The 250,050-nt window shown below is 45.5% G+C and overlaps 5 protein-coding genes, 1 non-coding gene and 1 pseudogene across 16 annotated transcripts; 5 read left to right on the top strand and 2 right to left on the bottom strand.

The window, feature by feature from the left end:
• The first annotated feature begins 9,102 nt into the window (after positions 1–9,102).
• On the top strand, positions 9,103–21,776 carry RNF44 (ring finger protein 44). The gene is made up of 11 exons (XM_070415084.1): positions 9,103–9,314; positions 16,257–16,408; positions 16,614–16,794; positions 17,186–17,353; positions 17,723–17,896; positions 17,993–18,154; positions 18,233–18,360; positions 18,612–18,699; positions 18,787–18,908; positions 19,053–19,152; positions 19,357–21,776. Exons 1-11 carry the CDS (start codon positions 9,309–9,311, stop codon positions 19,417–19,419), a joined length of 1,344 nt encoding a protein of 447 aa, XP_070271185.1. The 5' UTR covers positions 9,103–9,308; the 3' UTR covers positions 19,420–21,776.
• An 11,390-nt stretch (positions 21,777–33,166) lies between these two features.
• FAF2 (Fas associated factor family member 2) lies at positions 33,167–73,443 on the bottom strand. Of its 3 annotated transcripts, none has more exons than XM_070415081.1 (11): positions 73,351–73,443; positions 59,629–59,697; positions 52,302–52,436; positions 50,227–50,303; positions 46,564–46,702; positions 44,573–44,658; positions 44,385–44,476; positions 41,762–41,939; positions 40,707–40,878; positions 39,655–39,798; positions 33,167–33,988 (listed from the first exon to the last, which is right to left on the bottom strand). In XM_070415081.1, the coding sequence occupies exons 1-11, from the start codon at positions 73,411–73,413 to the stop codon at positions 33,806–33,808; spliced, it is 1,338 nt and encodes a 445-aa protein (XP_070271182.1). In that variant the 5' UTR covers positions 73,414–73,443; the 3' UTR covers positions 33,167–33,805. The 3 variants fall into 3 exon arrangements, with proteins under 3 accessions (XP_070271182.1, XP_070271183.1, XP_070271184.1); XM_070415082.1 differs by lacking the exon at positions 73,351–73,443 and adding an exon at positions 63,571–65,259; XM_070415083.1 differs by lacking the exon at positions 59,629–59,697.
• A 10,746-nt stretch (positions 73,444–84,189) lies between these two features.
• Positions 84,190–106,283, top strand: CLTB (clathrin light chain B). 2 transcript variants are annotated; one of them, XM_070415078.1, is made up of 6 exons: positions 84,190–84,594; positions 89,532–89,578; positions 100,731–100,848; positions 101,043–101,154; positions 103,178–103,231; positions 105,851–106,283. In XM_070415078.1, exons 1-6 carry the CDS (start codon positions 84,408–84,410, stop codon positions 106,020–106,022), a joined length of 690 nt encoding a protein of 229 aa, XP_070271179.1. In that variant the 5' UTR covers positions 84,190–84,407; the 3' UTR covers positions 106,023–106,283. The 2 variants fall into 2 exon arrangements, with proteins under 2 accessions (XP_070271179.1, XP_070271180.1); XM_070415079.1 differs by lacking the exon at positions 103,178–103,231 and having other exon boundaries at positions 84,195–84,594.
• Positions 106,284–108,838: 2,555 nt separating this feature from the next.
• Positions 108,839–109,770, bottom strand: HIGD2A (HIG1 hypoxia inducible domain family member 2A). Its single transcript, XM_070415080.1, has 2 exons — positions 109,560–109,770; positions 108,839–109,223 (listed from the first exon to the last, which is right to left on the bottom strand). The coding sequence occupies exons 1-2, from the start codon at positions 109,711–109,713 to the stop codon at positions 109,057–109,059; spliced, it is 321 nt and encodes a 106-aa protein (XP_070271181.1). The 5' UTR covers positions 109,714–109,770; the 3' UTR covers positions 108,839–109,056.
• Positions 109,771–112,688: 2,918 nt separating this feature from the next.
• LOC139010520 (large ribosomal subunit protein eL19-like) lies at positions 112,689–116,644 on the top strand (annotated as a pseudogene).
• Positions 116,645–120,727: 4,083 nt separating this feature from the next.
• TRRAP (transformation/transcription domain associated protein) lies at positions 120,728–239,406 on the top strand. Of its 8 annotated transcripts, none has more exons than XM_070415069.1 (74): positions 121,012–121,151; positions 122,009–122,062; positions 123,837–123,997; positions 124,415–124,464; positions 130,196–130,306; positions 132,091–132,195; positions 133,173–133,256; positions 134,582–134,638; positions 135,987–136,112; positions 137,830–137,907; positions 138,098–138,186; positions 139,187–139,283; positions 140,252–140,390; positions 144,213–144,291; positions 146,418–146,652; positions 147,315–147,681; positions 147,770–147,867; positions 148,500–148,694; positions 149,105–149,296; positions 151,339–151,504; positions 153,664–153,920; positions 156,200–156,400; positions 158,482–158,633; positions 160,355–160,554; positions 162,793–163,010; positions 163,123–163,320; positions 164,165–164,434; positions 165,161–165,322; positions 166,604–166,700; positions 168,560–168,681; positions 168,996–169,166; positions 171,536–171,604; positions 174,037–174,090; positions 174,217–174,237; positions 175,896–176,015; positions 176,444–176,563; positions 177,273–177,437; positions 177,525–177,706; positions 177,880–178,078; positions 178,900–179,028; positions 184,077–184,343; positions 186,099–186,305; positions 187,354–187,512; positions 187,605–187,739; positions 189,003–189,113; positions 191,292–191,438; positions 194,129–194,342; positions 194,862–194,987; positions 195,564–195,710; positions 196,908–197,107; positions 198,087–198,208; positions 198,523–198,736; positions 202,005–202,184; positions 202,865–203,011; positions 204,215–204,334; positions 204,550–204,837; positions 204,998–205,135; positions 207,356–207,468; positions 207,910–208,045; positions 212,398–212,589; positions 214,612–214,840; positions 215,437–215,702; positions 216,893–216,993; positions 221,167–221,368; positions 222,600–222,764; positions 225,655–225,745; positions 226,908–227,107; positions 227,832–228,093; positions 231,056–231,281; positions 232,194–232,411; positions 234,272–234,456; positions 235,202–235,405; positions 235,492–235,686; positions 238,365–239,406. In XM_070415069.1, exons 3-74 carry the CDS (start codon positions 123,898–123,900, stop codon positions 238,647–238,649), a joined length of 11,667 nt encoding a protein of 3,888 aa, XP_070271170.1. In that variant the 5' UTR covers positions 121,012–121,151; positions 122,009–122,062; positions 123,837–123,897; the 3' UTR covers positions 238,650–239,406. The 8 variants fall into 8 exon arrangements, with proteins under 8 accessions (XP_070271174.1, XP_070271170.1, XP_070271171.1 ...); XM_070415074.1 differs by lacking the exon at positions 121,012–121,151 and adding an exon at positions 121,261–121,467 and having other exon boundaries at positions 214,612–214,807; XM_070415073.1 differs by lacking the exons at positions 121,012–121,151; positions 122,009–122,062 and adding an exon at positions 120,728–120,806.
• On the top strand, positions 124,124–124,337 carry LOC139011964 (small nucleolar RNA ZL1). The gene has a single exon (XR_011471763.1). It is a non-coding gene; the product is annotated as a small nucleolar RNA ZL1 (small nucleolar RNA).
• Positions 239,407–250,050: the final 10,644 nt, after the last annotated feature.

The following is a 250,050-nucleotide window of genomic DNA, read 5'->3' as shown; positions in this document are numbered from 1 at the left end:
GGCCCTAATCCCCTCCCCATTACGTACCAACTAGCGGCCATGGACAAGGCAGTTCATTTCTCTGAGCCTCAATGTTTTCATCTGTAGAATGGGAATAACAGTAGAACCCAGCTCAATTAGTAAAGGTTTTAATCAAGTAATGTAGTCAGGCAAGAAATAGAGAGCCATGCATGAGGAAGTGATTCAGATGCATATCAGCCTTGCTTTGTAACCACTGTCTAAGGTGTGTGGTTTTTAAAATTTGGAACAAAAATCTTACTTCCTGTCTTTGCTATGTGCACCCGCTATGTGTTCAGAAATTGATGGAGTTAAAATCAAGTCCTCACTTGTCCCTAGCTGCATCACATTGACCAAGCCATTCCTCTCTGAGCCCCACTTCATCAGCAATATGGAGACGACCCCGCGCCCCCCCCCCCCCCCACACACACACAGAGTGCACAGCTTCAGAGCCACCTGGAAGGCCCACACTGAGGGTGGCTCTTTGCTGCGAATGTGTCCAGCCCCTCCTCAACTTCCTAGTCATCCCTCCGTGTTGCACATGGCTTTGCAGAGTACAAAATTCCTTCATTGCTCTGTTCTAGTCAAGGGACCAGCCCAAGAACAGCCCCTTGTGTCAGAGGCTCATAGCCTCCCACCCTAGAAAGAACTTGGGGATCCGAGAGATCAACCCCTTCCCACCACCCAGACCCCTGAGCCCCTTTCCAGTGCACACATTCTCTCTAAAGCACCCCCTTCCAAGTGGCTGTTCTGCCACAGCTTGCACACTTCCAGTGATGGGGAGCTCACCTCCTCTCATGGCCACCACTCCATGGCCCTAAGTGGACATGTTGTATTGAGTCGAGAGCTGCCTTGGCCGCTTCCACTGGGCTTGGATTCTGGGAGCACTAGACCCCACTCCCCCTCTCTGCTCTAGGGCAGCCAACCCCCCACCAGAGCCTTCCCTCGGGCTCTTACATCACTCCCACCACCATTACAGGCAGGCGCTGCAGCCAGGCAGGTCTGGGCTCACAGTCCAGCTCTGTCCCTGCCTGGCTGTGGGCAAGCCACTCTCCATCTCTGAGCCTGTTTCCCAGGAGGAAGATACGGGGAAGTAACATAATCATGGGGCTGTTTTCCTTCAGCGCAGTTAGTTGAGCTCCCAGATGAAACATGCCCTCTTGAGTCCCCTGCCACTTCTGTGTCCATTCAACAAACTGCATGCTCACTTTGTGCCAGGCGCTGTGCTGGGCACTGGGCACTGGTGGGACGGGGGTGGTGTGCACATCCCTGACCCTACACAGGGAGACTGTGTGTGAGAGGAGAGTAGCCAGGCCAAGAGGAGGGAAAAGGAAGACCAGGCAGAGGGAACAGTGTGTCCAAAACCCCATTCTGGAAAGAGCTGGCCCTTGGGAGAAGGGAAAGACCAAGGTGGCTGGAACTCAGGGTCATTTGTTCAGAGGATCAGGTTTCAAAAACTACTATACATTTATACAATAGTATACTATGCAGTGATTTTTTTAAAAGACACCCCTATGGCCCTGGCCAATGTTTCCCAGTGGTTAGAAGGGGCCCATGCACTCAAGGGTCTTGGGTTCAATTCCCGGTCAAGGGCATGTACTGGGTTGTAGGTTCGATCCTGCGTGCAGTAGGCAACTAATTGATGTGTCTCTCTCACATTGATGTTTCTCTCTCTCTCCGTCCCTCCCTTTCATTCTCGGGTGAGGATTAACAACAGCATAAAAAGACACCCCTATGTTCACTGCAGCATTATTCACGGTAGGCAAGACATGGAAATAACTTAAGTGTCCATCGGCAGATGAATGGATAAAGAAAATGTGCTATAGAGTGGGGTATTATTCAGCCATAAAAAAGAAGGAAGTCCTGTCATTTGTGACAACGTGGATGGACCTGGTGCGCACCATACTAAGTGAAATGAGCCAGAGAAAGACAAATGTTTCATGACCTCACTTACATGTGGAATCTTTTAAAAAGTTGAAAACATAGAAACAGATTGTAGCATGGTGGGTGCCAGGGGCTGGAGTTTGGGGGAAATGGGGAAATGTTGGTCAAAGGGTACACACTTTCAGTTGTAAGATGAATAAGTTCCAGGAGTCTGATGGACAGCAACGTTACTAATTTAACAATATTGTTGTATTTGAAAGTTGCTATGAGAGTAGAGCTTCAATGTTCTCACCACCAACAAATGGTAATTATGTAGGTGAAGGATGTGTTCACTGATCTTATTATAGTATACATTTTACATATATACATGTATCAAATCATTATATTGTACAGCTTAAACTTACACCATGTTATATGTTAATTATATATCAATAAGTCTGGGGGCGGGGGCAGACTGCTAATACAACAGGTTGGATCTCAAAACCATGAGACCATGCAGAAGAAGGCAGCATTTACACAGCCAGCCATTCCACTGACACGAAGTCCTAAACACATAAAACTAATGTACAGTGACAGGAACCAGATCGACAGTCATGTCTGGAGGACTTGGAGAGGGCAAGAAGGAACTTTCTAGAGTGAAGAAAATGTTCCGGATCTTGATCAGAATTTTAGTTATACGGAAATATACATTTATGAAAAATTCAGTAAGCTATATACATAAGGTTTGTGCATTTTACTGTATAAAGTATACCCTAAATTAGGCCTTAATGTAGTTCTATTTTTTTTTTTTAAAGAAAAATGCATGTTTGTTGAAGGATGAACCAGAGTGAGGTAGAAAGCAGGCTCTCCTGCATCTACAAATGGGCATTACAGCAGAACCCATTCAAGGGTTTGTTACAAAGATTAATCAAGTAATACAGCCAAGCACTTAGCACAGGGCAAGTGATAGAAAGGCATGCACATAACGTAGCAATTCAGATATACATCAGGCTTCCTTCCTAGCCACTGAATAGAAATCCTGGGCCTTGTCACTTTCTAGCATGATCCCTCACCTGACGATGCGACAGTTTTCAAATCTATAAAACAGGGATAATAATAATATTCCCACACTGGGTTGTAGATTTTAGGAATACCTATGTTAATTCATGTTAAGCACTTAGACCAGGGGTCCTCAAACTACGGCCCGCGGGCCACATGCGGCCCGCCGGGTGTTTTTGCCGCCGCTGCCTGTTGCTTAGCAGCCGACTAGTTTTTTTTTAAACTATAGTCCGGCCCTCCAACGGTCTGAGGGACAGTGAACTGGCCCCCTGTTTAAAAAGTTTGAGGACCCCTGACTTACACTATTGTTTGGCTTGTGGTAAAAGCTCAACAAATGAAAGCTTTAAAAAAAATAATAAGTTGGGCCGTAGCTGGTTTTGCTCAGTGGATAGAGTGTCGGCCTATGGACTGAAAGGTCCTGAGTTCGATTCCGGTCAAGGGTCAAGAGCACATGCCTGGGTTGAGGGCTGGATCCCCAGTAGAGGGCATGCAGGAGGCAGCCAATCAAAGATTCTCTCTCATCATTGATGTTTCTATTTCTCTCTCTTCCGCTCTGAAATCAATACAAATATATATTTTTTTAAAACTCTTCAAAAAAAAAAAAGTAAATAAGTTGGCCGGGCTCTCTTGGTGAAGCACTGGGGGACCTTTCCCCACCCTCTCCCCAAAGGCACATTTTCCTCATCTCTCTTTCTCCTAAACTCCATGGGCCCTTCTTTTGCCTTTGTAACTTGTTTCCTGGGCCCATTTCTTCTATGGCTCACTTATTCTAACTCTGTGACTTTCTAAATAAACTTTCTCATATAAAAATAATTATAATAAACTAGAGGCCCAGTGCATGGATTCATGCACCAGTGGGGTCCCTCTGCCTGGCCTGCGCCCTCTCACAATCCAGGACCCTTCCGGGGATGTCAGATAGCCAGTTTCGGCCAGATCCTGTGCGTTGAGTGTCCCCTGGTGGTCAGTGAACGTCATAGCAACCAGTCAACCAGTCGTTTGGTCACTTAGACTTTTAAATATATATATATAGACAAGCCCTGCCGTTGTGGCTCAGTGGTTAAGCATCCACCTATGACTCAATCCCCAGTGGAAGGCATGCAGGAGGCAGCCCATTGATGATTCTCTTTCATCACTGGTGTTTCTTTGTCCCTCTCCCTTCTTCTCTGAAATAAATAAAAATATATTTTAAATAATAAGTTTAAGAAGTGAAAAATAAGCTAGCCTCAAAGGAGCAGGCCTAATCAGCAGAGAGGCCAAGTCCTAGGCTGAGAAAAGGGGGGCTCATGGGACACCCTCTGGGAGGGGAGGTGTTCAGGGACTACAACTCACGGCATGACAGGGCCAGAGTGGGGCACGCTGGGAGTTGTAGTTCTTGCTCGGCTTAATACACCCAAGGATGCGGGGCATCGCGGGGGCTCAGGAAGGCCGGCCTGAGCAGGCGTCCAACTATCCTCTGGTCTAGTGTGGCATACGCTTCCTCTTGTCACGGGAGTCTCCCAACTTCCCCAAGGAGGTATTGTGGCTCCTATTTCGCATATGAGGAAACTGAGGCTAAAAACATGGGCCAAACGGGAGAACCAAGTTCTGCTGACTCCAGAGTGGTCTTTGTATATATGGCTGGCTACCTCCCGTCCGAGGCTGGGGCAGAGGGACAAACTCTCCGAGAAGCAAAGGCTCTTTGAGCGGCCACGGAGTCGTATTAACTTTACAGACGAAGAGACGGCGTCGGTCACTAGTCCAAGGTTACGCGGACAGCAGCGGCAGCTGGAATGCCAGGCTCCGGTCTCTTCGCTCCTGCAGGCCCCTTGCCGCCCGGCTCTGGGTGGGCGTGGCCTGTCCCCGTCCCGCCCCCTTCCACCTCCGGCTCCCGCGCGCTTGGTGTAAACCAGGTAGTTCCATAGGCGCGCGGGAGTGGGGGTGAAAGCTGCGCAGCCGGCGTGGGCCCCGCGCGTGCGCGCGCGCGCGCCCAATGGTGAAGCCCGCGGACAGTTCCACTGCGCGGGGCCAAAGGGGGGGCCGCGGCAGGCGGCGCTCGTGCCGCAGCTGGACCGGGACCCCGGGCTGCAGCTGGAGCAACGCGCCGGCCGCCCGGTGGGGGTGGAGCCCCGCCTTGGCCCCAGGTAACGCCCAGCCTGGACCCTGCGCCCCAGCCGCAGGGACCGCGAGGACGGAGCGATAGGGGGCGGCAACGGGCTGGGAGAGTAGCGCGAGGACTTCCAGCGAGGCCTCTGCCTGCATCCGCAGGGCCAAAGCTCCCTGTCCCGGGACCCTGAGCCAGAGCCGCTCCTCTCAGCAACCCGCCCGCTAAGTCCAGGGTGCCCCTGGGAACTACAAGTCCCAGCGTGCCCTGCACCCCGCGCATGCCCTGATTGTAACCCCCGGCTGGTCCTAACCTTCATCTAGGGCCGAGTCTGGGATAGGGGGCTGCAACCCTTGGCCTCGTCGCGTCCGTTCCCTTTTACTAGCGCTCCTTGTGCCAGCCCCTGGGGAGCCAGAGCGTCCTGGGGCCTGCCCTGGAGTGGCTGCGAGTCTGGGGAACAGATCACTGCACCCCAGTGCCGTCGTTACCGCTTTCAGGATGTCGGGGGGATCCAGAGAGAGTCTTTGTTCAAGGTCACACAGCTTCCGTTGCCCGAGGGCCACTAAGCCCAAGTCGAGCTGGTGCTGGAGGTTGGGAGGGCGGTGTGGGCAGGAGGGGGGTGGCAGAAATTTGGTTGGACTCAATCTCCCTGGATCTGCTACGCGCCGCAGTCCTGTAGCCTCGGGTTTGCATCTCTAGAGGATGTGGTGATGGTACCTGCTCCCTCCTCTGCAGGCCCTGGGGTTTCCAGCGGTGAGAGCTTCAGGGAAGAGGAAGTCAGAAAGGAGAGCCGCTCCCAGCATCATACCCACAAAGCTCTCACACCCAAGCGCAGACCCAGACCTAGAAAGTCAGGCAGGTACCCTCAGAGATGCACACAGTGAGAGAGAGCTGCTATTGGCTCTCTAAGGTGTGTACTCTCACCCCATTTTACACCTCGTCAAACAGCCTCACAGAGGTGGTGACTTCCTCAAGGTCATAGAGCTAATAGGCAAAGCTTAGGGTCCAAGCCCACACAGGCTGGCTTCAGAGGTTCTGGGTTTAATGCCTCCTCAGTATCCTCTAGGAAATGCACAACATTGTTGGCACATACTAAGTGCTCAGTCAATGTCATCTGTCACTAGTGTTATGATGTCCTGATTTTACAAGTCGGAGACTGAGGCAGAGAGAGGCCAAATAAATGACCCACGGTTTTAAAGATGGGGCAAGAGTGCTGCAGACTTGAGCCCCAAACCTGGTGACACCTTTACAGACACACACACACACACCCCCATCTGCACAAGGGTGCTTCTTGTTATGTGAGTCAAAGTTTGGGGTTCAGATGTGAGGGTGGTGTATTCAGACCTGTCCTGAGCTGGCTCTACCAGACTGTGCTATGTGTCCCTGGATGGCTCCTTAATCTCTCTGTTCTGCGTCTGCCTCTTTGGAGGGTTTGAGGAGCCTTGGGAGGAAGGAGTGGGGTACTTCCTGACCCTGAGGGAGGTGGGGGGTGGCAGCCAGCTATCCAGGCTCTTGGATAGGCCAATGGAGCAGTGCATGGTCCCAGCAGGAACAGATGACCCTGCCTTCTTCCTGCCCAAGTAGAATCCCTCCCATCTCCTGCAGAGGAGGCCTGGGGGCGGAAGCTGGAATGTAGCATCCAGGGTTTTGCACTGGGAGCTCTCAGAATTTGAGTCCCTCGGCCGCTTACTCACCCTGTGATCCGGAGCCACCCGCTAGTCTCTGATCCTCCAGGGTCTCTCCTCCTGCCCCAGGACCTCTGTGCTTTTATTGAACAGCCCTTGGGAACCCTGTGTTGGCATTTGAGTGGCATGAAGCTTACTTGGAGATGAGCATGTGGTCCCAGATTTACCCCTTGGTAGTTGTATGATGGTAGGTGAGTCATGGTCCTTCTCCCCTGAGTTTCCTCATCTATAAAATGGAGTGAATGCTGGTGCCTAGCTCTTAGGTCATTGGAAAAACCAGTGAACCAATGGCCAGAACTGGACTTGCCCAGACCATGCAGGAGACCCTTGAACCCAAATTTCTCCACAGAACCTCATGGCAGATGCCTGGGCAAGGGTGAGCCACCCCCACCTATGGTTTCTGGAACCCACTGGGCCATACTTCCGGGATCCGTGGCAAGGGGAGTTATTTCCTAAGCCACCTTCCTCATCTGTATGACGAAAGTAGCAGAACTGGCCTTCAAGTGTGTGGGGTGGGCTGATGAGAATGAGGGATGCAAGAGGTGTGTGGCCACATCCCCACCATGGGGTTCCAAAGCATAAGATTTGTCAGTGAACCTGAGAGGGGATTTCATAGGAGAATCCAGATTTCTGGCTTCTCTGGAAAATCTGGTAAAATTGAGCCTCTTTCCCACTAGCCCCAGAGTGATTCTGCATACACTCAGGAAAGTTTTTCAAGTTAGAGGGAGACATGTTATTGGCCTATGGTCCTGGGGAAAACAGGGTGAAAGTCAAATCCAGACCCCCTCCCTTGGACCTTTACAACCCAGTGTGGGCTAGGGTAGGGGGAGTCCCCAGGAGATAGCTTTCTGCCATCCTGACACAATGCGATGACAGTTGTGCTGTGTATTGAGAAAGTCAGAGCATACTGTTAACTGTGATGGAGAGAGTTGGCTTTTTAGGTATCTTCTGTAGTAATGCATCATGAACTTGATCTCCTGTGCCTAGAGATCTACAGACAGTACCATCTTCAGTCATTGTGTTGCTGGCTGCACATCCACAATGCTAAACAACACTTCGATAAACATGTTTGTTCCCCAAACTTCTGGGTTTTTCCATTGACTACCTTTCCTAAAGGGGGATTTCTGACTCTAAGGGATCAGAAGTCTTTATGGCTTTAAAAGTCTAAAAACATATTCTTTGACAGTAATTTTCTTTAGACTTTTCTGTTGGTTATACTGTATAGGGTTTGTTTTTAAAGAGAGCAAATGTAGCCCTGGCCAGCGTCACTCAGTTGGTTGGGTGACATCCCATGCACCGAAAGGTTGCATGGGACAAGTTGCTGGCTCGATCCCCAGTAGGGGGTGTACAGAAGGTAGCCGATTGATGTTTTGCTCTCACATCAATGTTTCTCTCCCTTTCCCTTCCTCTATCAAAAAATCAATTTTTAAAAAATATTTAAAAAAATAAAAGAGCACATGTACAAAAGCATAAGTAAGTCTATCCTCCTGACCCAGTGGTCTCTTCCAGTTCTCCCTGAGGACAATTGTCAATTTCCTGTATATCCTTCCAGAAATATTCTGCAGATATTGTATATATCTAATTTTAAAATATAAATATTATTATACCCTGTTCAGCATCTTGCTTTCAATTTTCATTTTTTAATCTAGGATTATGAAGTATATACCAAAGAAGCATAGGGAACTGCACCACCCACCACCCCATAGCCCACCACACATTATGATTTTGCTCTGGCATTTCTTAGGGCTTTCTTGGAGGTTGCCAATGTCAGTGGAGCACCATACAGGGGAGTCAGTTATTGATTATATACATACACAATTCTTTTTTTGTTTTGTTGTTTTTATCTTTTTTCTTTTTCATACACCATTATTAGGCCTGCTCCCAGCTCTTGGATATTAAAGGTATTACTGATTTTTTCCCCTTAAATAATCAATATGGAGGTAATATCCCACTTTGTATGTCTGCCTGGAGAAGGCATCCAAACAAAGGGAAAAGCTTGGCTTTGGCTTAGTTTCAAATACACCTGCTTAGCCACACTTCCCTGCTGTGTGACCTGGGGTCGGTCCGCCCCTCTTTGCCCATCTGTAAAATGGGCAGGCTGTAGTAATCCCTCTGTCTCATGGCTAGCTTCTGGGAGTGCAGGCGGAAACTAAAGACTTAGTGGGGCTTTGTTTCCCAATGCCCCTAGGCAAGAAGCAGCTGGAGCGCCCACGACTGCCGCTTGAGCTTCTAATTGTTACCCGCCCCTTTCCCTGACCATGCTGGGGGCGGGGCGGTTAAAAATGTCCCTGTGACGTCAGCGCGCGCGGGACCAATCCCCCTGCAGGCCAGGCGCTAACTTATTTACATGGGTTGCCGGCTATTGGTCCGTTAGGCAAATGCAGGCCGTCCCAGTTTTTTAAAAGCCGCCGTGTAGTTTTAAAAGATGCGGGGAAGGCAGACCATGATGTCATCGCAGCGCAGTAGCTCGGGGCTGACGTCATATCTGGGGAGGTTGCTGGCCCAAGACCGTAGGGCTTTCCTAACCACTTGGACTGGCCTAAGAGGACGTCTCAGCCTGGTCGAAGATCGGCCCTGTTACAATTCAGTGTCCCAGATGGTGCCCTTTCTCCGAGGAGGGAATCATGACAGTAAGTCTGGGCCGTGGTTCTGTCGGCGGGACCCATTTTTCCAACAGGGAACCAGCCTCAGAGGCGCGACTGGCTCGCGAGTTTGCATAGCAAGTTCGAGTTGCAGCTGATTGGTCTTGCCCATCTCCGAGTCTCTGATCTTTAGCCCGGTGGCCCCGCCCCTTGCCTGTGATGGCTACGGTCACTTTAAGAGCGATGGTGAGAGCGAGAAGAGTATTTTTTTATTTAATTTATCAAGATGGCGGCCCATTCGTCACGTGCCTAGTCGCGGCGAGTGATCGGGGCCCCAGCGGGGCGGAGCTCGCAGCTTGGGGCGGGGCTGCCGCGGGCAGCTGCCTGCTACTGTTTGCCCGAACCTCCCGGCGCGCCCCCGCGAGGCCCCCGCCCGCCCCGCGCGCGACCCCGCCGCTTCGAATGTTGTGAATCAAATGTTGGGTTTGTTACATTCCGCTGGCGCCGCGGACAGTTCTTAAAGGGCCAGCCACCGGCAGCTGCGCAAACCTGCCGCGTCCTGCGCCGCCTCTCACTGCCGGAGGGCCTGGGCTGAGAGAGGCTGAGCGCGCGTGGGCCGCGCGAGGCAGACGCCAGCGGACGGACAACAAAGAGAGAGGGCCCCGGAAGGAGCCGGACTGCTCCCGGACCGGGGGGTGGGGAGGGAGCACATTGCTCCGCAGGGCGGGGGCTCTTAAAGGGTCCGGGCAGACCCCCCCCACCCCATCACCGCCCCCTTGCCCGGCTTGGCCGCCCCAGATCGGAAACAAAGGAATCAACGTGTGTCCAGGAGGCTGAAGGTGAGTCGGGGCCAGAGCCCCCAACTCCCGATTTCCGCATCCCTGGGAACTGCTGCCCCCTCCCCTGGGACTGGGGGCAGTGAGATAGCTGGCTCCGCAGGGGTTAATCACGGGCGGTCCGGAGCGGGGCAGCGAGACCTCTAAGATCAGAAACACCCCCTCTCCGAGAGCCCCAATGCCTGGACGAGTCTCCCTTCTCCGGAGTCAGAGCGCTGCGGTTGGAGAGGAAGGAGCCGCCCCCTCCCCCTGCCGCCGCCGCCACTTCCTTTGTTGTTGCTTTTGTCTCACGCGGAGCACATGGTCCGGGATCCTAGACTCTTAAAGTCACAGCGCTCTTGCTCAGTCGCCGCAGTCTGGCCTCCCGCCCCCTTGTCCTTCTGAGCGCGGCACAAAGGAGTGAGATGGGGGCGAGGGAGTCCCCTCTCCGGGCGGCGGTCCGCACCTTGACGTCCCATCCCTGGGAGGGGTAGCTGAGGACGCTTCCCATCGCCCCGCAGCCTGCACCTGGCCCGCGTTGGGGGGGCAAGGGGGGGCTGCCGCTCAGGGACACCGGTTTCCTACCCCCCTAATGTGACCGCCTGGGTTCTTGCATCCTGTGCCCTCTGATTTCATTTGGGCACTCTGGGAGGGAGAGCTTTCCATCCCCGTTTCACAGCTGTGGCAACTGAGGCTCACAGAAGCGAAGAGATTTCCTTGCGCAAGGTCACCCTAGGAGTCCGGGCTGGAGGCTTCTCATCTCGCTTCGTTAACTCAAGCTTTCAGGCTGACTTTGCTTAATCTGCAAAACGGCACCTGGGCCCCAGTGACAGGACATGGAAGGGACTCCCTAGACCCAGATGTGGGTAGCTGCTGGGGCATGGCAGGTAGGGGTGGGCATCGAGGCAAGGTGTGGTACCTGGTTCCACGCAAGATTGGGGGTAGGGATGGGGCCCTCAAGATCCGTTTGCACAGACCTCACTGAGAGGACAGCAGAGGAGTGTGGGAAGGCAGAGCAGTTTGGGGTGGCCACCCTTGCTGTTGACCTTGAGCAAGTTGCTAGCTTTCAATCTAAGCCTCTCTCACTTCTCTTTCTCTTCACAATAGGGCAAGTCACAGGCCCCTTCAAGAAAGCTCTCACGATCTGTAGGGCCTGGAATAGAGAGTTGGGATTAGGTGGTTTTTAGGGTTACTGATGCAGCTGGGTCGGGGATTGAAGGAATCTGGGCCCAGGGGCTCAGCCATGACCAGATTTGTCCCTTTCTGGCTTTGTAGATTAGAGCAAGTTACTTCCTTTCTTTGGGTCTCAGTTTCTTCAACTATGAAGTGGGTGTGTCCCCTCTTTGCTGCCTCTGTTCCTAGTAGGACTTCGGGAATCAGGGGCCCCTCTATTGTCAGCAGGGGTATTCCCTAGGGAGGCATATTTCTCAGCTACCACCTGCAGAGCTTGAAGTGGCCCCTGATTTCTGCTTGGAGGGTGGAGTGGAGGTCAGCCTCTCATTTTCTAACTAGAGGCCCAGTGCATGGATTCATGCACTGGTGGGGTCCCTCAGCCTGGCCTGCGCCCTCTCCCAATCTGGGACACCTTAGAGCAGCGGTTCTCAACCTGTGGGTCGCGACCCCTTTGGGGGTCGAACGACCCTTTCACAGGGGTCGCCTAAGACCATTGGAAAACACATATATAATTACATATTGTTTTTGTGATTAATCACTATGCTTTAATTATGTTCAATTTGTAACAATGAAAATACATCCTGCATATCAGATAGTTACATTACGATTCATAACAGTAGCAACATTACAGTTATGAAGTAGCAACGAAAATAATTTTATGGTTGGGGGTCACCACAACATGAGGAACTGTATTAAAGGGTCGTGGCATTAGGAAGGTTGAGAACCACTGCCTTAGAGGATGTCAGACTGCAATCCGCACAGGCAGCCCAACATCCCCCGAGGGATGTAGTAGTGTGCAGTAGTGCACAGAGCGGTAGGGGGCGGGGAGGGACCCTGAGCCCCCTGAGCTGGGGCTGGGTGCCTTGCTACTCCCACTGTGGGAGCGCACTGACTACCAGGAGGTAGCTCCTGCGTTGAGCATCTGCCCCCTGGTGATCAGTGCATGTCATAGTGACCGGTGGTAATGGTCGCTTAGGCCTTTATATATATACTAGAGGCCTGGTGCACAAAAATTTGTGCACTCGGGGGGAGGCGGGGTCCCTCAGCCTGGCCTGTGCCCTCGCGCAGTCTGGGACCCCTCGGGAGATAACAACCTGCTGGCTTAAGCCTGCTCCTGAGTGGCAGAGGGCAGGCCCAATCCCTAGGTGCAGCCCCTGGTCAGGCTCAGAGCAGGGCCGATTGGGGAGTTGGGGCGCCGCCCTGTCATGCACAGAGCAGAGCGGATTGGGAGGTTGCGATGCCACCCTCAGTCACGCTCAGGGTAGGGCCGATTCGGGGGTTGGGGCACCGCCCCCTGTCACACTCAAGGCAGGGTCGATGGGGAGGTTGTGGCGCCACCCCCGTCACGCACAGAGCAGGGCCGATCAGGGGGTTGAGTTGCTGCCCCCTGTCACTCACAGAGCAGGGCCCATCAGGGGGGTTGGAGCTCTGTACCCTGTCATGCACAGGGTAGGGCTGATAGGGGAGTTGGGGCACCGCCCCCTGTCACACACAGAGCAGGGCGGATCTGGGGGTTGGGGCGCCGCCACTCTCACACTCAGGGCAGGGCCGATGGGGAGGTTATGGCACTACCCCATCACACACAGAGCAGGGCCCGTGGAGGAGGAGGGGTTGGGGCGCCGCACCCTGTCACACACAGAGCCTCAGGGCAATCAGGGGGTTGGGGAGCTCCCCCCTGTCACGCACAGAGCAGGACCCATCAGGGGGTTGAGGAGCTCCCCCCTGTCAAGAACAGAGCAGGGCAGATAGGGAGGTGGTGGCCCCGCCCCTGTCACACACAGAGCCGCAGGGCGATCAGGGAGTTTGGGCGCTGCCCCCTGTCACACTGATCCTGGTGCCGGGAGGCCTCGCGGCTCCGCTGATCCTTGTGCTGGGAGGCATATTACCCTTTTACTATATAGGATATAGGCCTGGTGCATGGCTAGGGGCTGGCTGGTTTGCCCTGAAGGGTGTCCTGGATCAGGGTGGGGTCCCCACTGGGGTGCCTGGCCAGCCTGGATGAGGGGATGATGGCTGTTTGCAGCTGGTCACACACCCTTCAGGGTGGGGGTCCCCACTGGGGTGCCTGGCCAGTCTGGGTGAGGGGCTGAGGGCTGTTTTCAGGCTGGTGGGTGACTGAACCTCCCAACCGCTCCGTTTTTTCTTTTCTTTTTTTAAATTCTGGGCCAAGGCCTCTGCTGCTGAAAGAAGGTATCTGGTTTGTTTGGGTTCTATAATTGAAATACTGTATCATCTCCAGCTCTGAGATCCCGGCGGGCTGAAAGCTGGTTTCTGGGGTTTTGTTTAGCTCCTATATTTGTTACAATGTTTCAAACTGCCAGCTCAGAGGCCAGCAAGGCAGGTGGGCAACATTGGAGTCCGCCATCACTGGAGCAAGCAAGCCTCATGTTCACTTCCAGCTGCCTGGCTGCCGGACGCCATCTTGGCTTGCAGTTAATTTGCATATTGCCCTGATTAGCCAATGGGAAGGGTAGCGGTCGTACGCTAATTACCATGTTTCTCTTTTATTAGATAGGATAGATAGTAATTGCTCACACCTAAGCTTTACAAACCACTCTTACCAGGGCCTGTGAGCAGCACTTGCCAGTCCACTGGAGGTGGTCATTAGGCTGTTCCCACTTTACAGATGAAGAAGCTGAGTTTCAGAGAGGAGAAGTGAAATGCCTAAGACCCTGGCTTCAGAAGTCAGGGTGTCCTGTGTCCACAGTTAGAGCCCCTTCTGTCTGCTGCTCTGGGTACTCGGCTCCTTGCTACTTCCCTTTCCTGAGAAGTGGGTGTCTTTGAGGGGCTGGCCACAGAACAGATTCCCATGGGCCTGGGCCTCTGTGGGGTCCACACCCCTGAGCCTTGACGCTGCCCAGACTTCAGCAAGACAGCCTCCCACAAGAGTAACCGTTGAGGCCATTGCCTGGGTGGTGTCCCAGTGCACTTACAACTCCAGCTGACTGGCCTTGGACCTCACCTCTTTGAGCTTCACTGTCCCTACTTCTGAGGGTTGCAGTAAGGACTGATCAAGATGACAGACACATGGGGAGTATTGTAGTTACTGTTATTCTTTATCAGTGGGACTGGGTTCCCAGCATCTCTGAAGTCAGTGAGAGCAGAGGTTCCCAAACCTATCTGTATTGTAGAAACTGCTGGAGAATTTGGTACAAAATCTAGGTGCCCTTGTTCCCCAACCCTGTAACGACTCTGACCCAGGAGTCCAGGGGCCTGTTGTTTCCATTATTTGGAGGTTTCCACTGAGTCTCTCGGCCTTGGCTTGCAAGGCTGGATTGTCAGCGGGAAACAGGGAGGCAGTGTATTTATACGCATGTGTGAGGGTGTGTACTTGACCCACACCAGGGATCGCAAACCCGGTCACCTGTGGTGGGCAGGTGGGGAGTGTTGCTGGGGTGACTCATGCTCCAAGTAAGGGGGGGCCAAGCATAAATGAGGGACCAGTGGAGCCAGATTTTCTGGCCCCTGACCATCCAAAGTGCGGAATCATGTAGCCTCCCAATTTTGAATTATTGGCACTAGCTTCACGACACCAGTCTGGCCTTGGCCCTGGATGGTCGAGTCTCTGGTGTGCATTATTACCACACTAGGCCGGCCAGTAGCAGGAGGCGTGAATTCCAGCCTCTTCCTGGGGTGGCCTTGGCAGGACGCTGTCCTGTCAGCTGGAGAAGAGCCTTTCTTGCAGGTTCGTTTTGAGAGTCAGGGCTTCAAAGACCTCACAAAAGAAATGTTTAGCCACTGTTGGCAGGAAGGAACAGGTGCTGAGGGACAGTACACTGCTCCCTGGCAGTGTCAACAGGGAGGTATCAAGGATTCGTAGGGAGTTTTGTCAAATGGAGAAGGAGCGGTGGGGGCCTTCCTGGGGCAGGAACAGCAGAGGCCTTCAGCTTGGGGGCCTGACAGGTTTCAAAGCTTTCCCTGCGGGGCCTCATCCCAACCTCTGGAGTTAATGAGTGTCCCCCTAACTTGTCCCACCTGGACCCCTAGTTCCCAGGGAAGGCGCAGACCTGCCACATCCCATTCCTTCACAACTTCCTCCCTTAGGTTCTGGCTTCCTCTTTTTTTCTCTCACCAAGCCCCACCTCCCACTTGGAGGTTGTGTGAGGCCCCCAGAGCTGCATTCCAGACCTATCTGACCAACCAAGGTGGCTGGCCTCTTTCAACGCCTCCTGGGATGCCCTTGGGCTGGACCCCTCCCATGGGTGGCAGGGTGCAGAGAGGGGCTGTGGTCAGCCCACCTCCCAGCCTTGACACTTGGGCAAGTCCCTTCCTCTCTCTCAGCCTCAGCTTTCTCTTCTGTAAAATGGAGTAAACAGTACCTTCTTTGAAGAAGTCACACATGGGTAGGCACTGTGGGAATGGGTTATGGAAAGAAACAGGTACAGCCAGGTCTGTACCTAGATGGACCCCAGCGAGAGAAGGAAGGAAGGTGGCCAGGTAGGACCTTGTCACCTGGGGGCAGACTGGGAGCCCTGAGGACAGGTTCTGGGTCAGAACCTCTTACCTGGCAATAGTGGAAGGAAAGCTGGGCCCCACGCCTGATTGGAATCCCCCCTGAGCCAACTAGATGGAAGGAAGGAAACTGGAGTCCTCCCAGGAACCTTGCCTGCCTGGGGACCAGAGCTAGAGCCTCACACCTGAGTGTGCCCTGAGGGCCCTACACTACAGGAGCCTTACCGAGCCACCTGGCCCAGAAGCTGGCTGGTCCGCCCTCTGAAACTGCTGCACCCTGAGGGAGCTCGGGCTCATTTTGCAGAGCAGAAGATTGAGGCCTGGGATCCTTGCAGGCCAAGCCTGACCCCGTCTCTCAGCTCTGAGCCCCAGTGCCAAGAAGAGGGCTCGACCCACCCAGAGTCCATGTGCCTGGGGAGCACAGGGGTGGGGGTGGACATTGGTGACCCCAGAATCAGACAACAGAGGTTTGATTTTTGTCTCCCGGGCCCTTAATGGAACAAGTGGCTGCACTTCTCTATGCTTCAGTTTCTTTCTTTTTGACTCCTAGGGTTGTGAGCCCGGGCCCAGCCCCTCCACCCCTCTGCCACCTCTGATGCGACCATGGGCTCTGGCAGTGACTAGGTGGCCACCCTCCACCCCTGTGGGCCAGCGGCGATTGTCTGCAGGACCCGGTAGCACCCTGGCCCAGCTCCGGGGAAGGTAGGAAGGAACCTCCCAGTCCTGCAGTCCCTGGAGCTCCTGGTACTGGGGCTGTCAGCTTGGGCCGGGGCACAGGGGCCAGGGGTGGGGGCACGGGCCCTGAGCTTTCTTCCTTCCCCAGTGGGTAGTGGCCTTGGCTCCTCTCCATGCTCTGTGAATGAGTGTGTCCCCTCAGTCCTACCCGGGCCTCCTCTCTGTGGTGCAGCCCTGGCCGAGAGGGCCGCCTGCCTGCCCAGGATGAGCGCTTACCCTCCCAGCAGCCTCCGCCCCGACCACCACACCTCCTTGTAGAGGAGCGTCGAGCCACGGCTCCTGCCGGCGGGAGCCCCCGAATGCTGCACCCAGCCTCCCAACAGAGCCCGTTCATGGTTGATCTCCACGAGCAGGTAGGCAGAACACCCCCTCTCCAGCCCCCCGGCCTCTGGCAAGCCCATCTGTGAAACAGAGGTGACAGAGCCCTGACTTCCCTTTGCTTAACTCCTTGCATGTTTAGGGAGCCATTCTTAGCCCTGCTTTATAGGTTGTAAATTGAGGCCCAGAGAAGGGAAGGGCCAGTCCGGGGCCACACAGTGGATGAGTGGTAGAGCTGGAAGCCCCTCCCAGGCTCCCAGAGGCTCTCTGCCCTTTGGACTTGGGGCAGGGGGGCAGCCAGGTCTGTACCTAGGTAGGCCCCAGCTAGAGAAGAGAGGGCGTGGCCCGGCAGGACTTTCTCACCTGGGGCAGCATCTTATGGCCGGGCTTCCTCCCTTCAATTCCTGGGTTTCTCTCCCTCCACAGGTGCACCAGGGACCTGTCCCTCTGTCCTACACAGTCACCACGGTGACGACCCAAGCCTTCCCCTTGCCTTCAGGCCAGCACATCCCTGCCTGCAGTGCCCAACAGCTCCCAGCATGCTCCGTGATGTTCAGTGGGCAGCATTACCCACTTTGCTGCCTCCCGCCCCCGGTGAGTGAGGGCCTCCACCTCCCACCCCACCCCCATCCCCACCAAAAGGCCCGTGGCAGAACCACCAAGCTTATGACACCATGCAGGCTGTCAGCGCCTCCCTGGCTCGACCACAATCCTGTACCCCAGTGCCTGCCAGTGGGAGCCCCCAGATGCTATACCTAGCCTCTCAACAGAGCCCATTTGGGGTAGTAACTGTGGGCCTTAAGAGTGTAGTGTCCTGCCTGGGTGGCCGAGGCCAGGAACCGGCAGTCAGTCCAGGGCGCTTCAGTGGGGGCCTGTTGCTGTATGGATGGCCCCTGGCCCTCACCACAAGCATAGGTCCAGCCCAGAAGAACATTTTCCAGCTCCTGCCCCCTCTCTCGGCAGCTGATCCAGGCGTGCACCATGCAGCAGCTCCCTGTGCCCTATCAGGCCTACCCCCACCTCATCTCCAGTGACCACTACATCCTGCACCCCCCACCGCCAGCCCCACACCCCCAGCCTGCTCACATGGCGCCTCTGGGGCAGTTTATATCGCTGCAGACCCAGCACCCGCGTATGGTGAGTCCGGGCGATGGGGCCGATGCTGGAGGAGGTGCACGGGGGCAGGGGTTTCCCTGTCACTGGCTTCAGCTGACCCACCCCTGCCTCTTGTAGCCCCTGCAGCGGCTGGACAACGACGTGGACCTTCGGGGGGATCAGTACCCCCTGGGGAGCTTCACCTACTCCACCTCTGCCCCAGGCCCGGCCCTCTCCCCATCCATGCCCCTGCAGTACCTGCCCCACGACCCACTGCACCAAGAGCTGTCCTTCGGTGTGGTGAGTGGCGCCCCCCTACCCCCAGGCTCTGGGGCGATGGGAGCCAGGTACACTGGCTGACCTGTCGCCCTCTCACAGCCCTATTCCCACATGATGCCACGGAGACTGAGCACCCAGAGATACCGCCTGCAACAGCCGCTGCCCCCACCACCACCACCACCACCACCCCCGCCGCCATATTATCCCAGCTTCCTGCCCTACTTCCTGTAAGTACCTGCATATCTGCCCCCAGGGCCATGGTGCTCTATTCTCCTGGGGCCTCCTGTGGTTAGACACACACAGCTGTGGGGTCCTGGGGCCTCTCAGGTTATCTTCACCCCCAGCAGACCACACACACACACACACACACACACACATCAGCTGCTGGGCTTTCCTCCCCTACAACCTCCTGGGGCAAACACTGGGGCCTCAGTGCCTACTGACCTTGACCCCGGACCCCTGCACCTGTCTCCCCTAGCTCAATGCTGCCAATGTCGCCCACAGCAGTGGGGCCCACCATCAGCCTGGATCTCGATGTGGATGACGTGGAGCTGGAGAACTATGAGGTCCCATGGAACCCTGTCCTGGGAGGTGGGGGCTTGGGGACCTCCAGCTCAGACCACTGCTGACCCCACCCTCCTGCCCGTCTGCAGGCCCTCCTGAGCCTGGCGGAGCGGCTGGGAGATGCCAAGCCTCGAGGCCTCACCAAAGCGGACATCGAGCAGCTTCCAGCCTACCGCTTCAACCCAGACAGCCATCAGTCGGAGCAGACGCTGTGAGTGCTCTGCCCCATCTCCTGCTGAGCACAGATGGGTTGCCAGGGAACCCTTTCCTGGGGAGGGGAGCAGGACTCGTGCTCTGCCATGAGCCTTCCCCTTAGCCACCCGCGTGGAGGTGACATTTTGTGCCCTCCTCCCAGGTGTGTTGTCTGCTTCAGCGACTTCGAGGCACGGCAGCTGCTCCGAGTTCTCCCCTGCAACCATGAGTTCCACACCAAGTGTGTGGACAAGTGGTTGAAGGTAATGCAGCCCAGGCCGCTCCCAGGTGGTCTTCGTGTGGTGAGGGAGGAGGGTGGGCTTGGGGGCTTCCCTCCTCATCCTCGTCATCATCCAGAAGTTCTGGCTTATTCAGGGGGCTTCATCCCCACCAGGCAGCAGACAGACCTGGATGGGATGGGGACAGGTGCGAGTGGGGTCTGATGTGCCAGCTGTTTCTCCCCTCAGGCCAACCGGACGTGTCCCATTTGCCGGGCCGACGCCTCCGAGGTGCCCAGGGAAGTTGAGTGAGGCCCACAGCTGCCCATGAGAACCCTGCCCGAAGCTCTGGAAACTCGGGGGGGAAGGGGAGGACCCAGGGAGGATGGGGAGATAGGGCCCAGGCCTGTCCCATTGTTCCCACCTGTATATCTAGAGCTGGTGCCAGGGTCAGGCCCAAGAGAAGCCCCTGCAATAAGCCCCTGCATTTGCCAAGCTCCAAAGACTCCGTCCCCAGTCTGCCTGCCAGTCCGCCCACCACGGAGCTGCCTGAGTGTCCCTAATTCAGCCTCCCTCCCGTCGGCCCTCGGTTCCGTCTCCTTTTCTTGACAGCACTGGGACCCCGGGGTCTTGCCCCCATTGTGGCTGGTGGAGGTCCTTGGCCCCGGATGGGCAAAGGGGCCACAGTCCTGGGACACTTGGTCTCCTGCACTGAAATAGCATGCCCTCTCCCCAGGTGGCACCAACAGGCATGGACAGACAGTGGCATAAGGCCATTTCCTGAAACCCGGGCCTGGGTTTGACCCCGGTCAGACTCAGGCAGCCAGCCCTACCCAGCCTGCTGTGAGGGGTGGGTCTGGCTCCCCAGAGGACCCTCACCCCAGGCACAACATTCCAGCCACACCCCCGGGCTAGAGGGCCTCAGAGCCAGCAGCCTTCTGTGCAGCAGGGGACAGGCCCTGAGCCTGGGCAGCACATACCCTGAGGGGCCTGGGCTATGCCAGGGAGCGTGGCCTAGGTTCTGGCAGCCACTGCTCCCTGGCAATGACGGGGTCCAGACCCATGCCCGATTTCCCCTCTGTCATTCTGCATGAACGTGAAGAGTAGCAGTTTTCCTTTATTCATTTGGCCCAAAATCGCGTGTAGGATTTGGGATGTGGATTTTTAAACAATTTGTTTTCTTTTGGTTAAATGGGGGGTATTAGGGACCAACCAGGACTGAGTGCCCAGGGGGCAGGGAATGGTCCAGTGGTGCCGCCCGGTCCACATGCATGTGCGCGGCTGGGGCTGGGCCCGGCGGCCGGCGGTCACAAGCGGAGTTAGGGGTCTGTGCTCAGCTGATAACTGCCATGCACTGTACTGCACACGTCCCCAGAGCCTACCGGGACCGTTTGCTTTTCAGGGCATTTCTCCCTCTCCAGCCAGGGCCTGTCTCCCACCCGCTGGGGCACGTCTCTTCCATGGAAGTCCTAGGAGGACAGGGACCAGGGAGGGCGTGGGCCTCACCTCCAGGGGCCCCCTCCCATCCTGAGCCCTGCCCTCCAAGGTCTGGGGGAGGCCCCCTGTAGGGTCTGGCTGAGCTTCCCTCCTTCTCCCTCCTGGTCCCTTTCCTGTCCTGCCCTCAGCTGAGGTTGCTGCCCAGAACGAACTGCGTGTGGGGCCGGCACATCCTAGCAGGCAGCCCCTGGCGCCTGCTGCCTCAGGGATGCTCCAACCACCCTCGTTCTCTGGCAGCGGCCCTGGCTCCCGCCTCCCCCGGCCTGCCATGGGGCCCCATCAGCCTGGCCCCACCCCCATGGAGAACCCAAAGTCTTACTGTATATAACTCCAGGTGATGTTTCTATATTTATAGCAGTGTCAAAACCCCACGTATTTTACACAGAGAACCATCCTTTCCAACCCCTCCCATCCCCACCCCAAAAAAGGTTTTCAGAACCCTCCGGTTCCTGGGGCAGGCAGAACAGGCTCTCGGATTGTATGGGCTGCAACAGTGGTTCCAATGAGCAGCTACTGAGGGGGGGGGTGGGAGGAGAAACAATGTTTTAAAAAATCATTTTAAAAAAGATTTATAAAACAATTATTTAGGATGTTTGTGATTTGCTGACCTTGCTCTAGATGCCATGTTACCAATGATTTCCTGTGGTGGGGGCTTGTTAATGTTTACTCTTATTTACCAACTTCTGGCCTAGGCATGACAGTGGGCAGCATCCCCCAGCCTGGCTGGGCCCAGCACCTGTGTTCTGTGTTAGAAGGGTTTTATATATATATATGTAACTACATATACATATATATATATACACACACATATAAATATATGTAATTTGGGGGGCCTGTTCCTTGCACATTTTACAGTTACCTCATTTTCCCCATGTATGTATTTGAGAAAATGCTAATATATAGAGAAAAAAAATGGTTCTTAAAGCTTAAATGTGTGGTTTTTTCCATTCCATTGGATTCACATTGGTTTGTAGCATTTAACATAACTAGTATGTTGTAATATATATATGTGTATACTGATTGAAATTTTTAACAGATTTGTACTTTTTTTAAAATGAAAGTTGCTAGTTCTGCTTGACCAAGTAGTGCAATCATTATTTTTTTTAATATTGTTGCTGATTTCAGAGGGATATTCACTAATAAATGTATGATGTATATCAAGTATTGCCCAAGCTGCCTTTGGCTGCCTGTGTTCTTTTGGTGGGAAGTGGGGGCGGGTGTCATTCTGAGAGTGGGGCGGGGTGGGGATGAGCTGGGCAAAGATTGTTCTTGAGGGTACCTCCTGGTGAGGTCTGCCCGCTGGCTCAGTGGTAACTCACACACACGCAGTGGGCCGGGGTCTGTTAACAAGGGGCAGGATTCCGTTTAACTGGTGTGAGGAAAGCTTCTCTTTTGATCTCCTGTCATTTAAATTCTGGAGGTAGGTTCTTCAAACATGACTGGGTCAAGGCTCCATCTAGAACTGTTTCAAAGAAGTTCTTTCTGTGTGGTGGTTCTTGGTAGCTCTAGCTCAGTTTTCTGTAGTTTAGCATAATCTCCATGGGAAAATCATTTATCCTGGGATTCTAACTATTTCTGGGATGGAAGCTAGTTGTCAGGGAGCTACAACGGCATCATTTGCCTGGCCTGCGCTCCACACCCACCACCCTAACCTGACCCCACTGAGGCTACGTGGACTGGAGCCCCTCATCCCCGGGCTCAGTGGAGACAAGGGCCTGAGAGCCAAGGGGTGGGTGGGATGATGCCCTCTTCCTACCCATGTGGACTGGTGCTGCAGGAAGTAGCACGGTCTGGAGCAGGAGCAGTGGGCTGGGCTCAGAAGACCTGGGAACTTGTGTCTGTGATGCCATGCTCCGTGGCCTTGGTCAGGGCACTTCTCTTTGAGCCTTTGGGGACAGAGTCAGTTGAGTGATATCCTAAGTGTGTTTCAGAGGGAGTCCTGTGAAAGCATGATGGAGTTTGTACAAAAAAAGGGGGTGGGAGGGCTCTGATCAATTAAGTTTGGGGAATCCCACGTTGAAGGTAACAGGCCTGAATGTCAGGGCTTTCCTAAGCCCTGGCTGTGCAGGCATGTGTTGTAAATCTATGCGAGCATTAAATACTATGGGCAGCATTTCCATTTGGCCACATGCAGGGCTCAAGTTGCATTATCTGGAACACATTGGGACATAGTGGACTAGACCAGTGGTAGCAACTGAGTTCCCTAGGCCCTGGACAGAAAATTGTCAGGTGAGGAAGTCTCAGCTTTTTTCAGTACTTCAAGAAATCCTCAAAATACTGGGAAAGAAAAATCACATGTTCATATCAATTGATGCAAAATAAAATTGCCCAAATTCATTCATGATAAAAACTCAGCATGATAAAAACTCAGCAACCAAAAAATAAACTCAGCAAGCTATGCTGGCCGGTGTGGCTCAGAGGTTGAGTGTTGACCTATGAACTGGGAGGTCATGGTTCCATTCCTGGTCAGGACACGTGTCTGGGTTGTGGACTCAATTCCCAGTAGGGGGCATACAGGAGGCAGCCAATCAGTGATTCTCATCATTGATGTTTTGATATCTCTCCCTCTCCCTTCTTCTCTGAAATCAGTAAAAATATATTTAAAAAAAGAAAATGGGCCGAACCAGTTTGGCTCAGTGGATAGAGAGTTGGCCTGCAGACTGAAGGGTCCCAGGTTCGATTCTGGTCAAGGGCATGTACCTTGGTTGCAGACACATACCCAGTGGAGAGTGTGCAGGAGGCAGCTGATCTCTCTCTCTCATCGATGTTTCTAACTCTCTATCCCTCTCCCTTCTTCTCTGTAGAAAATCAATAAAATATATATTTAAAAAAAAAAAAAAGAAAATGGGAGAATCAGGATAGCCTTGTCTCTCCACTCCTGCATTCTCCAAGTCAGCAACTCCACTTTGAAAAGCTGTAACGGAGGCCTCTCTTTAGTCTCTTCTTCCTCCATCCCGAAGGTGGGCATCCTGACAACCCCTACCCACAACTGCCCTCGACCCACCCTTTCTGAGGCCTGGTGTTCAATTCTAGGACCTACCCCCTCTTCCAACACATCAGGAGTGTGAGTTTTTTTTTTTAAATCCTCACCCGAAGATATTTTTCCATTATTTTTAGAGAGAGTGGAAGGGAGGGGGTAGTCAGAGAAAGAGAAACATTGATGTGAGACACATCAATTGGTTGCCTCCCACATGCACCCCAACTGGGACCAGGGATCAAGCCTGCAACCAAGGTATGTGCCCTTGACCAGAATCAAACCTGGGGCCCGTCAGTCTGCAGGCCAAACCAGCTAGGGCAGTGGTCGGCAAACTCATTAGTCAACAGAGCCAAATATCAACAGTACAACGATTGAAAATTCTGAAAGGTATCCTTTAAGAAGAGGAAGAAGAAAAAGGTAAAGATACAAATTAAGAATAACAAATACACATCTATCAACAAGTGAATCTAAAAATCAAGTGAATAAATAATCTGATGAACAGAATAAACTTCTGAATATAATAGAATCAGGGGCATAGAAAGGGAGTGGACTGACTATTCTCGGGGGGGAAAGGGGTGTGGGGGGTTCGGGGAGAGACTGGACAAAAATTGTACACCTATGGATGAGAACAGTGGGCAGGGGGGTAAGGGCAGAGGGTCAGGTGGGAACCAGGTGGAGGGGAGCTAGGGGGGGAAAAAAGAGGACCAATTGTAATAATCTGAACAATAAAGATTTAATTTAAAAAAAAACACAGTACAACGATTGAAATTTTTTTTGAGAGCCAAATTTTTTAAACTTAAACTATATAGGTAGGTACATTGTTATTAACTTAATTAGGGTACTCCTAAGGCTTAGGAAGAGCCACACTCAAGGGGCCAAAGAGCCGCATGTGGCTCGTGAGCCAGTTTGCCGACCACGGAGCTAAGGCAACACATCAGTTTTCCCCTTAAATTAGCTAGAGTGGGTTTCCTGTTCGTTGCTTGCCAACTAAAGCCCTCTGACAAAAGCACTGAAAGGTAAGAGCTATGTGAGAACATCAGGTGTGTGCACGTTCTAGGTGTCCTAATTGGTATACCTTACCAATAGTGATTATATCGACTCTTCTCGCTGGCACCTGGGTTATAATGAAGCCAGTCTTATCTGTAATTCTGGAAGACTAGAATCATACTGTCTAGGTAGATACTTGTCTCTCTGGCCACCAGAGGAGTTTGAAAAACTGACAGCACATCCTTTAAACCAGCGGTCGCCAACCGGTGGTCTGCGGACCACTGATGGTCAGTGAGGTCCGAAAAGTTGGCGACCGCTGCTTTAAACACGTATTTGAATATCAGTCGTCTCAGTCTTGCTTTAAGTGGGAAAGTACATGATGTGTCTGTGGAACAATCAAGAGGTCTGTGTGATTGAGTGTACCATGTGGAGGAACAGAGGAAAATGAAGCTATGAAGTTCCCCAGGGCCCCAGAGCCAAGGACCTGGGCTTCTGGGCTGGGGAGCTGGACAAAGGAGGCACTGAGAACTCTGAATGCCCTGTTTTCAGAAAGAAACTGGCAGCCATGAGGACTGGTGACAGCGGCTGACCAGTGAGGTGCCCACCCCCACCATGTTTCTGGTCTCAATTTCACCTGGGCCCTCAATTTGCCCAGAAAACCTCCTAAGGCAGTGGTTCTCAGCCTTGACTGCACATTAGAATCACCTGGGAATCTTTTTAAAATCCTGATTTCTGGGCCTCATCCTCCGGAAATTCTGTTTCTTTGTTATGGGGTGAGGCCACAACATTATTTACAAAGAAACAGAATTTCCGGAGGATGAGGCCCAGAAATCAGGATTTTAAAATATTCCCAGGTGATTCTAATGTGCAGCCAAGGTTGAGAACCACTGTCCTAAGGCCTCCTGCAGTCTCTCCTGCTCTGAAACAGCTATTTTAAATCTTCCTCAGTCTTCTTAGGCCTCTGACCCCATTACCTTTCTGGAACCTGACAACGAGAAGAGGCCATCATCACATGGGGACGCCCTCAACTTCTGCCTTCAAACCTACAAATGCACCGGCTTCTGCTCCCGTCCTTCCTCCTAAGGCCTGCATCTCCCACCCCAGTGACATCTTTCTCTGTGTATCTCAACCTCTTTCTCTAAAATGCCATTGCTTTTAGCATTTAAACATAATGAAGTTTCTCCTACCTTAGCACAAACAAGGACCCTTCCTCAGTCCTGACTCCGCTCTGACTCGTCCTGTGTGCCCGTACCTTTCACCGGCGGCTTTGTGAGCTGCCTGCATTCACTCTTTCCAGGCCCCTCCCACTTACTACTTGTCCTTCTGACACTGTATCCATTGAAACAGCACCTGTCAAGGTCACCAGTGACGGTATTTGCTCCTAAATCCAGTTGTTTGGAACCTGGGCATCATCCAATTTCTTCCTTCTTCCCCGTGCATATCTAGTCAGCCTCCGGTTCTTGGTCATTGTGCCTTATAAATAGTGCTCATGTCCACCGCTAGCTTCTCCCCATCCCATGTGACTCCTAATCCAACACTCCATCCATCAGTTCACCTTAGTCTTGCCCCCTCCCATCCAGTCTCTCCACAGGGACAGGATCAGCTTTCAGAAATCCAATTCTGACGGGTCTCCCTTGCTGAAAGCTCCCGAGTGGCCCTCGGGAGAAAATATCAATTTCTTCACCTAGTTCACATCATCTGACTCTCAGCCTGTGGGAAAAGAAACGGGGGACACTTACTCTGTGTCAGACACCAGCTGGGGAACTGCAGTCAGAAAGGTCTTGAAGGAAGCCAAGGAAAGTGGCAATTAGGTCACAGGTGACCATGAGAGATGGCCAGTGGAAATGAAATGAACAAGAAAGCGGAAGCTGGTTGTGCAAACTACTTTGTCAGGGAAGGAGACAGGGCGGTGACCTGTGGGGATAGCAAGGTTAAAGTTTTGTAAGGGAGAAATGCCAAACACGTTTAGATGGAAGATAAAGCGATCCAAGCAATTGAAAAGGGGACGATAGTTGTTGGTGAAGGCTTTGGTGACACAGATAGGAGACTGAGCACTGCTGGCAGGAGTATAATTTTTTATACTACAATTTGGAGACAAAACAAGTATTTAAAAAAGGAAAAATTCCCACCCTGGCCAGTGTGGCTCAGTGGGTTGAACACCGTGCTGTGCAACAAATGGTCATCGGTTCGATTCCTAGTCAGGGCACATACCCAGGTTGTGGGTTTGATCCCTGGTCGCGGTGCGTGCAGGAGGCAGCTGATCAATGTTTCTCTCTAAAAAAAAAAAAAAAAAAAAAAAAAAAATCAAGCCCTAGCTGGTTTGGCTCAGTGGATAGAACATCAGCCTGTGGACTGAAGGGTTCCAGGTTCGATTCCGGTCAAGGGCACATGCCTGGGTTGTGGGCTCGATCCCCAGTAGGGGGCGTGCAGGAGGCAGCCAATCAATGATTCTCTCTCATCATTGATGTTTCTATCTCTCCAGATTTATCTGAAATATATATATACATATATATATATATATACACACATATATAATTTAAAATCAATAAAAAAGGAAAAATTTCCATTCCTATTTTTGACTCAGTAACCTCACATCCTGGATTTTATTTTTCCTGAAAAAAATAGCACGGACATGCACATTTAACTGCAAGATTATCAGCCTGCTATTTAGAAAAGCAAAAAAAAAAAAAAAAAAAGTTTAATAACCTAAATGTCACAAGAGGATTTTTATCAATTTATGATATATCCATTCAGTGAAATGCTGCATAGCCATTAAAAAGATATAAAAGAAATGTGTCAAATAGAGATAAATGAAGTTTTATATACAATAAAGTCTAGGAAGAATATTAACAATGGACATCTCTGGCAGTGTGGTATTATGAAATGTTTTGTTTCTTCTCATTTTCTAAATTTTTCTGTCATAAATAGGAAAGTACCTGAATCAGGAAAACATTTATAAAATCATTTACACACGAGTCCATTTATATGAACTTTAAAAACAGGCAAAACGTCTATGGTGAAAGAATAGTGGCTCTCTGCAGGGCTACTGATGGAGAAGACATGGGAGGGGACTTTCTGGGGTGATGGAAGCATTCTGCATCTTGGTTTTGGGGTACACAGGTAAAATTGTATCAAGCGCTCTGGCTGGTGTTGCTCCATGGTTAGGGTCTTGGGTTTGATTCCCAGTCAAGGTGACGTACTGTGGGGCCTTGACTTACAAGTGTCCCGACTAACGAGTTTTTCGAGATACGAGCCTCTCTCGGCCGATTTTTTGCTTTGAGTTGCGAGCTAAAATTTGGGTTACGAGCCAGCTTCAGATACCCCACCGCTAGTTGGTGCAGCGAACGTCACAGTGAACGCCACATCAGCCCAGCATCACGTGTCTCACTCGTTCACTTTTTGATTTGACATACGAGTAATTTGAGTTATGAGCTCTGTCACAGAACGAATTAAACTCGTAAGTCAAGGCCCCACTGTACCTGGGTTTCAGGTTCGCTCCCACCCCTGGTGGGGGTGTGTACGGGAGGCAACCAGTTGATGTTTCTCTCTCTCTCTCTCTCTGCTCCTGCCCTCCCTCTCTCCCTCCCTCCCACTCTCTGTAAAATAATGGAAAAAATATCCTCTGGTGAGGATTGACAAAAAAAACCTTTTTATCAAGCTGTAGATTTAATATCTGGACATTTTACTGTGTGTAAATTATCTGTTTTAAAAGAAAATATACCCACAAGAGAAAGAGGAAACAGGTGACATCACAGAACAATTTTAAGGTAAAAAAGAGAAGTCTGTGACAAGACCTTGGTTTTCTCATGAAGTAGGCTGTTGTAGTAACCAGGCTGGTGTAAAAGGGTGCAGGTGGCTCGGACCTGAGGGGGGGGGGGGGCACAGTGGAGCGGCACCCAGGTAGTAGAAACACTCTCAGGGAGTTCCCTAGAGCTGGATCCAAGCTGTGGGCACCAACCCAGGGCTCCTCATTTTGCTGACAGGTGCTAGGAGTCTGCAGCTTAACAGCTGAGTTGACTTTAGAAATTGTGACTGAGTTCTGGCTTATAGTGGAGAGGGGCGTGAGTCCAAGACAGTTCTAGCAGAGAACTGAGGTGAGCGGGAGGGAAAAAGGCTTTGAGGGCAGAGAAGGGACAGTAGAGTTGGAACCATCAAGCCGATGGTCAACGAGGGGTTGGTTCTGAGGTCCTGAGGCGAAGCAGTTCCGAGTGAAGGCCACACAAAGCATGGCATTGCTGGGGACAAAGGGAAGGAAGCCAACCTTCACTCAGCTCCCATCTGCCCACCGCCAGGCACTTCAGATATCAGCCCATTTAAGGGCACCTGAACCTTGCAAGGATTTAGTCCCATGATGTTTACATTATGAGACTTGCCCTCATCAGTCAGCAAGCAGCAGGGCTGTTTCAAAGCCAGATTTGACGCCAAAGCCTCTTCCCACCACACTCAGCTGCCTGTCACATCAGGAGCCGTTTGGAGAACCCACACGGGGAGATGTGTCACGTAGGTTGTGGTCGAGTGTCAACTGCCAACATCTGGGACTGGCCAGCAGCAAGGGAACGGGAGAGTCCCGGCAGGTGGCACATGCTGCAGGACAGTGCACCAAGGTGGCAGGAGGGAAACACAGAGCCTGCCTCCTGGTGCCAAGGTTCGTGGGAAAATGAGTGGCACCTGCTTAAGGGTTTTTTGAAGTGGTGTCTTCAGCGGGAAACCATGTTTCAGTTTAAGGGGAAGAAACCTGGGAGTTCTAGACACCATTCTGAGAGTTAGCCAGGGGGAGGGCAGGAGGGTAGGGCTGTGGGAGGTGGGAGAGGCTCGGCACTGTTAGCTGAGTTCACAGGCTGAGGAAGAGACTGTGGGGAAGCCTGGCTCCATCGGGGTAAAAGCACACAAGGAATTCCACCTGCAACACCTGAGGCAAGTCAAGAAGTGTCTGGCATACGCTGCTCCCCCTAAGCCAGCGATTCTCAACCTGTGGGTCGCGACCCCTGAAAAATACATCCTGCATATCAGATATTTACATTACGATTCATAACAGTAGCAAAATTACAGTTATGAAGTAGCAACGAAAATAATTTTATGGTTGTGGGTCACCACAACATGAGGAACTGTGTTAAAGGATCGCAGCATTAGGAAGGTTGAGAACCACTGCAAGCCAAGCTTTCTCTCCCCTCCACTTAACCACATCTAGGGTGAACCAATAGCAGTGGGCAAACTACAAACTGATCTGAAACAGTAATGGGAGGTATTATTTACCTAATGCCTACTGCGTGCCAGGCCCTCGGTAGCAGTTCAGTGATCAACAGCAATGCTACAATCGGTCCGATTTTACGTGACACTGAAGCCTACAGTTGAGGTCACTTCGCTAAAATCATGGCCACAGGCAGGATTTGGGACCAGAAGTATCTGGCATCAGGATTTGAATCTTCCTGTTCTCTGTTAACTGAGAGCCAAATTTTTATATGTAAGGTTCACAGAAGACCTTCTAGTTTACACTGAAGATGTACATTACAAAATGAAGGCCTCACATCTTTGGATAAACAACAGGGCAGGCCCTGAAGGTGACAAGAACCTGTAACTCACAGGAATGGGTTCTTTGCAAAGGACAATGGGGAAGAGAAAAGGCGAAGAACTGAGGCTTAAATTTTCTCTCAGAAATGAAAATATATGCAAAAACACCTTAGGCGGGGAGTTCCATTAGTCCAGAATTTGTTAGATCAAAAGTGAATCTCTAGTCACTCCTCTACAAGGACACAGGTCGGTTCTGCCAGAAATGACCCCCCCCCCCCCCCAAGAAACTGACAGTTACTGCTGCATGAAAATAGTCCTTCAAAATATACTCCCACGGAGAAAGAACACCTCTAGGACGGGTGCTCCATGCACATTTCTTTCATTTAATCTACAATCCTACACCAAGGAAGACGGCCTTACCTTCATGGAAATGAAAGCTCAGGGAAGCTGAAGAACAAAGCTGACAAAGGAGCCCACACCTGCAGCCAGATCTGCCTGCTTTCCGCTACACCACTCTGCCGAGTTGCTGTTTTTCACAGGAATGCATCTAGGTCCACTTAAAGTCCAAGCTTCTGATTCTCCCTTGCTTCTTGGCAACGCAATGCCCTGTTCCCTCCCAATGTTTCCCCACCATTCCTTCACAGAGAAAATTACCTACCACCTCTCTCCTAGACAGAAAGACCCACGACTTATAACACTTTTTGTTATAAAACATTTAATGTTAACCTACAATACAATGTAAACTTTTATGAAAAAAATTTAAAGTACACTAGATTTCTTCAGTAAATTACACGTAACTATTCAGGTGCAGTCCGAGCTGGGGCACTGCATCCTTTGTGGATGGATTTCCTGTTGCTGCTTTCCTCACAAGTCCTAAAAAACCGGTTGTGAAGTGGAGCTTCTTGTTCAAGCACCAGAAATACTCCCCCGATTTTGCATTCTGGGGGGTTACCACTCCTTCCCATTGTCATTTCCTGCAATTCTTTCCTTGGCCTTGGCACCATTAGCAATTTTCATTACTGCTCAGTTCAAGATTTCCTAGGTTCTTTTTAACATTTTTTTTTTTTAAGAGATAAATATTCTCCCCTGGCCATCTCTTATCCAAACATCATAGTGGAGGCAAGCAAAGAGAAAGAAGTATTTGCTGCAGGAAATTTTGCAGAAGTAGAAGAGAACACTGGAAGGGCCCCCACTGAGCTGCAGAAATTCAACTAACTCCGACCGGGTGTCTTCGCTTGGTCATTTCCATGGTCATGCAGCTGAATCTACAACTTTGGTCTTGGGAGTGCAGAAGGAAACTTGAAACAAGTGTTTTCACTTAGTTGAAGACTTGCCATTTGGAAACAACAGCTGTTAATACCCAGAGGTGATGTGAAACAAGAGCAAATGCTTGCAGATCACTGGCTTCTCAGTATTTTCTCCCTTGCAGGTCCCATCGAGTTCCCAGAGATCCTTGGGAGTAATATACAGATTGTACTGACGTTGACAAAATGTGCATCTTTCAGGGAGGAGGAGAGGGCACCTGGGCAGCAGCTCTAGGGCCAGCAAGGGGACAGGAATGGAGTCTGGGTTATTGCAACAAGGACTAGGAAAGAAGCATGTGCTTCAGAAGCCTCTGGAAGCCTAAAGGCATAGGCTGTCTCAAGAGTTGTACCACAAATTGTACCGACCAAACTGAAACTTTGTAATATTCTTGCATCTGACCTCCTTCACTGAACAAGTTATCAAAAGGCAAGAGGCATAAAGTGCACATTGTAGAATAAGATGCAGACTGAATTATTAAGGAAAAAAATTACAACTTCCCAAAGAGGTATGGACAAGACAGTACCACCAGCCTGGCCAATGTCCTAAGACACACACCCCTCCCCCCACCGTACTGGCAGGGAATCAGCTGTGAACTCATTGGGGAGGGAGGCGCTTAGTGAAGTGGGAAAATTCCTCTTTGCATAGTTGTGAGCAGGAGGCAGAATTCACCCCAGGTTGAGAGGAGAACATGGTTTATCCAGGTATTCACTCCAGATACATTTTATGACAACAGATAGCGCTTTCCCGCTCATATGGCCTCAGAACAGCAGGAAAAAGTGGAATAATAGGCAGCCAGGAGCAGAATTAAATTTTCTAGAGATGGTGTTCTAGATACCCATGCCAAGACCACTGGAAAATCCTCAGGCTCCTTAGGTGATATCCATGAGGCTCCTCACCCTGCCCCTGGGTGTGCACGCCAAGCATTGAGGCTGAAGAGAATAGTAGCCAAGTTACTGCTACCTAAGAGTGGTCCTCAGGTTTTAGGTAAGCAACAGAGAAAGCTTTTGGAGACTACAGATCCAGCAGGTTATGCTGTATCTTGATACGAACCCCTTGGTCTCACAGCATGCTAGGAACTAGCATAACTTCAGGAGGTTGCAGTGTTGCGAGTGCACCAGTCTAGCCACAGAACACTTTGGAATACTTGTCAGCTCATGCTGGCATCTGTTAATACATGGCCTGACCCATGTACCCATTACTATAAACTCAACCACAGACGAGACATCCAGAGGTTAAAAAACCCTATTACTTTAACACAGCAATAGAGGAAGAGGATAAAAACTGCCTCCAGCAGGTGGACACATTAGAAACTGAAATCTGCCTTCTAAGAGTTCAAGGCCTCTATTCTTTCTACCCTTAAAGTACCACCACCACCAATACCACACACCCACTAGGCAGGAAGGGCACTCTCACATGGGTCTGCTGGTTCCACCACGGGCCCTGCTAGTCCTCTGGAAAGGCACCAAGCTTGGCAATTCAAGAAAGCTCAGGGCTGGGCAGGAACAGCAAGCACATGAAGAGGAATGAAGGGCTACTATCCTTTGGTGCAGACCCCGTAATAACCACCTGGTACAGATTCCAAGGAAAAGCTGCAGTGGGGTGTACAGGTGAGTACACATGGAGTTCACACCGCACATGTAGATACATCTGTACATCACAAGGGCTACAAACCCACATTTCCCCTCACTACTCCACATGGGGTGCATAGGTGGCAAGAAAGGACAGCAAAAAAGAGTTGGACCAAAAAGAACGACCTCTCTGGGAACTCGAGGGCAATGGCAGAAATAAGCACAAACCAGCCCAGGGCATCTTTATTATACTCTTGTGGGCTAAGCCCAGGGGATGAATCATGTCATGGGTTTAAGAATTGGCGCTTTATCAAATAAAGGGGGAAAAAAATACACCCATGTCAGCCTCATTCCTTTGGTCATTACAAAGCAACTAAAAAAAAAAAAAAGTAGAAGTTATTCATAAATTGTGGGAAGTTAAAGAACATCTCTGCTCTGTGCCTTCTCTTCCCTGGAGGCAGGAAAACAAGTCCTTAGAGAGGCTGCAGTAGCTGGTTGATGGAGTTTGTCACTTTTATTTTCCATAAAAGCAAGAATGAATGAGAACTAGTGGGAATGTCCCCTTCCCCGCTGGGACAATGGCGGGGTTGGAGGTGAAGAGCCTCCTTTCGCTGGAAGGTGTGTGGTGCGAAGGCAGTAGGGGAAGGTGGCTGCCGGCGGAACGTTCATCACTAACCTCGCGCGCACACAGGTGGTGACTCTTGCAGGCAGCATGGTTTCTGATCCTTCCTTAGGATGCAGCAGTCTTTAAAAAAAATATTGTATTATAATAATAATAATGTGAATTTTTCTTTTTTTTTGTTTCTTTTCCATTTCTTTTAGGAATTGGGGTGGGAGGGGAGAGGAAGAAACGGTGTCATTCGTCTGTTAGGTCCTGAACAAAGAGAACTTCTGTGTGGCTGAGTCCGGCCTCCTGCAGCGTCGGGGGGTTGGGCCACTCCTCTGAAGGGATGCAAGGCAGCACCCGCCGGGGAAAGTTGGCTTCGATCTGAAACTTTTCAGGGCTTTCTTTCAAGGAGAATAAGAAGTCGTGGATAACCTGAAGAAGTCATACAGAAAATGAAGAGCAGTGAGAAAAAGACAGATACACACATACCACCACGAAATTAAATATCCCCCAGCTATCCCTAGGCTGACTCTGAGACATGAAGTAATCACATTACACTGGAATTCTACTTCAAGGTCTTGCCATTTCACAGAGCAAATTCAGAGAGCAGCTTTTTAAAGAACAAACAAACATATATATCAGAGAAGAAGGGAGAGGGAGGGATAGAAACACCGATGATGAGAGAGAATCCTTAACTGGCCACCTCCTGCACACCCCACACGGCGATCAAGCCCACAACCCGGGCATGTGCCCTGACTGGGAATCGTGCCTGGTTTATAGGTGGACACACTGAGCCACACTGGCTGGGCAATAGGGCAGCTTTTTAAATAGATTTATTACACAGCCCAAAGCTAGTCCTATTCTGAACTGATTCATCTGTTTCTTCTTTGACAACTTGTCGGATACAAAGCTAAAAAAATGTTTACTCAGTAATCATCGAAGCCCTGGTCAGGTGACTCAGTTGGTCAGAGCACTGTCCCATACACCAAAAGGCTACAGGTCCAATTCCTGGTCAGGGCAAATACCTAGGTTGTGGGTTTGATTCCCAGTCGGGGTTCGTATGGGAGGCAACCAATCAATGTTTCCCTCTCACATCGATGTTTCCCCCCCCCCCCCCCCCCCCCCCACTTCCTCTTTCTCTAAAATCAAAAACATATCCTCAGGTGAAGATTTAAAAAAAAATAAATTACCGACTCACAGAAAAGTTGGAAGTACAGGACATAGAGGTGCTTTTCCTTTGAACCAGTTGAGAGCGAGCTACCAGCCTGATGTCTCCTCACCCTAGAATACTGTGTATGTCTTACAAACAGGACACTCCTACATAACTACAACACAGCCCTCAAAATCAGGAAATTTAACTGATTTAGTTATTATTCAGGCCCCACTCGAGTTTCACCAGCTGCCGTTTATAGCAAAATCCTCCAGTTTAGAACTGTGTGTTCCATTTAGCTGTCACATCTCCTATCTCCTTTAGCCTGGAGCAAATTCTCAGTCTTTTCTGACCTTGACCCGTCTAAAGATTACCGAGCGTTATTCTGTTATAAGATTTCAGTTATGCCTCTTTCTTTCAAGGAGAATAAGAAGTCGTGGATAACCCGACTGCATTCCACTCAATTGTCCTACTCCGGTGGAGCAGTTTCTCCTGGTTCTATTCCTTGTGATACTCACTTAGATCACCTGCCAGGCTTCCCTATCGAAGATACTCTTTTACCCTTTGTATTTAATGAGTATTTTGTGGGGCAGTACTTTGAAACTATGGAAACATTCTGTTCCTCACACTTTCTATTTATTATTATAGAGTCATGATTTCCTATTTTATTCAGTAAGTTATAATATTACAATCATTATTTAATGTTCAAATTATTCCAGATGGAGTCAGAAGGAGCCCATTTAAGCTGGCTCCTGTGTCTTGGTGACATGTCTCCCTTGCTCTCTGAATAATTACTTGCTTTCAGGCACAAAGTGTTCAGGCTCATCTTGCGTTTTCCCTGTCCCAGCCCTGGAATCAGCCATTTTCCAATGATCCCTGATTCTTCTTAATGAAAATGGTATGGAAAGCCACATTCTAGGTGCTAGGTATGTTCGTTGCTATTTGGGTGCTGCTGCTCCCAAGCACTCTGAAGAAAGCTGGAGAATATATGTATACTACACATCTACATCTCTATGCTAGATTGCTGTACACATCTATCGAAAACCGTGAGCTCTCCCACCTCCTTACCCGGTTCTGGCTTTAACACCCCAACACACCCCGGGCTACTTGGACTCTGACTTCTCTGCACTGGCTGTCCCTATAAGGACACCCTCCTTAACTCCTTAATTTGATCGAGACCCTCCATGTCAACCTTTCTTCTGTGGGAATGCTCTTCTCACCCTGCTCTGGCTCTGACGAGGCACAGGTAATTGTATGCCACACACTAAGAACAGGTACCCTAGATATTCTCTACGGCCCTCTTCATCTAGCGTTCTATGTCTAACAAAGACACTAAGGGAGATGCCGTGAAGCCATTGCTCCCCTCCTTCAGGTCAATCCCAAAGATCAGGAACACAACATTCAAATTATCCTTACTTTTTGAGGGAATCAATTTCTATTTTTTGTGCCACCTCTCATAAGCTTATTCCGCTCTGTGGGAAGTTCTTTCTTCATCTGTCTTAAATTTACCTCCTTAGAGCAGTGAAAGGGCTGTAATTCCAGGATTTTAGGAGTAAACCCATGGTCCTCTAATTCCTTCATAATTTCAACTTTTTAAAAAATATATTTTATTGATTTTTTACAGAGAGGAAGGGTGAGGGAAAGAAAGCTAGAAACATCGATGAGAGAGAAACATCAATCAGCTGCCTCCTGCACAACCCCCACTGGGGATGTGCCTGCAACCAAGGTACTTGCCCTTGACCGGAATCGAACCCGGGACCCTTCAGTCCGCAGGCTGACTCTCTATCCACTGAGCCAATCCGGTCAGGGCAATTTCAACTTTTTATATTTTAGTTTGTCAACATTAATCATTTTCATTCCCTTCTCTTAGCATTCACTCTATCTTTTCTGAGATGCAATCAGACTTGTACCAAGTATTCTTGGTATGAATCCAACATGGGTTTTATGTAAGGGCGAAATAATATTTTCCTTCTTTTCAGTCATTGTTTGAGAATGCAGCAGTCTCGTTATCCTGGGGGATATGTTCCAAGACCCCCAATGGATGCTTGAAACTGTGGATAGTATTGAACCCCTATACATGCTATACAGGCATACTTATGATAAAGTTTAACTTAGAAATTAAGCACAATAAGAGATTAACAACAATCATAAAGTAGAATAATTATAATAATATACTGTAATAAAAGTTACATAAATGTGGTCTCTCTCTCTGACAACCAAGAATGGGGCAGGGAGGTATACAGCATGGCTATGCTAGACAGAGGGATAATTCATGTCCTGAGCAGGGCAGAGAAAAATTTCATCATGCTACTCGGAACAGTATATAACTTAAAACTTATGAATTTTTTATTCCTGGAATTTAAAATTTTCGGACTGCAATTGATCATGGGTGATTGAAACAACAGATAAAGGGGGACTACTGTTCTCAACCTTGGTATAAAACTGGCATTTTTTGTTACCACTGACAATGGGCAACAGGAAACAGATGACACCACCACAAGAGGTCCTTTGGATTTGTAATTGGTAAAAAATGAGTTCTGGGCTGAGTATAATTTGGATTCTCTTGCAGATGCATCATTTAAGAGCAAGTCGGATGCCACTTTTCTGCCCACTCATGGAGCCTAGAGATTATTCTACAGTTTACCCTTTGTTATTTTAGCATTTTACCACTATCAAGAGCTGGGCATTAAGGTCAAATTGACCATCTCACTGAACATTCAGCCCTCCTTGAGGTTATTTATGAAGGGCCGAGCTCACAGGAAGATGACACAAGTACCAATTATTCGGCTGTAGCTTATTAACTAGATGAGTGTTCAATTAAAGGCCAGAACTGCCACTACACTTCTTTCCCACCCCTGAGCCTTGTCCCCATTTACGACCAAGTATTTCTCAGTCTGGAGTTTTTTATTTTTAAAATAGTTTTTACTGAGAACCTGTTAAGGATTAAATATAATTAACAAATGGGTTGCTTCCCCTTTGCCACAAGCCTATTCTGTTCCACAATTACAACAGGTTGTCCTGCAAAACTCCCTAGAGAGTAAGTCTTGGTTGGGTTTGTCTCATTCCTAATGAGAGTTTGGGAGCAGGAGCTCCCGCACACCACAGGGAAGCTGTTAGTGAACACAGCTGCAAGCTAAACGCCATGTGCAACCAGCGGTTAGGAAACACCAGGGAAAGGATATCACTTAGCAACCACCTACACCTGGTAGGTGCTGTGTGAAGCTTGTTTATTTTATCCCAATTTAAAAACTCCAAAGTCAGCCACGTGAGCACTTGTCCCCATATACATAAATGAGAAACAAAATGAGGACGCTATTGCTTCTCACTCACCAGGCTGGCTCATAATTTTTTACTGTATATTAGCTCTTTGAATCTTACATTCCCTACTGGCCAGAAAGTTCCATGAATTCCAGAACCACATACTCACTCATCAGGATAACCCCAGAGCAGTGGTTCTCAACCTTCCTAATGCCACGACCCTTTAATACAGTTCCTCATGTTGTGGTGACCCCCAATTTCATTGTTACAAATTGAACATAATTAAAGCATAGTGATTAATCACAAAAACAATATGTAATTATATGTTTTCCGATGGTGTTAGGCGACCCCTGTGAAGGGGTCGCGACCCACAGGTTGAGAACCGCTGCCCTAGAGTGCCAAGCAGTGCCTCACATATCTTCAGTTTAAAGTTATCAGAGGGCAGATTATTACTTCCGTTTTACAGAGGGCTATCTGAAGCTCTATAAAAGATCCTGCAACATGTCCTCTTCTCCAGTTAAACGAGGAGAAGTAATGAATGTGCTAGCAAGCTACATTTCTAGTATGCATCCTCATTTCTAGTATGCAATGACCCCTGACTATTTCCAGTGAATAAGGAAACGGAAGAATCTATTGCAATTATAAATTTGGAAAATCAACTCTCAATATAAACAGAAACTTCTTTTTGGTTACAAATACCAAAAAGAAGTTAGCATTCAAGTTATGATGAGCCAGGCACAATGCTCAACATTATGCATATGAATTTAATCCTAACAACTATCCTATTAGAGAGTGCTTATTACACCTGCGTTACAGATGAAGCAATTGCGGCTTAGAAATTAAGACAACTGACCAAAGAAACACATCTAAGCCCTGACCAGTTTGCTCAATGGATAGATCATCGGCCCACGGGCTGAACGGTCCTGGGTTCGATTCCGATAAAGGGCACATATCTCAGTTGTAGGCTCGATCCCTGGCCCTGGTTGGGGTGTGTGCGGGAGGCAACCTATTGATGTGTCCCTCTCACATTGATGTCTCTCTCTCTGTCTCTCCCTCTCCCTTCTACTCTCTCTAAAAATCAATGGAAAAATATCCTCAGGTGAGGATTAACAAAAAAAAGAAACTTATCTAATAACCCTGGAAGAATGAGAGTTTGATCCTCATTCTGTAAGACTTTAATAAGAGTCTCTGCTTTTAAGTACTTCCTTATGACTGACAAACACTATTTACCTATGGATGCCAGATTTACAAGGTAGCCCCACAAAGTGGGGCTTCACATGGCCTGCAAGGGAGGCTGGCAACTGAGTGAGAAGTGCACATGCCTTTATATCCAGATGTGTAATTCCAGAGCTCTTAGGTCAGCAGACACAGAGCTTTCTCTACAGAGTAGTGTGGGCTCTGTGGCGAGCCTCTCACCTCTACACAGTCTTGTGGGGACTTCTTGGTAAGGTACCCTTTTTCTTAGCTGAGTTCAAATCTGATGAAAGGAACCTTTAATACAGCTTTGAGTTGGTAGCTAGAACTGAAGGCACCTACAGTTCACTGCACTCCTCCTGCCCCCCTTCTCTCTGCTCCCCTTCCTCCCCGGTTCATCAGAGCAGCAGATACAATACTCTAGCAATGCCTTAAAAGCCTCCAAGTCTACAGGCCAGACTCTACATCCACATCACACAACTTAAGCAGTCCTTACTGTTAACGACTGTGAGAAGTGGAATCGTCTCTCTACTCGAGAATCATTGGGTAATTTGAAAATAATCTTGACGCTTTCAGGGTCATCAGGGGAAGGCTCAGGGGGCAGGCGCTCCAACTTCCTTTCCTTTTCCTCCTGTAAATTCTGTAGGAACACAAAGCAAAGGTGAGGTATGGTTCCAATTGGGAAACAAGAAATAAAATCACCATATATTTGTGCATCCAAAGAAAAATTAGTAACTAATATGAGAAAAACTTGTTGGCAAGAGTCAGAACAACCAAATTCAAAGTACTAGTGCATCACATACACTATTTATTGACTGTATTCGGGTATTAACTCTTCCAAAGAAGGGAATGAATAGAGGAACACTGGCTATAGCCAAGTGGTAATACATATGAAACGAGACCACACACGGATACCAAATGAGCCAAACTGCTGCTAAGTGCACCTAAAATTACTGCAGTGAGTAAACAGCACCATGACCTTTTTATTACCTACATTTACTTTTCATGGAATAGTGCTGTTTCACCTTTTACTCACTGTTGTATTTTTTAATTAAAAAAATTTTTTAAAAATATTTTTTATTGATTTTTTACAGAGAGGAAGGGAGAGGGATAGAGAGTTAGAAACATCGATGAGAGAGAAGCATCGATCAGCTGCCTCCTGCACACCCCCCACTGGGGATGTGCCTGCAACCAAGGTACATGCCCTTGACCAGAATCGAACCTGGGACCCTTCAGTCTCCAGCCCGACGCTCTATCCAGTGAGCCAAACCAGCTAGGGCTAAAATTTTTATAAATTTTAAAATACTTTTGGTGAAAATGTAGTGAACATATAAGTGGCAAAGAGAGTTTAAATCACCCACAATCCCATAATCTTCTGGTATTTTTCCTTTCACACTCAAGAAGAGACCGGTTTGCCCTGGTCGGTGTGGCTCAGTTGGTTGGAGGGACAAGTGGGAGGCAACCAGTCATGTTTCTCTCCCTAAAATCAATAAAAATAATAGAAAAGACCGGTTTGGGAGTCATCAGGAGTAGAGACAGGTTCATTACCTGCCGCCGCCTCTCCTCTGCCAGTTTTTGCTGTTTCACTTCCTCCTCCTTCCGCCGCTTCCGCTCTCGCTCCTCGCGTTTCTTTCTTTCTTTTTCCTGGTCGGCCCTGAGAGAGGCCAGGTAGGCCTCATCCTGCTGTTGCCTCAGCACCTGGGTCTGATTTCGTTCTTCCCTGCAGACAGATCAAAAGCACAGAAGGAAAAGAGCAATCTCACCAAGCTCTGTGTTTTCTTACAATGACATTTTGGGGGGTAAAGAGTTTTACAATCTTGGCAGAGGACTATTTCACACTACTATAAAGGATTCCAAAGCAGAGTATGGCAGACTCTGAACAAGCCGTCTCTTTTCCCAGTTTCATTTGGCAGAAGAATTTTTTCCAAATTCTAACAAAAGTAACACAGTATTATTGTCATAAAATGATCATCAGAGCATATTTTACAGGTAAAGAACCCTTTGGGCCACACATTTTTGTATATGTCGCTTTCATAAAACCAAAAAACCACATACATACATCTTACAAGATTTGAAAAACACAGAAACATCTTATTCAGAGTTCTAATAAACTAAGAGAAAACACTGTAACATTCTGGTGTATTTCCTATTTTCTCTCCAAAAAATGATGTTTGTACATTAGGAGTCTGTGTGTCTATATAATTAAAAGAAAATATACCAAAATTTTCAAAGTGGTGGTAGGATTATTTAAATTTCCTCTTTGAGCTTTTCTATGTTTTCCAAATTTTCTAAAACTAACATATATTACTTATAAAATGGGGAAAAGAGTTACAACCATTTCTTTCTACATTTAAGCTCTTTATATAAAGGCCCTGCTATTCTAAATGACACAATCTATATTCTTGAGCACAGAACCCTGTCTTGTATTTTGATTCACATCTCTAAGAACAGATGATCTGATAGAGAGTTAGGTCAAAGTACTTAACTATTTTAACACTAAATGGACAAAGCTTTTAAAGTTGTCTTAGAGAGAGAAGTCATGATTTGTGGAGCCCAAGGCCAGCTGGTCTCTCTCTCAGTTCTAGAGAGGAACTCCCCTGTACCTTTCTAGGCGTTCTGACACCAGGTAAGTCTGGTTTGCATCTATGATAAATGTCAGCTGATTAATGAGGTCATCAGGTTGAATGAGGCCTTCTAGCCGTCCCACCACAGTCATCCTCCGATCCTTCAGCATAATCATGGCCAGGAATGGATAGGTGTTCTCTCGTAAAGCCTGTGAAACTGACAGAAAAAAGGCCCAACAGGTCAGGGGCAGGACTTTGGGATAAAATACATCAACTTAGACTTTCCACAACGAGCGAGAGAGAACTGCTTTAATCCCAGCTGGGGAAGAGGGAGATGTCATTTATTCTCTGCCTCATTTCCCCCTTAGTTTCTTTAAAAGGTGTTTTTTTATTTATTGTAGAGAGAGCAGAATGGAGAAAATGAGAGGGAGAAGGGAGAAGGGAAGGGGAGGGGAGGGGAGGGAGAGAGGAAGGGAGAGAGAGAGGGGTGAGGGAGGGAGGGAGGGAGGGAGAGAGGGAGGGAGGGGGGGAGAGAGGGAGGGAGGGGGGAGAGAGAGAGAGAGAGAAATATTGATGAGATAGAAACATCATCAATCAGCTGCCTCCTGCATGTCCCCTAATGGGGATCGAGTCTACAACCCAGGCATGTGCCCTGACCCAGGAATGGAACTGGCAACCTCTTGGTGCATAAGTTGACATTCAACCATTTAGCCACACTGGCCAGGTTCCCTCTTATTTCTTAAATAATTTCTTTTGGTGGTGGTGGTTGTTCTTATATATTTGTGTTCCTATTCCCAGGTAATTATAGAATAGACAAGTCTTTCCCGGTGGGGATGTAGTGGTCACAATGATGCTAGGGAAGGCTGCAGAGTTCAAGGATAATGTCTGTTTGATGGGTAACAAAGGATTTATAAAACTCTAACTACTACTTAGCATAATTTTTCCCTATGGAAGAGGTCAAGCCTATAGGGAACAAGGCTTCAAGTCTTAGCCTTATGCTACTGGTGCTGATTTCCATCACCATCTTTTCTCTTCTCTTCTCTTATCCAATCCCTTCCTTTCACCCTATCTTTTTTCACTCTGCAAAAAAAGCTAGCTTTTCTGTTTCAAAGGCATTTGTAAAGTTGGCTTCTAAATAACCAAGATTTTACCACAAGTTTTACCTATGATTTCCTTACAGTTTAAGAGATTTTGCGCCAAAACTGGTTTGGCTCAGTGGATGGAGCGTCAGCCTGTGGACTGAGGGGTCCCAGGTTCGATTCCGGTCAAGGGCATGTACCTTGGTTGCGGGCACATCCCCAGTGGGAGATGTGCAGGAGGCAGCTGGTCGATGTTTCTCTTTCATCGATGTTTCTAACTCTCTATCTCTCTCCCTTCCTCTCTGTAAAAAAATCAATAAATTTTTTTTTTTAAAAGAGATTTTGCAAGTTTTTATAAAAATATCTTTAGTCTCCTTCTATCCACCATCCACCCTCCAAAGCTGTATTAATTATCATGGCAAATGCATGCTGTAGGAACTTAGAGACGTTTAAAAACCAACTGGGAGTAAAGATTCAGATTCCAGGATGTAGGCAAACATCTGTTGCAGCTTTGGTTCTCAGGATCTGGCATAGTGGCTGATAGGCTAATAGTCACTCAAAAGTTGCTGAACAGAAGTAGCTGCACTATAACTACATTTTTTTTTCCAATGGAAGCCCTTATGTTTCATACTGACTTCTAAAAATACTTTAAGAGTCATTATCAGCAAAGAGCTGAACTTTCTGAATCCCTATCAGCACTCAAGGTACTCAAATAACTAACTCATTGTGCAAGAAGCTCTATTAAAATTACTGATGATGAGAATAAGCTCTTCAGTAAGAAGCCCATTAAGATTAAAGGCAAGCCCTTGACTGATGTGGCTCAGCTGGTTGGAGTCATCCTGTATACCAGAAGGAACTGCTGGCTTTAATTCCTAGTCAGGGAATATACGCAGGTTAGAGGTTCAATCCCTAGCTGGGGCATGTTGTGGAAGGCAAGAGAACTATGTTTTTGTTTCTCTCTCTCTAAAATCAATTAAAACAAAAACAAAAAACAAACAAACATATCCTCAGGTGAGGATTATTAGAATGGACCAGAGTGGGGGTCTGGATGAACAAAGGTAAAGGGATCAAGAAGTACAAATTGGCAGATATAGTCATGGGGATGTAAAATATAGCATAGGGAATATAATCAATTATATTGTTTTAACTATGTAGGGTGCCAGGTGGTGTTAGACTTATTGGGGGGATCACTCCATAAGTTATATAAATGTCTAACCATTATGCTGTACACCTGAAACTAATATAATATTGAATGTCAACTGTAATTGAAAAAAAAATGTTTTAATTAAAAAAAGAAAGAAAAGCATGGGCTAAAGTCTAAAAAACCTGAGCTTACTCCAAAACTTGCTAACTGTGTGATTGTGGACAGGCTTAAATCTCTAAGCCTGTTTCCTACACCAGGAAGTGGAGGTGTAATACAACCTTTTCTCTCAGGACTGCTGAGAAGATTAAATGAGATAATGTATAAATAGCAACTAACATTGTGTCTACCATAGAATAATCATGCAATAAATGGCAAGTCTTTCCAGATTATTCCAAAGATATCCCAACAATCACAATGAGGCAGAAGAAACACAACTTACCCCTGTAACCCTCAGGCTTGTTTGTGGAGCACGCCCAGAAGAGCATCCTAGTGTTTATTAGTGAAATAACTTCAGGGGCACAGAGGGTGTTGCTGTGGAGAGGGATAAAAAGGACAGGAGAGAACTTGCTTACTGTAAACTCTCAGCAAATAAGGTCAGAAGAGAAAGAAAATGATCAATCCACTCACCGACAGAATTCATCAGAGTCCTGGTGATCATCTCCATGAAGATAAACCAAAAGAAAGCGAAGCTCCCGCTTGGCATCATTCAGTGCCTGTGGGAAACAGAAGATCACTAATTATTAGGATGACTGTACCTTGAGCTTTTAATTAGGCTAAGGGTCCTAATGGATACATTTAGGAACAAAAGGAGAAATGAGGGAAAAAAGTAAGTAAAAAATCAAAAGTCCTGGACTACTACTCTCACACCCATGGAGTTTATCTCCCTATGCAAAGTCCATGCTAACAAGCATTAATAAAAACATTTTAGTTGTATCAGGCACCTGAGAGTAGACAGCTGACAAATAAAGGTCCCCAACAAATCACAGACGTCAGCTGTTGCCAGTCTAAAGGAAGGTAAAAACAGGAGTGTCTGACCACCTGAAAAGGGAGGTGAGAATTTTGCCACTTTACAGCTCTGACATCCTTGAAAATAAAAAATGCTGCGAAGATGATCCCAGGCTATCTACCAAGCAGGAATGAGGGACAGTGGGACCCAAAGGTGCTCTAAAGAGCATGGGGTTGAAAAGATCTTCAAAGACCAGGCTAGTGTCCAAGATTCCCGTGTGTGCTTTTGCATTTGCATAATCATAGTCCATTACAATTCAATTAAGATTTCCTGAATGAGCAGTGGTGGTCTACCCTCCACATCAGGATCACAGCAGAGAGAATGTATGAGAGGTGCCAATCTCATTCAATATCTCTAGCACTGAGCACAATGACTAGCATATAGTACAGTGGTTCCCAAACTTATTTGGCCTACCGTCCCCTTTCCAGAAAAAATATTACTCAGTGCCCCCTAGAAATTAATTTTTTTAAAAATTTTAATAGCAATTAAACAGAAAAGATATATGTATTAATGTTTCTACTTTTTTCGTAAAATATAGTAAAGAAAGGTGTAAATTAGAAACATTGAAGTTTGAAATTATGAAACTATTTATCGAACTCAGAATAGAAAGGTAATACAAAAAAAGTTAAAACAAATGCACCTGTGGCCATCACCACCCCCCTGAATCGCTGCAGCGCCCACCAGGGGGCGGTAGCGCCCACTTTGGAAATCACTGATATAGTAGGTGCCTAATGCTTATCCAGTGGGGTGGGAGCAGCCAGTGAGGGAGACTGAGAAAAAGCAGATGTGAGAGAATCAAAGCAGGAAGCGAGAGTAAGCATTTTTCTATTTCTCCAGATAGATTTAGGAATCCTGGGGGCTATAGAATACAACTATCCTTTGGCCTATGTCTATAGTGTTATTTCTACATTTTTCTCTGGCAAACTAGAAATACGCTTAAAACCCATAGAACTCTTCATTTTCACCCCAAGGTAACAAGTCAAAGGTCGGTGAGGTTTGGGCTAATGAGATGTGCTGCCTTGAATCTATGGTCTATGCCCTTATTCAAGTCTGTGAGGGATCAAAGAAGACTTCAGGCTTTGCCTTCAAAGGTATAGGAAAGAAGACACTGACACAAATAACTAAAATACAGAGAAAAACGTGAAATTACTATAAGATTAAAAACAACACTATGAAAGCACTACTTAAATCGCAAAGTAGGCCAGGGTAGGGCATAACAATCACTAAAGGGCATAAGAAGGGAATGACATGAGCTGGTTGAAGGATGGGTAAGATCTAATTAGCAAAAATGTGAGGACAGCATTGCAGGTGGAGGGAATAGCAAAAGCAAAGGCACAGAGTTGGGAAAGTACAGACTATTCAGGAAGCAGTTTAGCTGGAACCTAGGATATTGGGGAAACAAGTTATGCGGGTAAGACCTCAAAAGGAGGTTAGGATTAGATCAAGGAGGGCCCAGCTAGAAGGTTTGGTCCTTTTTTCTGTAAATAGTGAAGAGCAATTTAAGGTTTCTCAGTAAAAGAATGATCATGATATGATCAGTGCTGGGCTTTCCTTTCCTTTGTGGAGAGAATCATATCAATAAATTGGCATCTATATGGTTTGTGGCACTGACCTGGCTGTACGTTCCCTGGTAGAAGACAGGGTGTGCCCTCCCATATTTTTCTTCAAAAGAGTGCATAAATGAAACAATGTCCCCAACGGGGTCAGTGACCCGGCTGCGAGGGTCAGGCCGTATAAAACGAAGAGCAAACCTGGGGAGGAAGGAATAAATATCACATGAATTGGCTTACTGCAGTGCATGTGGGCGGGCCAGTTTGTAAAGATCCCTGTACCGGAGGCACGGAGGTGGGGAGTGGACCTCAAAACTGAGAGGAGAGCCTGGCTCAAAAGCTGCAAAGCAGCAAGTGTTGTTCCATCACCTATTCAAGAAGAATGTGAACTACGAGGATTATAAATGTCAATACTGACCCAAAAAACCCTGAGTGCTCTCTGCAGAAAAATTTATAGCTAGAAGAACTGGGAAAGAAAGACACAGTATCCAAAAGATCATGGATCAAGCTGTGCCCCAGACTCTCCATATGGGCACCATCTATATGGGAGGCACAAGGCACGTGGCTCCAAAATTTAAATTAAGTAAAATACAACAAAAATTTCAGTTCTCCAGTCACTCTAGGAATTTTGAATTTTTAGTGCATACTCCCAAGCTATTCGAATTATGGACAGGAACTTGAAACCTGAACTTGTAGTCATGATTTACTTGCTCTTCAAAGGGGCAAGTAAATTCTGCATGATGATTTATGGTTGATGGCATCCTCAGAGGAGGCTGTTCCATTGATCTAGAGTGCACTGGCAGATCTGGGGACCTGGCAGCTATTGTAAGATAAAGGATGGTTTGTTTCTAAAGAGCCCATCTTATTTTATTTGCATAGCACCATTTATTTGTCCTTTGGATTTCCATAGAATGCAATGTTACATAACATTAAACAAGTTGCTTGGATGATAATTTTTTTAAAATTAGTAACACATGCCCGGCTAGCATTGCTCAGTGACTGAGCCTCCACCTATGAACCAGGAGGTCACAGTTTGATTCCTGGTCAGGGGACAGGACTGAGTTGCGAGTTTGATCCCCAGTGTGGGGCATGCAGGAGGCAGCCGATCAATGATTCTATCTGTCTTTCCCTCTCCATTCTTCTCTGAAATTAATAAAAATAACATATATATTTCAAATTAGTAACACATGCCATGCATATTTTTTTCCATGGAAAACAAACAATATTCATATACTTGAGAAATTTTCAGCACAGAAAAGGTGACTAAACTATGACACTTTCCTTACCAAATCTTAAAACAATTCCAATCCCTTACCCCCTCAAATTCCTCATGTGTAGTAGTATACAATTTCACTTGGAATTTCTCCTGAGTAATCAAATCAAACTGACTGACACAAACATTCCAGAGCAAATTAAAAACAAATGTAAGAAGCTGTGTACAGTCAAATAAATGATGACATTAGGGAGACTAAACTTTAGGTGGTGAGCACACAATGCACATACAGATATATTATAGAATCATACACTTGAATCTTATATAGTCTTATTAACCAATGTCACCCAATAAATTTAATTAACAATAAAGCTGTTTATGTGAGTACAAATCCTGAAGAAGATTGACGTTTGATAACTTTCTCTGAAATTAGTTTTAGGATTATCTTATTAGTCTTTAAGTTCCATTTTGATGAATGAATGGATAAAGGATTTACCTTTTTTGTTTCTCATTATAATATACTAGAGGCCCAGTGCACGACATTCGTGCACTGAGGAGGGGGATCCCTCAGCCCAGCCTGCGCCCTCTTGCAGTACGGAACCCCTCAGGGATGTCTGCCTGCCGGCTTAGGCCTGTTCCCCCGAGAGGAGTGGGCCTAAGCCGGCAGGTGGACATCCCCTGAGGGGTCCTTAGCGCTGCCTCCAGGGCAGGAGAGGCTCCCACCACCACTGCTACGCTCGCCAGCTGCGAGCCCGGCTTTTCTGCGGTGCTCCCCCTGTGGGAGTGCATGACCACCAGGGGGCAGCTCCTATGTTGAGCATCCACCCCCTGGTGGTGAGTGAGTGTCATAGCGACCTGTCATTCTGCTGTTTGATTGATTTGCATATTAGGGTTTTATCATATAGGATACTTTAGGACAATTAGCTTAAAAAAATAGAGATATCAACTTGGTCTTCATTAAGATTTTAAAGGTTTTTACATGCTCATTCTTAAATAAACAGAGATGAAAAGTGTACTAATTGGTTAATTGTTGATCTATAAGAACTTTGCTAAAGCAAGAAAGCCATTAAGCAAGCAGGCTCCTAAAACACTAAATGGCCCTGGCCAGTGTGGTTCAATGGTTAGAGTGTTGGCCAGAGTACTGAATCCCAGTCAAAGGCATACCTGGGTTGCAGGTTCCATCGATCCCCCACCCCAGTTCGGGTGTGTGTGGGAGGCAACCAATCGATGTGTTTCTCTCTCACATAGATGTTTCTCTCCCCCCTTGTCTCCCTCCCTTTCCTCTAAAAAAAAAAATCAATGGAAAAAATATCCTCAGGTGAGGATTAACAGAACAACAACAAAAAGACACTAAATGACCAAGGTAAAAGGTGTTGTCTGACCCTTGCACTTCTGCAGCTGCTGGGCCCTCACATTAGACCTCTGTTCCCTAAAGCAGCGGTCGCCAACCTTTCGGACCTAAAGGACCACCGGTTGGTGACCGCTGCCCTAGAGCAAGGCAAAGGCTATCCCACATTTGAGGGAGGTATGGGTTGTCTTATATGCAAGGTCCAGACCACGGATTCAAGCTCTACCTATTGGCCCATAAACATTTTAGTTCCCTATAAAGCCTAGGTATGGGTTCATCTACTACTCAGCTCTAGACCAGACACCCAAACCTAATGTGCCAGCAATTTGGAAACCCTGGACATTTTCTAGCCCTGGCCCCTCTGTAGCTTCTAGTGCTGAGCTCTCCAAATGGTACATGAAGGAAGCAAGAAAAAAGGTTAAGTGTGAAGCAAGGGGGTATATATACAGAAAGGCTCCAGTATTATCAGCCTGAACAGAAGGAATTGTATAGGAGTGTCTAGAGAGGTGAAACTTGTAAGGGAGTCTGGAGAAAAGTGAATAATCTGAGAGCAGGATAATTTTTTTGGATTATCAGTAGTCAGATGGAGTTATCTAGATGGGTTAGGGCAGGGGTCCTCAAACTACAGCCCGCGGGCCACATGCAAATACAAATATTGTATTTGTTCCCGTTTTGTTTTTTTCCTTCAAAATAAGATAAGTGCAGTGTGCACAGGAATTTGTTCATAGTTTTTTTTTAAACTATAGTCCGGCCCTCCAACGGTCTGAGGGACAGTGAACTGGCCCCCTGTTTAAAAAGTTTGAGGACCCCTGGGTTAGGGTAAAAGTTACAAGTAATCTGAAGCTAGTAGATATGGTGGTTAGAAAGGAAAGGGTGAATTAACTAGAGAATGTTGAGGTGACAAACATGGTGGGAGGAGGGAAGATAATAATAAATGTAGGTAGATTCTTGAAAACGGTAAGCAAGACTATTCAAAACAATTTCATTTCACATCATCTGTTATGTTTGAATAATTTAAAATATTTTCATACTTCATAAAAAGATTGTTTAAGAGGAATATTCAATCTGATGTCAAATTGCCAAATCAAAATTGATAGAGTATAAACCTTTCCGCTCCAAAGTCTACCCTATTGCTAACACATAAATACAAAGAAAGGTACGTACCTAAATATATCAAGTATTGTGTAATAGGTAAACCGGAATGGAAGCATTATCAAGTAATAACCCCATCCGAGCAGCCCCTGAAATTCCAAAAATAAAGTTAGATACCATTCATTCATTCACTAATACCTTACAACATGGCTAGTTCAATTTTTCACTCTGTTTGTCCTTCATGTGATTTCTCCCTTTGCAATATGGTTCCTCTTCCTGGCCACGTCAGTCTCCTTAAAGACCGTCTTTGATCTCATTTCATTTAACACTATCATATATTTTTCTTTTATCACACAATTTTTGAATTAAAATCTGCTCCAACAATTTTTCTGCATTTACTTATATTAGCTGACAAACTCAATTGCAAGTTTTCCTCCCCAAATCTTAATTATTCCTTCTTTCCTTTTTTCACATTACGTATTAAAATATGGTATACAAAAATAGCAAGAAAGATAACTTTTACTGCCTTGGACATGTATACAATTGACAATTATATTAACCACAATTATAAATCTCCATATAGCTGCTAATCTTAGTAATAATGCTAATTATTACTTTAACAATGTTGATTATTGCTGCTGTTGTAATTAACTAGCATATATAGAGAGAGGTTTATAGTTTACAAAGCATTTCTTATATATCATATTGTGTTAACCTGAAACCCTCCGTGTCCATAGCTAGGGAGCTCTGGAGCCTCATAGCTAACATAAGGGCTTAAAACACTGAGACAAGCCAAAAAGAAACTAAGGAAACACTGGGATATACAATTGCTATAGGAATCCATCTGCTCTTCTACTTCAAAATACCCCAAAACAACTACTTAGAAACTCCATTTTAAAACACTGTCAAGTGCTCACAAAAGGTATAATGATGGAAGAAATTCTAACTGCTACAAAGTTAAAGGGAGTACTTTCTTGGAATTCTTAATCCAAGTACAAGAGGTGAGTGTAACTCCAAGAATTATGAGTAACTCCATGCCCTAGCTGGTTTGGCTCAGTGGACAGAGTGTCGGCCTGCAGAATGAAGGGTCCCAGGTTTAATTCCAGTCAAGGACACATGCCCGGTTGCAGGCTCAGTCCCCTGTAGGGGGCATGCAGGAGGCAGCTGTTCAATGATTCTCTCTCATCACTGATGTTTCTATCTCTCTCCCCCTCTCCCTTCCTCTCTAAAATATATATATATTTAAATATATATTTAAAAAGAGAAACTCCAGAAAGTTCTCTGGAGTCCATTATCAGTACTGTATTCACATCTGACCTCCCTAATTAGACTGTGAGCAATGTGAAAGGGAGAACCGGCTCATCATTCATCTCTGGATCCCCAGCAGCCAAATACCAGGTACACTGGAGCACTTAAAGCCTGCTGAATTTAACTGTACCATTTCCTTGCTACTAGCCCTTGAAGACTAATTTTAAAGATATGGTGAAGGCTCTCAACAAAGATTCCAAGCATTTCCCTAGAATTAGCTTAAAATTAAGTAAAATAAAGCAACAAAGAACTCAGTAAACATTCTAACTTAAAAATGGAAGGTCTAGCCCTGGCCAGGTGGCTCAGTTGGCTGGAGTGTCATCCCATATTCCCAAAAGGTTTGCAGCTTGGATCTCCAGTCGGGGTTCACGTGTGAGGCAAAGGATCAATGTTTCTCATACTGATGTTTCTCTCTCTCTCCCTCACCCCCTCTCTCTCTAAAATCAATAAGAACATATTCTTGGGTGAGGATTAAAAAACAAAAAAGTGGAATATCTAGTCAACATGTAGCAAACATTTTTAGACATGTAAATACAATTACTCAAAAAACAAGGTGCAGAAACTGTTTCAAATAACTGGCAAAGAACGCCCCCACCCCCAACACACACACAAAATGGGCAGTTACTATATCACTTCATTAAAGAATCAAGGAAGTGGGAGGGAATGTGGGCTCGAGGGGAAAAAAGAATCAAGGGAAAATAATAAACCCAATAAATCTACCAAGGAGCCAGGTCCAGCTATCCATTCTGAGTATCTCTCTTGCTCCTGTCACACAGAGACCAACACAACCAAGAGAATGGACTTATAAAGGGGGGAATTCCAGTGATGAAGTCACTTGCCCTTGGCTGCGGTCTTGAGACAACATAGCTGTAGATCCTGTGGTCGGCTGTGTTCACCTGCAGGGGTCGTGATGGAGGTGGGTTGAAAACACTTGGTACACCCTCTTGCTCATTCAATCTGTCCTGTACAGCAGCCTGAGAAGGAAAAAGAGTAGAAAGAATTTCAGTGATGCTCAAATCAACTGAGAAGAAGAGATGAGGCAACTGTTGCTTGGTGTTCTAAAACAGGTAACCTGAGAAGTGTATCTTCTTGGACCTTTCACTTGTTATGGTGGGAGGTAATGTGGGGTATGACTCCAGAATTCACACACAACAGAGCAGTACAAAGAACCTGTCTGGAAGCACCATTTATGCAGCAAGCACACTGCTTGTATTCAGATGGCCTGTTATTGAGGGTGGCTGGGAAGTAAGGTGCTTCAATGTACAAGCCTAAGGAGAGCCACCTACAGAAAATACAACGTAGAAAAAACAAAAAAAGAGAGAAAAAACAGAAACAAAAAAAGAGAATACAATGTAGACAATGAACCTAAAAAAAAGAACATAACCCTACAAAAGCATGAAAATAGATTAAAGATAAAATTTTCTTAATAAATAAAAACATAGATTTTTTTTAGGAGAAACCAAGATGGCGGCATAGGTAAGTAAACACCGGAGTTTGCTGCCTCGAACAACCACTTCAAAAATACAACTAAAAGACGGAACAGACATCACCCAGAACCACAGGAAGGCTGGCTGAGGAGAGACTCTTCAACTAGAAGGAAAAACAACAGCATTACGAGGCTTAGAGGAGGCGCAGTGTGGAAAATTTAAAGGTATGGTGGTGCGGCGGTGCGCGCGCAAAGCGGGCTGGTGGCTGAGGGCGCGGTTGTCGTTTTCAATCAGGAGTGAGTCTCAGACTCTGGGCTACAGATCCGGGCGAGTCTCTAGGGACCCAGACTCAAACGGGAGAAGCGGGACTGTCTGGCTACGGTCCCTCCGAGGTTTGCAGCGGTTGTGGGGACAGAGAGGCAGAGCCCCTGGAGACGGACTGAGAGCAGCCATAGCTGCTCCCTCCCCCCACCCTGTTGAGCCCGCCCCACCCAGGCCCTGCGCAGACCCATTTGCCGATCGCCTCAGGCAAAGGCTGGACTAGCGCCTCCCCAGAGGACTGAAGTTTTCCACACAGCTGATTCCTACAGCCAGTCGGCCTGGTGGTCAAATCCCTCTAGTGTTAACTACAACAATTAAGGCTTGGCTAGAACAAGACTGCGCACAAAGACCACAAGGGGGTGCACCAAGAAAGCATAAAAGATGCGGAGACAAAAAAACATGACAGAAATGGAGGATATGGAGCTAAGAATCGCAATTTTGAGGGCTTGCTATAAACTTGAGCAGAGCCTCACGAAAACTAATGAGACCCTTGATGCTACGATAAAGAAATTAGAAAGTAAGCATACACAGACTGAAATAAAGAATATTATACCCAATAGCAGACCAGAGGAGCACAAGAATCAAACCAAAGATTTGACAAAAAACACCCAACTGGAAAAGCAAAATGAAAAAAGAATCCGAAAATACGAAGATAGTGTAAGGAGCCTCTGGGACAGCTTCAAGCGTACCAACATCAGAATAATAGGGGTGCCAGAAGATGAAAGACAGCAAGATATTGAAAACCTATTTGAAGAAATAATGGCAGAAAACTTCCCCCACCTGGTGAAAGAAATGGACTTACAGGTCCAAGAAGCGCAGAGAACCCCAAACAAAAGGAATCCAAAGAGGACCACACCAAGACACATCATCATTAAAATGCCAAGAGCAAAAGACAAAGAGAGAATCTTAAAAGCAGCAAGAGAAAGAGACTCAATTACCTACAAGGGAATACCCATACGAGTGTCAGCTGATTTCTCAACAGAAACTTTGCAGGCCAGAAGGGAATGGCAAGAAATATTCAAAGTGCTGAATACCAAGAACCTACAACCAAGATTACTTTATCCAGCAAAGCTATCATTCAGAACTGAAGGTCAGATAAAGAGCTTCACAGACAAGGAAAAGCTAAAGGAGTTCATCACCACTAAACCAGTATTATACGAAATACTGAAAGGTATCCTTTAAGAAGAGGAAGAAGAAAAAGGTAAAGATACAAATTGTAAACAACAAACATGCATCTATCAACAAGTGAATCTAAGAATCAAGTGAATAAATAATCTGATGTACAGAATGAACTGGTGATTATAATGAATCAGGGACATAGAAAGGGAATGGACTGACTATTCTTGGGGGGGGGAAGGGGAATGGGAAATTCGGGAAGAGACTGGACAAAAATCGTGCACCTATGGATGAGGACAGTGGGTGGGGAGTGAGGGCGGAGGGTGGGGCGGGAACTGGAAGGAGAGGAGTTATGGGGGGGGGGGAGAGGAACAAATGTAATCTGAACAATAAAAATTTAATTAAAATAAATAAATAAATAAATAAATAAAAACATAGAAAAAATAACTGATAAATATGAGATTTTTCATAAACAAAAAAAATAAGAAAGTAAACCAGTCCCTAGCAAGTCTCATTTTAAAAAAAAGGAAAATAAACATTGAAAAAAAACAGAAGATGGGATAACAGGACAGATACAGAAGAAAGTAAAAGATATGCTACTTTGTATAGCTTATGCTAAAAAACTTGAAAATCTCTAAAAAGAAAGCATTTTCTAAGAAAGCTTACCAAGAAAGATCTAGGAAACAGATTATGAATGATGGGGGGAAACATAGAGAAAGACAGAAACAAGTATTTTCTTTCCTTTTTTTAAAAATAGGGTTTTATTGATTTCAGAGAAGAAGGGAGAGGGAAAGATAGAAACATCAATGATGAGAGAGAATCATCACGCCCCCTACTGAGGATTGAGCCCACAACCCAGGCATGTGACTGACTGGGAATTGAACCTTGATATCCTGGTTCATGGGTCAATGCTCAACCATTGAGACACACTGGCCGGGCACAAGTATTTTCTTTCAAATCTATGCTATTTATACTTCTCAACTCATTTTATCAAGTAAAGTCATTTTATAATGCTAGCATATGCTTGAAGTGAAAATCTAATGAGGAGATAGCACAAAAATATCATGTAAAGCAACATCATTCCCTATGCCTCAAATGCAATTCCCTCAAAATTTTCACATTCAGGCACATTCATTTAATCTGTATTCAGGCATCAGCTCAAATGTAACCTCCTCAAAAAAGCCTTACTCAAACAGCTGATTCCTACATCCAGTCGGCCTGGTGGTCAAATCCCTCTAGTGTTAACTACAACAATTAAGGCTTGGCTAGAACAAGACTGCGCACAGAGACCACAAGGGGGTACACCAAGAAAGCATAAAAGATGCAGAGACAAAAAAACATGACAGAAATGGAGGATATGGAGCTAAGAATCGCAATTTTGAGGGCTTGCCATAAATTTGTGCAGAGCCTCACGAAAACTAATGAGACCCTCGATGCTACGATAAAGAAATTAGAAAGTAAGCATACACAGACTGAAATAAAGAATATTATACCCAATAGCAGACCAGAGGAGCACAAGAATCAAACCAAAGATTCGACAAAAAACACCCAATTGGAAAAGCAAAATGAAAAAAGAATCCGAAAGTGTGAAGATAGTGTAAGGAGCCTCTGGGACAGCTTTAAGCGGACTAATATCAGAATTATTGGAGTGCCAGAAGATGAGAGACAGCAAGATATTGAAAACCTATTTGAAGAAATAATGGAAGAAAACTTCCCCCATCTGGAGAAAGAAATGGACTTACAGGTCCAAGAAGCGCAGAGAACCCCAAACAAAAGGAATCCAAAGAGGACCACACCAAGACACATCATCATTAAAATGCCAAGAGCAAAAGACAAAGAGAAAATCTTAAAAGCAGCAAGAGAAAGAGGCTCAATTACCTACAAGGGAATACCCATACGAGTGTCAGCTGATTTCTCAACAGAAACTTTGCAGGCCAGAAGGGAATGGCAAGAAATATTCAAAGTGCTGAATACCAAGAACCTACAACCAAGATTACTTTATCCAGCAAAGCTATCATTCAGAATTGAAGGTCAGATAAAGAGCTTCACAGATAAGGAAAAGCTAAAGGAGTTCATCACCGCCAAACCAGTATTATATGAAATGCTGAAAGGTATCCTTTAAGAAGAGGAAGAAGAAGAAAAAGGTAAAGATACAAATTATGAACAACAAACATGCATCTATCAACAAATGAATCTAAGAATCAAGTGAATAAATAACCTGATGTACAGAATGAACTGGTGATTATAATAGAATCAGGGACATAGAAAGGGAATAGACTGACTATTCTTGGGGGGAAAAGGGGTGTGGGAGATGCGGGAAGTGACTGGACTAAAATCATGCACCTATGGATGAACACAGTGGGTGGGGAGTGAGGGTGGAGGGTGGGGTGGGAGCTGGAAGGAGGGGAGTTATGGGGGGAAAAAAGAGGAACAAATGTAATAATCTGAACAATAAAGATTTAAAAAAAAAAAAAAAGAAAAAGAAAAAAAAGCCTTACTTGACCACCCTATTTAAAATAACTTCTTGCCGAAACCGGTTTGGCTCAGTGAATAGAGCGTCGGCCTGCGGACTGAAAGGTCCCAGGTTCGATTCCGGTCAAGGGCATGTACCTGGGTTGCGGGCACATCCCCAGTAGGAGATGTGCAGGAGGCAGATGATCGATGTTTCTCTCTCATCAATGTTTCTAACTCTCTATTTCTCTCCCTTCCTCTCTGTAAAAAATCAATGAAATATATTTTAAAAATAAAATAAAATAACTTCTTGCCCGGCCAGCATAGCTAACTGGTTGAGCATCTACCTATAAACCAGGAGGTCACAGTTCAATTCCCAGTCAGGACACATGCCCGGGTTGTGGGCTCAATCCCCAGTAGGGGGCGTGCAGAAGGCAGCCAATCCATGATTCTCATCGTGGATGTTTCCATCTATCTCTCCCTTTCTCTCTAAAATCAATAAAATATATTAAATAAATAATTTCTCAAAAAAAGAAAATAAATCAAAATAAGTTCTTAGATCCTATTACATTTCCTACACTCCTTCATAGCACTTATTATGAGCACAAATTATCTAGAATTAAGTTTCATGAGAGTAGGGACTTAGTCTCATTCATTGGTAGGATGCCAGAGCCTAAAATTTAATGGATCAGAAACAGGTTCACTCAGGAATACATGTATTTTCAGAAATCCAGCACCCTATTCAAGTAACATACCATAATTGAAACAGTAATTTCAAGAGATCAAAGGGTGTTTGAGCCGAAACCGGTTTGGCTCAGTGGATAGAGCGTCGGCCTGCGGACTGAAGGGTCCCAGGTTCGATTCCGGTTGGGGGCATGTACCTGGGTTGCGGGCACATCCCCCGTAGGAGATGTGCAGGAGGCAGCTGATCGATGTTTCTCTCTCATCGATGTTTCTGACTCTCTGTCTCTCTCCCTTCCTCTCTGTGAAAAATCAATAAAATATATTTTTAAAAAAAAATTTTAAAAAAAGGGTGTTTGATAAAATTCAACGTCCACTCTATTTTGTTGTTAATCCTCACCCAAGGATATAAGGATATTTTTCCCATTGATTTTTTTAGAGAGAAGGGAAGGGAGGAAATGGGGGAATATACTAGTTAACAAAACCGGTAAAAACAAGTATCTCTGCTCAAATGGATCTATCTCAAAACAACCACCAATATCACAGTAATCACAGTAATAATAAAACAAGAGATGTTACAGTGAGGACAAGATGTTTGCTATCACCATTATTAACTGACATTGAAAAAAACAAGTTTTCCCCCAAAGAGCCATTAAATACACACACACACACACACACACACACACACACACTCTCTCTCTCTCTCTCTCTCTCTCTCTCTCTCTCTCTCTTTCTCTCTCTGAGTGGCAAGATTATTATGACCACCTAACGTTTGTAGACAGATTAGGTATAATTTCGCTCTGAAGTTGCTAGAGGGCCAGATCATTATAAACGGCTGAACAGCACAACATACCTAAGTATCATTGCTGATCAAGTTCATCCTATCATGTTGATGGTGTATCCCAATGGAGATGGCTTCTTCCAACAAGACAATGCGCCATGCCACGGTGCTCATATTGTGCAGGAGTGGTTTCAAGAACATGAGGGAGACTTTACCTTGCTTAGGTGGCCCCCACAATCACCAGATCTCAATCCAATTGAGCATTTGTGGGACGAAGTTAAAAGGGCCATCAGGCAGCTGGTTCCACAACCATCAAATCTCACAGAACTGGACGGTGCTATTCATCAGGCATGGTGTCAGATTCCTCGTATCACCTTTCAACATCTCGTGGAGTCAATGCCAAGAAGAATCGCTGCAGTTTTGAAGGCAAAAGGTGGCCCAACGAAGTACTGATGGGGTGGTCATAATAATATAGCCACTCAGTGTGTGTGTGTGTGTGTGTGTGTGTGTGTACACACACACACACACACAGGGAGTAGGCACTATATTGAGGAATTTGGTCACTACCTTTTCTATTTTATAAACTTTGATCATAAAGCTTCACTTTTTCTACCCACTATTTTTAAAATATATTTTTACTGATTTCAGAGAGGAAGGGAGAGGGAGAGGATAGCAATATTAACGATGAAAGAGAATCATTGATCGGCTGCCTCCTGCATGCCCCACACTGGGGATCAAGCCCACAACCTGGGCATGTGCCCTGACTGGGAACTGAACCTGGACCTCCTGGTTCATAGATCAACACTCAACCACTGAGCCATGCCGGCCGCGCTACACATTCATTTTTTGATTTGAGACAGAAGAGATAGAGAAACATAATTTGTTGTTCCACTTATTTATGCTTTCGTTTATATACTCATTGAATGATTCTTGCATGTGCCCTGACCAGGGATTACACTTGCTATCAGGACAATGCTCTAACCAACTGAGCTACTCAGTCAGGGTCCACACATTCATTTTTAAAGACTTAAAGAGTTAGAAATTTGAAAACCAGCTCTACTAAAAGAAAAGATTCCAGCTGTGGAAAAATACATGTCTTTGAATCATTATTAGACCATGGAAAAAGAAATAAGCCCAGCCCTGACTGGTGTGGCTCAGTGGATAGAGCATCGGCCTGCAGACTGAAGGGTCCCAGGTTCGATTCAGGTCAAGGGCACATGCCCGGGTTGCAGGCTCAATCCCTAGTGGGGGGCGTGTGGGAGGCAGCCAATCAATGATTCTCTCTCACATTGATGTTTCTATTTCTCTCTTCCTTTCCCTTCCTTTCTGAAATCAATAAAAATATATTTTAAAAAGAAAGAAAGAAGCTCAGAATAAATTCTGTTATACCTCTATGTTCCAGTTATGCTGTTCCAAGGTATGTCGACATTGATCCATAGACTCTATGCCAGTCAAATCCTGGAAAGGATAAAATCAAAAAGTTACTCAGGGAAAAAGCAAGAGTACATTTGTAGATATTTTTATCCCTAATAGACTACTTATGCATACTTCTGCGAAAATATACTAAAAAGTGTTGAAGGTACATGGTCAAACTTGTTAAAATTTCACTATTCAGAATTTGTCCAATCAGTTACAGCAGAGATTTTTCTCACAGAACAAAAAAAAAAATGAAAATTCCTTATCTTTTAAACCTTCAAGGCAGTGTCACCCCATGCACTGAAAGGCTGCCCATTGAATTCCCAGTCAGAGCACACACTTTGGCCATGTACGGAAGGCAACCAATTGATCTCTCTCTCTCTCTCTCTCCCTTCCTCTCTCTAAGCATGTCCTCAGGTGAGGATTAAACAACAACAACAAAACTTCCAGACTTCCAATTAAGAAGACAACTGATTAATATTCTACTATCAAAAGATTTCTTCAACCTCTAAGTCCAACAAAATATTTTTCAATGCTAAACAACTATTCTATTTATAATATATAACGATATAATAATGCAGGTTTCCTGCCAAATAATGACTTTCATTAACTTGCATTGTTTTATCTATTGGCATATAACTTAACTTACAAATTATGTACAACTTTGTATTAAATAGAGTCTGTAATTCAAATGTTTCCCTACAATAAGTATTTTCCCTACTCCCTTCTCCTTGGACTGTTCTCAGGTTTCACTTTGTCTCTAACCAAAGTTCCTACTCTGGCTCCCTCTTTTTCCATACCTGTCAACACAGAAAGATCCCTAAGGATGAGTCCTTAGTTGTTGTTGTTTTTTTCACTCTCTACACCTCCCTCCTTGGCAATCTCATTTAATCCTCAGCCTTCAACCACCCTTTCTACTCAGATGACTCCTAATTTAATTTCTGGACCCACCATCTCTTCTGAAGTTTAGGAGCATTTTTCCAATTGCCTATTCAATACTTCCACCAAATGTGGCACCAGTACCTCAAGTGTATCATCAAACTACTATATGTACCCGGCCAGTGTGGCTCAGTGGTTGAGTATCGACCCAAGAACCAAGGTCACCAGTTTGATTCCTGGTCAGGGCACATGCCCGGGTTGCTGGCTAGATTCCCTGTGGGGGGTGTGCAGGACGCAGCCGAGTGAAGTTGTTTCTCTCTCATTGATGTTTCTATCTCTCTGTGCCTCTCCCTTCCTTTCTCTCTAAAAATCAATAAAAACATTTTAAAAAACACACAAACACTACATGTGTTAACACACAACCACCCTCCCAAATATCCTGGCTCAGGTACATCTGGAATCTGAGCTTCATCTTTAAGTACTCTATCCTTGAACTCCACATTTCATCGATAATCAAGTTTTGACCATTTTCTGTATTACACCTGCAACCACATTTCCATTCCCACAGCCAGCATCTTTAGTCAAGCTTTTGTAACTCCTCCAGTGAACTGTCAAAATAACTTAATTTCTTTTCCTCCTTCTAACTCTTCTTCCTATATGTTGACTGAATAATGAATTCCAAAATCCTTAGCTCTCCTTAGAGGGAGAGAGACACATGGATTGCACAGGCCCCAACTGGGGGTCAAACCTGGAACCCAGGTACATGCCCTTGACTTGAAATCCAACCCATGACCCTTCTGTGCACGGGACAAAGCTCTAACCACTGAACCATGCCGGCCAGGGCCAGACCTCAATTTTTAATACCACTGTCCAAAAAAGGAACTAGGTTCCTTGGAGAAGTAACTGATTCTAGGACAGGGACAGGAACTATACAAAATGAGCCTGGAGAATCGTGTAGTGCCAGAAAGTAAGGACGTGTTAAAAAAACAAAACAAAACACCCACAGTAATTGGATACTCATGAATTATAATCCAAATTACAAAATAAACATCCATGAGTCCATACTGATATAACTGTATAGTAGAGAGAACTGACAAACTACCTCGGCCAAGTGATCAACTCTATCAGTGTCCTGGTGATTTTACTATTTGCATAATTGTTCTAATACTTTGGTTTCTCAATTCCTTGCCTACTGTTCCTCCATTCACTCTTGAGGTCAAACTCTAGACCTCACTATAATCATAACTGCAAACCCCTGCACACTCTCCCTCCATATTCTTCTACCTTTTCAACTTCCTCCATCTAATGCCGTCTCTAAATTTTTCAACTCTGCCAGGACCTACAATCCATTGACCGTACTACCTTTTCACTGAGCCTCAGAACCTCTCATATCCTCATTTCCCATCTTATTCATCATAAGTTCCAGAGTCAAATATAATAATCACTCTTTCTTGCACACATCCTCAACTCCTTTGCCCTCTATCACAATCATATTCCCTTGGCTAAACCACAATCTTCTAAAATTCCAAATCCCACCCTCGCTGGTTTTGCTCAGTGGATAGAGCATCAGCCTGTGGACTGAGGGTCCCGGGGTTCGATTCCAGTCAAGGGCACATGGCTGGGTTGTGGGTTTGATCCCCAGTAGGAGGCAGCCAATCAATGATTCTCTCATCATTGATGTTTCTCTCTCTCTCTCTCTCTGTCTGTCTCTCTCCCCCTCACCCTTCCTCTGAAATCAATAAAAATAAAAAATAAATCCAAATTTCTGTCTACTTTGCACTTGTATCTTCACAGCTGAAGGGGGCTGACTGGTCTTACTTTAAATAAATATATGATCACTAACCTCAAGTAAATCTGTAATATTGCCTGGCCTTCATCCTAGTTGCCTAGTCCATTCACTCCTATTCTCCTACATAACCAGACTTTCGCTCTCCTCAAACTTCCAGCACTTCCTCCATCCTTATTCTTAGTTCAAGATCTTGTTTCCTATTTCACAGAGAAAATAATCAAAAGTTCCAACCTGCATGTCAACCTACCTAAACTCATTTTTTCTTTTACTATGGACAAACTTATCCATGCTCCTGGCAAAGGCCAATGCCTCCTCTTGTCTTGTATACCGGTCCTGTCCCCTCTCACTTACTCAAGGGTATCGCAAGAGCAATTCTCCTTCCTCTCCATCAGATTTTCTGTCTCTAATGTGTGTTCCTCATCAGTATACGAACATGCTGGTATATCCTAAAAAAATAAAAATCTCTCTTCCCACTACAGCTTCTGCCCAATCTTTTTCCTCTTTAGTGCAAAACCTGCAGAAATCTCCAAGTTCTCATGCCATTCTCTCTTGAACTCACTCCAATCAAGCCTTCACCTCCCCAACATTCTAACAAAACTTCTAATCAAGGTCACAAATGACCCCCACAATGTAAATCCAAACATCTGTTCCCACTTCTCAAGGACTTGAAGTCCAGGACAATACACTGGTTTCCTCCGACCTCGCCTGCCACTTTGTTTCCTTTGCTAGGTCCTCACTGTAGCCTCAGAACGCTGAAAACTGAAGTGCTCCAGAGCAGGGCCTCTGATCTTTTCTTTTTTGTGTATACAGCAGTCCCTCCCTTTTATCCCAGGTTTCACTTCCACCATTTTAGCTACATCAGGAAATATTACATGTAAAATTCCATACAATTCGTAATTTTAAATTGTGTGCCATTCTGAGTACCATGATGAAAACCTGCACTGTCTCATTCGTCCCCCCTGGGACATGAATCATTCCTTTGTCCAGTATATCCGCACTGTATATGTTGGTCATTTAAAGCCCTCTCTGCAGTAACACAGTGCTTGTATTCAAGTAACCCTCAAGGAAAGTATGAGGCTGGCAATTCGGATGCCAAAGAGAAGCCGTAAAGTACCATATTTTTCCGTGTATAAGATACCCCCATGTATAAGACACCTCCCACTTTTCCAACCCAAAATTAAGAAATCAATATTTTAAAAACAGAACATATTTTTATTTAGGAATTACTGCAGGTAATGTTCACATACCAGTACTATGATATTATGCAGCATATCACTTTATTCAGCCTCTGTTGCCATCACTGTTCTCTTCATCACTATTGGTTCCAGACATATCAATTTCTTCTTCAACTTCTATTGTATCACTGCTGACTGCTGAGTCACTGTCTATATATGTGAGATTGTCCTCAATTCCATCCATGGCATTGCTGATTCCACATTTCCTGAAGGACTTCACAATCACCTATTGTTTGATGCCATACCACGAGTTTAGGACCCAAACGCAGACCTCAGTAATGGTTGTTTTTTTCACTCTTCCTGTCCATGTCAAGGTATCACCTGCTTTTTTTGTATCCATTTACTCCATTCTTCTCTCATCAGGGCTTTAAATGGCTTGCTGATTGAAACATCTAGTCCAGGGGTGGGCAAACTTTTTGACTCGAGGGCCACAATGGGTTCTTAAACTGGACCGGAGGGTCGGAACAAAAGCATGGATGGAGTGTTTGTGTGAACCAATATAAATTCAAAGTAAACATCATTACATAAAAGGGTACGGTCTTTTTTTTTTAGTTTTATTCATTTCAAACGGGCCGTAGTTTGCCCACGGCTGTTCTAGTGGCTGTAGCTGACCTGTAAGTTCACCAGGAGTAACTGCTAGGTTTGTTTGCAAATCTGATGCAACCCTTTTTGTCTTTTCTGTTAAATGTGCTTGGAACTGACCAAAGACAAGAAGAGCTGGCTTGCGGACCAGTAGTTTTATTGCTAGTTTTACCCAGTGGCCAGATAAGTTTCTATTGAACTAGTACAAAAAAACGTTTTACATAAATGTTAAAGGCACGCTTTAAAATTAAATATCCATTGCATTTTGAAGTTATTTATTACATGTTCTTACAAGCTAATATCTTTTAAAAGTATGACTGGCCACAAGCCTTAGAACAGAAAACACGAGAATTCTCGTGATCCATCCGCAATGTGTTAAGAGCCCCCCCAAGTCTTCTGGACCAAAGCTTTGCAAACCAAATGGCCATAATGTCTTCATTCATCCATCCCTTCTCTTGAACTTGCACAATAATGCCAGGAGGTATGGCCTCTTTAGGATAGGTTTTCCTCTTAAAAATAAGTATAAGAGGCAGTTTAGTACCATCTGCACAACATGAAGGCACAGCAGTATAGTGTGTCTTTTCATAGCCACTTGTTTTGATTGCCACTGTTTTGATTCCTTTCACATTAACAGTTCTACTGGAAGGCACATCGAAATTGAGAGGCATATCATTCATGTTTGCAATCTGACTTGGTTCAAAATCATATTTTTTCGGAAGTTGTATGACATAGGAGTGAAACTTGCATTTTATCCTCATAAACTGGTGGCATTTTCTGAGCTAACTTTGTTCTCGTGGCCAACCCTCCTCTGCTCATGAAATTGAAGCCCCATTCGGCCTTTCCTGTGAAATCAACAATGTTCATTTCACTTGCAAACATTCTTGCCTGACATTGAATAAGCTTGGTTGACACACATAAGCCACTCTGGCACTGCTCCATAATCCAAGTCTTAAGCCTCTGCTCCCAAGTTGGCCCATTTTGCTGGTTTTCCTCTTAAGGCCTTCTTCTTTTTTGGCATCTTAAGGAGTTGTTCTTCCTGTTTTCTCCACTGTCTGATCATACCATACACTCAGTGGGAGGAGGTCCAAATTGTCTCTCTGCAGTTCTATTTCCATGCTCTTTTGCATAGCTAATTACATTCAGTCTGAATTTTGCAGAGTAAGATAATCGCTTACCAGTATTTATCTTTTTATTTTTTGACATCTTTATGGGCTCAGAACACTCCAGTCTCTGTTGCATCTACGCACTTTCCACCTCCACCTCCACTTCCAATTATGGCATCAGCTAAGGTCAGTAACAATAAGGCTTATGACTGGAGGAAGCCTGTTTGACAAGGTACGGGCAGCAATGTACCTGCTTGGCTCCCTCTTCGGCTGACTTCTGTGTATAAGATGCCCCTCGATTTTCAGTCTAATGATTTTAGAAACAAACTAGAGGCCTGGTGCGCAAAATTTATGCACAGGAGGGGTGTGTCCCTCAGCCTGGTCTGCACCCTTTCTAATCTGGGACCCCTCAGGAACATCCGGATTGGGCCTAAACCAGCAATCAGACATCCCTCTCACAATCCGGGACCGCTGGCTCCTAACTGCTTGCCTGCCTAACGGCCTGATCCCCCAACTGCTCTCCCCTGCCAGGCTGATCCCCCTAACTGCCCTCCCCTGCCAGCCTGATCTCCCTAACTGCTCTCCCCCGCTGGCCTAATCCCCCTAACTGCTCTCCCCTGCCAGCCTGATCACTCCTAACTGCTTCTGCAGTGGCCCGCCACCATGGCTTTGTCTGGAAGGACGTCTGGTCTAATTAGCATATTACCCTTTTATTAGTATAGATAGCATCTTATATATGGAAAAATATGGTACTTCAAGTGAAAAGGTATGCACATATAGGAAAACACACACAATATATACAGAGCTCTGTACTATCTGTGTAACATTAAAGTGCTTCATATTTGCCAGTGCTTGAGATATACTAACATTTAATTACTGAAACAACCACATGAGGTAGGTAGTATCAGTGCACAGATAAAGAAACTAAGGCAGAGAGGTTAAGTAATTTGCCCAAGGTCACAAAGTTAGTACAACAGGTCAAACAGCTTCATTTCATCCAACTTCTTCTCATTATAATAGCTGATGAGATACTGCAGGAACTTAACACTTGTTTATATTAATTAGCCTATGGTAAAATTGGTTTCCTTATACATCATTTCACTTAAAGTTGCAGAACCTATTAACAACATTAAGTGAGGAGTTTCTGTAATTGGAAAAACTAGGGTTCAAATCAAGACTGTCTTACTCCAGAGCCAGTCTTCATGACCACTTACTATGCTACACTGACTTCATTAAGTATAATATGATCCTATCTCAATAAGACAAAGAGAGCAGAGCTCTCTAACCCAATGAGAATGGGATCTACTAACTAGCCAATTAATTAAAAAGTCCCACCCTAGCTGGTTTGGCTCAGTGGATAGAGCAGGGGTGGGCAAACTTTTTGACTCGAGGGCCACAATGGGTTCTTAAACTGGACCGGAGGGCCGGAATAAAAGCATGGATGGAGTGTTTGTGTGAACTAATATAAATTCAAACTAAACATCATTACATAAAAGGGTACGGTCTTTTTTTTTTTAGTTTTATTCATTTCAAATGGGCCGGATCTGGCCCGCGGGCTGTAGTTTGCCCACGGCTGGGATAGAGAGTCAGCATGTGGACTGAAGAGTCCTCGGTTCGAATCCAGTTAAGAGCACATGCCCAGGTAGCAGGCTCAAACCCCACTAGGAGGCATTAAAAACAATTGGCTTAGAGTGAGAATAAAAACATCCATGTCAGTTAATTACTTCACTTAAACATAAAGCATAGACATGTATGCATCAATCTTCTGATGAAAGCCTACCCTTTTTTAAAAAATATATTGTTAGTGATTTCAGAGAGGAAGAGAGAGATAGAAACATCAATAATGAGAGAGAATCATTGATCGGCTGCCTCCTGCACACCCCCAATTGGCCGGTGTAGCTCAGTTTGTTGGAGCATCATACCATACATCAAAAGGTTCGATTCGATTCCCGGTCAGGGCACATACCTAAGTTGCAGGTTCCATCCCTGGTCAGGGTGCATCCCAAAGGCAACTGATCGATGTTTCTCCCTTACATCAATGTTTCTCTTTCTCTCTCCCTCAAATCAGTAAACATATCTTGGGTTAGGATTAAACAAATAAACAAACAAACAAAATAATTGGCTGTATTAGAAAATAGACCTTAGAAAATGGAGGACATCTGTTCAGTTAAGTGAAGGTTAGGTTAAAAGAGCTTATATATTAAGCATCTGTATATCTGTACATGCAGAATAAGAGTATATACAAAGATACACCATAGCCAGTTATGAGGATAAGAGGGGAAAGATGAGATTTAGTTACCTTTTTACACAATTTTATGCTGCTGACTTGCACAATAAGCATGTATTAACTTGCTAGATTTAAAAGTAAAAAAAAAAAAAAAAAAAAAAAAGCTGTGAATCAGATAAAATTATTCCCATTTTATAGATGAGAACAGCTTCAAAGAAGAATTTGCCCAAGGTCGAATAACTCACCAGAAGCTAACTCGAAAGACTAATTCTGGTTTGCTTCAAGTTTCAAAGCTCATGTTTTCTCTACAACACCAAATTTCCTGGCAAAAAATTTCAAACAGATCACTCTATGATTTTTTTTTAAATACATGAACAAAAAGCATCATGTATTTTTTCCTTTAGGCAATAAAGAGTCTGATGAAGCCAAAAGGGAAGATTTTCAAAATGAGTTTGATTCTACAGCCCAGAGTTCAGGCTTAATTTTCTATAATTTAAGAGAACAAAGACCCTAATATCCATTTGAGAAGAAAGAAATCTCTTACTCCTGTGTAAGCAAAAAGACCGTTTCCTCCCCCACTGGCCATTCCTATTTCCTTTAGTCCCTTCCCTCTGTCATATCATCCTTCTCCAGGTGTTCAAACAACCTAAAGGCAGCAAACCAAGGCACTAGAGGAGCTTGCTATATTTGGGAATTTGGGAAAATTGACTTCGATGTGTCTCTCTCACATAGATGTTTCTCTCTCTGTCTGTTTCTCCACCTTCCCACCCCTTTTCCACTCTCTCTAAAACTCAATGGAAAAAAATATCCTCAGGTGAGGATTAACAAAAAACAACAACAAAAACCTATTCTTTCCCATTTGAAACAGCTTAAAACAAATGTCTGTATTATTCATAACTCAACCAGTTCCAAAATACATAGTAAAAAGGATAACTACAAAAATCATAGAAGATAGCAAACAGACTGAGAAGCATGAAAAATATACACTAGGGATTCCAATCAAATCACATGTCACACAAAAAAGTGAAATAGAGGAAACTCGAGATTTCTAAAATATTTTACTTTTGCTACTTTCAATATAACAAATGAAGCAACATATTGAGAAATAGCCCCACTCTTTCTCTCCCCAGTCCCAGGCGCTTTGGGAGCCGCGGGCTTCAGTGCAGATATGGCCAAATCTAGGAACCATACCTGGCACAACCAGTCCCAAAAATGGCACAGAAACAGAATCAAGAAACTTCAATCACAAAGACACAAATCCCTTAATGGGGTGGACCCCAAGTTCTTGAGGAACATGTGCTTTGCCAAGAAGCACAAGAAAGGCCCGAAGAAGATGCAGGCTGACAATGCCAGGCCATAAGCACACATGCTATGGCTCTCAAGGCCCTCAAAAAGCCGAAAGAGGTCAAGCCCAAGATCCCAAAGAGCAACAGCCACAAGTTCAATCAGCTTGCCTACATCACTCACCCCAAGCTTGGGAAATGTGCTCCTGCCCACATCACCAAGAGTCTCAGACTCTGCAAGTCCAAGGACAAGGTTCAAACCAAGCCCCAGGATGTGGTTTCCAAGCTGCAGCCCAGGCCCCACCACAGCTCCACAGTACTGACCTCTGTCAGTCAATGTGAGGACGGAAGGGGTGGTTTGACCCCTGGGCTGCTGTCTGCATGGAGCTGCTGCCTCCTGTGCTATTTGTACAAATAAACCCAGGGTAGGGGGACGGTGGGGGGAGAACTAGCTCCTAGCAGTGTCACCCTGTTCTGTCCTGAACCCGGTGGAAATTTCAAGCACATGCTCCATATGGTTTGTTAGTGAAGCAACCTGAAACCTAGTGTTATGTCACACCCTAGTTGAAAAAACTTTTGATGGCTCCCCACACCTACACCTTAAAATTTAAACCATTGTGCACAGCTTTTAAAGATTTTGGGAGGCCATACCTCTACCTTCCCAGTCTTATTTTCCACTTCCAATTCTCTAAATCCATCACAAACACACTCTATACTCCACCTCCATCCCATGCTTAAGCTGTTTCATCCCCTTTGAACAGCCTCCTCTCCACCACCTATTGAAATTCTATTCCTCCTTCAAAGTAGCAAAGTACAGTGGAGAGCCCAGACTTGAAGTCCAGATCCAGACCCACTAGATTTCTAACTCTAATTCCATTTCCACTACTTAATAACTTAATGACCTTACGCAAATACTTCAATAGATCTGTTTTTTTCACCGAGGAGCAGGCATACCAGCTATGGCGCTCTGTAAGGCTACTGAGAGGATTAAGCATAATGGTTATAAACTAGTCACTAGCACCATGCCAAGAGCCATCCTTCTCTCCCCCTCCTATCCTTTTCCTAAATTCCCACAGCACTGTCTATACCAGCCATGGGCAAACTACAGCCCGCGGGCCGGATTGAAATGAATAAAACTAAAAAAAAAAAAAAAAAAAAAAAAAAAAAAAAAAAGACCGTACCCTTTTATGTAATGATGTTTACTTTGAATTTATATTAGTTCACACAAACACTCCATCCATGCTTTTGTTCCGGCCCTCCGGTCCAGTTTAAGAACCCATTGTGGGCCTCAACTCAAAAAGTTTGCCCACCCCTGGTCTATACAGTACCACACTATTAGCATTAACAAACTGCAGGATACTCATTCATATATGTATCTGGCTTCTCCATGAAATTATAGATACAATGGTTATGGGTATGGACTTCTAAATCTCTGCCACTTACTACTTGGGTAAGTTACTTTCCCTCTCAGAACCTGTTTCTTCATCAATAAGTTGAATGGGCCCTAGCTGGTCTGGCTCAGTGGATAGAGTGTCCGCCTGCAGACTGAAGGGTCCCAAGTTCAATTCCGGTCAAGGGCATACGCCCAGGTTGCGAGCTCAATCCCCAGTAGGGGCTATGCAGGAGGCAGCCGATCAAATATTCTCTCTCATCATTGATGTTTCTAAATCTCTCTCTTCCTCTCTGAAATCAATAAAAATTATTTTTAAAAAATAAGTTGAATGGACGTTAACACCTTACAGTTTTATTAAGACGTTTAAAAGAGTTCATGTTGTGATCCCACTTCTAGGAATATATCCCAAGAAACCAGAAACACCAATCAGAAAGGATATATGCACCCATATGTTCATAGCAGCACAATTCACCATAGCTAAGATCTGGAAACAGCCTAAGTGCCCATCAGTAGATGAATGGATTAGAAAACTGTGGTACATCTACACGATGGAATACTATGCTGCTGTAAAAAAGAAGGAACTCTTACCATTTGCAACGGCATGGATGGAGCTGGAGAGCATTATGCTAAGTGAAATAAGCCAGTCAATGAAGGAAAAATACCACATGATCTCACTCATTCATGGATAATAGAGACCATTATAAACTTTTGAACAATAATAGATACAGAGGCAGAGTTGCCTCACACAGATTGTCAAACTGCAGCGGGAAGGCCGGGGAGGGTTGGGGGGCAGGAGGGAGGGGGGTAAGAGATCAACCGAAGGACTTGTATGCATGCATCTGAGCATAACCAATGGACATAAGACACTGGGGGGTAGGGGAAGCCGGGGTATTGTCAAGGGCGGGGAAAAAAAGGACACATATGTAATACCCTTTGTAATGCTTTAAGCAATAAAAAAAAATAAAAATAAAAAAAAAAAAAAGAGTTCATGTATATCAAATACCTGGCATAATGCCTGACACCTAGTAAGTTTCAAAGAATGTATAATGGCAATCTAGATGATGAAACTGATCCAGAAACTACTTAAAGAACACATAAATGTCATAGACATTTGCCTTAGTATATCCAATTTCATAAAGCGGTCTTAATACAACTTTAATGTGCTATTCACCTCGTACTGCTATAGATGTCCAATGAAGACAAAAACAGAGGTTGCTATGCGCTTTACTTCAGAAATGCTACCACATATTCATGTTCTTCCAGTACCAGACTAAGTACACCATGACTCACATCACTTCATTACATTTAAATACCATGGGATAACCCTGAAGCGCTGTAGGGGGTAAAATGGTCTGCCAAAGTTAAACAAAACTCTGAAATTAGTGGTCTACCAGGAAATGGAAGCTGTGTATTCATTCTGATTCTAATTTGCTGTGTCATCAGTTTCTCTACTCACAACTCCAATTAAATATCAACTAACTTCTATGATAGTGTTTTTCCATTTTATACAGTTCCAACCCACTGCTCAACTTTTTAAGTTGATGTATAATAAACACACAAAATCCTGTTAGTTTCCGGTGCCACTGATCAATTTAAGAAGGAAAAAAAAAAAACAACATCCAAAATTAACTACAGTGAAATCTAACCAAGGAAATTTTGGAAAAGTGAGAACTTGCTAAAATAAAAAAGACAAATCACAGCATTTGCATTCCACTATCGGTGATACACAGGTTGTCTGGCACACCAGTCAAGGGCTCAGGAAGGTTCTGAAAAGACAGACTTGGTCTTAAATCTCACACCACCACTTACTAGCTGTGTAACCACTAAGCACCTTCCTTCTTAAGCCTCATCTCCTTCATCTGTAAAACAGGGACTGTAACAGTACGAATCTCATAGGGTATTAAATCCGATAACGTGTGCTCGGTGTTTAGCCAAGTACTTACAACATCATACTCAATAAATACATGGCGCCCTAACCGGCTTGGCTCAGTGGATAGAGTGTCAGCCTGCGGACTGAAGGGTCCCAGGTTCGATTCCGGTCAAGGGCATGTACCTTGGTTGCGGGCACATCCCAGTGGGGAGTGTGCAGGAGGCAGCTGATCGGTGTTTCTCTCTCATCGACGTTTCTCTCTATCCCTCTCCCTTCCTCTCTGTAAAAAATCAATAAAATATATTTTTAAAAAATAAATAATAAATAAATGGCATTTTAACTTGGGAGGACCTGAGCACTAAGGTTCCTGGTAACTGCTGACATGAATAAATATATAGCACATTTTACATTAGGAAATAAGTGTACCACTAACTTTAATTCTCCCCTAAGTTAAAAAAATGATTAATAAGCAGTAATACTGTTTGGGAGCATTTTTACGTTTTACAAAGCCCTTCCGACAGCCCTTCTGATTCGATTTCCACAATATCACTAGGGAGTAAACATTTTTAAAACATGTATTTTATATACATAAGGAACCTGGTATCGACCAGAGTAACCAAGAGTCAAGGTTACCCACCCTAGGGGTCTCCTCCCCCGAGACTCTCCAGCTCAGACATAAGGGCTTATTTGAGCCCAAGTTCTGAGCCCCACACCCCCTTTCAAAGAAGGCCGACTCCTGCAAGTTACCACCCTCCTCGGCTCGGTCACGCACGTGAGTCCGGGGACGGCCCGAGGGCACCACACCTCGCCCGGGGCCGCTGATGACATTTATGATGTTGCATTTGTTCCCGAACAACGCGGGGTCCTCCCACACCTTCAGGGCGGGGGCCAGGCCTGCCCTTCCCCCACCAGGTCGCCCCACACAGGCCTTGGCACCCAAGATGCCCTCAGTACATGTGTATGCAAGTAGCATGGGGTGCCGGCAGCATTCCCAGGGACCCGAAACGAGGCCAACCCCACGGTGGGGATTAAGCATCCGCGGTAGATCCAGAGTCGCTGGGCGGAGAGGACCCGATCTGGGAAGGATGTCTGAAGACCGGCGCCCCTAAAGGACCCCAGGGAAGCTGGAGAGGGGGAGGCGGGTCTGGCAGCTGCCGCCGCTGGAAGGCCGGCCACAGACAGGCTCGGGGCAGCGGGGCAGTTGGCGTCTGGGGGGAGGGGGCCGCCTGCTGGTCTGCGAACCTCGCGCCCAACTTCAGGAGGGTTCTGGGCTCCTCTGGAGGCCCACTCCCCAGCCCGCGGCGGCATGTGCTGCGCCGAGTACTCGCTGCTACCTGAAACTGCAGCAGCTTCTCTGTCTGCTCCTGGGTTAGATCCTGTTCCTCAGGCGCCGCCATTTTGCCGCCGCCTCTACGCTTCTGACCCGTCCGCACCGTCACCCGCCGGAACTGATCTCAGCAGCAACTACGTCCGGTCGGAACGGCAGCCGACGCGCAACTGCGCCTGCGCGGGCTGGCTTAGCCGGGGTAGTGGTAGTAGTGGTCGTGATCGTTCGCGCCGCCAGAGGGCGCCACTCTCGGGCAGATCCCGAATACTTACGGAAATTGCCGAGGGACTGTCGGTACCCGTCCTCAGGATTTCGTCCAAGAACCGGATCAGCTAGGAAACTAAGACTCCTGAAGATCCCAAAGAGCCGAGAAGTCCCGAATCTGGATCGAGAAGTTCCGGACGTTCCCGAAAGCCACTCGGCTGTTTTCCGCTGTACCTTAACCATACGCTATTCCTGAATGTTATTTTAGGAAATTGTGAACTTGCCAAAATATTGGCCGTTTGATATTTGATACCTGCTCTGGCATTTCCTGAAGATCCTGATCATCTCTCGGGAGGTTCCTACAGTCTCTGAATACTGGCCGGGCATTTCCCACGCCGCCTTCCAGGCGGGAACTGTGGAAGGCTGTGGCCCCGGGAACATCTCAGCTTTGAAGTCGCTCGCTAAGATTGTTTGGACTTGGCGACCTGGGTCTTTGATGTTTAATGGCGCTACCAGCCTTGGGCAAAGCTTTCGGTTGTGAACGAAAGGGGCCACATGCTGACCTGACAAGCTCAGGGGAGGCCTGCGTGGCAGTCTTGCAAACTCAGAGACCTAAAGTAACCACAAAGGATGGTCTGAAATTAAACTCTAACTAAAGCAGTTATGGTGGGTAGTCACCTCCTAGGCCGGTATCTACACTGACAAGGTCAACCTTTACCTTAACTGAGCCTATCTGTCTTTTTGCATCTATGATAACACACCCTTGAAGTGTCTGGGTAACTTGTAACTTGCCTTTTTCTGGAGCCCCTGGGGCACAACCAAATGTGCTGGGCGCCAGGACAGATACCACAAATTCCTTCATTATCATGTTAATTGATCATGCACCCACCTAAGTATGTGTCCATCATTTTACTTTTTATCCAATCCCAGGCGTTTCCCTGCTTTGCTTTATCCCTCCTCCTTAATCTATCGCCAATGAATTTCATGTAACCCACCTATGTCCCTCCTTCGATTGCAATGTATAAATACAAATGTAACCCCGCCATTCTCCGGAGCATTATCTCAATTCCTTGAGGTTCTGCTTCCCGGCATATATCGACAGTTTGGCTCAAATAAACTCACAAAAATTCTTTACAGGTTTCAATGGTTTTTACGTTAACACGGTCCACTCCCGTGCGACTCTGCTCCTGCTGCCTCAGGCCTGGAGTCTCCTGTCCCCTGCCCCGTCCTCCCAGCGACGGACAGAAGGAAGACCCTTAGGGTTCAGGTACTAGTGGCCACCATGCAGCGTGCAAATCATCTTCGCTCTGGGCTCCGTTTCGCCGTGGTGGGGTGAGGTGCCCCGATAGCCCCCGACGTGGCGCCTCAGTGCTTCTCCTTGGATGCAAACCTCACCCTTTGCAAGGCCTTCACCACACCCCTCAATGACTGCCCTTGTTTGTTCCGACCTGCCACCTCCCTGTGGAGCTCTCTTTTGCATTTTCACTTCTTTTCTCCTGCCATCTGCCTCCTCTTGCCACCATCCTTGAGGAGGCAGAGCGGTCGGGTTCTGGGGCACACTTTTTCAGAGACTCTCCCTGTGACTATTAGCAAGGCCCCAGTATTCTCCCCTTCTGCAGAATCCCACCCCCTGCCCACCTCACCGGACTGACCAGGTGACACAGGAAGGACAGAAGGTGCTTTGAAAGCTGAAGTCCTGTGAGAAGCACATTAAGGATGGAAGGACTTCCGTTTGGGTTACTTCTTCCTTTCAGGCCGGTATCAGGTCTTAACTGTTACCGGGAACCCCCTGGGTGGGCTCGGGCTGCCTTTCAAAATGTCCAATGAGGAAGACAGGGTTGAATCATATATGGCAAGGCGCTTATTGAGAAGGCCAGCCAGCCAAGAAGACAGGGAGCTTAGAGCATCCAAAAGCTGTCTTACAGTAAGGTGCAGGGGACAGGATTATGTAGGCAAAATGGGCTGGGGTGAGGTTGGGAACAGAATGCAATTGCATGCAGTCCTGGACGTCAGCAGACGTCAGCCATTGCTCTTGGTTGTCAGGCAATGAGATGACAGCTTGGCTCCTGGTGGGGTCGGCTTGGTCATGCTTAACAGTTCTACTTGCTTGCTGGGTACAGTATACATTGTCCACAGCTGAATCACCTCCTCCATCACTTTGTTCAGGATCAAAGGGAGTATGCAGGTGCACTGGCCTGAGAAATGAAACTTAGAAAATAAAAAAATTTTAAAAAAACTTAAAAAATAACGTAACCCTCTGTTCCTATATGTATATGTCCTTCAGAATTTCACAATAATATGATTATCTTTCAGTTAACTCAGGTGCTCTATCAGATTATAAGCCCCTCCCCCCCCCCCCCCCCCCCACCACCACCACCACCATTACCAGGTCTGCCCAAACTTCACGACAATGTCCTGGAATTTTTCTTACACCTTTAAGGTACAATTGGAAGGAAATAACTGTGACTTTAAATAATTTATTACATCAACTCAGAGCTCAGGGGAGACTGTGTTACTGTTCAACGTCTCCAATAATGCTGTATTCAGACAAACGAGGGGAGGGGTGGCAAAATCAGATGCCCTCTGGGGTTGTTGCTTAATTCTGATTTAAGATGTAAGCTTTCAACACCATTGAATGTTTTTCAAGTTCTCAAAGACACATGCACTTTTTTGGTCTACATTTCTGTTTTCGTCTTTGAGTAAAGACATAGTTATAAGAAATATTTTACTTTTTTTTCACTTCACAATTAGGAATTTGCCTCACTGCGGAGCATGCAAAATGGCAAACTTGAAAGTCCTTTTCCTGTGCAAAGGTGGTTTCTGCTTTTAGGTGTAGCTGATGGCTTCCGTGTAAGACCAGTATTGTCTGAACTTCTCATTTTTAGAGAGTGCCTACAAATTTGGATCTGCATGTGAAATCTCTCCATTTTATTATTTTTGTTGTTGTTGTTAATCCTCACCCAAGGATATTTTTTCATTGATTTATAGAGAGAGTGTAAGGAAGGGAGAGAGACAGAGAGAAAGAAACATCTATGTGAGAGAGACACATCTATTGGTTGCCTCCCACATGTGCAACCGAGGTCTGTGCCCTTGACCAGAATCTGACCCAAGACCCTTCAGTCCCCAGGCTGATGCTCTATCCATTGAGCCAAACAGGCTAGGGCAAATCTCCCCATTTTGAAATGGTAATAACTGCCCTGTGGCTTGGTGGAGCATCGTCCTGTACACCAAAAGGTTTTGGGTTTAATTCCAGATAAAGGTACATACCTAAGTTTCAGGGTTTGATCTTCGGTCGGGGTGCCTATGGGAGGCAACCCATCGATGTTTCTCTCACATCAATGTTTCTCTCTCTCCCTTCCTCTCTATAAAAGCAATCAATAAAAAAAAATTTTTAAAGAGAGAAAGCCCAGGTGGTATGGCTCAGTGGTTGAACATTGACCCATGAACCAAGAGGTCACCAGGTGGATTCCCAGTCAGGGCACATGCCCGGGTTATGGGCTCAGTCCCCAATAAAGGATGTGCAGGAGGCAGCTTATCAATGTTTCTCTCTCATTGATGTTTCCATCCCTTTATCCCTCTTGCTTACTTTCTTTAAAAAAAAAAAAATCTAGTCCTAACTGGTTTGGCTCAGTGGATAGAGCATCAGCCTGTGGACTAAGGGTCCCAGGTTCGATTCCGGTCAAGGACATGTACCTTGGTTGTGGGCACATCCCCATTAGGGGGCATGCAGGAGGCAGCTGATCGATGTTTCTCTCTAGTCGATATTTCTAACTCTCTATCCCTCTCCCTTACTCTCTGTAAAAAATCAATAAAATATATATTTTTAAAAAAATCTATAAGGGGGGGTGAGGCATGTGCTGGGGGGTGAGGGCAGCTGGAGAGAAGTCAATGGGGGGAAAAGGAGACTTATGTAATACTTTAAACAATATAGAATTTAAATTTAAAAAATCAATAAAAAACATTAAAAAGAGAGAGAGCACGTTCATGAAAGCTGGGACATTGAAACAAGGATAGAAGGAGCAACAGGAGTGAGACTAGGCGGAGCTGCTTTGGCTCACTGCAAAGTCAGAGAAAAGGGGCCTTGGAGACAGGTTTAGGGGGTTAATCCAGGACAGGCTGCTGCTGCCCATTGCTCCCCCAGTCGCAAGTCGTGTGGGGACCCTTAGCTTTAGGAGATGCACACCTGTAGGGGAAGAAAGGTACAGGCATGCTCCCAAGAGGGAGAGCGCCTGGCTTGCCTATTTAAAAAATAAATAAAATGGCCCTCACCGGTTTGGCTCAGTGGATAGAGCGTCGGCCTGCGGACTCAAGGGTCCGAGGTTCAATTCCAGTCAAGGGCATGTACCTTGGTTGCAGGCACATCCCCAGTGGGGGGTGTGCAGGAGGCAGCTGATTGATGTTTCTCTCTCATCGATATTTATAACTCTCTATCCCTCTCCCTTCCTCTCTGTAAAAAATCAATAAAATATATTTAAAATAAAATAAAAATAAAAAATAAATAAAATGACAACGTGTGTGTGTGTGTGTGTGTGTGTGTGTGTATTGATATCAGAGAGAGGAAGGGAGAGGGAGAGAGATAGAATGAGCTGACAGCAGCCCTACCTTAGCTCACTTCTTTACTCTGACTTCTATTTCTCAGCCAAAGCAGTCCGGCCTAAGCTCTCTCCTATTGCTTCTTCTGTCCTAAGCTCTTGCTTGCTTCACTGATCCCCAGCTTTAATTTAATAAATGTACTTTAGTTGTATGGCTGGAACAGCACCAGGTGTTAAACTGGTGGGGTCAGACCAGACCTGGGTTCAGCAACCTCAGTGCCTGAATTCTGGCTGGGAAAGAATTCAGAGCCAAGACTCAAACTATAAGAGAGCGTTTATTTGGAAAATCACAGAGATAGAAGTAATTTGTAGAAGAAATGGGCTTAGGAAGCAAGTTACAGAGGCAAAGGAAGGGCCCTTGGTAACACATCTGGGAGGAGGGGGAGGAGGAAAGGAAAGGCGGGGGGTGTTCTCCCTGGAGGGAGAGCATGCTGGGTCCTTTTTCCTAAGGGTTTTTTTTTTTTTTAATATATTTATTGATTTCAGAGAGGAAGGGAGAAGGAGAGAGAGATAGAAACATCAATGATGAGAGAGAATCACCGATCGGCTGCCTCCTGCACGCCCCCCACTGGGGATGGAGCCAGCAACCCAGGCATGTGCCCTTGCCTGGAATCGAACCTGAGACCCTTCAGTCCGCAGGCTGATGCTCTATCCACTGAGCCAAGCCGGCTAGGGCAGTCCTAAGGGTTTTAAGGGTGAAGATTTTAGGGAAGGTCCCAGGGGAAGATCTCAGTAGAATGTTCAGCAGTTTTCCAGGTGTGTCCTTTCAGGGTCTAGATCTCCACTGATTGATTGGTTGGTGCCAAGACAGGGGTCATTATTCAGTGCAGCTGGTCCTGGGGTCAGCCGTGGTGTTTCTTATCTGCTTTTGCTGTTTTTCTGGGCCTGGAGCTGAAATACAACTGAGGCCTAGTTGTTATCTGTGGGGAGGAAAGGTCAGGGGATCCAAACCGCAGGACCAGCCATGCTAGGAGAGGAAAGGTCACCCTGGTGGCGAAGTTCCCACCCTACAATTGTCCTTTGCCAGGCACCCAGGGCTTTTTGCCCAGGTGACCTTCTGTACCTGGCACATCGTCCTTGATCTGCTCTTGTCTAACTGCCTACCACACTTTCAAAACCACCTGGGCCCATTTTGTGAAAACTTTCCTGCCCAAAGTCGAGAACACGCACACTACAGGCCGGCCTGAGGCAGACCCGCTCAGGCACTGTGCCTTTCAGGTAACAGCATGGGACACATGCTCTAAGATTATGGGGAAAATTTAAATGCATCTAGGTTACTTAAACCATCTGTAAATAGATCTGCTTTTCCCCCTTTCCCATCCTGCCAAGGTGTTGTTTGAACTTGTTCACAGTTCACAAATCATGGAAATTTTGTTTATGAACATGGGTTTAATTTTTTTTCCTTTTTTTGAATGAACATGGAGTTTTAAAAGAGCAATAAAATATCTCCACCTTGCCGAAACCGGTTTGGCTCAGTGGATGGAGCGTCGGCCTGCGGACTGAAAGGTCCCAGGTTCGATTCCGGTCAAGGGCATGTACCTGGGTTGCGGACACATCTCCAGTGGGAGATATGCAGGAGGCAGCTGATCGATGTTTCTCTCTCATCGATGTTTCTAACTCTCTATCCCTCTCCCTTCCTCTCTGTAAGAAATCAATAAAATATATTTAAAAAAAAAAAAAAAAAAAAAAATATCTCCACCTTATTATTTTATTTTTTAAATCCTCACCTGAGGATATTATTTCATTAATTTTTAGAGAAAATGGAAGAGAGAGGGAAAGACAGAAATATCAATATGAGAGAAACACATTGATTGATTGCCTCCTGCACACACCCTGACCAGGGCCTGGGCTGGAAAAGAGCCTGCAACCGAGGTACATGCCCTTGACTGGAATTGAACCTGGGACCCTTCAGTCTGCAAGCCGACATTCTATCCACTGAGCCAAAGCAGCTAGGGCAAAATATCTCTTTAAAGGACAATTGTTATCAGCATATTTTCTTCATTGTCCAAAAATCAGTGGCCCTTTTATGTACCAATTTGAGATGCTTTAATTAAAGACCAACCCTCTCCATCCCACAGACATTAGCTGTATTTCCCTCTTTAGTTTCCATGGCTTAATTCCCATACATGAGGCCTTTGCTCTAAGGATCTAGCCAGGCCCAGTATTTACAGACCTTGTACTCTGTGCCCAGTGCAGTTCTCAGCACAAGGGATTCAGTGGTAGGTCAAACCAACCTGGTCTCTGTTTCCTTCATGGAAGGCATAGGTGGGAGAGAAACAGTAAGCAGCTAAAATATCATCTATACATGTAAATGCCTAAGTGACCCTTATGACTGATTGCTATGATGCGCACTGACCACCAGGGGGCAGACACTCAACACAGGAGCTGCCCCCTGGTGGTCAGTGTGCTCCCACAGCCAACCTCCCATGGCCAGTCAACCTCTTGCAGTCCCCCCCTTCCCCCCTCCCCCAGCTGGCTGGCCCCAATCAGCCGGGATTGTCCCTGATAGCCAGCCAGGCCGAGGAACCCCACCCGTGCATGAATTTGTGCACTAGGCCTCTAGTCTAGTGATAATGAGGCAGGATATTAAGAGGCTAGAGAGATTCCTTGACAAGTAGAATAAAGAAAACAGACAATATAATTAAATAAGGCAAAACAATCTGAGCAATTTACAGCCAGCTAATTGAATCACAATGTGTGTGTGTGGTTGTGTGTGTGTGTGTGTTTATAGATTTCAGATAGAGGAAGGGGGAGGGAGAGAGAGATAGAAACATCAATGATGAGAAAGAATCATCAATTGGCTGCCTCTTACACATCCCCTACTGGGGAATTGAGCCACAAGCTGGGCAATATTGGGTCTTCTTTTTTTTATTATTATTATTTTATTAAATCTTTATTTTTCAGATTATTACATTTGTTCCTCTTTTTTTCCCCCCATAACTCCCTTCCTTCCAGTTCCCACCCCACCTTCCGCCCTCACTCCCCACCCACTGTCCTCATCCATAGGTGCATGATTTTTGTCCAGTCTCTTCCAGCATCTCCCACACCCTTTTCCCCCCCAAGAATAGTCAGTCCATTCCCTTTCTATGTCCCTGATTCTATTATAATCAACAGTTCATTCTGTTCATCAGATTATTTATTCACTTGATTCTTAGATTCACTTGTTGATAGATGCATATTTGTTGTTCATAATTTGTATCTTTACCTTTTTCTTGATCTTCCTCTTCTTAAAGGATACCTTTCAGCATTTCATATAATACTGGCTTCGTGGTGATTAACTCCTTTAGCTTTTCCGTATCTGTGAAGCTCTTTATCTGACCTTCAATTCTGAATGATAGCTTTGCTGGATAAAGTAATCTTGGTTGTAGGTTCTTGGTATTCAGCACTTTGAATATTTCTTGCCACTCCCTTCTGGCCTGCAACGTTTCTGTTGAGAAATCAGCTGACAGTCGTATGGGTATTCCCTTGTAGGTAACTGAGTTTCTTTCTCTTGCTGCTTTTAAGATTCTCTCTTTGTCTTTTGCTCTTGGCATTTTAATTATGATGTGTCTTGGTGTGGGTCCTCTTTGGATTCCTTTTGTTTGGGGTTCTCTGTGCTTCCTGGACCTGTAAGTCTATTTCTTTCACCAGGTGGGGGAAGTTTTCTGTCATAATTTCTTCAAATAGGTTTTCAATATCTTGCTCTCTCTCACCTTCTGGCACCCCTATAATTCTGATGTTGGTACACTTGAAGCTGTCCCAGAGGCTCCTTACACTATCTTCGTATTTTCGGATTCTTTTTTCATTTTGCTTTTCCGGTTGGGTGTTTTTTGCTTCTTCGCATTTCAAATCTTTGACTTGATTCTTGCGCTCCTCTGGTCTGCTGTTGGGAGTCTGTATAATATTCTTTATTTCAGTCCATGTATGCTTAATTTCTAGTTGGTTCTTTATCACAACATCGAGGGTCTCATTAGATTTCTTGTAGATCTCAATAAGTTTATCGGCGGCTTCTAGACAGTTCTTGAGGGACCTTAAAAGTGTGGTTCTGAACTCAATATCCTCCATTGACAATTTTGTCCTGTTTCTTTGTCTCCGCATTTTTTATGCTTTCTTGGTGCACCCCCTAGTGGTCTTTGTTGGAAGTCTTGTTGTAGTTAAGCCTTGATTGTTGTAGTTAATACTAGGGGGATTTGACCTCCAGGCCAACTGGCTGTGAGAATCAGCTGTGTCTGCAGTGGGAAAACTTCTTTCCTCTGGGGAAGTGCTAATCTAGCCTTTGCCTGAGGCTATCGGGCAAATGGCTCTGTGCGGGGCTTGGGCAGAGCGGGTCGCACGGGATCAACAGGGCGGGCGGAGCGAGCAGTTATGGCTGCTCTCAGTCCAGTCCCCAGAGGCTCTGCCTCGCAGAGTCCCAGCATCTGCTGCAAACCTCGGAGAGAAAGCTGCCCTCGCATTCCGACCGATGCCAGACAGTCCCGCTTCTCCCATTTGAGTCTGGGTCCCTAGAGATTTGTCCAGAACTGGAGCTCAGAGTCTGAGACTCCCTCCCAATTGAAAATAACAACCGCGCCCTCAGACACCAGCCCGCTCTGCGTGTACCTCCGCACCTTTGTATTTTCCACACTGCGCCTCCTCTGAGTCTCGGCACGCTGTTCTCCTTCCTTCTAGTTGCAGAGTTTCCCCTCAGCCAGCCTTCCTGTGGTTCTGGGTGACGTCCGTTCTGTCTTTTTGTTGTATTTTTGAAGTGGTTGTGCGAGGCAGCAAACTCTGGTGTTTACCTATGCTGCCATCTTGGTTTCTCCCATACTAATACTTTCATCATAAGCGTGAAACCTGCATTGACGTATTACTGAGCTCACTCCAACTCCATATCCATTACCCACCACTAAGGAAACTGCTACCCACAGCTTGGGCATATCATATCTTCCACCTCCTCATTGACTTTCAAGTCTCAAAACAAACAAACAACAAAAAAGAAAACCCCAAAGCACGAATCCCAGGGTGGTTCTCCTAGAGCCCCTGTAAGTACCCTGTGCTTTAAGGCCAGAGCACCTTGCCGATGGGCTGCGACTAGCCGTTTGCCATCTGTTGGTCTCCTGGATTGTAATCTCCTCGTGGCCAAGGCTGGGTGTTGCTCATTTTGTTGCACCAGTGCTTGGCACAGCACTGGCAAGGAGGCGGCCTTGGGGCACTCTGATGAGGGTGACGGGTGGAGGAGTCGCAGGCTGCCTTGATACATGGTCTGCCTTTCTCAGGCCGGTTCAGACCTAAGGGACGTTTAAGGGGCCCAGCCTCTAAGTCAGTGGTTCTCAACCTTCCTAATGCCGCGACCCTTTAATACAGTTCCTCCTCTTGTGATGACCCCCAACCATAAAATTATTTTCGTTGCCACTTCATAACTGTAATGTTGCTACTGTTATGAATCGTAATGTAAATGGTAATGTATCTGATATGCAGGATGTATTTTCGCGACCCCTGTGAAAGGGACGTTCGACCCCCAAAGGGGTCGCGACCCACAGGTTGAGAACCGCTGCAAGTTGTGGTCCAGGCAGGCCATGCACACTCTGGCAGCCTGAACGGGAGTCTCCTCAATGAAGAGAAACGCGCACGAAATGCCCCGAAGCTCAGCGCCTGGTGGGAACGGCTCTGGCCCCGCGGGAAAGAGGCGGAAGGCCTGGGGACCGAGGGTCACCTCTCCGAGCCCCGTCTTCCTCCTCTTGCAGAGGAGGGAATCCGCAGTAGCGCAATTCCTACGACCTGCCCAGGTCCGTGAAGAAACTTTACAGAATGGGTCCGGGGAGGTCTGCGCGGCGCCCGCCCCCAGGTGCTCCCCGTGCGCGGGCTGCGCACCGCGGTGGCCGGTCGCTACGACGACTCGGTCCCGCCCGTTTCGCCCCTGGACCGGCCAGAGCCCGGCGGTGTCCGGGGCGCCAGCGCTGGCGGCGGGAGTGGGCGCGCTGCGCTGCCCGCCTCGGGCCCCGGGCTGCGCCGCCCTCCGGTGGCCGCGGGGAGGCGACCTGCGGCTCCGGCTGCCCCCTCCCTCGGCGGTGACATCACCGCATTCCCGTCCCGCCGCTCCCGCCCGCGCCGCGGTGACAGGGAGCCGGAGCCGGAGCCGGAGCCGGAGCCGGGGCCGGGGCCGGGCCGACGCGGAGAGGAGGTGCGGGCGGTGCGCGGGCCGCTCCCCGCCGAGGTCCGCCTGCTGCTCGGGTGACAGGTCGCGGACGCCGGGCGCAGCGCCGGGCAGAGCCGAGCGCGGGGCGGACGCCCCAGCGGAGACGCGGGGAAAATGGCTGATGACTTTGGCTTCTTCTCGGCGTCGGAGAGCGGGGGCCCCGAGGCGGCCGAGGAGGACCCGGCGGCCGCCTTCCTGGCGCAGCAGGAGAGCGAGATCGCGGGCATCGAGAATGACGAAGGCTTCGGCGCCCCGGCGGGCGGCCCCGCGGCCCTGGCGCAGCCGGGACCCGCGAGCGGGGGTGAGTCAGCGCGGCGGCCGGGCACGGGGGCGGGGGCGCCCGGGGGGCAGGGGGCCCGCCGCCGGGAGCGGGCCTGGGGCCGTGTGTGCGTGTAGGGTCTGGGCCCGGGGTCTGGGGAACCCGGGAGGAATCTTCTTGGAGATCCTCCTGGAGGCCCCGCCTGGGTGGGCCGGGTCCTCCCGGGACCAGAATTCCTCCTGACGTTTCCTCCCCGGCCAGTTCCACCGCCGCGCGGCTCCGGAGTCCAGCACCGGCCCGCCCGGGAGTGTCCCCTGAGCCTCCAGGGAGGCCTGTCTCGGGCTCCCAGCCGAGCCCCGAAGGTGTGGGCAGGACAGCAGACCCCTCTGCCCCTCGGACGTAGCTTCCTCCTGCAGCTGGGAAGGCAGGAGGGTGTCCAGAAACTCACACACACTTTCCCTTGGGACCACCTGCAGACACTGGGCTAGGCATTTTATACTGACATGTCATCATTGGATACTCAGTGTCAGGCCCATTTCAGAGGTGGCAAAATCGAGGCTAAAAAAAAGTACAGAACTAGAACAACTGGCAAGTGACAGAGCAAGGATTTAAACCTGTGTCCGGAAGACTCTAAGCCCTGTCCACCTGACTACACTGTCTTCCACATGCCTGACTCTGAGTGAGGTACCAGGACATAGCGGACTTCAGTCCAATGTGGCTCTGCCCTCTGGCATTTTCCAAAGGTGGTCCCGGGCTGTTGTGGTTAGCTTCAGAACAGCATGTTTGCCAGGGTTCCCGCTGTGGTTCTGGCTTGAGAGAATAATTTCTTAAAATATTTGGTAAAAAAGTAGATATCACCTTCATGGGTACATCCAAAACAGCCCTTGCTTCCTGCTAATGCTGTCATTTTGGTGGGGTTTTATGGGCCTGTTGGAATAAGTGGTAGCTTCCATATTTAAAAAAAAAAAATGTTTACAAGTAAGGCTCCTTATAGGCATGTTTGTATTGATTCAACATTTACTGAGCACCTCCTGTATGCCAGGCCCACCAGGGATACAGCTATGACTAAGACAGTTCCCGTGGTGAGGAGCTTGAAGCATCGCTGTAGCCCCTTGCTATGAGAACTGTAACAAGCCTTCTGTAACGTATAAGAAACTGGAGGCCCAGAGAGCTTGAGTGTCTTGCCCAAAGTCACACAGCTGTGAGTGACAGATCCGGGGCCTGATCCAATCCCAGGCCTCCCAAGTCTGAGCTCCATGCGCTTTCAGATGCTTCCGCAGTCACCGGGGAGGTGATAGGATGCGGGGTGGGGGAGGCAGGCAGTGAGTCTTCAGTTACCCAGCCGGCCATGGAAGTCTTTCAGAGCAGCAGCTCAGCACGGACCTTCACACATCTCAGGGAATCCCTGGGAAATGCCTGTCCACAGTCAGGCACCAGTGTTCATTTGTCCACACCTCTTCCTTGAGGCCCTCAGCTTCCCTGGTCTGGCTTGGCCTGAGGGAGGCCCTGCTGAAAAGACCCGAAGTTAGAACTTCCTGAGGGAGAAGCAGGTAGGTAACAGTCAGCCCGGGTAGCCAGAGGCCTCTGGGAGTTGAGCCTCTCCCCAAACAGTGGGGCTCCAGGGGCTGACAGCCTGGATAAGGAGGTTCCCTCTCTGGCAAGGGTGGGGTACAGATCGAAACACAGGGTGGGGCACAGCCCTCTGAGATCCTCCTGGACTCACACCCACCACAGCTGCAAGTGCTCAGCTGCAGTCCTGAGCGGGGCATGGGGATCCAGGAGGTATTGTAGGATGGTGGCTCCGTAGGTGGCCAGGCAGGATGGAATTGATCTGCCCTTCTAGCCCTAGTTGGTGCTGAGCAAGTCATCCCCCTGACTAGCCCAGAGTGCCAGAAGCCAAGATGGATGGGGTGCATGTGCCTTGGCCTTCCGGGACTGGGCTGATGCTGGCGCCCACCACCGCCCATCTCTTACATCAGCGGTCGCCAACCGGTGGTCCGAGGACCACTGGTGGTCCGTGAGGTCCGAAAGGTTGGTGACCGCTGTCTTAGATGACACCCCTGTGCTGAGTGCTCTAACGTTGGGTCCCTGGTGCCCCTGGGGAAAGAGGTGTCTGGTGTAGACCTGAGCCTGAGCCACATTGTGTCTCCTCTGGGGCTGGGGCTGGGGCCAGCCTGAGCAATGGACACTTTGTTTCCATTCATCACCTGGGGCAGGATCCAGAAGGTTTACTTTTTCACACCCAGATTGCTGAGCTGCCCAGCCCAGCTCTGCCCCTGACTCACCGAGTCGGTTCCTGGCAAGCCTGTTTCCCCATCTGGGCCTCAGTAAGCTCCCAGGAATGTTCTGGACCCTGTCTGCCCCCGTTCCAAAAGGGGTCAAGGATCTGAGTGAAACAACACCCACTGGTGATGCCTGGAATTCGTGTCTCCTGTGCCCTGTTCTGCCGGCCTCTGACTATGGACACGTGATTATAAATGTGCAATAGACAAACCAGAAAGCATTGTGGGAGCAAATACTCCTAACTCTGTGTGTGGGTGTGTGTGGGTTCCCAAAGAGGCTGCAACTTCATCTCCAGAGGAACACTCATGGACCTGAGAGACGGGCTGAGGGGCTTTCTGAAGGCCAGCTTGGGCTGGGCCTGGGGATGAGGGGCCTGCACCTGGGGCTGGTCAGGGTGGAGTAGGGCGGTGCAACTTCCACTCCAGAGACGCCAGGTGCACAGGCTGGCATCATCCTGAATGGACCCTGGTAACGTAAGGCCCTGGTAGAGGAGGTGCCCGGGGGAAGATGCTGCCACTCAGACAGGAGAAGCCCTATCCGAAAGCCTAGGGATGACCGCTGACATAGTTGATCAGAACCAATCACTGTTTGAGTCTGAAAACAGCGTTGATTATAATTTATATCGACTGGGGATTATTTCCATGGATTAAGTGTCCCTCCTGTCAGTCCCCAGGCTGAAAGCAGCATTGCTGCTGCTCACCGCGCTGGCCAGCTGGGAAAGGGATACCAGTCCACCTGTGCTCCTCCCATGGGGCCTCCTGTGGCTTTTTGCTAGGCAGTTTCTGAGAGGCTGCAGAGAGGCCTTGCAGATAGCAGTCGGCCCCCAAAGAGCAATTCAGTTTCCATTTAGCCAACACTTACTGTTCACTGTTTCTGTGCAGAATCCTTTAGGAGCTTAGTAGGATACAGAGCCTGATAAAGGAGTGCATGACCCGTGAGAGGTCACAAGTAATTGCATAAGAGGGCGGGGGATGCTGTTCAGTATTCTGGACTACCCCAGAGGCGAGACCGTCCATCAGTGCCTAGGGCAGCAGTAGTGGAGGGCTTCCCAGAGGAGGTGACTCATGAACTGGGTCTTGGAGGATGACTGGATCTAAGAGCATTCTTTAGAGAGGGAAGCAGGAAGAAAGTCATGGGGTATAGGATGTGTTTGGGGAAGGAGGAAACCAGAATAGGGTTTGTGGGAGGGACTGGTGGGCAGCAAGGCAGGAAAAAATGGACAGGACCAGACTGTAAAGACCCTCAAGTGCTATGGTCCGGAATTTGACAGATATTTACTGAGTTTCTGTTATGCGCCAGATTGTGGGTGTTGGGCCCCAGCAATGGACAAAACAAAGTCTCTGCTCTATTGGAGGGTCCGTTCTAGTGGAGAAGACAGATAATAAGTACACACACAAATAAACATATCACCTGTGCTAAGTGCTATGAAAAAATACTGCTGGGGAGGGAAGGTGCGGGAGCGGTGAATATCGGGGGTGGTCAGGGGAGGCCAACACTAAGGCAACCAGAGGCTGAAGGGAGCAGCCCATGTGGAGATGGGCAAGGAGGCCTTCCAGGCAGAGGGAACAGTACCTGCTGAGTCCCAGAAGCAGGAGCAGGCCCTGTAGGCTGCTGTGGTCCAGGGGAAGTGGATTTCTTTTGGGTTTGTTTTTATTGTATTTTAAATTAGAGGAATGACATAGGTAAGTGTATGCTTTATGGGCACACTGTATGGGTGAGAGGTGGGGCTGGAGCAGGGCATGGGGTAGAGAGCAGAGGGCAACTTTGAGTTTGAAAGAGGGTTGTGAGAGGGTGAGGCTGGAGTCAGGGAGGCCTGTGAGTGAGCAAAAGCCAGTCATTCATTCTTCCTTTCTTTAATGCATTTTGTAATTTGTTTATTCAACACATAGTCTCTGGCTCTTACTATATCACAGGTACCCTGCAGGGCTCAGGGAAGACAGTGGTGAGGAGAAAGGACACAGAAGGGAGCCCTCCAGGTATTTACCACTAGCAGGGGGAGAGCCGGGGCTGGGGCTGGGCAGAGGGCAAAGAGCGGAGGGCCACTTTGAGGGTCACTGTTGCAGCAGAAGCCACAGGAATTTGTGACTAATCAGATGTCAGGGAAAGGGACCAGGAGGAGTCATAGTTGAGGGCAAAATGAAATCCTTCTGGGAGGGGCAGAAGCAGGAAAAATAGGGCAGGTGCTGCCTGGTGGGGGCTGCGGTTCCTGCTGTCCCAGGTGGAGCAGTTAGTTGTTCAAGGCACTGCAGGGACAGGCAGAGACTTGCAGGTCCCTCCTCCTTAGCCCTCGAAGACCCCGCCCTGAGCCTACAGTGCCTCTGCCTGCACAGGCTCTACTGGGCCATTCCCAGCTGCAGCGGAGGGTAAATCCGTTTCAGGTAGGAGAGGAGCTATTACTGACTGGACGACCTTGGGCAATTACATAGTCTGTCTGAGCCTCAGTTTGAGAATCTACAAAATGGATTGATAACAACTTTATCACAAGGCTGTGGTGAAAATCAAATGTGATAAAGGCTGTGAGAAGGCATGGTGAACAGTCAAAGGATTGGGCCCAAGTATCCATCATGTCTGTGTTGGGGGGAGTCAATACACGCATGGGCATATACAGAAGTCGGCTTGGGGCACTAATGTAGGACCATTCTGTGCTTGCTATAAGCTGAGCAATGAGTAATGCTGTCTCCTTGTTCTCTTTCTAGCTGGTCCTGAGGACATGGGGACCACGATCAATGGAGATGTGTTTCAGGTAAGCAAGATTCTGCCTTAGCAGTGGTAGGGTCTGACAGCCTTACTCCCACGAACTTATGGCCCCATCCTCAATAGGATTAGGGCTTTCAGTCTTCTGGTCACTCCAGTCTGATTAATTGGGATGGGAACACAGAGGTTTTGACATGTTGTTTTTTGTGGGTTGTTTTTTTTTTGTCATGTAGGAGAAGGGAATGAGGAATAAAGACCACTAAAGACAGGGATTGGTGAGGTGTGGCCTCAGTCTGCCCATGGTGATGTCCTGCTTACAGAGGGAGGGATAAAGTGGCTCACAGTGGCATGGACTGAAGGAAACACAGGGACCTGCACACGTTGGCCCTCCCGACTGAACTGAGTGGCCATCTCTACTTGGGTAGGCCCTTGACCCAGAGATTCCACTTCTCAGAATTTTTCCTAAGGAAATAACTGGACAAGGACACCCAGATTATCTGCAGGATGATGTATAATAGCAGACAAACGGAAACAGCCTAAGTGTCCAGCACTGGGGGCCTGGGCGGGCAAATTGGAAACCCATGCTGTATGGACATGAAAAGAAGCCGGCAATATAGTAAGTGGAAAAGCAGCTTGCAGAATAGTATGCTCAGTGTGGTCCTGCTTTTTATTTTAGAAATATGTTTGCACAAAAAATCTGAAAGGAAGTCTATTAACTATTAGCAGTGTTAGCCCCGACGTGGGAGTTGGGGAGGGATAAGAGGAGAGCTTTCACGTTCCTTGTTTAAAAAGCCTTTGTAGTGGCCCTATTCTGCACACACATGCACACGCCAAAACACCTAGTAAGGACATTCCTAGTTAAAGACTGCTTCTCGCTGTGCCCACCTAACCTCCTCCCCTCATATAGACATAAATTGGCTTGAAAGTACTTAGATTGATGAAGAAGTATGTTGCACACCTGAAACTCATATAATACTATATGTCAACTATACTTTAATTTTAGAAAAGTATTGAGACTTAGAGAATTTGGCTCACAGATGGCATCCCCAGGACCCCAGAGATGCAACTGTCCTCACCCCCGCAACCCCTTTACTTTTTATCTCCCCCTCATCCCCCCCAGGTGCCTGGGTGGGGCGAAGCCTTCAGTGGATGAGCCTTGATTCCCACTGGGAAAAAGGGTCAAAGGCCCTTGCCCCCTCAGCTTCAGCTCTGCCATCTGCTGAGCCCCCGTGGCTGTGGAGGAGCTGGCCTCCTGACCCTTGGCGAGAATAAACAATACTTTCTTATGTAAGAGGGCTGGGCTGGCACCTTACACAGGGAGCCTGGCCAATTCCTATTTCTGGAAAAGCACTCAACTGTCTGCAGGCTAGGAAGTCAGTCTCCCAGGGCTCTAGGACTTTGTGTCTCCGTGGGTCCGAGAGCCGCAAATAATCAGCATGGCCTCCTGTTCGGTTTGGTAGATCACTGAGACCCGGGCTGCCCCTGCGCTGGGAACACTCAAAAGGACTTTGCTAGACCCCATGGTCTGTGTCCTCCAGTGGACCTGGAGCCGGAGATACACTTGGAACCACAGAAGTAGCTAGAACACTATGAGGAGGATAATTCTCCTTCCTATAGATTAGATCTTCGGCCTTCTCTCTCCACGCCCTCTGGCCTCACTTTGTGTTTGGCAGATCTGAGGAACCCTGGGTGGGACTCCTCCCCGATCTCAGTGTGAACTCCCATTCTCACTGATCCCAGTAATAATCCCAGGCATGTTTCTTTGTTAATTGCTTCACATCTGTGCCATCCTAGAAGGGGTCACAGATGAGGCCCATCTCTCAGAAGCCAGTTCCGTCCACACCTCCCTCCCTGATCTGGTGCCCTTTGCACCTCATCCTTGTAGCAGGTCGAAGGTGGGAGCCCTTCCACCACCACCCTCCAGACCTTCTTCAGAATCAAGCATAGAGCAGGGGCTGGCTTGTGCTGCAGGTGGAGGAAAGCCTCACATGCCCAACACTGTCTTTTTAAAAAATGTTTTTATTGATTTTTTTTAGAGAGAGAGGAAAGGAGAGGGAGAGAGAGAGTGAAGCATCAGGGAGAGCAGAAATATCCATTGATCAGCTGCCTCCTGCACGCTCCTTACTGGGGATGGAGCCTGCAACTGGGGCATGTGCTCTGACCGAGAATCAACCGGTGACCTCTCCGTGCGTGGGGCAATGCTCAACCAACTGAGCCACACGGCCAGGATGCATGCATACCCAACTTTCTAGGGTCCCGGGCAGAACTTTCTTGCTACTTTTATTGTTGTGTGTTTTTTGGGTTTTTTTATGGTGGTAGCCTGTGGGCCACTAGGGGGTCCAGCTACAAACCTGATCCCCAACAAGGCCTAAGGATAAGCCTGCCACACCTATTCCAGTTCCATTTGGCACTGCCAGGGGCAGGGGTGGGAGGCCCCTGCAGCACTCCATCCACCTGCACAAACTGTATCAGTTCCCCCACCCCTTCCATCATCCCCCTTTGAGCTACTTAGAGGAATCAACAGCTCAGCTTAGTTTAGCTTTAGCTGGTCAATCCCAAAGACGGATATTCCTCATCCTCCTGGCTGTCTCTGGAGTCACAGCACGGGCTCGGCCAGCACAGGCCACGGAGATGCTCCTATGGGGTCCAGCAGAGGGGTCCCACGGAGAGGGGTGTCAGGGAGCTGAACTGATGGAGCCTCCTGCCTTTGGTCCTGGCCATTCCCAACCCCTTCCCTCTCCAGCTTGGGAGGGGCTCAGAGCATTCCTGCAGCCACTGCTGGGTCCTCCCAGGCTGCCAACCCTCCTGGCAGTTGACCTGCTTCCCTCACTGGGCCATTCCTGCTGTAACTCACTCCCCCCACCCCACCACCAGCAGAGGTGGGGCCAGGAAAACAAGTTCACAGCCGCCAAACAGCCCCTGGGGACTTTGCCGGCAACACCACTGTGCTCTCCTGGCCATGGTGCAGCGTGGCAGCGGCCTGCCGGTCCTCTCCATGCACATCCTCTACCGGCTACAGGGGTGCACATCAGGTGTTACACAGGGTCCCCACCTCACATCCTGAGTGGGATGTGGCCCCTCCCATTTGAGGGGATGAAGCACAAGTAGCCCAGGAAAGGGGTTCTCAAAGGTCCCACATCCAGTGAGGGGCAGGAAAGGACTTCAAGCCCAGTCCCCCTGAGGCTGAGTCCCAGGCTGTTCCTGCGCCCTCCACATCGCTCCGCAGGCAGCCACTCCTCCTGCATGGAGTCACTCACGGCCCCTGAGTGCCAGGCACTGTGCTGGGGCAGTGGATGAAGAGGCAAATCCAATGTGTGTTTGTCCTCAAAGAGCTCGCTTGTGCCGAAACCGGTTTGGCTCAGTGGAGAGAGCGTCGGCCTGCGGACTGAAAGGTCCCAGGTTCGATTCCGGTCAAGGGCATGTACCTGGGTTGCGGGCACATCCCCAGTAGGAGATGTGCAGGAGGCAGCTGGTCGATGTTTCTCTCTCATCGATGTTTCTAACTCTCTATCTCTCTCCCTTCCTCTCTGTAAAAAAATCAATAAAATATATTTAAAAAAAAAAAAAAAAAAAAAGAGCTGGCTTGTGACAGAGCACAGAGACCGGGGAAGAAGTGGTGGTCGTGCAGGACAGCAAGGGCTCAGAGACTGGGTAGTATGAAGAGCTGAGTCTGGTTTTTACCGTGTGTCAGGCACCACGGAGAGCTTTACGTGCTGCAACTCATTTCATCCTCCCAACGATGTAGGTTCTGTCATTGTCCCCATTTTACAGATGAGGAGGACGCATGGGGGTAAAAGCTCACTCTGCTGACACAGCTGGGAAGAGCTGGGATTTGAACCAGGTGCTGCACTGAGTCAGGCAGTGCCACAGGAAGGGGGTGCTGAAAGTGGTGTCGAGGCTGCCTGAGGGGATGTGGGTGGGCCTGGCTGGGGGGACAGCATGTTCAAGGTACAGCGGGTTAGACACTGAGTCCAGGACTCGCCCAGAGCCTGGGGCCCACTGCAGAGAGGAGGGGGTCTGGGGGAACAGGAGGAGGCCAGAGGTGCAGGGCTGTTGTGCCTGCAGGTACAAGGTGTGGGGCAGGCACAGCTGCCAGCCAGAGCAGGTTAGTGGGCCGCACTGCCCATGGGAAGTGGTGGCAGAGGCAGGCCCAGCTTGGCCAGGGCCTGAGGCCTGGGGCACAACCACCTCAGGGTACAATATGCCCCTGGATGTGCAGCTGCTCAGGGGGCTGAGAGGAGTACCAGGGGGTCCAAATGCTCTTCAAGGCTGCTCCCCCACCCAGACCGAGGCAGGCTGTGGGGAAGAATCTGGATGGAGTCAGACAGCCTGGGCTTCATTTCTGGCTTTCCCCAGCAAGACGGCCTTCCACCAGTCATTGCTCTGAGCCAGATCTCATGTGTACAATGGGAATTAGAGGCCCTGCCCTGCTGCCCCCACAGGTCTGTGGAGAAAAGTGCTCTGAAGCCCAGGAAACCTGTTATCAACTCCTGGCCTAGCCAGAGGGAGCCCAGGCGAGTGTGAGAGAGATGGGGGTGGAGCAGGGGAAGGAGGTGGCACAGGCACGAATCCTGGGAAGACAGATTAACCTGGGAGACAAAAAGAAGGCACACAAATCATGTGAACCAGAAGCGAGTTTGGTCCCCGTTGGCCACTACGTGGCCACCGTGTTCACACCCAGAAATTCAGTTTGAATCCTGGCTCTGCTACTTCCTGGCTGGCTGACCTTGGGACTTTGGTGCTAGACTTTCCCTACCTGTAAAACAAAGGCAATAAACCCCACCGCGTGTGGTGGTAAAGATAAAAGAGAACCGTTTAATTGCAAATGCTCTGCCAGTTTTAACGCTCTATAACCTGGGAGTCTTCATTTTAGGGCAGGCGTTGTTGTGGCGATGGGGGGCCCTAAAGGCCAAGGAGGGTGAGACTCCTGCCCGGAGGATCCGTCCAGCCCACCTCCCCTACACCTGGCGGCCTCTCTGTACTCAGTTTCCCAAAGGCTCCTGCCCCACGTGGCCCTTATGCTGCTCTTGGCAGGAAATGCCCTGCCCCGTCTCTTCCGGTCCTTCTCTGCCCTCGGGTGAGAATGGCCATGCCCTTCCTTGAGCCCCCTCTTTACCCTGACTGTGTCACAGCAGGTATCCCAGACATGGTCCTCATTGGTTAGGGACTCCCCCTACCAAGCTCCGGGCTGATGGGCTGCCTTGTTCATCCCTGTCCCCAAGCCTGAACATGTTCATTTAGTCAATAAACATTCTTGAACTCCTCCTATACCCAGGCCCTCCCTGTTCTGGAGACTGTGCGCTAGGGTTGGGGAACATCTGGCCCAAGGGCTGTATAAGGCCCGAGAAATCATTTGGTCTGGCCTTGCCAAGGAATTAGGGGTGAGTTAATTAAATGTTTGACCAAATATAGCAGGCTAATGATTTTTAACACAAAATGAGTTTATTATTGTCATTTCTAAATGATTTAATACTTTTAAAATCTCAGTGTTCATTTCTAATGCAGGAAATATTGATGTAACCCACATAAATACTAGGTCTGTGGGGTGGATAATTTTAAGAGTGTAAATAGGTCTCAGACTAAAGAAGTATGAGAACCGCTGCATTACCCTGTGGCACTGACAGAAAGCATGTGTGTCCTGGTTAATATACCACGGTAGTGCAAGAGGCCGATAGTCGGGATTATCAGATACGGAGGGTGCCCTCCTGGTGGAGCTCTGGGGCTCCCCCTCCAGAGTTCCCATTTCCAGGGCGCTCACCGCACAGCTGTAATTTGACAAGTGATTCCGCCAGTTCCAAACGAGCTGATGAGCTGCTGAAAACAAACTCAGTAATTATAAATGATAACCCAAGCATTTTAAGAATTTTAGGCTCGCCGAAACCGGTTTGGCTCAGTGGATAGAGCATCGGCTTGCGGACTGAAAGGTCCCAGGTTCGATTCCGGTCAAGGGCATGTACCTGGGTTGCGGGCACATCCCCAGTAGGAGGTGTGCAGGAGGCAGCTGGTCGATGTTTCTCTCTCATCGATGTTTCTAGCTCTCTAACTCTCTCCCTTCCTCTCTGTGAAAAATCAATAAAATATATTAAAAAAAAAAAAAAGAATTTTAGGCTCTGACTGTAATTTCCTAAGGCAGTAGGAATTTTTCGTAGATTGGATTTTAAAAATATGACTAGCAAATAACTCACCAAAATAAAAATGTCTTCTGAGAAACTAGGTATAAAAGGGGAAAAAAAGCCCGGCTGGCATGGCTCAGTGGTTGAGCATCGACCTATGAACCAGGAGGTCAAGATTTGATTCCCAGTCAGGGCACATGCCCAGGTTACAGGCTTGATCCCCAGTAGGGGGTGTGCAGGAGGTAGCCGATCAGTGATTCTCTCTGATTGATGTTTGTATCTCTCTCCCTCTCCCTCTCTGAAATCAATAAAAATATATTTTAAAAAGGGGTGGGGTAGGAGTGGGGAATCACCCATATGCCATGGCCTCCTGGCAGGATACAGGAAGCGGCCCTTTGCTCCCTGCTACTACAGAGGCCAAGGTCGGCTTACCAGTGAAGGATGAAGACAACCTCTGCTCTCCTCACTGGCTTTTGTTTACAAAGAAACAAAGTCCAGTGTCCTTTCCCACAAACTCTCACGTGACAGGAGGAGGGGTGGCCCCAGAGTTCCGACCCAGGCTCTGAGCAGCACCTGTACCAGGACTCGCCCCCAGGTGCCATGGAGCTCCTCAACAAGACTAGCAGGCTAATTTTTCAGGTGATAATTTTGTATGGCCCTCGAATAATGTTATAAATATCCAAATGGCCCGTGGCAGAAAACAGGTTCCCACCCCTGCTTTATACAGACAAGGCAGTCTGTTTTCAAGGAGCTCACTTTCTTGCAAGAAGAGAGATAGTGAACGCTAAACAAACCTGTCATTTCAGATTGCGATAGGTACCAGCATGAAGATAAAATATGGTGCGTGCACTAACACATTCACAAAAGAAGCTGCAGTTGTTTGCAGATGGGACTTGTATGGATTGGGCAGGGATCCTGGCAGCTGGGCCTCAGGGCAGGGCTGTTCTCCCGTGACCAGGGTGGGGCTCACCCAACACAGTGATCCATGTGCCCTGGAAAGGCCCCTCGGGATGTCATGAGGCTCTAAACTCAAGTCAGGAAAGAGGAATAAGGGCTCCACCCAAAGTGCCCCACCCAAGGGTGGACCTGACCCGAGGTGCCCGGCTACACCACCCATCCTGGGCCTGCCCCTCCCTCTCCCCAGACAGCCAGAGCCGGGTGTGTGCTCCTTCCCCCTGGCTGCCTGCACCCCTTAGGCAAACACTTACAAAGCACTTCCTCTGAGCCGGGCACACGCTGGCTCCGGAACCTTCATGGTGAGCACACTGTGTGGGGAGAAGACATTGAACTACACTGACTTCATGACAGTTTTGAAGAGTGTCTGAAGGAGAAGCATGGGAGCCTTGAAAGGACAGAACAGCAGTTTAGAAGTTACAAACAGTCCTGGCCGGTGTGGCTCAGTGGTTGAGCATCGACCTTTGAACCAGGAGGTCATGGTTCGATTCCCAGTTGGGCACATGCCCGGGTTGCAGGCTCGATCCCCAGTGTGGGGTGTGCAGGAGGCAGCTGATCAATGAGTCTCTCTCATTATTGATGTTTCTATCTCTCTCTCCCTCTCCCTTCCTCTTGAAATCAATAAAAAAAAATATTTAAAAAAAATATATTATACATATTTTTTTTAAAAAGTTACAAAAAAGATCCCTAGAAGGGGAAGGCTGTGACCGAGCACAGAGGGGAAGGGGTACGAAATCTGCTTGGGGTTGGGAGCTATCCCAGAGCTTGTGACATTTGAGCTGGAAACTCGTGGGATGGAGTAAAATTTAAGCAGCTGGAGAAGGGAGGGAAGACAATTTCAGGCTGAAAGCAAAGGCAGCCCCAGGAGTGGGTGGGATGTGTGTAGACAGGAATGCGTGGGGCGCGTTGAGTGCCAGAGAGGGAGTGGCGGGAGATGGGGCTGGATTGTAAAAGGCTTGGCTAGACTGGAGGGGAGCCGCATCCTACTGGGCTGAGCTCTCAACCCCAACTCTTGGAGTCCCCACCTCTGACAGGAGGGGTAGCGAAGTGGGCAGACACTTGGTCTGGGAGACAGACATACATCATGCCTTTTCTCCGGGCCTCAGTGTCCTCCTCTATAAAATGGGAATGGAATAATAATAATGCCAACTACCATTCACTCTTCCAAGTGTGTTACAAATATTGCACCAAATCCTTACAACAGATCTTAGAGGTAGTTTTATTATTATTCCCATTTCAGATGAGAAAACTGAGGCCCAGAAAGGTTAAGCACCCTGCCCTGGCTACATGCACATCTAGTAAGCGGCAGAGGAGGGGTTTGAACCCAGACATTCTGACTGCAGAGTCCAAGTTCTTTACCACATTCCTAGCCGTGGTCATCCTGCCTATCTCAGGGCTGCTTGGTCACTCAGCAAATATGTATGGAATACCGACTATGCGCCAGGCACTGTGTGGGGTGCTGAGGACGCAGCAGGGAACAGGACAGAGAAGGTCCCTGTCACCGAGTGGCATTCTGATGGAGGAGACAGACAATGGACAAGTAAACATAAAGTGAGGTCATTTCGGACTGTGTATGCACTATTGGGTAAATAAAACTGTGAGACTGGTTTTAATGATAGGAACACAAGGGACTCACTGTGTGCCAAGAAGTGTTAGAAATTCCTGACATTTTGCCCTGGCTGGTTTGGCTCAGTGGATAGAGCATTGGCCTGCGGACTGAAGGGTCTCGGGTTTGATTCCAGTCAAGGGCACGTGCACCGGGTTGCAGGCTTGATCCCCAGTAGAGGGTGTGCAGGAGGCAGCCGATCAGTGATCCTCTCTCTCCCTCTCCCTGCTCTCAAACCAATAAAAATATATTATACAAAAGAAATTCTTGACATTTTGTTAACTAATTTCATTCTTTTTTAAAAAATGACATTTTTTGTTTGTGTGTGTGTCTGTTTTTAAATTGATTTTAGAGAGGGAAGAAGAGAGAGAGAAAGAAAAAGAGAAATATTGATCCTACCCACAAACCTAGGTATGTGCCCTGACGGGGAATTGAACCCTTTTCAGTGCACGGATAATGCTCCAACCAACTGAGCCACACTGGCCAGGGCTAACTCATTTCATTCTTTTTAAAATATATTTTACTGATTTCAGAGAGGAACGGAGAAGGAGAGAGAGATAGAAACATCAAAGATGAGAGAGAATCATTGATCGGCTGCCTCCTGCACGTCCCTTACTGGGGATCGAGCCCACAACCTGGGCATATGCCCTGCACCGGTATCAAACCCGGGACCCTTCGTCCGCAGGCCAACGCTCTATCCACTGAGCCAAACCAGCTAGGGCTCATTTCATTCTTATGTCAACCTTGAGGGGTGGGCACTCTTATTTGCCCAGGGTCACACAAGGGGAAGGCTTGCTGGCAGAGGGCACAGCAAGTGCAAAGGAGACAGTGGGTATAAAGTTGTTTGAGATGTGAGATTGTTTAAGGTTGTTTTATGGTTTGAAATAATAAAAATCCTAGGAGAAAACAGGCAGTAAAATCTCAGACCTTTCTCATAGGAATATTTTTTCTGATATATGTCCTCAGGCAAGGGAAACAAACAAACAAAAATAAACAACCTGGCTGGTGTGGCCCAGTTGGTTGAGCGTCATCCCACACACCCCAAGAGGTCCCAGGTTCTTCCCGGTCAGAGCACATGCTCAGGTTGCAGGCTTGATCCCTGGTGGGGGGCATGTAGGAGGCGGCCGATCAATGATTCTCTCTCATCATTGATGTTTCTCTCTCTCCCTCTCCCTCTCCCTCTCTGAAATCAATAAAAAAATATATTTTAAAAAAGTTTAAAAAATCAAGTATGTATGAAAAGTTTAATTTCACAGAAAAGTTTTCTATATATAGTGCTATAATTTTAAATTTATACTGAGTAAGCCTAGTAAATGCGTGCATTCACCAGTCACTGGGAGTAAACAAATGTACAAGGCTGGGGCGTGCCTTAGCATGTGGGAACATTGCTGGCGCGAGTTAAAACTGCTGCAGAAACTCACGCCAGGGACCACAGAACCAATTACTTTGCACAATGCGGTGTGATCACGTGTTAATCATTCGCTGTACATGGTTTATGAGTGGTAACTCTTGGATTTAAATAGATATGTAAACTATAGTTATAGATATGTAATATTTATTTATGTCTGTGAAATTACTATTTTTCCCCAACATATGGCCTATTCACTAAAATTTGTTAAAAATAGTGCTTGAGGCTGGCCAGTGCTGCTCAGTGGTTGAGCGTTGACTTATGAACTAGGGGGTCACACAGTTTGATTCCCGGCCAGGGCTCGATCCCCAGTAGGGGCGTGCAGGAGGCAGCTAATCAATGATTCTCTCTCATTGATGTGTCTATCTTTCTCTCCCTCTTTGAAATCAATAAAAATATATGTTAAAAGATAATAAAAATATCTTTAAAAAATAGTGGGTGAGCCCTGGCCAGTGTGGCTCAGTTGGTTGAGCACTGTCCTGTGCATCAATAGGTTGCTGGTTCAATTCCCAGTCAGGGCATATGCCCCAGCTGTGGGTTTGGCCCCCAGTTGGGGTGTGTACAGGAGGCAACTGATCATGTTTTTCTCTCACATTAATGTCTCTCTCTCTCTCTCTCTCCTCTCTCTAAAAATAAATTATAAAACAAACAAACAAATAACAGTGGGCACTCTCCTTTCAGGGAGTACACCTGTGCCATTCTCTCTCCCCTCTCCTTCCCCCACAGGCACGTATCTTCTAAACTCCAAGGGGCCCCACGAGACTTGCAACCAGGGGAGCAATGGGCAGTGGCAGCTCCCTCCTACTCCCCCCTTTTTCTCTGACTTCCCAGTGAGCCAAAGCAGCCCTTCCTTGTCATAAGTGTGCTTTTGCTGTGGTCAATAAATTCTTGGTTTTCTAAAAAGAAAAAAAAAGTGGGGTATAAATAAATGGTGATGGAAGACTTGACTAGGGTGGTGAACACACAATACTGAAACCTGTAGAATTTTGTTAACCAATGTCACCCCAATAAGTTAAATAAGTAAGAAAAAAGAATGTAAGGGGATGTCCTGATCCTTGGGCAGCAGACACCGGGAGGCAGGTGGATGGCCTGGGTACATGGCTGTGTGTTTGTGTCCTAGGAGGCTAACGGCCCCGCTGACGGCTATGCTGCCATTGCCCAGGTCGACCGGCTGACACAGGAGCCCGAGAGCATCCGCAAATGGAGAGAGGAGCAGAGGAAACGGCTGCAAGAGCTGGGTGAGGGCAGGGCTGAGGCTGGGCTGCTTTGGGACACGGTGGGGGTGGGGAACTTTAAGGTATATGGACACCCCCTCTAATGTGGGAACTGTGTGAGAATGGGCACTGGGGACGAGGGGAGAAGCAGCTGGGGCGGTTGTGTCCCTCATGTCCCACCTGGAAAGCTGCCACTCATTCTCCTGTTGGGGTTGCAGATGCTGCCTCCAAGGTGACAGAACAGGAGTGGCGGGAGAAGGCCAAGAAGGACCTGGAGGAGTGGAACCAGCGCCAGAGTGAACAAGTGGAAAAGAACAAGATCAATAACCGGTAACAGATGCTTTGGGGACAGGAGGGGGCTTTGGGGACAGGAGAGGAGCTATAGGGACATGAGGGAGCTATAGGGACATGAGGGAACTAGAGGGACATGATGGGGATAGAGGGACATGAGGGGGTTATGGGGACATGAGGGGGCTGTGGGGACATGAGGGGGCTTTGGGGACATGAGGGAGCTAGAGGGACATGGGGGAGCTAGAGGGACATGAGGGAGCTATAGGGACATGAGGGGGCTATGGGGAAAGGAGGGGGCTATGGGGACAGGAGGGGGCTATGGGGACATGGGGGAGCTATAGGGACATGAGGGAGCTATGGGGACAGGAGGGAGCTATGGGGACAGGAGAGGAGCTATAGGGACTTGAGGGGCTATGGGGACATGAGAGGAGCTATAGGGACTTGAGGGGCTATGGGGACATGAGAGGCTACGGGGACAGGAGGGGGCTATGGTATTGGAGGCCCACCTTGAGAATGGGTGATTTGGTGGCAAGAGCATGGAGGAAGGAGAAGCTGAATGCCCAGGACTACTTCCTTGGTTGCCTGTGGAGTTCAGAGCCCTGAACATGGAAGGGCTGATACACTGTTACGCTCTCACAACCACAACAGTGAGAAGCAAGTTCTGCAGTCAGCAGTTGAGGTCAGGTCCCTGGGATGTGAGCCAGACTGTGCTGGGCCCCACAGCTAGACCTGGGCCTCTGTGCCACGGTTAGTGTCGCGGAAAGCACAGTCCTGGCTGGGAGTGAAGAGCCAGCCTGGGTACAGGATTTTGCTGCTTGTAGCGCTTTGACCCAGAGTGGCTTCAGCACTAAAGGAAATGAGTGGCCCGTAGAACTGAAAAGCCAGGGGTAGGACGGCAGGCACAGCAGGCTCAAGGGCGGAAACAAAGTCAGTTGGGACCCACTTTTACTGTCTCTAAGCTCTTCTTTCCTCTACGGAGCCTTCCTTCTGGGACACCCCCCCCCCCCCCGCCCCCGGGATGGGGGCCAAGGTGGCCACCAGCAGCTCCAGGCTTCTGCTCTATCTACTTGGCAACTTCAATGAAAATAAAATAATCTCTTGCTCCCAATAGCTCCAGCATAAGTCCTTGACCTGACCCTCATTGGTAGGGCATGGGCCAGGCCCAGTGACAGGCCCAGTGGCAGGGACTCCCTGATGGACCCAGCTTAGGTAATATTCCATTCCTGGGGTTGGGCATGGGGTCAGTCCTACCCAAACCACAGGGACTGACTTGGGGCAAATTGATCCTGCAAAGGACAATCAGGGTGCCCTTCCTGGAAGAAGGAGAATGAATGCTGAGCAGGCAAGGACAGCAGATGCCACAGAGAGCACCTTTGTGGAAATGGTCTCAGAGCATTTCAGGGATGCTGCCCAGCAGTCCAGCCTTTGAGACTCGTCCCTTCAAATCACTAGGCCTGCCAGGAAGGGCAAGGCCAATTCTGGGAAGCCGCCACACTTGTGTTCAGGAAGCTGCTGCATGCCAGGCTCTGGGCTGGGTACCGGAAGACAGATGAGAAGGACCCAACCTGTATCCTCTGAGTTCAGAGGAGAGAAACACATGTCCCGCTGAACTCAGCAGTAGGGCCTCTGCAGGAGGAAACAAGGGATGATGTGGGGGAGGAACCTTCGTATCTGGGGAACTGGGCTTTGGAGGAGGAGTAGGAGTTCATCAGGAAAAAGAGGGCAGGGGTTGGGGAGGGAAATCTAGACCAGGGGACAGAATGATAAGAAAGAAAGGACCTTGTGTCTGGGGAAGCAGGGAGGCTGGGAGTGGTGGGCAGACATGGGTGGTGAACAGGAGGAGTAATTTGATCAGGGCCGAGTTTTAGAAAAGGCACTCGGTGGGCGGGTGGAGGATTCCTGCTCTCCTCTCTGGGCTGTGGATAGTCGAGCCTCCCAGAGCTGTGCTTCCTAACACCTCTCGACCTGGAGGTACTAACACTGTCTCTCTTTCTCTTTAACCCTCTGCCTGTCCGTCTGTCTTGCCATCTCGTCTTCCCCCACCTAACCCCTTTCCCTTAAGGATCGCTGACAAAGCATTCTACCAGCAGCCAGATGCTGATGTCATCGGCTACGTGTACGTGTGTCTCCTCTGCTCCTCTGTCTGGGGGAGCCGGAGAGGGCGCGGCCCCTGTGTGTGGCTGGCACAGTTTCTTGAGTCTCCTGCTTGTGGGGTACAAGAGTGCGGCTGGGCGAGGGCAGGGAGAAGGCTATGACCAGAGCAGGGGTGAATCCCCAATCAGCGCAGCACCTCCACCACTCCAGCAAATGCTTATGGAGGTCTTTTCTGCATGGAGGTGACTTTGCTAAATCCAGGCAGAGAAAAGAAAAGAATGCACTGGCCATGCCCGGGTGGGAGGGGCGAGCGGCAAAGCTGCCCAACTCCTTCCCAAAGAGATGCCTCTTGGGGGTGGGAGGGAGGGTGCAGAGGTCTTCTGTGAACGAAGCAAACATTGAGTGCCAGTTTCTGGAGGTACAAAAAAGAGAGCTAGGAGCACACCTATCCCCTTCTGCTACCCTCAAGTGCACTGCTCCTCCTTAGAGCTTCTACCCAAGTTGGTACTGTGACTAATCTAGACCAGAGATGGTAGAGGTTCCCTCTCACGTCACCTCCGTTGGTTGACAGCGACACCTAGAGTTGTGTTGGGGATTGTAAAACTGAAGGGAAAAATACAGTGATGAGTGTGTGAGGTCAGCCGATATTGGCTGCTCTGCGTGCCGGCCACACCCTTGGCAGGCCTGTGGCTAACTCTTCTCTCACAGTGCCCAGGGTGACAGCCTTTCGCTCCTACCTTCCGTCCACTCTCCCGGCTGTCCAGTCCTCATGGGTACTTACCCAGTGCCAGTCTCTGGTCAGACCGGAGTGGGTGGTAATAAGAGCTGCATGGAAGGACACACAACACTCTGGAAGCCACCTTCTGCTGTGGGAGCCGGGGCAGGCTTCAGAGATGCAGGACCTTCAATTGGACCATAAAGTGGGAGGAGGAATGAATGGACGGGGAGGGAAAGATGAGGGGAAGGACATCTTAGGTGGAAGAAGTTGCTTGGGCAAAGGTGATGAGATAGGACATACCTAGTGGCCTGGTGGCTGTAGATGGTGGAGGTGGGGGCGTGTGGAGAAGGTCAGCTTGCGGCCAGCTGCAGAAATGCCTGTTGTGCCAGGCCAAGAAGCTTGGACTTGATCCTGAAGGCAGCAGGGAGCCATAGGAGAGTTCCAGCAGGAGAGTGGGGATGGCAGCGGGACATGGGTGCCGGGGGTAGTTAGTGCTCTTGTTTCACCCCAGAAAATGGCCCAAGGATCATGCAAAGGAGTCCCGAAGAGGGAGAGTGCAGACCAGCGTTTCCCAGACTTCCATGTGCCTGTGAGACACCAGAGGGTCCTGTTAAAATGAGGATTCTAATTCAGTAGGACTGAGGCCATGATTCTGCATAACCCACAAGCTCCATGGTGGTGCCCGTCAGCAAGACCACCCACCACACTGAGCTGCAAGTTTAGCGGGGGCCTCTTGACCCAAAGGACAGCTTCCCTCAGCCCCCTGGATACCCAGCTCTGCAGAGCAGTCAACCTCTTCCCAAGCTTGCACACACCTGCCATCTCCTTAGATCCTGAGCCACTCGGATCACTAGGTGGAGGCTCCGATCCTCACTTTACAGGTTAGGTAACGAGCACACAGCACACGCAGTAGGGAGGGCCAGCTCACCCTTGGCACGGCTGTGTGGACCAACTGGAGAGCTCCCCACCATCCGCCAGTGCCTGGTCACGCATGGTTGGGCTCGGTAGCCAATCAGGACAAAGACCCAGCCCTTTCACCTCAGAATCCTTTAATGTCTTTCTCTTAGTAATGCCCACATTTAGGTTTTGTCCACTGAACAGTACTGACTACACTTTGTCTCTCCATTGTTCCTTCATCAGTGGCTTTCATACCTGTCAGCTAGAACTGAAGAAGCCACCAGTTGTCACCCTAACTGGACTCTAACCAAAAGCTAAGACTTAAATGAATGGAGCAGTCCTCATGCCATGGCTCCATAGATATTCTGGGCTAAAAAGAGCTCTGCTATCAAACATGCTGGGGAGATGGTGGATTCTATCGCCATCACTTTTCCACGGATGCACGTTAGCACATGCAAGGCTTTGAAAGCCTGGCTTTGAAGGTCCCCTTTCACTGAGTTTTCTATGAGTGGTTGACCACAACGCTTCTCTGGAGAACACACAGGGTCCACAGATCATTGAGGCAATGCTGAACTAGGCACTCTAACTAGTTATCTACTTAATCAATGTCCTGTCTTTGCCAAGTTATTGGAAACATTGAAAATGGCTGAGGTACCACAGTGGTTCCTCCACGGCCATTAGGTGCCAGGAGCCCCAGTGGGGAGCTCTTGATGGAGAGGCAATGACCAGAGAGCGCGAGGGTGGGGCAGGGGTGGAGGAGGTCCAGGAGGAAACTTTAGCTGGGTGGCAAGGGCAGACCTCTCTGAGGAGGCGGGGCCTGCACTCAGTCCCAAACTAGGTTTCCTCTGATGCCAAGGCTGTTCCTGGGGCCCAAGGTCAGAGGGTGCAGGGCCGGGGAGGAGACCTCTGGATAAAGTACCCCAGAGCAGACTGGGCAAAGCAGCCTTGCTCATTGCGGGGAAAGCAGCACTGGTTCGGGGGGAAAGGCAGGCAGCTCTGAGACCTCTGTCCTATCTCCACCTGCAGGGCATCTGAGGAGGCTTTCGTGAAGGAATCCAAGGAGGAAACCCCAGGCACAGAGTGGGAGAAAGTGGCCCAGCTGTGTGACTTCAATCCCAAGAGCAGCAAACAGTGCAAAGATGTGTCCCGCCTGCGCTCTGTGCTCATGTCCCTGAAGCAGACACCGCTGTCCCGCTAGGTGCCTGCCACAAGCATGGCCATAGCACGGGCAGGGGCAGGGCAGAGGAGCTGCTTCGGGCAGGAGGGTGGGAGGCCTCCGGCAGCTGCTCCACACAGCCTCCTCCCTTCCTCCCCATCTCCCAGGGCTGGGAAGGGAGCACTCGCCCCTCTCACCCTCGTTCCCTCTTAAGTCCCAGCCTCTCACACCACCTCTAAGTCCACAAAATTGTGACTGTCCCTCTGATGTACTTTTTTCTTGACTTAAAGGGTGTGTTGTTAATTCTTTTTCCACTTATTTTTTTACCATTCTCATTTTTCTGGAAGCCACAAAGGGTGTCAGGGTTCCGTTTGGGCTTAGAACTTTCCCAACATGGCCTTGAGAGATGAGGCTATTCCCTTGGAGGTCCAGCAGCTTCCAGCTTGAAGTGGGTGTCCCTAGCTGCCTGTCTGCTGCCTCCACTCCCAGGAAGAAAGACCACCTCTCACAGAATGCTTTGCAGCCTTGATCCTTCCGGATCCTTGAACAAGCCTGTGAGATAAGGCTCTGTTCTCATCAGCCACAGACCCAGAGGGAAAGGGGCGTGAAGCAGGAGGGAGGCCAGACCAGAAGTTCCCGTGGAGGCTAAGCCAGGCTGAGGCTGCTGAAGGTCGCCTCCGCCAAACCCCCTTCCTTGTGATTGGCTGGGGCCCTCTTCACAGGGCGGCCCACCGCGCACCCTCTGTGGATTTGGGATGAAAATCATGGACCACACCTTCTTCCTCTTCAGCAGAGGCTGCAAACAGGTTACATTCAAAATATTGGGACCGATTCGGGTATTTTTTAAGGAGGAGGCAACCCGGTCCCTCCCTGCAACATGGGTAATAGCTCCTCCTCAAACTCGACTGTCTTAGAATGAATTGTCTTCCTCTAACTCACAATAGGAAATAATACAGGCCAGTGTCATTTGGCTTGCTGGTTAAAGGAAGAAAACGGGCCCTGGGATCTGTAAAAGTGGCTGGGAATGTACTGGAAGGGTTCGGTGCCTGTTGCTGCTAGCAGAGGAGGGGCTGATATCCCCTTCCAGTGCACTCCCTTGGGAGAGACCTGACTGCTGCTCTCTCACAGGGGACGGGTACGATGGCAGGAGCCTGGTACCCAACCCACTGCCACAGGAGTGCTTTGTAATATGCAGGGCATGTTTCCCCTTGGCCCCTCATAGTCCCGGATTGCAATAAATGTGACTCTTTAATTTGAAAAAAAAAAAAGAAAAAAAGAAACAAAATATTGGGACCTGAATAGTGTTCTAAATGGTTTAATTGACAGCTATATGTTTCCTAGAACCATCATAACAGAGTCTGACTTGAAATAACAGAGATTGTCTCACTCTTCTGAGGCCAGAAATCTGAATCAGTGTCAGTAGGGCCAGGTCCCTCTGCCAGCACCAGGGGAGGATGTGTTTCAGCCTCTCTTCCGGCTTCTGGCTGCCTCAGGTATTCCTTGGCTGGTAGATGCACCCATCTAATCCCGCATTCATCTTCACATGGCCTGTCCTCTGTGTGCGTCTTTGTCCAAACTTCCTCTTTTTATAAGGACACAGTCATATGGATTAGGGCCCACCTTAGCCTCATTTTAATTTGGTTACCTCTGTAAACACCCTATTTCCAAATAAGGTCACATGTGAGGTGCTGGGGTTAGGACTTCAATGTATCTTTTTTTTTTTTAAATTAGTTTATTTATTTTTTGGTTAATCCTCCCCTGAGGATATTGTTCCATTGATTTTTAGAGAGTGGAAGGGAGAGAGAGAAACAGATACATGGAAGTGAGACCAGCACATCATTGGCGCCTCCCACACACAGCCCAGCAGGGTTGACCCTGCAACCAAGGTACATGTCCTTGACTGGATGTGACCCTTCAGGCCACAAGCTGATGTTCTACCCGCTGAGCCACACGGGCAAGGGCTCAATGCATCTTTTTGGAGGGATCCAGTAATGCCTGCAGTTGCCATCCCCTTTAGGAGTGCCATCTTCCTCACCAATCCCTGTCTGCTCCTTGAACCTTGAGGCCCAGGGACACCACATGGACTGCTCTACATGCATCACCTCTGCCTTCCGGGGAGAGACCAGGGTGGGGGCGAGCGGATTAGCCGGCCCTGCTCACATGCCTCCGTTTAGAAATCAAGGCTGTGTTGGGCTCAAGAAGTGGACGCGTCTTCACTTTCCCTTATCCCTCCGGCAGCCTGCAGCCTGCAGCCTGCAGCTGGTGCTGATGGAGCACATAAAAGACACTTGGTTCGAATCACACGTTAGAGCTGGCCCAGCCCAGGAGCACCCGCATGAGGTGCACATGAGAGCAGCAGTCAGGGCGCTGCCTCTCCTGCTTGCTCAGGGCCCAGTGCTCCCTTCTTCCTTCCCTCGGGGCCAGGCACGCCCCGGCAGGGTCAGAGCGATGAGACCGCTGCAATCGGCTCCCTTCCACCGGCGGGCACTCTCCGGGGGTCTCCTGCTGTTCGATGCTGCAGAGCCGCGCAGGGGTCCGGGTGAGCAGAGTCTCCGGTGCTCTCACTCCAGTGCTCCCGGGGTGGGATGCTCCCGGGGTGGGAGTGCGTGAGCAGCAGCAGCAGCAGCAGCAGCAGGGAGGCCAGGCCCAAGCCCTGCCCCCGACAGCACGTGACAAGCCTCATCTGAGGGCAGGTTTTCTATGGAAAAGCTCGGAAGTTGTGGAAAGATTCCCCATCCTCTCCCCTCCACCCCCCAATATTACCTCTCCGGAATCTCTACTTTTCTAAGGGCCCCTGCAGGCTTTCGGTTTTTTCTCCTAAAATCTTGAGGGTGAGATTGAGAATGAATTCATAAAACTACAAGTGAATTAGAGTTTATTCAGTAGGAAGTGGAGAAAGTGCGGCAGAAATTGAAGTATGCAATACCCAAACCGAACCGAACCAGATTCCAGAAACAATTGGCCGCTTCCTCCCCCACGGGCCCGGCGCTGGCCGGGGGAGAGGAGGGAAGGAGTTCCGTGGCAGGGCCCCTGGCTGCTCCGGGGCTGGGGCTCATCTCCGCGGGGCTTTCCGGGCTCAGGGTCTAGACTTCAGCGCGGAGGCCGCCAGTCCCGCCAGGATGGCTGCTACCGTGAAGCCCTGGGCGGCGATCCGGGTGCGCATCATGAGCTGGGAGCGCTGGCTCTGACCCCGGTGGAAGCAGTAGAGGCCGTAGGTCAGGGCGGCCGCCGTGCCCAGGCAGCCTGAGGGTACAAAGCAGGTGCGGGTGGCAGGCCCGGCCCCAGAGGCCCCTCCCCGCTTTGGACCTTCGGTCTCCGAGTTGAGGTCTCAGAACCAGAGCGGGGCGGGGGGAGAGGCTGGAGGGGTTGGTTCCGGCAGGGTACCCGGAGTTACTGAGCCCGCCCCCTCGAATCCCGCCCGGCTCCTGCGCCAATCAGGTTCACCACCGCCCGGCCTCTTCGCCACATCTCCGGCCCCTTCTCGTTCCGGTGTCCCCCTGGCGTCCCCGGTCCTTCACTATTTCATTTCCCCCGAGAGCTCTGTCCTCTCCATCTACAGTTCCTTCTGTACCCGCTTACCTATGGGTACCATTGGGTTCTCGCGAGTCTTGCGAAGGAACTTTTCCTTGAAGCTTTCCGGATTGCTATAGACACTGGGGCTAAAACCCTCAATAACTGGGGGCTGCGATGGTTCAAAGGGTGCCTCCGGAGTCATGGGGCCAGGAGTCGCCATGTCTGGGGTAACCGCAGCTGGAGAAAATGGGGACACTATACCCCGCCTCCCGATGAAGTCATGAAAGGGGGCGGAGGAAAGGACTTTACTGAGCGTTGTACGCAGGCGTATCTGCTCATTGCATTCTGGGAGCCGTAGTAACCAGCATGGTATCGCTCTCGGGGAGGACTACATTTCCCAGAAAGCCTGCGAAGCCCTGCGCGTGCCCGCTGGAAGGAGTCCCCTACACGAGGTACTGGAAGTGAAGGCGCGGAGTCTGAGTTGCGGGTGCGGTGGTCAGCGGGATGCTCAAAGGCGAAGGGGAAGACCCGGAGGCAGAAGTTCGGCTATAGTGTTAACCGGAGCGTCTTAACCGAAATGCTAGACGGATGGCAGCGCCACGGATCGGGTAGTGAGGCAGCCGGGGTTCAGGAAACGGGGCCTGCCCTTGACTGAGATTTCCTGGAGCCTGGATTTATGGCAAGGCGGGGTATGTTACTACAGATGAAACCCCCATGGAATCAAAACGTCTTCCTTCCTCCCCTCCCTCCCTCTTCGCTTCCTTCCTTTCTCACTCCCTCTCTGGGGAAGGAACTGCCTCCCAGAGGCTTAAATTTATATTATTCTGGGGGCTCTAGGAAAAGCAAGAAACAGCAGGTTTCAGAGTGGGTGGTTTGTTTGAATACATTGTATATATAATAAAAAAAAGCTATTTTACTCCTCTGATGGTTTTGTATTTTCCCCTCCCAAGCAGGGGGGTGGGGGTGGGCACTGGGCGTTTTCTTAGTCTTGATAGCTTGTCCACAGCTAAACAAAAATCCTCTTATTCCTGTTTTATTTCTAGAAGTCACTGCTGTTGGAAAGAAGAGCTTAGTGTTTTTACATAGATCCTTTCACATAAAACCCACAGAGGTCTGTAGTTTTCTCTTCCTCTTACAGATAAGAACAGGCTTGAGAGGTGTTAATGGGGGGTTTATAGTCAAGTCTTTCCAACAGTAAGCCTAGGCTTTCACTTAATGTCCCTCCCCTTGGCTCCTGAAGGCAGCCCATCCATTCCATTCTATCAGGACACTAGGCTGGAACTAGGCCGTCGCAGAAAGCCCTCCCCTACTGGACTCTGCCTCCATAGACTTCAGCACAGCCTCCAGGATGTAGTCTGCAGCCGAGCTCCTGAGGGCCTCTGTTTTTGGCCTTGTAACTTTTATCCTTCATAGCATCCCAAATTCAGGCCTTTGACTAGGCTGTCCCCTTACCTTGTTTCTTTACCCAGTTCAGGTGCCAATTTTAGGAAGCTTTCCTTACCACTACTTCCTGCTCCCAGGCTGTGGAAATGTCCTGTAGTCCCAGTGCCCCAGATTTCCTGTTAACAATCCAATTACAGCCATAACTGCCTTTTATCTGCTTGACATCCCCTACCAGACTGCATGAGTGCAGGGACTTTGCCCAGAAATCCTGAGCCTGGCCCAAGGCAGATGCTGGGGGAATACATGGAGAATGACCGACTGCGTGGCCCTTTGGGCACACAGAGTTCTGAGATTTTTATTGGCACCTCTCTGCAGAGGACCTGAAGGCTGTGTCTGACTGTCTTCATTCCCTCACCAGTCCTTACAATTGGTTCCACTGCAACAGAGCAAGCTGGTTTTGTCGGTTTAATTGCAACCAAAAGCAAAGACTCATTAGAGCAGTGGTTCTCAACCTGTGGGTCGCGACCCCTTTGGCGGTCAAACGACCCTTTCACGGGGTCGCCTAAGACCATCCTGCATATCAGATATTTACATTACGATTCATAACAGTAGCAACATCACAGTTAAGAAGAGGCAACGAAAATAATTTTATGGTTGGGTCACAACATGAGGAACTGTATTTAAAGGGCCAGAAGGTTGAGAACCACTGCATTAGAGCAATCCCAAGGCTGTGGCTCCATAGAATGTAACAGTCATCATGGGCCAAAAGAGTCCTGCCATCAAACATGCTGGGGAGATGGTGGATTCTTTCATCAATCACTTTTCCACTGATGCACATTAGCACATGGAAGTTTTTGAAAGTCTGGCTTTGAAGATCCCCTTTAACTGAGTTTTCTGAGTGTTTGACCACAACCTTTTTCTGGAGAACACACAGGGTCCACAGAACATTGAGGCAATGCTGAACCAGGTGACTTCAGTTATGTTGTTAGTAATGGCTGAGTACCACATTAGTTCCTCCACGGGCCATTAGGTGCCAGGAGCTCCAGGTGGGGAACTCTTCATGGCAAGGCAATGACCAGAGAGCGCGAGGGTGGCGCAGGGGCGGAGGAGGTACAGGAGGAACATTTAGTTAGGGTGGCAAGGGAAGACCTCTCTGAGGAGGCGAGGCCTGCACTCAGTCCTGAATGACGAGAAACAATAAGCCATGAGCAGCAGGTCTGGGGGAAGAGCATTCCTGGAAGAGGTGACAAGTGCAGAGGCCCTAAGACAGGACCAAACCAGGCTTCCTCCTTTGCCAAGGTTATTTTTGGGGCCCCAAGTCAGAGGGCACAGGGCTGGGTACCTCTGGGTAAAGTACCCCAGAGTAGGCTGGGCAAAGCAGGCTTGCTCAGGGGCAGCAGAGCATCACTAGTTCAGGGGAAAGGCAGGCAGCTCTGAGACCTGTTCTGCCTCCACCTGCAGAGCATCTGAGGAGGAAACCCCAGGCACAGAGTGGGAGAACATGGCCCAGCTGTGTGACTTCAACCCCAAGAGCAGCAAACTGCAAAGACGTGTCCCGCCTGCCTTCTGTGTTCATGTCTCTGAAGCAGACACCACTGTCCCTCTAGGTGCCTGCCACAAGCGTGGCCACAGAGCATGGGCAGGTTCAGGAGAGGAGGAGCAGCTGCTTTGGGCAGGAGAGTGGAAAGCAGTTAGTTCCCTACAAGTAAGTGCCCATAAGACTGTCAGCTGATTTCTCAGCAGCAACTTTGCAGGCCAAAATGGAGTGGCAAGGAGTATTCAGAGTGGCTTTTTGCTGCTGTGGCAACAGCCATGAGTATGATCAGGCTTCAAAAGAGGCTTGCCTCCAGTGTCCTCTGCTGTGGCTAAAAGAAGGTCTGGTTGGACCCCAAGGAGACCAATGAAATTGCCAATGCCAACTCCTGTCAGTGGATTCAGAAGCTGATCAAAGGTAGGCTGATCATCTGGAAGCCTGTGACTGTCCATTCCCGAGCTCGATGCCAGAAAAACACCTTGGCCTGCAGGAAGAGCAGGCATATGGGCATAAGTAAGCAAAAGGGTACTGCCAATGTTCAAATGGCTGAGAAAGTAACCTGGTTGAGGAGGATGAGAATTCCTTGCCGGCTACTCAGAAGATACCGTGAACCTAAGAAGATCGACTGTCACATGTACCACAGCCTGTACCTGAAAGTGAAGGGTAACATTCAAAAACAAGCTGAAGGCAGACAAGGCTTGCAAGTGGCTTTTGGCTGGCCAGGCTGAGGCCCAGAGGTCTAAAACCAAGGAAGCTTGCAAGCGCCGTGAAGAGCAGCTCCAGGCCAAGAAGGAGAAATCATCAAGACTGTCCAAGGAGTCCTAGCCAGTTTGACTCAGTGGATAGAGCGTTCAATTCAGGTCAAGGGCATGTACCTCGGTGTTTCTATCTCTCCTCCCTTCTACTCTCTCTAAAAATTAATGGAAGCCCTAACCAGTTTGGCTCAGTGGATAGAGCGTCGGCCTGTGGACTGAAAGGTCCCACGTTCGATTCCAGTCAAGGGCATGTACCTGGGTTGCGGGCACATCCCCAGTAGGAGATGTGCAGGAGGCAGCTGATCGATGTTTCTCTCTCATCGATGTTTCTAACTCTCTATCTCTCTCCCTTCCTCTCTGTAAAAAATCAATAAAATATATTAAAAAAAAAAAAAATAATGTCCAAGGAGAAAGAGACTAAGAAATAAAGCTCTTACCTGTACATAGTGGCCTTGGCAATTACATGGCTCAATCATTTAATAAAAGTAGCCTTTATCTACCTAAAAAAATTTTTAAAAATTTAACATGATGAAAAGCAAGGACCTACAGCCAAGATTATTACCCAGCAATTGTGCTGGGCTGCATATCTGGCGCTTTGGCCAGGCGGGGCACACTGTCCTAGAACACATAGATAGGAAGGTACTGACATCAGGCCAGGCCTTGAGATATGGTCTCATGGCCCCTTCCCAGCACGCAGGCCTTCTTTCTCAGAAGGCCCAGAAGTCTCATTCCAAATCTGGGAGACAAAGGACTGGAAAAAGTATAAATAAAGAGAGTTTCCTCCATATTGGGGGCCCAGAATTTGAAAGACACATTTTTCTCTGGGCCTCCACAGAATTTAATAATAAAATGTAACTCCTGCCGAAACCGGTTTGGCTCAGTGGATAGAGCATCGGCCTGCGGACTGAAAGGTCCCAGGTTCGATTCCGGTCAAGGGCATGTACCTGGGTTGCGGGCACCTCCCCAGTGGGAGATGTGCAGGAGGCAGCTGATCGATGTTTCTCTCTCATCGATGTTTCTAACTCTCTATCTCTCTCCCTTCCTCTCTGTAAAAGAATCAATAAAATATATTTAAAAAAAATAAATAAATAAAATAAAATGTAACTCCTGTAGTTGGCGCTGCAGTTCAGCCTCTGCTTCGGCAGGGTGCTGTAACTGTAGTCGCCGGCCAGCTTAATAAAGGCTCCTAAATTTTGATCTGAGTCCTGGTGGTCGTCTCCGAGTGTCACCCCATTCCACAATGAAGATCACTACCTTCATTTAGAATTGAAGGTCAGATAAAGAGCTTCCAGATAAGAAAAAGTTAAAGGAATTCATCTCCACCAAACCAGTATCACATGAAATGTTGAATTGAAGAAGGCAAAAAAAAAGATGAAAAAATGTGAACAATAAAATGGCAATAAATACATATCTATCAACAATTGAATCTAAAAATCAAACAAGCAGAACAGAAACAGAACATAGAGAACATTTTGATGGTTGCAAGACGGGAGGGGTGTTAGGGGAATGGGTGAGAAATGTGAAGGGATTTAGAAGTACAAATTAGTTACAGTATAGTTATGGGAGTATAAAATGAGAATATAGCCTTAGGCCCTAGGGCAAGGGTGGGCAACTCCTGGCACGCATGCCAAACATGGCAGGCCAGTAACTTCTGCTGGCACGCGAAACCCTCTCTTATAATCTTCCATTTACAATTGTGAATCTTTGTTCTCAGTGATGAATTTTGTTAAGTCTCATAATAGGAGTAGCCTGACGGATGAAAGTAGTAGCTCTTGCATATCTCTGAAGGTCACGAAATATAAACCAGATGTAAAATCTCTGTCATCAGTGATGCAGCAGCAAAAGTCCCACTGATAATATCAAACGGAGTCATAAAGTTTTCTGTCAGACTATCAGTGTACATGTATACATTAAAAAATAAATGTATTTTTCATCATCATATACTGTGTTTTTGTCACTCGAATGAATTTTATTATTTCTTCAAGGTTCTTCACATACGTACACCTTAAGAGATATCAAATAGGCGTAACATGTTTTCAAAAAATTAGGGTTGGCACGCAGAAGAATTTTGAGTCAAGAGATTTTGCTGGTTTTGGCACGCACTCACAAAAAGGTTGCCCATCCCTGCCCTAAGGAATATAGTCTATAATCTAATTGTTATTAGATGGGTATGAGATTTTCTGGGATGATTCCTTAATAGTTTTACAATGTCTAGTCTGCTGGGGTGTACACCTAAGAATACAATATTGTATGTCAACTGTAATTGAAAAATAAAAAATGATTAATGACTATCCCAGGGATATAAAGTACAGCATAGGAAGTATAGTCAATAATATTGTAATAGGCATGTATGGTTTAGATGGGTTCTAATTGAGGTATCACTTCATAAAGTATATAAATGTCTAATCACTATCTTATACACCTGAAACATAAATTGTCAGCTGTAATTGAAAAACAGATTTAAAAAATAAGTGACCATTGAGCCACGCCAGAGATGTAGGGTGGGGCCTAGGTAGGAAAGGTTGGTCGAGGCAAGGTTCCTGGTATTGACAAAGTCCTCTCCTTCTCAGGTCAGTTTTCCTGCTCCAATGAGGTTCTTCCCTCATCGCTGGTCCAGCCTTCGCCATTTCTCTGGTCCATTCTCTTTCTGGTCACCCCTGGCGTCACAGGTCCTCCCCTATTTAATTTCATTCCCCTCGCCTGCCCGCACCCCTCCCCCCATCACTGTTCTGTTGGTGGTTTGCAGTTCCTTCGGCACCTACGGGTACTTTTGGGTTTTCGAGGGTCTTGCCTTAGATCTTTTCCTGCAGTGGTTCTCGACTTTCTGGCCCTTTAAATACAGTTCCTCATGTTGTGACCCAACCATAAATTTTTTTTTTCATAAAATTATTTTTGTTGCTACTTCATAATTGTAATGTTGCTACTGTTATGAATCACAATGTAAATATCTGATATGCAGGATGGTCTTAGGCGACCCCTGTGAAAGGGTCGTTCGGTCGCGACCCACAGGTTGAGAACCGCTGCCTTAGAGCTTTTAGAGCTTTGTGCTGTTGTAGGGTACTCCGGTGATGGTCTACAGTCCTTGTGAGAGGCGCCAATATAATCAGGAGGGTCAGAAAAGGCAGATGGAACAAACAACTTTTATGGGAGACAGCTGCAGCCAGGGAGGTTACGGGAGATGGCTGCAGCCAGGGAGGGAACTGAAGAACAAACGACCTGATAAGAAACCAGACAGGCATTAACTCACTTAGAAAGCCAGATCATTAGTGAAAAATTCCAAACTACATTCCCTCCCCACCGAAAGCAGATAGATGTATGTTGTATGTTGACTCACACGGCGCCAGATCTCCAGTAGAATGACCCCAGGTTATTTCCCCCGTTTGCTAAAAAGTATATAATGTGTGCTTAAACTCTTGATCGGGGCTCACAGACACTGCTCTGTGCTCAGAGTAGGCTGTGAGTCCCAGCATGCTGGTATCAATAAACCCTTTGCTTTTTGCATGAGAAGCGTCTCTTGGTTCTTTGTGACAGCGGCTTGCGTCCAGGGCGTTACACTTGGTAGTCTTTGGGAGTAACTAGCAAGTGTCCAAATTCTCACACTGAGGGCCATTGTTATGGCTATGTGTTAGCTGTCCTAAAAGGGGGCTATATGGGGTGAACCTCAAAAGTAGAGGGTGCCTAGCTGCCGAGAGGGCAGGTGCCCAACTGGGCAAAGAAGAATACCCATCAGGTTTTGGTCTCTATTGAGAGACAATTGATAGTTGGCAGCGTGTATACTGTCTTTGCAGGCCTGTGTGACCATGCCCATGTCAGGGGTGGCACAAAACCTCAACTGTAGGAAACTAGGGAAGGCCTATTTGGAACAGAAGGAAGTAGTGAGGTGGTGAGTACTAGCCCTCTGTTACAGGAATTACAGACCCTGTGAGGTCTAGTGACATGTAAGACCCTATAAGGAAATAAAGCTCCCTTGGTCCATTCTGAGAGAACAAGTCAAGTAAGGGGAGCCCTACTATAGGGACAACTGTAACTATCTATTTGAATATAGACACATTGTAAATTTCTTCTTGCCATTTAAAGACAATTACTCTGAAGAGTCCATAAAAAGGGACTGGCAAGGAAAATCAGAAAATCTTAGAGCAGGTCAGTATATTTTTCTCCTTATATAATTCCTCCGAAATTTGGCAATGCTTCATAAATCATGGCAATACATTTCTTTGCATAAATTCAATAAGACTGGTTTCCAATAGTGGTTTTATTAACCGAAAACTTTGACTGGAGTATCATGTTTTAAAGAGGCCTGTCTGGACTCTGAAGACTTGAAGCCAATAAGAGTGCCACAGGAAAAGCCTGGTATCCTGCTTGGGAGCCCTGAAGAGGGCTGGCGCTGGAGCGTCAGGCCCAGGCCCTACCATCACTGGCAGTCGGTCAGAGTGGAAGGGGAGCAATAAGGACGCCTCTGCGTCCCTGCGGAACCCCCATGCACTCTGGGCTGCGATGAGTAGGAGGGCTACTGAGATGGGACTTAAAGCCTAGGGCGTAGGCCCAGGTGGAGTCGCTACAGGTGAGGGATTCACCTAACTCAACAGATACTGCAGGCAGGCCTGATGGCAGCTGGATGGCTTGGCTTCCTGGCCCTACGGGGCACATTAAGATTCAATCAGGAAATTCCAGCAAAGGTAGTCAGTTACCATTCTTGTTGTGTTTATGCAAACAATCAGGCCAAATTGAATACAGTAAATAAATTAGTATTTTAATAAACAGATGGATAATTTTAAGGAGAAAAACTCTATTTCAATGGAGGTTATTAAAACTGAAATGTTTTCTTTCCCTCCCACCAGACCATTTGTTACAGTTTGTCTTTGCCAGGTCACAAGCCCACCTCCTTCTATGCCCAGGCCTCATCGTCTCTCTGACAGACAGCAAGGATCTCTTGGCTCTGAGAGAAACTTCTGACCCTCCTCAGCTTGAAGTAGTTACAGAAGAAAATCCAATGCCCATTTTCCCTGAAAGAATTCAGAGCCAGGATCCTTGAGATAATATAGTAGGCAGTTAGACAGACATGAGCAGAGCAAGGACGATAGGCCGATTGGCACTGCCAGATGTAACTAAGTCTTTCCACCCCTATGTATGTAAGACAAGGGAACTCCCAGAAGCAAGAGGGAACTAGGCTGCAGACAAAGCAGCCCGGGAGGCTGCCCTAAAATCAGTGGGGCCTTACAGATTCCCGCTAGAAAAGCTGAAATCCACAACTAATCTTTTTTTTAAAATATATTTTATTGATTTTTTACAAAGAGGAAAGGAGAGGGATAGAGAGTTAGTTACATCGATGAGAGAGAAATATCGATCAGCTGCCTCCTGCACACCCCTTACTGGGGATGTGCCTGCAACCAAGGTACATGCCCTTGACTGGAATCGAACCTGGGACCTTTCAGTCCGCAGGCCAACACTCTATCCACTGAGCCAAACCGGTTATGGCCACAACTAATCTTTACTCAAGTTCTTTCAGGCTTTACAGTCTACCCAGAAAGCAGACCAGAAGCACATCCAAGATGTTCTGCCAGTATCTGGTGCATCCCTTCCAGCCTGGTGATTCTGTTTGGGTAAAGAAATTTGCCACCCAAGGACTGACTCCTGCCTAGAAAGGACCACCCCCACAGCAGTCAAGGTCGACGGGATCCCGACGTGGTGGCCTCATCACACCTGGCTTAAAACAGCCCAGGAAAAATAGAGAGTCCAGGACTCAGTGGATCCTCATTCCAGGCCCTTATCTTATAAACATGCCCACTGACTTTATTTGGCAAAGAATTAATTCTATCAAGCTTATAGTCCTCAGGGGTCCCTCCCCAACAATGACCCAAAAGAGTCAATGATTTGACTCATGTACATAAAACCAGTGGGGAATGTGCTGGGCTGCATATCTGGCACTTTGGCCAGACGGGGCGCGCTGTGCTGTCTGTTCCTAAAACACATAGATAGGAAGGTACTGACATCAGGCCAGGCCTTGAGATATGGTCTCATGGCCCCTTCTCAATATGCTGTCCTCTCTGTTCCTAAAACACATAGATAGGAAGGTAATCTACACTAATAAAAGAGAAACATGGTAATTGGCGTACGACCGCTACCCTTTTCATTGGCTAATCAGTGAGTATATGCAAATTAACTGTCAGCCAAGATGGCGGCCGGCAGCCAGGCAGCTGAGAACAGGATGCTTGGTTGCCCCAGCGATAGAGGAAACCAAGGTTCCCGCCTGCAGCTGCGGAGCTCTGAGCTCCAGAAGCAACAGCTCCAAAAGATACAATGTTTCAATTATAGAAGCTAAAAGATGGCGGTTAATCTGCATACTCAGGCTCCAAGCGGTAGAGCGAAGCCAAACAGCCCTGAAGCCGCAGAGCAGAGAGGCCTCCCTGCCCCGGGATCAGCAGAGCCGAGAGGCCTCCCGGCCCGGGATCAGTGGAGCCTGATGGAAGCCCTGTGTGTTTATGCACCCTGGGGGTTCAGAGGTCCTGTCCTAGGCAGAGGCCTATGGCGAAATTTTCGACTCTGAGAAGCAGCCTACGGGCTGGAAGGGGGCTCCCCTGACCTCAGTGCTGGAGAAGACCATTAAGCAGGAAACTAAAGAAACCGATTTTACATCATTTCCCAGGTGGAGAACAGTTGGCATGTAAGCCCCTGACCAGTGCCCAGCCTCTCCTCTGTCAGTCTATCTCACTCTTAGGTACCATGTTCTTTGTTCTGTCTTAACCGCAACTCACTTTTAAACTAGATTGCTTTTAAAAGAAGACTAAATAAAGTTTCCCTTAAGTTATTTAGGTGGTGCTGGGGCTGCTGGGGCTGCTGGGGGCCTGATAAAAGACACAAACACGCAAGGGGGGGCCTGTACCCAGCAGCCCCAAGGCCCGCCACCTTGGTGCTGGGGCTGCTGGGGGTATCAGAGACACAAACCCGCAGGCCCGGCACCCAGCAGACCCAAGGCCTTCGTGGCAGCACTAAGGAGCAGCAAGCCAAGCGGTAGGAAGCAGCAAGCAGGTGGGCAGTAACAAGGGAGGGGTCCCGGACTGCAAGAGGGCACATGCTGGGCTAAGGAACCCCCCACCCATCCCCAGTGCACGAATTTCGTGCACCCGGCTTCTAGTGATGCTATACTGTGTCGGGAACTAATTGTGTAAACAAGGCTTTGTAACTTTGTGGTTTTTGCTAATAAAAACGCTGTAACTCTTGCAGTCAGAGCTGAAGTTCAGCCTCTGCTTCGGCAGGGTGCTGTAGCTGTAGTCAGCTGGCCAGCTTAATAAAGGCTCTTACATTTAAATTCTGAGTCGGTGGTCTATCTCCCTGAGCGAACCCATAACAAGCCCAGTCACCCAGCACAGAGACAGCCAGCCGCTCCATCCCCATCGGCGGCTCCGCCCACAGAGGCGACGTTTAAAGGGCCGGGCGGGCCCACCTGCGCTGCACAGCCCACCGCTCCCGCGGCCCAGGCCACACCCACTCGGGCAGGCGCCTGGGCCAGTTCCGCCCGAGGCGGGCGAAGCTGTTTTAAGCGGGGGCGGGACCGCGCGCGGCGGCTGAGTTTCGCGTGTGGCCGTGGGACCGAGCTGCGGAAGGCCGGGTCAACGTGGGCGAGGAGCGGATAGGCCCCGGGAGGTGCGTGGGGCGGCTACGACGGGTGCGGCGCGATCCAGGCGTGGGGAGGCCTCTGCGGGAGGGAGGCCGGTCAGCCAGCCCTCGCGCGACCCGCGCCACCACCCTCCGCGGGAGGCGGAGGTTCGTGGCGCGGAAGTTGGCCCTCGGCGCTTGCCGTAGCCCGGTCCGGGAGGCGGGCGCTCGGCGTCCGGGGACGGTGACAAAAGGAGGGAAGCGGAGGGGCGTTTGAGTCCGGGAAGATAGAGCGTGGGGCGGGAGCGCCGTTCCCCGAGCGCCCCGGCGAGCCTGCCCCGTCCCGGCCTCCAGCAGGCACCTGGCTCGCCGGCCCGGGCTCGCAGAGCGGAGGTAGCGGCGAGGACAGCGCCCCCTCTGGCCCGGCGGCGGCGCCGCCGCGGGTCCGGCGCGGTGGTGGGAGGCGGGGCCGTTTGCCCGGGTGCGGGTGCTGGCCGCCCGGCTGGGTCTTCCCACCGCGGGCCGGACGCGGGGCCTCCCTGGGCGCCGGGCCTGGCTCCTCGGCCTCCGTGGGCTCTCGGAGCTGCTCTCCTCCGGACCTGCGGGATGGGGCGTTTTTGCACCGTGGGGCCCTCCCAGGCCGGAAAGCGGAGCCAGGCCTCTCTGGGCCCTGGGGAATGGGAGAGTTGGCGAATTCGATGAAAAAAAAGTAAAAGGGGGGGGGGCGGTGTGGAATCCAACCCTTTAAGAAATATGGGGACGACTAGAAATGTCTTAGGGAGAGGCCGTGACCCTGAGTCGTGGGTTCCGGGGCTGGGCCGGGGGCGTGGGGCCTTCGGCGTTTGGAGGAGGGAGTGCGATCTGGAGAGGGACGCGGTGGTCCCGTCCTCATCCCGTGGGGTTGACAGGCGCCCTCCCTTCGGTCTCGCTGGGCCTTTTCCTGCCTCGGGGCGAGGAGCGGGCTTCCGGGGGCTGTGCTGGCGGGGACGGCTGTGGGTGTCCTCCTTGGGGCGGTGCTGGGGTCTGGGAGAGCGGCCGAGGGGCTTGGTGCTGTCAGGGTGTCCCCATCGCTTGGGGCAGAGCTTCTCAAAGGTTATTGGTGTGTCTGTTGGGAAAGGCAGGAAACTGCTCCTGAGGCAGTGAAATTAGATATATACCAGGAGGACGAGTAAAAGCGATTTCCCCAGGTTCTCTGGAGACTTTTGTGAGGACTTTTAAAATAGAGCCTGAAGTTTCCCTCTGTTTTCCAGTGTGAAGTGGCACTTCTCGAAGTATTGGCAACAGCCTCTTCCCGGCTCACCGAGGTGCTTTGGTAGAGCATTTTTTTTCATTTATTAAATGAGCATTTAAAAATATGTCTATTGATTTCAGAGAGAGGGAGGGGGAGGGAGGGAGAGAGAGAAACATCAATGATGAGGATCTTGCCAAAACCGGTTTGGCTCAGTGGATAGAGCCTCGGCCTTCGGACTGAAAGGTCCCAGGTTCGATTCCGGTCAAGGGCATGTACCTGGGGTTGCGGGCACATCCCCAGTAGGAGATGTGCAGGAGGCAGCTGATCGATGTTTCTCTCCCATCGATGTTTCTAACTCTCTATCTCTCTCCCTTCCTCTCTGTAAAAAATCAATAAAATATATAAAAAAAAAACGATGAGGATCTTTGATTGGCTGCCTCCTGCATGGCCTTTACTGAGGATCGAGCCTGCAACCCCTGTATGTGCTCGAATTCACATGACCTCCTGTTTCAAGGGCTGATGTTCAACCATTGCGCCACACTGGCCGGGCTACATGAGCATTTTTTGCCTGCTATGTGCCAGCTGCAAACACTTTACAGCTTCCTGGACTCCTCACTGAACCACTGTCTCTGGGTGATGCTTGGGAATCCACTTTTGACACCTGGTGATTTAAATAAAGTACATTGAAGTTTGAGAACAAGTCTCCTAGGCAGAAGTGGCGAAACACAGTCAGCTGACCAAGTCCAGCCTGCTGCCTGTTTTTATACAGCCCATGAACTAAGAATGGCTTTTACATTTTTGAAAATGGTTGGGGAAAAGTCAAAAGAAAAATAATGTTTCATGACACATGAGAGTTATATGAAATTAAAATTTCAGTGTCCAGAAATAAAATTGTGTTGGGTCATAGCTGCTCTTGTTCATTTGTATCAGTGATGGCGAACCTTTTGAGCTCGGCGTGTCAGCATTTTGAAAAACCTGACTTAACTCTGGTGGCATGTCACATATAGAAATTTTTTGATATTTGCAACCATAGTAAAACAAAGATTTATATTTTTGATATTTATTTTATATATTTAAATGCCATTTAACAAAGAAAAATCAACCAAAAAAATGAGTTCACGTGTCACCTCTGACACGCATGTCATAGGTTTGTCATCACTGATTTATATGTGTCTATGGCCGAGTAGCCTAAAATATTTACTATCTGGCTCTTTGTAGATAATGTAAAGTTTGTCGACCTCTGGCTTAGGGAAAGGAGGAAATATGGTAGAAAAAAAGAATCTGTCTAGAAAAGTTGTGTTTAAAAAATTAATAGATAAAATGGGCTTAGGTTAAGTTTATTTTATTTTATATTTTTTCTAATCCTCACCAAGGACTTTTTTCCGTTGATTTTCAGAGAGACTGGAAGGGAGGCGGGGGGTGGGGGTGGGGGTGGGGCTGGGGGGGAGGAGGGAGAGATAGGGGCAGAGGCAGAGGTGCAGAGAGAGAGAAATGTGGATGTGAGAGAGACACATCGATTGGTTGCCTCCCACACCCCAGCGTGGGGCCAGGGATTGAGCCTGCAACTGAGGTACGTGCCCTTGACTGGAATTGGACCCAGGACCCTTCCATCCACAAGCTGAGGCTCTATCCACTATAATGCAAAATGTTTTATAGTCTTTTGAGGTTATTATAATACACTCTACAAACTGGCTAGGGTGTAAATTTTATTTTTATAAAAACAGGGAATGGTGTATTCTGGATTAATGCAAAGCATTTAGATAAATTTAGGCATTTAAGTAGGATTTTCATAGAGATTGTGAACCTGTGCCCTTAATAAATTGGCTAACTTATGTTTCTTTTCATAGAGTGGGTGGACTCATGGACCTGATACTTTTCTCTTGAGAAATAAACTAGATCAAAAGAAAAATGGCATTTGTTGCAACACAAGGGGCCACAGTGGTTGACCAAACCACTCTGATGAAAAAATATCTTCAGTTTGTCGCAGCTCTCACAGATGTAAATACCCGTGAGTTGATCCTTTTTGTCATTAAGAAATGCATTAATTTGACTCATTCATCTCAGTTCAAAGAATGTGCACATGGAGATAAATAACAACATTAACTTATATCCGAATTTCCTTTCTCTGTCTTGTGGAGAAGCAAAGTGATGATCATTACTGGCTGGAGCCCTGAAGAGGCACGTGTGTGTGTGTGTGTGTGTGTGTGTGTGTGTATGTATGTATCTGTCCTTGTCTGTGCATGTACACATGTGTCTGGGAGTATGAATGTGCGTGACTTGTTGTAGGGAACTAGTTATGTGCCTTCTGTTGGACTATGACAGTCAAACTGATAAGATCTGATTGCTTCTCTTATTAAACTCAGTAATTTTGAGATCATCCTTAACATAATTTCAATTACCTGATATTTTTTTGGTTATTTTACAGCTGATGAAACAAAGTTAAAAATGATGCAAGAAGTTAGCGAAAATTTTGAGGTATGATCTTTATATTTTAGGCTTTTCATTTTGAGCTAAATATTGTCCTGGGCTTTTCTATTGCTTTTCTGTCAATCTTTTTACTATAGTAACAAAAAAACATTATCTCTGTTAATATACTTTATTGTATTCTAAAAGTGAAATCTGCAAGTTTGTACACAGTGTTGTCCAACTTGTTCATACTAGTGATACTTGCCTTGGTTTTGGTTGTTTAATATTTTTTTTCTCTCTTTTTTTCTTTATTTTAGAAAGAGGAGGGAAGAGAGAGAGAAAAAAACATCGATTTGTTGTTCCATTTATTTATGCATTCATTGGTTGATTCTTGTATGTGCCCTGTCTGGCAATCAAAACCGGAACCTTGGCATATTGGGATGATGCTCTAACCAACTGAGCTACCCGGCCAGGACACTTTTTTTTTTTAATTAAGTGTATTTTATTTACTCATGCCAGGGCATATTCATTCCATTGATTTTTAGAGAGAGTGGAAGGGAAGGGGAGAGACAGAGAGAGAAACATTGATGTGAGAGAGACATATCAATTGGTTTCCTCCCATATGCAACCAGTGCTGGGGATCGAGCCTGCAACCGAGGTAGGTGCCCTTGGCTGGGAATTGAACCCGGGACTCTTCAGTCTGCAGGCCAACACTCTAACCCAGGGGTGGGCAAACTTTTTGACTCGAGGGCCACAATGGGTTCTTAAACTGGACTGGAGGGCCGGAACAAAAGCATGGATGGAGTGTTTGTGTGAACTAATATAAATTCAAAGTAGCCAAACCGGTTTGGCTCAGTGGGTAGAGCGTCGGCCTGCGGACTGGAGGGTCCCGGGTTCGATTCCGGTCAAGGGCATGTACCGTGGTTGCGGGCACATCCCCAGTGGGGAGTGTGCAGTAGGCAGCTGATAGATGTTTCTCTCTCATTGATGTTTCTGGCTCTCTATCCCTCTCCCTTCCTCTCTGTAGAAAAATCAATAAAATATATTTAAAAAAAAAAAATAAATTCAAAGTAAACATCATTACATAAAAGGGTACGGTCTTTTTTTTTTTTTTTTTTTTTTTTTAGTTTTATTCATTTCAAACCGGCCGGATCTGGCCCGAGGGGGCCGTAGTTTGCCCAGGGCTGCTCTAACCACTGAGAAAACCGGCTAGAGTGAGGGCACATTTTTTTCATTTTTTTTTTTGTTTTTTGTTTTTACCTTTTTTTTTTTTTATTAAATCTTTATTGTTCAGATTACATTTTTTCCTCTTCCCCCCCCCCCCCCCATAACTCCCCTCCTCCTAGTTCCCGCCCCACCCTCCGCCCTCACTCCCCACCCACTGTCCTCATCCATAGGTGCACGATTTTTGTCCAGTCTCTTCCCACATCTCCCATTCCCCTTTCCCCCCCAAGAATAGTCAGTCCATTCTCTTTCTATGTCCCTGATTCATTATAATCACCAGTTCATTCTGTACATCAGATTATTTATTCACTTGATTCTTAGATTCACTTGTTGATAGATGCATGTTTGTTGTTTACAATTTGTATCTTTACCTTTTTCTTCTTCCTCTTCTTAAAGGATACCTTTCAGCATTTTGTATAATACTGGTTTAGTGGTGATGAACTCCTTTAGCTTTTCCTTATCTGTGAAGCTCTTTATCTGACCTTCAATTCTGAATGATAGCTTTGCTGGATAAAGTAATCTTGGTTGTAGGTTCTTGGTATTCAGTACTTTGAATATTTCTTGCCATTCCCTTCTGGCCTGCAAAGTTTCTGTTGAGAAATCAGCTGATAGTCGTATGGGTATTCCCTTGTAGGTAATTGAGTCTCTTTCTCTTGCTGCTTTTAAGATTCTCTCTTTGTCTTTTGCTCTTGGCATTTTAATGATGATGTGTCTTGGTGTGGTCCTCTTTGGATTCCTTTTGTTTGGGGTTCTCTGCGCTTCTTGGACCTGTAAGTCCATTTCTTTCACCAGGTGGGGGAAGTTTTCTGTCATAATTTCTTCAAATAGGTTTTCAATATCTTGCTGTCTCTCATCTTCTGGCACTCCTATGATTCTGATATTAGTGCGCTTGAAGCTGTCCCAGAGGCTCCTTACACTATCTTCACACTTTCGGATTCTTTTTTCATTTTGCTTTTCCAGTTGGGTGTTTTTTGCTTCTTTGCATTTCAAATCTTTGGCTTGATTCTTGTGCTCCTCTGGTCTGCTATTGGGTATAATATTCTTTATTTCAGTCCGTGTATGCTTAATTTCTAGTTTCTTTATCATAGCATCGAGGGTCTCATTAGTTTTCGTGAGGCTCTCCTCAAGTTTATTGCAAGCCCTCAAAATTGCGTTTTTTAGCTCTATATCCTCCATTTCTGTCATGTTTTTTTGTCTCCACATTTTTTATGCTTTCTTGGTGCACCCCCTTGTGGTCTTTGTGCGCAGTCTTGTTCTAGTTAAGCCTTGATTGTTGTAGTTAATACTAGAGGGATTTGACCACCAGGCCAACTGGCTGTGGGAATCAGCTGTGGGAAAACTTCTGTCCTCTGGAGAGGTGGTAATCTAGCCTTTGCCTGAGGCGATCCAGCAAATGGCTCTGCGCAGGGCTTGGGCAGGGCGGGTCGCAAGGGATGAGCAGGGCGGGCGGAGGGAGCAGTATGGCTGCTGTCAGTCCGTCCCCAGGGGCTCTGCCTCTCTGTCCCAGCAACCGCTGCAAACCTCGGAGGGACCGTAGCCAGACAGTCCTGCTTCTCCAGTTTGAGTCTGGGTCCCTAGAGACTCGCCCGGATCTGGAGCTCAGAGTCTGAGACTCCCTCCTGATTAAAAACGACAACCGCGCCCTCAGCCACCAGCCCGCTTTGTGCGCGCACCTCCGTACCTTTAAATTTTCCACACTGCACCTCCTCTGAGCCTCGGAATGCTGTTGTCTTTCCTTCTAGTTGAAGAGTCTCTCCTCAGCCAGCCTTCCTGTGGTTCTGGGTGATGTCCGTTCCGTCTTTTAGTTGTATTTTTGAAGTGGTTGTTTGCGGCAGCAGTCTCCGGTGTTTACCTATGCCGCCATCTTGGTGGTCTCCCATTTTTAAATATAGTAGCTCTTTTATCCATATATCCTCAGGCTGCATTCAGACTTTTGCTGTGAATTTATGTTCAGGCCATAAATGATATATTTCTATGGAATGAGAACTGGATATCAGTTTCGGCTCTATTACTTATAACTTCTGTGCTCTTGATCAAGCAGTTTGTTTCCCGGGCTTTACAAACTACAATCATATTGTCCATTAGGTCCCTCAGGCTCTATTCATTTTTCAATTTTTTCAATTGTGTATTAGATTGAATAATTTTTTTTTTAAAATATATTTTATTGATTTTTTACAGAGAGGAAGGGAGAGGGATAGAGAGTTAGAAACATCGATGAGAGAGAAACATCGATTAGCTGCCTCCTGCACACCTCCTACTGGGGATGTGCCCGCAACCAAGGTACATGCCCTTGACCGGAATCGAACCTGGGACCCTTCAGTCCGCAGGCCGACACTCTATCCACTGAGCCAAACCGGTTACGGCAGATTGGATAATTTCTAACCACTCTGCAGTCAAGTTCACTGACTATTTTTCTGTCATCTCTAATCTGCTGGGATGCTATTTTTAATAGTTCATTTCTTTTTCTTTTTTAATATTTTATTGATTTTTCACAGAGAAGAAGGGAGAGGGACAGAGAGCTAGAAACATCGATGAGAGATCGATCAGCTGCCTCCTGCACGCCCCCTACTGGGGATGTGCCCGCAACCAAGGTACATGCCCTTGACTGGAATCGAACCTGGTACCCTTCAGTCCGCAGGCCGACGCTCTATCCACTGAGCCAAACTGGTTCAGCTGGGATGCTATTTTTTTTTTTTTTTTTATATTTTAATAATTTTTATTTCTTAAAGTATTACAAAGAGTATTACATATGTCTCCTTTTTTCCCCCCCTTGACATTCCCCGGGCCCCTACCCCCCGCCCCCCCCCGCCCCGTGTCTTGTGTCCATTGGTTACTCTTATATGCATGCATATAAGTCCTTCAGTTGGTCTCTTAATCGCCCCCCCCACCCTCCCCAGGCTTCCCACTGTAGTTTAACATTCTGTTCAATGTTGCTCTGCTTCTGTATCTACCCCTGTTCATCAGTCCATACTGGTCCCCTTTATTTGTCCCAACCTCACTGGAGTAGTCTCAACCTCACCAGGGCCGTCTGAGCCTCACCAGGGCCGTTTCAACCTCACCGGGGCCGTCCCTACCTCACGGGGGCCGTTTCAACCTCACCGGGGTCGTCCCTACCTCACGGGGGCCGTTTCAACCTCACCGGGGTCGTCCCTACCTCACGGGGGCCGTTTCAACCTCACCGGGGTCGTCCCTACCACACCGGGGCCGTTTCAACCTGACCGGGGTTGTCCCTACCACACCGGGGCCGTTTCGACCTGACCGGGGTTGTCCCTACCAGACTGGGGTCGTCCCTACCTCACGGGGGCTGTTTCAACCTCACCGGGGTCGTTCCTACCTCACGGGGGCCGTTTCAACCTCACTGGGGCCGTCCCGACCTCACCAGGGCCGTTTCAACCTCACCGGGGTTGTCCCTACCACACCGGGGCCGTTTCAACCTGACCGGGGTTGTCCCTACCACACCGGGGCCGTTTCGACCTGACCGGGGCCGTCCCTACCTCACGGGGGCCGTTTCAACCTCACCGGGGTCGTCCCTACCTCACGGGGGCCATTTCAACTTCACCGGGGTTGTCCCTACCACACCGGAGCTGTTTCAACCTGACCGGGGTTGTCCCTACCACACCGGGGCCGTTTCGACCTGTGGGATGCTATTTTTAAATTTCAGTTTTATATATTTAGTTTTTGCATTTAAAAATTGCAGTTATTGTACTTTCAGTTATAGAATTTTCATGTGGTTCTCTTTTTAAATATGTTTTTATTGGTTTCAGAGAAGAAGGGAGAGGGAGGGAGAGATACAAACATCATTGATGAGAGAGAATCATTGATTTGCCTCCTGCGCGCCCTCTACTGGGGATTGAGCATGCAACCCAGCATGTGCCCTTGACCGGAATTGAACCTGGGACCCTTCAGTCTGCAGGGCTGACACTCCATCCACTGAGCCAAACAGGCTAGGGCTCCATGTGGTTCTTGATAGATATCACTTCTCTGCAGATTCCCTGCCTTTATTTATTAATTTTCATATATATTTTTATTATTATTTTTTAAATATATTTTTATTGATTTCAGAGAGGAAGGGAGAAGGGGAGAGAGAGAGAGAAACACCAATGATAAGAGAGAATCATTGATTGGCTGCCTCCTGCATGCCCCCTACTAGGGATTGAGCCTGCAACTTGGGCATGTGCCCTTGACTGGAATCGATCCCGGGACCCTTCAGTCTATAGGCCGATGCTCTATCCACTGAGCAAAACCAGCCAGAGCTATTTTTATTAATTTTAAAGAATTTTATTGATTTCAGAGAGGAAGGGAGAGGGAGAGAGAGAAAAATCTAGGATGAGAGAGAATCATTGATCAGCTGCCTCCTGCATGCCCTCTATTGGGGATTGAGCCCACAATCTGGGCATGTGCCCTGATGGGGAATTAAACATGACATCCTGGTTCATAGTTGAGGCTCAAACACTGAGCCACACCAGCCAGGCAAAATGTTTTATAGTCTTTTGAGATTATTATAATACTAGGTGAATTCGAAGTGAAAATATATACACAAATTAAATGAGGTTTTCTTTTATTTTTGTATAATTAGAACGTAACATCATCTCCTCAATATTCTACATTCCTGGAACATATCATCCCTCGGTTTCTTACGTTTCTTCAAGATGGAGAAGTTCAGTTTCTTCAGGAGAAACCAGCCCAGGTAATTTGTTTAAAACTGTCAGTGAAAAAAAAGTGTCACATAGTAGTATTGCAAGCATTTATGAATTAAAACACCTAAATAAATCCATGGTTTCACTTACAAATGAAAGTGGTTTTGTCACAGAAGGATAACTCTGCCTAGGGCTTTTGCCTGCTTAGTTGAATGTCTTGGTTTTATTTTGTCAAGACCATCTCTTTTATAGTTTAAACTAGAGGCCTGGTACATGACATTCGTGCACTCTGGGGGAGGGGGGCATCACCTCAGCCTGGCCTGCACCCTTTAGCAGTCCAGGAGCCCTCAGGGGATGTCCGACTGACGGCTTAGGCCCATTCCCAGTTGTAGTTTATTATCAGTAGTTATGTATAACAGGATATTGTAAAAATTAAGTTATGAAATTTTTATTAAAATGTTTTTTATATACCGTTATATTGGCTGGGCTGCAAAAATATTCGTTGTGGGCCTCCGTGACTTTGACATGCTTGATGTACACTATTACAAATGAATTGGCATATATACAAAAGAAGGAACAGTAGTCTGTTGACCCTCCCATACCCGTCCAACTGTATTCTTATTCATTTCAATTCCTGTAATTCATGGCTAATTTTGTTTTACTTATAGCTCCACCCACTCTTTTTACCTCCTGTTTGTCTTTACTATTTTAAAACAGTCCCATCACATCGGGTTTTTTTCTATAAATAGTTCAGCATGTGTCTCTTAAAAATATCTAAAAACATTACCATAATACCAGTGAAAATATACTGCTAAATAAAGCTTTTTATACTGTACTAGCTCAAGAGATACATACATACATATATATATACATATATATATATATATATATATATATGTATATATATGTGCATATGTATGTTTGACCTACCATTTATTTATTTTTAAAGAATAGTTTATTGATTTTATTTTTAAAATATATTTTTATTGATTTCAGAGAGGAAGGGGGAGGGAGAGAGATAGCAACATCAATTATGAGAGAGAATCATTGATTGGCTGCCTCCTGCACATCCCCTACTGGAGATTGAGCCCGCAACCCAGGCATGTGCCCTTGACTGGAATCGAACCTGGGATCTTTCAGTCCACAGGCGGACACTTTATCCACTGAGCCAAACTGGCTAGGGCTAGTTATTGATTTTAGAGAGAGGAAGGGAGAGGGAGAAACCTCAATGTGAGAGCACATCTATCAGCTGCCTCCTGCATGCCCTCTATTGGGTATTGAGCCCATAACTTGGGCATGTGCCCTTGATTGGGAATGGAACTGGCAGTCTCCTGGTACAAGGGACGATGTCCAAGGAACTGAGCCACACCGGCTAGGGCTGATCTACCTTTCACTTGTCAGCTCCATAGTTAGAATCATGAATCATTAGTTCAGTTTATGATGAAATTAGTCATCGGGCCCAAGGTAATTGGGGAGAACATTATAGAAGCTAAACTGAGATTATGGAGGGAGATCTCAAATGAAGTTCTGTTTGTTTTGCTCTTTCATTTTAAATCCACTCTGCATTCACACACTAGTGCCCTTTCTGCTGAAAATAAGGTGTGAAAGAGGAAAAATGTGACTCACTTGATTGCTACACAATTGTAGAAATATTGTACTTGCTTTGGATTCCATTGAAGTAATATATAGGAGTGTTTCTAAAATGGGATTTATCCTGGGGTGAGGTTACCAGTGCTGGGTACGGACAGCTGTGTGACACTTGTAGAAAGCAAAAGAATTACTTTGGAGCTCCTGGGAGGATTTTATATTTACATTTTTTATTTTTCTTCACCAGCAATTGCGGAAACTAGTTCTTGAAATCATTCATAGAATACCAACCAATGAACATCTTCGTCCTCATACCAAAAATGTTCTGTCTGTGATGTTTCGCTTTTTAGAGGTAACCTTTGGGAATTCTTGTTATTTTGCAATATTAAAAACTTTAAATGAGTTTCTTAATGTAAAACCTAGTGTTATACAACTGTTTCCCCTTCACTAAAGTTCCTAATGTCCATTTTCCCAACCAAATTACCATGGAAGATTATTAATTAAAGTTTTATTTTGTTTTCGTATTTTTGAGTCACTGAGAAATTGACTCTACATAGTAGAAATCTTTCTAAGTGAGTTGGGTGGTTGTTGACAAACTCGGAGTACAGGGTTCTCTGGCTTCGTGCTTTCTAGTTTTGTGTGTGTGAAGCACAGTAGGTGCTCATAAAGAGTCTCTCCAATTCTTGGGGCTAATTCATCTGGTACCTGTTAAGTTAATCCCTAAAATTGTTTTCTTGCTGTACTTGTCTTGAAGTGTTTAGAATTCTATTGTGTTTCTGGGCCCCTTGGAAAGATGAGCTTTGGAGGGGGGAGAGAATTGGATTCAGACCCTGGCTCTGTCATTTATTAGCTGTATCATGTTAGTCATGTTGCTTATCTTCTCTGAGCCTTAGCTTCCTCTAGGTATAGTGTGGATGGCACCTCATACTTAGAGAGTATGTGTGAAGTAGTAAGCACAGGGTTCAATACTTGGTGGGTGCTCAGTAATTGTTCATTCTTTTGGCAATACTTTCAAGCAATGATAAGTGTCAGTGGGGCCATTAGACCTTAGTTCATAGTGTGACTTGCCACAAATGTCAGTTAACTTATCTGCCAGTGTTATTGACCAGAACTCACTGGTGCGCTGCCCTTCAGATGGTCCACCAAAGACCATGAAGTCTTCCTGTTTGGGCAGGTGTGTTTTATGATTTAATGAATTTTCAATAAATCAAATCTAAGTTGGTTGATGCAGTGTGTGTATAAAGAAAAATGCTTAGAAAATAGTCTTTAATCTTTAGATTAAAATAAGTCCTCAGCATTTTAACTCTTTTAAATGCTTTTTTTTAAAAGACGGAAAATGAAGAAAACGTCCTTATTTGTCTAAGAATAATTATTGAGCTACACAAACAGTTCAGGCCACCCATCACACAAGAAGTAAGTATCCTTAGAGCATTTCTGTAGTGTGCTTGCTGACAGTTCTTTGTGCTGTGTAAAATTTTATTCTCCTTTAGTATTGACAGAACACATGGTGCTTAAAGTGTAGAAAATACATAGCCTCTTTGGGGAAAATTCTTTATAGGTTTAGCAGTTACTTTTCTATGTTGAATGTGTGTATGAGTATTTAACTGAATTTGTTTCGTCGTGTGTATATGTGTTAATTAACCAGATTGGCAGAGCTGTTTGGGTGCTTCTGGTATTCAGAAATGTCTGATGTGCCAGAAGGCTCTGATCATTTTATGTTATTCAAGGGTTAAGATGTGTTTTGAAGTCAGCTGGGTTTGAATATCTGCTCTGCAACTCAGTAGCTATGTGAAACTGGGTAAACTTATAGCTATTTGAAGCCTTTTCTGTACCATGGGGACAATCACAGTGTATCCTCAAAGATTGCTTGAAGATTAAATATAAAAGTTAAAGTTCTTAACACAGTGATTAGCACCTACAGAGTAAGTATTAGATACTCTGTGTTAGCAGTAGTTAATACAGTGTCTTCTCTGATGATAAGCTTAGTAAATGCCTGTTATAGATTATTTAGAAATTAGAAGCAAAACGATGAAATAGAATTCCTCCTATCTTAAAAACAATATTGATTGCCTTTCACTTTCCCACCTTCAATATATGTAATATTTTCTACATGATTGCAATAATACTGTATACGACATTTTATATTCTGATCGTTTCCCTTCACATTATATATAAGCATTTTCCCACTCGAATTCTTTATAAAATTAATTTTTAATGGATGTATAATATTCTTACATATGGGTACCCTTATTTTTGGATATTTAAAGTATTTCAAAAATTTTTATTTTATGACTATGATTGAATATCTGTTTCTAGTTCAAATTTCTTCATAAACCAGAGTTATTGACAGAATTTCTAGGTCAAATGTGTTAATGTTTTAATGCTCTTGATAAATATAGTATTAAACTGATTTCCAGAAAGGTTTCAGTAGTTTATGAGAGTCTTCCTCCCATGGCAATCTCTCTAGCATGGTGTAGTATTACTTTTTGTAAGTCAAAAAGTGGCATTTATTTTAATTTTTATTTCTTTTGCTCCTTCTGAATTAGAAAGCTTGTTTTCTGTTTTTCAGTCTTTTGTATTTCTTTTTTGTTCACATTCATTGCTTGTTTGTGTTTTGAGTCTGACATTTTTCTTACCTATTTTATGAGTTCTTATATATTAGGACTATTAACATTTTTCTTACTTATTGTAAGCATTTTCTGTTTATAAATATCTTCTGTATATCTTTTTTTTTTTAGATTCATCATTTTTTGGATTTTGTGAAACAGATTTATAAGGAGCTTCCAAAAGTAGTGGTATGGTTTTAATATTATTTGAATTTATTACTTATATTTATTTATTACTTTCTTATTCCAAAGGGATTTTGGAGCACTTGCGTTGGAGGAATAATTGGGGGATACTAATTTTAGAATGCTAATTTTAGAGTGGGGAATGTTTATTGATAGAATCTAGGTTGATAAATCAGTCATTTAAAAAAGTAGTTCTTTTGGTTTCACTGTTTAAATTAAATACTTTAATATATTCTTATTGTAGAAATTTTGAAAAAAAAGGCAAGATAAATCCATAATGTTTTGACTTGTAAGCAACCACTGACATTGATGTTTTGTACTCTCTAAAGATGGTTGTGCTCACAATTATAAAGCCTTTTTTGGGGAGGTAGTGTATGCTTTCAGCATTTTTCTGTATTATTAAATTTTTTTCTGTTGAAAGAACTCTTCCCAAGCAATGCCAACAATGTAAAAGTGTGTGGAATAGAACAGGAACATCTCCTCTCCATTTTATTTTCACTTATTAGAAGGAATCGCTATTAACAGTTTAGAACATCCAAGATCTTTTTCTGGCAGTCGTAATTTTAGTGGCCCCATAATTTTCTATCATATGCATGTACTTCAACCATCTCTCTGTTGCTGGTTTTCTCATTTTTCAATTTTTTACTATCACAAATAACGCTTTGGTAAAAATTTATTGCACATAAGTCTGGTTTTACTTTAAAGAATTTTGTTAAGCTTAAAAAAATTTTTAAATGAACATATGGTAAAATTAACTTTTAGGTATTTTAAGGATTTTAATCTGCTAATGTGTCAAACAAAATTAATTACATTTTGAGTCATCAAATTGTGTCACCTACCATTTCAGTCAGTGTTTTTCATATGAAGCTGTTTTGTTTAATATGAGGTCCAAACTCCACTGAGAACTAAGGGATGACAGTGAGGTCCTGGCCTTTAAACATGTCTTCTGTTCTTTGCTTCTGGTCCCATCTTTGATCTCTATTTAGGAGACTATTTGAAAAGTTAATTCAAGAGGGACTAGCTCCTAGTTTCTTATCACTGGAGGGATGGGGGCCATTCTCCTTGCCTCACTGAGGTTTAATGTAACCTGGCATGCATTTCATCTTTCCTCAGCCAGGAAGGAGCAAAAAATACTTAGGACAAGTTTTTATTTTCTGTTGTGGAAGGTGGAGAAATGTTTTCTCTGTCACGTTGTCTTTTTGGTATTGAATAGAGTGGATCTCAAGTACTATGGGATTGAGCAGGATACATGTAGGACATTTGGTTTCTTCCACCACATGTGTCAGGGCTATTTTGTGAAGGAATGTTGTGTATGACTTTATTAGGAAAAACCATTTCTCTTGTTCTTATGTAGAACCGCTACTTTGAGAACCCTCAGGTGATCCCCGAGAACACAGTCCCTCCCCCAGAAATGGTTGGTATGATTACAGCAATTGCTGTGAAGGTCAATCCTGAGCGTGAGGACAGTGAGACGAGAACAGTAAGTTTTTCCAGTTGTTTTGCTTTTGTTTTTAACTATGTCTCTTTACTTGGTAGACGAATATATGAGAGAGTGATGTTTTAAACTGCTTAAGTTTTTTGTTTTCTTCCTTAAACACTTGGAGGCATTTAAGATGAACAAATGTGTGTGCCTGAGAGAGCATCACTGATTTTACTGTGCAGCCTCTGAGTGGTGAAAATGAACTCTTGCTTTCATGCAAAGGTATAAACAAAATTTAGTGGAGGTCCAGAGCACCTGTTGGAAAGAGCAGCTGACCAGTCTCCGTTCCATCCTTAGTATTGATATTTATGAGTCCCTTTAAACTACATATAAATTATAGTTCAGTCCCTGGGAGCCTGGGCTCTGGGGACAGAAGTGCTGGGATGATGTTCTGGCCCCAACACTTGGGTTTTCTGACTATAGGAAAGTTCATGAACCTTTGTTTTGGCCTCAATTTTCCCTCTCATTATCTGAAAAACTTGTCTTGTGGAATTTTTTGAAGGTAATGCTAGTAATTGTCTGCAGGTAATGTATTTGTAATATCTGCCACATAAGTAATGTGTATTGAGCATTTGTTGACTATATTTTTATGATTGGATTAAGAATATCATTTGTATTTGCTTTACTGCAATGGTTTTACAGAATGTTTTATTAATCCTCACCTGAGAATATTTTTTTCCATTGATCTTTAGAAAGGTTGGAAGGGAGAGGGAGAAATCCATGAGAGAAACACATGGATTGGTTGCCTCTGCACATGCCCTGACCAGGGCCAAGGATTAAGCCTGCAACCGAGCTATATACCCTTGACCAGAATCAAACTCGGAATTGAACCCAGGGTCCTTCAGTCCGTGGGCTGACGCTGTAACTATTGAGCAAAACTGGCTAGGGCTGCAGAATGTTTGAATTTGTGCTAGGATAAATAAGAAACTGCATTTTGAATAAAAATAAAGCTTTCATTCCTCTGCTCTTCTTGAATTACAAACTTATTTTCTGTTTATGAGCCTTTGTTTTTGTTTTGCTTGTCTGTTCCTATTAATTGCCCATTTGTATGAGTGTGACATTTTCCTTACCTGTTTTATGAATTCTTTTATATTAGGACTATTAATTTTTTTTCTTAAGTTCATTGCAAGCATTTTCTGTTTCTGAGTATTTTGAATAAAACCGGGTAAATATGCACTTTCTGCTATTGCTCTTTTAAGTAAAATACTAGATACTAATTTAAAATTTTTCTCAGATGGCCCTGGCAGGGTCGCTTGGTTGGAGCGTAATCCTGTACACCAAAAACGTTGCAGGTTCTTTTCCCTGGTTGGGGCGCTTGCAGGAGGCAGCTGATCGATGTTTCTTTCTCTCCCTCTCTCCCTTCTTCTCTTTCTAAAAATCAATAAAAACATATCTTCTGAGGATTAAAAAAAATACACACACACACACACACACACACGTGTGTGTGTGTATATGTAAATTTTTCTCAGGTGATTTGAATTTCTAAGTTTTGACAAATTTTCCCAACATTAGGAAATATAAAAACCTCTATTAAATCATAGTTCTATGTACTTTATTTTAAAAATAGTTTGATTCTTTCCCCACAGATATTTACAAAGATGTATCAGCATTTTCTATTCCTTTTATTTCAGTGGGGCAATGCTCAGTAGTGGGGTACTGACTGGGGCTGTTTTAAGTGCCACCAGGACAACCACAGTCTGCTTGTTTTCTGTTTCAGCATTCCATCATTCCAAGAGGATCTCTTTCTCTGAAAGTATTGGCAGAATTGCCAATTATTGTTGTTTTAATGTATCAGGTATGTGTATTGTTACTGGTTTCTTGGGTTTTTGGCTTCTTATGTTATGATAAAGTTCACATCTAATAATCTGTGGCAAATAGATGTGTATGATACACACATGCTAACTCCTGTAGTTTCTTTGGTATGCCAAATTATTTTACTATGCAGGAAGTGTAAAAGCATGAAAATCTGATGTGTTTGCTTTTAGCTCTACAAACTGAATATCCACAATGTTGTTGCTGAATTTGTGCCCCTGATCATGAATACCATTGCAATTCAGGTGTCTGCACAAGCCAGGTGAGATTTCTTTGGACAGTGACAAAGCTGACTGTCACATTGCTTTAATTCCAAGTAAAAATACATGCTGTAATTATTTGTAAGACATAAAATTTTTAAGTGATAAAATTTTGGGCTAATTATATTTTTTACTTTTTGAACTTGTATTTCAATGATGATAGTAATAGTTATTTTACTCCTTATTTAAAAAGATGAGCTAAAGGTATTAAACCTTGGTTTTTGGTGTTTCATAAATTTAGAACTATTATTAGGAATTACTATATTCTAGATTTCTATCTGTGGGATCTCTAAACCTTTCTCGCCTTAAGCCTTTCTTTGTTCTTGCTGTTCCTTTCAGCATGAGTGCTAGGATGTTCTTTACCCCCTTAATTCCCCCACCCATCACTCTAGGTTAGTGTTCGGCAAACTGGCCCCTTGAGTGTGGCTCTTCCACAAAATACCACGTGCGGGCGTGCACGTGCAGTGCGATTGAAACTTCGTGGCCCATGACACGGGGCCAAAGAGCCGCATGTGGCTCATGAGCCTCGGTTTGCCAACCACTGCTCTAGGTGAACCACATTCATTCTCTCAGTGAAATTTTTTCTCAAACTTTATACATTTCTTCTTAAGACCTTTAACACTCACTTTCTTGTGGCTATTTGGCTCTGTGTCATTTGAGGGCAGGATCTGAGGGTGAATGAGTGTTAACATCCTCTGTGGCCCTAGCATCGGCTCTTATTGAGTAAATAGATAGCCTAACACTGGATGAGTGGCTTTATGGGCTAAACATTGTAACTGCTATGGAATGAATGGCTTAGAGAACTGCTTGCTTTATGCCTCTAAACCCTTTATATTATTTGGAAATGCATAATAGTGAAGAGTGTAACTGTTGCTGCTATGTTGTTCTGGTCTGTGCAGAAATCAGGCTTTTGGGCTCAGTAATTATTACAGGCTTTTAATTAATGTTAATGTCACCTAAAGAGTTAAGAGCTAATGCAAATTTTATTTATTTCTCATTCAGGCAACATAAGCTTTACAATAAGGAGTTGTATGCTGATTTCATTGCTGCTCAGATTAAAACATTGTCATTTTTAGCTTATATCATCAGAATTTACCAGGTAAGTTCATTTACTTAAAAAAATATATTTTTACTGATTTCAGAGAGGAAGGGAGAGGGAGAGAGAGACAGAAACACCAGTGATGTGAAAGAATCATTGATCAGCTGCTTTCTGCAGGTCCCCACTGGGGATTGAGCCCAAACCCTTGGGCATGTGCCCTGACCGGGAATTGAACGGTGGCCTCCTGGTGCATAGGTCGATGCTCAACCACTGAGCCATGCCAGCTGGGCATGACTTGTTTTAAGTTAGGTTTCCTGAGCTATCATTTACATACAATAAAGTTCACCTTTTATAGGTAAACAGTTCTATGATTGACATATGCATATAGTTTGGTACCACCAACACATCAAAATATAAAACGCTTCCATCAACCCCTCAAAATTTTTCTTTTGTACATTTGTAGTCCACTTTCTCCTCCCACTTTCAGGCTCTATCAAGCACTAAAAATGGAGCTTTTGGTTTTAAAAATTTTAGTTAGGTACCCCTTGATATTTTAGTCAGCTTGAGTCACTATGGTGAGTTGTCTTGCTAAAACACCTCAAAAAGAGATTGTGATTAGAACTTATGCTGAGTTAATTAAACATGTTTTTGGTGTCGTTCAGAACTTACATTAATGGGATGACATATTAAAGAGTATCTTTTTTTAAAATTTTAATATTTCTCCCTCCTTTTCCTTAGCATAGTATATATTCACTGTTGAAAGTTGAGAAAAGTACAAAAAAAGACGTCTATAACCCCATTATGTAAAATAAACTATTTATGTTTCTAACCATCCTTCTAGTATGGCAGTATTCACACACAAACTATTAAAAATTTTTGTATAGTACTTGTTTATTAGGCCTGTTAATTCCTGGGGGTCCTTTGAGCCAAGTTTAGTTTTACTGAATTTTTTAAAAAGTTTATAAATTTTGGGTTTTTCTTAATACCCACCAGTCAATGTAACTGTTGTTTTCCTCTTGTTTTTACAGGAGTTGGTGACTAAGTACTCTCAGCAAATGGTAAAAGGAATGTTACAGTTGCTTTCAAATTGCCCAGCAGAGACTGCACACCTCAGAAAGGAGCTTCTGATTGCTGCAAAGCACATCCTCACGACAGAGCTAAGAAACCGTATGTCTTTTGTCTGGAATTCTGACATGAGTGCCGTCCACATCTTTGGGGGTGGCCGGCACTCTGCTGACATTCCGTTGTTTTTTGTTTTTACATTAAGAGTTTGTTAAGGGAACTTACATAGGAGATGTGTCTTGGACAGCAGAAGGCGACATGGGTATCCTTCTGATACTTCCTTGTTGTGGGAGTCTTTAGCTCACTCCAGTGCTTATATTTTAGGCTCACCTTGTCCTTTCCTTATTGTTGTCTTGAGTTTATTCTGACCCCCTTTCTCTGTCTGTCTGCCTCCCTCTCCTACCTCTGAGCCTGCCACCAGGGTCCTCTCTTTATCTTGTCAACGATCTCATATTGAACGTGATGATACCCTCAGCATCGCTTACTTATGTTCTGAGTCTTCCTTGGTACCTTTTTGCTTTTCAACAGCATATCTTTTGAAATTGCAAATAGCCATTTGCTCTCAGACTTTACAATATGGGAAGGAAACAGTGATTTCTTTCTCCATGCTGTGAAATAATGAATTGGTTCTGTTTCAGTGCACAAGACCGATACTTGCTTTTTGCTAATCTGATAATTATACTTTTTTATCAGTTATTGAATTGTTAAATACTTTTCATATTTGATATATTCAAATCATTAGGTTGAAGTTACATCCTAATTGTTTTGTTATGATAATCATTTCCCCAGTATTTTTTTTAATATTAAATGCTTTATATGCTTGTAAATTACAGCATGGGTAAAACTGAGATTGGGCTTCCTTATATAGTTTTTAAGGGTACAGTTGAGGGTTTGCACTTGAATTAACACAGTAAAGAAAGCTCAGATATTTTTGTGTTATTAAAATACAAATTATAGTGTGTCTCTTGTATGTAGATATTGCTGAAAGGAAGATAGACTTAAACATTATTTTGAAATGTAACACATAGAAAAGTGCACCAAAAATAATGTATGATTTCATCAGAAATTATGGAACAAACATAAGTGCAAGTATCACCCAGGTTGAGAACTTGAGCATTGCCAGTGCTCACAGCCCACTCGCCTTGAGAGCTGACTGCCATTGGGACTTGTCTGGTGGCAGCTTCCTTTGCTTTTTGCCTTTCCTATGTGTTCATCTCTGAATAGCAAAATAGAATAATTTTATTTTCTATTTACTTTTATTTTTAAAATAAAAATTTTTAATTGATTTTTACAGAGAGAGGAAGGGAGAGGAGGGGAGGGAGGAAGAGGAGGGGAGGGAAGGAGGGAAAGAGAGAGAGAGAGAGAAACATCGATGTGAGAGAAGCATTGATTGGTTGCCTCCTGTATACACCCCAGCTAGGATCAAACTTGCCACCTGGGTATGTGCCCTGACCGGGAATTGAACCAGTGACCTTTCGGTGCATAGGATGGTGCTCAACCAGCTGAACCACTCCAGCCAGGGAAAAATAGAAGAATTTGAAAAGAAACATTTTAAATCTACTGAAGTTACTGGGTTGTGCCTTGAGTACTATTCTCACAGTAACTTTCGGTATTCTGCCGTTTAAGTAAAAGGATTTTGGAGGTGCATCTGGGGAGTTTTGTAGCAAGAGGTTTCTACTTCTTGAAGTGCTGATGGATTAAAAACTCCTCATGCTTTCCATCACACACAGCCAGGCTCTCTGAGGTCATATGGCTTGGTTTCAGTTTTAGGGAACCTGTTCCACAAAGATCAGCAGGTTTCCAAAATACTACTCTTCAGGGATTGATCACATTAGCCTTGTTGAATTCAGCCTTTAGGATACTTTATTTTAAAGCCCATAGTAGCTCTTGAAGTTAATAGGTGATAGCATCACATTTCATAAAAGATTTTATTAGAAGAAACATGGAAAGAATCTTGTTAAATATTAACCACACTATTATAAAACTAGAGGCCCGGTGCACAAAATTTGTGCATGGGGGAGAGGTGTGTCCCTTAGCCCAGCCTGCATCCTCTCCAATCTGGGACATCCCTCTCACAATCCAGGACTGCTGGCTCCCAACTGCTCGCCTGCCTGCCTGCCTGATTGCCCCTAACCTCTTCTGCCTGCCAGCCTGATCACCCCCTAACCACTCCCCTGCCAGCCTGATCGTGCCTAACTGCTCCCCTGCTGGCCCCGTCACTCCTAACTTCCCTCCCTTGCCAGCCCTGTCACCCCAGCTGCCCTCCCCTGCAGGCCTGGTCGCCCCCAACTGCCCTCCCCTGCAGGCCTGGTTACCCCCAACTGCCCTTCCCTACAGGCCTGGTTGCCCCCAACTCCCCTCCCTTACAGGCCTGGTTGCCCCCAACTGCCCTCCCCTGCTGGCCCTCTTGTGTCCACATGGGGGTGGCCATCTTGTGTGTTGGAGTGATGGTCAATTTGCATATTACTCTTTTATTAGGATGAAAAAATGTACGCATGTAGTTACATTTCACACATCCACTAACATTTTCGCATAGCTTAATGTTTCGGCATCTCAGGTGATATCAAATGGTAACACATTTGCTCTAATTCTGAAGAGCAGTAGTTTTAGAAAACCGGATGGTTTAACAAAGTTACCCATTTTCCCAGAGATTCTGGTTCTTGGTCATGAGGGGGATCTGGAAACCAATGCTGTGCCACTTAATTTTTTATCCCTTCTCCTTGATCTTATCCCCTAGCCCAGTGGTTCTCAACCTTGGCTGTACATTAGAATCACCTGGGAATCTTTTTAAAATTCTGATTTCTGGGCCTCATCCTCCGGAAATTCTGTTTCTTTGTTACTAATGTTGTGGCCCCACCCCATAACAAATGTGCAGCCAAGGTTGAGAACCACTGCCCTAGCCAGTCCTCCAGCATGAGACATCTGTGCCCTTTGCACTTTTCCCTCTGTGCTGCCTCCCCCTTGGCCACTTCACTGAGGACAGTCCTGGGATGTTCCCTCCTCTGACCTGGGAGAGACTCCCTGTGCTGCCGTACTTGGTTATTAACCGGAGATGTGTACTGTGTCTCTCCAATGTCCATATTTCTTTTATATCTTTGACTCTCAGCTGTTTGCTGGTGAAGAATGTACTTTATTTTTTTTTATTGTTTTTTTTACAGTGATTGGCACATTTTCCCACCCAAGAATGTACTTTTTTTTATTGAAGCTGGCCATAATGGCAGGCTTGCTCCAGAATCTGAATGTCCTTTGGATGTTTGTGGCCCGAGTTCCCCAAGGGGCATATGGACTAGAGGCCTAGAAAATGCAGATTGCTATCCTGTCTGCACATCCTCAGAAATGTGAATTGTCCCTGAGTGACCGGTCTTTCTGGTCTTGAGGCCTGCAGGGGGGAGGGGGAAGGGTTGGTGATGGTTCTTTCTGCAGGACTGGAGGAACAGAGGGGCCCCATCAGTTTCTAGTCAGTTTCATCCAGGGAGTTGGGACCCCTAAGCCCATTTCTTTGAGAACACTGAAATTTCCCAGATCTTTGTAATTTATTATTCTCCATGATGACTAACAATAAAATGTTTAAGAAGGGCGACCCCAGGGGCATTTAGGAGATACTGCCCCCTTCTCAGACAGGTTTCGGTTGATGGTGGCAGCTTTTAAGGATGAAGGAATGTGCCTCCAGTGAAGTATTGGGGGCGAGTTCTCTGCGGGGGCATATGAAGCTGGTGTTCTTAGTCTATTCTGACACTGAATGTCAGCAGATGGCTCATGCGGCTCAGTAAAGCCAATGTGACTAAAATACAGCGTGCGTGCTTTCCTCTTCACCCTTTTTGAAATCTGGATTGCTAATTGACTGCAGGTTGGCTACTATGAAAGTACTGTTATGTAATGTGTAATTGCTTTAGTTGGTGATATATGCAATGGGTGTTTGTGTTCTAGAGTTCATCCCTTGCATGGACAAGCTGTTTGATGAATCCATACTAATTGGTTCAGGATATACTGCTCGAGAGACGCTCAGGTATGAGATTAAACCCACGAAATCGGCTGATGAAATGCGAGGGAGGGGTGATTTCTGGCACTTTATGCTGCAAGCGTTTCAACAAGCACTGGCTGTTGGGCCCTCACTCTCATTGAATTTAGAATTGCAGGAATTTTTGAAATGCCTTCAGTTGCTTTTTGTGCTTTAGCTTAAAGGGAAAAATCAGAGTAGTCATTTAGATTTTAACGTAGGTATAACTTTATCTGGCTAGCATTCCTTTTTTTTTCTTTTTGTTTTATTTTTGCTTCCTATATAATAAATTAATCTTTTCATTATAAAAGAATATTTTATAACCTACCAAGAGGAAAGAAGGGAAGAAAACTTTTTGGTCCTGCTCTAGGAGCTCAAGTAACACAAATAATATCTTGATGTATTTCCTTCTAGTTTTTATTTTAGGCATTTTAGACAAATGTAGTTATGATCATGTTTATTGTTTCTCAAGGAGAAAATTAACATTTAGTCATCTTTAAAATGTAAAATTAATCAACATTAGTAATTTTTTGGCTTTAATAAGCGAGGTGTGATGGATCTTTTGAAAAACATGCAGTACACTATGAATATGATGTAGACCATATAAAAGTTATAAAATAGTAAGTAAGACATTCTTTATAACTTGGGGTTGAACCTCCCTGTTGTTGGACATTAGATCATGTCACTGTTGCTGGAAACTCTCCAGTGGCTTTCTGTTGCCATTAGACAAAGACAAAATCCAAACTCTTGTTTTTTAAATATATTTTTATATTTCAGAATGGAAGAGAGAGTGGGTGAGAGATAGAAACATTGATGATGAGAAGGAATCACTGATTGGCTGCCTCCTGCACACCCCGTACTGGGGATCAAGCCCACACTCAGGCATGTGCCCCAACCAGGAATCAAACTGTGACCTCCTGGTTCACAGGTGCACACTCAACCACTGAGCCATGCTGTCTGGGCAAAACCCAGACTATTGACTGTGGTGTGCAACTCCCATGGGATTTAGCTCTTCCTTCCCCACTCAAACTGCTGTAGCCACACTGGCCTCTTAGCTCCTTGGCTATTCTAGGCCTTTCCCATTCAGAGCTTTGTCTTCCCTGTTTCCTCCATCTGGAAATATCCTTAGCTTTTTGCCCTAAGGCTGCTTATTGACCTTAAGGTCTCAGTGTCAATTTCACCTCAAAGGGACTTTGTCGGGCATCCTATCTTAGAGTGGTTTTCCCACCTGTCTTTCTTACAGTGCTCTTTTCACATCTCCCAAGCACTAATCAATTTATATACTTTACCTGTGTATTTCCTCTCCTGAAAATAAGCTTCCTGAGGACAGAGTTTCTATTTATCTTGGTCACTGTGGTATCCTTGGTGTCTAGCCCAATATCTGGCAGGTGTCCAATTGTTTAGTGAGTGAAAGCACTTTATAACCCTGATGTTTGTGTCTCTATAAAAAGGCCCCGTATCAGGTAGGGCAAAAGTAGGTTTACAGTTGTTCTTATGGAAAGTAATACAATAATTAATAAATCATAATACAAAATAAACTGTTTTTACATACTTGCAACTATAAACCTATTTTTGCCCTGCCCTGTATATAAGGTATTAATTGATACATAATATTTATCTTTGAGCAACAAAATCCATTCAGTGCATAATTGAGCTCATGTTAATTCTGTGCGCTAGTGTTGCTATGACATGCATGAATTTGGAAAGTAAAGATTTAAACACCAAGATTAGAGTGTCAGCTGTGTAGCTGGGGAAACCGGAACGCTATAAAGCAGTGATGGCGAACCTATGACACGTGTGTCAGAGGTGACACGCGAACTCATTTTTTTGGTTGATTTTCCTTTGTTAAATGGCATTTAAATATATAAAATAAATATCAAACATACAAATCTTTGTTTTACTATGGTTGCAAATATCAAAAAATTTCTATATGTGACATGGCACCAGAGTTAAGTTAGGGTTTTTCAAAATGCTGACACGCTGAGCTCAAAAGGTTCGCCATCACTGCTATAAAGTGTGCCCCAAATGTCCTATCCCAGTGGTGGTGTTCCTGGGCAGGTAATGGTAGGGAGGGTGGTTTGGAGATGTCCTGGGGGAACGTTGAGATGCACACTAGCAGACGTCTCTTCCCACAGGCCCCTCGCCTACAGCACTCTGGCTGACCTCGTGCACCACGTTCGTCAGCATCTGCCCCTCAGTGACCTCTCCCTCGCTGTCCAACTCTTTGCCAAGAACATTGATGACGAGTCCCTGCCCAGCAGCATCCAGACCATGTCCTGCAAGCTCCTGCTGAACCTGGTGGACTGCATCCGCTCCAAGAGCGAACAAGAGAGCGGCAACGGGAGAGATGTCTTGATGCGGATGCTGGAGGTACCAGCTCTCCAGATAGGTCCCCATGCTCTTTAATCCCACTTGCTGCTGAGCTTGTACCAGTGCTTTACTGGCAAGTTTATGGAGCTGCCAGTTTGCCTGGCGTGACCCTAGGCATTTGATCACTTTGGTTTAAATCCCTGCTCCCCCATTAACTAGCCAAGTATGTGTGAGTGGGATGCTGAACTTCTCTTCTAACCAGGGATACTCACTGTCTGTCGTATACGGTTGTTATGAGAGACAAATAAAACAGCACATGAGACCTCTGAGTACAGTCTGGCAAGGGTCCTGAGACACCATACAGTACAGTGCTCAGATAGCTGAGAACATCTCTGGCGAGGTGCCCCACTGGGGATGTGGGTGAGGGATAAAGTGTGATGCCTGCTGCCAGCAGGCAATTGTATGGACCATGGAGCAGTTTTTGTCCTGCCTGTCCGGCCAGTTGTCAGCTGTCCTGAGTGGGGTCTTCACCGGTGTAGTGGAGATAGTGATACATTGATAGTTACTGGAGGGGAAAAATAGCACACTCTCTTTTTATACAAAGCAGAATGATTTCAGCAGATGGTTTCAGAGAGTGTTTCTTATCCTGTCTTCTGATAGGGTTGTTGACCATTTTAAAAGAATGATTTTTGTCTTATCTCTCCACTTTCTCATCCTGTTAGGTTTTTGTTCTCAAATTTCACACCATTGCTCGCTACCAGCTCTCTGCCATTTTTAAGAAGTGCAAGCCTCAGTCAGAACTCGGAGCCGTGGAAGCAGCTCTGCCGGGAGTGCCCGCTGCCCCCACAGCTCCGGGCCCTGCCCCATCCCCAGCCCCTGTTCCCACCCCAGCCCCACCCCCACCTCCTCCCCCTCCCCCTGCCACCCCTGTGACCCCAGCCCCTATGCCTTCCTTTGAGAAGCAAGGAGAAAAGGACAAGGAGGACAAGCAGACATTTCAAGTCACAGATTGTCGAAGTTTGGTAAAAACCTTGGTCTGTGGTGTCAAGACAATCACGTGGGGCATAACGTCATGTAAAGCGCCTGGTGGTAACTATGCTCTTGAATTATTCAGACCAACAGTGTTTTGCAGAGTGGGTTTTATTCACACTGACTTACTATGCCATCTCTTCTCCAGAAGCTCAGTTCATTCCTAACAAGCAGTTACAGCCCAAAGAAACTCAGATTTACATAAAACTTGTGAAATATGCGATGCAGGCTTTAGATATTTATCAGGTAAGGCAGTGCCCTTAAGCCGGTCTATTGAAATTATCCCTTAGAATTAGAGATGTTAGTGATGGAACAGATCTTGAGAGTTCTGTTATTTTTGGGTGGTCTACAGTATTTTACGTCCAAGTTGCTTTTGTTCTGTAGCACAGCATTGAATTTATGGTGAAAATTTCTGTTTATAAGTGTCAGTGGGTGTCTTTTGGGGGGAGGTGGTACAAATGGAATGTAATAGAAATAAGATTTAAGTTTACTAAATTTGTTCCTTTTTGGAACTCCTAAGAAAATCATTGTTTTTTTTAAAAAATGATTTTCTAGCCCTGGCTAGATTGGAGGGTTGTCCGTACACTAAAAAAAGTTGTGAGTCCCCAGTTGGGGCATGTACGAGAGGCAACTGATCAGTGTTTCTCTCTCCTTCTCCGTCCTCTCTCTAAAAATCAATAAAAACTTCCCCGTGTGAGGGCTAAAAAATTATTTTCTAAAATTAAACTAAAAATAGAGAATTTGAAAAATTTCAGAGGGGTATTTATTATCTAATTCAAGTGCTCTGTTTTAAGTATGCAGCTGATCTGATGAGGTGATGGAATATATTCAGAGATGTTTGATTTTAATGCCCATGGCTTGTTTTTTTCCTATGTTAGGTCCAGATAGCAGGAAATGGACAAACATACATTCGAGTAGCAAACTGCCAGACTGTTAGAATGAAGGAAGAGAAGGAGGTATTGGAACACTTTGCTGGTGTGTTCACAATGATGAATCCCTTAACATTTAAAGAAATCTTTCAAACCACAGTCCCTTATATGGTGGAAAGAATCTCAAAGAATTATGCTCTTCAGGTATAAAACTCCTTCCTTATATACTTCGAACATACATGAATTCTTGGTACTCTGTTTATTTGCAGGATTTTCTAAATATGATGTGTAAGACTGTGCTTTTAGAGCAAAATTTAGAGAAATATAAAATTTCCCTCTCAAAATCTCAAGATGCTTTGGACCAGTTTTCATTAGTAGAAATTCAATATGTGTTAGGTATAGGCTCTTGGTGTTTGATGGTAAGGACAGAATAACAGATTAAGTACTTGAACTGTTCCACTCAAGGCTCAGTAAATCTGGTTTTTTTTTTGTTTTTTTTTGGTGAGTAATTAATTTCTTGGAGTGTCTGATTTTGTGTTTTTGGAGTATATTTCTCTTAAAGCTGTTTTGGGGAAGGGATTATTTTTTGTAACATTCTTTTCTTGTTTTGATAGATTGTTGCCAATTCCTTCTTGGCAAATCCTACTACCTCTGCTCTGTTTGCTACAATTCTGGTGGAATATCTCCTTGATCGCCTGCCAGAAATGGGCTCCAACGTGGAGCTCTCCAACCTGTACCTCAAGCTGTTTAAATTGGTCTTTGGCTCAGTCTCCCTCTTTGCAGCTGAAAATGAACAAATGCTAAAGGTAAAGCTTATTTAGATTCAAGTAGTGCTTTGTTTTAGGGTTTGTTATTGTTTAAGTCTTGTTTTCACTTTTGAACAAAAACCGGAATGGCTCTTTTTATATTTGTAAAGTGCTTTTAGAGTTAAAATATTTGCAACAAATAAGGGCCAAGTATGGAACACATTTCATGTATTTCTAAGCAGAGCTTAATTTATCTGGTGATTTAAAATGAAAATTTCATAACTCCTATGGTAGGCAGTGGATTATCATTAATATTACTACCACTAGTTTTCTCTTTTAAATTCAGTTTTTTTTTTTCTGGTTTACACAAGTAAAATTAGAAGCATATTATCCTTATTTTAAAAATTAAGTGATGCAAAAGATTATAGAAGGGAAAAAAATGTCTTCACTTACCTCTCAAATCTGATGAGATATATCAGCCATTTTCCACTTTAACTTTGTTTGTTGTGTATTCATATTCTCTGTGGCAATACATAAACATTCCTGAATGGAATGTTTAGATCAAGAATTCTAAGCATCTGTGTTCCTTAATTCAGATCATTTTGGAGGAGTGTATCTCCAACATTTTTATAGATGACTAATCTTGTATAATTTGATTTTATCAGTTGGTTGAATGTAGAAAAGGGGTAAAAATGAACCCATGGTTAAGTCACCCTTTAAAAATGGCAGATGATAGAACAAATACCTTGTAAACATTCACTTCCACTTAGGGCAAAATTTTAATTCCTATAGAAAGTTGAATGTTATCACCAGTTGAGTCTGAAGAGAGATGGGGAAAATTTGAATCTGTAAATAAGATCCTTTTTTTTTCTAGAGTAAAAGTACAGATGATGATAAAAAGCAGTAGTAATCTGTGCTTTTATGTGATGCTTTTCTTAGTCTTTTTCAGTTATATAGTAATCTGTTAACCTTAACATTACTTTTCTGTCAATATGGAAGAAAAATACTTGATTTTAAAAAAAGTACTTAATTGTAATGTATCCAAATAACTTGGTATGGTCAAATAATTCAATTTGTACCGACATTAGACATAACTATACAGAATGACAACAAAAACAAAACCTAATTGGGGGGGGGGGGGAGAGAAAGACTGATAGGAAGATGTTCAAAAAAAATATTGAAATCATAAATTCATATAACTTTTTACCTAGAGAACATATTTATTCTGTAAAATAAATATGCTATTTACAGTAACAAGTTTGGAATTGTATTAGTGATTATACCAACAGTTTACAGTTCACAGTTCACTTTAAATATACCTGCAAGAAAGTATCATGTTAAATTTAACCTGTCACATGTCAAAACTAGGATTTGAAATACAAGATAAAAATGTTAACTAAAGGTACTGTAAGCTAATAAAGTGCTTTTTTATTAAAGTGCTTCTTTTATTAAAAAGAAATACCTATTTTTCGATCAAGTCTCCCAAAACCTTATCATAAATGTCTTTTGAGGTACTTCCAAACTTTACATATTTGGTTGCTAGGGAAGTTTAGTTCCTTTAGATTACTTGTTGCATTTAGATTGTCATAGGAAAAAGGCTTCTTTCATCTTGTTTGATTATTTAGTCTTATACATGAGTGACTATATTCATGAGAACTGCAGAGTTGACAGATAGGAACCTATTAAATGCTTCTTTCACACCCAAACTGGTGGAAACCAACATATATTTTAAGAGAAATTAATTTGAGTCAAATAAAAGTTGGCAAGTTCTTGTTTTGTTTTTCAATAAATTTATAAGAATTACCTTCCGGGTAGGGGAGGGTGGCGGTAAGGGGTAGAGATCAACCAAAGGACTTATATGCAAGCATATAGGCCTAACCAATGGACACAGACAACAGGGGGGTGAGGGCATGAGTGGGGGGCATGTGGGCTAATGTGGGGATAAGGACACATATGTAATAACTTAATCAATAAAAAAATTAAAAAAAAAAAAGAATTACCTTCCGTTCCTGTCTGATTGCAATGAATGTTTAGCACAGTTGTTGGGGATGTGGATCCGCCTCATTTAGAGCTTACTAACTTGCCTTTTCTGTATCCTGCAGCCCCACCTGCACAAGATTGTGAACAGCTCCATGGAGCTCGCACAGACTGCCAAAGAGCCCTATAACTACTTCCTGCTGCTTCGGGCCCTGTTCCGCTCTATTGGGGGCGGTAGCCATGATCTCCTGTATCAGGAATTTTTGCCTCTTCTTCCAAACCTTTTGCAAGGTCAGAGCAATGATTTTGGTTGACTTTTAGCCTTGTGTGCGTGACTTTTAGCCTTGTGTGTGTGGCTGCCCTTAGTTGCTGGGGTTCATCCTCTGTACCCATTGAAGGTCATCGTGAGGAGATATATGTATGTCTCCCCCAGAGAGAGAGGGAGAGGGAGAATGAGAATGAGGCCCTTCAGTCCCTGTGTTCCACTGTCTTTAAAGTCAGTGGGACTTTGAAAGGAGCCCCCTCTCCCCATTCAGTTCTGGTCTCTTTCTCTATACTCAGAGTTGAATGAGAGTTGGAAGGTTTTGGTTTCCTCAGTTAGGACTTGGTTGTATTTTTATAGCATTTGGTAAGCAAGTCTAGAGGGTTGTTTCTAGTGGTTTTGTAAGATCAGGAATCCCTGGATTTGAAAGAGAATCAGAACAAGAAGGGAAAACAAGTTATAAAGCTGATTTATAAGTTTATATTTTTATTTAGTTGCTTTACACAACCAGAATTCAATAATATATATATAAAAGGCTAAGCAACCGTCCGACCAGCTACCAGCTGGTATGAAGCACACTGACCACTAGGGGCAGATGCTCAACGCAGCAACTTTGTAGAGTGCCCTCTCCCACTCTGGGACCCCTTGGGAGCTGGTTTTGGCCTGATCCCCACAGGCCAGGCCCAGGGACCCCACCTGCTGAAGGGACGCCCTGCTCACTCCACAGACGTCCTTCGAGCCTTGGTGCTGCCCAAGGTGTGGCCAGCCGGGAGGGATTGCCGGAGATTGGCTCCAGGGTGTGTCCGGCCCCTCTCGCCCCGTCCTACTCGCTGGCCACCTTCTAATTAATTTCCTTTAAATGTGCATGAATTTGCGCACCAGGTCACTAGCTCTGTATAATTAGAAATGCTTTCAAAATGTAAAGCTAAAGAAGATCTATCTTGAGTCCATCCAATGTTTGTGGGTGTGAACTGATTAGAAACATTATCTTAGGAATTTGTATTTTTGTAAGTGTGAACTCCTGTTCAAGCTCATCTCTCCCTACTCTGTTTTGTTCAAGCATATCTCCTTCTGGGGACTTAGCCTTTCCCTCTTTTTATCCTCCTCCTCCTACCCTATGATGACTTGCCTGTCAACTCTTCACTGAATCCTGAATCTTAGCAAAGGATTAAATCTAAATTTTCTTTGTAAATTCTTTAAAGAGAAGCCATTTACAGCATTGTATACCCAGAAGGCAACTGGGAAATACATATTTGGATATTAAATGTAACATGGTCATAAGTCCACCAGGCAAAGTGCTTAACCATAGTCAGGCTCCTTTGTTCGTATTTAAACCAATCTCCGTAATTCCTTAACCCGAGCCCTCTGCTCTGATCAGTCTGATTTCTTCCTGTACACTCTCTGCTGTCCCCAAGCTCATCTCTCCCTACTCTGTTTTGTTCAAGCATATCTCCTTCTGGGGACTTAGTCTTTCCCTCTTTTTATCCTCCTCCTCCTACCCTATGATGACTTGCCTGTCAACTCTTCACTGAGCTCTCTTCAACCTGCAGTACCTGGATGCACCTTGTGTTGGGTCTGCTGAGTCACATGCTTTTCTCTTTCTAGCTCGCCTCTAAGTGCTCTGAGCTAGTCTTGACCTGATTCGTGTTAGTTAGGAAGGAGCTCAGTAAATACTTGGTTACCCTCATGAAGAGTGGGGAGGTTGATTTTATAAGAAGGAGGCTCCTCTCTATAAGAAACAAAAGTGGATTTTTGGAAAAATATTTATATTTTAGAGCATAAACATCAACTGACCTACTGGAAACTTGAGATATAAGATTGTAAACCTCAAACTTGAGATGAATGTATCATATCAGAAGTCTCTGTCTTTAGATTGGGCTTACTAATAGTGTAACATTTTAAAAAGGTTGATGTGTAATATATTACAAGACATGTTATTATAATTATAACTTAGTATATAATAATTATATGCAGCTTGCTGTTGTCACTATGACTAGCACAGATAAAGGGGATCGTGGATGCAGTTATAGAGTAGCTAATTAATATAGTAGCTTATAAGGCATAAGAAGTCTTCCTATCATCACATTGATGGATATAATGAAAAGTGTACCAGTTATTTTGTACAGTTAACTTTGGCCTGTGTCTGGATGGCAACTTCACCTCTGACTGTCCCATACCCTGTTATTAGGGCTGAACATGTTGCAAAGCGGCCTGCATAAGCAGCACATGAAGGATCTCTTCGTGGAGCTGTGTCTCACGGTGCCTGTACGGCTGAGCTCTCTCTTGCCGTATTTGCCCATGTTAATGGATCCCTTGGTGTCTGCTCTCAATGGCTCTCAGACGTTGGTCAGCCAAGGCCTGAGGACTCTGGAGTTGTGTGTGGACAACCTGCAGCCCGATTTCCTGTATGACCACATTCAGCCAGTACGCGCAGAGCTCATGCAGGTAAGTCTGTTTTCCTAAGTGCCAGCAGAGGGCGCTAGGTGCTTATGTTAGTTCCTACTGAAGATTTTAGGCCATCTGGCTGGCAGTGACGGGCCTCTGTTGAGCTCTCCATGCTCTGTGGTGGACTATCTGCAGGATGAAATGGTAAAGTTTTCAATTTATTTTGTGCATCTTCTGGCTATGACAATATGTAAAGAAATACTGTAAGTATTGAGTGACTATTTGTTTCGCAGTACTGCCCTCTTTTTTGGAAGCTTTTACAGGTATCATGTTCCTTTAGTTGGTGACTTACAAAGGCAGGTATATGGTCACTGTTGCTTCCAGGAGATCCTTTCTTTATTCACAAAAGATCTTGAGCTACACAGTACAGAGGTGCAGATTACTAAGGGAAAACATAGTTGTCTGCAAACATTTTATATATAGATATTTTTAACAGTCTTAAATTTTTTTGATTTGTTTTTAGAGAGAGGAAGGGAGAGAGAGAAAGAGCGAGACATCGATCAGTTTCCTCCTACATGTGCCCTGACCAGGGATCAAACCCGAAATTTGGATATGTACCTTGACCAGGAATGAATCCTCAACCTCTTGGTGTACGGGATGACATTCCAACCAACTGAGCCACACTGGCCAGGCAGCATTTTGTATTTTTTGTTCATTAGAGGTCATATGTCAGATATCAGGTTTTTCCTTAATTTTTTGCTGCTGTTATTGATTTGTAATGTGGTTGGTAATTGTTAGAGGTTTAGGCTACCTGTTACTTACTCATGTGCCCCATTAGCATAGAGTATTTGACCCCACACTGGGATCAGAATTCTGACAGCTTTATATGATGGGGACTCAGTAACCCCTAAAGGACAGAAGTCTTTGGGCAGAAAAGATTGGAGATGGCAACTTGGAAGAACTGCCCCATGGTGGTTGAGCACCATGTGGGAGGAGGAGGCAGGGAGGGGTTCTCCAGCCTCTTGCCATTCTGTGAGGCAGACAGCCCCAGGGAGAGACAGGTCCCTGGCTGCTTTTGGAGGCGCAGTAACCTATTCACTGGGCAAGTGGGATAAGCTGTCTCACTTTAGCTCCATCAACCAGTTAAGTCTATGTGAGTATTTGGAGATCAGAAGCACAGAAACACTAATTCCCACTACCTGCCCCTCCCAGGGTGTAAAGCAGAGGTCACTTCTGAAGGTAAGTGAGGATTAGGTAGGCCAGGTAGAGGGGGTAGAGGTGAGAGGACTTAGACAACACCTCTCAGCAGTTATTAAGGAGAAGCCTCTTTGGACCTACAGGTACATAAGAGAAATTGGAATTTTGCTTTAGAGGAAAGTACCAAGATTTTCTATTGATTATTGCTAGACACTAATATATTTTTTTAAAAATATATTTTATTGATTTTTTACAGAGAGGAAGGGAGAGAGATAGAGAGCCAGAAACATTGATGAGAGAGAAACATCGATCAGCTGCCTCCTGCACAACTCCCACTGGGGATGTGCCCGCAACCCAAGTACATGCCCTTGACCGGAATCGAACCCGGGACCCTTCAGTCCGCAGGCCGACACTCTATCCACTGAGCCAAACCGGTTTTGGCTAGACACTAATATTGGGCATTGTTTCAGAAGGTGATTTAAGAAATAGATTTTAATAATGAGCTATGGTAATTTTCAAGATATGATAATTTATCTGGGAAAATGGAAAATTTCTGGGAACAGTTGAGTATGTGTGTACAAGGTACACATTATTTATTCTTCCTAATAATGCAGGTCCCAACATGATCCACATTTTCCCCCTTTGCCATCCTTCCTAATGTATAAGATAATTTAAATATATGAGATGATTTATATATCATGTTTTGAAGTTATAAAACCTAATAGAAGTAAAAATCTGAGAACTTACCATCTAACCCCAGGATGAGAACTTACCAGTAAACCACATTTCTCTCTGTGTTCCTCCCAATCTCATTTTGTAAAGATGCCTAAGCTATATATTGCTTAGTTTTCTTGCTTTTCAGCTCTGCAGTATTTACTATGCTACCATTTGTGCTTCAGGAGCATGGAAGAATGTTTTTATTTATATATGCATTTTTGTAAAGACATAAACTTTTTCTGGGAGAATACACAAGATCAATAACATTGGCTTCTCCCAAGAAAGGGAATTTAATTTGTTAGTTTGGGGGAAAGAGAAGGAAGAAATTTTGCTGTATAGTCTTTTATAACTTTTGGGTTTTAATTTGTGAGCCATGTGAATGCATTACCTTGAAAGGATTTTAATGAAAGCGTGTTGATTTCTAGGCTTTATGGCGTACTTTACGCAATCCTGCTGATAGCATTTCTCATGTAGCCTATCGTGTACTTGGTAAATTTGGTGGCAGTAACAGGAAGATGTTAAAGGAATCCCAGAAGCTGCACTATGTTTTGACTGAAGTTCAAGGCCCCAGTATTACAGTGGAGTTCTCCGATTGTAAAGCCTCTCTTCAGCTTCCAATGGAGAAGGTAAATTTGGAAGTCTCTAGGAGCTTCTTAATCCTATATAATAAAAGTCTAATATGGTAAGTGTCTGGTCGTCCAGTCGTCCAATCAATCAAAACATAATATGCTAATGATATGCTAAGGCCGCTCAACTGCTTGCTATGACATTTACTGACCACCAGGGGGCAGACAGTCGACCAGTCACTATGACGTGCACTGACTACCAGGGGCAGACGCTCTGACTGGTAGGTTAGCTTGCTGCTGGGGTCTGAGCGAGAAGGGTGGGACACGCCCTGGAGCCCTCCTGCGGTCCCTCCTTGGCTGGCCAACCTCCCATGTCCCTCCTTGGCCCCGATCATGCACTGATGATGTCCCTTGGCCTGGCCTGCGCCCTCTTGCAATCTGGGCTGAGGGATGCACCCCCCCCCCCCCCCCCAGTGCACGAATTTTGTGCACCGGGCCTCTAGTGATACTATGAGTTTCTTTTTAAGAATTCCTATTTGAAAATATGTGAATAAAACATGTACTCTTTTTTGTGAGGGAATTTATAACTCAAAGAAGAATGAGATTTATTTGGAGACCAGATAGGTGGGTGAGGGAGCTTTCATACCACCAGGAGGCCAGTGGAGGGGTGATACCCCTGAGGCTTTGGACCCTTGAGCAGGTCCATCTTTCCTGAGGGACCAGAAGGTGATGCCCTGCCCACCTGGCCCTGGAACTTCGTGGTTTTTTTTTTTTTTTGGTGTTTTTATCGATTTCAGAGAAAGGAACGAAGAGAGAGAGAGGGATAGAAACATCAATGATGAGAGAGAATCATTGATCAGCGGCCTCCTACACGCCCCCTACTGGTTATGTGCCCTGACTGGGAATTGAATCTGCCACCTTTTGGTGTATGGGATGATGCTCCCACCAACTGAGCCACACCAGCTAGGGTGGAAGAACCCAGGTTTTGAAGATAGGCTTCCACAGTCCTCCTGCACCTTTATGGAAACTTTATGGTGCTTGTGGAGCTCCTATCCCAGCAGGTAGCATCCTCAGGGCCGTGGCATGCCCAGTGAGCTGAAGGAGTTGACTAGGCAAAGGGAATGACCAGCGAGACCAACCCCAGTGCCAGTAAATTTCCGTTAAAACAGTCATTTATTTTTTTCAGTGGGTAATTGGCTCATAGCTTACATTGATTCTTAAAAATAAAATTTATAAAATTATCCTCACATGATTTATTATCTGTTAATGACCAGATTAGAGGCAGTAGGAGAAACGACAGTTCTGCCATGCCCCAGAAGACTCAGACACACGGCTGGGCTGATGTGGTGAGAAGCTGTATCACACTGAGCAGCCCTGTGTGCTTTGTCACCTGGCTGGGTCTGGAGTGCAGGGCTCTGTCCCTGTCGGCTCTTTTTTTGGCTCCTCACACACAGCCTGGATAAATGTTTAATTTTTGATACAGATTAGTTCTTTGATACATATGTATATAATTATCATTAAGTTAATATCTTAGCTGTTAAAGGCTTCAAATTATTTTTCTATGTGATTGTTCCTCCCCTGCCTTTCTGGTCAATTTCATTGAAATGAAAAGGATAAAAATATGAGTGTAGCTATATAGGTGTTCTGAAAAAAAAAAAAGATGTAAACCTTTTTCTCTTTTAAAGAGGAATTTAGTGAAAGCTTAGGAAAGTTGTCTAGTTTTGAACTTAGACACAGGAAAGTCTGTGGTCTGCAGAAAGTTCATTATTCTCTTGAGGACCTTGATAATTGTGTAGATGACCCAGTGTCTAGTTTAATCCAGCAAATCTACCACAAGGACTCTTATAGGCTCATTTAATTTCTGGAATCTCCCATTGGCTGTTTAAGCACAAAATTAGTAAACTCCATTTTACATTTTAATTTGAACTGTGCAGTTCCTTATTCATGATACTTTCATCGCCTTCTCTGGGGGTCTTACACAGGGAGTACTTGCTACCCTGTGTAGTCCCACTCTGCTCACTTCAAGAGAAAACAATACGCATTAAGATTCTTTTGGGTGTTGCGAATGCTTTCAGTGAAAGACTTTCAAGGACATGTAATTTGGTACCAACTATAACTTTTGTTTTTATTTGTTGTCATAGGCCATTGAAACCGCTCTGGACTGCCTGAAAAGTGCCAACACTGAGCCCTACTACCGGAGACAGGCATGGGAAGTGATCAAGTGCTTCCTGGTGGCAATGATGAGTCTAGAGGACAATAAACATGCTCTCTACCAGCTGCTTGCACACCCTAAGTATGTTGGTAATTTAATTCTCTGCAATTAAATATACCTTGCTTCAGGAATGAGGGATGGAGAGGACCTTTAAGATATCTTAATGTTATGAGCATGTTCCTTCTAGTTAGGAAAACGACATGTTATTTGCCTAATAATGCTTCCGTTGGCTTTTAGAGAAAATGGGAGAAATTGGGTGCTTGAGTATTAGAATTTATCAGTTGTGATCTGCCTTTATGATTGACTCCTCATTAGGTTGGAAGTTTCAAGAACCAAGGGTCATACTCTTTCCTCTTTCTTCTGCCCACCATTATATTCACAGCGCCTGTCACGTGTTGCACACTCAGTGGATCTTTTACTTTTCCAGTCCATAGTGATATTTTCTTTCTCCGGATATTTGTCATGTGATATTTGTATTTTGCTCCTATAATTTAGGTTGTGGTCAGTGGTTGGCATGGGGGTGGGAGAGGGATTGACTTTTTGGGGTGACATGTCTTAAAATTGGATAGTGGTAATGGTTGTACAACTATAGAAATGTAAAACTCATTGAACCATATAATTAAAATAAATGAATTCTATGGTATATAACTTATTTCTCAAAGCTGTTAAGAATCATAATAGAAAAGAACAAATGTCAAATTGAGCTAAATACTTGTGCAAAAAAATTGAGCAAAAAAAAACAAAACAACTCTGGGAGTTTTATGGAACATATTAAATAAAAATCTAAAAATAAAAAATATATATATAAAAAAACAAGTGTAACAAAAGTAAATTTGACATGTGCAAATTTTTAAAAAAATCATTTAGGTATTTCAAACTTTTACTTTAAAAAAATATACATGTATTTAAATAACTCAGTAATGAGAATTTTATTTTTTTTAAAATTGATTTCAGAGAGGAAGGGAGAGGGAGAGAGAGAGAAACATCAATGATGAGAGAATCATGGATCAGCTGTCTCCTGCACACCCCCTACTGGCGATGGAGCCTGTAACCCAGGCATGTGCCCTTGACCGGAATCAAACCTGGGACCCTTCAATCCACAGGCCGACGCTCTATCCATGAGCCAAACCGGCAAGGGCTAAAAATATTTTTATTGACACGGGAAATTATTCAAGCACTCTGAAAGTGTTTTTACTCTTAATGTGGTATACAGGATAATATTAGAATAAGTTTAATCAATTTATCAGTTACTGTTTTTATCAATGTTGTTATATCATGTCTTTGTTTTTATAACATGTTTTTAGTTTTATATCATGTCTGTTTTTATATCATATTGTTTATCAATCAATTTATATATTGTTGTCATATACATTTTACTAATATTCTTTCATCTCTGACACTTCTATTATAGAGAAAGGGTGAATAGCGATATTAAAATATTTCTTCTAATTAATTTCCTTTCAATGTGCATGAATCCGTGCACTAGGCCACTAGTTTAATTATAAAAGATAAATTATAAAATATAAATTCAAACCTAAAATGAAATATTATAAACAATTGAATCTGCTGCCCTTTTGTTATTTCCCTCTGATCCATTGCCTGTGCTGCTATCAGGTAGAACATATTTGATGAATCAGTGGTTATAAGTGTTCATACTGAAATTAAAGCAGATAAATTAATTTACTCGGTCCTATCTGAATGAGGAAGGAGGGTGGGTTGAAATAAAAAAAAAAAAAAGTCATGGTGAAGCCATCAGCTCAGGACTTTGGTGTTATGATGGTGGATTAAATTTTGTCTTCCAGCTTTACAGAAAAGACCATACCTAATGTCATCATATCACATCGCTACAAAGCACAAGATACTCCAGCTCGGAAGACATTTGAGCAGGCTTTGACCGGGGCATTCATGTCTGCAGTCATTAAAGATCTCCGGCCCAGCGCCCTGCCCTTTGTAGCCAGCCTGATCCGCCACTACACAATGGTGGCAGTTGCCCAGCAGTGTGGTGAGTGGGGCCAAGCAACTGGTTATTTGACTTCAAAAACTTGGTCAGGACATGGTGGTGTTTCAGAGAAGCTGAGGTTGGCTGATTGATTTTTGGCCTTTGTTTTCTAATTTTCCACTTGAAAAAGATCATTGGTATTTCAGCAATGGGTGCTGTATTGTAAAAATTGTTTCCAAGTGTTGGCTATAAAATGCACTCAGTATTTCGGCCCTTTGTGTTTTTATGAAAAAGGGGGCTGAATAGTCTTGGCTGTGTAAGCAGAGACAGTTTGCAGTTACACTTATTGCTGACCTTCCTCCATGTGTTTTCCATCGTCACCTCTCTGCTCTTCAGTCAGCTCCTCGAAGGCTCCCTTGCAGTGCTCATCTCTGCTCCTGGGATGCTCACCCATCTCTTCTCTTTGCCTGGAATAGCTACTTGCTTCTGCTGCAGGGGTTCTCAGGTTCTGGGTGTGAAGGACAGAGTTTGTCTTCTTGGCTTTATTTTTAAGCCACTACAGACTGGTGGTTTGGTAGAAGACAGTAGGACTGTCAGGGCTGCCCAGGGCTATGTAAGTTTCTGAACACTTACTCCCAACTTGTGTAACTCCTCCCAGGCTAGTGCTGGCCAGTGGACGCCCTTGAGGAGCACTGCACTCGGGCATGTCCTCAGAGCCCTCACCCTGGAGAACGATGATGGGCTTTCTTGAGGCTGTAGAACATGTGGGACTTTCCCCTCATAACTCTTGGCCTGGACAGTTGGTACTGTACAATTTAGCACTTAGATTGTTTCTCAGTGTTTTTTCTGTGTTAACGTTAACTTTCCAGCAGACCTGTAAGTTTTTTGATAATTCCCAACTTGTGGGTCCTAGGCACCTGTGAGGCATTAACCCTTTGCACTCCGCTGTCCCCTCTCAGGGGACATCGGAATTCTAGCATATCACTCGGATGTCCCCTCTCAGGAGACATTGCAGTTTATTAGTGATTACGGGGAATTGAGTTATTTCAACGCAACTTTTTGAGACATGCATGTTTCCCTGAAGTTTTATCTTGAAATGGCACAAGAAATTAAAATATCGTAAAATTACTAAGATACATACAGGAAATGTCAGCGGGTTTTGTGTCGGATTAAACAATAAACTACATATTCCCGATGTGGGACAAAGAAAATGGGACTGCATTGAGTGTTCTAACAGGAAAACACCTGGTGGCAGGCGTCAAACCACTTATTACTGTCAAACATGCACTAATCAGCTTGCAATGCATATTGGGGAGTGTTACAAAACTTATCATACTGTACAAAATTATAAACAATAAAATATTGTTTTTTTTGCAAATATACATTCCTCGATGTCACCCAATTCATATAAGTCCAATATCATTATAATACGTTACTTGGTTCCAAAATTATACTAAATAATACGAGGGTCTGTAAATGCACGTTTCCGCCGCAAAGTAGCGTCGAGTAGCTGGTAGCCAATGTCCAGAATGGTTTGGAGTGCAAAGGGTTAATAGTTGCTGGCAGATTGTTCGTTGTGTGTATGTTGGGTGTCATACCTGGGTGCTGTTGCTTTTTTTTTTTTGTGAACTGTTGCTTTTGATTGTTATATGTATGTCAGGAATGTACAGAGGGTAACCCATAGTCATTCCCATGCTCTGCCCTTTGGCCTGTTGAATGACTTTTTAAAAAGAAGGTACCTGATTGTGGTTCTCTCTCTCTTTTTTTCTTTTTTTTAAAAGTTGGCCATGAGAATATTTTAGGAGAAATAAACTATTTTTTTAAAATACATTTTTATTGCTTTCAGAGAGGAAAGGAGAGGGAAAGAGAGAGATAGAAAAATCAATGATGAGAGAGAATCATTGATCAGCTTCCTCCTGCACACCCCTACTGGGGATTGAGCCTGCAACCCAGGCATGTGCCCTTGACTGGAATTGAACCCGGGACCCTTCAGTCCACAGGCCAACGCTCTATCCACTGAGCCAAACCAGCAAGTGGTTCTTATTTTAAATTAATACATTTTTGACTTATGATTGAGGAAATCTGAAAGTAATACAGTGTTTAATGGAAAACATTCAGAAAAATTACCTTAGTGTAAATCAGACTCCTTAGTTTAAAAATATTGAGTTTAATAGAAGTTGGTCTAAAGTATTAAGTTCCTAACCTCAAAGAAAAGAAAATGAGGTACTTTTGCAGTTTGAGGGACAAGAATGTTGGTATGCGGATACTCTTCTCTCTCATGCGCCCTGTGCTCTCCTCCAGGTCCTTTCTTGCTGCCTTGCTACCAGGTGGGCAGCCAGCCCAGCACAGCCATGTTTCACAGTGAAGAAAACGGGTCGAAAGGAATGGATCCATTGGTTCTCATTGATGCCATAGCTATATGTATGGCATATGAAGAAAAGGAACTTTGCAAGATTGGAGAGGTGGCTCTTGCTGTGATATTTGATGTTGCAAGTATCATCCTGGGCTCAAAGGAAAGGGTAAGGCCAGATCTCCTATTTGTGGGGTTTGTACCTGAGGGTGTCATTCTAGAAACTGGTAGTTTAAGAATTGCAGTAACACATTAAGGTTTGTGTTTGTTTTTCTCTCCAGGCATGCCAGCTGCCTCTGTTTTCTTACATTGTGGAGCGCTTGTGTGCGTGTTGTTATGAGCAGGCCTGGTATGCAAAGTTGGGGGGTGTGGTGTCCATTAAGTTTCTCATGGAGCGGCTGCCTCTCACTTGGGTTTTGCAGAACCAGCAGACATTCCTCAAAGCGCTTCTCTTTGTCATGATGGACTTAACTGGAGAGGTAGGTGATGGTGGCTCCAAACCTATAACCAAGCTGTCTCAAGAAGCTGATTTGCTGGAGAATAGGTAGCAAGAGTCAGTTCTGCAAATTTGCTCTCCTAAAAGCTTAGGTTTTATAACAACACCTTCAATAAAAGGACAGATCAGAACCCCTCTAGGTTTTCTCTGGTTATCAGATACCTATCTGTCTTCATAAGGAGCAGTCAGAAACCAGAGAACTTACCACAGAACATCTGTGACCTGTGAAGGAAGCACCACTCCTCAGTCTTGTCTTGGGGCTCAGTAGTGCACATGGTCCAGCATTTCCACAGACGCTGCATTCTTTATGAACGTATATGCAGGCAGAATATCTGGGCATCGCCAGCTTATCTGTTTGGTAAATACAAAGATCCTGTCTACACCACGTTTTCCTTTCTGAGTGACACAGGAATTACCTATAAGTACCTAATGGAAGTTATGAAGTAGTCTTTTTTTTTTTCAAAATATATATATATATATTTTATTGATTTTCTACAGAGAGGAAGGTAGAGGGATAGAGAGTTAGAAACATCGATGAGAGAGAAACATCGATCAGCCGCCTCATGCACACCCCAAACTGGAGATGTGCCCGCAACCAAGGCACATGCCCTTGACCGGAATCGAACCTGGGACCCTTCAGTCCGCAGGCCGATGCTCTATCCACTGAGCCAAACCAGTTAGGCCTGAAGTAGTCTTATTAAAGTAGTTGGCACGAGGGGCGTGACCCCCTTTAGAGACAATGTTTATGGCAGGCAGGTTACGCAGGAGACATGGGTGTCCTGGGCAGCATTGTTCCCTTTTTGATCGAAGGAGTCCTTGGCCTGCAGGTTTCCAATGGGGCCGTTGCCATGGCCAAAACCACCCTGGAGCAGCTTCTGATGAGGTGTGCGACACCTTTAAAAGATGTAAAAGATGAGGAGAAAGCGGAAGAGATTGCGGCAGCTCAGGAAAAGTCTTTTCACCACGTGACACACGACTTGGTTCGAGAAGTCACCTCTCCAAATTCCACTGTGAGGAAACAGGCTATGCATTCACTGCAAGTTTTGGCCCAGGTCACTGGAAAAAGTGTGACAGTGATAATGGAACCCCATAAAGAGGTGAGATTTCTGTCACCAGAACGAGGGTAACATGATCAAAACTTTTGAGACTTTTTTCTCCCTTTAAATCTGAGAGTTAGAGGATACATAATTTATAATTTTGTGTCCACTTTACAAAATACTATTACATATGCTGTTTTTAACCTCAGATATGTGAAAATCAGTGTGCTTATATTAATGGTTCTATTGGTAATGGCCAGTGTCAAGAGGATAGAAGGTTGGTTTCCTGGATTCAGTATAGCACAATCTGGTAGTTTTGTGTTTGTTTGTGTTTTTTTTAAAAAAAATATTTTATTGATTTTTTACAGAGAGGAAGGGAGAGGGAGAGAGAGTTAGAAACATTGCTGAGAGAGAAACATCGATCAGCTGTTTCCTGCATGCTCCCTACTGGGGATGTGCCCACAACCAAGGTACATGCCCTTGACCGGAATCGAAACTGGGACCCTTGAGTCTGCAGGCTGACTTTCTATCCACTGAGCCAAACCGGTCAGGGCTGTGTTTGTTTGTTTTAAGAGAGGTTACTCTGAAGCCTTAGGAATGAAGTATATCAGACATCCATGGCCCAGTTTTAGCACATGAAACATCTCTCTGTCACCTAATTAAAAGACATCTGTAATAACCTTTAATCTCTTACGATTTTCAAATTGGTAATTGCTTTAGAATATTGTGAGGAGAGCCCTTTTGAGGGGCATGTGTTTAGTTGTAGTTCCTCCTTACCTGTCCTAGGTCCTCCAGGATATGGTCCCACCTAAGAAGCATTTGCTCAGACACCAGCCTGCCAATGCACAGATCGGCCTGATGGAGGGGAACACGTTCTGTACCACATTGCAGCCCAGGCTCTTCACAATGGATCTTAACGTGGTGGAGCATAAGGTGTTCTACACAGAGGTAGGGGGGTGGTGGTACGCGTGGTGTGGATGGTGATGACGTGTGTCTGGTAAACTGTCTTTGTGCACGAAGACTGGTTAGGCAGCACTCAGAGAAGGCCTGGGAAGTGACCACAGGGAACCAGCAATAGCCTGGCACAGCACTCGGCACACGTATGTTACATCTGGGATTGGGGAGAAGGTGGGCATAGTGATTGCAGATGTTCAACAAAAGGTGGGTGTTTCCTGAGTCCTTTGAACTCTCTTAGCCCTCTACCAAGGAAACTTGCTCTTCAGGGCCTTCAAGTTGTAATCTAGAGCTAAGACTGTACCATCTGCTTTAGTCACTGTCCCATCTGCTGGTGCTCAGAATAAGACGGCACAAGCAAGTGCCAGCTTACTGAGTTTATTAGTCATTTAAACGTGCCAAGCACTGTTGAGACCTTACTTCACATGAATGCCCTCTGTAGCTCTGACCTCCTGAAGATACAGAAACTGAGCATGAGCATTTGGTATACACCTAAGGTCATAGCAGAGAAGCTGCAGATCATAGGTGGGAACCATGACTGTTACTTTGGAGCCTTGTCCTGCCGGGTTCTCGTGCTGCTTAGTGGACTTGACTTGCCCCTTGATTCAAGATAATGGGCAGAGTCAGATGACATCTTACAAGTGTTTGCCACTGTAAACTTCCCAGTTTACAGTGTGTAGATAGTAATAAACAGAAATTAATGTTTAGATACAGTCAGATTATAAGCATTAATTCTTCTTTAAAAAAATATTTTATTGATTTTTTACAGAGAGGAAGGGAGAGGGATAGAGAGTTAGAAACATCGATGAGAGAGAAACATCGATCAGCTGCCTCCTGCACACTCCCCACTGGGTATGTGCCCGCAACCAAAGTACATGCCCTTGACTGGAATCGAACCTGGGACCCTTCAGTCCGCAGGCCTATGCTCTATCCACTGAGCCAAACCGGTTAGGGCTAATTCTTTTTTTTTAATGCTTACCTCTGAGGATATTTTTTTCCATTTACTTATAGTGAAAGTAGGAGAGAGAGAAAGAGAAACATGGATGTGAGAGAAACAATGGATTGGTTGCGTCCCACACCTGACCGGGGATGGGGATGAACCTGCAACCAAGGTACATGCCTTTGACCTGGAATAAAATTCTTTGGAATTTGAGTTCAGTTTGTCAGTTAATTGTGTTGTGGGGTGTGTGGAAGATTGCTGTGCTCTTTTATTTGTAAGGTTATTATGTCATTACAGTAAGAGCAGGCTAAATTACATTGCTTTATCTTTTGCAGCTTTTGAACTTGTGTGAGGCTGAAGATTCAGCTTTAACAAAGCTGCCCTGTTACAAAAGTCTTCCATCACTCGTGCCTTTGAGAATTGCAGCACTAAGTAAGTTCATATAAATCTGAAACAAGTTACTGGGGATAAAAGTGAAAGGGGACAGTGGCCTTTTATGTTGTTTAATTTTTTTTTTTTTTTTGGCTTCTTGTGTTGTTTTTAAGGTGGGATCAAAAACTATGTGTGTATTTATCAAACTAGATAATGAGATGTCAGTGGATTATATAGATTGTTAGGATTTAAATAATTTCTTATTCTATAGTAAATTGAATTTTACTATTTAATAAACTATTTATAGTTCTATGAACCTAATATTCTGGTTTAACAGAGTTGTCATACCATATATTACCATTTTCATCCAACAGAGTATTTAGTAAGATATACAACATTCTTTATAGACTTTGTAATGATTCAGAAGCATCTGAGAATCCTGCTGGCTCTAGATTTTCCTGAATTTTAGCTATCAGTGTTTAGTACAGGAATTGTGTTAAGTTTAAAAAAATATACTAGGTCAGTACTCACCCTTGTGCTTAAGAAACAGTCATTTCCTCCCCTTTTTGGTAATACCCAATATAGGTTTTTTAAGTTGACTTTGTCTCTTGATCTATTGATATTTATACCCTTAATAAATTATTGTCAGAATCCTTGAATTAGCGGTAGAGAAGCTGAGAAACAGAGAATATAATATCCAAGCTTGAGGATGGGGCTGGGTGGGGTGTTTAAGACAAAGTAAGCCAGAGTGAGGGAGGTGCAGAGCAGGGGTGTTTGCCAGCTTCTCACTTTTTCTGAGTTGGGATTTTTTCTTTGGGGAGCCCTCAGACATTCCTGTTAGCAATATGGTCCTCTTGCTAGGATGTTCTCTCTCTTTTTGTTGTTGGTAAGCCTCACCTGAGGATATTTTTTCTGTTGATTTTTAGAGAGTGTGGAAGGGAGGGCGGGGGAGAGAGAGAGAGAGAGAGAGAGAGAGAGAGAGAGAGATAGATAGATATGTATGTGAGAGAGACACATTGATTAGTTGCCTCGCACACATGCCCCAACCAGGGTGGGAATGAACCGGCAACCCAGGTATGTGCCCTTGACCAGGAATTGAACCTGTGACCCTTTGATGCACTGGCCCGATGCTCTTCCACCGAGCCACACCAGCCAGGGCTAGGCTGTTCTCTCCTAATGAGCATAAGATTGAGGTGTGTCTCCTTTCCTCAGAATATTTGTATTTTCAAAGTCTCTCAAGTTGGGAGGAGGCTGCCTGATTATATATGAATAGTGGAGCGAAGCCTGGCTGTGTGTGTGTCTATTCCTTTCATCAGGGCCATTCCCTCTTCATGAATTCAGCATGCATCTGGCCACAGGTCAGCCATGCTCACCCTGTATGAAGATGTCTTGGGGGCAGCAGTGTCATTGGGGACCTTCTTTCTTCCCTCTTCTGCCCTCTCCCTCCTATCTGGACAATGTAAAATTTGTCATGGCCCTTCTGGCTGTTGATTTCACCCTTAGATAATGTCGGTAGAAGATCATGTGGTCTTTTTGTCTTTCTCAAGGTCAGATACTAGGAAAGAGGTTTAGTGACACATAATTTTTGTGGGTAAGAGCCTTTATTTATTTATTTTTAAAGATGTACCTTTTTATTTTTATTGATTTCAGAGAGGAAGGGAGAGGGAGAGAGACAGAAACATCAATGATGAGAGAGAATCATTGATTGGCTGCCTCCTGTATGCCCCCTACTGGGAATCAAGCCCATGACCCAGGTACATGCATTTGACTGGAATTGAACCCATGGCCTTTTGGTCCGAGGGCCAATGCTCTTGTCTACTAAGCCGAACTGGCCAGGGCTGGTAAGAGCCTTTAGATAAGCAATATGTTCATGTATTTTCAGGTTAATAATGAGATTATATTACTTTTTCTCCCTAAAGATGCACTTGCTGCCTGCAATTACCTTCCTCAGTCCAGAGAGAAGATCATTGCTGCACTCTTCAAAGCACTTAATTCCACAAATAGTGAGCTCCAGGAGGCTGGAGAAGCCTGCATGCGAAAGGTGAGGGGTGTGTGTGTGTGTGTGTGTGTGTGTGTGTGTGTGTGAATTCTGTTTAGGAGTTCTATTCACCTTGTCTGTGTGCCTGGAAATCTGCCCGTTAATATCCACTGGATTGTAATAATGTCTCTACTGGTTCCATAGTCATACCAAACCTTTAAAAATATTATACAGCAATGACTAGTCAATAGATATGTTTAATGTTTCATTTTTTCAAGGAACACAGAAACTTGCTGGTAGAGTCGCACATAAGTTCTATTCTATTCTAAAGTATAGTCTGTTATCTGTTTTCATTTGTAACCTTTCTTTTAAAATAGTTTTTAGAAGGTGCTACCATAGAAGTAGATCAAATCCACACACATATGCGACCTTTGTTGATGATGCTGGGGGATTATCGAAGTTTGACGCTGAATGTTGTGAATCGTCTGACTTCGGTTACCAGGCTCTTCCCAAACTCCTTCAATGATAAATTCTGTGATCAGATGATGGTAAGCTAAATGCATGTAATAAACCTGAAAATTGGAATTATTTTTTTAAGTAAGTAATATATTTACATGATTTAAAATTCATAGGGTATGGAAGGGTATGCTGTGAAAGTATCCCTCCTGTCCTCCAACTCTCCACCCCCTTCCCAGAGACACCCAGTGTTAACAGTTTCCTTCTGGAGGCTTTTACATTTGTAATAGGACATGTGTATATTCTTTTGTTTCCCACAAAAGGAAGGATAATATAATCACAGTTCTTACTTTTCCTATCTACTACCCCACCATTTCATCAGAACATAAAATGCTTCTTCATTCTGTTTTGTGATGACAATAATCCTTATGTGGCCATGCCCTCATTTATGTAACCAGGCCCCCACTGATGACCTTCTAGATTAGAGGTGTGGAACCTTTTTTCTGCCAGGGGCCATATGGATATTTATAGCATCATTCATGGGCCACACAAAATTATCAACTTGAAAATTAACCTGCTGTATTTGATCAAACATTTAATTAATTCCCCCCTAATGCCTTGCTGGGGCCAGACCAAATGATTTCACAGGGCTTATAGGGCCCATGGTATGGCCCGAGGGCCGGCTGTTCCCCACACCTGATCTAGATTATTCCCAGTCTTTTGCTTTACAGACGATGATACAGTGGAAAACTTGTAAGAACTTTAGAAATCCTTTGGGTTTTTAGAATTATCAGGGAAATGATGCAAATAAAATCTGTTTGGCAATGTTTAAATTTGAAGTGTAAGCAGGTGAAGGAGATTCAGCTATTAATTTTCTTAGTATTTGATTTTGTTTCTGGTAAATAGACACTTATAAATACTGCAAACGTACATGTATTTTTCATAAATAGCCTTTGGCCATATAGATATTTAAGATACTAGAGGTGGGTTTTTTTTAAAAATTTGGTTTTGTTTGATACACCTTTCGCTCAGATGTAAACAGGAGTGAGCAGATAGTTAGACTTAGATATAAATATAGTACGTTACGGAGTATAGATATATGTGTATATGAAAACCACACAACTTTTTACCTCACATACTAGCTTCTTTATAGACACCTAGAAAATGAACAGTGACCCAAACACCTAATTGGGAATTGATAATAATATTATGATTGGCCCTAGAAACTGTGATGCCCTAATGGAAGAGTGTGAGTGGGAAGTAATATTATATGGAAGTGAATTTTCCAAATTGGAAGAACCCTTCTCTTTAAGATTCCAAATATATGTAATGCACATACATACCTACCAGTTTATACTCATACACTCACAAGTGTGGTTAAAGTAAGTGATATTAATCACTTCCTAGTCAGAGCACAAGTATACACGTTTTCTTATAGACTATTACAACTATTGGTGCTTTCATATATGAGATTTGTGCATATCTTTTTAATGTCCTAATGTTTTTATATTTGCCCCCTTTTTTACTGTTTGTCTCTTCCAACTCTGTCAGCTGTCATTTGTTGCAATCTTTGCTGCCTGCCTGAAGCAACTTGATTGTTTTTTGCATTTTTTACCCCCAATCTAACCCTTCAGATTTGCTGTTAGCTGGGAATTCCTTCAGTGATTTGTTACCCGATCTTTTAAGAACAGTGTGAAGAGACTGCCTCACAGTCTGTGGTTTCTGACTAAGTTTAGGAATCTTTTCCCCTAAAACAAAGTTACATAGGTGTGGGGGATTTTTTCCTTTCTCTGGCAATATAGACATTTTCTGAGTGGTTAAAAATCCCCTAAAAGCAGAGAGAGTTGATGTACTTGGATAAAGAATGATTGAAGTTACTGTCTGTTCAGCCATTTTCATCTGGCGCCATCTCGCCGAGTCCATCCTGGGCGTGTGTGGCTGGTGCTTTGTGTTTGGCTTGGGTCTTTCTGTCGTATCCTGTGTCCACTGGGCTGTGCCAGGTGTGGTGCCTTCTTTACTCATGTCCTTCAGAACTGTGCCCAGACTCTGAGCCTTTGTTTTCCCTCATGATTAGCTTTTGAGGTTAACAGCTTAAGGCTTCGGTGCTGGGAGCATGGCAGCACTCTGTGAACAGCTGTGACGTAAAGTACCAGGGTCATAAGGTGACAGCAGGAATGATGGACAGGAGTAAACATCCTGATATTGGAATGGCAGGTTTCAGGGTGTTTTCTTCTGTAGCAGGGTGGTTTCAGCCTTTCTTTATAGAACGTAAACAAATGCCAGTTATTCCCATCACTAGTTGAATGGTTGGGCTATTTCAGTAACAGAAACACTGCCGTTCTCACATTAAAGATGATGGAAATGAATGATTATATATGTGTTTTCACTAAAAGCAGCATTTTGGAATTGAAATGCTCCTGTTGTGAGGAAGAAATGTCTAAGGATGTATTTTCTTCAACAGCAACATCTGCGAAAGTGGATGGAAGTGGTGGTCCTCACCCATAAAGGGGGCCAGAGGAGCGACGGAAACGTGAGTGACTTGTTTGTTTCCGGGAAGGGCCACCCTGTCGGCCCTGCCACAGTCAGTGTTCATATCAGAATCTAGTTTTATATGATTGTAGTCCGTTTAAATTGTTAAACATTTTATTAGCATTACATTTAAAAAATTTCTCTTGATTGCTGAAAACATTCTTTTTTTATGCTTCTTTAAAATCTCCCTTTGTTCACTTTAATATGACGTTTTTGTTGCTGAGAATTCTCGGAAGCTTGAAATGTTAGTATTTGAATTGTACTATTTTTGTGTTAAAGTGAACTAAGTGTATTTTCTAGACTGTCCTTGGCAGCTGCTGTTTGCATGGTGGTGCCCTCCTCTGCTGTTGTTTTCCATCGCTTTCCATCATCATTGCCTCATAAAACCAAGGAGTGATTTTAGGATTTCAAGCATTAAAGAGATTGTAATAAGACATTACATAAAAATAAAACAATTTTATGTTTTCTAGGTCTAAATACCCCACCCCAGTTGTTTGGCAAAAGTCAAATGGCTAGTACTTCAAAACCCCCATTTATGGTTTTGAGGGAAAACCACTTAGTTAAATCTTTTTGAGCATTCTATATTAGTCATTAAAGATTTTGCCTCTTAAAAATGAATGGTTCTTGTTGTTTTGACTCTAATTTTACTTGTACATGTTACTATTTCTTTAAAATATTTTTTAAGTTGGTGCTTGTCCTGTCAGTGAGGTTGTGTTTTGCCAAGTTTCTGTTTTCTGGTGCCATTGTGTCCTGAGGAGGGAATTCTGCAGCTCTGCAGAGGCATAGTTAACGTGGCTTTTTGTCCTCCTGTGCCTGTTTGTCGGATGCTGTGTTTCATCCCAACTTGATTTTTTTTTTTTTTGGCTTTATATGCTTTGTTTTGACCATTCTGTGTCAAGTGTTTTATTTGTGTAAGTCTTATTTGTTTCTTGCTGCTTCTAAAGAGCAAACTAAGCAAAACTAAACCAGGATTTTTAACTTTTTTAGGATTGGTATACCATCCGTGACCTCTTTGAAGGTTTGTTATTTATATAAACAGGAATCAAGTCAGGGAAACTTCGTGGGGGAGAGCAGAGTGTATTTTTAAACCCTAAGCTCTTGGAAGTAGGTGCAAGTGCTTCTGTGCTTTTCCTTCCCATCTTTCATCTCTTAGGTATTTTTGCTGTAAATTTTATATTTGTCTTCACAGTAAACTGTTAATTATCTGAAACACACAGCCATTCCAGAATAAACATTAAAAAAACCTCGTGGGTAGATGAATGACTTACGTTAGATCAAAAAGATTCCACAAACTTTTACATCAAGTTGTTTGGAAGGGTTCGGGGTGGGGGCACTGCATAGGGGATGGAGCGGTGGGTGTCGGGAAGTCCTTGCTCCTGCTCAATGAAACATGTTGGTTGTCGGATGAGTGTATTCCCTGAGCTGCTTGGGAACACCAGCTGTGTGAGAGAGGCCCCAGGTCTGAACCCAGGACATGGTGTTTGGGATCCACAGGCAGCATGGCCATGGCTCCATCACCTCAGTCCAGGGCCAAGCCTTGCCTTTCTGCTCTTGAGCCCTGGTTATTTTTTATGCATGCGGCCCAGGATTGGCAGTAGGTAGTTTGTTCCTATTTGGTCAAATCACCAAATAATATTGCCTCATTGAGAAACTATAACTGAAGACATGTTAAATAGTTGACTAAAAATAAAGCTTTGTAATGCTGGGCACCCCCAATGATCAGAGATTTGTACATCATCATGTTTAGGAAAGCTTGCCTGTTTAGCATTGAACTTACAGGGCAGAACTCATGGCATGTTATGCCATGTCTCCACCCCCCCCAACACTCATGCACGCATGCACAATACACATACACATACATCCAACATGCACAATACACATACATCTAACATGTACGCATACATGCAGTCTTTACTTGACAAGATTGCTCAGGTATCTAGTCGTAGCCTGTGGGTTCTCCTGAGTGTGGGGTCTCAGACATGCCTACTGATGAGGCTTAAGCCCCTGGTACTCTTCTAGAAGACTTTAGCTGGGGAAGAGGTTTTTAAAAATCTCTTAGCACTTCACAAAAAAGCTTAAAATATTCCCCCTAAACAAAAGAGTTATTTAAATGTATTTGCACACAGCAAAATCTTACAGTTTCTCCTCTAGACAAGAATTTAAAAATTCTGTATTTTAAAATTGGATGTATGGAAGGAATACACTCTATTCGACACTGTCAGAGGGCTGTGTTTGACATCTGAAGGGTGGAAGGTGTTTTTTGTTTGTTTTTTTGTTTTGCTGTTGAGCAATTACTAATTATTGTGTGCTTTCTGATAATTGTATCTTTACTGTCTTGTTTACCCCAATAACCCTGACTGTGTATGAGTATATGGGAATTTTTAATGTAAATAACATAAATAGAAAAAAGATGATTTTCCTCCCCATCCTCAGGAAAGCATTTCAGAGTGCGGGAGATGTTCCTTGTCTCCATTCTGTCAGTTTGAGGTGAGAACAACCTATTAAAAGTCAGTTTATGACTTGCAATGTGAAGAACAGTTTATATTTTTTCTTTTCTTTTCTTTTTACCTTTTTGTTGCATTTTTTCATGCTGTAATTTTTGTTTTGGTTCAGCCTGCCATGGAAGGGGTAGAGGTGAGAATTTCAGTGGAGGCGCAGGAGGGGGTCGTGGTCGTATTTGGTTTTGCTGTGACTTGTGGTTCTGTGGTGGACAGAGTGCATTGTGCCTTTGAGTGCAGTGAGCCGTATTGTCTGTCTGTGGCAGAGTTATATTAGTATCATTGCTGTGAACTGTCTGGGTGTCACGCATGTTTTCTTTTAGGATGTTTTAAGCAAGATTCTAAGTTCTTTGGTTTTCTACATGTTAGAATATCAGCATCTCAATATTTAAGATTTTGTTGGATTTTGCTGTCATAGTTCGTTTGAACTCATACATCTAACAACCTCTGGAGAGGAAACTCCACAAAGAATATATAATCCTGCTAGAAATTGGGAGGTGTGATACAGTTACACTGACGGACTGTCTTGAATTTTAGAACCTCCTTGCTCCCCTGCACCCAGTCCCCTGCATCTCTTGTTCACACACACCACACTGATGTAGTGACAACACTGTGACTTTGAATAGACAAACTCTAAGGTTTCCCTCTTCTGTAAAATGGGGATGAGTGATAATACGTCATTTCCTATCTTCTGATGGAATGGGAAGGCCAAAAGAAGTGATTTTGTAACCAGTGCTTTGAAAACAAAACACTATAATATAAAACCATTACTAGAATGTTATTCTAATTTCAGGATAGAACTTGTTCTGTCCCAAGATTTGAAAAGACTGTAGACAAGAACTCTAGAGATGGTATGGGTATGAGGTGACAGTGAGCTGATTTTTCTCATTTCTTACCCATCTCACTGTTTTGCCTTTTGGTTTAAAGAAACTTTTGGAAAAATATCTCAAATGCTGTGGGATGTGGTCCCTCCCGACTAGTGTTTATCATCCCCATTTTACTGTGTTTAGAGTAATGGACAACCTATTGCACACCATGCAGGGTGGTGCATCAGGGAGTCTTCCCTTCTGTGCTCATGGGGATTTCCCTAGAATCGCAGACACGAAATTGGGGGAACTGAAAATGAGAAGGGAAAGTTGGATTGGCACTCAGCAATCGGCCACTGAGCTGTTAGCACATTTAAAAATGCAAAATGCTTGGTGTTTCACATTTTTCACTAAGATTCAATAAAAGCAGTTGTCAGCTTTATTTTATGCCTGGTTGACAAATAATTAGTGCCATGGCCAGTCATTTATTTACATTGATATTTGATTTCCAGGGTAAATACTTAAGTATTTTTTAGGACTTTGTGCTAAGTTTTGAGGGCAAAATAAGTCTTTGCCTTCAGAGCTTAGTACATTGGGAAGACCCCATGATGTCACAGCAAACTGAGGGAATCCTTCCACTTACAGCCATAGGCATAGTCACCCCCTCCTCCATGAGGAGCCTAGGCAATCATCAGGCCACTTCCAACACTAGTCAGAGTGTGAGAGACAAACAGCCCAGTCACGCCGGGTGCACAGTGAGCCCCCCCACCTCCTCGAGATGAAATATGAAGGCCAAGGGCAGTTAGTTTCTTTAGGCTACAGCTATAATGTGGGATTGGTAAGTTGTGCTTTTTACATGTTAATTCTTTGCTTCTGGTGGCTAGCCTTGCAGATGCAATTAGACCATAGTATGGTCTGTAGTAATTTTGATATTTCTAGCTAGTGAAATTAATTGGCCTATTTTGTAATTTCTGATTTTCTTCATTAGGAAATGAAAATTTGTTCAGCAATTATAAACCTTTTTCATCTGATCCCAGCTGCACCTCAAACTCTGGTCAAGCCTTTGTTAGAGGTTGTGATGAAAACAGAACGGGCTATGTTGATTGAGGTAATGGTCAAATATAGGATTAATTCTGATTCTTCCTCCATCTGTTGCTTATAATATTTTCACTTTGTTATATTTTAGATAGACTAATCTTAAAGATATAAAGATGTTAGGTATTACTATTTGCTATGGTTGTTAGTATATAAACAGTTACAAGGGGAGAAATGTGTACTTCTAGCCCTGGCTGCTAGCTTAGTTGGTTAGAGTGTCATCCCAGTACACCCAGGGTTGCAGGTTCAGTCCCCCACCAGGGCACATATAGGAATCAACCGATGAATGCATGTATGAGTGGAACAGCAAGTCCATGTTTCTACCTCTCTCCCCCTGCCTCCCCCAAAAAAGAAAAGAAATGTATACTCCTACCATGTTAGGTTGGTAGACCAACAGAAGCCTCAAGCCCTGAGAAGATGTTTTAATCATGTATTTTCTAGGCTGGCAGTCCCTTCAGAGAGCCTCTGATCAAGTTCCTGACTCGGCACCCTTCCCAGACAGTGGAGCTGTTCATGATGGAGGCAACATTGAATGATCCTCAGTGGAGCAGAATGTTTATGGTAGGAGTGCGAGGAGCTGGAGTTGGGTGTCCCTGCAAGTTTTTGTCAGCCAGTGCACTCTCAGAATCTGAAATTCATATCTCACTCTTCACTGTCAGGCTTTCATTTTCTCTAATATATTTGAATATTAGAAACATCACTGTTGTGTATATAAAGAGCTCAAGTCCAGGAATCCCTCTCTGTAGATATTGGTGGTGGTAACAAATGAATGAGCTGCTAGGATTATCAGAATCATAATCATAAAGTGTAATTACTGGTAAAAAAGCATTTAAAAAAATTTTAGAGTACATTTATTAAAAGCTGGGGACAGTGAAACAAGGAAGGGCCTAGGATGGAAGAAGCAGCAGGAGAGGGACTAGGTGGGGAAATGAGCCTAGGCTGGGCTGCTTTGGCTCACTAAGAAGTCAGAGAAAAGGGGGTCTAGGGGACAGGGTCAGGGGGTTTGCCTGGGATGAACTGCTGCGGCCTGTTCCTCCCTTGGATGCAAGTTTAGGAAATGCATGCCTGTGGGAGGGGGAAGGTGCACAGTGTGCTGGGAGGGAGAGCTCGCACCAAAAAGTATTTTTTTTTTAAAAAAAGTGTATTTACAGTGTTGTTTTTTTATCCTGCCTAGAAAGATTTAGAAAGAACCTTAGAGTTAATACCTAAATCTTTTGTGATTTTTTTTTTTTTTATTAGCTTAGAACAGCTTGTTTTATTTTGTTTTTAGAGTTTTTTAAAACACAAAGATGCCAGACCTCTGCGAGATGTGCTGGCTGCTAACCCCAACAGGTTCATCACTCTGCTGCTGCCCGGCGGCGCGCAGACTGCCATGCGCCCTGGCTCGCCCAGCACCAGCACAATGCGCCTGGATCTTCAGTTTCAGGCCATCAAGGTAGTGTCTCTTCATTAGACACCTGAAATCTTAAAAGTTGGAACACAGAGAACCCTGCCAGTTCCCTAATTGTCTCTTCTTTGACAGATCATAAGTATTATAGTTAAAAACAATGACTCCTGGCTGGCCAATCAGCATTCTCTGGTGAGCCAGCTGAGACGCGTGTGGATCAGTGAAACCTTTCAAGAAAGACACCGGAAGGAGAACATGGCTGCCACAAACTGGAAGGAGCCCAAGCTGCTGGCCTATTGTCTGCTGAATTATTGCAAGTGGGTACACATGTTGTGCTTTATATCAAGTGACTTAATTTATCCAATAAGCAGTGTTTACTTATTTGCGTATAGTGTGGTTCATTGATATAGAGAATGGTTATGACTTAGCTGTTTAAAACAAGTTAGGAAGTTTTCCATAATTTAACCTATATTCTTATTCGACCCTTCAGAAGGAATTATGGAGACATAGAATTGCTGTTCCAGCTGCTCCGAGCCTTTACTGGTCGTTTTCTCTGCAACATGACATTCTTAAAAGAGTATATGGAGGAAGAGATTCCCAAAAATTATAGCATTGCTCAAAAACGTGCCCTGTTTTTTCACTTTGTGGATTTCAGTGACCCCAACTTTGGAGATGAACTGAAAGCCAAGGTGAGTCCCGCTGTTGCACAGCAGAAGCCATGGGTTTTGAGCTGATATTCTAGGGAACCAAGGACACTGTTTATGTTCTGTTGTGTCTCTGTTGACACTTAAATAGTAATCTGGACTATTTATGAGGAAAATGTCATTGTTGAGAAACATAAGAGATTCAACAGTGAACCGGTGTTGGAAAGAAGTTTGTTAGTTACATAGCTTTTACTTTTTTAAATTAAATTTATTGGGGTGATATCCTATAATAAAAGCCTAATATGCTAAGTGTCAGTCTACTGGTCAGCTATTCAACCAATCAAAGCATAATATGCTAATGATATGCTAAGGCCGCTCAACCGCTCGCTATGATGTGCACTGACCACTAGGGGGCAGACGCTCTGACAAGTAGGTTAGCTTGCTGCTGGAGTCTGGCCAATCGGGACTGAGTGACACGGCCTGGACATGCCCTCCCGTGGTCCCTCCCAGGCTGGCCAACCTCCCGCATCTCGCATCTCTCCCCGTCCCCGATTGTGCAGCAGGCCTCTAGTTAGTTAATAAAATAATACAGGTTTTAGGTGTGGTTACTTTGGTTTTAGAAAATGACTTGTTGGAAGTGAGAAAAGTAAAACAAACTGACGTCTCTTTTCCTCAAGTTTCAACCTACCTTTCCAATTGACCATTTGAATAAAAGTCAAGATTATCATTTGTAACCTTGATTGAGTTTTAATTTTATGGGTTACAATATGACCAAACTTGTGGGCCTGCCTACCTTATTAAAGAAATAAAAGAGCATGGCTTTGTTTTCCTTTTCCATTATTGTAAATTATTATTATTTTTTGTAGGTTCTGCAGCATATCTTGAATCCTGCTTTCTTATACAGCTTTGAGAAGGGGGAAGGAGAGCAGCTCTTAGGACCTCCCAATCCGGAAGGCGATAACCCAGAAAGCATCACCAGTGTGTTTATAACCAAGGTGACTGACTAGCAATATATTGGCTTGAAAAGTAACTTGGCAGATGAGAGAGAAAGAGAGAGAGAGAGTAAGTGTGTGTGTGTGTGTGTGTGTGTACACATACACGTGTGCAATGGGTTCATTGAAATAAGCTTATTTTCCTAAGGCTTTTATTTTTCCTGATTCCATTAGCTTATAGCAGTGTTTTTAAGGTTTATTTATTCATGGAGGGATAGGTTCTAAGCCCCCAGTATCTGATGCCTGAAACCGCAGATAGTACTGAACCATATATATATATATACTTTATCACAGGTATATATAGGAAAAAAAAAAAAAAAAAAAAAAAAAAAAATATATATATATATATATATATATATATATATATATAGTTTTTCCTATATATACCTGTGATAAAGTTTAATTTATAAATTAGGCATAGTAAGAGATTAACAACAATAACAATACAATAATTATAACAATATGCTGTAATAAAATTATGTGAATTTGGTCTCTCTCTCTCAAAATATCTTATTGTACTGCCCACCCTTCTCATGATGATGTGAGACCTATTCCTGATCTGTGTAATCACCATCTTTAATTGCAGTATATGGCCTGGTGTCATTTCAGGGGCTTCCATGCTGAAGTCTTCGTATAGGCTCAATGCTTTCTGGAACAACACATTTTCTGTTCATTTCTTCCACCCACAAATTTAATGCCTTTTCCATCTAAATAAGTACTTACCACACTCTGTGGCTAAAACTTTTGCATGATGTGCAATAGCAAAACTAGCATGAATTTCTTTTTACTTCTTCACAGTTTCACAGAAGACTCCTTCTTTCTGAAGATCTTAGCAACCTCAGCATATGATTTTTTTTTTCTTTCTTTACTAAGTTGAGAGTTTTTACCTTTTCACCTAAAGGAAGTACTTTACTGCTTCTCTTTGGCATATCCAGGTTGCCAGCATCACTACTCTTATACCTTGAGACCATTATTAAGTAAATAAGGGTACTTCAACACAGGACTGGTTTACTCTGACAGCTGATCTGATAACCAGATGTCTACTAAGTGAAATGGGCAGGCAGTGTATATAGTGTGGACAAAGGGATGATTTATGTCCTGGGTGGGATGGAACAGGCTGGCAAGAGATTTTTGTCATGCTACTCAGAAGGGCACACAGTTTAAATTTATGAATTATTTCTGGAATTTTCCATTTAATATTTTCAAACCACAGTAGACTGTGGGTAACTGATATTGGGAAAAGTGAAACCATGGGGGAGAGGATGGACCTACTGTATTACAATTTTTTAAAAAAATTCTTCATTGTTGAAAGTATTACATATGTCCCCCTTTCCCCCCGTTGTCCTCTCCCAGCCTGCCCCATCCCCCCAGCCCCAGCCTTCATGAATTATAATTCTTTTTTTTTTTTTTTTTTTTTTTTTTATTTTTTTTATTTTTTTTTTTTTAAATTAAATCTTTATTGTTCAGATTATTACATTTGTTCCTCTTTTTTCCCCCCATAACTCCCCTCCTTCCAGCTCCCACCCCACCCTCCACCCTCACTCCCCACCCACTGTGTTCATCCATAGGTGCATGATTTTTGTCCAGTCACTTCCCGCATCTCCCACACCCCTTTTTCCCCCAACAATAGTCAGTCTATTCCCTTTCTATGTCCCTGATTCTATTATAATCACCAGTTCATTCTGTACATCAGGTTATTTATTCACTTGATTCTTAGATTCATTTGTTGATAGATGCATGTTTGTTGTTCATAATTTGTATCTTTACCTTTTTCTTCTTCTTCCTCTTCTTAAAGGATACCTTTCAGCATTTCATATAATACTGGTTTGGTGGTGATGAACTCCTTTAGCTTTTCCTTATCTGTGAAGCTCTTTATCTGACCTTCAATTCTGAATGATAGCTTTGCTGGATAAAGTAATCTTGGTTGTAGGTTCTTGGTATTCAGCACTTTGAATATTTCTTGCCATTCCCTTCTGGCCTGCAAAGTTTCTGTTGAGAAATCAGCTGACAGTCGTATGGGTATTCCCTTGTAGGTAATTGAGCCTCTTTCTCTTGCTGCTTTTAAGATTTTCTCTTTGTCTTTTGCTCTTGGCATTTTAATGATGATGTGTCTTGGTGTGGTCCTCTTTGGATTCCTTTTGTTTGGGGTTCTCTGCGCTTCTTGGACCTGTAAGTCCATTTCTTTCACCAGGTGGGGGAAGTTTTCTGCCATTATTTCTTGAAATAGGTTTTCAATATCTTGCTGTCTCTCATCTTCTGGGACTCCAATGACTCTGATATTAGACCGCTTAAAACTGTCCCTGAGGCTCCTTACACTATCTTCACACTTTCGGATTCTTTTTTCATTTTGCTTTTCCAATTGGGTGTTTTTTGTCGAATCTTTGGTTTGATTATTGTACTCCTCTGGTCTGCTATTGGGTATAATATTCTTTATTTCAGTCCGTGTATGCTTACTTTCTAATTTCTTTATCGTAGCATCGAGGGTCTCATTAGTTTTCGTGAGGCTCTGCACAAATTTATGGCAAGCCCTCAAAATTGCGATTCTTAGCTCCATATCCTCCATTTCTGTCATGTTTTTTTGTCTCCGCATCTTTTATGCTTTCTTGGTGCACCCCCTTGTGGTCTCTGTGCGCAGTCTTGTTCTAGCCAAGCCTTAATTGTTGTAGTTAACACTAGAGGGATTTGACCCCCAGGTCGACTGGCTGTGGAAATCAGCTGTGTGGAAAACGTCTGCCTTCTGGGGAGGCGCTAATCCAGCCTTTGCCTGAGGTGATCGGCAAATGGCTGTGCGCAGAGTTTGGGCGGGGCGGGATCAACAGGGCAGGCGGAGGGAGCAGTTATGGCCACGCTCAGTCCCGTTCCCAGAGGCTCTGCTTCTCAGAACCCCGGCAGCCGCTGCAAACCTCGGAGAGAAAGCTGCCCTCAGGTTCCAACTGATGCCGGATAATCCCGCTTCTCCCGTTTGAGTCTGGGTCCCTAGAGACTCGCCCGGATCTGGAGCCCAGAGTCTGAGACTCACTCCCGACCGAAAACGACAACCGCGCCCTCAGCCACCAGCCCGCTTTGCGCGCGCACCTCGGTACCTTTGTATTTTCCACACTGCGCCGCCTCTGAGCCTCGATTTGCTGTTCTCTTTCCTTCTAGTTGTAGAGTCTCTCTTCAGCCAGCCTTCCTGTGGTTCTGGGTGATGTCCGTTCAGTCTTTTAGTTGTATTTTTGAAATGGTTGTTTGCGGCAGTGGTCTCTGGTGTTTACCTACGCCGCCATCTTGGTCTCCCTCCAGTTTTCATGAATTATAATTCTTATTAGTGAATTTTTTTAAGGCAGCTTCATTTGGAATAAATTAACTTTTTTCCCTATATTAATAGATTCCAGTGAGAAACAATGTATCCCAATGAAAAATCAGATCTCAAAGTAATTTTATAAAAACCCCTATTGCTGGTCCGTAGAGTTTTGATTTAAAAAAAATATATATTCTTATTTATTTCAGAGAGGTAGGGAGAAGGAGAGAGATAGAAACATTAATGGTGAGAGAGAATCATCGATAGGCTGCCTCCTGCAGGCCCCCTACTGGGGATCAAGCCCGCGTGACCTGGGCATGTGCCCTGACCGGGAATCAAACCCTGACCTCCTGGTTCATAGATTGATGCTCAACCTCTGAGCTATGCTGGCCCAGCAAGTTTTAATGTTGTTGTTTTTTCATCTTAAGGTTTGCAAAGGACTCTTTAAAAGCCAGTGAGAACAGTAGACTGGATATAGTTGCTGCTGTGACCCTTTATTGCCAACTTAATGAAACATCTTTGTGGCAGGATGATGTCTGAACTTAGCTTAGGCTTTCAGGTCTACATTTTTATAAGAGTGTTTATAGTTTGCCCTAAAGAGAATTTTGGGATTTAATATTTCTTTGAGAAATGCCTGCCCTATTTTTTTTTCACGAAGCCTGGGCTGTCCTCTGTAGGTTAGGCCTTTAAACTTCATGGGCAGGTGTGTTTGCCGTGAGGGTGTTAGCTTGTGTTCCGTGTGTGGGTTATTTGTTGGCGTGCTGTGAGCAACAGCCATTCCAGGGCTGCAGCGCACCATATGCACATTGATGCTCTTTGGAAGGAAACAGTGTTTTTACTCATTCTGCTGCCTGTTCTGTTTGGGGGTCCAGGTAGAGTGGACTGTTGTTCCTATTGGCAGGTTATTGGTCTGTAGGTAGCATTTGTCTCTTCCTGCAGTTTTGACCCTACTTCCACCCTCCCAAGGTAATTCGAGCTGAGCCCAAGGAATTATTTTTGGTCTCCCTACTGAATCGTCACAAGGAGGAGATTCTGAATGTTGGATGAGGATAAATGGCCTTGGGCAGGCTGGAGCCCTGGGGAGGGGCTGCAGTGAATTCAGGGGAAGGAAGACAGGGGGCTACAGGGACCCGAATGAAGACACTGTCGTGATGGAAGATTTCAGTCTCTTAGATGTGTCTGTAGGCAGAAAGTAGGTAAGGGTATTTAGCTGAATTGGATGGTGCAGTTACAGTACTTGATTCAATAGAGACATGCAGAATATTCCTTAAAGAGTGTACATTTTTTATCTTATATCCATGAAACACACACAAAAATCTATCAGATATTTGATTACATAGAAAACCATAACAATTTTTAAAAAAATAGAGATTTTTTTCCAGATAATGTTTTTTGATTCTCATACTGAAAAATAAGGGCTGGATAATTAGTAGTTGACCAGAAAAAAATCTCAACTGCTGGAAATAAGAAACTCAGTCCTAACTCACCTTGTATCAAAGCGGAAGTTCTTTCCCACATCAAGCCACTTTGCCCACTGCATTCTGACTGTAAGCCTGCCCCTTTTTTGCAGGTTGAAATAAATTCAGTGAATTTCTAATCCATATGTGTTAAAGGAAACTTGATAAGTCATTATTGGGTTCCTCATTGGAAAACTTAATAATATAGATAAATGTAAGTATGTATGTTTTTAAGGTTTAAACGTGTATGACCCTTAATAGGTAACACAGTTCAAAACCAGAAAGGAATTCCTTTCTGCTTGCCTTTCCCACAGGTCCTGGACCCAGAGAAGCAGGCGGACATGCTGGACTCCCTGAGGATTTACCTCCTGCAGTATGCCACGCTGCTGGTGGAGCACGCCCCCCACCACATCCACGACAACAACAAGAACCGCAACAGCAAGCTGCGCCGCCTGATGACCTTCGCCTGGCCCTGCCTGCTCTCCAAGGCCTGTGTAGACCCAGCTTGCAAATACAGTGGGCACTTACTTCTGGCACACATTATCGCCAAGTTTGCAATACATAAGAAAATTGTCCTGCAGGTACTTTGCGAGGCTCCCTCATGTCTGCCCAACAATTGGATGCATTTCCATAATTGTATACCATTGTGACCTCTCCTTTTCTGTTGACTTCTCCCAATGCCATTCGGTGATGCTCGTCTCTGCCATGTCTTAAAAACTGTGAAATCTCCCATGACTATTTATTCTCTCCTTCCTCCCCAGTTATTGCTCTGCTTGAGTTCCTCTGCAGCCTTGCTTTTAAAACAACAAAATGTCTCCTTTGTCCAGCTCATGCTCCTCACCTATTGCATTCTGGCTTTCAATTCTTCGTTCCATTGAAAATGTTTTTGTCGCCGTAGCCGGTTTGGCTTAGTGGGTAGAGCGTCGGCCTTTGGACCAAAGGGTCCCAGGTTCGATTCTTGTCAAGGGCACATGCCCAGGTTGCAGGCTCAATCCCCAGTGTGGGGCGTGCAGGAGGCACCCAATCAGTGATTCTCATCATTGATGTTTCTGTCTGTCTCTCCCTCTCCCTCCCTCTCTGAAATCAGTACAAAAAAAGAAAAAAAATATTTTGGTCAAGGGCCCCAGCCCATTACTTTGCTATAGATCAGTGATGGCGAACCTTTTGAGCTCGGCGTGTCAGCATTTTGAAAAACCCTAACTTAACTCTGGTGCCATGTCACATAAAAAATTTTTTTATATTTGCAACCATAGTAAAACAAAGATTTATATTGTTGATATTTATTTTATATATTTAAATGCCATTTAACAAAGAAAAATCAACCAAAAAAATGAGTTCACGTGTCACCTCTGACACGCGTGTCATAGCTTCGCCATCACTGCTATAGATAGTGGGTACTTTTGAACCCTCATCGTGTAAGCCCTCCACTGTGCTGATGATCTTGACCTGTCTTCCCTGAGCCCCTCAGTGATTTAGGCTTTGATGTCAGATAGCCCTGGGTTTGATTGTTTCTTCTACTAAGGAGTTCCATGACCCTGAGTGAGTTGGTTACTGTCTCTGTGTAAGAATTCAATGTAATAATAGACTTGAGTGCTCAGCCTATCTTTCCCTTTAAGCATTTGGTAAGCAGTTGTTCTTGTCCTATTCTGTGAGGTCATTCTTTGTTTCCCTCTGACAACTACCTCTTGTGAATATCTGTGGTGTTAAACCCCGGCCCCAATAAAGCCAGTGGCCTCTCAGACATCACCTCCCACAGGCACTTGAGATATAAATACAGTCTCTGTGATTGGCACTGCTCTCCCCCAGTTTCCCAGCCGGAGATCTAAGGGCCATCTGTGACACCCTCTCGTTCTGCCCAGCATGGCGGCATGGGCAAGTACTGTTGATTTCCAAGACCCTTCCTGTCCCTTCACCCTCAGTACTATTGGGTGGTCTTTGTGTTCCCTGATATAAGCACTTCACTGCTCACTTGAACTGTTGCAAGATGACCTCTGATCGTGGCCCCTTTCACTCCATTTTTTTATACTGTGGCCAGAATGAATGACTGACTTCCCTTAGGTTATGGTAGACATTGATGTCTGCAGGGAGCTAGGTCTCATTCGTCCTGGAATATTCCACCCTAGCCAGGCATGGGCACCTAATAGGTGTGCAATCAGTATTACAATGAATGTATTCATTGATCAAAACTTAATGAAGGAGAAAGCAACTATGTTGTTTCCCAATAAGAGAGCTCTGAGGGATTTTTGAAAAATATGCCTTGGTTCTAAGAGATTGTTTTTATCTTGTTTTGAAAGCCTTTATTTTTATCGTAGGTAAGAATTTCTCTCTCGTTTTAGGTTTTTCACAGTCTTCTCAAGGCCCATGCAATGGAAGCTCGAGCAATTGTCAGACAAGCGATGGCCATTTTGACGCCAGCAGTGCCAGCCAGAATGGAGGATGGGCACCAGATGCTGACCCACTGGACAAGGAAGATCATTGTAGAGGAGGGGCACACAGTTCCTCAGCTGGTTCATATTTTGCACTTGATAGTGCAGCATTTTAAGGTACACAGAAAGGACTGCAGATTGATGTGTGATGTACATTCAGGCGTTTGCTTTAACATTTTGCCTATTTTTCAGTTTCTGCAGTAATAGGGGGTCAGTCTTTTAGTAGAGGTATTTCAGATCCATTGATTAGTGTGTATATGTGTGTGTGTGTATGGCTTTATCAACATGGAAATTGCTATAGTTTAGAGAATGTGTTAGGTGTATTTCTGTCTAGACTGCATTTTTCTTGTTAGTACTCTCATTTAACAGTGGATACACATAAATTGTTAACTTTCGGAGGAGTCATCATTAACTCTAGATTTTGGTAACTCGGCTAAAAAAGTTATTCTTGTTGCTGGCATCTCCTTTCTGTAGCTAAATTGCCCACTTTGTTGGATTTACATAAATATGTAAATAATTTTTGTAAAATTTTGGGGAGAGGAGAAAGGATTTAGTAGTATTGAGCTGAAAGCTGTTACAGCTTTTAAATTGGGAATTTGCTTCTTGGCATGGCTAAACTATTATGATAGCAAGTGTTAAGTTTGACACAGATGACTAGACTTTTCTACCTAAAGAGAACTCAGTGTTTCAACATTAAAAAAAATTTTTTTTTTATTGATTTCAGAGAGGTAGGGAGAGGGAGAGAGAAATAGAAGCATCAATGATGAGAGAGAAACATCAATTGGTTGCCTCCTGCATGTCCCCTACTGGGGATCGATCCAGAAACCTGGGCATGTGCCCTGACCGGGAATCGAATTGTGACTTCCTGCTTCATAGGTCAGCACTCAACCACTTAGCCACACGGCTGGGTGAGTGTTTCAACATTTTTAAAAAATGGAACTAAATCACTGAGTTACACTATTGGGACTCAACCAGAGATAGAGGAAGTGATAAACACATACGTAAGGTAGTGAGAATTTCCTCACTGAAGTTATGGTTGGCTTATGTGAGTATTTTGGGACCGAGGCAGGTTGTATGTGTATATATATGTGCATGTGCATATGTGTTTGTGTGTGTGTGGTCACAGCACAACGTCCCCGGTGTGACACAAGCCCTGTGCTCACAGGTGTACTACCCCGTGCGGCACCACTTGGTACAGCACATGGTCAGTGCCATGCAGAGGTTGGGCTTCACACCTAGTGTCACCATTGAGCAGAGAAGGCTGGCTGTGGACCTGTCGGAGGTTGTCATCAAGTGGGAGCTCCAGAGGATCAAGGACCAGCAGGTAGAGATGTTAGCCCTCTTGTGTCATCCTTGATTGTATTCCTTACGCTTCTCTGCAGAAATTAGTAAAGTCAAATGTGTGTGTTTCTTAAGCCGGATTCAGATATGGATCCAAATTCCAGTGGAGAAGGAGTCAACTCTGTGTCATCTTCCATTAAAAGAGGCCTCTCAGTGGATTCCGCCCAGGAAGTGAAACGCTTTAGGACGGCCACAGGAGCAATCAGCGCAGTAAGATCATTGCACACACTGCGTGTGCTTCCTTTTATAGGTTCTGTGCTTCCTTGTGGGAGTGTGGTCACTTACTCAACGGACTCTGAGCGTGGGCTAAGTGCTCAGCACCGTGCCAGAAAGGCTGCACCCAACAGAGAGAAACCCAGTGACATGCTACCGACTCAAGGTGTTTCCCAGTTAGCAGATGCAGTTTTCTTTGTGCCACTTAATATCACTAGAGTGGTGATGATCATAGTTAATTACTTGCAGAAAGGCATCAAGAGAAACTCTTTGGGGCAAGACAATTGATTGAGGACATGCACCCATGGTGCATTGAGTTTTAGAAAAGATAGCATGTCCTGTTTTGTTTGGAGGGCAGCTGGGTACCAAAAGAGCCCCGTGGGTGCGAACTCTCCCTCCCACTCCCTCTGTTTCTCCGGAGCATGTGGCCCTGCATTCACCCTGTACTCAAATTAGAAACCTGGAGCTATCTGCAATCTGTCCATTTCCTTCTCTCCACACATCTGGTCAAGAGCAAGTCTTGGCAGCCCAGCCATGAATACCTCACCCTCTGCTCAATTCTGTACCCACCATGGTGGTGCAAGCAGACGCCTGGTCCCTTCTCACTGGGATTACTGAAACTGCCTCCCAGTTCCTCTCAGACCTTCCACTTTATTTCTCTTCATTGCACTTCTAACAGAGCAGAGTGCCAAAAAACACTCTTTTCAAAATCCAAGCTAGGGAAAGCTGGATGAAGGGTACATGACACCTCTGTACTGTCTTTGTGACTTCTTGGGACTATTGTAGTCATTTCACGTAAACACTTAAAAAATGCCGACTATCTTTTCCCTCACTAATCCTTTCCCTTGACGCTGGCTTTCAGTGCCTGCGTGACCTGCCCTTCTGATGGCCTTCATGCCCTGCACTTGCTCATGCTGCTGCAGCTGCGCAGGCCTTTCCTCACCTCAGAAACGCCAGTTCTGTGCTCGCTAGGACGTGTGCACTGGCTCCATTACCTCTCGCTGGCTCAGTTCTCTCTTCTCATGGCTGCCTTTTTCTCAGTCGGAGAGGCACCTTGATAGCATCCTTTCACTTCCTGGACCACGCTCCCTTCCAGTCTTGCAAATGACCCATTGCTTTCTTTGTGGCTACTTTGTTTATTAGTTGTCCTGCCTCTGGTGTCCCTCTACCCAGAATGGCATCTGTTCCCTGTTATTGGGCTGCACAGGCCAGTGCTGTCCCCTGGAATGCATTGTTGAGAGGCTCTTCCTGTCCTTGTAGGTGTTTGGGAGGAGCCAGTCACTGCCTGGAGCGGACTCCCTTCTTGCCAAGCCAATTGACAAACAGCACACGGACACCGTGGTGAACTTCCTCATCCGAGTGGCTTGTCAGGTGCGGGTTCTGAATGTCTTATATTAAGGATTTTTCAGAACAAAGTCTACTTGGTCAACTATAGAATGTTATCTGTGACAGCTTAGTAAAAAAAAGAAAAGAAATAGACGAACCAAAGTCTGACAGGTAGTCTGATACTTTCATACCAGATTTCATGAAATGCTGATAATTCTGAAGTCTGCCTTGTCTTATAATTTATATGATATTTAAGAAATATTTTTTCTTTTAGCAGTGATAATATAATGGTATGTCTAATAATTAATGGAATTGTGGTGTTAGTGAAACATGGTAGTAGTTCAATGATCTTGGGCAAATTATTTTAACTTTCAAGTTACATAGCTCATAAAGGTGTTGGGATAGTCCAACACAACATTTAGTAACTTAAATGCTTTTACACCCTGGATGGGTAGCTCAGGTGATTAGAGCGTCCTCCCGATACTCCATGGTTGAGGGTTCAGACTCCAGTCAGGACATATACAAGAAGCAACCAGTGATGCATAAATAAGTGGAGCAACAAATCTATGTTCTCTCTCTCTCTCTCTCTCTCTCTCTCTCTCTCTCTCTCTCTTCTCTCCTCTCTCCTCTTTCCTCCCTCTCTTCTCCCTCCACCCCTCAAGTCAATAGATAAAATATAAAAAAAATGCAAGCATTTATTTACCACTCATATCAATACTGGTTTTCATGGAGTTTTAGGGGATCTATTTCTGAAACTTCATTTTTATATTTCAAACAAACATTGCAAATGAAATTTTCCTGCGTTTTAAAAACTTGGTAATCTTACATTTTTATAACTATTAAACAAAATTGCAATACTATTGAGTATTGAGGCTTTCCAAGTACTGAAAGGAACCTACTAAACCAGCGATTTTCAACCTTTTTCATATCATGGCACACATAAACTAATCATTGAAATTCTGTGGCATGCCAACAAATATATTTTTTTGCCAATCTGACAAATTAGGTATAATTTTGATTTAGTCATACCGGACGGCTGTTGCTGTGTTGGCTGTTGTCATATTTTTATTTGACAGTCTAATGGAAAACAGTTCAGTGCTCTTAAGTAGTCAGATATTGCATGGTGTTTTTTTTGTTGTTGTTTTTTAAAAAAATATATTTTATTGATTTTTTACAGAGAGGAAGGGAGAGGGATAGAGAGTTAGAAACATCGATGAGAGAGAGAAACATCGATCAGCTGCCTCCTGCACATCCCCCACCGGGGATGTGCCCGCAACCAAGGTACATGCCCTTGACCAGAATCGAACTCGGGACCCTTGAGTCCGCAGGCCGACGCTCTATCCACTGAGCCAAACCAGTCAGGGCAGATATTGCATGTTTTAAAGATTCTTGCCTGGATGGTGTGGTTCAGTGGTTGAGTGTCCACCCATGAATCAGGAGGTCATGGTTCAATTCCCCGTCAAGGCACATGTCTGGTTTCTGGACTTGATCCCTAGCAGGGGAGGTAGAGGAGGTAGCTGATAGATGATTCTCTCTCCTCATTGATGTTTCTATCTCTCTCTCTCCCTCTCTCTTCTTCTCTCTGAAATGAATAAAAACATTTTAAAAAATTCTTGTGGCACACCAGTTGAAAATCGATGTACTGAACTATTCAATCACTACTTTCTTGCCTGTTGCAGTGTGCTGGGCACAGCTTAGGTCAGTGATGGCGAACCTTTTGAGCTCGGCGTGTCAGCATTTTGAAAAACCCTAACTTAACTCTGGTGCCGTGTCACATATAGAAATTTTTTGATATTTGTAACCATAGTAAAACAAAGATTTATATTTTTGATATTTATTTTATATATTTAAATGCCATTTAACAAAGAAAAATCAACCAAAAAAAAAAATGAGTTTGCATGTCACCTCTGACACACGTGTCATAGGTTCGCCATCACTGGCTTAGGTGATCCAGAAAGGAGGAACATGGATCCTTGCCCTCAGGTAGGCTCTTGACACTAATCAGTCAATCACACAAATGGTTGCAAATCACAACTGACCCAATGTAACCGAGTGGGAGGGTCCCTGCAGCTGAGAGGGCTGAGTTGAGTCAGGTAGGAGAGGAGGGGGCTGTGAGGTAGACAGCTGGGATGCAAGGGCATGGGGCATGGGCAAGAAGCAGTGTCACAGGAATGACTAAACATGTATGCAGTGAACTGTGGGCTTGAATGAATGAATTTCCAGGTTAATGACAACACCAACACTGCCGGGTCTCCTGGGGAGGTGCTTTCTCGCCGGTGTGTGACCCTCCTGAAAACTGCCTTGCGACCGGACATGTGGTCCAAATCTGAGCTCAAACTGCAGTGGTTCGACAAGCTGCTGATGAGTGTGGTAAGTGTGGGGGTCTGTTGCTATTGCCTGGGCTTGGGGCTGGGCCACCAAAATCTGAATCTTCCATTTCTTTGTCCAGTTGTGGCCCCTTCCACTTTGTCTGCTGGCTGCTGTTGACCTTAAAAATAAATAGTTGTTTTACCAGAGAATAGCAGAGGAATTGCAAGCTGTAGCAAAAACCATAGGGCAAGTCCAGTAAGCAAAGGAGAGGAACTTGACTTTCTAGAGCAGTGGTTCTCCACCTTCCTAATGCCACAACCCTTTAATACAGTTCCTCATGTTGTGGTGACCCCCAATTTCATTGTTACAAATTGAACATAATTAAAGCATAGCGATTAATCACAAAAACAGTATGTAATTATATATGTGTTTTTGATTTAGTCATACTGGACGGCTGTTGCTGTGTTGGCTGGGATGCAAGGGCATGGGGCATGGGATGCAAGGGCATGGGGCATGGGCAAGAAGCAGTGTCACAGGAATGACTAAACATGTATGCAGTGTAGGTCACATTTCTTTCCTATGAAAGGCGACCCCTGTGAAAGGGTTGTTCGACCCCCAAAGGGGTCTTGACCCACAGGTTGAGAACCGCTGTTCTAGAGGAAAAGAAGGAAAATGACAGGGATTATTTTGAACAAAAGTCTGTTGGGATGGAGGAGATCGAGAGTTTAGGGTGGTGGTTGATTCTTGTTGGCTAAGTTGCCAGGCAAGGAAGGAACTCTTCCTGCTGGAGTAATAAGGTAGTGTGCTTTTTTTTTTTCCTTTTGAGCTCTGTATTTGACAATTCCTATTGGGGGGGGGGGGGGTCTATAATTGAAGAGTGGTAGAGTAGTGCCTGAGGGCTCCCCCTCCTGGCCTTTTAAATGAGGTTTTATTTTATTAATTTTCATACTGCTAGTGAGGAGGGAATTTCACTTCCAGAAAATGGTTTTAAAACTTCAGTTCTCACCCTCCCCGCCCCCGCCCCCCCACAACAAGTGCAGTTAGTTTTGAAAACGTAATAGTCCTCTTGCCTTTTGAAGTCTCATTTTTTAAATTGACATACTGGCTGGCTTGAAATAAACATTTTTAGTTGATTAATGAAACAGCCTTTAAAGTAAACTGGAATTTTTAAAGCAGGTGGACATAGAATTTGTTATTGAGCACTGTATAGTCAGGTAACAAAGAAATGACTCCTGCCCTAGCTGGTTTGGCTCAGTGGATAGAGTGTTGTCGGCCTACGGACTGAAAGGTCCCAGGTTCAATTCTGGTCAAAGGCACATGCCTGGGTTGTGAGCTCAATCCCCAGTAGGGGGCGTGCAGTAGGCAGCCGATCAATGATTCTCTCTCTCATCATTGATGTTTCTATCTCTCCCTCTCCCTTCCTCTCTGAAATCAATACAAATATATATATATATATATATATATATCTATGTAAAAGAAATGGCTTGCAATGTTAATTATTTGATGGGTGCTGTTTTGTTTTGTGGGTTTTTTTTTTTTGTTTTTAATATATTTTTATTGATTTCAGAGAGGAAGGGAGAGGGAGAGAGAGATAGAAACATCAATGATGAGAGAGAATCATTGATCAGCTGCCTCCTGCACGCCCCCTTCTGGGGATTGAGCCCACAACCCACGCATGTGTCTTTGACCGGAATTGAACCTGGGACCTTTCAGTCCACAGGCTGATGCGCTATCTATCCACTGAGCCAAATTGGCTAGGACTTGTTTCTTTTTTAAATTAATTAATTAAATTTTTTTTTGTTTATTTTCCCTTTCTTTTAGGGCTTGTTTTTATAAAAACCTCAATCCTATAATTTTCTGGGGGTTGCTATCCTATTGTAAGCATTTGCTGTTTTGTGTTGCGAAGATTAACATTGTTGCGTAGGTTTTTTGAAAGGTTACAGAGGTAACCTGTGCAATGAACACAGTAGGATCATAGGCCCTGAGTGTCCAGCTCATGCTATGATTCCAGCCTAATGTATAACTTATGGACTGTCTGCAGGTTTCTTTCCTTTTTTTCTTGTTGGAAGGTCACATTTCTTTCCTATCACATACAGTCACAGTTGAATCAATCACGCTCAGTCATAAATGGACAGCCGCTGCCGGTACATAGGCTAGCAGTTTCATAGCACAAGGCCCTGTGCTCACAGTGACTTGCACCTCTCGCACAGTCAGTGAGCTTTTACTCACAGCCCCGTGCATATACATACAGGCATAAACCACAGAGTCAGAAGTTTCACGAAGCAAACCATGGACTCTGTTTTCTGTTTTTTATTTTTGTTTTTAATTCTGGCATCATCTCTTAGATTGATTTCGTGATAGAGTTTCAAAGATATTTCCTTTTGGAAGAATATTTGCATTTTAACTAAAAAGGTGGAAGGAGACAAGCAAAACACATTGCAATAACTGCCTTTTTAGACCAGATTTTAGTGATTTTCAAAATTTTAACATTTAATATTGAATATTTTTCATGAGCTTTTGAAACAGTCTTGGCTAAATATTTAAAGCAAATTGATTAAAAGAAACAAAATCCTACTCTATTAATAAAATATGGTGGTCACATCTTTTTATACATATCGTGTGTTCATTCTTAGTGATTTTTTACTTCACTTCTAAGTACTTGGTAGCACGTAGCTTTAAGTTTTGGTTGACTATATAACTTACTGCACTAGAGTATTTCATCCGTGTGCGACCTGTGTTCTCCCTTCCAGGAGCAGCCTAATCAAGTTAACTATGGAAATATTTGCACGGGCTTGGAAGTGCTGAGTTTCTTGCTCACTGTTCTCCAGTCTCCAGCCATCCTCAGTAGCTTCAAACCCCTGCAGCGCGGAATCGCTGCCTGTATGACGTGTGGAAACACCAAAGTCTTGCGAGCAGTCCATAGCCTTCTCTCACGCCTAATGAGCATTTTCCCAACAGAGCCAAGTATGTCACCTTTCTCACGGGTGCCTTTCTGAGTGGATGGGTGGTCACAAAGCTTGTTATTGGAGAGGGCTCATCCTCCAGTTACTATATGGAGCATCTTATTATGTCACTTTTCTTTATATTTTCAACCTTTTTTAAAAAAATTGACATGAGAACTTAACAGCAGTAGTCACTGCATCCTATTTTTTGTCTGCTTTGGATATGCAGTCCTTCATCAGCTGAGCATTGCTGATTCTGTAAGTTATTAAAGGGAAATTAGATGAAAATATTTTGTCAAACGGTGAACAGTTGACAAAATAAATACTGTTAAGTGTATTTAGAGTGAGTTGAGGTGAGATAAAAGGTTGTCAGCTTTGTAAAGTAGGAACCTTGCCCAGAGGTGAGCACCAGTGGGAGAGAAATTGCCACAGGTGCCAAAATAACTAAAGCTCAGCCTTAGAGTGAGGGACGTTAACGTCCCAGGGCCTGGACAGGCCTAAGAACCCAAACCACAGAGCCCAGTTCTGGCTTCTGTTTCAGGCACGTCCAGTGTGGCCTCCAAGTACGAAGAGCTGGAATGCCTCTATGCGGCCGTAGGGAAGGTCATCTATGAAGGACTCACCAACTATGAGAAGGCCACCAACGCGAATCCCTCCCAGCTCTTTGGTGAGTAAGTGCCAGGCTTGGTTTTCCCTGCACTGGTTCAGTTTGGCATTGTTCTGTTCGTGCTCCCTGGACAAGCTTTCCTTAGAAGGGAAAGGCTCAGGCCGTCCGGGGTCCTTGAGGGTGTCAGTGTGTGGCCTGGTGCATACCAGACCATGGTCCCCATTGGTCTTTGAGGTGAACCGCGCCCCCCCCTCCCACAACCAACACCAGCACTTCCTTGTTTCTTCCACCTCATCATGAGATGTGAAGGGAATCGCCCCAGGTTGCGTGGATACTCCTGGCCCCATTTTACACCAAGCGTAGAGATGCTGCTAAAACGGTGTACCTATATGTAGAATCACTGCCTTTCATGATGTGGTCACCTGTCAGCCACTCACAAGCCAAGAACGCCTTCCCAACTTCTTGGTGAGGCTCTGGCTGCCCCAGGTGAAAAGAAAGTTGGTTTCTTGGATCAGGGCAGCTGGGTAACGTTAGCTTCCAGACACCCAGAAGTCAAATTTATAAATACTCACTCTGTTTTTTGACAATTACTTTTAAAAACTTTTTTAAAAAAAACATTGAATTTCTACCTTTTAGGGACCCTTATGATCCTCAAGTCTGCCTGCAGCAACAACCCGAGCTACATAGACAGGCTGATCTCGGTCTTCATGCGCTCCCTGCAGAAGATGGTCCGAGAGCACCTCAATCCGCAGGCAGCCTCCGGCAGCACAGAGGCAACCTCAGGTGACACATTTGACTTGGTCCCCAGTTTTTCCTCAGACTAAACAGAGCTGGCTCTATCAATGAATTTTATGTTTCTTTTTTTTTTTTTTTTAAATGTTTTCATTGATTTTTAGAGAGAAGGGAGGTGGGGAGAGGGATAGAGAGATAGAAACATGGATGAGAAAGAAACATCGATCGACTGCTTCCTGCATGCTCCCCCACTGGGGATCGAGCCTGCAACCTGGGCATGTGCCCTAACCCAGAGTCAAGTTGGTGAATTCTTGGCTCATGAGTCAGTACTCAACCACTGAGCCACACCGACCGGACTGTGACTGAATTTTAAAGTGAACACTAATGCCTACTGTTCATGGGCAATTTATTATTAGTTGCTCTTAACAAAGAGTTTCTAAGTGGTTCATTTAAAACCAAAATGAGACTTCTTTTTAAAATGAATTGCTTTTAAAATTTGTGATTGTGAGAGTGAAGAAATTTTTATCTTTTTTTTTTTTTTTAAACCGCATCCCAGGATATTTTTCTGTTGACTTTTAGAGAGAGTGGAAGGTCGGGAGAGAGATGGAGAAATATCTATGTGAGAGAGAAACCTCGATTGGTTGCCTCCCACACAAGCCCTAACCAGGACTAGGGATCGAGCCCGCAACCCGGACATGTGCCCTTGACTGGAATCGAACCCGGGACTCTTCAGTCCACAGGCCGATGTTCTATCCACTGAGCCAAACCGGCTAGGGCTGAAGAAATTTTTAAATGATTGGTCATTTATGTGGAACATGCACCACTGAATGAGAGTTATCTAACCATTTTGCTATAAAGCAGAGATTGCTTAGAGTTGTTACATCTGATGACAAATTAGATTGTAGGTTCTAGATTTGAGGAGTGGGCTCCAGAAATCTGGGTGATATGTTTGGCGGGGGGCTGGTTGGCACAGCTGCTCAATGCAGCTTGGAACACAAGTGCTATGGATGTGACTTTGGGACTTGGCTATACCCCAGCACTGGTTCCAACCGCTCCATTTCTTCCTCATGAGGAGCTTATTACAGGGCCACCCTTGCAAGGTGGTGTAATAGCAAGAAAGTGATGAGACTGGAGAAAATATTTTTGGGAAAAATGGGCAGAATTAATGTGCCATGTAGTGCAGAGTGGTTGCCTGTTGATGCATGCTTGTAGAAATTGTTGAGCTGTGTTCTTTCTCCACATGAGCAGGAACTAGTGAGCTGGTGATGCTGAGTCTGGAGCTGGTGAAAACACGCCTGGCTGTGATGAGCTTGGAGATGAGGAAGAACTTTATTCAAGCCATCCTGACCTCCCTCATTGAAAAATCACTTGATGCCAAAATCCTCCGGGCTGTGGTTAAAATTGTGGAAGAGTGGGTTAAAAATAATTCCCCAATGGCAGCCAATCAGGTGAGCTGGGAAGAGGGGCTGCAAGTTGGCTAGGTGACCTTTATATGTAAAAGAAAATTCAGGCCTCACTTTCTCAGCTCTTCTTCTGGAAGTTTTCAATCAGGCAAAACTTTTTTCTCCTGTATTTGCATTCACAGTATCTTTTTTTAAAGATGGTTTTTCTCACTGTGCTGAACAGATTTTAAATAGAAACTTGAGACAAAACCACTTATCTTAATGTGGTTTTACTTGTTAAAATGTTAAATGAACCTTACTTGTTAGTCTTTGTATGATGATGAAGGTAAGCGAAGAAAAAAATGAGGGATTATTAGTTAATATAATAAGACTAGAGGCCTGGTGCCTTGGTCTGGCCTGTGGGATCGGGCCAAAACCTGCTCTCTGACATCCCTCGAGTGGTCCTAGATTGCGAGAGGGCTCAGGCCAGGCTGAGGGACGTCACCGGTGCACAATTGGGGCTGGGAAGGGACGAGGGAGGTTGGCCAGCCAGGGAGGGACCGAGGGAGGGTTCCAGGGCGTGTCCGGCTCATCTGGCTTATCTCGCTCAGTCCCGATCAGCCAGACCCCAGCAGCAAGCTAACCTACCTGTTGGAGCATCTGCCCCTTGGTGGTCAGTGCACGTCATAGCGAGTGGTTGAGCGACCTTAGCACATCATTAGCATATTGCACTTTGATTGGTTGAACAGATGACCAGACACCTAGCATATTAGGCTTTTATTATATGGGATGCTTGCAAACTTCTGATTAGTTTTACAATTTAATTGCTCTCTCTCCAAAGTGACCTGTAGTTCCTAGGAAAATTATATTGGCACTCATCTTGATTTCAAGCATAAGTTTTTGTTTGTTTAGAAATGACTGTCTTAAATTACTTGACAAAATTGTAGGAGCTTAAAAAGTGGTAGAGCAGGTGGCTGACGTACTTCTGGACATGTTTTCTCTTAGATAGAAGTAATTGACCTTTTGTTTTAAAAAATTCATACAGACACCTACTCTCCGGGAGAAGTCCATTTTGCTTGTGAAAATGATGACCTACATAGAAAAGCGTTTTCCAGAAGACCTTGAGTTAAACGCACAGTTCTTAGACCTTGTTAACTATGTCTACAGGTAATTACAACAATTATCAAATATTTTGTGTATCAATCTATAGTGTGATCTCTGACTAAGCAACATTACATGACATTTTAATTTTTTTGTTACACCCAAGATATATTCATTTAAAGTCTAAATCATGTAACATATTTTGGCATCATTACTGAGCATTTTGCACAAATGCTGCATCAGTCGATGATGATTTGTAGCATACTCTTGTTTTACATAAAGGCATTTTGGGAAGTTAGTGCCCACTTGTTTGCGTATGGCTTGAGGCGTTCACCTTTGGGTATAGCCCTTTCATCTTAGTATTATTCTTTCGATCACAGGGACGAGGCACTGTCTGGCAGTGAGCTGACTGCAAAACTCGAGCCTGCCTTTCTCTCTGGGCTGCGTTGTGCCCAGCCACTCATCAGGGCGAAGTTTTTCGAGGTTTTTGACAACTCTATGAAACGTCGGGTTTACGAGCGTCTGCTTTATGTGACCTGCTCCCAGAATTGGGAAGCCATGGGGAACCACTTTTGGATTAAGCAGTGCATCGAGGTAGGAAAAGCTCAGCTCACTCTCTGTGGCTGGGGCACTGAAGCCAAGAAGTGTTCACATACACCAAGATGAATACAAATCTCCCCTATTCAACCACTTTTAATCTCTAATAGAAAGAAAAAAAAGACTGAAAGCCAAGCTTTTATCCAAAGCTTTTTTGGGGTGATTTTAAGTGCTTTAATTAGAAAGTTGAATAATATTCCTTAGTTTGTAGCTACAGATTCATTTCCCCTCAAATAGAAAAGTTGTAAATTCTGTCTATATGCCCGAGAAGATTGAATGTGCTATAACTGTCAGCTCTCCTAATTCTTAAAACAGGAAGGTAGGGCCTCCAGGCCAGGCCATGGGCTCTGATCCCTGTGTGGGGGAGTCAGGGTGCTGGGGATAAAGGCCTGTGTAAAATAGTCTGATAGTCAGACCTTTTACTGGATGCAAAGTCAGATATTTTTGGATATTTCTTTAAAAAAAAAAAAGATTTTTTGCCGAAACCGGTTTGGCTCAGTGGATAGAGCGTCGGCCTGCGGACTGAAAGGTCCCAGGTTGGATTCCGGTCAAGGGCATGTACCTTGGTTGCGGGCACATCCCCAGTAGGAGATGTGCAGGAGGCAGCTGATCGATGTTTCTCTCTCATCGATGTTTCTAACTCTCTATCTCTCTCCCTTCCTCTCTGTAAAAAATCAATAAAATATATTTAAAAAAAAAGATTTTTTATTGACTTTTAGAGAGAGAAGAAGGGAGAGGGAGAGAGGAACATCGATAAGAGAGTGAAACATTGATCGGCTGCCTCTTGCATGCCCTCTACTTGGGATTGAGCCCAAAACCTGGGCATGTGCCCTGGCTGGGAATTGAACCAGCAGTCTTTCTGTGCATGGGATGATGTCCAGCTAATTGAGTCACACTGGCCTGGGCTTGGCTATTTCTAACAGGATTGTAGTGAGACTTCCTGTTTTTTTTTTTTTTAGAAATTATTTATTGCTTTTAGAGAGAGAGAAAAGTGGAGGGGGGGTTGGGGGGAAGACAGCTACCTGTTGTTTACTTATTTATGCATTCATTGGTTAATCCCCCCCCCCCCCCCAATATATTGTTATTGATTTCAGAGAGGAAGGGAGAGGGAGAGAAACACTAATGATGGGGAGAATCACTGATCTGCCGCTTCCTGCAAGCCCCCCACTGTGGATCGAGCCTGCAGTCCAGGCACATGCCGTGACCGGGAATCAAACCCACGAACTCCTCATGGTTCATAGATTGAGCCACACCAGCGGCCAGGCATTCATTAGTGATTTTTGTATGTGCCCTGCCCAGGGATTGAACCCCCAACCATAGTGTATTAGAACAGTGCTCTAACCAACTGAGCTACCCAGCCAGGCCCCTTGTGATTTTAATGGGCTGTTCTTTATTCTTTGGCTTATTAATAACCAATTAACTGAACCAGGAAACCTGGGTTTCCTGTAGTACTTGCTATGATGCAGTCAATTCTAGATTCTTACCCAGCATGAATGAAACTAGAAAGTTACCAAATTACTTTTTTTTTTAAATATATTTTATTGATTTTTTACAGAGAGGAAGGGAGAGGGATAGAGAGTTAGAAACATCAATGAGAGAGAAACATTGATCAGCTGCCTCCTGCACACCCCCCACTGGGGATGTGCCTGCAACCAAGGTATATGCCCTTGACCAGAATCGAACCTGGAACCTTTCAGTCCGCAGGCCGACGCTCTCCACTGAGCCAAACCGGTTAGGGCCCGAATTACTTTTTTTTTAATGGGACAGAAGGTTGTGGAATTCTCTTTGAGGGAAAAGAAGTAAACTGTGGCACTGGGTTTCAGTGAGAGCATGTTAACGGACATATTTCAGTTTGTGCTGAATTTGTGTTTTCTTAATGCTGAATATAGCATATATTTGGAGTTTTGCTCATGGCAACAGAATGGACAAAGTTCCCTGACATATTCATTTCTTCAAGAGACCTATTGATGGCTGTTATTAGGTACCAGGCCCTGGTCAGGTACTACAGATACAGAGATGGAAGACATTTCCTGAGACAAGTACACAGGAATTGATAGAGGACAAGGCAGGCTGTAGGGCACAAGCCAGGAATCCTCCCTTCCTTCTCTCCATCCTGTGTATCTAGTCTATCACCAGGTGTTGCCAATTTAGGATCACTAGCTTCTCTTCCATCTCCTTCCTCCTTGCAGCCACCATCATCGCTTATAAGGATGATGGGAACTGTGTTCTTAGTGTTCACCAACCTTCCCTCCTGCCCACCACAGTTTTATTGTTACAAAATCATTCTTAAAGAACAAAGTCGATTGTGTTGCTCCTTGCCATTGTATTTGGCACAAAATCCAGCCTGTAGGATATGGTCTTGCTAGCCCCTGAGTGACCAGACCCCTGCCACTCTCTCCAGTCCTATGCTGTTCTTCTCTCCCTCACTCAGCCTTCTGTGTTCTCAAATGTGCCACATTTTTGACACCAAGCTGAAGTGGGCACCCTTTTCTCCATCAGTCTACTGTTCCTTGGCTGCTGTCAAAAGTATGCGTTTCTTTATGTGTTGATGTTGGTCTTGTCCCTCCCTCTGACACTTCAGCTTCACGAGAGTAGGGGATGCCATGTCTGTGAAGTTGACAAACGAATCTCCAGGGCCTCACACAGCACCTAGTGGGTGCTCAGTAAATATTTGCCAAGAGAATGCTTGGCGGGGGTTGGGGGGGTGGGGGTGCTGAAGCCTATAAGGGTTGTGGGGAGTAGGCACGGAAGTGTTACATGCAGGTGGGGAGTGTTACATTACGAAAGTTCTTGTGAGCTTCGCTATAAGGAGCTTGCACTGTTCCCTGAGGATTGTGGAAGCCATTGGGGGGTCAGCTGTGTGGAAGAAGATGCGTTTGAGAAGAGTATGTCAAGATGAGTTAGGGAGTTATGTCCAGGCAGGAGGTGACATTGGCAGGACTTGGTGCTGTGGCATGAGTGATGAGAGAAAAGAAAAAATTAGGTGGCTGAAGCAAAGGAACCTATTGTACCAGTCTAGGCGAGGACGCTCGTCTGGGACGGGAGAAAGATGCTGAGCTGAGCTTGCTCTTAGACAAGAGTCCGAAGTTCCTGAGTGAGGAACGTGCAGCGAGGTTAGACTTTGTGTCTAGGCTGGGGAGATGTGCAGAGCAGAGTCGTGGGTCTGGAGCCGTCAGAATGGGCATGCTTGTCAAGATGATTAGAGAGTGACTGGGGTCCCACACGCCCCCAATGCGAGATTTACTTCTGTCCTCAAACCCTCTAGCTTCTCTTGGCCGTGTGTGAGAAGAGCACTCCCATTGGTACCAGCTGCCAAGGAGCTATGCTCCCGTCCATCACCAATGTCATCAACCTGGCCGACAGCCATGATCGAGCAGCCTTTGCCATGGTCACACATGTCAAGCAGGAGCCTCGGGAGCGAGAGAACAGCGAGTCCAAAGAGGAGGTAAATTCTGGATTGCGTGGTGCTTCCTTTTCACAGCAGAACGCCCATTTCTCCAACTTTACATCAGGGTTATACTTCTTTAGGGCAGGAGCAATGAATTGAAATCTGTTTACTTTAAAAGCTCTAAATGTGATACCTAGATTCGAGTTTAAAAAATTACTTTTTTGCTAATCCTCACCTGAGGATATTTTTTCCATTGATTTTTTTTTTTTAAGAGGGTGTGGGAGGTGGGAGGGGGAGAGAAAGAGAGAGAAGCATTGATTTGTTTCACTTATTGAGGCATTCATTGGTTGATTCTTACATGTGCCCTGACCTGGGATTGAACCTACAACCTTGATGTATTGGGACGATGCTCTAACCAACTGAGCTACCCAGCCAGTGCTCCTAATCTTTATTATTCTTACTGTTGGAACTTTATTTTGCCTTCCATAATCCAAATATGAATGCAAAATGGTGTCATCTAAAAGAAAAAGAGAAAGAGAAGGAAATAGGTCTGATCAAGTTAATCTGTATGTTGTTTATTTTAGAATTCAAGATTATTTTAATAATTGTAAACTTCCGGAAATTAACTAAAATTTTACTTGCCAAAAATGTAATGAAGTTTATAAGAGTTATATTTGTTGGATTTTAATTATTTGACTCTTTGGTTTTGCTTATTTGTGTTTGTTTTTGTTTCTTAGGATGTTGAGATAGATATTGAACTGGCTCCTGGAGATCAGACCAGCACACCCAAAACCAAAGAACTTTCTGAAAAGGACATTGGAAACCAGCTGCATATGTTAACCAACAGACATGACAAATTTCTTGATACTCTCCGAGAAGTGAAGGTCTGTGTGTAGGTTTGGAAGAATAGTTGTGGGTCCCCCGCTTCATATTTTGAATCCTAAATCAGTATTATTCCACAGCCATGTAATATTTTCCTTTACAAGTTTCATTTTCTTTCCTTTCTCAATGGGAACCATTATTGTTCTGTGAGACTCTAAAGTGGATGTTTTATGGAAAGATTCGAGAAAGGACTTACATTGTCCTATGGGAAAAAATAAAAAGAGGTTAATTCCCCATTACTGTCCCTTGAAAGAAATGGTAAAGTTGTTTACTAAATATATATGATGAGACATTGCTGGATTATATTTCAAGTGCAATAAAAAAGAAGAAAATGAGAATATGTGGTGAATCAAGTTCACTTTTGGGAGCAGGGATCTCCAGATACAGATTCTATTTTGAGATGTATCCACATCTTTGGCTTCCACGAACTTTCAGGTTAATTATAGACATGATCATTTTTCAGGTAAGGACTCTGAGAATCACATATGGCTCCATATGCTGAGTTACTTTTGAGGAGTGTTACAAAGAAACAGAGATGTTTCTGGTCATATCAGGAGATAGGGGTGCCCCATGGGCTTCATGCAGGCTAGAAGCCTGGCTATTTTGGAGGAAATGTTGGCAGCTAATTCAGATTTTCAAAAACAACAAAGCTGTGGACAAAATCAACGCATCTGTGGATTTGATAGCTTTTGGGCCCTTGAAGTCCCACTCCAGGCCCTTTCATGGTTTCGTCATTCCAGTCACTCTTTCATCTCTTGGCTGCTGTCAGTTGCAGAGACTCTGAACTTTCCGGGCCCTTGATTTGTTCTTCGGAATTGTACCATTGGCATATAACTTAGCTCATATGCGTGTGCTTTTTGTATTTCCCCTTTTATGTTTTCAGTGGCCTTTGCTTGATGGCACCTGTGCACCGCTCATGTGTACTTTCAGTGTTAGCATGTTTGGAAATGCCCTTAAAGTTAGAAAATGAAGGCGTGTCACTGATGAGCCCTCACCCATGTCTGTGCTTGGCTGCGGAGGCCAGATGGGTTGGTCGCTGTGCTCAGAATCTTTTCACTGTGACGTGACACTGCTCAGACCGTGGGGAGTTTGGAAGTGGAGCAGTAGGCCTGCAGAGCCTCCTGAGCGTGGGTGTGTGAGGCAGCTGCTGGCCGGAGGTTTAGCACAGGCCATGTCAGGCTCACTGACCTCTTTTCTGTCTGTAGACCGGGGCCCTGCTCAGCGCCTTCGTCCAGCTGTGCCACATTTCCACCACACTGGCCGAGAAGACCTGGGTCCAGCTTTTTCCCAGATTGTGGAAAATTCTGTCTGACCGACAGCAGCATGTGAGTATATTCTTAAATTTCTGTTTGGGAAATACAGTCTTAGCTTTCAATAAGTATTTCTGACAAAGTAATCTTGATTATGTTTCAAAGGATGAAGAAAAACTATTGACTGTTATCTAAGAGTCAATTATTAAAAATATTTACAGATGCTGCGTGAGTCAAAACATGTTGATTTTTTGAAGGGAGACCTGAATTAACATGATCTTTGGTTTTAGGCGCTAGCTGGTGAGATTAGCCCGTTCCTGTGCAGTGGCAGTCACCAGGTGCAGCGGGATTGTCAGCCCAGCGCACTGAACTGCTTCGTGGAAGCCATGTCCCAGTGTGTCCCTCCAATCCCCATCAGACCCTGCGTTCTGAAGTACTTGGGGAAAACACACAACCTTTGGTTCCGCTCCACATTAATGCTAGAGCACCAGGCTTTTGAAAAAGGTCTGAGTCTGCAGATTAAGCCAAAGCAAACAACGGAATTTTATGAGCAGGAGAGCATAACTCCACCTCAGCAGGTGAGGCCCCCCTCATGTGTTAATGACATCTTCCTTGCCAATGACATCATGGTCTCAATAGACATCTCCCAAGTGATTTTAAGTTCTAGCACAGTGAAGTTGCTTTATTGGAAAAAAGTATTTGTCATGTGTTCTTAAAAACCACGATCTGTGTTTTCAGGAGATACTGGATTCCCTTGCAGAACTTTACTCTTTGTTACAAGAGGAAGATATGTGGGCTGGTTTGTGGCAGAAGCGTTGCAAGTATTCTGAGACAGCAACTGCTATTGCTTACGAACAGCATGGATTCTTTGAGCAGGTAGCCACTGTCCAGTGAATGGAATGCATGGTTATGTTATATATTGTAATACTAGAGGCCCGGTGCACAAAAATTTGTGCACTTGGGGCGGGGGGTGGGGGGGGGGGGTCCCCCAGCCCGGCCTGTGCCCTCTCGAAGTCTGGGACCCCTCGGGAGATGACCTGCTGGCTTAGGCCTGCTCCCGGGTGGCAGAGGGCAGGCCCAATTCCTAAGTGCAGCCCCTGGTCAGGCTCAGAGCAGGGCCGATTGGGGAGTTGGGGCACCGCCCCATCATGCACAGAGCAGGGCAGATCGGGAGGTTGCAATGCCACCCTCAGTCACGCTCAGGGTAGGGCCAATTGGGGGGTTGGGGCACCGCCCCCTGTCACACTCAAGGCAGGGTCGATGGGGAGGTTGCGGCGCCACCCCCTGTCACGCACAGAGCAGGGCCCATCAGGGGGTTGGGGCTCTGTACCCTGTCACGCACAGAGCAGGGCCCATCAGGGGGTTGAGGAGCTCCCCGCTGTCACTCACAGAGTAGGGCCGATAGGGGAGTTGGGGCACCGCCCCCTGTCACACACAGAGCAGGGCGGATCAGGGGGTTGGGGCGCTGCACCCTGTCAGACTCAGGGCAGGGCCAATGGGGAGGTTATGGCTCTACCCTGTCACACACAGAGCAAGGCCCGTGGAGGGGGGTTGGGGCACCACCCTCTATCACCCACAGAGCAGGACCGATCAGGGGGTTGGGGCGCCGCCACTGTCACACTCGGGGCAGGGCCGATGGAGAGGTTATGGCTCTACCCTGTCACACATAGAGCAGGGCCCGTGGGGGCGGGGGGGGGGGGGCGTTGGGGTGCCGCACCCTGTCACACACAGAGCAGGGCCCATGGGGGGGGGGGGGTTGGTGCGCTGCACCCTGTCAAACACAGAGCTGCAGGGCAATCAGGGGATTGGGGAGCTCCCCCCTATCAGGCACAGAGCAGGGCAGATAGGGAGGTTGTGGCCCTGCCCCCTGTCACACACAGAGCCACAGGGCGATCAGGGGTTTTGGGCGCTGCCCCCTGTCACGCTGATCCCGGTGCTGGGAGGCATATTACCCTTTTACTATATAGGATAGAGGCCTGGTGCACGGGTGGGAGCCGGCTGGTTTGCCCTGAAGGGTGTCCTGGATCAGGGTGGGGGTCCCCACTGGGGTGCCTGGCCAGTCTGGGTGAGGGGCTGAGGGCTGTTTTCCCGAAGCGAGTGACTGAAGCTTTCCACCGCTCCTTGTTTTCTTTTTTTTTTTTTATTCTGGGCCAGCTTTAGCTCTGAGGCCTCGCCGCTGAAAACATCGATACAATGTTGCTAAAGCCCGGCTGACTGAAAGCCGGTTTCTGGTGTTTTGTTTATCTTCTTATTTGCAACATAGTACATAGTTTCTTAGAGTTGTAGCTCAGAGGCCGGTTAGTGAGGCGGGGAACGTTGGAGTCTGCAGCAAGCAAGCCTCATGTTCACTTCCAGCTGCCTGGCTGCCAGCCGCCATCTTGGCTGACAGTTAATTTGCATATACTCACTGATTAGCCAATGAAAAGGGTAGCGGTCGTATGCCAATTACCATGTTTCTCTTTTATTAGTGTAGATTACAATATTATAGTGTCCTCAAGTCAGTTCACATTCACATAAGAGGTTTACTGTTTTACTTGAAGCACCTGTCCTGCACATAGAGGCCCTTTGAAGATTCAGCTTAGATAAACGTATATGACAGGAACTTACTTAAACGTTCAGCCCTAAATCCTTTGCCAGTAGAAGCTAATGTGGGTGTTTTTTACAGGCACTCATTGACCCTATTGGAAGTGGAAGGTGGATGGCCTTCTGTGTTTAAATTTTAACCTTCGTGCCTGTCCTTTCAATGTGGCATGGGTGGGCCAAGGGCACAGTACGGTTGTCAGCCTTGCATAGGACACTGAGCCACAGGAACTCTGGAAGCATAGGTATGGGCTATGGCCTCTGCTCTTATTGCTGCAGGACAGAGTGGCTCATCCTGGGCCAGCAGCCTCCCTCTCCTCCATTCTGTGTGGGAACGGCGCACCCTCCGTTCTCCTCCTTCCCTCATCTCTGCTCTGTGAATAGGAGATTCCCGGGGCAAGTGATTGTAGAGGAGAGTGTCAGGTGCTCCTGGGTCTATGACCCAACTTGCCCATTGAGCACCAGCTGTGGGAAGTTGCCTGAACAGCAGTTTGACAGCATTATCAACTTCTTTAGGCACAAGAGTCCTATGAGAAGGCAATGGATAAAGCCAAAAAAGAGCATGAGAGGAGCAATGCGTCCCCTGCTATTTTCCCAGAATATCAGCTCTGGGAGGACCACTGGATTCGGTAAGCCGGACAGGGATGTGTTCCTGCCAGTTAAGGGAACCCGTGACAGATCTCTGAAATGTTCTCATATTGAGTGTTTTTAAAAGGGAACTTTGCTACTTTCTTCATGGCTCCATCGAGAAAAGAACAAAAAAATCTACGAACACTTTTAAAGACTTGAGTAATTAAAAATGTCTGTTAGAGAAACTGATTCCTGCCTCTCCCCTGCTCTGGTGCTCTGAGCTCTCCGCTGTGCAGTGGGCGGTTCTGGGGTTGCAGGAGCAGTTCCTTCCAGAGGGCAGGTGGGAATGCAGTGGACCAAGCCTTCCTCCCACAGAAGCCCACTCTTCTCTGGGGGAAGAAGGCTTTTCTTCTGTGGAATGGAAATAAATGGCTATCCCCGTGCTTTCTGAATCTGTTGGTTTGTTGGTAACTGAACTTCCCAAATCCCTTGTCTTCCAGGTGCTCTAAGGAATTGAACCAGTGGGAAGCCTTGACGGAGTACGGCCAGTCCAAAGGTCACATAAACCCTTACCTCGTCCTGGAGTGTGCTTGGCGCGTGTCTAACTGGACAGCCATGAAGGAGGCGTTGGTGCAGGTGAGACCTCCCTCCTGACGACTACAGTCTCAGGTTATGTTCCCACAGCTGCATGGGTTCCTTTTGCCAAAGCCGTGAATCTCTGTGGAGATTTCTCTTCACTTAGAACAACCTGGGAATTTTGGCAGATCAAGATAACTTGGGAAGCAAGAATGCATTTGGGTTATCTCTAACACCTTTTCTGAATTTGAGTTAAATTATAAATTGTTACTTTATCATTCAGTTATAATAATAAGTATCAGTTGTGGAGGCCTTGGATTCTAAGTGTAAATGAATAGTACCTGGAGAAATCTGGAAGAACAGAGTCAGTTTTACTGGTGGAGCTGATGGGCCGAAGCACAGCTATAGAACTGAGTACAGCAAAGGGGACTCCTACAACTCCAGGGCTTGGCTGTCAGTAAAAGTTTGGAGAATGAACCGGTCTCCTATTCAAAGCACATTTTGTATTGTGGAAGTGGTGGTGGTATAGTGTAAGTGAAGTTGATTTATTACCTTGGTTGAGCTCCACATTACAAAAATTAAACTCCATCCAGAGGGATTGGGTGCATGATGAGAGAGTGGCACACGAGTACAGTTCCCTTTCTCCCACTGGGCATCAAAAGTGATTGGACAGTGTAGCCTGTGTACCGTCTGACCCCACAACATATTGTTACTGCCTTATTATTGTCTTCTCATTGCTCTTTATTTTTCCCTGCCTCTGTGCCCGTCTATCGTGTGCTCCCTCAGCCCCTGTCCCTGCCAGCTTTTGGTCTTTCTGTGTGGTGTTCATGTAATGGAGCTTAGGGGAAGGAAATGGTGTCATCCTGTTCTCACCTACCCCTTTACTCACTGGGTTTTCTTACATTCATGCCAGCAATTTTCTTTATTCTTTTTTTTTTTTTTTTTTTTTTTTTAATTTTTTTAATTTTTTTATTTTTTCGCTTAAAGTATTACAAAGGGTATTACATAAGTGTCCTTTTTTTCCCCCCCGCCCTTGACAAACCCCTACCCTCCCTTACCCCCCAGTGTCTTATGTCCATTAGTTATGCTTATATGCATGCATACAAGTCCTTCGGTTGATCTCTTACTCCCCTCCCTCCTGCCCCCCAACTCTCTCTGGCCTTCCCACTGCAGTTTGACAATCAGTTTGAGGCAGCTCTGCCTCTGTATCTATTATTGTTCAAAAGTTTGTAATGGTCTTTATTATCCATGAATGAGTGAGATCATGTGGTATTTTTCCTTCATTGACTGGCTTGTTTCACTTAGCATAATGCTCTCCAGTTCCATCCATGATGTTGCAAATGGTAGGAGTTCCTTCTTTTTAACAGCAGCATAGTATTCCATCGTGTAGATGTACCAAAGTTTTCTAATCCATTCATCTACTGATGGGCACTTAGGCTGTTTCCAGATCTTAGCTATGGTGAATTGTGCTGCTATGAACATCTGGGTGCATATATCCTTTCTGATTGGTGTTTCTGGTTTCTTGGGATATATTCCTAGAAGTGGGATCACAGGGTCAAATGGGAGTTCCATTTCCAATTTTTTGAGGAACCTCCATACTGCCTTCCATAGTGGCTGGACCAGTCTGCATTCCCACCAGCAGTGCACAAGTGTTCCTTTTTCTCCACATCCTCTCCAGCACTTGTCGTTTGTTGATTTGTTGATGATGGCCATTCTGACAGGTGTGAGATGGTACCTCATTGTTGTTTTGATTTGCATCTCTCGGATGATTAGTGACTTTGAGCATGTTTTCATATGTCTCTTGGCTTTCTGAATGTCCTCTTTTGAAAGGTGTCTATTTAGATCCTTTGCCCATTTTTTGATTGGATTGTTTATCTTCTTTTTGTTAAGTTGTATGAGTTCCCTATAAATTTTGGAGATTAAGCCCTTATCAGATATGACGTTGGCAAATATGTTTTCCCACAAGGTGGGTTTTCTTGTTGTTTTGTTGATGGTTTCTTTTGCTGTGCAGAAGCTTTTTATTTTGATGTAGTCCCATTTGTTCATTTTCTCTTTAGTTTCAACTGCCCTAGGAGCTGTATCAGTGAAGAAATTGTTTTGGCATATGTCTGAGATTTTGTTGCCTTTGTATTCTTCTAGAATTTTTATGGTTTCCTGTCATACATTTAAGTCCTTTATCCATTTTGAGTTTATTCTTGTGTATGGTGTAAGTTGGTGGTAATTTTCTTTATTCTTAACGTGGAAGCCGCAAAAACACATTGAGATCGTAGGCCCCTTTCTTTGAAATGATGAACCTAACATTTTAAACTTTATTGAGGCTACAGCACTTATTTCATGACTAACGTTCCTTTAACAAAATGCAAAAGATGGAAGAACTGAAATAGTCACAAACTGTTAAACATATTGTGGTTATAGAGCCCAAGTCTTGACTTTCAGGTTGGGATCTGGGAAATCACTCATCTGATGCAGGGAGCTTGTATTACTCTGAGAAATAACCAGTCACTTGGCTCAGTGGTTAGAGTGTTGGCTCTCGGCCTGAAGGGTCCCAGGTTCGATTCCGGTCAAGGTTGCAGGCTCAATCTGAGTGCGTGAGGCAACCAATCGATGTGTCTCTCACATCAATGTTTCTCTCTCTGTCTCTCCCTCTCCCTTCCACTCTCTTTAAAACTCAATGGAAAAAATCTCCTTGGGTAAGGATTAATCAGAAAACAAAAAATAAAATCTTTTCAAGGTTTCACTTAGCTGGATATGTGCAGTGTCATACTGCCAATAGGTCTGACAAATGAATTTCTTTTTCAAGAAAAAAATCTTGATTATTTTCCCAAAATTGTAAGGCATTTGCTGATTAGAAAAAAGCTCAAAGTATACAAACATTCTGAGTGATTTTTAGTAAATTAATTTAAAATGGTCTTTAAAGAACTAAATATTTACTTATTTGCCAATATTTAAAAGGAAAAACACAACTTACTTTTTTATTCCTGTGCATTCCGATTATAGGACTTCTTGCAGTAGTCCATTTCTTGGTGTGATTTAATCGATGGGTTAATTTTTTTCAGTGGTGAGAAATTAAAAGAGATGCCTTTGCTATTAGTGTTACAGAGGATAGGTGTTGTAATTGCCCAAAAAAAAGAAAAAAGAAAAATGCCTGTTAATTAGTGTTTAAGTCCAGAAAATGTGAGATTGGTATAATTTTAGACGATCATGTTAGAAGCAGATGTGTTCACAAGTTTGCCTTCCTGAATTTCTTCATCACTGGGTTGTTTAGATCTGAGAGGTCAAGAATGTGAATTTTAATTTTTTTTGTTAATCCTCACCTGAGGATATTTTTTTCCATTGATTTTTTTAAAGAGTGAGAGGGGGGGAGGGGGAGAGAGAGCTCAAGCGCAAGAGAGAGAGAGAAAGAAACGGCAATGTGTCTCACATTGATTGGTTGCCTCCTGCACATGCCCCAACTGTGGCTGGGGATCTAACCTGCAACCCAGTTATGTGCCCTTGACCTGGAATTGAACCTGTAATCCTTTGGTGTGTGGGCTGATACTCTAACCACTGAGAACCATTGGCCAGCGCAAGAAGGTGAATGATTTTTGAAAGAGTAAGAAGTCAAAACAAGCCAAGGTATAAAATACAAGACGGCATTATTATTACATCATTTGGGCAAAGAGCATTAAGGCACTAAAATGTGTATAATTTTTATTGTTACTTCCTAAAGGTGCTTAACAATGAATGTTTCTTGATCTTGTTACAGCAAGTCCTATGCAATTCCTTCAGCAGAGATAGCCTTTTATCTTCTTATATACAAAGATTATTTTTGAGACTTTAATTTTTTATCATTTAAATGCTCTATATGAGATTGATAACATGTGATGAGTTCTAATGCTTTCTCTCGAAGGTGGTAAGCAAGCACATGGGCTTTTAGGGACACACGAGGATCCTTTACCCAGCTGTAGCTGTGTGTGCGGGAGCAAGGGTTAGGGTTACAGATTAACTTCCCAGAGTAAGAGTTGAATTAGGAAAAGTTCGTAATTTCACTGGTATTTGTCAGAGTGGAGATGAACATGTGTTTAATACTTTGGACTTCACTGGGTAACTTTGTAGCCAAGTGATGGTGGCTAATCTCATCTGTAGTAGCAGTGGTGATCAGTTTGCCCTTTTTGGCACCACTGATACCTTAAAACAAGGAGCCAGTGGCATATTTTTGTAGCTGGAGAGATTGGCCACGGACTGGTATTTGGAAAAGGAGAGTATCCAGAAAAAGTAGTTGAAATGTATGACTTCTCTAAATAAAATAAATGTCTGTTTATAGCTTAATTTCTGCTTATTGCTTTGACTACAAAAATACATTGACTTTCCTTTTTGACTCTGCTGAGAGGAAGAATACCCATAGCTTCCTATGTAATGTTCTTTATTACCAGGTAGAAGTAAGTTGTCCCAAGGAGATGGCTTGGAAGGTCAACATGTACCGTGGATACTTGGCTATCTGCCATCCTGAGGAGCAACAGCTCAGCTTCATCGAACGCCTGGTGGAAATGGCCAGCAGCTTGGCCATCCGTGAGTGGCGGCGCTTGCCTCATGTGGTGTCCCATGTGCACACGCCTCTTCTCCAGGTGGGTTATGGTACATTAATGTGAGTAGCCTCATGGGCCCTCATAGCAGAGAACAGCTTGTCCAGGCGTAGATCTGTAAACTGAACTGGATGGCAGAGAGGAAACTCCTTCTACTTGTCGTGTCCTTTCCCACTTAAACTCATCCTCAGTGGAAGGAAGGCACAGTGAAAATGTAGACTAAAATGTTGCTTCTCATTTTTGGAACTTCCAAGGGATTTAAGTGACAGAAGATATCCTCAGGAGTGATTTTGATGATTTGCATTTTTGCTTTACGAATTTTATTTAGTGCCCACTATACCACCATCAGTGTGATGCCACTGTTCAGTTCGAAAGGTCTATCATTCTCTGAAACTTTTATATAGATATATATTTAAATTAATTTTAGAGAAGTAGGGAGAGAGAGATAGAAGAGACAATGATGAGAGAGTCATTGATCGCCTGCCTCCTGCACACCCCCTACAAGGGATCAAGCATGCAACCAGGGCGTGCGCCCTGACGGGGAATTGAACCGTGACCTCTTGCTTTGTAGGTTGATGCTCAAACACAGAGCCACACCAGCCAGGCGGAGGATATATTTTTTTGGTTTGTTTATTTGCTTTTTGTATTAATTTTTTAATTTTAATAATGATTGTCAAATTGTAGTGTAGGAAAGATGAATTTTGACAAAAATACTTTCAGTAGTTAACCAAAAAAGAGTTATCTGGTTAATTCATGTATCCAGGCTTAGAACTTCAGAGTATCTCCTTCATTCCCTTCGGTCCTCCTCAGTATCAGGACTTGCTGTGTTTTCCTTCATAATGGGTCTCAAATGTTTTTGTGCATTTTTTTTAAATTGTCAGTATTACAGATGTCTCCCATTTTCTCCCTTTTTGCCCTCCTCCACCCCACCCCACCCCACACCAGGTCTTCCCCATACTATTGTCTGTGTCCATGGTTATGCATATATGCATATATGTTCTTTGGTTAATCTCGTCCTCCTCATCCCCACCTGAGATCTGTTATTCTGTTACATGCATCCATTCCTCTGGCCCTATTTTTTTTGTCAGTTTATTTCATTAGATTCCACATATAAATGGGTCATGTGATATTTGTCTCTCTCCAACTGACATATTTGGCTTAGCATAATACTCTCCAGATCCATCCATGCTGTCTCAAAGGGTAAGAGCTTTTTTATAGCGGCATAGTATTCCATTGTGTAAATGTACCACAACTTATATAGCCACATCGATCAATTACCTCCTATATTTACCCCGGGTCAAACCTGCAACTTAGGTATGTGCCCAGACCAGGAATCAAACCCGTGACCTTCTGGTACATGGGATGACACTCCAACCAACCAAGCTACACCGGCCAGGGCGAGAAGTGCTTCTTTTTATTTTATTAATTTTTATTTTTAAAATTCCTGTGGGAGGGGAAGGTGGAACTTAATGGGTAGAATTTGGAGAGACTCAAAATTGTGGCCAGGGCTCTCTCAGTAAGGAAATGGCACCAGAAGTTTGGAGCTAGCAACACATCTAAGGTTTAAAAAGTAGTAAACTATACAGACTAATAAGACATGTGATTGAAAATGTCTGTACCAGCCCAAAGAGATAATCAGAACCATGTTTTAAAATGCTTAATATGGCTGTGGGTTTTTAAATGTTGATGGAAGGCAAGCGTGAGGGACTAGGCTGTTCCTTCCTTAGACGTTGGCAGAGAAAGAGCCAACCATAGTTGGAAAAGAGAATTGTTTTGGGGGTTATCTGTTAGCAACTTTGGTATCTACACCATTCTTCCCATCTCCTGTCTCGCAGTGGCCACAGAGCTGAGATTTTAAAATTGGGATCAGGAGAGCAGTGTTGGAGGTGAAAAATGAGTTAAATGTGCAATCTAAGGTGTCTGTAGAAGTTAGAGTGCTTTCTTTCATAATAGATTTGTGAGATCTTTACAGTCAGTCTGATTCCTGATTGACTCTGGTTTATTTTCTCATGTGATCTTTGATACAATGCTTACTGTAGAATCTCTTACGTTGGTTTCATTCAGGCCGCCCAGCAAATCATTGAACTTCAGGAAGCTGCGCAAATAAATGCAGGTTTACAGCCGACCAACCTGGGAAGGAACAACAGCCTGCACGACATGAAGACGGTGGTAAAGACCTGGAGGAACAGGCTGCCCATTGTGTCCGACGACTTGTCCCACTGGAGCAGCGTCTTCATGTGGCGGCAGCATCATTACCAGGGTAAACCTACCTGGTCCGGCATGCATTCATCATGTAATTTCCCAGACACCCCACTGTTCTGGTTTCATGTCTTGGTTTTTTATTTCTTTTACCAGATTTTCTGATTTTTGGTGGGTATGGGAGATGGTGGTGGTATGGTGAGACAAAGGTGAAGGTGGTGAAAGATGGGAAGGATTTTTCTACCTGTTAAATTTTTTCTAGCTAGAACAGAAGTGCTGCTTGACACTGCTTCTTGCATCAGGGGCTCAGGCCAGTGTGATCGGAGCTCTGGGTTGTGGCTCTTTGTTTTGAACACCACCCCTCACCTCCCACGAAGAACTGCTCTTAGGTGGCTGTGTATGTAGCCTTCTCCAGTTTTCTGGTCCCCTCTGCTCATACACTAAACCTGCCAGACATCTGTTTAGAGCAGCCTTCATGATTTAGTTAGCCAAGATGGTAACACTCAATAGTTAGTGCTTTTTATATCTTCCTTTTGATATAAAATACAAGGAAAAGTAACAAGAATTTATTACGGAGCTTCCCATCTTCATAAGCCATGTGTGTTTGTTTTCATTTTTTACTTAAGCCTTATTGTGGGACACTTTGAAAATGTTTGGCACGGACTAATAACTCATTTCTTTGCTCTCTAGCTATTGTAACTGCGTATGAAAATAGTTCTCAGCATGATCCAAGTTCCAATAATGCTATGCTTGGAGTTCATGCCTCAGCTTCAGCAATCATCCAGTATGGAAAGATTGCCCGGAAACAAGGACTGGTCAATGTAGCTCTGGATATATTAAGTCGTATTCATACTATTCCAACTGTTCCTATCGTGGATTGCTTCCAGAAGATCCGACAGCAAGTCAAATGCTACCTCCAACTGGCCGGAGTCATGGGGAAAAACGAGTGTATGCAGGTAGAGTGCCATCAGTGCCTGGTGCCTGCCCCTGTGCCCAGCAGGTCCAGTAAAGAAGGGTAGGAGTATCCACATGGAACTCCTGGTTCAGACAATAGGGAAGGAGTATTAGAACTTTCAACAAATACAGCCTTAGTAGGGAAGCAGATCTTCCTGAACAAGAAAAGGAAAGGAAAGCACTTGAGTGAATACATATATATGTTTTAATTCTCACCTGAGGCATGCTTTTATTGATTTTAAGGAGAGTGGGAGAGGAGAGAGAGAGAGAAACATTGAAGTGAGAGTGAAACATTGAGTGTTGACTCAGGTATGCGCCCCAACTGGGGATCAAAAACCTGCACCTGCAACCTGGGAATGTTCCCTGACTGGGAATCAAATCTGCTACCTTTTGGTGTACAGGACAATGATCCAACCAACTGAGCCACACTGGCCAGGGCACCACTGGAGTATTTGAATTACATTTTATCATCTCTGTTCTATCATATACTTGGTTAATGTATTTAAGGAAAAAAATTAGACTGCAGAAGTAGGATATTGTAACGTAGATATTGGCTATATTCAGAGGAATATTAATAAAATCAATAAACTGTTTAGACATCTATATATATAAAAGCCTAAGCAACCGGCCAACCAACTGACTGTCCAGTAAGCTATGACGTGCACTGACCACCAGGGCGCAGATGCTCATTGCAGGAGTGGAAACCACAGGCATGGAAAGATGGAACAGACTGATGAATCTCAGGGAGAAGAGGGAAGGGGGAGGGCCGGAAGAAATTAACCAAAGATCTTATATGCATATTAGAAGCCCGGTGCACAGATTCGTGTACCGGTGGGGTCCCTCAGCCTGGTCTGCAGAGATCAGGCAGAAACCAGCTCTCTGACATCTCCCTAGGGGTCCTGGATTGCATGAGGGCACAGGCCAGGTGAGGGACCCCATCAATGCACAAATCCATGCACTGGATCTCTAGTATAAAATAATACCCTTAAAGTGTCTAGAACCTGAATTAGCATTTAGTGATTCAGTTTAAATACTACTTGTCAATAGATATTCCTCGTAGGCAAATCTGTTGTCAATTTAAAGTACATTTGTCAATGACCTTTAGGATATATTAGTTAGATTAATATTTTAATGAATTTGTTATATTGTATAAAAATTTCAAGGACTTTTTTCTATGTTTTTCTTAAAACAGGGACTTGAAGTTATAGAATCTACAAACTTAAAATACTTCACAAAAGAGATGACAGCTGAATTTTATGCACTGAAGGGAATGTTCTTGGCTCAGATTAACAAGTATGTATGTTACATAGGAGGAAAGTAAGAGTAAAAGTCAACAACTTTTAAATGGTTATTTATTACTTGAAGCCGATGTGAATGTCAAGCTTGAAATTGGTATGATTTGGTGATAGTTGTCAGGTGTGATGTTTCAGGTGTTATACCTCTGCAGAGAGAGTAACTTCCAGCTGATTGATAAGCCAGTTTGATGTGTACTTTAAAAGCTTTTTAAAAAGGAGTTGCTTGAAAACAGAACGGCTGATAACATGGATTCATTTCTCCATTTTCTCAGCATGCCATTGGGGCACAGAGTTGATCTCTTTTATGGAGATGCTTCTTATTTTAGAGCAGTGGTCAGTCATCTATGGCCTACGGGCCAAATCCAGCCAGTGTCTGGATTTGTAAATGACATTTTGGAGCACACCCACACCACTGACGTGTCTATGGCTGTTCATAATATAGCCACAGAGTTGAGTTGTGACAGAAATTATATGGCCTGCAAAGCCTAACCCGTTTTCTTACTGGTCCATTACAGGAAAAGGTAGCTAAACCCTGTTTTAGAGAAATGAATATCAGGTGAAATTTTATAAAATATATAAATTATGTATACTTACAAGATGCTACCTGTTGCCATATAAAGAGCTATAAGACCCACCTTTCATGTTTTCAGTTATAGGGGTTGCATTAAGCTTATTCTATATAATAAAAGGCTAATTTGCAAATTGACTGAACAGCGGAATGACCGGTTGCTATGACGTGCACTGACCACCAGGGGGCAGACGCTCAACACAGGAGCTGCCCCCTGGTGGTCAGTGCACTCCCACAGGGCCTTGAACTGAGCTCCCAGCTGGCGAGCACAGCGGCAGTGGCGGGAGCCTCTCCTGCCTCCACGGCAGCGCTAAGGATGCCCGACTGCCAGCTTAGGCCTGCTCCCAGGGAATGGGCCTAACCTGGCAATTGGACATCCCCCGAGGGCTCCTGGAATGCAAGAGGGTACAGGCTGGGCTGAAGGACCCCCCACCCCCCAGTGGACAAATTTCATGCACCGGGCCTCTAGTTTTTAAATAAAAACGATTTTGTCAAGATAAAAGGGTTTTATCCTCTTAAGATCTGTTTTAAATTCACATGAAACCCCATACCTGTTAGCAGTCTCTTCCTTTGTCCTCTGACAGCCACTAATCTACTTTCTGTCTCTATGATTTGCCTGTTGTCGACATTTCATATAAATAGAATCTGGCTTTTTGAATCTGGCTTTTTCACATGTTTTTTAGGTTCAGTCATGTTATAGCATGTATCAGTGCTTTGTTCCTTTTCATGGCTGAATACTATTTCATTGTATATTCCTACATTTTATTTATTCATACAACAATTGACATTTGGGTTGTTTCCACTTTTCAGCTATTATGAATAATGCTGCTGTGAGCATTCATGTAAAAGATTTTGTATGAGCATATTTCAAGTTTTCTTGGGTATATACTCAGGAGTGGAGTTGATGGGTTACGTGGTATTTCTTTATGTTTTTTTTGGTTAATCCTCACCTGGAGATATTGTTTTTCCATTGAGTTTTAGAGTAGAAGGGAGAGGGGCAGAAAGAGAAACATCAGTGTGAGAGAGACACATCGAGTGGTTGCTTCCTGCACGAACCCCGACCAGGGTGGCGGATCGAACCTGCAACCCAGGTACATGCCCTTGACTGGGAATCGAACCCACAATCCTTTGGTACATGGGCCAACACTCTAACCACTGAGAAACACTGGCCAGGGCAGTACTTCTTTATCTTTTTAAGAAACTGCCAGTTGTCTACAGTAGGTGCTCCATTTTCATTCCCACCAGCATAGTCTGTGTTTCCAGTTTGTCCACCTCCTTGCCAGCACTTGTTATTTTCCATTTTTCTGATTATGACTATCCCAGTGAGTATAAAGTAGAATCTCATTGTGGTTGCTTTGCATTTTTCTAATGACTAAGGATGTTTAGCATCTTTTAGGTGCTTCTATATCATTTATATATCTTTTCTATACAAATATTTATTCAGTTACTTTGCCCATTTTTTGTGTATTTGTCGAGTTCTAATTATTACATGTCTGGATATGTTTCCTTCAAATACATTATATTTTCTCATATTGTATAAGCGATCTTTTTACTTTTTTGATAGTGTCTTTAATGCACAAAGTTTATCATTTTGTTGAGTCCAATTTATCAAATTTTTGTTGTTGTTGCCTGTACTTTTGGTTTCATATCTAAGATACCATTGCCTAACCCAAGGTCATGGTCATGTGCATTTACTCCTATGAGTCTTATAAGTTTAGCTCCTATATTTCTCTCTTTAATCCATTCTGAGTTAATTTTTTAATATTGCATGAGGGTAGTTGTCCAAAATTCATTCTTTTGCATGTGTATATCGTGTTGTTACCAGCACCATTTGTTGAGAAGACTGTTCTTTCCCCCTATTGAATGGCCTTAACTTTGAATCAGTTAATCAGAAATGTATAGCTTTATTTCTGGACACAGTTCTGTTTCATTGGTGTGTATTTCACCCTTACACTAGGACCACGCTGCCTTGATTGCTGCTGCTTTGTAGTAAGTTTTGAAGTTGGGAAGCATTCTCTTAGTTTGCTATTTTCCAAGATTGTTTTGGTTTTTTGAGGTCCCTTACATTTCCATATTAATTTTAGGTTATTTATTTCTGCAAAAAGAGGCAGTTGAAACTATGACAGGGATTGCACTGAATCTGTAGATTAATTTTAGGGGGGACAGTATTGCTACGGTAATAGTATTAAATCTCCAATCCATGAACACAGGATTCATTTACTTAGGTCATCTTTAGTTTCGTTTAACAATATTTTATAGTTTTCAATGTACAAGTCCTACATTTCTTATGTTAATTTTATTCTTAAATATTTTATTCCTTTTGATGGTATAAAATGCTTTCTTAATTTTATTTTCAGATTGTCCATTGCTAAGGTATAGAAATACAACTGGATTTTAAATATTGATCTTGTATTTTTCAACTTTGCTGTAATAGTTCTTTTGTGACTTCTTTAGGTTTTCCTGTATATAAGATCATGTAATCTTCAAATAGAGATAGTTAGCATTTTCCTTGCCAATCTGCATGCCTGTTTGCTCTGGCTAAGAATTCCAGCACTAAGTTGAAGTAGAAGTGGTGAAAATGGACATCCTTGTCTTGTTCTAGTTCTCAGAGGAAAACTTTGTATTGTCCAGCATTGAGTATGCTATTAGCTGTGGGTTTCTCATATATGACCTTCATGATATTAACGTAGTTTCCTTCCATTACTAGTTTGTTGAGCATTTTTATCATGAAAAGGTGTTGCATTTTGTCAAATGCTTTTTCTTCATCAACTGAGACAATGTGTTTCTCCTTCATTCTGTTAATGTGGTGTAGTATATGGATTGATTTTTGTATATTGAATCACTCCTTGCATTGCTGGTAAATCCCACTTGGTCACTGTGCATAATCTTTAAATATGCTGTTGGATTTGGTTTGCTAATATTTTGCTGAGGATGTTTGCATTTGTATTAGTAAGGGATATGTGGATGCGTAGTTCTCTTTGATGTCTTGTACATTGTTGGTTTGATACTAACATGGTGCAGCCACTATGGAAAACACTTTGGCAGTTCCTCAAAAAATTAAACATAGGATTAAACATAGGAGCAGTTCCACTCCTTGGTATATTACCCAAAATAATTGAAAATGAGTTCTCCTATAGGTACTTACTCACGAATGTTCACAGCAGCACTATTAAAGTAGCTAGAATGTTAAAACACCTCAAATGAATGGGTAAACAAAATGTGGCATATACAGGTAGTGGAATAGTATTTAGTCATAAAAAGGAATAAAGTACTCATACATGCTTCACTCTATGCTAAGTGAAAGGCCAGACACATAATGTGTGATTCCCTTAACATGAAATATGAAGAGTTGGTAAATCTATATAGAGACAGTAGGCAGATTGGTGGTCCCCAGAGGTTGCTTAATGGCTGGAGTTTTATTTTGGGATGATGAAACGTTTTGGCACTACATACATAGAGGTGGTAGCTGCATGACCTGTATGTCCAAAGTGCGTAACTGTACTAAATGCCACTGAATCGTTCACTTTTAAATGGTTGATTTTTTTTATGTGACGTTCACCTGGAAAGAAAACCAAATTAATGTTTTGATTTGTGTCCTCACAGGTCTGAGGAAGCAAACAAAGCCTTTTCTGCAGCTGTGCAGATGCATGATGTGCTGGTGAAGGCTTGGGCCATGTGGGGCGATTACCTGGAGAACATCTTCGTGAAGGAGCGGCAGCTGCATCTCGGAGTGTCTGCCATTACCTGTTACCTGCATGCATGCCGGCATCAGAACGAGAGCAAATCAAGGAAATACTTAGCCAAGGTGAGGCCAAAAGAATTAGCTCTGACCAGAGATCAATCTGGTAGCCTTCAAGTTTGGATGACAATTCAGCTACTTCCGAATTCATGTTGGGTGAGAGGCTTATTTCATGCCTTAACTCTCCATTTTTGTCACTCTTCAAAGTACCTTTCCTATTTCAGTTTTAAAGCTGAGAAAACTGAGGCCTGGACATACTCGGGATCCCAGGACATTTAAGCAGCAAAACCAAGCCTGGAGTCTGGGTCTTAGGTCTCAAGTCCAGTGTTCACTGTGGGATTTCACACTAGACAGAGGTTCCTGCCGACTGATGAGGGGTCTGCAAGGGGACCTTACCTGCTAGATACCTGTTAGATTCTGCTGTTGCCTGCAGGGACAGTGCACATGTTCATAGAGCCTGTCAGCTCTAGTCGCAGGTCATGGTGAGTCCCATGGTTTCTGCGCACACTACAGGGTGAGGTCCTGGTTGCTGGCATTCTCATCCTTCGTTGCCTCAGCATAGTGCTGGGCACAGGATTGGCAGTTTGACATGTGCCCAGTGATGGGCATCAGCTTGAGAGTCCTTCAGTGTTGCTTCCTCTTGTCCCTCACCCCTGCCACAAAACATATAAATATAGCCCAGAATTAATTCTTGCAGAAAACTTAAGAATAAGTTATTTTTCTTTCCTGTTTTGTTTGTTAAAGGTGTGGATTTTTTTAGAATTCCTTGAGGTAATGCCAAAATGTGGAATGTACAGCAGCATATAGTAGTTCCAGCCAACTATAGAAACAAACAAACTCCATGAGGCAAAGAAACCACTCAAATATCTGACTCCAAATTTGCTTATTTCTAGATGTCATTGTTTCAGACATCCTTGGACACGGGGCTGCCAGCCTGTGGCCTACCTGATGCTAGAGTGGTGTTCCTCTGAGATTTTTAGCAAAAGTCCAGTTTGTATTGGTGCGATCATGGGTGTGAATTAGCAGGGTGGCAGGCCCTCACCATCCACCTCGGGGTCACTGGCCACTGCCAGCTAGTTGATTGGATCAGTTAATAATTGGCATTAAAGCTGACTCTAAACAAAAAACTGTATTTTAGGTTTTGGTTTTATTTATCTGGTAAGTTTAGCAATATTGTTGGCCCTTTGGTGATATGTTTCCAGTAAAACGACTCTATATGGTATTTTAATGCTGGAAAAAGTCACTTTAAAGGCCTCAGAATTTTTATTCGACTCTAGAATTTTTCCTTCTACCCTAGGTGCTGTGGCTTTTAAGTTTCGATGATGATAAAAACACTTTGGCAGATGCTGTCGACAAGTACTGCATTGGTGTGCCACCCATCCAGTGGCTGGCCTGGATCCCGCAGCTGCTCACCTGCCTGGTGGGCTCAGAAGGAAAGCTGCTTTTGAACCTCATCAGCCAGGTCAGAATAACAAGGTGTCTTTGTTCACAAAAAAATTGTCTTCGTTTCACTTTTTTTTTTTCCCAGAAAGAAAATGTGCATGCTCAAAGCATGGGAAATAAGTCAAAGAGAAGGGAACATATACACATCTAGCTATCACTTTAAATAAAACATAATTAAATGTGATTGAAGAGCCAAAACCGGTTTGGCTCAGTGGATAGAGCATCGGCTTGCGGACTGAAAGGTCCCAGGTTCGATTCCGGTCAAGGGCATGTACCTGGGTTGCGAGCACATCCCCTGTGGGAGATGTGCAGGAGGCAGCTGATCGATGTTTCTCTCCCATCGATGTTTCTAACTCTCTATCTCTCTCCCTTCCTCTCTGTAAAAAATCAATAAAATATATTAAAAAAAATGTGATTGAAGAATATATCAGGGTTGAAATGAAATAATCTGCTATAGCATTGCTTTATTAAGGTGGTAATTTCTTTGCTTGAACATGTTGCCACATAAGATGCAAATACAGTCAAACCTTGGTTCTTGAATATCTCCCATCTCGAACAATTCAGTTCTTGACCAAGTTGTTCACAGAATAAGTGTCTTGGTTATTGAACGCAACTTCAGTTCTCGACCTGACAACCCTTTCTTGCTGATACCTCAGCATGACAAAAAGTATCTCTCAGGCCACAAGCAAAGGAGGGAATGCGAGTCAGTTTACCGCTAAACATCCCAGGAAGTTATGCTACATGTATGTGTGTGTGTGTGTGTGTGTGTGTGTGTATGTATGTATATATGTATATGTATTGCTTTTGTTGCTAGAAATGGATGATTAGCACAATTTTAAAACATATATAGGCCATCAGAAGTGCTACTGTTGCTAAATGATCACAGGCAATTGAAGAGGTAGAAAAACTGGTTGATTTGGATAAACGAAAAGTAGTTAGCATGTGACAGCATGTCACAGGCAATGATATGTGAAAAAGCGAAGATGCTATATGCTGACTTTCTGAAAGACACCCCTGTCATGAGTGTCAAAAGTGATTTAAGGGTAATAGGAGTAGTTCTATAAATCTAAGAAAAGAAGTGTTTGTTTATAGATTAAACAGTACATTAGATATGTACTGTATATAAGGAAGGTTAAAGTAGGGAATCATTTGGGGCTCTGGAACAAATTAATTTATATTATTTCTAATGGGAAAAAATGATTCTGTTTTCGAACAAATTGCTTCTCAAATAGCTTTCAGAAACAAATTAAATTCAAGAACTAAGGCTCCACTGTGAATAACGATTCTCTTAAAATGTAAGATTACTAGTGAGTACTCTGAGAGCTGGTCACAGTGAAATGTGTGTCTGATTGCTGTTTTATAACAGATTTCCTGTCTGTGCCAGGAGGTCTTCAGAGCTTCCCTTCAGAGTAAAACTCTCCCATGCATGTGGAGGTTGTTGCCCTTGGTAGAGTTGTTTGGCTGTGGCTGTTAGAGAATTAAAGTTGGGTGCACTAAGGTTGGTGACAGGGCATCGGGCAAATGGCTTTCATTACCATTATTTAAGAATGGTTCCAGAATGTTCCTATCCTGAGAAAACATTAGGGGAAGGACCCAAACAGTAGAAACTTAACGATACCTCAGTCTGGAATATAGTCCCTTTGTGCTTCCTTTTATAAAATTACTAGAGGCCTAGTGCACGAATTCGTGCACTAGTGAGGTCCCTCGGCCTGGCCTGCAGGATTGGGCCAAAACCGGCTCTCCGACATCCCTCAAGGGGTTCCGGATATTGAGAGGTGCAGGCCAGGCCGAGGGAACCCACTGGAGCATGATCAGGGCCGGGGAGAAACGCAGGAGGTTGGCCAGCAGGGGAGGGACCGCGGGAGGGCTCCAGGGCGTGTCCGGCCCTTCTTGCTCAGTCCTGATCAGCCAGACCCCAGCAGCAAGCTAACCTACTGGTCAGAGCATCTGCCCCCTGGTGGTCAGTGCACATCATAGCGACCAGTTGAGTGGCCTTAGCATATCATTAGCATATTATGCCTTGATTGGTTGAAAGGCCGACTGGTTGACCGGACACTTAGCATATTAGGCTTTTATTATATAGGATAGTCATGTAACTTTTCATGAATGAGGAGCATCGTCACCAAGCACTTAGGAACACGCCACTCATCATTTTGTCAGTTTACTTGGCTTTTTACATGTGGTGCATCATCTGTTTTTTACCCAGAAATGGTTTTATTTTTTCCTTGAGAGGAGGTAGCTATGTTTCTGGAAACTGGCATTTTGCTTGGGGTTTATCTCTCAGGATGTAGATTCGGTCTATGTGTATTACCACTCGTGGAACATCTCTTAATGTACATTAGCCGAACCACCCCGTGGCTGTGGTAGAGTGAGATAATATCTACTCAGCTCTTTGAAGGAGCCCTGTAACCCCAATTTGATAAAACTGGTTTTTCTAACTGTAAATAGAAAACTTTAAATCTCCTCCTTGCTACAGTTACGCAGAGTAAAGTTATTCACTGATAAGCCTAATTGTCAGCTAGAACCATTTCACACTTCCCGTGAACTGTGCCAAATAGAAGGCTGATTGGTTGGTGTCTTTTGGTGTTTTCCTTTGGTTGCCTGAATGAGTTTCAGGGACTTATTCACTTACTGAATCAAGTGAAAGTATGGTTTCTGTGTCATTAATGGTCCCCATGCAGAACTGCTGAAATGCATGCACCGTGTTGATCTTTCCTGGGTCTTTAAAGCTAAACTGGATGTTTTACCTGCTGTTTAATCTGGCCTCATCTATTAGTCAGTATTTGCTTCCTTGGTCCAAATGTAGACCAGCCACCCATTTTTGATTTATATTAGTTATTTTGATACAAAATGTCTTCATCCAGAAGAACAGTGAGCAGTGTTCTTCATTACTCCTTGTCTCTGAGCAGGTCGGACGCGTGTATCCCCAGGCAGTCTACTTTCCCATCCGGACCCTGTACCTGACTCTGAAAATAGAGCAGCGGGAACGCTACAAGAGTGGTATGTCTCGGGTGGGGCCAGCTGGCCAGGCTGTGGAGGGCTTGTTCCACGGGGCATTCCCATCCAGTCGGCTGTGGACACGCCTGCCCCACAGCAGACTTCCTAGCACATGGGCCATTCTTTAGCCAGTGAGAGAGAGAATATTTTGGGACCAGAACCAGAGCCTGATCCTCTTGAGTGAAATTTATGGTTCTTCTTTACCATAATGTAATTGGGTGTCCATTTACCTGAGTGATTTGATCCTTAAGTAGAAATCATAGATGAAATTTTTAGCTATAGATAATTACAAGTAACTTACCTAATTAGTATAACTACATCCTGGTAAGCAGTATAAATGTTAGTTACTATAAGGTTTTAAATCTATATTGAGTAGTCGCTGTATAAAAAGAAATAACTTATTTGATGGTTCCAGTTGCCCACTAAGCATGCTGCTTTTAAACAATTAAAGGATCGTTTGCTTCAGAATATTTTTACTACCCAGACTTGCATGCTGCGAGACCAGAGTCTTTCTCAGCAGCATCGCCTGCCAGCGAGCTGGGTGGGTCGGAGGTTGCACAGCACACTTCTGCCCTGACCTCCTGGCCCACCTCGGTAGATTCATGTGTTGATCATTTGAAAACTAAGATGTTTTTATTCTAAGTGAGCTGAAGCTTAGGTAAATGGGGCTCGTGGGTTTTAATAACATTTCTCATGTAGCAAGTGATGATATTTTTCAAAAATACCGCTTTATGTGTGGTTTGGCTTTCCCGGGTGAAGAATGTAGACTTGCTTGTTAACTACTCTTGAGCTACAGTACGAGGCATGTATTGTAAACAAAAATGTTTATACTTAGAGTCAAGTTAAAAGAGGGAGGACAGTGCACACTTGTGCGGCCTCACAGACTCCCCAGCCAGCATGCTGCCACGTTTGCTTTCTTACCAGCATGGATGCGCTCTGCTGAGCCAGTTGAGGCCAGGTTGTAGACAGTCACATTCTCTGTGCCGAGTCCCTCAGAGCACCTCTCCTGAGAACCAGGTATCCTCCCACATAGTCCTGGGGAAACGTCTCGTGTGTCAGCATCGGCAGGAACCAGTGTTCCTTTGGCCGGTGGGTCCTCTAGAGCACCAAGCTCTAGCATCGGTCAGTTTTGCGCTGACATTGGCGTTGTGTGTGTTGCTCTCAGATTCTGGACAGCAGCAGCCAAGTTCAGTGGGTAACCAGTCCCATTCTGCATCAGATCCAGGGCCCATAAGAGCAACAGCACCCATGTGGCGCTGCAGCCGAATCATGCACATGCAGCGGGAACTGCACCCAACCCTTCTGTCTTCCCTGGAAGGCATCGTCGATCAGATGGTCTGGTTCCGAGAAAACTGGCACGAAGAGGTACGTGGATGTGATCTTGAATGTCGTTCCACATGCTTTTGTGGCCACTTGATGGTCAGTTTAGCTGCCTGGTCATGTTTGTTGTTGAGTTGAATGATAGAGTTGGCAAAGAGTTAATGTCTGCGCACTAGTGTGGCCTTAACTATTTGAAGTGGGAGATTTCAAATGAGGGTGAAATTGAGAAAACCTTCTGCCCTCACAGTGCTTACTTTGCTTATTCATATGAGCCTAGTCACTTAAATGCCATGAATTGCCAGGCGGCAGTGGCGGGTGCGAGCAGGCACGGTGGTGTAGGTAACTGACCGCAGTAATCCCCAGAGGCAGAAGGTGGTTCTTCAGTGACCTTCTCAGCAGCGGGCCACCCCTCAGTGGTGTTTTGTACTGATGATAAGATAATCAGCCTTGATTGTCCAGGTATTTTTCTAGCTGTTATCACAGTGTTCTTTTGTGTGCACACACAGACGTGCGGCAGTGACACAGCATCCGAATGAGGTTTTCCCGTGGTTAATCAACTGAAGGGGATGGACATGACTCAAAAAGTGTTTTTTGTTTTGTTTTTTTTTAAATGTTCAGGACACTCCGCATTGTTAAAAACACAGCTCACTGTGTGGAGCTCACATGATTTTACACCGACTGTGCCACAGAAATCGCCCTGGAGGTGGTGGGGTAGCTGCTCGAATCAAGAGCTCTCTTTTGTGAATGGGGTTTGGTCTCTTTCCACTAGGTTCTCAGGCAGCTCCAACAGGGCCTGGCAAAATGCTACTCTGTCGCATTTGAGAAAAGCGGAGCGGTGTCCGATGCCAAAATCACCCCCCACACACTGAACTTCGTCAAGAAGCTGGTGAGCACGTTCGGGGTGGGCCTGGAGAACGTCTCCAACGTCTCCACCATGTTCTCCAGCGCGGCCTCCGAGTCTCTAGCCAGGCGGGCACAGGCCACTGCACAGGACCCTGTCTTCCAGAAGCTGAAGGGCCAGTTCACCACCGGTGAGTCTCACTCTGTTCTTCCTGCACTGGGAACGTTCCACGCACTGTCTTTCCTTGGGCTTTAGCATAGAAGATGATTGCATTCATTCATTTTATTTTTATTTGTTCATTTTTCATTAATTGTCTTGTCACTATACTGGGTGAGCTGGTTATAATGTTTAGACTCATCACAAGAAAGCTTAAGGCTCACCAGCCTGCAACTGCATGTTCTTCTTTCCAGTGAAGGGTTGTGGTTTGGAGCCAGAGCACCAGGCTCCACCTCTGGGGTTAGAAGTAGGATGGTTTCAGGCAGACCCTTCTCCTGATCCTTGATCCCTCCCTCCACTTGGTCTTTATGGGAAAACTCAACAGTGAGACTCAAAGGTGCAAGGCTCAGGGTGACAAGTAAAGTTCACACTGGTAGGCATTCTGGTGGACAGTGATAGGGAGGTTGTTCAGGTTCAGATTCATGCATTTTCCCAGACCTGTGGGAGCATGAGTTCTGGCTCCACCATGTTCTGCGTGATCTGAGGTAAATGTCCAATGTCCCTTAGCCTGTCTCCATCTGTCAGATTGGGGTCCTTGTCCCTCAGCACGTGCAGGTATTCGTCCCCTGGATCTCAGAGCATTCGTTCCCAATCTGCTCTGCCTCCTTCCCACTCGTCTGGGGTGGGCTCTCCCCCCCGGGAGCACCAGTCCCAGACTGGTGAACTTCTGCAGGCTTGTAAGTCCTGAGTGTCAACCCATGAGTGATTATTACACGAAAACAAGACTTGCCTGGTAAAATTTCCCAAAGCCAAAAGAAACATTTCAGCTTAATTATTGTTTTTGTAACCATCTTTAAAGCATTCTTTCTTGTCCTGCCAGTGGTGCTCAGTGGTTAGAGTGTTGGCCGTGCACTGAAGGGTTGTGGGTTTGATTCCCAGTCAAGGGCACATACCTGGATTGAAGGTTTGATCCCTGGCCCCAGTCGGAGCACGTGCGGGAGGCAACCAATCAATGTGTCTTTCCCACATTGATGTTTTTTTTCTTTCTCCCCTCCTCCCTTCCACTCTCTCTAAAAATCAATGGAAAAAATATCCTTGGGTTGAGGATTAACAAACAACAAGAAATCCTTTCTTAATTGACATGTTAAACCATAGAATAAATGGTTCACATTTTTTACATATTTAAGTATCTTTTTAAAAGATTTATATCTCAGAGAGCATAGTTAAAACATGTATATCTGTAAAGTAGGTTGCAGTGATATATATAAAAGGAACTATTTGCCCCACTAATTGCAAAGGACACTGTGTAGCTGTAGGCAGGACTGACCTGAGGCCCATGGGAAGCCCAGCGTGTGTTGTCCCATCATCACTCCGGGCGCCCTGGGCTGGTGTCCCGCTCTCGAGGTGTGAGCTGGGCATACGGCTGAGAGCTTCCTCTGAAGAACCAACCCCTGGAGGAAAGTGCTCTCTGAAAAATAAGAGTCCTGCCCTCTCAGAGCTTTTACACTGAAGGGCTCCCATCCTCTTAGATTTTCTCTGTAAAGTCCGTGTGACGTGTGGTCTGCCATCCTTCTCTAGGAAAGGAAGGGTTTGAGGTCGAGTTCATGGAAGCTGTCCTATTTTACTTAAAAGAGGTGATATTCAGTATGTCTTCATCTTAAAATTCCAGATTATTAAATCAATTGCAGTCTGAAATAAAGATGTGAAATGGGACAAGTCTTCTGGATTTGGGGGGTAGGGGGAGAGAAGAACTTAAAGGAGGCTGTCAGGCTCTGAGCCACCTTAACTGCAGTGAGTTTCAGGCCCTGGCACAGAGGCCTCCGGTCGCTCTGCTCATTGCGCTGGGGAAGACCGTCTCTGTTCCAGCGCTGTGTTCGTCTGTAAGGCGGTGGGAGGAAGTTAGAAACAGCCCATCACATTCCCCCAGAGTGAAGGGCAGCCCGGCTCACCCCACATGACCTAACTGGGCAGAGGAGAGTGTTTGGGAGAGGCTTGGAGAGACTTGGCACCCTCGCTGCCTCCTGCTTGTGTGTGAAGGTGCCTCTGCCGTCACCGGCCGCCTCGTTTGCCCTCAGGATCCATCGGTCCTTGTCAGCACGCGGACAGTGCCTCCCCGTGGCTCTCACGGACCCGTTTCCAGCAGAAATCGTTGGCTTTCCTGACCTTTGGGCTCTGGCAAGTTAGGGTGTCGAGAACCCCCTCCACCACTGTCCATGAATTGATGTCTCTCTTTTTTTTTAATATATATTTTATTGTTTTTTTACAGAGAGAAAGGGAGAGGGATAGAGAGGGATAGAGAGTTAGAAACATTGATGAGAGAGAAACATTGATCAGCTGCTTCCTGCACACCCCCTACTGGGGATGTGCCCGCAACCAAGGTACATGCCCTTGACTGGAATCGAACCTGGGACCCTTCAGTCTGCAGGCTGACGCTCTATCCACTGAGCCAAACCGGTTAGGGCTAATTGACCTCTTATTATTGAGTCTTAATAAACTCTGAGAACCAGAGTGTTTTTGCTTAAGTGAAAAGTGCATGTTTTGCATTTCTGTCATTTTGATTTCTTGCCTTCATTCCTTCTGAGGAACTGATGTATAACTCGTTCTCCTCCTGGTTATTGTCTCCTTCGGGCCGCCTGGTGCTGTGTTCGTGTTCACACAGGCCTGAGGTGACCTCTAGTGGTGGCAGGCAGGCTTCTGGCACCTTTTAGTGGTGATGGGGGGGCTCCATGCTGAGACATTTATGCAGGGGTCCCCTGGGGTCCCCCCATCCTTCCTGAAGAGGACAGGTCATGATTGGGGTGAGGTCCGTGTGGCACTGGAGAGCCGGCCACACCAAGGGCTTCGCTCTGTCTCAGGCCCCAATTTCCACGAGAAAGAGCAAGAGGGCTTCTGGGGCTTGATGCAGACTGTTCCCAGCGGGGAGGCGCAGTGCAGTGGCTTGGGATGCATTGGAAGAGCCCGATGACTGAAATGCTTATTCCTGTTTTATCTTGAAGATTTTGACTTCAGTGTTCCAGGATCCATGAAGCTTCATAACCTCATTTCCAAATTGAAAAAGTGGATCAAAATTCTGGAGGCCAAAACCAAGCAACTTCCAAAATTCTTCCTCATAGAAGAAAAGTGTCGGTTTTTGAGCAATTTCTCCGCGCAGACAGCTGAAGTGGAAATCCCAGGGGAGTTCCTGATGCCAAAGCCGACGCACTATTATATCAAGATCGCTCGGTGAGTGAGCGGGGCCTGGCTCGATCATGGCACATCCCCTGCCCACAGAGGCCTGCAGGCAGGCCTGGTGCGGCGCTCAGAAAACAAGACTGTCCTAGGATTTCAGTGACCAGCCCTGAAAGGGTCTGATTGATGGCTTCAATGTCTTGTTTGAGTCAAGTTTGTATTTGCTTCCAAAGAAGCTTTTCCGACTCCCCATAGAACTTGACGAAATAAAGTTCCCGTGTCTTTGTTCACACTTACAGCCCAGTGTTCAAATAGCACCAGATGCAGTGGAATGCAGTGGAGTGTGTTGCATCTCATTTGAAACGTAAAGAGTTCTGTGGAGAGGCTCCCTTAACAAATAGTCAGGTGCTTCCTGTTATTTCTAACTCAGACACAGAGCTCTACTTTTCCACTGTCAGAATTCAGTTTTCCTTCCCCCAGACCTGCCTGGGGCCTGGCCAGCGCCCTCCTCTCTGACCTGTATCGGGGCCGAGGCCCAGGGTGAGGAGGTGAGGGCAGGGGTGTGTCAGTCCCTCGCTTGCTCCTTGGGGCACCTGCGTGTGCCAGGCAGGGCCATCCCTCCCCCAGAGGCCGGAGCTGGGCCCTCCCCGTGCCGCTGCGGTGCTCAGGGCCAGAGCAGCGACCCACAGCTAGCTCCTGGAGTCGGACCCCTGGTTTGATTCTTTTGAAGCTCCAGCTTCATCTTTCTGCTTTTTGTTTTCCCTCTGCCGTGGTTTCTCCCTGGTTTTTGATATAATTGCACTATTTACACCTTGTCAGAACAAGGGTGGGGTGTGAGTGAACAAATGTGGTAACTACTCGTCTTAATTCCCATGACAGTTCTACCAGTGCTTTTGGAAAGCTCCCTTTTCTTCTCCAAGGAAAGGATTGGAAATTGAGACTGAGAGCGTTTGTGTGTTCCGGTAGGTTTATGCCCAGGGTGGAAATTGTGCAGAAGCACAACACCGCAGCCAGGAGGCTGTACATCCGCGGGCACAACGGCAAGATCTACCCGTACCTGGTCATGAACGACGCCTGCCTGACAGAGTCGCGGAGGGAGGAGCGCGTGCTGCAGCTGCTTCGCCTGCTGAACCCCTGCTTAGAGAAGAGAAAGGAAACCACAAAGAGGCACTTATTTTTCACAGGTAGGAGGGCCGCACTTGGGGCTCCCTAGCAGTGCGCTGTAGCCAGCCTGTCAGGGCTTTCCCATGTGCCGTGTGTCAGCACTGAGAAGCACTGAGCTACGCCAAGAGGGCAGGCCTTGCAAGGAGGAGCCAGTCCCTCGACAGGACCCCTGCCCTGGAGAAGCCCCCACCCCAGCCTTTAGGCTCCTCACTGCAAGGTGGGTGCTCTGACAAGTATTTGGGAATGGAGGTGCTAGGTCTGTGCCCCCTGCCACCTTGACGCCCCCAGGAGCCCCCATGCTCTGGTGAAACCTGGGCTGAGTGGAGGGCTTGTTATGGGTCTGTTACCAGCATACTTGATTGTGAAGCGAGGCCTCTGAACTCCTGGGCCACTTGCTGCAGGACGTGGGCACGGCCCGAGCTTGCCTTCAGCGAGTGAAACACAAGACTCGGGTGGCAGGGATCTTGGTCAGGTGGCAGCATCTGAGTGAGGTCTTTCCATAACTGAGGTGTCCTGGGTGGCTCATGAGTGACCTGTTTCTGTCTGTAATGGGAACAGATGAGACACCTTCCATCCCACCCAGAGAAGAAAGCCATTGTCAAGTCATTTTAGTATTAAATCCAAGGCTAGGAGTCCATCGCAGTACATAGTATATGGAACTTTCTTCTGATAGCTAAGGTGAAATCTAACCCAATTTGACCTAAAATTTCTTACCTTTAAACGTATTATAGCCCAAATAAGAAGTAGATTGAGAAACAAGTCCGTGGAGAGCTATGTGCATGTTTACACCGTGTCATGTGATCGTAGTGTTGATCCCGGCTGTGGGTAATAGATTGCTCTTTTTCCAAAGATACAAACTTCTTTTTATAAATCTTCACCTGAGGATATTTTTTTCTATTGATTTTTAGAGAGACAGTTGCAGGGAGGAAGAAAGAGGATCAGGGAGAGAGGGAGAGAGACATCAATGTTAGAGAGACACATTGATTGGTTGCTTCCTGCAAGTGCTGTGACCAGGGCTGGGGATCAAACCTGCAACCCAGGTCCGTGCTCTTGACCAGGAATCAAATCTGTACCCTTTGGTGCACTGGCCGGTGCTCTAACCACAGAGCACACCAGCCAGGGCCAAAGATACAAACTCTTGACTACCACCAAGTGCCAGCCCACATATATATATGCGCCCTGGCATCCTTTGGATTTCTTTATGGATTGAAGCCATGGAAGCAAACCAGAAGCTGTGGTTTATCTGACAGTAGACCACAATGACTTTGTCCATTAGCAGGCAGTCCACAGGCAGGTGGTCACAGGGCCTGGCGATGGGCACAGGCTCACAGCTGCTGCTCAGCTGCTCAGCAGCACCAGTGCGTTTGGCAGAGCCTCTTTATTGTTTTGTGTGTTTTTTTTCTCTTTTTTAAATATGTTTTTTATTGATTTCAGAGAGGGGAAAGGAGAGGGAGAGAGAGAGAGAGAGAAACATCAGTGATGAGAGAGAATCACTGACCAGCTGACTCCTGCACACCCCGCACTGGGGATTGAGCCTGCAAACCAGGCATGTGCCCTGACTGGGAGTCAAACCGTGACCTCCTGGTTCATAGGTCGATGCTTATAGGTGAGCTGGGCTCTTTACGGTTTTTAAAGGTTGCCTTCTAAAGCATTTCTGTCCCTCTGTGTCTTAAACACAGGGTAATGGCAGCTCAGGCTCCGTCGCCAGTCGATTGAGCTCTGTGCCACGTGTGCTACATCAGTACGTGGTGTGTGCTCAGCGTCCTTCCAGCTTTGCCCATTTGCCCCACTTCCTCTGCTCAGGACATCGAGGCTGAAGCGAGTGCAGGCCTGTGGTGATGCTCTCTCAGCTGTCCCGTTTCTCTCCCCTTTCTCCTCAGTTCCGCGAGTTGTGGCGGTGTCTCCACAGATGCGCCTCGTGGAAGACAACCCCTCTTCTCTTTCCCTCGTGGAGATCTACAAGCAGCGCTGTGCCAAGAAGGGCATCGAGCATGACAACCCCATTTCCCGCTACTACGACAGGCTGGCCACGGTGCAGGCGCGTGGGACGCAAGCCAGCCACCAGGTACTAACTCAGGACAGTCAGGCTTCGTTCGAGCTGCCACCCGAGGCCTCAGAAACGGCTGCTTTCTGCTTCCATGACAAGTGTGCTCAGAATAGTGTGTGTGCACATGTGTGTGTGTATATGTGTTTGAGAGAGTATGAGCATTGTGTGTGTGCGTGTGTGCGTGTGTGTGTTGTGGGGTGGGTGAGAGGTTCCGTTTTGGACCTGTGAGTTGGTAGAAACGAGAGGTCCACTGAGTGACATTTGCTGCAGATTGGTTGTTATAACAGGAAAAAAGGTAAGTTTTCAACCTTGGAGAGGTTCCTAGTTCTTTACCTGCATTTACAAAGCAGCTCAGGAGCTAGAATTTTAAAAATAACTTTACTGCGAACTCCTGGCAGCCAAACCTCTTCTGAGTGGTGTTCATGTTTATCAGGGCTGCTGCGGGGCATCAGGTAATGTGCTCTGTGCTCTCCGTGCTTCCTGAAACACAGGAAGTGGCAAGCCCAGGAACACCTCATGCACCAGGGCTTTATTTACTAGTAGACGGCTCCATTGTTGCTCAGAGCACCACAGGTGGATCCCTGGGGGCGGGGGAAACCGACCAATCTGTGCATCCCCCGAGCAGCCAGAGGACACTGCACATGTTGTTGACAAAATTAGCTCTACTGGTGCCACGTAAGAAGTTACAATTTGAGAGTTTTCCTTTTGAGGAGAAGAGTAAGTGAGTTGGATGGGAGAGTCATGGGGTGGCATGTCATTTCAGGTCCTTCGAGACATCCTCAAGGAAGTGCAGAGCAACATGGTGCCGCGCAGCATGCTGAAGGAGTGGGCTCTGCACACCTTCCCCAACGCCACAGACTACTGGACGTTCCGGAAGATGCTCACCATCCAGCTCGCACTGATTGGCTTCGCGGAGTTCGTCCTGCATTTAAATCGGCTCAACCCCGAGATGTTACAGATCGCCCAGGTAGTGTGGTGTGAGTAGTCAGACCCTCTCCTTTAGATGTTGCGTTCTGCTGTTTAAGTTCTAAAACGCCTCCTTCTGAAACTTAGGACACTGGCAAATTGAATGTCGCCTACTTCCGCTTTGATATAAACGACGCGACTGGAGACCTAGATGCCAACCGTCCTGTTCCTTTTCGCCTCACGCCCAATATTTCTGAATTTCTGACCACCATCGGCGTCTCTGGCCCCTTGACCGCCTCCATGATTGCTGTTGCCCGGTGCTTTGCTCAGCCAAACTTTAAGGTAGGTCATGGGTTATCTGCGAAAAGCACAGGCTGGGGTCATGCACTACACGTGTGACCCCACAGGAAGTGCTGATCTGCTCGTGAGGAGGAGAGCTGAGCTAGGAGGGCGTGTTGTTGCTGTACAGCGGAAGCTCCTTCACTTGAAAAGGGCTTTAAAAAGAGGTGTTAGGATGGTGAGGAACCTGGAGCCTTTGTTGGGTAACCTCCCCCAACTGTTAGCGCTGCATGTCAGTTTGGTTTACTCCATTTTATAGCTGCCTTCTGTTTCTCGCTTTGCAAACCTTTTTTCTCTGAAAGAGCAGATGTGTTCTTTGGAGGGCCGTGGAGATGGGGCCTAAATGAATGCGGCACGTGAGCCCCATTGTAAACTCCCAGTGATGTGAGGTGTGGCACGGTGCCCGGGCCACGTGCGGGTGTGACAGCTCTCCCGCGTGACAGGGCGGCAGCACGTCTGCCATCCCGGGCACTGTCTCGGCTCCTGGCGCTGCACTGGCTGTCCTGATGGATTCGCATCGTGTTCTCCCAGCAATTGTGCAGGTGGGAAACTGAGCCAGGGAAGGGGAGTGGCAGGTCAGAGGTTGTACAGCCAGGGGAGGACCTGTCTCTTCGCAGTGGAGGACAGAACACAGTTTACTTTTTCTGTGTTTTTTTTTTTAACTTCTGAGACCTGCCATATCTTTTTTCCTTTTCTTTTTTTTCAGATAAGCAGTTTGTGCCTAGAGGAGGCTTCAGACTCTAATTGCTTTCCCAACACATTTACTCAGGACAGCTTTTAGCTATTGAATAAGCTCTTCATTGTGAACAAGGACTTCACATACCCACACGTCTTTCTGAGGTGCCGTTGCACATATCCGACGTGTGGAAGGCGATTTGGGGATGGCGTGGTGAACTCTTATGAACATGAATAAATATAAATGGCCTTTCAGTTTCTTCTTGGTGAGGAGTTGGTGCTCTGATGCAGTCAATAGCAGTTCACTGTTATCCATTTATGCTTTAGGGCTTGAGATGTGAAGTTCTCGGGTAGACAGAAAGGCTGTCCTCTGGAAACCAATGTAGGGAACTCCTGGGAATGGCATTCAGTTTGAAACCTCTAGAAAGGAAGAGTCTCTCCTTATTTACTTTTTAAATTCATTTTTCAATTACAAATGGCACTATTATGTGAGTTTCAGGTGTACAGCATAGCCGTTAGACATTTATATAACCCACGAAGCAATCACCCCATCAGTCTAGTACTCTCCTGGCAACATACACAGTTACAATATTATCGGCCATATTCCTTATGCTGTACTGCACATCCCTGTGACTATTTTGTAACTACCTGTCTGTACTACTTAATCCTCTCACCTTTTCCACCAGCCCCTCAACCCCCATTCCATCTGGCCATCATCTGTTTGTCCTTTGTATCTGTTAGTTTCTGTTTTGTTTGCTTTTTAGATTCCACATATAAGAGAAATCCTGTGGTATTTGTCTTTCTCTGTCCGATTTATTTCACTTAGCATAATACATTCTAGGTCCATCATTGTTTTTGCAAATGGCAAGATTTTATTCTTTTTTGTGGCTAATAATCTGTATATATGCACTACTACTTTTTTACCCACTTGTCTATCCGTGGCACTTGGGCTGCATCATCTATCTGGCTTATTGTAAATAATGCTACAGTGAACATCTATATATGCATATATACATGCAATGGTGCATATATACTTTTGAATTAGTGTTTTGGATTTCTTCAGATAAATACCCAGAAATGGAATTGTTAGATCATATGGTAGATCTATCTATTATGTTTTGAGGAAAATAGTAAGGTCCATACTATTTACGACAGTGGCTGCACCAGTTTGCAATCCCACCAATAGAACACATCCTCACCAGCACTTGTTGCTTGCCGATTTATTGGCAGTAAGGTGCTCCTTATTTTAAAGGCCTGTTACAGCTTGGAGTAACGCCACACGCTGCTCAGTGCATAGGCTGTGCTGGTGTAGATGGGAAGAAATTGGGCCTTCTCCAAACTTGGGGCCAAAATGTCTCCACAGCCTAAATGTAGTGAATGCCTTTACAGTGAGTCAAACAGACCATTCTGTGTGGGAATCTCCTTTAAAACACATGCTGTTAGCACCTAATACCGTCAGATAAAACCATTGACATGTTCGTGTGAAGTTGCTTTGAACAGTCTTGGGCGCTCTGCATTCTTTGGACTGTGACAGTGGGTTATTGTTGGATATCTCAGTTCAGGAAGGTGTGCAGGCTTCGTAGTCAGTCCCTCTCTTGAATTGCCTTCTGTCTTTTCTTGGTGATCTCAGTACCGAAGTCCTGCCTCTGGTTTCCTGCCCCTTCTCCAACCCCTCGCCCCAGGCACTCGCTCTCCCTCCTGCCATACGCACCCCAGACACCACCTCCGTGGAGGACACAGTTCCAGTGGCTCCATGCCCTTAGCAGAGCTGCCACATGGGCTCCTCCTTCCCGTGCCCTCTTTCTTCAGCCCTGACTCCCCGGGTGGCCACCAGGCTTGCACAGACCACACTTGCCGACGGAAAGCCAGTGTTGGCAGAGCCCAGCCCGCTGCGGACTCCTCTGCTCCTGGGAGGCAGGCCCGCTGGGCCCAGCTGCCTCTCAGTGGGAAGCTGCCCGCTGGTCATTCGTGCTTGAACGTGAGCGTTTCTTTCTCTCCTCGCACAGGTGGACGGCATCCTGAAAACTGTGCTTCGGGACGAGATCATCGCTTGGCACAAAAAGACACAGGAGGACACCTCTTCTCCTCTCTCGGCCGCCGGGCAGCCCGAGAACATGGACAGTCAGCAGCTGGTCTCCCTGGTGCAGAAAGCTGTCACCGCCATCATGACCCGCCTGCACAACCTCGCCCAGTTTGAAGGCGGGGAGAGCAAAGTGAACACCCTGGTGGCCGCCGCCAACAGCCTGGACAACCTGTGCCGCATGGACCCCGCCTGGCACCCCTGGCTGTGACACGGCCACTCCCACCTCAGAGGTGAAAGCCGCCGCTCAGGCTCCCGCACTGGCCTCCCCGCGCCTCCTCTACCCTGTCCATGTGATGCTGGGTCCTCCGGGCTTCCGCGGTACAGTCGTGTCCCTGCTCGCCGTGTGAGAAAGAGGGTGAGTCAGGGTAGGGGGAGCTGAGCCATGGAGGTGAGGCCACTTGAAATGCTGGAGCTGAAACTCGAAGCATTTCAAATAACCTTTCAGGAAACCAAGATTCCCTGGCCTGGAGTAGGTGAAAGCATCGCCCCTCCGTCTGCGGGCGGACAGACTGAACTGTAGGAAACGGTTCGGAATGTCCTTTTTAACTTTCAGAAGTCACGCCTGGCGGGAGCTCGTGCTCTGTACAGACCTTTGTAACAGCTGCACAGAAACCCGCCTGGTTAGGGCCACGGGAATTATGAACACACCCTGCTGGCTTCGCCCCAGCACAAACTTCCATGCTGCATGGCCAGCACTGGGAACCTCCGAGCCCCCGGGGGAGCCGGCAGGTGACTTCCGCTTTATGTCGGCCAGCTCTTTGAATTCTTCTAGACACTTACTATCATTGTACCTGAAAAAAAAAAAAATCACTTCTTCCTAATTTAAAAAGAAGCAGCAACAGAAGTTTGTTAGCTCATCCGTGTTCCCATTTTTATAAATATGAGTATTGAGAATGTTCTATCTAAATTTGTACAGTGTGATTTTTTTAGAATAAATATTTTATAAAAGGAGGTGTTGTCCCTTATGTGTTAAGATGCCTGTTTCTGTGAGGTGTTTCCTGTGCCTGGAGGTTCCTCTGGCCCCTGGTGGCTGGTGCTCCCGGCCAGCGCACCCTGCTCCACATGTCCTTCCTGGGTAGGGTCTCGGCTTGGAGCCGGGTCTGAAGCAGGCGCTGCGCATGTTTGTGATGCCCCGAGGCATGCTGGTCCTGACCGGTGATGTGCCCAGGAATCTGGTGTCTCTCAGCTTTGTTTCCATGCTTCAGGCTGCCGCAACCTGTGTGTGCAGCGGGGAAATGGCCGCAGGCAGCAGCGCCCTGTGCCGAGGCCTCCGCTGTGCCCCCTGGAGGGCTGTTTCCACGTTTGAAGCATCTCCCTGCGCTCACCTCCGCTAGCCCTTGTCCTTCGCCCCGCGTGTCAGCACCTCGGGTGGGGAGTGGATGGAGCTGAGGAGTTGCTCCCTGGAGCATGCAGAGGGCGAGGCTGGAATGGCACAGGACGAGAAACATGCAGTAGGACAGAGGGCTGGTGGTTGCTACTTTAGTCCTAAAATTACGATTCTGGATTTAGAAGGACTTGCCCCAGGAGGAAGTGCCACGTCTATGTGAGGACAGAGTTCACACAACGCGGGGTGGTCAGCCAGGACTCCTTCAGGGCCAGGACTCGGCCGCCTCAGGCTATAGGTTCTCCCAGGCAGTCCCCGTGCCCCAGGCCGGGGTGGGGTGAAGCCTGCAGCTGTGTTCACTCAAATCTCACCACAATCCAGTCCAAGGAGCATAATCCATGTACCTGGGATGCCAGCTCATCCTCAGCGGCGGGTGCCCTTAGGGTCGTATGTCTCCAGTCCTCAGACATAGGCGGTCCAGCAGCCGCCAGGTGGCAGCCCCTGCTTTACAGAGAAGGGACTTGCAGCTCAGTGTGTGTAGCTCCCCCACCGTCCCAGAGCAGTCACGGAGCCACCTGAACACGGGGGCCAGGTGTCCATTCGACTGGACTCTTCCCTTTGTTTGTGGAGCTAGTTGTAAACTATTTTAGTTACTTGGAGAGTTGTCTTTGTGAGAAGGTGTCTTGGATCCAGAATGACAGGTGACTGCAGACTGGCAGCTAGTAGGTGCCATGCTGGCGGCGGGCTGCTGGGAGAAGGTGCTCCGGTCCTCACTGTGTGCTCGGGCTTTGCGAGCCTGGGGTCCGTGTGCCTTGTGCTCTGGGAGGAGCGCGCAGCGTGATGGTTGCGGAATGGCGTTTGGGTAAAGGGAGTCGAGTCCGTGCACTGGTGAGAAGGGCTTGCCCACACCTGCCCAGGCACACTGACTCTGGTTCCTAGGAAAAGCAACCTCTGATCAGCCGGTGGGGGCGGGGGGATCTTCTGAGCTCCATCTGTAAGTGGCAGGATCGAGGACCCGCAGTCGCATCTGAGCCAGTGACTCCAGGACCGTGAACCTCAAATTCCTCACCTGAACATGGCGTCGCTGGGAGCTGGGCCCTCAGGGATGAGGAAGGTCAGGAAAATGGCTCATTTATGGGGGACCCCCACACACAGTATATCCCTGATTCTCCAAACACGATTTCAAGGTGTTACCTATTGTTATTAGACATTTTTTTAAAAAAAATATTTTTTATTGATTTTTTACAGAGAGGAAGGGAGAGAGATAGTTAGAAACATCGATGAGAGAGAAACATCGATCAGCTGCCTCCTGCACACCCCCTACTGGGGATGTGCCCACAACCAAGGTACATGCCCTTGACTAGAATCAAACCTGGGACCCTTCAGTCCGCAGGACAAACTGGTCAGAGCATAGACATTTATTTTTTAATCCTTACCCAAGGTTATGTGATTATAAATATATATATATATATATATATATATATATATATATATATATATAATTTTTTTTTTTTTACATTTTTTGAGAAGGAGGGAGAGAGAGAAAGAGAGAAACATCAATGTGAGGATCATCGATAAGTTGCCTCCACATATGCCCTGACTGGGCATCGAACCCCCACAACCTTGGTGTATCAGGATGATGCTCTAACCAACTTTTTAAAAAAATGGTTTTAGAGATTGATTTTAGAGGGAGAGGAAGGGAGAGGGAGAGGGGTTGGGGCCAAGGCCACGGAGCTCGCAGAGGCACGGCTGAGGACATGGTCCCCATCACCAGGCCGGGCCGCCTGGCCAAGGACATGAAGATGATCCGAGGATATTTTTTCATTGATTTCCAGAGAGAGTGGAAAGCAGGGGAAGAGACAAACAAAACATCCACGTGAGAGAGACACATCGATTGGCTGCCTCCTGCAGGTGCCCCAGCTGGGGCCAAGATTGAGCCTGCAACCCAGGTACATGCTCTTGACCAGAATCAAACCTGTGACCCTTCAGTCCGTGGGCTGATGCTCTAATCACTGTGCAAAACCAGCTAGGGCTGTAACATTTTTTATTAAAAAAAAAAATATATATATATATATATTTTTGTTGTTGTTGATTTCAGAGGGGCAGGGAGAGGGAGAGAGAGAGAGAAACATCAATGATGAGAATCATTGATTGGCTGCCTCCTGCATCCTTCCAACTGGGGATCGAGCCCATAACCCAGGGCATGTGCCCTTGACTGGAATTGAACCCGGGACCCTTCAATCTGCAGGCTGATGCTCTACCCACTGAGCCAAACCAGCTAGGGCTTAATTGAGTATTTTTTATTAAGTTAATTGGGGTGACATTGGTTAATGAAATTAGCAATTTGCAGTGTAACAATTTGCATTTAGGGGAAAAAAGCAGCCCCCACCTCGGAGGAAGCAGTCCGTGGAACAATGGGCAAAGGTCAGGGAGCCAGGAGGGTCTCTGGCCCCAGGAGTCTCCCCCAGCTCTGACCCAGGGACACACTGCCCGCCAACAAGGCCGGCCTTGGGCAAAGCCACAGGAACAAGCGGCTCCCGCGAACACGCTGGGACATGTGCGGGAACTTCTGCAGGTCTTTCCTAGACGATCAAGTGAATCCGGAGAACGGGCAGGACCCGTGCTGACGCCATGTTCACCCAATTCCTACAATTAGACTTAAAGTCCCAACCAAACCCTGTTCTGCTCTCCCAGCAGAACCTACAGAAGTCAGTTCCTTATGATTTTTATAATTATTTCAATCATTTTTTTCAGTATCTCTAGACTTAATAAGACCTAATAGTTTAAGAACAGTTGGTGAAGCCTTGAGTCCAGTAAGAGGAGGCTCCTTCCCGGTTTAACGCAGCTGATGGGCATCAAATTGCCTGCTTAAGCCCAGGTGTGGAGAAGGGCGCCGCACAAGGGCTGGGGCCTCCGAGCTGAGAGGGGAGGCGCCCACCTGCTGAGGAGCCTGGCGGGTGGGGGAGCCGGAGAGGTGCTGCAGGCCAGCAGCCCTGGATGTGTGTTGCTGGGTGCCTGCCCCTCAGCCCCACGCTGATGCCTGAAGATGGAGCCTGTTCATCAAGTCTGCACACCTTGGGGAGCGCTGGCAGGTAAGTGCACGCCTGGCCCCGCGGAGCCACTTCTTAGTTCATTATGTGCCTCGCCGTCTCGTGGGCTGGAGCTGTTGGTTTGAAACCTACATGTTCTGGGGGCTGGTCTTTCAGGTGCAGGTGTTAAAAGAGTTGGGGAACTCAATGTGGGGTTCAGACCCCTGGCTCCTCAGGAGAAACAGTGTTTTCAGTTCCCCTGGACGGACTGTGTGGCTGATCCGGCAGGTGGGGGCGGGCCTCGCTCATTCTCTGATGTGTAGGCATTGCTCAGCTATTAGGTTTTCTCATGGGACGTTGTTCCTGGCGTAGCTGCTGACTCCGTGTGTGACGGGAGGAGGCGAGTCCAGGGTTCTCTCCTGGTGCCGTCTTGGACCCGGGACAGTGGTGAAGGCTGGAAGTCAGATCAGGTGCCAGCGGTCAGCCCACAGGGTGAGCAAGCACCACCCGCTCTTAGGGGACAGCATGGATGCACCCGGAGAGAATTGTGCTGTGTCGGGGCTATATTTTATACAGGAAAAGTAAAGTGAGTTAAGCCTGTAAAATAGCCTTTGCCTGTGTGCTCAGTGGTTGGAGCAGCGGGCTGCGCGCCAAAGGGTTGCAAGTTCAGTTCCTGGCTCCGTCAGGGCGCATGCAGGAGGCAACCAACTGATGTGTCTCTCTTACCCCGATGGTTCTCTCTTACTTGATCTCTTCCTTCCACACTCTCTAAAAATCAATGGAAAAAATATCCTTGGGTGAGGATTAACCAAATAATATAAAAAAGGGGATTATGGGAGATAAAAGATGAGTTGGGTCTGGAGGAAAAGGTGGGGCTCAAGAAACATGGGGGAACCAGGGGGCAGTCTGCAACAGGCGGGTGGGCACCTCAGGAGGGAAGAGGAAGGTGTATACTGATGGGCACCGGTGTCCTTGTTAATGAACCCGCTAATTGGGGGGGGGGGGGAAGAGGGTCAAACCAGGGGTAACAAACACTGGATTATGAACCACTGTGAGCTGGGGCTAAAGTTTTTATCCATCAGTAGGAAAAAAATCAGTTTACCAAAGTGAGGTATTCAGAAAGGACAATCAAAATTATAGTATTTTATTATGAAAAGTTTTGATGTTAAATGTTCTTTTAAGATCAAATGCTGATGATATAGACGATTGTTATTAATTTTTTAAAAATTTATCTTTATTGTTGAAAGTATTATAGATGTCCCGCCTTTTTCCCCATTGACCCCCTCCACCCTCACCCAACCCTCCCAGGCCTTTACCACACTATCGTCTGTGTCCATGGGCTATGCATGTAAGTTCCCCAGTTAATGGCCTTCCACCCTCCGCTGCTGCTTTCCCCCTGAGATTTGTCCGTCTGTTCCATGCTTCTATGTCTCTGGATCTATTTTGTTCCTCAGATTCCACATATAATATCATGGGATATTTATCTTTTTCTGACTGGCTTATTTTGCTTAGCATGATACTCTCCAGGTCCCTCCATGCTGTCTCAAAGGGTAAGAGATTCTTCTATTTTACTGCTGCATAGTATTCCATGGTGTAAATGAACCACAACTTTTTTATCTACTTTTTTACTGATGGGCACTGAGCTGTTTCCAGATCTTAGCTATTGTCAATTGTGCTGCTATGAATAGGGGTGCAGATATTCCTTCTGATTGGTGTGTCTGGTTTCTTAGGATATATTTCTAGAAGTGGGATCACTGGGTCAAATGGCAGTTCCACTTGTAATTTTTTTGAGGAAACTCCATACTGTTTTTCACAGTGGCTACACCAGTCTGCATTCCCACCAGCATTGCATGAGGGTTCCCTTTTCTCCACATTCTGGCCAGCACTGCTGTTTGTTGATGGTAGCCATTCTGACAGGTGTGAGGTGGTACCTCATTGTTGTTCTGATTTGCATCTCTCGGATGATCAGTGACTGTGAGCATGTTTTCATATGACTCTTAGCCTTTGTATGTCCTCTTTGGAGAAGTGTCTACTTAGGTCCTTTGCCCATTTTTACCAGTAATTGGATTGTCTGTCTTCCTTTTGTTAAGATGTATGAGTTCCTTATATATTTTGGAAATTAACCCCTAATTACCAGAGGTTTGATCCCCCTGCCCCGCCAGGGTGGGTGCAGGACGCAACCCATCGATGTGTCTCTCTCCCATTGATGTTTCTCTCTCTCTCCCCTTCCTCCCTCCTTTCTACACTCTCTAAAAGCCAATGGAAAAATATCCTCGAATGAGGATTAACAAAACAAAAAAAGTATGGACCTATATCATGTACACATATAGATGAAAATCTTAAATAAAATACCACCAAATATAATTCAGATCTATTTTTGTTCCTATACCTTGTGAATGTAGTGTGAGGAAACCTAGTTATGATGTACTAAACTTCTTACAGGTTTCTGGATAACATATACATTCTTATTTTTCATATTTTTTTATTTTAAAATGTTTTTATTGATTTCAGAGAGAGGGAGAGGGAGAGAGAGAATCACTGATCAGCTGCCTCCTGCACGCCCCACACTGGGAGTTGAGCCCACAACCTGGGTATGTGCCCTGACAGGGAATCGAGCCGTGATCTCCTGGTGCACAGGTGGGTGCTCACCACTGCGCCACGCCAGGCGGGCTGCATTCTTTCTAATGAATTATCTAGTTATGCTATTTATCTTGAACTCACCAGTCTACCTTCAAATGATGTTTTACCACTTCACCTACAATGTAAGAATCTGACAATAAACTTCCATGTCTCTCCTACCATTGTGCTATTAATATATATTTTGTTATGAACTCATAACACATTACAGTATTATTAATTTTTATACCAGACCACACATTCTTTTTTTAATCCTCACCCAAGGCTATGTTTATTGATTTTTTTTTGAGACAGAAACATCAATGTATGAGAGAAACATTCATCGGTTGCCACCCATATGTGCCCTGACCGGGGATCGAACCCACAACCTTTTTGGTGTACGAGATGATGCACTAACTAACTGAGCTACCTGGTCCACCAGAACATGTGTTCTTATTATGTGTTCTTATTGTTCCCTTGCCACTGGGGGTGAATAGGTGAAAATGCATAAAAAGGCTCCTTAGGAAGGTGTGGTATAAATTCATTGATCAGTTCTAACAGCTTTTTGAGATGCACTTCTTTAGGTTTTTCTGTATATGAGCTTACACTCCGTCTGCTTTGCTCTCTGGTTTGTGAAAGGGGCCAGAGACCAAGTTGCCAGTTTCCCCAAATTATGCTGCTGTGTAGGCAAGTGAAACGAAATGAGAAAATGAACATTATTTTAGAGGAGAGACAAGAAATTGCTCTTTTCCTGGGCCAACAGAATATACTTAAGTAGCAAAACAAAAGTATTGTTTTTATACTAGCCAGAGGCCAAATAAGATGGAAATAAGTTTGTAATAAGATCACATTTTATAACTATACATTTATAAATCATTTCCTAAAAATTATAGCATTATGAATCTTTCATTTGAGCTACTGTGTAATCACTTCAATAACAGCAATAAAACTAAAAGAGAAAATGGTCAAAATTATTTCAGAAGACAAAAAATTACTGCTGTATTGTGGATTGCTTTAGTGGACTTAATAGTAACACTTCTGTATTAGCACTACCTACAAATGGAATGGAGTGGAAGCAATTACCTTGTAAGATTCACATTCTGTAGCTGTTATCATTATTCTAGAAGAATTCTACCCAGATTCTAATTTGAACCATTGTATCATCTCTAAACTAACAGCCATGAAGCTGAAAGAGGAGAAACCTCCCAGTTACTTGATGCAGAGCTTGCCGAGGAGGCCGGGAGGCTCTGGGTCTGTCACTGGCCCGTGGAAGGCTGTGTGGACAGAGTGGAATCCAGCGCCGGTGTAGACGTTTCTGTGGGTGGCGGAGCGTGTGGGGCCCAGGAGACCGTGGAAGGAGAGTTCCTGGGGGTGGGGGCCTGGTCCAGGTCCTGAATGTCGGGAAGGACGGTGTCTGGAGGGGAGGACCAGGCCTCAGTGCCGGGCTCTGCCTGGCCACTGGGGACACAGCTGATGGACACAGAGGACCTGAGCCTGCGGGGCCGTGGGTCCACCCTGGGCACCCACCCTGGGTCCTGGCCCATCACAGCTCAGTGCTCCTTCCTCAGGAACCTGGGTCCTGAGGACTGTCCACTGGGCCTCAGGCCTCTGCCCAGAGCCCTGGTTCTGAAAAGTGCCCGCCCAGCACCCCTGCCAAACACGCCAGGTTCCCGCACTTCACTCAAGAACACGTTGAAGTGGTGCAATGTTCTTGGGAGAAAGGTGCTGTGGCCCACATCTTACAAGAGTAAGCTGAGGCACAGGTCGGGTAACATGTGCAAGGTCACCGTACAAAGCCAGGGCGCAGTCCCAGGTCCTATCTCTGCTCTCATGAGGGCACTGGCAAGGAAAAGCAATCTGTAGGTGTATGTGCAGTGTGCACGTATCTGCACCTCATCGCCAGGTGAAATACAGACGACAGGGGAGCTGTGTGAGGGCCAGGGTTTATGGTGGTGGAGGAGAGGGTGAAGGAACAAACTAGAGAGTTCCAAGAGAGCAGGCTTTTAAAAAGTCATCAAGATAGTAGGCAGGGCAGGTGTGGGGACACGGGTAGGTATACTGACTTGTTTAAAAACCTGAAAGTATTGTGGCTGCGATAGTAGGAAAACCCTGACGAGCTCTCCCTGGAGAGAGCAGAGCACAGGGGCTGAGCCCACAGACACACGGGGCTGGCGGAGGGGGGGGGGGGGGGGCGCGCGGCGTGCCAGGGGGAGCAGGGAGGGAGGAGACAGACGAGGACCAGTGATCACAGGGAGCGGGTGGGGTCTCTCTAGTTCAGGCAGAAGGTGCAGTTGAGACTCTGATAGAATTACTTTGGAACTCCGGAGGCTACTTGGACATGGGTAGCTTTTAGTGCAGTAATGGCTGCCCAGCCCTGTGGCAGGGTCCACGCCTGTGTTCTTGGTGCACCTTGCTGGAGCCTGGGTAGAAAATAAGGACCTTGTCCTCCAAGCCTCTGGTTCTGTGTTCTGGTCGCTGCTTTTGACCAGGGAGGTGCAGACACAGAGACAGGCAGCCATGTTGCTCCCCCACCAGGTAAAGAAGTTTCCAAGGGGTTTAAAAGAACAGCCTCCGCTGTTCTATTTTTTTCCCCTTTGGGGAGCCCAGCATGTAAGGATTAGGATATTCAAAAGCAACTTCACGGACAACCTCTATGAACTGAAGGTGGGCTCACAGCCAAAAACTAGTAAGAAACCAGGACCCTTGTCACAAACCTGCAAGAAAATGAACCTGCCAACAACCCGAGGGCTGGAGAGGGTCTTCCCTGGTGCAGCCCTGAGAGCGCAGGACCAAACGGAGCTGTGCCAGGATCCCGATCTGAGACGGCGAGATCCTGTGTGTGTTAGCAACCTCCTATACCCAGGGAGAGATGCAGGCGCAGGAAAGACCCGAGAAAACCTCAAGCTTTTTTACCTGGGCTGTTCAGAGACACTTCTAACAAGTGAAAAAATAAACAAACAAAAAATGTGGGGAGAATCTGATTTCCAGAGTTACATTATAAGATTCAAATGTTCACTTTTCAACAAAGTCACAAAAAATCGTCACTGAGGAAGCATAGACAGCAGACTTGCTAGACTAAGACAACTATCTGAAAGCTGCTCAAAGAATTAAAGAAAGATGCAGACAATGACAGGAAAACAATACATAGTACAACATCCGAAATGAAAATTCCTTAGAGGAGTTCAAAAGCATGTTTAAGTCGGCAGAAGAAAGAAACAACTTAAAAATAAAATGACTGAAAACTTTAAAAATTTTGTAAAAGACACAAATCTACAAATCCAAGAAGTTCAATAAACTTCAGGTAGAACAGACTCACAGACACACCAAGATACATTATAATCAAACTGTCAAAAGGCTAAAACAAAGAGATTCTTGAAAAGCAGCACAAAAGACTTGTCACACACAAGGAATTGTCAATAAGATTACCAGCAAATTTTTCATCAGAAATCTTGGCGGCCATAAAGCAGTGGTTGATTTACTCAAATTGATGAAAGAAAAAACCCCAAACCTGTCAGAATTCTATACCCAGCAACACTGTTCTTTGAAAATGAGGGATAAATAAGACATAAAAGTTGAGGGAGTTCATTACCAACAGACCTGCCTTGCAAGAAATGCTAGAGAAGAAAACGGACAAACATATTTAAGAAACTCAAATTCCAACTAAGATAAACTCAAAGAGACCCACAGCAAACACTGAAAAACTGAAGGTCAAAATAGACAGCTTTACAATAATAGTAGGAGACTTCAATACCCTACTTTTAATAGGTTAGAACCCCAGACAGATCAGTCAGGAAAAGAGGACCTGAATAACACAGGCCAGTACACAGAACACTCCACCCAACAACAGCACAACGCACATACCCTCACATGTACCTGGGACATTCTCCAGATGGAATGTACGTTAGGCCATAAAACAAGCCTCAAGAAGTTTTAAAAGATTGAAACCATACAAAGTATTTTTTCTTACCACAATGGAATAAAATCAATAATGAAAGGGAAATTCATAAATATGTGTAAATTCAGCAACACATTACAAGGGAAAATAGAAAATGTCTTGAGATTAAGGACAATGCAGTTATAGCATATCAAAACTAAAAACTGTAGTAAGAAGGAAATTATAGCTGTACATGCTTACTTACATTATAAAAGAAGAGGGTCTCAAATCAGTCTACTTTATACCTTAAGGAACTAGATAAAAAAGAAAAAAAACCCTAAATCTCTAAGTGAGCAGTGGAAGGAAATGATATTATAGCAGAGATAAATAAAATAGAGAGGAGAAAAACAATAGAAAAGTCAGAGGCCAAGGGTTGGTTCTTTAAAAAAATAACACATAAATCGACTAATGACAGACCTTTAGCCAATAAGAAAAATTAAAATTAAAATCAGAAAAGTGGGGACAGTAATTATAAATTTTACAGAAATAAAAAGGATTATGAGAGCACAGTTGACCCTTGAACAATGCAGGGGTTAGGGGTGCTAACCCCTTTGTAGTTGAAAATCTGCAGATAACTTTAAAATATATATATTTTTATTGACTTGAGAGGAAGGGAGAGAGGAAGAGAGAGAGAGAGAGAGAGAGAGGGGAACATTAACGATGAGAGAGAACCATTGATTGGCTGCCTCCTGCATGCCCCACACTG

This window comes from Myotis yumanensis, unplaced genomic scaffold (genome assembly GCF_028538775.1).
Source record: "Myotis yumanensis isolate MYYU_CA2020_CCGP unplaced genomic scaffold, mMyoYum1.0.hap1 SCAF_5, whole genome shotgun sequence".
Taxonomy (NCBI): Eukaryota; Metazoa; Chordata; class Mammalia; order Chiroptera; family Vespertilionidae; genus Myotis; species Myotis yumanensis.
The sequence above is the reverse complement of the archived record's forward strand: the minus strand, read 5'-3'. Positions and strand labels throughout refer to the sequence as shown.

What these genes read in the sequence shown, in the direction of transcription:
- RNF44 (XM_070415084.1), top strand. An exon ending in AGCTTCCTGCCCTACTTCCT is followed by an intron (nt 18,361 to 18,611) that starts GTAAGTACCTGC and finishes TGTCTCCCCTAG; the next exon opens with CTCAATGCTGCCAATGTCGC. An exon ending in CATCAGTCGGAGCAGACGCT is followed by an intron (nt 18,909 to 19,052) that starts GTGAGTGCTCTG and finishes CCCTCCTCCCAG; the next exon opens with GTGTGTTGTCTGCTTCAGCG.
- FAF2 (XM_070415081.1), bottom strand. Translation starts at nt 73,413, where the DNA reads ATGGCGGCGCCTGAGGAACAGGATCTAACCCAGGAGCAGACAGAGAAG. An exon ending in GACTCTGATGAATTCTGTCG is followed by an intron (nt 44,477 to 44,572) that starts GTGAGTGGATTG and finishes CCCTCTCCACAG; the next exon opens with CAACACCCTCTGTGCCCCTG. An exon ending in GTGTCAGAACGCCTAGAAAG is followed by an intron (nt 40,879 to 41,761) that starts GTACAGGGGAGT and finishes ATCTGTCTGCAG; the next exon opens with GGAAGAACGAAATCAGACCC.
- CLTB (XM_070415078.1), top strand. Translation starts at nt 84,408, where the DNA reads ATGGCTGATGACTTTGGCTTCTTCTCGGCGTCGGAGAGCGGGGGCCCC. An exon ending in GAAACGGCTGCAAGAGCTGG is followed by an intron (nt 100,849 to 101,042) that starts GTGAGGGCAGGG and finishes TTGGGGTTGCAG; the next exon opens with ATGCTGCCTCCAAGGTGACA. An exon ending in GCTGATGTCATCGGCTACGT is followed by an intron (nt 103,232 to 105,850) that starts GTACGTGTGTCT and finishes CTCCACCTGCAG; the next exon opens with GGCATCTGAGGAGGCTTTCG.
- HIGD2A (XM_070415080.1), bottom strand. Translation starts at nt 109,713, where the DNA reads ATGGCGACTCCTGGCCCCATGACTCCGGAGGCACCCTTTGAACCATCG. An exon ending in GAACCCAATGGTACCCATAG is followed by an intron (nt 109,224 to 109,559) that starts GTAAGCGGGTAC and finishes TTGTACCCTCAG; the next exon opens with GCTGCCTGGGCACGGCGGCC.
- TRRAP (XM_070415073.1), top strand. Translation starts at nt 123,898, where the DNA reads ATGGCATTTGTTGCAACACAAGGGGCCACAGTGGTTGACCAAACCACT. An exon ending in TACGCGCAGAGCTCATGCAG is followed by an intron (nt 153,921 to 156,199) that starts GTAAGTCTGTTT and finishes GTTGATTTCTAG; the next exon opens with GCTTTATGGCGTACTTTACG. An exon ending in AGAGGATCAAGGACCAGCAG is followed by an intron (nt 187,513 to 187,604) that starts GTAGAGATGTTA and finishes GTGTTTCTTAAG; the next exon opens with CCGGATTCAGATATGGATCC.